Source organism: Anas acuta, chromosome 1 (genome assembly GCF_963932015.1).
Source record: "Anas acuta chromosome 1, bAnaAcu1.1, whole genome shotgun sequence".
Taxonomy (NCBI): Eukaryota; Metazoa; Chordata; class Aves; order Anseriformes; family Anatidae; genus Anas; species Anas acuta.
The window spans coordinates 8229664-8516018 of NC_088979.1; the positions used below are offsets into that span (position 1 = coordinate 8229664).

Consider the following 286355-nt stretch of genomic DNA (forward strand, 5'->3'; position numbering starts at 1 on the left):
GGATTAGTCCCTCCTAAATCTTTTTCAGAGTGTTGGCTGTGCTGATGTTGGCTGATGTGTTAACAACCCTTGACATACACTGCAGAAGGATCTTTGCAAAGCAAGTTAGAGGGAATCTGTCACAAAGCTCAATTACTATTAATTTACATTACTGAGATGTGTTGTGCATCTCCCACATGCCATCTTGAAAACAGCTGCCCAAAAACTTTAATAATGAAGTAGATCATAATGGGAAGTGACTGATAATCTCAACTCCAGTGATGAGAAAGGAAACAGATGGGTGGGCTGGAGGCAGGCAAGTGCATGGTGTTGGACAGAGCAGGAGACGTGGGGGGCTTGACAGCACGGCATCGGCTGCTTCAGACACAGAGTAAAGGTTTGAGCTGGCTCTTTTCTCACAGACACAGTCTGGATGAAGAAAGTCTCCAGCATAAGCCTGTTCGAACTATTAGTGATGAACACCATCATAAAAAGGACTGAATAAATCTCGTAGCATAACACATTTAAGGACTGGGAAGAAAATCCATTCTCTGTGCAACACCTGATTTATGATATGATCTGGGGGGCAATTGCAGGAAGTATTTGACACTTTTCCCTTTGCTAAAAAGTGGAACTAAAAAAAGGGACCAGGGGAATTAATTCTGACAAAGTGTGCACAGAAAGGAAAAACATTTGAGACTGTATTAAGAATATTTATTCACCGTTGTAGAAGACACACATGAAATTTAACCTGAAATACGGGGTACAACACTGGTTGCTTGCACTAAGGCAACACTAAATTTTCCTGGAGGATGTGCAGAGATTGTAAATGGAGACACCTGTGGAATATAAAAACAGAGTTTTATGACAGATTTTGTCTTATGAATCCACTTCTGCAAGCCGAACTGCACCTCCAGTTGCCGGCTCCTGGTACGCTGCCAGGACAGCCCGTGGGCCTAGGGGCACCCCCCGCGGAGGCCGGGTACAGCCGGGCATAATTTACACCTCCCTCGTCTGTTTTTTGTCAGGACTGTGTGGTTTCTGCATGCTGACAAGAGAATGGGACGGTCTCAGAGCGCTGGGACAAAATGGCTTCTGTGGGCCAGCCGTGACACCTAGCGGCCACATACTCCAGGGCCTGGGCAGCAAGGAGCTGCGGCCCTCGGATACCCCCAGGCCGGCCTTCAGCTCCTGGCAGGCATGGCAAAGGGAACAGGGTTTCTCTGGGAGCATCAGAAGATATTTCCAAAGTATCTCCATGTATTTATGGAAGGTTTTGCTCTGCTCAGCTTCCTGTGGGATCTCCTTCTGAGGAATTCCATTTCCCCGTCTTAGCCATGTGGTGAAAGCCACTCCTGTCTTTCTGTACACAAGACCCCATGCCCTTCATCACACCTATAAAGGGGCAAAAATTTGGTGTTCAGACTGTCTGAGCAAGCAGGCTTCCTTGGGGCATCTTGCCTGGCTCCTAGTTCCTGCGTTAGGGTGGCTCAAGTCCCCAAGGTCCATCTGCTGCTTTGCTGGGCAATGACTGCTGTGACAGCACTTCTGATGCGACTAAATCCAAGGTTTAGCAGATATGGTCAATAAATGCATCAGTGTTTGCTAGGTTTGCATCAGGCAAATAATTCATTTGCTTATCCTGGTGGATGGATTGTTTTCTAGAGGCTTATCTCTATTATATTCATTTTACCAGCAATAAGATGGGCTGCTGGTCTTCGTTAACATTCTAAAACACAATTTTGTTATATTCAAAACTCGTCTGGAGGGGGCAGTAGTAGAAATTCCTGCTGGCAACCTCATCCACGCATTCAAAAACCAGGAAAAAAATAAGAAGAGACTGAGATGCAGCAATGCTGAGAGATGTAACATCTAACTTGTTGTTCACAGGTGTCCAAACTGCGGTCTAAACCCCAGCTTTAGGTGCAGGTGCTGTGGAGAGCATGCCCATGCCCCAGTGATGGTGTCTGTGAGAGCAGTGTTTGGAGAAAGGACGTTCTTTCCAGAGCTAGCTGTGCTCCTTTCCAGTGTGTTAACTGTCTCACTGTGTTTCTATTTGAAATACAAAGATTGTATTTACTACATATTAAAAGATTTATTCAAGATTAAAGATTATTTGGGCACTTACAAAATGTTCTGATCAGCTTACCCAGTGGATGTAAGATAGAGATAAGTGTCCCCCCAGTTGCTGACACTGAACTTCATATGCAAAATGCATCCAGGTACTAATAATGCATACAAATATTGTGATCAGATATATAAACACATATATATGTATATGTGCAAATGTGTGCATAAATGGGGTACATCCCCAGAGATCAACACTGGTGTTCTACACTCCTCCATCCACATGATCTACCACCCACTTTCCACTTCCACGCAGCACAGTTCATGTCCAGAGCATTTCTAATTAATCAAAGAACCTGCTGTACTGAAGATGAGGAACAAATGCTGACATAACAGAGGACAAGGAGATCTGAATGAGACACCAGAAAATCTGGGGAGTCCAAAAAAGAGCAGGACTGCGATCTGTGCAGGATACAGTCAGTGTTCTGTGAGCCCTGGGTAAATCATTTACAGGCAATGGCAGTGTGATGAAGGAGCTGCAGGGGGAAAAGGACAAATTAGACCATAGGGAATGATTGACTACAGCTGAAGGTCACAAACCTTTGTAAATATGTGGCAGAATTTGAGTTAATGTGGTGAAACATTTACAAAGCCTGAGTAGGCATAGGAAGGAGGAGGGTGGCAAAATTGGGAGCAGTATAAAATTTGAGAGTCATGAGTTAGCTGGAGATGAGCAACCCCAGCAGATCCTCAGCGTCAAAGAGCAACACCTGAGTTTCCACCTTCAGAAGTGACTGATGGCTTTGGAAATGCCAGTTGTGGTGGTTTATGAAAGTCTTCATGTCCCAGACTGTTGCAGTCTTGAACAATCTGTGACGTGGGATCAACCCAAACTTCCACGCAGCCCTGTATGTCACCATCTGGGGGGAAGGAGCTGGAGAAGCTCCTCAGAAGGTGTGAGAGAGCAGCAAGGAGGCATAATTCACACTACTGCACCACTGAGACCAAAATGCAAATAAAGTAAGCTGGTTGTGAGAGTGGCAGCATGCTGAAATACACCACGTGCAGCTGACATGACAGACCCCTTTATAAAGCTGCTTTATTTGCCTGGAGCTAGACAAAGTCTGCATTTATGCCACTGCAATGGAACAGTAGGCAAACAGTTGTCAGCTATCATTGGTCCCAGTGTATTCTGGTTTTAGAGTCGGGCATGCATTGTGCTTTGTCTGACCAGGTGACCTTTGGTGGGCCTGGGCAGTGTGTTAGCAGCACCAGTCTCCAACAGTTTTAGTCATTAGACTTGCACTGGGAGGAAACCATTCCTTAGCACCATATCTGTTCTGGATCAAGAGATGCTAGAAATTCCTGTTCTTCAAATATAATTTTCTTTTAGCTGTGTATGGAGGAATAAAACCTTCCCTTGAAGATCTTTGTGATCACTTTTAAGACTTAAAAGTGCACTTTACATACTAGAACTTACATCAAAATATTCTTACTTCTAATTAGTGTATTGCATTTGTCACTTTAAAATGTCAAGAGAACAAGGTCCCAAAGGGTGTCTGGAGTGGAATGCCATCAAACAGAATGGAGAAAGCAAAGAGGTACACTTGGTGACATCTCAGAGTAGCTGTTTTCTACTTGCAGACTCCACTCACATGCCCTGAAACCATGAGCATGAGCTGAAACCAGGTAAAATTCCAGGCATTCATACTTTGCTTTGACAAATTCTTTCCTCCTTCCGAATGGCCAGACTTGTGGCTTGGGATAAGGCTGTCCTTTCACTCTTGAGGGACAACCTCTTCAGTGTTTTTTTTTTTTTTTTTGTTTGTTTGTTTGTTTGTTTGGTTTGTTTGTTTGTTTTTGTTTTTTTTAACAGAGAATAGTGCTAATACAGGGAGAAAAGATACAGGGAGAAAAGAAATCTCCTCTCCAATGTCTTCTGAGGATCCAGCTTTCTGCACAGTCCATCAAACTGAGCACTGACTGCATGTAATAAAAGTCTGAGCACCCCACAACTTGGAGAAATGCACCTCTCAGTTCCCTCCATAGAAAAGATGGGACAAGGTAGCTCCGGGTCTGCCTGTGTGACAACACTGCTTACACACAGCTAAACAAGCAGCTAAATTTGTTGGTTATTCTCCATTCCTGGGTCAGTGTAAGGACAAATGGATCAAGAATGATGCTAACTAGAACATGTGTTTTTCAGTTTGCAGACCCCTTCAAATTTGCAAGACCTGATGCAGGTTTCTGCTGACAACAGGTGATTTTCCTCAGCTTGCTCCATGGGCACAGTGGAAGGTACAGGTGGGACCATGCCAGCCTGTGGCCACCAAGAGAAAGCTGCTGCTCAGATACAAGCAGCTCCTCTTGATTTCACACCTACTGAACTTTGATTTGGTGAGCATGCTCCCTACCAAGAAGGTGGAAAGAACATTGACTTGGGAATAGGAAAGAATTTTGGTGTTCACCACCAGGAAATTTAATTTTCAAGTCATAACTGGGAGGTTTCTCCCCCTGTCAGACCTGAAGACCTGACTTCGGCAGGAGTCCCGCCTGGCGTGGTGGTGGTTTGGGTAGCCCTGATTCTGCTGCCTGATGGTGAATGTAGATTCAGAGTGTGTGTTTTCTCCAAACTGGCATTCCCAGGAGGGAAAACTCCACTCCCTTCCCTCTCACTGCCACTGCCTGGATCAATGAGCAGTGGGTTAGTGGTCAGTGTGGTCTCTGAGCACACATGCTGGGTTCTCACATTTCTGTTGGATGTTTTCTCCTTTCTGCTGAGTAAAAATAACGTGTTTCTAAGGGACTTTGAGTTTTGTGATGTGGGAAGAACCACCTGCTAAAACACCCCAGGGAAGTTTTCCTATTCATTTGTCAAAGGCAGGATTTTAATTTATCTTTGTAGAAAAAGGACTCCTGAAATCACTGAGCCAGCCCCTTGCTGAGGGGCTTAACATGTGGCAAAAGTTACTGGGGCTGTCAGGAAAGTGTGGTGCTTTATTAATGTGTGCTTGTGGCAGTCCACAGAGGTCTCTCTTGAGGACAGAGACATTTTTTTCCTCTCACTGGAAGGGCCTGACATTTGTGGCTTACAGAGGAATAAAGCTTTCCCTGGCTCTGAGAAGTTAGGTGGGAAGGCCCATCCCAGACTGGGTAGACTGTTATTTAATCATGTACGGTACAGAAGCTGGGCAACCCAGGCTGGAAAGCTTTTGGTGCCTTGGGACACCCTTCTCCATCCATGGGTAGGTGGTTCAGCAGGCAGAAACCCTGGGTGATATACCTATGCATGGGCTGTGCTTGGCATGACCACTTGGGACCATGGACAGAGGGCAACACTGCTGCAGCAGGAGTATCCTTGGCCCCCAGACACCTTCTTAGCATCGCATGGGACTGACCAGCCCACTCCCATCACACACCAAAGCTCCATGTCTGGTCTCTATTAAATCTAAAGTGGATAACACACCTGAGTCTGGGAAAAGCTCATCTGGCCCTCAAGGTCTGAAAGTGAGTTTTCAGGACCCACTGTTAGAAAAAACTTTCTGTTTAGAAACAAAATACATTTAGAGCCCAGCTTTGTACCTGAGATCAGTAGGATGTTGGTAGGATTTTAGGTCTCAGCCAGTCCATCATGGTGTTGATATGATGTCCCCACATGCTGTCAGATCTCAGGATTGCTCAGCTGAGCAGCCACATCTCCCAGTAGTACAGATGCAAGCAGATCCCTGCCTTGGCAGACTAACATTCATCTAGGTTTTACACTCAGAGGTTTTTCTGAAGCTGTTTTTGAAGAGATTATGGACATCCTACACATGGTTATGATTAGGAGAACTTTTTAATTTAAAAAATAAACAAATGTATGTGTGTGTATATGTAATCTGTATATGCTGCTTACCAGCTTACTGTGTCTGATCTCAGAAACAGAGGTTTCCATATCCAGCCATTTCTTACGGTAGATCAAGAAGGTCTGACCTATACCACCGGAATCACATCAGTTAGTTGCTATCGTAAACAATAATTGTAGGGGAAAATTCATAACATAGATAGAGATTACACTAAAAGAAACACATACAGAAAAGTACAGTTGACAAATTCTGGACACTTGGAATATTTAGAAAATTCTGCTTATTTGCAAAAATAAAATGTTATTTAATTGATTGATCCAGTGCATGCTTTCTTTTTTTTTTTTTTTCATTTCTTCTGAAAACCAAAAATCTGTTACTGAAGTTTTCTGGGTATTTGCTAATGACAAGCTAATGGTTGTTGGAATAAAGGAAGTGCATTTTGCTTCTTCCGTGCCTGTCCCATTGACTTTGCCTGGAAATGCCTACAAGGAACTTTTGTTTGCAAAACTAGTCACAGGGAGATAACGGTGTGAATTCTGTTCTGCAATGTTTGTACAAGCACTGGCAGCAGAACTAACACAAACATTCATGTGAATTTGTTTCTGCAAGGTTAATGTCACAAATGATTTACTGAAGCCTTCCTCCTGCTCACCAGCCTGACATCCACCCAGGGAGTAAACAATACCCTCATGAATTCAGAGTGCTCTGAGGCTGGTCACTGAGCAAACACTCCAGATCAGAGTCAATATTTGGGCAGTAATCAATCAGCTGGTATTTATTCCCACAAAGTTTAGGTAGAAATACCTTGAATCAAGAGTCAGAAATCAATGTTTTTGAAGATAAATCCATTTCTTCCTATTGATTCATTAAAGTTGTTCAATGAAATTGATGAGATAGTTGATCTAACTAAAGTTATGCTTACGTTATGTAGAATGATTAAAAAAAAAAAAAAAACTTTTTAAATGACAGAAATGAACATGCCTGTCCTCACATGTTATCATTTTAAGAAGAAATAGGATGTGGATTGTCTTGCCACACATTTTTGCTATCATCCTTTCTAATTGTTTTTCCATTAGTCCTGGTTCCTGAGAGTTTGGTACTTCTTAAAAAGGTCTTTTTAGTTTTCTCTTTTCTTCTTTCCTTCTTTCCTTCATTCTCCCTTATTTTTATGAGATGCCCACTGAACTGAACTCTTTCTATTCCAGCACAAACAATAACTGGATGACAGAGCCCTGCCACACTGCAGGTAGAGTTTCCAGAACCAGGCCAAGCTCTTGGGGAATTTAATTTATAAGGTGACATGACCTTAACCAATCTGTATGGCCAAGTCAGTGGTTACTGAATCCAGCCATGACAGATAGTAATTATTTTTTCTGTTTATTCACTAGACAAATGGTCATTGCCTCCATGGATATAACGTTACATTCTAGTCACAGCCAAAACCACTTTCCCTCACCCGCAGCATATGTTAGGCAGTTTTAAATATCAAGCAGGAACCTGGGACAGTGTCTTGAAGCTGAAAAATGCCTCCAAATCAACATGAAATTGAGTTGAAATGCTGGATTTGCCCAGTTTGAATGCAAAATTAGAGTGCTCCTGTTAATCTGAGGACATGACTAGAGCATATTAAAGCCATGAGTAAAACAGAGCTACAGGTATCAGATGTTAATAGGCATGAATTGTGAAATGGCTGCAGATATTGAAAAATTGTTTGCTTTTTGAATAAGGCAGATACCTCCCATTTCCCCATGGAGGAAATCACTTGCTTTCCGTAAATGAGTGGTGATGAGTCAATGCACAGAGAGGGGAATGAGATGAGAAAAGACAGGTTTTAGTTCTGCTCTGGATCTATTCACACAGAGATTTGTCTACTGACTAGCCCACGCTGTGGGCCTTTTTGGGCCTAAAACCTCTTGATCTTTCTTTTGCCACTGGGATGTTAGCTGGATTCTTCTGGGATTGTAGGGGAGGCTCTCACACCTGTGCTACTCCACCAACAGCATTTCAAAACCTTGTGCTTCTTCTTCAGTTGCTTTAGCACAGATGGGAGGTGTGGGTGTCCCCGCACACCCCAGCACCGAAGTCACCACCCCTATCCCAACAAACCTGGAAGATCTTGGATCCTGCTCTCTGCCAATCCACCTCAGCCAGGCCTTCCTGTGTGACACGAGACAGCAGCACAGTAGCAGGTTTGGGACAGGGACTACAGACCCCTGACCCCTGATGGAAGTGCAGGATGAGCAGCTCCCTCATCGGCCTGGAAAAGCCACGCATTGAGGAGGACTATGCCGGTGGCCACATCTGTCAGACCTGACTTTTCACAGCCAGAAAGGAAAAAATGCCCCATGTCCTGAGGGCAGAGGAGGGATGAAGCCATGTGCTGCATCCCGGAGATGGCAGACACACAGGCTCCAGCAGACACAAAGTCTGCTCCCAGGCATTATGTGAAAGACCTCAAGGTCTTGCAGCAGCAAGCCCCAGAACATCATATGCCACGCTGAGGGCTGTCTTTGTCAGTGCTTACAGGATGAATTACTGGCATATCAGGATGAAACCTGCCCCTTCCCCTGTTCCAGTTATAAAACTGTTCTCCAGGGAAGGCTCTTTACTTCTTTTGGCTTTGCTCAGGCCACAGCTGTAGAAACGTAATTGTTCCGTGAGCGGAATGGTATTTTATTTGCCATCCTTTCATACACTGGGGCCTCTGTAGCTGATTTTTAGCATTATGTATATATTCCCTCCTCCTCTGAGATTCGATCTTTCCATTTCCAGGCCTCTCCCACACCCCCTACCTTTGAAAAAGATGCTACGGTTTTACTGTGGTTCTCTAGCGCGTGACTCTGCAAACGCTTTCTGCTGGCTGCCTGAGGCCCGATACTTCTTCCCACCACTGCCAAATGGCAGCTGAAAGACTAAAGGCTACCTCAGGCTGGAGGCCTTCCTTGCCACTGTGCTTCCCTGGGCCCTTGCCTTTAGAACATAACAAGCATGAGGTCCAGGAGGACACTGCGTTAAGTTTTTTTTGAGTGAACTTTTCAGATATATGTAATGCTGGCTTCTGTTACCAGCAACTTCGCCTGCTGTAGCCAAGGGAAGGATGTCCCTTTGGCCCTCAGGTCGTTTTTTTTTCCCCCTCTGAGAGCTACATTAGCAACCTGCTGGGGGTTGCCCTGAGCCCAGAGCTGAGCAGGAAGAGTTTGATATCAAAAGGCCCTGGGCAGCGCAGCACAGAGCTGGGGATGGGACGAGGGGCAGCTGCCACTAGGTGTCACCCGCTGCTTGCTGCAAGCACAAGGCACCCGAGTGCATGTATAAAGAGATAAATAAATAAATAGATGTAATCCAGCCCTGAAGTTCCTGCCTTTCCGTGGAACTGCTGTTATAATCCCTTCTGAAGTGTTTGACTAAAAGCATCTCTGCGTGAATTGCTTCAGTTATGGAAGAAAATACTTCTGCTGTTACCATAGTCTCGCAGAATGGTTGGGGTTGGAAAGGACCTTAAAGATCATCCATTTCCACCCCCCTTGTCCTATCACTGCACCCCCTGACGAAGAGTCCCTCCCCAGCTTTCCTGTAGCCCCCTTTAGGTACTGGCAGGCCGCTGTAAGGTCTCCCCTGAGCCTTCTCTTCTCCAGGCTGAACAACCCCAACTCCCTCAGCCTGTCTTCACAAGAGAGGTGCTCCAGCCCTCTGATCATCCTTGTGGTTCTCCTCTGGACTCACTCTAATACTTCCATGTCCTTCTTGTGCTGGAGGCCCCAGAACTGAACACAGGGCTCCAGGTGGGGTCTCACAGAGCAGAGCAGAGGGGGCCAAGTGTACAGTTGGCTTTCTGGGCTGCAAGCACACATTGCTGGCTCATATTCTTTTTTTTTTTTTGTCCAGCACTACCCTCAAGTCCTACCCATTGGTCCAAAATGCTTAATGTCAAGTTGGTTCTCTATATAACACTTTTTAAAAGCTTAACACTTTAGAGGCAGATTCTCAGATTATTTGCATTTATTTTTTTTTCAGGAAGGATGTTTTTCCCTTCCTCAGAATAAGCTCAGGAAATGAGAGAAACAGTCAGGAAGCCAGCTAAGTGCTGATGAAAATAAAAAATGAAAGCTGTATTGACAAGTCATGGGAAATTGTCTTTAAATATTTTAAACCACTGATTAAAAAACGACAAAACTAAAGTTAAGTCTTCCTCTGAAGCATAGCTAATTAATCTGCTCTTTTGTTTTTTGCAAGCGTTTGCAGCAAGGGCCAAAATCAAAAGTTACAAATTACAGTAAGATTTGTGGTGCCACAATGTTTGTGTTTGGGATTTAACCTGTTTTCTCTGATGTTGTACTCAATGTCTGGCAGAGGGAAGGTCCCCACTCTCCAAAAATGACCTAGGAAAACAACAATTTATCCATGATCCCTTATCCCATGAGCCCTCAATTGCTGCCACTGCCCTCTGAGCCACCTCTGTGCTCTTCCAGCCCTGTGGTGCCTGCTCGGTGGGCTCTTGGCAGCACAGAAAATAAAACATCTGACTATCAACAGCACAAAGCTGTTAAAACAGCTGGAGTTTGCCAGGGTGCCAGAAATCCTCTCCCAGCCACAGGAGGCAATGAGGACGCAGGATCTGTGGCACATCAGCCGGATTGGCAAAGAGCCTCTTACCTGATTTTATCGGAGAGGTGCAATGGGAGTGTGGCACGAGGCAGAGCCAGCCTTGTCACTCTCCCAGCCAGCACTGGCTTTGCAAGCAGGAAAAGATGTCCTGCTTTTTATTCAACCTACATGTATATGGATTTGTTTGAGCCCTCTAAGGCTGAGACAGGGGATGCAAACCCCTGATGAGGAGCCCAACTAGCCCAAGCATGCCAAAACAACTCAGTTACCATGCATCAGAGCCACAGCTGCTGTACGGCTGTGCAGCAGGGCTCTCACCTATGGGCATACAGCTCAAAGCTAGACTCGATCACCCCAGCTGAAGCACCAAACTTCAGAAGTTACCAGCAGCCTCACTGAAGGGTTGCAGCTCCTCACAGGGAGAACAGGGAGGGCTCAGGGAGCAGCTCTGCAGGATGCTGCCTGCAGGAGACACGGCTACACAAGCCAGGCAGTTCATCCTGCCTCATTTATGTCAGTTTGGCCCTTTATGGGGCTGCTACACGAACCAGGTCACCAACATGATCCGAGTTAAAAATAACCTTCTGCATAAAACAAACAGAAAACTCTGGTGGTTATTTTTAACCCAGATCTTTTTTGCTGATGTGCTCTGCAGCTCAGCACTGCGAGTAGTTGTATGGCAAAATTAAGGAGGAGATGAAATAAGATGCAGTTACGGGAACTTGATGCTCTGAAAGGCCTTTCCCAGCCTTGATCATTCTGATTCTATGAATGAGTGGCTGAGGAAGGATGGGGTGTGGTGGAGACCTCCCTGCTGAAGCCAGCGTCTTGTGATGCATTTCACATTACCGCATTTTTATATTAACAGAGCTTCTGATTTCTGGCTGCAGAACTCCGGTCTCCTTCACTACGAACTCCTCAACATTTACTCTTTAAAGAGGGCTTTAACAAAACAAGAGAAAATCAAACATACAAAAAATGGAAACCCAAATAGCAAAACAACCACAAAATTTCCTGATAAAGGTTACTCCTTTGTGAGGTTTGCAGACAGCCAAATACACCCCTCTGCAGGCAAACCTAGGCTGATTCATCTTCATGGTGGTTCTTGGAGGTTGTCCCCAGGCTGAAGCAACTACAGCACTGCCACCTGACTGGTGACGCTCTGAGATGCCTGGTTTGGGGGGATGTGTGGGGCAAGAGGCCATCAGAGGGACCTGGAGCAGCCAACACCACCTTGAACATTATATCTGAGGTACTTTGCTGGTGCTTACAGCTGCAAGAGGAGGCATATTTCTCTCCCTTCCCCAGAAACACTTCTATGTTTGTTATGTTTAACTGTAGCTATATTAAAGACTCCTAATTATAAGTTTCAAGCCAGAGATCTCATTAATCACCACCTAAGAACATAACAGTGATGAGCTGCCAAAGGCATGAGGAAATCACTCTAATTATCAGTTTTAGATGCTGCTCTTCAAAACTTGATTAGCTATAGATACACAGGTGATAATTCCTACTGTCTTCTTTATAGCACATCCTCACTATTATCCACTGTAGTCTGATTTAGTTTCTTATTAGAATAGCATTATGCTAATTAAGTAATCCTGCATACAGAACATTTTGTGATGTAGATGATTAAGTGGGTTAAGATGGTGACTAATATTACAAGCTGCATAATTGGCGTCAAAGTGGTGAAGGGCGTACACAAAAAGAAGGAGCTCTCACCTAACTGGTGAACAGAAATGATAAAAAGGAATAAAAAATAAGCAGGGCATTAAAAAGCCTTTTAAAAAAATTAAAAAAAAAAAAAATGTATATAACGGGTTGAATCTGTTCTCTGAAGGGCTAAAAATACCCTTTTTGAGTTAGCACATTTTGAGCACTTGCCCTTTCCCAAACCACTAACAGATGTTGTACCCTCAACAGGCACGTGGCTGTGCTGCCCTTCCCACCACACACCCAACATCTGGATGCTCCGTGCTTCTCTGGATGCCCTTACTCCATACTACATGGAGTAAAGAGGAACCTTACACAAAGCCCTGCTTTCCCCAGGAGCACTGCTACAGCAGCAGTGGACAGTTGTGTTTTTGCTTCCATTTGGTTCTGGTGGCACACAGGGACAAGCACAAGCACACAAGAGCCTCCTGGCTCTTCCACAGGCTCATGGACCTACATGCTGCTTTTCAAAGAGTTTCTTTCCACCCCATGTGCAAGCACTGAAACACGTACGTACTTTCACTCTTGCCCAGTGATGTTTTGTTCTCAGCTGTTTCCAGTTGGCAGAGATGCTTTTGCAACCCACATGAGATCCAAACTGAGCTGTTTTAACCCATTTGGACCACGCGTCCTTCTTCTGTCAGGGGAAAAAAGAACATGCAACAGCAGCATAGCCAATCCAGGAAACAAACTCAACAAAAACATGAGGGCTGCCAGGAATACCTTAGTTATCCACAGAGGTTAAAATTTTATTTTGATATAAAAATTAAATAGCAAAGGTTTTTTGTTTGTTTTTGTTTTTTGTTTTTTTTTACAGTGATAAATTAGAAATTTACAGTACATACATCAGAGCAGATATATTTTCTGTACACCCCAAAATAATCAGTGTCTATTTCCTTAGAAGCTCAGAGAAAGGAGCTAACCTCTCTGTTCAACGCAGGAGCCAGGCTTGTACCTCTCTGAGAGATGCTTCAGAAACGTGCGGTGAAAAAGCCACACGCTGGGGTGGGAGAGACGGGCAGACGGAGCTGGAGGGAGCAGGGCCCGTGCCAGGAAGGTAACCGCCGAAAGGTTTCTCGTTGTATAACCACAGCAACTGCACTTCCGAGAGAGGATTAGTCACACATTTTTTGGCTTTAAATTCATAACAACGCTGAAATGAGAGAATGGACGAGTTGCAGATACCCACTCTCCATGACTGCTGGGTTTTGGGCTGTCTGCTGTGACTTCCCCTTCAGACATCCCCGGAGCAGAGAAAGGTGAATGCAGATGGATGGGTACATTCACAGAACGGTTTTGTCACTGCAAGAGCTGGCACAGTGCCCCTGAGAGCTTGGAGAAGATGCTCCTTCAGGAACAGCTACTGGTGTCTCTCCCCACCCCACCTCCTACCCATGGCATTTGAGTGCCTCACACTTCAGCAGGTCCTCAACTCCCACATGGCTACACAGTGCTGTCCTCAACAAACTCATTTCCAGTGTCTCGAATCACCAGGGACATCCGTCTGTCACAGTCCACAGCGCCGCAGTCAGAGATGCAAGGATCTGGTAACAGGAGTGCTACTTAACATTCACTTCTGTGTACACAACACAGTTAAAAAAGCTGTTTGTTGAATCAGTCAGGTCAAGCAGGAGTTGTATCAGCCAGGAAAGTATCCAAGGCGCTTCAGACTGAAGGACACTTGAGTGAACGTGACACCTTGGCACAGGCCAAGGCTAGGTTATAAGACAGGGCTCATACTGTGTCCTCACCCCTTGAAAGTCAAAATACAGCTGCTGGTTGTACATCCCTTGCTGGGTCAGCCGACAGATCACGTCACGGAGAGTCTGAAGATTTCGTATTGCAGAACTCCCCGTCCACAGAGGAATAGCCAGATCCAAACACAACACTAATGGTGAGAGACTTTATAGAGAGGATCAAAAGGCTCAGCTGGTATGCAGCACTGGCCAAGACAATGGTTGTGCATTGAGCAGAATGTGTCAAGTTGTCACTTGTTCTGCTAGAGAGGGAGCCCGACCACAAAGACTGCAATTAGGGTTTGTTTGGTTGATTGTTTGTTTTTTAAAATATGCTCTAGCACATGTTTCAACATTGACATTGAAACAATTCACACTTCTGGGACAGATTAGTGCTCACGGCCAGAGCTGGAATGAATTGTGGTTTGGGAAGCACATGGGGCACCTGTAGGAAAAGTGAGGACTGTACTAAAGCAGTGCATGTTCTCAGCTGCCCTCAAAAGTCATGGGAGTCAGGGTACTGGGGGGACTTTCAGCAGCTGAGCTGGTTCCACACAACCAAATGAAGCAAAAATTTAGGGTACACAGATAAAACTGAAGGTCTTTCAAAGGGACAGCACATCAAACCAGTGTTCTCTTCAGTGCTTGCGGGCTGTCACTGTTTGCATCACCTTTCTTAACAGCCAAACCAGCTCAGACACAAGGCTCAAGCTCCCCACAAGCACAAGCCATTGCCTCCACATTTAAAAGACTAAGACAACTTGAAAGCTGCTGTGAAACAACATTATTCATCAAGAAGTTGGATCTCTTCTCCTTGGATCCCTTTAGAAAGTTGACAATGTTTCTATCATTCCTGAGGAGTGAATGCCTGCTCGCATCCTGTATGCATCGATATGTTAAGGAAAAAAAAAAAGAGTATCTCCATAGCTGTCAGTGAGCAACTGGAGCCTCGTTCTAAGGCAGTCAGCTGTACTGCGATGTCATGGACTGAGAATGTTCTTTTAATTGTAACTGACACACATAATTATACAACTGAGCTGTGTGAACATGAGGTTGCCAAGGAACTCAACATTTCGCTTCTCCCAGACTGGCGTCTGCAGAGATACCATCGCACCGAATGAAATATATTAAGACTTAATTGCTTCATGCAATGGTCTCCAGAGAGCCAGATAAGTTTACTTGGAGAAAACTGACATTGTTCTGAAGAGACCCTCAACTCATTTTTCTCTTTCCTGTAGGAAGGAGCACTACAACGTAAGACTTTATTTAAAGCTATTAGACGCAGCAAAATAAAGTAGTCAGCTGGAAATCGCAGGAGCACCTGAAGGAACGGGAGCAGAGGCAGGCGGACGATGCTAAGTGATGCATAACAGCACGCACAGTTTCCAAGCTTCCACATATTCCTCTACTTCTGACAATGACCTTGAGTAAAGCTTTTTTAAAAACATTTGAAATATTGACAGAATCATGTAATACTTCAGGTTGGAAGGGACCTAGGGAGGTCCAAATTCCTGAACGAAACACTCAGTTCAGACCAGGTTACAGACAGTAAAAAGGAGTCAAAATTATTATTAGACCATCAGATGACTTAAGAGTCATCCTCACTAATACCTCACTAAATCCTTCTTAGTTTGGGTAATTCCCAGACTTGGAAAGTCTGCTTAATTATTTGTTGGAGGACCTGATCCTTGGCTGACTCGTGCAGCATACGGGAGCAACAGAATTCCCCAGAGTGTAGAGACACAACCCTCAGCGAGCACTTCCTTCCCGATGCTGCACTCGGAAAGAAGACAACTAATTGTGGTTCTGGGTGCTCCATCTCTGGTAACTGGCCCCTAAATCAGCACAGAACTTGGACCCAGACTGCCTTTCCTCCACCAGCTGTAAGACGATATAACACAAGACAATATCCCACAGCTGTGGGCTACAGTTCCACTGCTTCTAAACACATCAGAATATTGCATCCTACTTTATAAAAAAAAAGGAAGATAATGTGTTTGGATATTTCACAGCTTTTAAAGCCTCCCTGGGCTTTCCTATTTTGGGCAGCATGGTTTATGGCTATTGTATTTGCAGCATGATTTTTTTGTTTGCTTATTCTTTAAGGCTTTTTTCTCCTTCCTCAAGAGACAATTTTGCTACTGTCTCCCCACTCTGCTCCCAGCATTTACACTGCAATGCTTATACACAATCAGTCCTTCAGGCGAGAGCAGTCAGACCATCGGGGGGGTGTCATCCTTTTCTCATACCACAGTCTCGTTCCCTTTCCCAGGTTTCACCCAACCATCTGCTCTCTTCTCCCGTTTCACTTTCCCTGAGTTCACCAGTCTGTTCGAGCACTTCTGCCACGTGTGCAGAGTTTTGGCTGACCAGATCCACATACCTGAAGTGATACCCACCAGGAGGGACATGAAGATTTTGAGCATCTCCACGGCCATATTGGAATCATCTGCCGAATAGCGGAAAATGGCCCAGTTGGAGATTTCGTAGAAATAACAGGCAATGACACACGTTGCTGGGACGGTGTACAGCACTGAGAAGACACCGATTTTAACCATCAGTCTTTCCAGTTTGTCAGTTTTAGTTCCATCTTTCTGAAGATTAGACCTGATTTTAAATAAGGCCACTAACCCAGCTGCAATGAATAAAGTTCCAATAACCAGGTAGGTAAAAAGCGGAGCAACAACAAAGCCCGTCAGCGCATCCAGGTTCTGGTTCCCAACGTAGCACAGGCCAGTGAGCTCATCTGCATCTACCAGTCTCATAATCAAAATGACAATGGTCTTCACTGCAGGGATAGCCCAGGCTGCAATGTGGAAATACGAACTGTGCATTTCTATAGCCTCATGGCCCCACTTGAGTCCTGCGGCCAGAAACCACGTCAATGTCAGAATAACCCACCAGATGGAGCTAGCCATCCCGAAAAAGTACATCAGCAAGAAAATTATAGCACATCCTGTGTTCTTAAGACCTTCTTGGATAAGAACAGGTTCTGCTGCCTCTTCAAAATCACAGGATATCCTTTCCCGGCCCACAGTTAGCCTCACAATATAAGCAATGCTATAAATATTGTAGCACATGCTCAAAAATATGATTGGGCGCTCCGGGTAGGAAAATCTGGATGAATCAATCAGGAAGGTCAGGACTGTGAACGCAGTTGATATGAAGCAAAGACTAGCCCACACGGCCATCCAGATATCTGTGAATTCCTTCGCTGACCTGCTGTAGAGCCCAGCATCGTAGCCACACTTGAGGACGCAGTTCAGGCTCCTCTTGACCCAGATGTACTGATCAGAATTGGATCCCATGCTGTGGCACTCTTCTCCGGGCTGCAAGGATGTCTTGCTATGAAGGGGAACCTCTTCATCTCCCGGGCCCTCCATGCACATGTGATTGTGATCGTTCTGGGGTGGGAATTTGCTGCAGTTCAGGCTGTCCGGCCAGGCAAATCCAAATTCTTTTAAAACAGGTTCACATCTTCTTTTGACAGAGAGGCACATGCCACCACAGGGACCTATAGGGATGTTAATCTTCTCTGTGCACATCGGGACATAGACTGAACAAAGGAAGAACTGGAAGAGAGAAACAGAAATCACAAGCGTGTTAGGAGAAAATTCAACAGGTCAAAACATAACAAGTTTTCCTTTTTGCCTTTTTAGCAGTAATTTTTGGTCCCTTGCCTTAAAAAACAGGAAGCAGCATAAAACAAATAAACCAAGAACAATAAAAACTTAGGAGAAAAAACCCTAAAAATGCTGCCTTCTTTCAGTTCAAGTGTGGTCCGAAGCCAAAGCCTGAACGTTTCACTCCCCAGATTAGCCCCATGCAAATTTAGCCCATCACTTTCAATAAAGCGAGTGGGATTTAGCCAGATGTAAACCTCAAGGGTGCAATTTAGGAAAGAAGAAGAAAAAAAAAAGTATATTTTAAAGCGGTTTAAACAAATACATACTTTTGTTCAAGGCACTGCCTGGATATCACGGCTAGCAAACAAACAGAAGGAAAGGCATTTACTGAATCACTTGGGTTTGTGATCCTCCTGGAAGAACGCGCTTCTCTTTCACCATCGGGCCACCGACGGGTTCGCACCGGCCATAAAACGCTGCCGCTCGCTCAGCTTTGGAAACACGGCGATTTTGGGGGGCTGTAGCCACACCGGGGGGGCTTCAGGGATTTGGGGACCCGGGGTCCAAGCTGGCTGCTGCCGTGGGGGTGTCCCTGCGGGCTGGGCACGGCAGGACCCCTTTTTTTCCCCCCTTAGGAAGCCCACACAGCGCTGCCTTGTGCTGCAGCCCGCTCCCTCCAGGTTTTGCAGCGGGGGACATGGGGGAAATGTCAGCACAACGCCCGGCTCCCGGTTCTGGAGAAGGGGGTTTGGGGAGAGATTTGGGAGTTTTTTGAGGGGTTGGGACCCACCTGGAGCTGGCTGGAGCAGCCGTACTGGATGAGGGGGGTGAAGGTGGTGAGCTGCAGCTCGGCGTCCGCCTGCAGCTCGTGGCCCACCAGGTTGGGCATCTTGGTGACATTGTAGCCCAGGTTCTGGCACATGGCGATGCGGATGGCGTCGCAGCGCCGCTCCTCCTCGTCGCCGAAGCCCCGCGTCCCGCCGAGCTGCAGGGCCAGCAGCAGGGCCAGCAGCCGCCCGGCCGCCCCCCTGCCACCACCGCCACCACAGCACCGTGCCATGGCCGAGACCCACCCCCCCCCCCGGCCCCCCACCTGCCCCCGGCCCCGGCTCCGGCCCCGGCCGCGCCGTGCCGCCCGGGCCGGCTCCAACGGGGAGGGGCCGGGGGCGGCTCTGCTCTTAAACCGCCGCGCCGAGAAACTGCCCAGGGGAGGGGACGGCGCCTCCCCGAGCCCCGGCCTCCTCCCAGCCTCCCGGGGCGGGCACAGCCACAGCCCCGGCCCGGGGGGAGAGCCCCGCTGGGTGCCTTGTGGAGCCCCCCCCCGGAGCCACCCCGGAGCCCCTCGGCCCTGCGGAGCCTCAGGAGTTTTCCCCCTCCTTCATGCGCGGCGACCCCGCTGTGAGCAGCGAGCGGCCCTGCCATGCCTCCCCCCGGGCTTGGTAACCCGGGGATGGGTCCCCGATGTCCCCACACCGGTGGAGGGCAGCGGCAGGGCCTGAGAGGGGCACCCCGAGGTGCCCAGGCTCAGGCCTGGCTCCCCAGGGGCAGGCTGGGCTGAGCCATCAGCCTCCTCTCCCTCCTCTCCTTCCTCGCCCTTGCCAGAACACAGGGCAGGTCTCCAAGCTGCCACCTTTTCTCCCAACACCTCCTCCACTCATAAATCTGGTCACACCTGGGTGGTGGTGGACCTTCACGGGGAGAGAGAAACCTAGGGTGCCTCTCCAAGCACTTCGTGGTGTTGGTATATCTCTCCTAAACACAGATGTAGAGTTTGTGTGCCTCTCCTAAATATATAAGGATGTAGAGTTTGAGCACCTCTCCTAAACACACAAGGATGTAGGGTTTGTGTGTCTCTCCTAAGCATGTATGGATGTAGGGTTTGTGAACCTCTCCTAAACACATACGGATGTAGGATTTATATACCTCTCCTAAACACATATGGGTGTAGGGTTTGTCTACCTCTCCTAAGTACAGGTGTAGGGTTCATGAATTTTGAAGGGAAATTGAGCAGAGCTGTAGGGTGTCCCCGGGATTAAGAGCAGACACATGAGGCTCACACTTCAATTCACTCAGCGTTGTTTACACCTGTAATAAAATCTGGTTGGGCTGGTTGTGCCTTTAGCAAAAATATGTCATCTATTAATGAAATTGTTTGTAAAGCGCTTGGAAAATGTTTGTAAAGCCCCGGTTAAATGACCTCTGGCTGGCTGTGTGTGTGTGTGTACAGTGTGTGACATATGTGGGTGTCCCGAGCACGGCCATCGCCAAGAGCCGTGCATCCATATGCGTGTGGCCGTGCTGCAATGAGTGGTCACCTTCTAGCATGAGGTGTTTTAACCAAGGTTTCATGAGCACAGGTATTTACAAAGCTCTCATCACCGTGATAGTTTATAACCAGTTCTAATAAACAATGACTGCAGTCTTACAAAATCCTCGCGAGGCAGACAAGTCATATTATCTTAACTTTTTAAACACAGAGGCAGACAGTGCTGCAGTCCCAAGGTCGTGCAATGAGGCTACAATGTAGTCAGCAGCTCAGCCTGTTGAGGTCCATATTTACTCATAAGCATTGCCTTCTGTGACTAGCAGCGCTCCACTGCTAATCTCGGTCGGCGATAATGCTGTGAATGCACACAGTGTGCTGCAAATGTCCGCCAAGCTGTTCCCAGCCCCACCAAGTTTATGATCTGAATCAGACGGGGAATGGGTGCTGGACATTCTGTAGTTCATACAGGCAAACACTCAAAAAAAAAAAAAAAAAATCCCATGAGAGTCTCTGCCTCCTGCTTTTTTGTTTTGGTTTGGTATGTTCTGTTTTGGTCCAAATTATGTAGGAAAGATGACTGGAGGGAGGAGGATCATGGTGACCTTAAAACTATGAATCTTCATCTTACTATATTAAAAGCCTTTTCATTTGCAGTCTTCTGCAGCAATTAGGCACTGAAGCAGCGTTGGCTGCTACCAGCGTAGACCGCCTAATTCCCATTAAACAATTTGCCTGCTACCTATTCCTCTGCCAGTGGATCCAGTCCTTTGACTCAAAAGAGGGACAGGGGGACATTTTAAAGCTGCAGTGGGACACAAGTATTGTTTTAGAAAAAGAACCATCATATGCCCCCTCCAAAAAGAAATAACTACCACTATTGCTTTTTCTTTGGGAACACAAAATAAATATTAGAAAGTGCTACGCTGTTATATTTGCTTTGGAAAGTCTTTTAGATAATGGGAATTAGTTTTCAAAACAAGAGCACTAGCAAATCATACCAGCGGTCTGAGTTGGAAAAAATGGCAATTGCCCTGCTTTGAACCTTATGCACATATTAACAGTGATTAAATGTCACCATGATAAGCATGTACATAATAGTTTCTTTAAACAGATCAAAGTAAGAAACCTCCTGGATAGTGGGCTTATAGATTCTTAGATTGCTGGACAGTTGTGAGATTCTGGCCTGAATCCTGTACAGCACAAGCCCTGTTAGTTCCTTGATTATTGTTTGAATTACAGAATATCTTTTTTCTCAATAAATCTGATTTTGAGGTTGCCTTCATTAAAGCATCAGCAACTACCTTTCTACAAAGCTCTAAGCATCATTTATTGTGGCCACCAATAATTACATTAGGTTTCTAGTCTGAGTTATCTTCGGCTCTAACTTTTGTGATATCTTTACCAACCAGGTTGAGAAGTCATTACGAAGATTAGCCCTGTAGGTAATGTCAGCTTGTTATTAAGTCACCCTTTGGCCTTTTTGCAGTAAGCAAAATAGATTGAACTTGCCGAGTTTCTTACTGTAAGGCATCTTTTCCAAAGCCTTGACCATTCTTTTGATTTTAAAGGAGTGAGATTTGAGCCTGCTGTTTGGAAAGCACTTTCAGCCCAAACCATCCTGCCTACCTTTAAGTCTTGAAGGAATTATCTGACTTAATTAGTGAGTCTAAGCACCCTCGGTCCCTTTAGAGACAGCTAGGATAGGCAGACACTTGCAGAGGGCAACTCACGTTATAGGAATTACATGAATATACAATTTTACTTATAATCTATTATCTTGCCGCTATTACAATTTTCCTCTTAAGTTTGTATAAGTTTTTTGCACATTTATGAAAGTTGCAAACACATTTCTACCTTACAGAAATGATGCTCCCCATTATCTCTCGGACTCTTATAGCATCTTTTGGGAAATCTGAGAAGGTTTATAACTGGTTTATTCGGAACATTTTCAAAGCATCAGTGTTTTCCTGAACCAGTGTTAGAACATGGTTTGGCTTTCCAGTAGGAATGACACTGATGTCAAACATGCAGGTGAAATAACCCCTCCATTCCTGCACAAGACCATCCTGCTTATACATCCAAGGATGCTATCTACCCTTTTGACCACAGCCTTATGCTCAGAGCCACAACGGATGCCTTGTGGGCAGACCTGAGAAACCTCAGGCAGCCTGTTGATTTTTTTAATATGTGGATAGCATATTAGGATGTGATTTTCATAACCAAATTTGCGTCTACTTATGGTCAGATGAATTTCAATCTAAAAACACCTCTGTCTGTCAACAGACAGTGAAGAGAACATGGGGTGACTAGCCCAGAAGTGAAAGGTGACTGAGAGGTGTCTAATGCTGGATGAGAACAGGTCTCTGCCTTTCTGTCAGTCTCCTGGGTCCATGACAGAGGGAATTGACATTGCCATCCCACAGATTTCTTATAAAGTTCTTGGATACGAATTATCTAAACATGTACATTTTTAAAAATATGCAAATTTCAGAGCTGTTTTGGGACATCGTCTTTATGTTACCATTGAAATGGTAAGGTTACATTAATGACATTAATTAATGTCAGTTCTGTCTAACATGCCATATATGTTTTCCAAAATACAACAAAAATACCTGTTGGACATGTCTGTCACCTGCATTGTTTATTGACAATTCTGCAAATTCCATTTAGTAACCTACTGGTACCATTAGTAACTTTCTCTTTGTCTCAGTTTACATAAATTTCAGTTGTCTTTGACCACCTGTCCATTAATTGTCTCTTTTTGCTTATTTTATCACACTATTGTAATTCCTTTTGAATTTTTATTCATTCAAATCAATGTCTCCTCTTTGTCATTGATGCTTTTCTTAACTTCATATATTTTTTAATTTGTTAGAGATGTTTTCTTTAATTTTTCCATCTATAAAATCGGCTGATTTTCTTAATCAAGGGGCATTGCTTTCTTTGGTCAGTGATGGATTTTCAGTCATCCAGTAAAATATTTAAAATTGATTTATAGTTATTATTCACATGCTTAACACAAATTTTCTCACCTACTTCTGTACTTTGTGAGGCTGACCTTTTTAAAGCAGGAAGTATATGTATTCCATGATTTACATTTATTCTGCTGTATTTATTCACTGTAATCAGCATTTAAATTGTCCAGTAACAACACAAATGAAATGGTTTGTTTTGTCACAACACTTCAAGTGAACATGGTTCTATGTGACCTCTGGAAAAAAACACTGCAGTGAGCTGCATATGAATTTATGTGTCTTTACATGCATATGCAAATGCATACATATATCTATTTTTATATGATGGTATATTTATGTATAATATCAGTGGGAGTGCCAGAGAACGGGCGCAAGCCTAGCTGTGTGCAGAAAGTTGTGCACAGGATGTTGCTTGGTTCAGTGACAATGAATCAATCAACATCGATCTCAGTGGGGCAGAAGAATGTATCCCAGACCTTGAAATGAAGGATATAGGATGTACAGATTTATCTGCCACAGAGCACTGCAGCACCCTGATCCAGCTCCTGTCCGAGTTAGCAGTTGGGCTCACTGAGGGATGGTTTGGGTCCTAATCATATAGGGTGGAGTTTGCCCTCGATGAGAGATGGTTCATTTAGGTTTCTGCCTCTTGGTGTTTGCATGTGAGTCAGGGGGTTCATTTCTCTCTGCAGTCAAGGAAAATCCAGACAGTGCAATGCAGGACAGGTCTCCTACCACACTGCTAGTCTCTGTTTTCATGAAGAAAACATTCAGCCTGTAGCCTCCCTTAAGGTACTTCCATGCAGCTAAGCTCTGACACATACGTACCATATCTGGATTCACATGTGTAATTCCTTGCATGCCAGCGTGGGTCAGCAATTGCTCCATGACCCCTGAAAGTCAATAATATTAACTCGGCCTGCACACAGAATTCAGGCTTTGTTTTTGTAGCACTGTAAACAGGAAATTTCAGTGCTATTTGATATACACCATTTCAAATAATCATTTGTATTTAGCTATCATCAAAATGTGTGCCAGTGCAAGAGGATTTCTGAGGTTACTTGTGCAGTCAGAAATCTAAAATGCACACCTGTATCACACACAGCATGCAATGGAGCACCTGAGAGCAAAGGTGGCTGGAACTTTCATAGGTGAAAGATGCTTATATACGGGCCACTTTATCCTTGTACTAGTATTTTTCACACAGGTGCTTCTCTTTCTTGGCTTAAAAATACCTTTAACTCATTTTTTGTTGGTTTTAACAGTTTTCCCAATGCCAATTTCTTCCAATAATTAAGGGATTCATGCATGTCCTCAGCCAGATTAGCAGAACAGACAAGAAGTTACTTGGCAAAGACATTTTCAGGATCTGGTATGACAAAAAATATTTTGACAATGATTTTTTCAGAGTGTAGCTACATATATAAAACGCTGTGCTAAAACACAAAAACAAACAAAACCACCAGCCTCTTCCCTTGCATGATTTTACCAAACTTCCCAGGAAAGCAGTGCTGCAGAGATACAGTATGCCAAATTTCAAGAAAATCTGTTCATTCTGGGAAAATCAGTGGACTGTGGTTTGAACGTCAGACCCATGGTGGAGGCAGAATTCAGCCCGCACTTTGGAACCAGTGCTGCTGCCTCCCAAAATGTCTTTCAGTTTGAACCACTGCTCATATTTGCTTCCATAGTGCTCAGAGATTTGCATTTTGGCTTGAAATTTCCCATACTTGATCTTGGTCCAAGGAATTATTTTTTTATTTTTTTTTCTGGAAAATGATAAACAGTTTTCTTCTCAGAAAATTGTTCAGAGGCCTTTTTTTCATGCTCAGATAACTCCAAAACAGCTTGGTTTTATAACTTCAGATTTGGCATGTGCAGAGTGCAATCCTGAAGGAGGAATGCACTTTTTGCCTTGTTTGAAGAAATTTCATTTCGCAATAGCAAATTAGTCCGAAACTTTGGAAATAATAGCCTGATCATTCACAAGGCGTTATTTAACCATGGTGGAAAATGACAGACTGAGCTCTATTTCTCCGAGAGGTCACGAGTCTTGCTTTATAAATACAGCTTAGTTTCCTTTTTGCAGAGTCATCTGTCCTACTAAATCTTTCTGTGTCCTGTTTTGCCTTAACTCTGTTGCAGCATCAGAGGTTATTACGCTATATTTGCTCTCCATGAGCTACACTGTACTTGGCTCTCCGTGGCATTTTGTGTGTCCTGTAAGGTAAGCTGAGCTGGACAGGATTTCAGAAACAATCTTTCTGCCTCCCCTCGGTGCCTAGCATGCCATGCTGAGCTCCATTACTGCTCCCCACACACTCAGGGTACACCCAGTCCTGGTCCAGCAAGCCAGTTTTCACTCACATCTCACAAAATTTCCTTTTGGACATAGGTGCTACAGATACTTTGGAAGCATCATAGTGCACTTTCGCTTCAGATGAATTACTCAAGAAGTAACTAATAACCCTTTACATGTAAGGAGACTTTGGAAGTTAAGTTAGGCTGAGATATAAATCCCTCAAAATAGGAGCTCAGAAGGCAGATTTGCTGATACGCTTCAGCTGGTTTGCACTGCTCCAGTGATAGAACAACAAGCTGGTTGAATCAATCGGTTCTTGCAGGCTTAAGGTTGTTCTGTGTCACTGGAGCAGCACAGAGCTGTGAAGCATGCTGATGGATCTGGCCACAAATCTTAAAATGCGCTATTTTTCCCATTAAAAAACCCGTGTGAGCTGATATGCTGTGTTTAATTACATAACAGCAAGTATTGACTTGCAGGGGCATGGCTGAAAAAAAAAACCTTCTTTGTATTATGTTAGGCAGGCAGTGGGTCATCCTCCTGGGAAAGAAATTTAACATCTGCCAGGAGTCGAAGTTGGTTAGATTCATGCTGCTTTTGTGGAGTTTGTGAATACACAAAGGGCGACTGGATACAACATTGAAATCTGCCCCCTTGCTGATAGCGGCTGTTGGCACGACTCTCACAAAGAGCACTTTGCACACCAGCAAAGTGGCACTAAGTTGTACACACAGCTACAACTGGGTCCTGTTAAAATCACAGAGAAGTTTAAACAGGCAACAATATGCAGCTCTTCCAGCTCTAGCAGGACTGCCCAGTTTACAGTGGCACCGGTCTCTACTTTGTGGGCCATTTAAAATATAGCTGTTGAGTGCTAATTACTTCCAAATTCCAGTCTCCACAGCAATTCTTCTAATTATTGGATTTTGTAGAATCACAGAATGGTTTGGATTGGAAGGGATCTTAAAGCCCATCCAACTCCAGCCCCCTGCCATGGGCAGGGACACCTCCCACCAGCCCAGGCTGCCCAAAGCCCCATCCAGCCTGGCCTTGAGCACCTCCAGGGATGGGGCATTTACAGCTTGTCTGGGCAGCCTGTGCCAGGGCCTCACCACCCTCTGAGTGAAGAATTTCTTCCAAATATTTAATCTAAGTCTCAGGTCTTTTAATTTAAAGCCATCCCCCCTTGTCCTATCCCTACACCCCTTGACAAAGAGTCCCTTCCCCGCTTTCCTGTAGCCCCCTTTAGGTACTGGCAGGCCGCTGTGAGGTCTCCCTGGGGCCTTCTCTTCTCCAGGCTGAACAACCCCAACTCCCTCAGTCTGTCTTCACAGGAGAGGTGCTCCAGCCCTCTGATCATCCTCGTGGCCCTCCTCTGGACTTGTTCTAATACTTCCATGTCATCCATGTGCTGGGGGCCCCAGAGCTGAATGCAGGGCTCCAGGCGTGGTCTCAGGAGAGCAGAGCAGAGGGGACAATCCCCTCCCTTGCCCTGCTGGCCATGCTGCTTTTGATGCAGCCCAGGATACAGCTGGCTTTCTGGGCTGCAAGAGCACATTGCCAGCTCATGTTGAGCTTCTCATCCACCAATACCCCCAGGTCCTTCTCCTCAGGGCTGCTCTCAATCTATTCCCTGCCCAGCCTGTATTTGGGTTTGTGATTGCCCCAGCCCAGGTGCAGGACCTTGCACTTGGCCTTGATCTCTTTTTAAACAGCCACAGTATACACTCAGTTTAAGAGTTGGTATAGTTATTTTATTTAAGCATGTGATTTATTTTATTTTTTTTTTGCTGATATATTTATACAGATAGTCTTTAGCAGAAGCTATCTGCTTTATTCTGTTCCCTTTTCCAGTACAGTTTATCCCCTTTCCTCACACAAACAGAGCTGCTGTTCTATAAACCATTTGTAAATGACATTTGGTTTTCACTACCTATTCCTATATAGGTGAAGGCAAATACATAAGGTTCATTCCTGACCGTGAGAAGGACTGGTTTGGCAAGTCTTTGGCAAACAGACTTCTTAATTTCTATCTGAGTTGGCAAATTAATCATATGGATTGCTGTTACATGCACTTGAGGACCTTTAAAATTAGCCTGAGCACAAATAATGACCTTCAATCTTGTCCAGAAGCTTTGCTGCCTTTTTGTATTTACCTTGTATTCCTTTCCTGTGTACAAGTGACTACACAGGGTGCAAAGCAATTCAGAAATGGACCTACAGATCATATCTGTCCCTTCAAGCAGCTCTTCATCTGTCCGAAGCAGCAATTCCATGACCATTTTCTGACCTGAAACGTCATTCCTATGGACCCACCCTGCTCCATGTGCATTTCTGCTGTTCCTCTGATTCCTTGGCAGGGATGGTGCAGGTACTAACTGTCAAAAAACTAACTGAACAAAATAAAATAAATAGTCTTGTGATGACGAGGAGGGGTGGTGTGACCACAAAGGAAAACAGATCAGCTTAGATTGGCTTCAACTGTCAAGGAGCCGCACCCTTATTCTTTTCTACTAGTGCTGATCACTAAGGCATTTTAGCATGGTGCGGAGGTTTTGTTATCAATGGAACAAATACAGAATTTTATTTTTTATTATTACTGGATGAAGCATTTCAGGATGTAGTGATCTTTCATTCTTGGGCAGTGTAATTTATATTTGGATTCTGACAATTCATCTCGTTCCCAATAGACATATAGATGAAGTTAGAAAATAACTAGGGTTTATGTGAATTCCGTTTTTCTCAGGCATTTTTTATTCCTCAGAGAGACTTCCATGGGGCCAAATTACCATGAAAACTAGAATACCATGATATTTCAGTTCCGTATGGTAAAAGTTCATGTCATTCATTATTGTTGACACTGTAGAGATATCCTTGGGGAGCTATGAAAAATATAAAAAGAAAACTCCCCAAAAAACATGCATTAAAAAAATCTGGGGGAGCTGCCATTTAATTCAAATGCTCCCTGAGCAAACTGAAGCCGATTATCTCCCAAATAGAAAAAAAGGCTCTGTGCTCTGTGCTGCCCCACAGCCTGCCTCTTCTTCCTATGCATCTGATGTGGCTGTTGTGAAGCCAAGGCTGAGTTCATAGTTCATTTGTTATTAAGTTTTTCTGTAGGTTAGTTTGCCACTGAATCCCATGGACTCAAGGCAGAAAGAGAGAGCCCAGTTCAGATCTACCGAGGCTGCACTGGAAGTGCTCCACTCTCCCTCGACTCTCAGATGCTTAGGATGTGTGTCTCATTCCTTAGCTTCTCAAGTCTCTGGGTAAAGTTAAGAGGAATTAACATGGGCTGAAGAAAGTGGAGATCTGAGGGATTTTTTTATTTTTTTATTTTTTTAATGCAAGAATCCTTGGGCAACAATGCAGCACTGCAGGATAAAAAACTTAATTTCAGCCCATCTAGAGGGTCATTTTAATGTCTTGGACATAAGAATTGCACATAAAGTGTAATGCCATGCTGCTGCAGCCTCAGAATTATGAAGGATGAATTGGGTCCCAAGTCCGTGATTTCAGTGAGTAAACAGCCAGCATTTCAAACGATCATTTGTTAAGCAGACACATGGGACAAAAGAACTTTCAAAAGTCCTCCTAGAAAGTGGTATGGTAAGAGATGGCCTTGAGGCAGAACGTGTTTTTCTTCAGCTAGAACAAACTGAGATGCTGTGTGTTAAAGGAAGTTTGTTCTGAGACCATGAGCTTCTGCTGAGCTGTACTATAAACCTGTTTTTCTCTATTTTAATTTTTTATTTTTTAAATCATTAATAATTATAGCTCCTTTACACAATAGTAAAAACCATATACTCTTTCAAAGTGTGCTGTTTTGTTTACTTAAAATTTCTCATCATCTGAAAATGTGATTTTCTTTACTCTCTATTGCTAAGTGCAATTGTTCTCCCAGAACAGAGATGGATGCAGTTCAGTGGGAGTGGGGGTGCTGGGAGGAGGTATAATTTCTTGGATAATCATGATTACTCATGTAAAATCTGATGAAGTTCTGGTATGAGGGAACTTTGTTGAAATATATAATTTGGGTTAATGCTGCTTCATGATGCTGAGACATAAAGTGCTCCACCGTGGACATAGGTCATTTACCATGCTTTATTATTAGGTGCAGTAATATTATGGCAGCCAGGACTGTATCAGTTCTCTCCCTAGGTTTTTGACAGAAGTGAGATCTGTATAAAATTGCATCGCAACTCTTCTCCCAAAAATACCAAGAAAAAATCTCTTATATTTTATAAATAGGATGTAAAAGGAAGGTGCTTTCCTTGTGTGGGTGGGGAATGTAAAACAATACCATGTCTGACCAGTCACCTCATCTCTATGCACATGCATATGCACATGCATACTGAACTCTGGCCAACACAGTAAGTTTTCTGCTCCCTATCTTCAGAGCCTTCCAGTGCTAAAAAACACTATAAAAATATCAAGAGAAGCTTCCTTATAGTGGCATACATCAGACTGTAAAAGGAACTCACCTGGTGAGCAGTGAAAACCCTATCATTTATGTTATAAACAAGAGTAATTCTTAACATGATGTGCACAAAGCTGGACAAATATTTGATATTCAAATATTTAAATGATCTACAAACATGGCTTTGAGATGTTACTGCTACACAGAGGCATGGGTGGCTTTCTGGGCTTAGCCAACCCCAAAGAGCAAAACCAATCCCAAGAAAGAATTTACACTCAAGCTCTTGTCTTCTAGCTAGGTACTCAGGTACAAAAATGACACCAAGAGCTTTTATTTACAACTTGACAAAACACTGAAAAATATTGTCTGGAAGATAATATCGGGAGGGAAAGAAATAACCTGTTTAAAATAGCCTTTATGAAGGGGATTTTTTAAAAGAAGCACTGAGTTAGGTGTCCAGCCTGCACTGAAACCCAATGGGATTTGAGCAACTCTCACGGGTTTCTCTGAAAATCCTAATTTTCAAATGCTAGATTTTTATCTTGGCTATGCCAGAGTTACAATGAGGAAAGTCTCAGCAGGAGACCTCTGCAAATGAGATCAGAACTCAACCATAAAACGCTGACAAAGTCATCTGGAGCATAGAGCTGTGCTCGGTGACGAGTCTACCATTTCATTATTTTTGTGCTTATTGCATTTTTCCATGTGTCACTTTTGTTTTATCTGCACTTTGCATTTTGATTTGTATTTCATTATAATTTACTTTCATTTGATAGTTCTCAGTCTATTTACAGAGAACAAAAGAACGCACAAGGCAGAACAGTAGAATAATAGTGTTTATTTTCACAAGTTTGGAACGATCAAATAACTCACAAGTCACAAAGTGGAACCATGCCTGAGGTAGGTTAGGTCATCCTGAGTGTGTGGAAACAAGCAGAAATATCCCATTCTTCACTATTGTTTATTATATTTATGCCACTTGGGAGTTTTAACAATACCACATATATAAAACATTTGTTCTTGCTTTCTGCGCTGTTCAGAGTTTTCTCAAGGATCTTTGGTGCTTTTTTCATAGGAACACAGCGATGTTGCTATGCTTTAGTGACTTTCTCAACTGATTTAGCAGAACTGTAAGAAACGGCCCCTAGGAAAGAGCCAGGAGTGCTGAAAAGGAGGTTTTGTTCTCTGAATGCTTCTGTGTTTAAAGACAGTTCTTTTGAGAATTTTAACTGGCTTATTTCAACTTCTCCATTCTTTTTCATGTGCGTTCAAAGCTCAGCCCAGCAGAGAGAAACCAAAAGCAGAGTCTGCCGGTGTGATCAGCAGCTTTGCAGTCCCAACAAATCCACGACCGATTTTGATAATTTTCATACTGTTTTTGGTTTTGACAAGAGGTCCAAACACAGATGTCTAAAGCCACATCTACTGGTCTAAATCCAGTATTCGAAAAGCTAATAGTAATCATGGGAGCACTGCTTCCTTCATTTGCAGTTTGAAGAACTTTCAAGAAGCCTCACAGCAAAGGGTGACTGAAAATAAAGGCAAAGGGGGCAGCTTGCCTCAAAGAGTCTCCTCCAAGCCACTCACCTGGCTCACCATTTTGGATGTCCAGAGTCCTGCTGAAGGTCAATGCAGTTTATCAACCCAGCCTTGCAGGATAACCTAAAATCACAGCCAGTTTTCTTGGAAATACAAACCTGCAACATGCGGTGATTCAACAGCTGCTGCGTAGGCAGTTGATTTTTACTGCTGAGATGTCTGAGAGCTGGCAGCAGGAGCGATCAGAGTCCTAAGGCTATTTCAACATGAGCAGTTGAAAATTAAGTCACTGAAATTTACTGTTCATTATTCCTCTGGAAAACTCAGGATTAAATTGAAAGACTTTTCAAAAGTGCTGGGTTCCTAGAAACTATCACTACTTTTCAAAGGAGCTGTTGGCTGCTCAGTTGCTTTAGAATAACTACATTTCATCTGTGGTCTTAGCAGCCCAACTTTATGGACTGACAGTTTTATTACAGAAACTTTAAGTCTGCTAGGACTTCAAACAGAGAAAAAACAACTCCTTCTGAGTCTTTTCTTAAGTTCATGGAGCTGTTCATGACTTTGAAAAAATTCCTGTGTTTGAAACATAAATAATGTTGCAGTAATAACCTCAAATAAGATGGGAATGGGTGCAGAGGCAGAGCAAACAAAATGTTTTACTTAAGGATTTCATCATTCATTCCTGCCTCCTTTTTCTCTCCCACTTTGGGAAAGATGCTTTGCATCTACAGGGCTGAAGAGCACGGCCAGCGACTGGCTGCTGCTCCCGAGGGCAAATGGTGATGACTGGTTTGTAGCTGCCCTACTTAGGGCCAGACCTCTCCATAGCATATTTGTCTCAGAACTCATTCAAGAGGCCCCCAAAAGAGCTGGGCAGTAAATTAGCAATCAGGAAGCTCAGGCAATAGAGGTCCAGAGCTGTAGTTCACTGCTTGGACTTCAGGAGCGGAGATCCAACTAATGCTGCCTCTGAATGTGTGAGCCCAGCCTGGTCTCTTCCTTCCCACTCACGTTTATAGAAAGGTGAGCACCATCTGCATGTTTGAAGGATGCTGCCCCCACCTGGCACGCAGAAATGGAGGACATGGAAGCTCTGCAGGACAGGTCTTTCCTGACTGCTGAATTTGATAAACATCAAGAACGGAGGATGATGGAGAAAGGAGAAGAGTTAGAGAGACAGCACTGGGATTGCAGAGAGCATGGGCAGACATACATTTCGATAGCACGTGATTTTTCCACCATAAAAGATTTTTTTTTTTCCATCCAGGTGGGGTAAAAATGGCTTGTAGAGGTTTTGGCCAAATGAAGGCAGAGATCCAACCTTTATTATCCAGATAAGGGAATTTCAAGCAAACTGAGGCACTCGGAGGATGCGAGATGTGATCTTGCATTCCTTCCAGACCTACAGAAAGCACTTTCTTGGAAAGCAGGAAAGAAAGAGAGAAGCAGATGCTTTGGGTCTCAGCTCCCATTCCAGGATGCTCCTGGAACAGCCTCCACATGCACTGCCTCTCAGCAATCCCAGTGGCACAATTTAGCCTTTAACGACTCAATTTAGCCAATTCTGTCACCTGATTTAGAAAGAATAAATCACTGTCTCCAGGAACAGAGGGAGAAATACATGTACAGTCAAAGCACAATTCTGCCGAAGCTAGTAGCATGAATATAGCCCAGGATGTCACCTCTTGGGTCAGCCTGCAGGATCAGCGTGTTGAACGTTATGGTTTTGTTTTCTTGATGTAATCCTTGGTACCCCTGTAAGAAAGACTACAACATTTATGTCTGGAATCAGTCCAGATTTGTATCAACTGGAGGACATTATTGTCTCTATTAAAATGTTCACATGGTATTATCCCACAACCCATCCCATATTTATTTTGGAAATCGTTACATCTGGAAAATGGGAAGACTTCCAGTTGATACTTTTACCTTGAAGTATCAGCAAACACAAGGGTATTTTGAGATTATTCCCTGCTAAAAAAAAATGAGCAAGTAGCATTTATGACTGTAAGCCAAAAGAGAATCCCTTTTCAAATAATGCAAAATGGTTTAAGTTTACAGTTTTGGAGACAAGGGTGAAAAGTGCTTCTTGCAGGGTCCTTCAGTCCTGTCCTTTGGGGAAAGTAAAACCAGCTCAATGCTGTCCTAGACAGGCATCTCAAGCATTAGGGAAATTATTTGTGTTGTAAGCTTGGGGTTTATCTACGAAGCTAATTATAGAGCATACCTATCACTTGTCCCAGATCTTGAGAAGAAATGGAGATGGGTGAAGCTGACTGTCCCTAGACATGACTGATGGCGTGAGACTCCAGGCCTTCAGCTCTCTCCAGAAATTTGCTCCTTTTTGCAAATATCCTGGCAATATTCTGACAGCACCCCAGAGAGCACACGGCACAGCCACATCTCCCAACTCCTGTGCAGTTTCCTGAAAGAAGCAGATGAATGTATCTACACATTACCTCCGCTGACCTGAGCTGAAGGATGAATCTAATCCCCAGCTTTTGTAGCAGCACGATAATTTTCAGCGAGGATTTCATAGAACTTTATAATGGAGGCATGAGACAATCACACAGATGGCAAAAGAGCAGAAGGAGAAAAACAATGAGAGTGGAAGACTGGGAGGGAAAAGGAGAAGTGATTGAAAAAAAAAAAAAAAAAAAAAAAACCCCAACTAATTCTGCCAGAAAGAGCAGCTCTTAGTGGGTAAGAAGAGCTACTGGCAGAAGTGGGGTCAGGCACTGAGAACGACACAAGCAGCAGGGAAAAGCTGGATCACCTGTCCCGAGGGAGAAAACAAATACATGGCAAAAAAAGCCCACAAGCTGGAAAGCAGTTTGAGAGCAGAGAGGGCAAAGCGCTGCATTGCTTCCAAGTTAAAACGCTTCCAGATTGCTCTGATACTTAGAAATATTTAGAAGGAAGGATTCCCAGATCCCAATGCACTTGGAACACAACCCCGCCTGCAATGTTGCAATGTGGAGCTCCTTGTTTAGCTTATTTTTTCCTTGCTTTCTTCCTTGCTTCTTTCCTTCCTTCCTCCTTCCCCACTCTTTTTCTGATTTGTTTCCAATCAGTTCAATGCACTGCCTTGGATCCCCACCCAGCCTACCTCGTAACACCTTTGCCTTCCTACCATGAAGGAAGGTGAAATTCTTCACACATCCAGCTCCTGCCATGGGCTGAGCTGTGTAATTTCACTTGCAGACGCCAGATTAGGCAGACACTGAAGATAACAGCGAAGAATATTCTCAGACCACAAGACCCACTGACAGCTGGACAGGCAGGCACTGCTGGTCCACCCAAGCCCCCCAGTACTGATGCCACCTGTTCTGCTGCTAACCAGGTACCATTTAGCTAACTGGTTAGTATCAGCACAGGTAACCTGGAGGACTGCAGTGCTGTCCAACAGCTGAGGGCTCTTGCTGAAGTCTGGGAGGAGTGAATGGTGCCTGAGGGCAGCTTTCTGCCAGCCTGGCTGCAGACGGGTATGTGATCACCTGGAGGAAAAAGAGTCCAATGCCGTGGGATTCTGCCACCTTGCTCCTGTGTGTGGCACAAGGGACAGAAATTGGGTGGTTGTAGCTGTCCTAGGACATCTTTACCCGGATGCACTGGTACATCCAACACTGCTGCATTAGGGAGCAGCAGGGAGTAAGCTGAGCACTCGCCTCCTCGTCATTCACGCTGCTGGCGATCAGCTCACCCTCTGCTGCTCTTTTTGGGACTGGGAGAAGCGCTCTCCAGGACACCCGGACATTACAGGGCAAGTCCTGGACAGCCCGGGACACATCACTCAGCCTCGTGCCAAGGGACGGATCCCTGGCGTTCATTCTCGTAGCGCTACAGCCAGCCTGCTATTCCTGGTATGCAGCCAGGACAGCTCCTGAAAACCCTGGGTACTTAGGGAGGTAAAACTAAAGGTCCTCAGTGCTTTTTTAACCCCAGTGACTCTCCTTTTCCAAGACTACATGGTCCCAGTTCCAGCCGAGGGTAAGCTTTCTCCCAGGACAGAGCGACCTGGCACAGGCTGTCAGGCAATTCCCATGCTACTTTTACCCCAGGGCTCCTTCCCAGCATTGCAACCCCATGGAAAAGGGCCTGGAACAAGGTCAGTTCTGTGCCTTCTTCTGCATTAGCACAGAGCCAGAGCCGTCCTCAGCTGGCAGAAATCCCAAAGCCTCCTGCTCTGGGCTGGCAGCGACTCGGTCCCACCAGGGCACGAGGACGGGGCTGGGTCCTCCTCCATCAGGAGGTGTTTTCCCCAACCAAGTCCTCCAGCGCCAGGACCGGCTGCAGAACCATGTGTCAGCCGTGAAATCGTCGGCTTGGGCCATTATTGCTCCGGTGCGTGCCTCAATTCCCTGCCCACAAACACAAGGCAGCGAGAGAGCCTCGAGCCCAGAGTGGTACCGGGGCCAAAACATGCAAGCAAGAGAGCCAGCACCTGTAGCTTAGGCAATCGTTGCCTTTTCTGCCCACAAAAGGAATTTCCTTGCCATGGAGCTGTTCCCAGCCCACACCTGAGTGCAGAGGGTCCTTGGGATCCTTCATCCACCAAGGGCCTTGAAGTAACCTGCCCTGCCTGCACCCACACAAGCTGTCCCTTCATAGGGACGTACCCTAAAATCCCAGCCCCAAATAAACCAGGATTTCACGCTGGACTCTTGCACCAGTTTTGCAACTGCCCAGGCCACAGGGGCAGCTGCTCCCCCTGAGGGGGTGCTGAAAAGCTGCAGGACCCCCCTGGCAAGCCGAAGGTCCTGGCTGTCCGGGACACTGATGCACATGGGGCAGATGCTCCGGGGAGCAACTCCCCCTGGTTGCACCCCCCCCCCCCCCGGTTTGCAACCCTCCCCCCTCAATTTGCAACCCCCAGCACCTACAAAACACCCCCCAGAGGTTTGCAACACCCACCTCTCCCCCCGTTTTCAGCCTCCCCCCCCAAAGTTTGCAACCCCCCCCAAAAGGGTTTGCAACACCCCCCTCCTCCCCTTGTTCGCAACCTCTCCCAAGGGTTTGCAGCCCCCGCAGAAGATTGCAACAGCCTCCCTCCCCCCAGCTGCAGACCCCTACCCGAGTTTGCAACCCCCCCACCCCAAGGGTGTGCAACACCCCCCTTGCCCCCTGCTTTCAGCCTCCCCAAGGTTTGCAGCCCCCCCCATACCCCCATTTGCAGAACCCCCCAAGGCTTTGCAACCCCCCCATACCCCCAAGGCTTTGCAGCCCCCCCCCCCCAGTTTGCAATCCCCAGGCTTTACACTCCCTCCCTATAGATTTACACCCCCCCCATAGATTTGCAGCCCCCAGGCCTCACAGCCCCCTCAGGGTTTGCATCACCCCCCCCTTCTCCCTGTTTGCAGCCCCCAGGCTTTGCAACCCCCCCCCCTAAGATTTACCCCCCCACCCCCAGATTTGCAACTCCCCCCTCCATTTGCAGCCCCCCCCTCCTTTATACCCCATCATTTTACAACCCCCAATCCTTGCAGCCCCCCAAGGTTTGCAACACCCCCCCTCCCTCAATTTACAGCCCCCAGGCTTTACACCCACCCCATATATCCCCCCCATAGACTTACTCCCCCCCCTTCCCATTTGCAGCCCCCCAAGTTTTTACAACCCCCCCCCCCTTGATTTAGCAGCCCCCAGGCCTTGCAGCCCCCCCAGGGCTTACAACATCCCCCCTTCCCCTATCTGCACCCCCCATACATTTACACCCCCCCCCACCCCATACATTCACCCCCCTCCATCTCCCCCCCCCACCCCCCCACGTGCATCCCTCCCGCGCCCCGCCCCCCCCTCCCCCAGCGGCCTCCGATTGGCTGCGGGCCTCACGCGAGCCCGGCGGGGGGGCGGGGCTTAGAGACCGAGGGGGGGGGGGAGCGAGAGCCGCGGCTGCCCGCGAGTAACCCCGGCGGCGGCGGCGGGCAGCGGCCGTGACGCGCTCTCCCCCCTCCCGCCCCCCCCCCCCCAGCGTCCCCAAGATGGCGGCGCTGAGCAAATCCATCCCCCACGGGTGCTACGAGATCGGGCACACCTGGCAGCCCCGCTGCTCCCTCGCCGTCCTGCACGTCACGCAGGGGGCGCTGACCGAGTCCCTCCGCATCTACGGCACCCTCTACCTGGTGGGTGGTAGCCCCCCCCCCCCGGGGGTTTGGAGGGAGGAGGGGGGGGAGATGGGGTGTAGGGGGGTGTTGGGGTTGGGGTTGGGGTCTGGGTGGTCTGAGGGGGGTGAGGGAGGGGGAAATGGTAAAGGGAAGGGGAAGGGGGGGAGGGGAGGGGTAAAGGGGGGAGTGCAAGGGTTAAAGGGAAGGGGGGGTAAGGGGAAGGGGTAATGGAAGAGGTTTAAGGGGATGGGGTAATAAAAGAGAAAGGGGGGGTAAGGGGAGGGGGTAAGGGAAGAGAAGGGGGGGGAAAGGAAGGGGTAAGGGGGAGTTTGGGGAGGGTGTGGGGGTTAAAGGGGTGGGGGGAGCGTGTTTTGGGGGTGTGGGGTGTGTGAGGAGGAGCAGGGAGAGGGTCTTGGGGGGTGTCTGGGGGATGCTGGGGGAGGTGAGGTAGGGCAGGTGTAAGGGCAGTCTCAGGTGGGGTAAAAAGGTTAAAAAAAAGCTGTTTTGGAGCATTTGGGGGCACAGGGTATAAAAAAGGCTTTTTGGGGGTCTGGAGCTGCAGGGTGTAAAGTGGGGTGTAAAAAGGCTGTTTTGGGGGTCTGGAGCTGCAGGGTTTTGAAGTGGGGTATGAAAAGGCTGTTTTGAGGGTTTGGGGCTGCAGGGCATAAAGTGGGGTGTAAAAAAGGCTGTTTTGGGTTATCTGGGGGTGCAGCTTGCTTCCAGGTTGTAAATGGGGGGGGAGGGGTTCAGGGCTGGTGGTGGCAGCAAATGCTTTGGGGGTGAACCTGGTGAGGTAGGAGGGTGCTGGGTGTCTGCCTCGCTTCTCTGTGCTTAGGAGGCCAAGAGCAAAGCACGTGTGTTGTTCCGTCAGTGGCACCTTGGAAATAGAGTCTGGGTAATCAGTGCCTTAGGATCCAGCGAGGTTCCGCTGCGTAATGAAGAGCAAGGCTAAAAATACATGCTGAGGCTGGAGGAGTTAGGGAGGATCGTACAGGTGAGGTGTTTTAGGCTGTGCACGCAGTTAGATTCGGTTATATCACCTTGGTTGTGGCTGGCTTGCTTCCAGCGAGTTAGGGCGTAGGTAGGGGACTGGGATCTGTTTGCACCCATCTGTGTAAACGTATCCTGAAAACTGATCTCAGCTGGGATTGCTGCAGGTAAGCACTTCCTGCTGTCCCCACCTTTGTGTTTGTCCTGTAACGGTGCTCAGAGGGCTGAGCAGTGAGCCGGCTGCAAACGAAGTCTAAAATACAGAAAAACAGGTCAGTGAGTCTGTGCTTTCTGCTCTGTACCAGTGCTGGTGCAATAAAATGATCAAGATGTGAAATAGAAGGGAAAGAGTGGGATTGCAGCAGTCCTGGCGTAATGAATTTAAGCGTACTTTGAAAATTGTGGCAATATCGAATGCCATGCTAAGAGAAGTGACTGATTGGTAGCAGCGTGGCCCTGTGCAGTTGCCGTGTCTGGCAGAGAAGGTTTGCGCACCGAGCTGGCACAAACAGAAGTGGCAGCTGTTCATGTGAGGGCACAGTGGGCTGGCTCAGGACACGAGTGCAGAGAAGGACATTCCCTCTTCTCCACCTCCCTGCCGTGACCCAGTAATTTTTCCCTCTGATCTGTTTTCTGATGCAGTTTGCCATGCAGGAACGTGAACGCTTGTACCTGCAGAGAGTGGGCCTGATGTAAGGCACAAGGGTTGTAGTGGTGACCAGTCAGGTGTGGCTAAGGAGAAAGCAGCTTAAACAGCTTCGTGGTTAAATCAAAGTTGTTCAGCCTAGTAAGTAAGCCCTGCTCATAGCTACGTCACAGCTCCTGCAGTTGTGAGTTTGGAGGAAAACTCCCCCTTTTTCTTTAAAAAGTAAAACAAACCCCAAATCCCCATTTTTTTCCATTCTATTTGATTTGTGGACCCACAAATGCCTTGTCACAAATCTGAGGTTGGATGGGAACCTTTACAACCTGTGTCATGCAAGGTGCAAAACGACTGCATCAGTGTTTACACTGCCTTATTGACAGCATTTAATTTTCTGAAGTTTTTATTAATGATGTTTAACCTACCAGAGTAATCTAAACCTGAGCTGCTCTGAAATCTCGGTTACCTACAGAGGGAGGAAGCCCTCACCTTCCAGTGCTCCCAGACACGTAACTGTATTCCTTGCTTTGTGTGGTCTCGGACTTGATCATGGTCCTCCCTGAGCAGGTTTGTTCACTAACCCAGAAAAAAGTTTACTGCCCTGCTTTTAGCTGAATTTTCAGCTACGTTAATGAATCAAATTGACTCTTTATGAAGGCTTACTGAGCACCAGAGCCAGCAGAAGGTGAAGAGTGAAAGGGTGCAGTAGGGACTGCAGAGGGTGAAGGGAAGGCCTTGCACACTAAGTAGCTTGGCAGGGAAAGAGCTCTCCTAAGTTAGGAGCCATCACTAAGTAATTCTTTGGCAGACTTAGAGCTGTGTTTGAAATCCTTGTATTTGTAAGTGAAACAGTTGCACAGCACAGTCAGTCCTATATTCTTAGTCATGTAGTGGGATGGATTTAAGTTATTTTATTTCTGTAGTCATATTTGTGATGTTCAGAATGTCGCTAGCTCTACTTAGTCCCCATCTGAGAGCGCAACATCAAAAATTGCACTTTTTGTTTTCTGTTGAGCCTGTAAAATACCTTCTGCTTGTTTGTTCCTCCTGTTGCCACATGCTAATAACAAAGAAAGGTAGATGAAAGAGCTGGTGTGGAAATGAAGTAGGTTGAGTAGAGGAGAAGTTGCCAGAGGTCGTTCTTGGAGAGACGTGTGGGTGGTTAGGGACAGTTATAATCCGGAGCCTAAACTCGTAACATCTGCACCTTGTGTCTCTGGTGTTTTGCTGCTCTTCACCAAGTGGGACACTGGTGGAGCCGTGATGGAGTGGTGCTAGTGCTTGTTGTGTAACATGGTGCCTGTCAGTAAGTAGCTAGAAAGAGTTTTTGCTTTTAAATAGTGCTGCGTGTTAGTGTTTTTTTTTTTAATAACAGTACTTATGTATATTTTTAGTTGGAAAAATAAGATTTCAGATAATCATTTCACTGTCTTTATTTTGCTCCAGTACTGATTGATTGGTTTAGCAAATGTAGGTTTTATATCTAAATTGAAATGTCACTCCCCAAAAGTATACGTAGCTGTCAGATAACAATTTGTAGATGCAGAGGGACACTTTGTTATTTTTTCCAGATGCTCAGGTCTGCTTGAGAAGCTTCAGTAACATGGTGGGTGTTGGAGGGAAAGACAATAAAATAAATTTCCCTCCCTGGAAGGGTTGATATAAGGGGCAGAGGTGGCAACTGAGGTGGGAGAAAATGCTGAGAAATGCTCCATGTGATATATTTCCATCTCGTACTTAGCAGTAGAGAAGTTGTAGAGTAATTTTTGAAATGCTTGTATGGCATAATTCAATGTTAATAAATGCTTTCAGCGTTACAGTGAGGGTTTCATAATGTGTTCAAGCAATATGTAATTAATGACAGTGTCTTCTATGCTGTGTTGTTAATTGCATTATAATTAAAAGAAATAGGGATTGATTTGGATGAGGATTTTGTTTTTAGAGAGAATTCTGGAGGGAAAGCATACCAGGGCTTCTGTTGTGTGTTACGCTTCTTTACGTTCCAGGCTAGAAAACTATAATGCAATTTTCTTTTGAATTGACAGTTTATACTTCCAATTTTCAACACTTTACACTCTTTTCTGTTTCAGGGATGTTTCCGTGTGAGAAAAGTTATGCTAAAGTAGCTTCCCATGCAGTGCATCTCCCTTTGTGGCTCTTGTAACCTCTTGTCATGATGAAGTATTTCTGTGAATGAAGTTCTTGTAATTGCGGTGATGTTTTTGGGGACCATGTAGTTGTCTTAATTCTGTCCCTTTCATTTTCGGAGCATCTTAATGAGTACTCCTTCTCCTAGTGCCACGGATCTGGCCGCTCTCCAAAGAGATCAGAAGACAGCGTGTGTTTATGTTGTGTTCAGGGTGTGTAGGCTGTGTGTATAAACACCACTGTACCTCTACCCTATCTGTCCATCAGTAACACACCTGTGGGAACATCCGTGTCTCCACTATTCCTTAATACGTGAAGCTTATCTATTAGCTACATCAGTGCTTCGTTAAATGCCATCCTTTGGGGAAAAGGATCTTCCTAGTGTTTATGCACTGGGTAATGTGGGTTTTCTTGGGGTGGAGTTGTACGTCTGGCTGGTGGCTCTGCTCGGTTTGGAGCACCCTGGGTAACTTCTAAAATCTTTTAGATCCAGAGATACCTATGCTTGAGCAACCTGAAATGGCTTCCTGAAAAGTGACAGCGGTGTCCCGCTGCTCCTCAGATCCCTGGATTTTGGCTCGAGTGGAGCTCGAGTGTCTGGATATAAGGGTCACTTGAACACCTTGGTGTGGATTGATGTTTTAAGCTGTGGATTCCTTCGGAATAGCATTTAACTCCTTGCTTATGCTTTTTGTGTGTTGTGTCAGTACAAGAAAATACAGCAAATCCTGAGTTTTATAGGACTCTGACATCTTATTATGCACTCTCCTCCAAGTTGTTGTTTTTTTGAGCCACTAAACTTCTGAAGCGTCATGAAAATAACCTGAGAGCTTTTAGGGTTATAGACCACTTGAGTAAAGCTGCAGATGGAATGAGAGGGTTAGAAGGTGGTAGCTGAAGAATTTGGAGATTGTGATGGGTATGCGGCCTTGCTGACATTTTGGCCATGTTTCCTGATGCGGAGAGGCTGGCAGGAATGCTTCTTTCATAACTGAGGCTGCTTGCATTTCCCAAACCAAGCATCCCTGTGCGTGGGCCTTCTGCGAGGCCTGCTGTTATGTGTATTTACAGTTATGAAATCTACCAAATTGATTACTGCAGCCACTTACAGTCATGATCTTGTGTCTTAGCTGCTCGTGCCTTCTCACACACAAAGGAGGAAGGTGCCTTTTGTATGTTGGCTAAATAACTGGACATCCTGGGAGAGCAGAGTTCTGAGTCTTCCTCAGCCCATACAATGCAAACTCACATCTGTAAGTCTTTTGTGACCAGCAGGTCAAGGACAAGTGTGTGGTGCTTTTCTTCAGTCCTTAGCTTGGAACTGTGCTATACAGTAGAAGAGAACATAGATTTTAAGGACTGAAAGGGAGTAAGATGCACAGGTACTGCATATTGATATGGTACACACTAGAAAGGTTCTGAAACTTTGTCTTCAGTATTTACATGTATAGCATTTATTGAAGCTCCCAGGTGAAAACACTACAAGCGAAAAAGAAGTTTTTAATTTTACCTATCTCAAAAAAAAAAAAGACAAACAACCACCCATAAATATAATTACACTTATTTAAAACTGCCTGCCTTAATCTCTTTAAGAAAGTGTTGCTGAAAAAAGCTGTCATCAAAAGTTGGTGTACTTTATTCCTTCCGTGTGTCCAGACCAGACAATGCTAAAAAAAAAAAAAAAAAAATTAAAAATTGGAGGTGCAATCTTGTGTTTTCAGAGTTGAAGAATTTGGGCTTTTCATATAAATTCTGAGTTTAGGAGTAGAATATGACTTTATGGTTAGGTTGTATAAGATTGGGGGATGAAGGGCCTTGAAATGAGTGGCTGAAATGCCAGGTGTGAAGCCTTGGCTTCTGTTGCCCTTGATTTCCATTGACCTCACATGGGAAATCTGCCATTCATGACACGCGTTAGGGCAAAGTCCTCTGTTTCCTGAGGGTTTGAAGGTTTTTGGCACTTGTTTGATGGTGGTGTGTGTTTTCTAGTGGATGTAAATGCTTGGTCAGTGATAGGAAGGCTTTGTTGTGTATCTGAGGTAATCAGATATGATGGTGATGCTTCCTCTACTACAGTAAAAATTGTCTGATTGCTGCTTTGCTGTAAAGCTCATTCTTCTGACTTCTTGCCAAGTCATGTGTATTCTTCACCTCTTCGTTTCCCTGCTCTGATTATCTGTCCCTGCTTAATTTCAAGCAGGAACCTTCCCCCCCCCCGCCCCCCCCGCCTTTTCTGACCTGATCTCCCTGGTGTCCTGCTCAGCACCATCTTCCTCTGCCTTCTTCTGTCCCCTATCCCTGGGAATAACAAAGAGCTGGGGAACAGCTTCAGCCCTGGCCCCGCAGTGGTCCAGCCTCACTGTCAGTGCAGCTCTGGCTCCAAATACGTCTCTCCAAGACAGCTCGGCTGGCACAGGAGTGAGGAGCGCTAGACCCAGATCAGGACGGATGCCAGTGGGTCCATTTGGCTTGTCCTTTGGGCTGGGGGCTGGCTCAGCTGTTATTTAGCGGAACAGGTGTATCCTGAGTCTGCTGTTCCAGTGTATTTTTAATGGTCTTTGGGGCTTGCTGTATTTTATTGATTTCTTTCAATTCATTTCACGGAATCACAGAATTGAAGGGGTTGGAAGGGACCTTGAAAGATCATCGGGTCCAATGCCCCTGCCGAAGCAGGTTCCTTAGGGCAGGCTGCCCATACAAATTTCTTCCTATACATTTTTCATAATTATTTTGGTCTTGCTTTTCATACTTGTTTCACATTGATTTTGGTCTAATCTTTGATATTTTTCATGCTTACACCATGGTTGTTTCCTGCTGTACTTGTAATAGCCTTTGTAAAATCACAGAATGGTTTGGGCTGGAAGGGACCTTAAAGCCCATCCAGCTCCAGCCCCCTGCCATGGGCAGGGTCACCTCCCACCAGCCCAGGTTGCCCAAAGCCCCATCCAGCCTGGCCTTGAACACCTCCAGGGATGGGGCATCCACAGCTTCTCTTGGCAGACTGTGCCAGGGCCTCACTGCCCTCTGAATCAAGAATTTCCTCTTTATATCTAATCTTAAACCTACCCTTTTTTTAGTTTAAAGCCATCCCCCCTTGTCCTATCCCTACACCCCCTGACAAAGAGTCCCTCCCCAGCTTTCCTGTACCCCCCTTTTAGGTACTGGCAGGCCACTGTGAGGTCTCCCTGGGGCCTTATTTTCTCGAGGCTGAACAACCCCAACTCCCTCAGCCTGTCTTCACAGGCGACGTGCTCCAGCCCTCTAATCATCCTCGTGGCCCTCCTCTGGACTTGTTCTAATACGTCCATGTCCTCCTTGTTCTGGGGGCCCCAGAGATGAATACAACACTCTTACGTGTTTCTTAAATGCCAATTGATTTTTTTATCTTACCCTTTCAAATTTGTTCTCCTACTTACCATTCCAGTGCTGATACCTTCTTTTGTCTCTGTTTGACCCCTGTGTATCACTATTCTTTTTCTTAGGCTTATTTATTTTATCTAGCTTATTTATTCTGTAAACTCCCTAGGGCAGTGTTTTATACAATAGTATTAGATAAGTGTGTTATCAGCAAGCATACAAGAATAAATCGTTTTTCTTTCTGTGTAAACACAGGAGGGCTCTTTGTACTGGTAAGAGCATGGGCTAGGTAGTCTTGCACGTGGACGCTGGCAGGTCTCTTCACTGATTAGTCACCGGTCAACATTAGGCCATGACAAGAATGAACCTGTTTAGCTAATGAATGATTTTCAGAGCTGCTGGATGGAAGACAGCATCACAAGCCAAAGATCAAGGTGAGACCGAATCAAGTGGGAGTGGTGTCACGTCACTTTCCTGGCCATGTCTACGTCCCTGTGGGGTAAGGCCAGAGAGCAACTCCAAGGCTGGATGGTGCCTGTGGTGCTTCAGCCTTGCTTTCTCTGTGGTATCTCAGAGGGAGAGCTGCTTGGGTTTGTTTTGAGCCCAGTGTGGGAGTTAGCATGCACCAAACAGCCCCGTCTTACCTGGCTCTATAGACATAGTCACTGTGTGGCACCTTCCTGAGGCGTGTGAGAGGGCTGCTGGCCAGATGGTCTTCTAAAATAGCGCAGAATTCCTGGATATGTTAAAATGCAATTAATTTGTTGTTACTATTTGTGCTGTGAACCACTGCACGCTTGGAAGGCACGCTCCTTCTCTGGAGATATTCAAGGCCTGTCTGGATGCCTACCTGGGCAACCTGCTGTAGGGAACCTGCTTTGGCAGGGACCCGATGATCTCTTGAGGTCCCTTCCAACCCCTATAATTCTGTGAAGTAAGGTGGGGAGGCTGAGAAGGATGTTATCATTACCTGTGATTGTGCTTCTGTATGCCAGCTTGGGTCTCTGGGTGGGGGTATCAGGAACTGTGACACGTTTCTGTCAGGGAGGTTCATGGAGTCACTGTGGTTGCATTGTGCTGGGGTATCTGGTCATCTTAGGGTTGCGCAGTGTCCCATACCTCCAGGCTGGGCTATGAATGACCTACAGGTCAGCGTGTTCCTGCATTTAGCTGCTTCTGCAAGCCAGTTTAATGAGGACTAAAGTTGCCTTAAGTGTTACTAAAGAAAGAACCTGGTTGCAACACCTTCATTCCTGGCTGTGACTGTTCTCGTCTGTTGGGGTGGCTTTCAGGACAGACCAGTAATGTCCTCTCATAAGGAGAAAATAAAGAAAAACAGTCCTTTGGTGAGATGTTTATATTTAAAAGGGGCAGAGTTTGAGAATTTCAAAAGAATGTTAAATTCTTCAGTCCAGCTGAATTCATTACGCTGAAAGGTGCGAGGAGCAGCCTGGAGCCTGCATCTCTGCATCTTAGTGGTGAAAACCAGGGAAAGCCCAGCCTTGACTGACTGAACAGATCTCAGCAAAGGCAGTGCAATCACTGGGAGCCAGCAAATGTGCCTAAAGGGCTGCTTATAAAGCAAATGTAAGTCTGTTCTCTAAAGCTGGTACAGCTGAGTGCAGGAATTCAAGGTAAGAAGTAAATTACTGAAATTTGTACCGAGTTCAAGGAGAATGAAGGATCAGCCCTTACTTTTTTTTTTTTTTTTAAGTATAAGGGAAACAAGTGGTGAAGATAGGCCTCCTTGGAATGAGAATGATGCTAGGACTGAAGGTAATTCAGATGTCATTCGAAGAGTACATGAGTGTTCTTGTCTGTTTCTTTTTTTAGCTGGGTTGATGACATGGAAAGTTTAAAAAACAAAACAAACAAACAAACAAAAAAAACACAATCAAAAAAAAATAATGAGAAAACAACCCAATCCCCTAATGGTAATCCTCATATAACATCTCTCAAGGGACAGAAGACATGAGAGGAGTACAGCAGAGTTGGTACCAAGTTGTGTGTTTTATTAGCCTACTGCATAACCCATCAACTTCGGTATATTGGTCAGCCTGTTAGCATGTGCATTATGCCAAGGCAATGCCTCTTGTAGCATCTGTAGCTAAAGGATGTAAGTGAAAACTGAGGATACCAGAGGGGTATGTTCATGAGTTTTTTGTATTCTAGTAGAGGAGTGGCCCCTTTTTCCATATCCATTGTCACATAGCATATTGTACATAAAGGTACCAAAAACAAAAAAGTTGTTTCTTTCTACCCTCATTTCCCTTCACTTGAAAACAGTCATAGAGATACAGTAGTTTGTATCCCCTACTTTTTCCAATAGTGCTAAAATTAATTCATTTACAAAAAAAAAAATGCTACAAAAGCTTTTCATCTATGTGAAAGTTTTCTGTGTAGCAACATATTTCAAAATTGCAACGGCCAAAGTGGTGTAGTGAGAGTTAAATCAGAGCTTGTTTTAAACTTTAGGGAAACTGGGGTGATTGCTGTTGGAGAGTAACTGTGTTTGGTTTACAGAATGAGGAAAGAGGAATCTGCCAGTCTGGGCTAGGTGCATAAAACATAATTAGCTGTTCAGGGAATCCTTACAGTGCTCGTATATTAAAGGATTTTGGAGGACAGGTTGTAATTGTGTCTTGCTGTGATCTATTAATCCTGCTGTTTCCTTCATTTAGAGGTACTGTGGGTATGGGATTACCTTCAAAAGTCTTCTGGCGTTGCTTGGCATTGCTAAAGACCTACATTGAAACATACCTGTATTTTGTGTTTCAAGTTTTGACCAATTATGTGCAGAAATGAGGAAAGGAGTTTTTTTTTTTTCTTTTTTTTTTTTTCCAACAAACAGGCATTCTGTTTTCAGTATTTCCACAGGTAGGTATTGGGACACTGCAGAGTACTGGGATCAGTCTTGCAGGTTGAAAGAAAACATTTCCCACATGCCTGACTTAACTTACTCAAGAGGCTCTACCTGATGATATTCACAATATCAAACTAATTGGCTTGGCTGGGGCCAGAAATATTTTCTCCGGAGGTAAGGCTGGCAGGTCTGGCTCCCTCTGCCTTCTTTCCAGTGTGTGTGTAGGGCACAGAGGGCACAGGTGTCATGCAAGAAGAAGCAGGGCATATATCATCAAAGCATTTCTTAACGCTTTGCAGGTCTTAGCCAGCTTGTCTGGCTGTAAAAGCAACAGTTCAGTTGTCTGAGGACTGAAGTATTGTGATCGATCACAGATTCACATGTGCATACCCTTATACTTGTAGTATCCATTGATACACATAATAGGTGGTATAATAGTCTCTTCTGGATTTCAGTTGTCAGGTTAAACTTCTGCAGAGATGCGACAAATGGAGCAACATAATGATAATTATCTTAACCTATACACGCTTATGCTTCTAATTCTTTACTTTTGTTGCCATGAGGTTTTTTACTTCCTTCAAATTTCAGCTTACGGTTCTATACGAATTACTCAGCTGTCATTTAAATAACAAATGTCTGCCCTTGTATGCAGGACAGGCTTGAATTTTTGTCTTTAGGGTTTGCAAATCACTGGAAGAGTAACGGTAGATCTTTAAAACGGTATGTGTTGGTATTTTAATTCTTCTGATGTCTTAATATTTGAATATCTTTTTTTTTCTTTAGAATTCAGTCTGTTACTTTCAGTTTTCTTCCTGGAACCTTCCCTCTGGTTTATTCTACTTCTATCCCTGCTGTTCTGTGTTTTTAATCATGAAATATCAGGGCTTCTTTCTGCTTCATCCTTCTTCAGCAGCATGCCTGTATTTTTTGCAGCCTGTGTTGCTATGAATGGGGATCAAGAGCTATAACCTGTGGATGCAAATAGAAGGAAACTGCAAAGTTCTGAAATCTTTGGACATTCTTAGGCCATCTGCCTTGTGACAGTGCATGATTACTTTTAAACTCCCTTTTACTCTTAGCTGTTGAGCACTTGTGCATCTAGAAAATTATTTCTTATATCAGAGTGAAAAAGCTGGGATTTATTGGTTAACTCTTAGGAAGCTGAGAGTACAAAAGCATTAGGAAAGCTGGGTTCCTTCTATCTATAGAGCCTCCCCTGGTCTGGAGAGAAGAAAGGTGAGTGAAACTGCAGGCAGGGCTGCAGGGGCTGGTAGGGGCAGCCAGCTCAGCTGCTAAGATGGGTTGTGAGTAAGGAGTACTTGCACCTCAGCTAAACGCTTGCATAGGTCACATAAAGACTGCATCTGCAGATCGTGCTACTGCTTAAAATTTCTTTTTAGTGCCTAAAAATTAGTAGAGTACAAAAAATCCTTAAGTTATGGTGAGAGGATGTCAGTTTTAGTTTCTGAAATCTGGGTTTTCTTTTTTTCTTTATTGATTTTCAGAATTCTAGCAAATTAACTGACAAGAAGTGGTTATGTTCTGCTATGACACAAATGCTTAATGATTACTAGGACTGGAGTTTTTTTGGTGAATAAATGAATCGTTAGTGTTAGGTATTTCAAACCTGAATATTCTTTACCTGCAGAGGGCAAATCTGCTTAAAACATTAGCAACAAGCATACTGGTTTACGTGATAGAGTTTTACTCGTATATTAGATAAATATCATGGCACTGGTTTTATTAGGTCTTCTGTTTCCTTTTTTATTTTTTTGTAACTGGTTGATTTACTATATATGTGGAAATAAGAAGTACAAGCCGTGTTGTGCCTTTTATCTGGAATGCAAAGCAGCACGGTGATGTCTGTTCGCATGTGTGGAACTCTTCCACAGCCTTACCGATATGCATAATTTTTTTTAAAGGAAAAGTGATTCAGTACAGAGAGGGGTTATCTTCGTCAAATGTAAATTCCATTGAAGGGTGGACTTAATAACAGGTTTTCTCCTAGGCAGCTGAGTAGTTCTTCTAAATATCCTAAGGCCAGGTCATTGGATGCCTTGAAAATAAGACATTTTAAGAGTAACTCAGTGCTTAATGGAAAGCTTGAGTAGGAGGTTGCAGCAGATCTGATGTATTCCTGGTAGCTGGTGTTACTCAAAGGAGATGCTGGAACATCTCTTTTCTGACAGCATCATTCTTCCCTCTGATTTTGGTAAGGCTGCATTGCTTTGGAGAAGTGAGGAGAAAGTGAAACCTGGGTGGTAATCCACTGGAATTTGATGGAGTCTCCTCCTCCTAGCTGCAGGTGTGATTTTTGGGCTTGTTGGTGCCTTCTCATAGGCAGGAGAAACACAGTGGCCTCAGAAAGAAAGCAGAGGGAGAGCCAGCACCAACAGTGGGTTGTACTTCATGCAAGATTCTCCCATCGTCTTGTAGTGGTGTGAGGGGTGTGTTGGTTCTGTGCCCTGCATTACAGCAAGACCTCGGGGTTAGGAGGAGAGGTGAAGCAGCACAGGCTGCTCGAGGCGGAGGGGCAGCGGTGTGGTGTGTGGGTTTCACGCAGTGGCAGACACTCGTGGCATTATCTAGCACAGCATTGCTCCACCAACATCGCAGACATGCCGTGCTATCTTACTAAAGCTGGAAACCTACAGTATTTTGTAAGGGCTGAAGAATTTTATTTTGCAAAGTTCTTGTTACTCCATCTCCAAAAGACAACAGTGAAACTGAGAAACTGTGGAGAGGGGTGAGAACAGCAGTGGGGAGGTATGGAGCTGCTTTTGGCCTCCTGGATGCCTGGTAGCGGAGTATCTGGGACAGTGCGTTGATTTAGAGTTGCAGTCCTTCCTTCTTGTAGTGAATAATTCCCCAAATGAACTTTTACAGCTGTCAACACTCAGGTCCTGATACAGATGACCCTTAGGTGCCTAAATAAAGGAGTCAGAGGATTCATGTGCTCCCTTTATGTAGGGTCACAGAGTGGTTTGGGCTGGAAGGGACCTCAGAGATCACCTAGTTCCAACCCCCTGCCATGGGCAGGGATGCCACCCACTAGAGCAAGTTGCCCAGCGCCTCATCCAACCAGGGCTTGAACACCTCCAGGAATGGGGCATCCACGGCTTCTCTGGGCAACCTGTGTCAGTGCCTCACCACTCTCTGAGTGAAGAATTTCTTCATTATATCTAATCTAAATTGAACCTTGTTTAGTTCAAAGGCTCATTAGTTTAAAGTCCCTTGTCCTATTGCTGTGTGCCCTTGTAAAGAATCTCTCTCTGTCTTTCTTATAAGCCATCTTTAAGTACTGAAAGGCTGCAGTGAGGTCTCCCTGGATGGTGCTGGAGCACCGAGGCCATGGTTTCCATGAGATGTGCATTTCCATTTGTCTGACTTCACGGGGAGTCTCACGTAGCTCAGGTCACTGGACAGCCTTGTGCTACGTCTGTTAGTGCACTCTGTATGGAAATTAATGCCAGCGAGATGGCTGTGGGACGTTTTGTGCCCTCTCCTTTGCTGTTGGTATCTACTTCTGCCATCTGCTGCTACACCTTGAGCAGTGGGTTGATTGTTAAGGATTTGGCCTGTGTCACAGTGACCTCCCAGCTCACCTGAGTGATACCTCCAGGATTTGCTCCCTCTCAAGCTGCATAGCTTTTATATGTATAGCTCTTCCCGTTGTTATGTGCCGTGCTTCCTCAGACCAGTTTGTGTGTCATTATCTCTGGCTCTTTTCTTTTACTTGGGAGTAGAATAGTAAAGAGGAGGGAAAGCAGCAACTTAAAATAGTGTAAAGCTTACTGGGGGAGCTACAATAAACATTAACTTTGACATTGATTTATAAGATACCAATCTTTTCTTTTTATACTCCTGATGCTGTGAGGAAAGAAGACTTTACACTTCAGCTGCAAGAGCTATGTTCTTAAAAACAACAGTGTTCTTCTGTTCCAAGTGTTGGCGACCTTTGTACAGTAGGCTAGAAATAGCAGAGGAGGGAGCAACTAGTAGTAATCTGCTGTTTAGACTGCATTAAGACTTTGCTTCAACAGAAAGATTATCTGGATTGCATTATTGCCTAATCCATTATGGTTTAAGCAGTCGTGATGCTTGATTAAGTATTGTGCAAATCTGTTTTCAGAAGTCTGTTCATGCACATATTGCTCCATAATTCTTAGTTCAAGTTTCATTTTGGATACTAATTTTGGTGGCACTCTCTTGCAGTTCGTTCTAGCAGAATCCTCATCCCATTTCTTTACCTAAAACATCTTGCTCATCAGTGCAAGTGGACAGATTTTGAGAAGAATTCGCTCCTTGTTTTTAACTTGAGGAATTGAGCCTTTGAGAGGTGTTGCTGAGCCAACAGATTGCCTATCATCGTGTTCATTGGCAGCTCAGAGAGAAGTGCTCTTTGTCTACAGCTTCTGTAATTCTTAGATTGCCTGAGAATTCCTGCTAATTTTGAGAGGCCCTGAGAAACCAGTACAGATTAAGAAGATAATGCTACGTAAAAATAAAAATCTACTTCACAGTGCACCCAAATTATAATTTAAGGGAGGCATGGGAACGTGGAGGTTGGAGGTGCCCATGGAGGATGTGTGGTCCCAACCTTCTGCAGGGCCGGCTGGATGAGCTTGCTAGGGGAATCTTTCAGCTTCAGGGACCTCCAGTAACGGGGAGTGTACAGCTGGCAGCCTGTTCAGTTATTCAGCCATCCTCAAATGAAATTTTATTTCTTACACCTAATATGAGTTTTCTGTACTTCAGTTTGTCTGTCTCTTGTCCTAGTTCCACGCGCCTCTGAGAGAAGCCTTGCTCCTTGTTCTTGTAGTTGCACAATTTCGGTGGACAAGGAAGATTTTGAGGACCTGTTGTGTTTCAGTCACTAATGGTTCTTTATAAATCATGGAACAGAAATCAAAGCGACCAGGAAGACCTTTTATTTTTTAGATCCAACCTGTTTTCTACAATAGGCAGTTTTTAGAGATAACATACTGTTTCTATGAAATATGTCAGAATATGTTCTTCTGGCACATAGTGAAATCTTTTTGGGGGGGCTTGCAGTTGGTTAATTGGAGTAGAACACCTTTAGTAATGCCTAGTCACCTCACAGACACTGTGTAGGGCCTGTATTTGGATAACTTAGTGATATTCTGACCTTTGTTAGGAGATAATTGAATTGCCTGAAAGACAAAATTCTGTGAATTTATTGCTTCTTAAAGTTCTGATATCTGGCAGAAAACATTTCTGACTATTATGGCCAGTGGTAACAAGGTAATAAAATTCCTCCTATACTTTGCATTAAGGCTGGTGTGTTTCCTGGTATAAATATTGTAACATCTGGAACAAGTTCAGAGGAAGTGGTATTGTTCATAAAACCAGCAAATTTAATAGGCTTTGATTTACTACTCAAGTGGGCATATCTCATTTTCCTTTCTTGATTTTTTTTTTCTCTTTACGATGCAAGAAAGACTGAATTAAAGGTTGTCCCCCTTTTTTTCTTCCCTCCTCCCTTAGATTGCAGCTATTCTCAGGAAAAGAAAACTTGACTATTATTTGTACAAGCTGCTACCTGAGATCTTGCAATCAACCTCCTTTCTGACAGCAAATGGGACCTTGTATATTGCTTGCTTTTGCATTCTAAGGTTGGTATACTGTCCTAAAAATTTAATGTAATATGAAAGCCATTTTTATAAAGCTTCTTAATTTATATATATAAAAAAAAAACCTTGTCTTTTTTTTTTTTGTTTAATACACATTTGTGGTGGGTAGGAGTAAGCAATAGCTGTGCTTTCTGGTTTTACCATTTGAATATGCAGTTTTGTTTCTTTCCCCTCCATTTGTAAAGTCTTTTACATCAGTAAATGAGATAATGTATTCACTTGAGTCCCTTTTCTCCTTGTTACAAATACATAGTTGCAGGAAATTCAAATGTATCTCAGGGAGTACCTGAGAAGGCCTGATCTTTCTCTCCTAGAAAGATTTGATGTAAATGGACATTTCAAATAAACAGTGGATAACATGATTATCAGAGAAGTTATGCCTTCCAAATTAACTCATTTTCTTTGAAGGATAAATATGTATCTGATCATGAGCTGGTTGTGCATGATATATGAATTCCCAAATGGCAAGATTACCAAGACTGCTTGCTAGGACTCTTAAAGAAGGAAGGTTCCCTACCTTCCAGGAGTTAGGATGTCATTAACAAGCAATTCAAATGTGTGAAACAAAAGAAGGAATAAATAATCTGTTTGTGTAATAGGAAGAAGTTAACAATAATGTTCCTGTTATGTTCTTTGTCCTACCTAATCTGGAAAAAAGGATGAAAAATTGTGAGATTATTTGAGGCTATTTAGGATATGAAAGTCTAAAATTGACTGTCAGCTATTTCAGAAAGATCTGTTGATTAAAATGGCTTATGAAATTTGATAGAGGGGAAAATGCAAAGCAACCTAAAGCCGTCCTATCCTGGTCATGCAGTGATGAACTTTAAATTAGCTTCTCTGCTAATCAGGAAGATGTTTGAGAGTCATCAGGGGTAGGTTCATCACTACAACAAGTCACTTTAGTACTTAAAACTTGTCTCCTTGACCATATTCATGAAGAGAAACTGAGAATGAGCCAGCAAGCAGTATACACAATATCTTCAAAAGCTGTGTACAGTGTGCCTTTATTTATTTTTTAAGATCTAATTCTGAGCTCATAATGTTGATAAGTCCCTCACTTGGAGTGTACTGAATATAAACATTGTCTGGCAGCTTGAGCCATATAAGCTTCCTTCTCTAATCTGCTTTTGGGTGGGTGACAGGACAGAGATCTGCATGTGAGACTTCTCTGCTTTTTTTAACCACCTGGTGCGAAACTTCTTTCTGTTTGCATTTGTATGATTCATTGAATTAATTACTATATGATACAGGGGATTTTTGACTTCTTTCAGTAGCCCATGAGAGCAAAACTAATTGTATAATTTTCCAGCACAGAACACTATTTGGTATTGTATTTTTAATCCATCCAAGAAATGGCAGAACACCGCAGATGTATTGCTTAACTGCGTCCTAAATATTTCTGAGGTTTTGAGTATGCAAAGAGATTGTCTGAGACTTTAGAGATCTAGATCCTCTAGATCTGATTCTAGACAGGGCTAAGAGATTAAGTGTGATTTGTGCAGTCGAATGTGTGCTGCAATTTTTGTTTCCTTTTTGGTGGAAAAGCTTGTTAAACCCTTCTTTGGATAAGATCATCTCAGTCCAAGTCTCTTTTTTTCTATCAATGTCTACCCTGGCCAGAGCTTTGGGTTGATCCAGAATTTCCTGCAGACTTTATCCTGTGAGCGGGAGAGTTTCCAGAAAGCAGGAGGGGCAGTAACTCAGAAGCAAAGCTGTCCAGCATCTGGCTCCTGGAATTCTAGAGCAAAGCAACAGATTGAAGGGTTTGTAGCTGGACACATTTTGTATTAATCTGCACAACTCCTGGTTTGGGAAAGAGCTGCCTGTTTCCTGCTTTGTAACACCAAGGAGATGTGTTGGCAGGTGTGTAGGGTCTCCTGGATAAAGTGCCCACTTCATCTCTTTGTACGTTTATCGAAGTCTCAGTGAATTTGCAGTCACTGTGTAATGCTGCATTATGTAGAAATTACTTTTTTAGTCTTCCAGTAGCAATTAGTAGAAGACCTAAATGTGAAATATGACTTGCAATAATGTGTGTTTTTTGATGTTTTTGTAATATTTCCTTGCTTTCCACCAGGGAAAACCACCAAAATGGAAACAACTGCAATTACTTTCAAGGGTGTAATATTTTAGACAAGAAAAGTCAAAATAAATGGTTGCCAGAACGGTTTAATATTCTTTCTATTTTGTAAGTGCTGAAAATTTCCAAAGCATCTAAGCCCCATTTCAGCAATGGCTTAGGCTCCAGATAGATGTTCTCATTCTAGAAGGCGTTACCAAGCTAAGTTAGCTGACTTTTTTTTTTTCCCCCCGGAAGTAAATTGGTGAATGTTGGCAGAGCAGGGGAGCTGGTGGTCTGTTATGGATGTGTGACAGACCATCTGGGGGTTGTAATCCCTTCTGCTGATGGGCTCCAGAAGCCTGCATCTGTCTAGGCTTCAGGTGGAAGTGCTGGGCTCTTCTGTTGGTGAGTGTTATGTTGGTTAAAAGATGGGGTGATTTTTAGGTTTACAATTTTACTAAATTAATGCAAAAACTCATGAAGACTCGGTTCTGTTAGTCTAGCAACCAGAGTGATTCAGTTTGCCCACGTACAGCTTTACTTCGGCTTGCTTAAGTCAATTCAATCTTACATATCACCCAGCTTTTCAGCTTTGGATACAGTTGTACTGTGAGGAATTAGATGCATAACTAAAAAGAGAACCCATTTCTCATTCCAGTGTCTAACCGTGGACCATGTAAAAATAACCATGTAAATAATAATGAAAACTTGTTTTCATTTATTCCCGGATATTTCCCATAAGTTTAAATGTTTTACATGTTTTACTTACTGGTCAGACACTGTAATTTTCACTGACTTTTATTGTGCAAAATATCTACTGTTGTGTCCCAAACCTTATCAAACTGAACACGTACCATTCATAGAGGGAGTGTAAACCATGCAGAAAGAACAAATTCCCGTTTCTTTCCCACAGAAAAGACATTTGTTCTCTTACTTAACAGGTGTGTCTGATAGGATGTGTTCATACTGAAGCTGTTTAAAATGGCCTCTCTGAAACCTCATACAGTAATTGCTTTCCAAGAGAGTCCTAATAATGAACTTTAGCTCCTGTGGCATTTGGCATTGTCATCCTGAGAAATTATCCTTTTGCAGCCGTGGGAATGAACGGCGTGTGTAATTGCCATTACATCACTTGTTGCTGATACACTGGCTCTCTTTTTCACTTATGAACGTAAGCTGGCATTGCTCGCTGGTCATGTTATTTTTGCAGCAGAAGTGTGAAGTGAGGCTAATCGTGGCTTTTACAGCAAGAGAGAAAGTGCTCTAATCCACGTGGTTCTGGATCCACTAGTTCATGCTTTTGTGTTGTCAGCATGAAATTTCATCTAAGAATATTTTTTTCCTACGCTGTGTTTGGCATTTTGGTTGTATTTTATTCATTTTATTTTTAGAAGGGAAAGGTTCCACCGTAATGCTGTATTTTGCTTAAATGATGATGTTTATCAGCTGAGCAGCACCCGTTTAATTGAAGTGTATTTATTAATGCTACCAAATTTCATGACTGCCTGACTATTGTTTGCTTCTGTGGTCAGGCTGAGTTACTTTGGTGCAGGTGTTCTCAGCAGATCCGGTGGGGTTGAGGCTGTTGTCCCTCAAAGGCGTTTTGGTCTTTATACTCTCAGTGACCAAATACTTGCTTAGATGTCAGCATTTGTATAATTTTTTTTTCTCCCCAACTCTTCAAGTTGAAAGAATTTTGATACTTGACGTTGTGTGGACTCTCAGAGAAGCCCAGATCTAGTTGCAAAACGTGAGAGCTTTCCCACTGGCCTTAATGCAACTGGCATTTCACTGCTGGTTCTAGTTGCAGTGTGCAGATTAATACCCTGGCTAACTGTGAGTGAGTGATTTACTGTTTTTAGCAATAGTTTCTCTGTCTTCAGAGCATGATGCATGCTAGAATAATTTGATTTGATTCCTGGCTCACTGGATTACATTCCTACATTCCACAAGGCACATCTTCCTGAAGATATATTCAGACAAGTAGCAGAGAAAAGAGCAACTATTATTTATTAATTGATTTTTTTTTTTTTTTTTTTTTTCCTGTAAGGAGTGTCTGCAACTTTTCAGAAATATCTCTTGGGAGCACTGTTTTCTTTAACGTAATCCTTTTAAATGAAATGGAAATGTTAATAAAGTATTTCAGGTGTTAATATATATGTAACCTCCCTGAGAAGAGCTATCCAACTGTAGAAGTAAGATGATTAGTATTTATTTGTAAGTATTGATTAATATAAAGGCACAAAATCCATTTTAATGGAACATGCATAATTTTATGATAAAAGTAATATATAGTGTTGGATGTCAATATTTTGTGTGCTCTGCATGTAATACATGTACAAATTACATTTTCAGGAAACTACTCGGAAAATTCTACTTCTGGTCTCCTGGTTTTGGTGCTGCTTTACCAGCCTCTTATATGGCTATTCTCATTGAAAGGAAAAGCAGGTACAGCTTATCTTTATGGATCCTCTTTTATATAATATTTCTTGGTTTTGTCACTTGACAATTCAGTCATTTTGTTTCCAAGCGCTGGATGTGTACTTTGCTTGCAATAGTGTCTTTTGCAACCTTAGAGTTAAGTATAGGAAATTAAAGTGAAAAAATACGTTACCAGTTTTTTTTGTTTCATTTTCCTTGTTTGTTATGTAATTGGGTTGCTTAGGACTGCCTAATGAAGTTGGGTGGTTAGGATTGCCTAATTATTTTGTTTGTTTTGTTTTTAATCTTTTAAGACATTAAAAGACATAATCTTTTAAGACATTAAAAGATTAAACATTATAAATAAAGATTATTTATGTTTGCAAACTTGCTGCAAATGAAATTGTTAACGGAAGTTGCTGATGACACAAGCTAACAATGTGACACCAGTGAATGTAAAGGAATAAAAGGATGTCATGGGAAAAAAACTAACTTGAAGAGCTGATGTAATCCAAGCTGGATGAAATGTAAAGATGCAGAAAGCAAAGCTTTTTGCTTACAAAATGGTGCTGAAGCTTAGCTATCGACATCAAGCTCAGTACAAAAAGCATGAGGCAGTGGGTGGAAGCTCTGGGAGATCCATGGGTAGCTGAAAGCTGCTGTTTATGATGTGTCCATGAAAAATGGCAGAAGAAATCTGGGATTGTAAGGTTTTAATGGTTTTGAAATGCAGGTTACATTGATAGCTTGTATCAATAATGAAAACTGTAATGCTTAATTATTTTAATAATTAATGTTTAGATGTTTTAGTTATCTAGTTACTATACTTTATTTGAAGCATAGGTGGAGACAAAAGTGTAAAAGAAAGAATTATTCTTTAAAAGAGATGGGGCTTCATTCCTAGAGATGGTGCAAATGCAATTCTGATTATTATGAATGTGAGGAGCTTCTGTATGCAGTCATTTCAAAAAAGAACTGCAAATACATACACTTTGTGTTATCACCTGACTGTCAGGCCCTATTCCTAAACTTCAGTTGAGAAAGCAGAGCCCAACCTGAGTTTTAGGTAAGATTGCCAAAGCTTTCTCCTTTGAAAATAATTCATTTTCCATTGCTTTTAGAAATTGAGGGATGTTCTTGTATATATAAGAACTCCTGGAAAAGTGCGAACACTTGTGAACCACATTACTTAACGTAACAGTAGCAAAAAAAAAAAAAAATACAAAACACATTGAAGTAATAAATTATTCTGTTTTATTTAGGAAATTGTTATCCATTTATTTATTTACAAGTCCTTTCCAGCTGACTGGTTTTCATCTTACTGTGATTACTTCCAAAAAGGGCGGACACATTTTGGTAGAACTTCTTGTAGTTCTGTAGACTCCAGCATTATGTTGGCATCAGTGCTTCATTTTGCAGTGCAAGCAAATGCGTTTTCCTCTTTTGATCGGGGACACTTTAACTTTTCCTACAGACATGTTACAATGTGAAAACTTCATGTATCAGGCTTCTGTTATTTCTAGACAATAGATGGACTGCCAGACTCATTTCTTCTCATTTATAAGTTTCCTGTAGCTTTCAGAGTATTCCTCAGTCAAGAGCTGAAACTGCTTGTAAGTGCAAACCATACAGGGGTTTTATGTAATAATGGAACAACTCTGAGATCTTGTGCACAACTGAAACTTCTTAAGTGTAGCAAAAAGAATACATAAAGAAATATGTCAAATTTTGAAAGTCTTAGTGGCGATGCAATAAAACTTTGCCACATTAACAGGCACCTATTTAGCTTCTGGGATTTGGAAGTAATAAAATTTGAGGTACAGGTGTGTACAAATGACCAAAGTAGGCACCCCGTGTATGTAATGCATAATGCTGAAATGCTTGATTCTTGCTTGTCATGAAGAATGAAAGTATGTGTCCTAATGTAACTTGCCTAAAAAGTTCACTTTTTATATTGCATCAGGAAACACTGGTATAACACTATAAAGCATGAAGTTGAACTTCTCAGAGAGACATTTTACACTCCGCTGATTAAATCCTCATAAAGAGATAAAATTGCAAGTATTTGTACACAGGAAACTGTGCTCTTATTCCTCCAGTGCAGATAATATTTAGAAAATGTTTATTGCATCTTTATCATCAAGTTGGGAAAGAAGGATATTCACATGTAGTTCTCAAACAAATAAGATGATTGTGCTGTTAAGCAGGAGTATGATTTCCACAGCACTTAGTTGTGGAAATATGCCTGCTGCTGTGTTGGGAGCTTGAACATGTGCAGCCACTGTTATTAATGAAAAAATAGATAAATGAAATCAAGAGACAGTTGAAAGTTTAATTGTTTTTAAGATAAAACGATGTTTGGAATGTTATTGAATGCTAACCATGTAAACTGCATGAAATGCTGGTGCTGACAGATGCAGTGAAATACGACTTTCTGATCCCAGATCTATTCATTTGTTAGCTTTTGTTACAGGCGAGATCAAATTTTAATAGGCTTTTGTGGTCTCTTAGGAAACTGACTTCGGACATAGAGAGACAGCAGCGTTTTCAGTCATTTCCTGGGTAGCTTTCAATGGAGCGTATTGGGAAGTCAGGGAGGTGGGAAAAAGTCCTGATTTTAGTTCATAAACATCTCCAGCCCTTTAAACTGCAACTAGCAGCTGGCAGCACCATCAGACTTAATCACTTAATCTCTTCCCAAGTGGAGACCCTATTTTAAGTGTCTCACTGGCATGTGCTTGCACAGCATCCCTGTCAGTCCTCAACTTGGCAACAGCATGCTTGTAAATCACATTTTCCTGAGTGTTTCTGTACACGTGTGCCAGCCTTGTACATCTTAAAATTCCTATGGAAGAATGGGAAAAAGAGCCGGGCAGCTGGTCTTTCAGGGACCAGCATTGCAATCATCGAGAGGAGTGGGTTTTCTAAGGTGTTGGAGAAGTGGTTTGGTTATAGTTTGTCTGTGTAATGAGTAACTTAAATTTGCATGGCACTGGCAATGGAAAAGGGAGGTGGGATTGAGCAGAAATGTCAGATGTACTCAGAAAATTATCTACATTATATTATACTGCTATTTTTCTATACAAAAATATAAATTACATATTAGTATGTCCGTGTGGATTCTATTTTGTGATTATAAAGCACAGTTTTTCTGTGTATGAAAGGCAGTTTATTAGGATCTGTGGAAAGGCCAAGGAATAAAAACATTTGTAAACTTTTCTGGATGCTTGGGCACATATGAATGTTCTGTGGTTTTACCAGAGAAGAACACGTCACGGTATGATTACTTAATGTTTTGATAAGAATGATTTTTTTTGCATAATAATTGAATGTAGATGAATAAACATGGATATTTTAGTTCGTGATGTGTTGATTCACAGTCTGCCCCTTTAGCGCTCTGACCCTGCAGGAGTAACTTGGAATTTTTGCCTTTTTATGGTGCTCTGAAGCTGCGTGGGTTGCCTGTTAGGGTTAGGAGGAAGCATCCTCACTGGCCAATGCAGAATTTAGAAATTGAAGTCTGATGTATGTTAACTACGTAGCTGGTATTCATTTGATGTTCTGAGAAGTACTAAGAGTGCACAGGGTTAGGTATCATTAATACTAAAGTTATTAGTGTTAGTCCTGCCATGTTATTTCTTTTCTTTGTATTTATGGCTCCGATAGATATGTTAAAAATGAGAAACGAAACAAAACCTCGTAAGTGTTACTCATGGTCTTTCACATGGATAGAAATGGTTCTTAAATGTAAGGAAAGTATTCTCTTTTCCTGGACAAATGTAGAGTTCATCAGAATAAACAATTTTCTAACTCCCTTTGATTATTTGGCAGTGGCTTCAATGTTTTATTTACTTTCTAGGTATATGTTATCCTAGTAACAATGATTAATAGGGGTTATTAAAAAGAAATTGCATGTTGTATTAGTATTAACAGTATTATTAATATTAATAATGGTTGCTGTTGTTATTAGAATAACCTCCTAACAGGTGTACTTGCACAAGTATATTTAAAATAACATAGTTTTCTTTGTGGTTTTACTCTTGTATGATGTGCCTGCAGTTCTTTTGTCACAATTTATTTTTATAGTATTGGATGCTAAAGGGTCTGCTAGTGACTTCATTTTGGTCACATTAATTTCACAAAGCTTCCTTAGGAAATCCCTGCATTAGTTTTACCGTATGGAGTTGTTTCACCAGTGCACTCCCTGCAGGGGTTGTTTCAAGCTCTGGATAAGGTGCAATTCTACTTAACTTTGAAAATTATTTGCTAATGCCTTTTGGCTTGTTTGGAATTCTAAGTTACTCTCCTATAGCATCCAATAGATGAAAATGACTACGAAGAAGACTTGGGCCTGTAGCTGAGGAGGCAGCACATGGCTCGGGCTGAGCGGCACCGCGTTGCCCTGCGCTGGGAGTGCCGGGGCTGGTAGCAGGCGAGGCAGTAACTGAATATACTTGTTAAAATTGCTGTGAATGAAGCTGCTGAAATGTGATATGAGGTTTGGCTGCAGCCAGTGTATTGCTGGAATTGGGACTGGATGGGTTGTACCTTTCCTATTTCAAAGACAAAGAGGTTTGGTGGTTCAGTGAGCAGCGAGGATTTAAGACATCTGTGATTAATTATTCTCAAAGAAAGGCGTGATGCTCTCGCAAGTGTTTTGTAAACCTGTTAATGCTTCAAATCCATTTAGATTATATTTTCCTGATAGCTAAGCGGCAAATTTCAGTTTGTTGGACTCTTGTTTAAAAAAATAAAGTATTAATGAGTTTCAATAGCTATTTATATAGCTTTTACAAGGGACACAGCTACAATTTTAATGAAATTAATTGTCTCACTGCCTGGCTAACGTCCTTTTTTTTTTTTTTTTTTTTTTTCCATTTCTGCACTTGGTAAGCAATTAAAAAAGCCCCCTACAGCCCCCTGTAAGCTCTGGGGCAGCTCTGAAGGGACCCTTCTGGGATTGCCCCTGCACCCCCTTGGCCGAATGAATGTTTACCCACTGGCTGTTAACATTATAGCGGCGCCTGTCTCGTCGCTACAGTTGAGACTGTGTCACTGATGGTATTATAAAACCTGAGATTTAGGGCTTTTATAATTTGGTTGTAAAACCTTGCTCTGGGCTACTATTGGCAGCGTGTTTTAGTAGAAAACTTTGGATGTTTTTTCATAAAGTTCAGTGCACTAGACTCTGAGAAAATATTTAAAGCATCTGTGTTTAAAATGTGATGCCGTACAACAGTGCACACTTAAAGAGAGTGCCTATGTATATGTATATTAGGGTTTATGTATATTAGGGTTCTTGGAAACAAATGTATTACCATATATTGATTAGAAAAGTGTCAGAAACATTTCTAGAAGAACAAGGTGGAATTCTTAAACTTGTATCTTCACCTGATAGCACACTCGGTGTTTGGGGCAGTTCCCTTGCCATGAATGCCTTTAGTCTAAATACATTTTGAAGGAAGAATGTGACGGCATAGTAGTGGTACTAGGTATTGTATATGCTCTAAATAAATACAGCGCTTCTGTGGCTTTCATGGAATTCTCCATTCAAATCCAAGTTTGTTGGTATATTTTTGTACAGTGGTATAGTATATTTAGACTTGAGATGATGGTTTCCTTTCTCACAATGTTTTATGGTTACCCAGTTGGATGTATTTTAAGGAAGCCTGTAAATTACCAGTATGGGGGGAAAAGTGGGCGAAACAGGCAAACAAAATCTTTTAACACAGCAACTGTTTTTATAAGCATTAGTCTTACTTGCTACAGGTGAGAAATCAAGAGAGCAAGCTACGCTGTGGGATGGTGTTTCACATGTTTTGTGTGGTGAGAGAACCTCAGGTTTGGATCGCTTGCATGAGTATTCAGTGCTGTGGTCTGGGAAGCAGAGCTAGCAGGGAAACAAATTATTTGGGAGTTCCACTCCCATGGAAAGATTATTACTCTGAAATGTGGAACCAAGCTGTAGAAGTGAAGTTAGCGGGAATGCTTCTTGCTTCTAAACCAAAATATGTTTAAATCCATTGCACTTCAGCAACTGCTTTGGTGAAAGCCAGCAACTGAGAGAGCTGCATTTTTATAGGAACAGCATGTAAACATTTGAATGTGCTTTGCTGCGTGCTTTAAGGGCTGCTACTTCTACAGTTATCAGAGGGAAGGAAAACATGGATTTTTTTTTCCAAGGCTGTCTGGGAGTGCTGGAGTTGAGCTGGAAGATGCTGTGGTTGTGGGAATGTTGTCAATGGTGGGTGGCTCAGGATTGTAAGCTCCTGGGGGTGTTTTTTGAGGAAAGTAGCATTTCTTGCTGACTTTTGAAACTTTCAGTGAATCACGGAAGTACTAAGATTCGAAGGGATTCCTTCTTGAGATCCTGAATCTAGCCCCCAGCTTGGGCAGGGTCAGCTACAGCTGCTCAGCCAGGACTGTGTCCAGTTGGGGTTTGTGCATCTCCACAGACAAAGGCTTCAATGCAACTCAGGACGAGCTGTTAGAACAGAATAATTCAGTTGGAAGGGCCCTTCAGAGACCATCGAGTCCAACCACCTGACCCCTTCAGGACTAACCAGACGCTAAGGCACGTTCCTGCAGGCACTGTCCAAACGCTTCCTGAACACTGACAGGCACGGGGCAGCAACCACCATGCTAGGAAGCCTGTCCCAGCATCTGCCCACCCTCACAGCACAGGATTTTTCCCTCATGCCCAGGCTGACCCTACCATGGCCCGGCTCTGTGCCGTCTCCATGTGTCCAGCCATCGGTCCCAGGGAGCAGAGAGCAGCACCTCCCTCAGCGCTTCTCTCCTCAGGGGGCTGCAGGGTGCAGTGAGGCCCTCTCCAGACTGGGCACCCCAAGGCTCCTCGGCCTCTCCTCACACAGCACATGCCTTCCTGTCCTTTTACCAGCTTTGTTGCTCTCCTCTGGAGGCTTTCAAGGATCTTAACATCCTTTCTGTATTGTGGAGCCCAGAGCTGCACGCTGTATATTAGGTGAGGCAGCACCAATGCTGAATACAGCAGGAGAATCACCAGTTTTGGCAGGGAACACCACTAGTGCCTGGCCACCAGCCAGATACAGCTCCATTTACCGTGATTCTGAGCTCTACAATTGAGATGTTGCAGTATGTGATCACCCTCGCATTTTAAAAACAAAACAATAACACCAAAAAAGATGCTTTTGTCTTTTCAAATCAAATTTCCCAATTTCATGTGTTTTATTATATACCCATGGCCTCTTGCCGTGTCACTGAGCACCACTGAGAAGTTTGGCTCCCTCAGCTTCATTCCCTTTCATCAGGTACTTGGGCACATTGTGAAGATCCCTCTTCATTTGGAGGAGTCCCAGCTCTCTCAGCTTTTCTTTGCAGGACAGATGCTCCAGGCCCTTCATCATTTTGCTGGCCTTGTTGGACTCTCTCCAGTATGTCCATGTCCCTTGTCCTGGGGAGCCCAGACCTGCAGCCAGGGCTCCAGTCGCTGAGCACCAAGGAGGGATCACATCCCTTAGCCTGCTGGCAACGCTCTTTGGAGTTTCTGAAATGCGTCACAGAGTGCAGCTGTCATTGAAGTTAGAGTTGAATTGTGAAGCAGCCCCATATCAAAGAAAAGGATGTTCTCTGGTGACAAAAAAATGCTACGTTACTGGCATGATATAAAATATGTACTTCATTTGGAAAAAAATAAATCTGCATTTAATGAACTGTGGGGGACCATTTTGTTCTTTAGTAGGAAAGATGGAGTGGTCTTTTTGTCAGAGGTCAGCTGTATGTGCAGAGCTTTATGTCTCGGAGGGAAATGGGCTGTCTGGGCTCCACTGTAGCAGCCTCAGACCTGCATCTGCGACCAAAGTGCTCTGGTTTCATATCAGTAGTTTTCTTTCCTCACTCTATTCTTTACCTTTTTTCATTAAATTGCAGACTCTTAAGAAAGGTGTTTGCCTTCCTGTGAACAGCTGATTATGACAAAACACAATGTAAAATCGCCCTATAGTCATTTACCAATGTTGTGTTGATGAGTGCAATGGAATACCCTTCTCTTGATGCTGTTTCACAACTCATCTTCTATCATATAGCTAATGATGTGACAAAACACTGCTTTGACCAATACATTAATCTAAACACTTACTCTGAAAGCCTTTCCGGCTTTTTTGGAGGTCAGTAAATGTTACGTGCAACTTACTCAGCCTTGAAAATGTTAATAGATCACTTTAATGGTTTTCGTAATGTTCTCAATTCCAGCTGTTAGTAGTCAAAACGCTTGGAATGGCTGTAAATTACTTGGTATTTATTTAAAATACTTGGAGTTGTACGAAATCGGCTTTTACACAAGTTGTATGTTTCTCAAACATAAATTTAAGTGGCTAATCCTGATAACAGGAAGACGTGATAATGCCAAGTCATGCAGGTTAGATATGGCTATGATGAATATATTTTGATTGTTTCCTGTTCTGTTAATTTTCAGAAATAAGCTTGGAATTGCAAATTTTCATAATTTAAGAAGTTAACAGCAGTTTTCCAGTCTCAGCATTTTGCTTCTCAGATTTACTCACTTCTAGTTTATCAGTTCTTTGTTTCAAGCTTCATTCTTCTGGAAGTGACTTGAGTGTTATATGGGATGACATGAGCATTGCTGCTTTGGCTTCAGGAGGTTCAAAATCACAATGTGCTTTTGGTGCCTAGCTGTGTAAAGTTTTCCTTAGCGTTATTGTTTTGTACTTTTGCTTGTTTGTTTTAATTACTCTGTGGTTAATACATTACAAGAAAGAGTTCTGAAACAGAACTTGAAACAAATCTGTGAATTGCCTGAAACAAAACAGCTGAACCAAGAATACCACCGGGGTGTCATAAAGCTTTTGAAGAGCAAGATGCAAGTTAGATGTACTAAAATCCAGTTGGCATTGATGGGGCAAAAAAAGTGCTCGATTATCTCCAGGAAGTGATTGATTCCATCTCTTTTGGAATATGAGGAATTGCCCACTTTCCAGGGACACACATGAAGTCTGTATAATTGGATGGCAGATGTTCAGAATTCTGCAGACAGGAGAGAAAGAAATTTCTGTCCTGGGTAAGCAATTGACCAGCGACTAGAATATTTATTGTGCTTTTTTTGAGAGGAATCTGCATGCTTCAGGCTACACAATTTAGAAATCAGCTAGTAAATGCTGTTGAGTCTTGTGTAAGTTCTTGAGATAAGGTCATCAGTTCTCTAGGGACAATATGGAAAACTATGCTTCTCTGTACTTTTTTGGTTTACAGTGTCTTAAGATCTTGGAACATTCTGTAAATTTCTGAAGTGGCTGGAAGCTGTGGCTAACAGTCTGTTGAAGAGTTGTGAGATGGGAAAAGAGATGCTTTCTTGGGAACTGCTCATAAGCATTTCTTCAATCAGCCTAACCTGCATCCCCTGACCTTCAGTCCTGGTGATTCTGTTTATGCATATAAATGTAGGTATGAGCCTTATAATTCTGCATACCTTTTAAAAGGGAGTGGTTACAGTCAACCCTTAAACTTAGCTGAAATGTGTTTCCACTGCATACTTGTCATCTCTTCCCAATCAGCTGAGAGAATCACCATTGTGGGTCTGCTACACAGTGTAGATTGCTGTTGTAAGCTGTATTTCATCCACTTAAAATGGCAGAAGCTTGGCAAGGTGAATCCCACAGCTGTGACCAGAGCTAGAAGGATGCTTGGGGATCAGTGATTCCAGTCCTATGCACTTATATTTGTTCAGTCCAGGCTATAAGCTATTTGTGCTTCTGAGAAGCGTAACCATGTCTGCAGAGGTGGTCAGCAACCAAATGTCCAGAATTTCCAGCGTGTGGCATTCAAATGTTGGAAAAGTTTGGTCCAGCTTTCTAAGTGCTCCTTGAAGTCTTGCACAAAGTGGAAAAGCAGGATAGCCACAGCTTTGTAGTCAAAAATGCATTTTCTAGGATAACACAGGTGGAGAAGGTAAGAATGCTGGAAGAACCCATGTTTATTCATTTTTCTGCGATTCTGGAGATGCCGGAGGATGTGTTGCCAAAAATCTGGGTGGGTCCATACAGACTGGATTTAACTGATCTCTTTCTCTTAGTGTTACAGTCAGGGCTGAGCCGGATCATCCAGGACTGTTTGGTTGTGTTTGCTCAATGGTCTCCAGTTCCCTGGGTTTCAGGAGGACTTCCTGGCTTAGGCACAACACCAGATGTGAGGTTTCTTCATCGATGATGTAAAGACATCACAGGCAGCAGCCATCCAGCTCTGGACTATGTCTATCAGGTTCACATGGGGCTAGCCTGGATGGACAAAGGGCAGTGCTAAGGTCAGGCTACCAATTATGATGGATCCCAGGTGACTCTGTGCAGCCAGCCCTTCTGCGCTATTCTGTGAGTAATTGAGACTTTCTTATAAGAAAAGTGTTTTTTATTGTTATTGTAAGGACCACTTCTGGCAAGTCTGTGTTTGTTTTCACTTTGTAGGCTGAAAACTAAGGAAAAGTGATTTAGTCATCTGAGTATGAATAGAATTTTGTATTTTGTTTTTTCAAAACATATAACAACAACAAAATACATTACTGAGAAGAAAATAAAATCCCCACCTCCAAATGTTAAAGCAGTTTTGAAACGCCTATTAAAAATGGTAAAATGTAGACTATTGCTGATCATTGGACTGTTTTGTAAGTCTGAATTAGATTCAAGCAGCACAAGCATGGGATTAGTTACTCAGTTCTGTCTGTTCTGCACTAGCATACAGGAGATGCTCATTAGGGCTTCCTTGACTTAAACACTTAATGCATTCTTCTGTGTCTGAATGCTTGTGCGTATGTGCAGCTCCCAGAGGGGAGTAACAGATAGTCTGCTAGTGCAGAATAAGCTGCAGGTGCTGCCTGGGAGAGCTGGCTGTAGTGCTAGCTGCTGTGGCAGTGCAGAGCCTGACGTTTACCTGGAGAGGTAACATCCACGCTCCCTGTGCCTCTGGTACGGTGGCTGAAAGTCTTGGATGGAATCTCTGTGATAGGTTCCTCAGGTCTGCTGGCAGGCTGTTGTTTTTAGATAGACCAGTTGAGAGGAGCTTAAATCCGTATGAACTGTAGCTATAAATCCTCTGTAAATGAAGTGACTTTCTGCAGCTTTATTGCTCCCAAGGAATTAATGTTATCTGTAGCACCTGCAGCAGGAAAAGCATGGAGGTAGCAACCTAGAATGGTGTAAATTTTCTATATATAGCCATGCAAGGTATTTCTGCAGTGAAGATTACAGAAGTGTACTGTGGTGAATGATCTTTTATCCCCTTCTTGCCCTTTCTTCTTCACACCCCAGAATAGAAAATGACTCTTTATTTCCTTCAGTGGGCCCTGTGCCTTGCATTTTGTTTCTTGTAGTCAGATGACTGCAACTCCAGATTGAAACTTTGATAAAGTAAGCAATACGCTGTTAAAATCGCCTCTTAAAGATCATCTGTCTGACAAGCAGAAACAACAGAGCCCACAAAATTAAAGGCGAACATAAAACATGTCTCATGAATTAGGGCCAGTACCTATCATCCTGATCCAGACTGTTCCCACTGTGGTAAAAGACTGAACCAGTTCACGATGTCTGGTAGTACAACATCCTTCTGTCTGCTTCAGGGAACTTGTATTTGCACTATCTTGCTGAATCTCTGCTGCCAAATCAGTGCTGCATCAATTGTAAGTTTTTTGTTTTTTTTTTTTTTTTTTCCTTTTTGAGCTCTTCTTCAGTGTCTGTTATTCTTTTGAGCAAGCTGACTGAGGAACTAGCAAAATGTTCTCAGCTCAGCTGTAGGTGTTTTGGATCTTTGAGCTTAAAGACGGAAAATAATTGGTTAAAACTGGGCTTGGCAACAACTTCTTTCTGTCTTTGGTAGGTGCAATATTGCGTTAATATCTCTTCATATTATCTGATGCAGTTTAATACTGATATCCTGATGGACAGGGACATCTCAGTCAATGAGGATGTGTTAAATGACTCAGGTTTCAAAAAGGTAGGAAAGCCATATTAGAGAAGGTTTGCGCTGGTTCCTGTCATCACCTTCCTGGGGACCCCTTGTGCTTCAGGCCCTTACAGATGTAGGCAAGCTCCTAGCAGCATTAGTACGTGTTCTGCATGGCCAACTCATAGTTCCTAACTGGATGTGAAGCCTGTTTCTAATACAACTTAATATGCTGTCATCTGGGGAGAAAATAAATGGCTTTGTATGTTGGCAAGTCAAGTCTAACCCCCTGTTTCTGTTGGAATGGTCTGCTCCTTTGTTTCTGAAGGTAAAGGCATTTTGAAGTTAATTGCACCACAGGGGAAAAGTTGCAGCTATCTTCTGTTTGGGTTGGATTGGCTTGTCATGTTTGCTTTTTTTGCATATTGCTTCAGGTATTTTGGGAACGGTGTTATCTGATCACAAATACAATCGATCATTAAAGCAGTATGAGTCTTACAAGAAAATTAGCTCTAAATGTACAAAGAAAATAGTAACTACTAGTTTTACAGACTCGAAAAAGAGACTGTTCAAGTCTTTTGAAACAGATGAGAAACTGATGACTTAAATATCTTACCTAAATCTTATTGTGGAATGGATCTAAAGGGAGGAAGAAAACCTCCTGCCTTGTTGGGAAGCCTCTGAGCTGCTGCTTGCTGAGCTGCTGTGGCTGGGTTTGGGAAATGCAGACAGGAGATGGTGAGAGGCTCTTAGCTTAAGGAGGGGTGGGGGAAAGGTGGAAGAGAACAGTTTGCATACTGGGGGGGTTTCCACTGGTGGTGTGGCAGCCCCAAGCTGTCTGGTAGAGACCCTCCTAAATTCTTCACCCTGAAATACACCAAGTATACATGCAAGACAGTGGATGTTGCACATCTCTGCAACGTTTTCCATACTTTCTCCTAATTTTTATTAACAGTCCTGTCTGTTCTGTCTGCTCTTTGCCATGATACAGTAGTGATTGCTAGTGAAATCCAATAATCCCTCTGCTGCTAGGTTCCCCAAAGTGTTTTTTGCTCAGAAAGTGTGTTTTTTGCTCAGAACGTATGTGTTTTGCTTTATGACCTGCATGCCTGCCTTGCGGCCAAGCAGCACATGCTGCATTCTGACTGAGAAGGTGCCCAGAAACAAACCAAGTGTTTTCTTTTTGATCAACTGAGCTGATTAAAAACAATTCTCTGTTACAATCCACAGTCCAAAGAGATTGTTATTTGGGGCCTTTTTTAATGCTCGGTAGGCCTTCTATACCAAGAAAGTTAATGCCTTAAAAAATTGCTGGAAGTCCTTCGTTTCTTCTCCTGAGATTTGATTAATTTGTTATTCTTCTGTTATCTCCTAGTCAATCTTTTATGAAACTGGTAAGTATTTTGGAATCTGGTTTTTATCTCTTCATGAAATCTTGTGAGGTTAAACTGCACTCAAATTGAGTTCCCCCCTGTAGGTTGGCCATTGCTTTGGCTCTGTAGACAGCATAGAGAAGCTGGAAGAGGAGGAGGAAAGGAATAATGAAAGAAAACCTATATAAAAGAGTATAGAACAGTTCAAAAAGTAAACTGTAGATGTTATCTTGGGTTGTACTAGCTGAAAACTCGGTAAGAGTTATTGGTACTAATTTAGCTGGAATGTATCACTGTAGATATATTTTCTTTTTGGCTTCTGTCCCTTTCTAGTTTTCTCATACCCTTTCTTTGGCATATGTTCAAATCATAGAACATGTTGAGTTTACTTTCTTTCCTTTTAAGAACAACAAATTCTGAGTATTGGCAAGAAAAATAATAGCCATTTTACTTAGCATACAACATGCTCAAAGCGGGTATTACCGATTTGCAGTTCTGAGCAACTATAAGCTCCTCGACTATAAAGTGTCTGTTTCCTACTTGAAACAATCCATAATTCAGAAAGAGAAAATCTCTTTAAGAGAATAGTGGGGCTCCGGGGCCTTAAACTGTATCTTTTGATGTGAAGTTATGTGCCTGAACATTATCTTCGTGTGAAAAACTTGCTACCGGTATTTACTAAGCTCAAAAAGTAATCATTTTCTTTTCTGAAAACTTATTGCTTAGGTCTGTTTTCATAATTTTCTGCATTATTTTGAAAGCTTATCTGTTCCTGCTGATTTTAAGTGAACTTTTGCACCAGGATTTCACTGCTGGCCTCCAGCTGTCAGTAGGAAATTGGTGGGTGTGAGAGATTAACGATACCCTAAACATAATCTGTAGTTCTTGTGTTATTACAGGGATGCAATCACAACTCTAGATCTATCATTGGTTAGCTTTTGGTGTCAAGCTGCTGTAGAGCAGAAAGAAAAACCTCTTCGTTTTGACCTTTTTCTTTTTGGGGGAAGCCTGTGATTTGCGTGTTTGATTTAATTCTGCAGGTTATAAAGTGGTGTGCTTTACAGTGTGGGGGGGAGGAAAAGAGGGGGGGACTCTTCCTGTTTTTGCAGACCACAAATCCTGTCTGGGGAGCCATTACAAACTATTATGTTAGCTTCTTAGTTTATGCTCAGAAATTAAAGCCAGAGTTAACTCTTTCTTTTCTTTTTGCCTTTTATTTTTTTATTGTGAGAAGGTACAAGGTAATATTTTCAAATTTTAATGTAACAAATCCGTATGGCACAAGCTGTGTCCATTTTACATTCCACCTGGTATTTACCTTTGAATCCACTTATTCCTTTGAAAGTAGTCGTGTATGTGATTTTAGTGCATACAGAAAATGATTGTCAGCCAAAGCAAGGTGATAAAAGTCAGAATATACAGCAGAATATAAAACAGTGGTATTCGTAAAATTCAAAGTTGAATTTGGAGGGAACTTGTTAGAAGTACATTTTTTTTCATAAAGATGAAATTTGCTACTTTAAAGCCATCTGTAGTTCATACCTTGTTGAATAAGTCACAAGAAGAGAAGTTTGACTTGGTTCGTTCTTGCAGCTATTGACTCGGATCAGATCTGTCAGTTTGACAATGCCATTGATTTTTGGACAAGCAAAGCATAAGATTGGAATATTAGAAACATGACCTTTTGAACCAGGGATTGAGTTAAAAACCTTTATAGAAAAGCTAAAACAACTCTTATCTTAGCAATGCATTGGTTATTTGTTTCCCCCAACTTCTAAAATTTACTGTCTACAGGGACAAATGTAACCCATCAGTGAGGCTGCTTAAGCAAGGAACATGTGCTCTCAATTGCATGCATGAAGATGTTTAACATGCTGCTTTATCCATCTGCAGGCTCCTTGCAGCCATCTCTGCTTGCTCACTGGTGCTGTGTGCTGGGGTGACGAGAGCCACTGCAGGTTTTGGGGCTGGGATGTACTTGTCCTGTTGGCTCACAGTTACAGCTAACATCTACAGCTATTCTAACTGAAAGAGGTGCCTGTTGAGTCAATTTATCTGGATTTTGTACGTAATGGCATTCATCATGCTGTGGTTATTTTGAGGTATTTGTGACCTGGTCACTTACTTCCACAGAAAAAAAAGTGACTATTTAAAAAAAAAAAAAAAGTATTTAGTTTAAATCTGTTTGATTAGTTGCAGTAAACGTTTAGATTTAAAGGTGTCTACTTGGAAGGGTTTGTAGTTTTGTTTAAACAAGGCAATACAGAAAAAAATTATTTAAACTTCATGTTGCCAAAAAAAAGTTACTCATGAGAAAACCGCTTGACTGGCATGCTAGGTATTAGATATATAAAGATGTAGAGAGGAAGGCAAAGAGTAAATACTCAGGAAGAATGAATACTGAGAAGTAGTTTAAAAAATCACAAGTGTCTACCTCTTAGCTGTGGCTCTTCAGAGAAAAAGGTGATGTTGGCTCATTTGGAGATCTTATCTTCTTGAGCCTGGTTGCACTGCTGAAAGGCTGGGCTCCACACTGATGTTCTTTGAAGCATCTTAGGATCCTTTAGTGTGAAGTGAACAAATACAATTCATTTATAGTAAACAATTCATTTATAGTAAAATTGACATAAGCATAGGGGTGTTTTAAGGATTCACTGCACCTTCAGGTGAAGTTATTCTTTTGTGATTCTGTGATTCAGCTTAGCAACAACTTTTTTTTTTTTTTTTTTAAGGAAAACCATCAATATATTGAAGGAAAACCATAAACAAGAAGGGAGAACTGGCAGTAGTAAATTTTGTAGGAAAAAAATGTCCTGGTTGTTCTTGAAATTGGAATTTTGTATGCCTTGCTATTATATTAAGCCAAAGCTCATATTACTTGTGAAAGTAAAGTTATTTGTTGAATTTTACAATGTGTCAAGCCAAGCAGAAAAGTATTCCTTAGCAAGCTGTCACACAAACAATATGTTGGCATGCAGATTTGGACAGTTGTCATTGCTCCTCTGGGGTGAATAGGTTCTTTACCTCATGTGCAAGGCGAGTTGGACTTTGGCCTGAATCAAATATGTTTTCCAGAACTTAAACTTATATGAAAGTGTAAATACCTTGCTCACAGGAAGATGAACTCAAAGTCTGAGATTTGGCACTTTGATTTCTTTAAGATACTGTTGGTTAAACAAAGAATAAGCAATCTTTAATCTGCTTTCTTTATTTCCTGTACTTTCTTTTCAAGACCTTGAAGATGACTTGAAGTTTCTGAAAAACTTGAACAGCTTCATAAAAGAAACAGGAGTATGTTTGAAGTCTTAAGGAACGTGATGCAAAAAATGAAGGAGCTCAGTTTTTTGTTTAAGAAGTTGTATGTAGCTGGCTTGGTTGGACTCTCAGTAGTGTTATAACGGAGGTAAAGATGTAACTGGTTTCAGTGACTGGAGAGAGTTTCATCTAGAACTAGGAAGCAAATTGTAAAGTAGCATTTAAATAACTTATCAGTAGTTGCAAGAGCTTCATTTAAAAAACTTAAAATTTCAGTGATTTCTATTTTTTTGAAGTAAGTGACTAATGAAAACTTGTTTTATGTCAGTCAGAGTCAGATTATTTATTGCAGTAATCTCTTCTGATTTTTAGAATCTGTGGAAAAAATGTTGTATTATTTGAACTACTTTCCACTTTTTTCTCTAGAATGGTGGAATTACTGAGCTGGAGAGGGCCGTGAGAGGCCATCTTGCCCAGCTTCCTGCTTGGAGTAGGCGCAGCACTGACTTGGGACCAGGTTGCTTTGGAATTTGTGCAGTCAGGACTAGCAGACCTCTGAGGACAGAAGTCCTGCAACACCTCTGGGTCCACGTTCCAATATTTGACAGTCTTGAGGCAGGGTCTGTTCTCCCACGTGCCTGGTGACAGGATGAGGGATAATGGGCTAAAGTTGTGCCAGGGGAGGTTTAGGTTGAATATTAGGAAGAACCTCTTAACTGAAAGGGTTGTTAGGCATTGGAACAGGCTGCCCAGGTGGTTCAGTCAACATCCATGGAGGTCTTTAAAGGATGTTTAGATGTAGAGTTTAGTGATATGGCTTAGTGGAGGTCTTGTTAGTGTTAGGACAGAGGTTGCACTAGGTGATCTTGGAGGTCTCTTCCAACCTAGATGACTTATTCTGTGAAAATACTGTTTCTTCATTGCAAGTCAGAATCCCCCATTTTTCTGTAGCATGCTTCAAAGAGGCTGGTTCTTGCCCTGGTAACCTTGTGGTGCTGGAGGGCTGCTGTTAGGTCCCCCTGTGACCTCATCTCCGGGATGAACCAACCCACGTTTCCACATCAGCTTCTTGCAGGGTGAGTGCTGCATCCCCAGCCGTGCTGGTGCCTTCCTCTCGACTCACACCAGGCAGTGAACTCTGTCTTGGTTGGGGGACCAAAGCAGGCCCAGTGGTCTGTGTGATGTCTAACAACTGCCAAGTAAAGGGGATTAATCACTTCCCTTGACCTCCTACCTACACTTCTGTTAAGGCAGCCCAGTGTGCTGCTAGGCTTCCTTGCTAGTTTTGACCTATAGCTTTTCATTATTTTTTTAAAAAGTTATTTTTGACTCTTTCCTCTGGGCAGTACAGTCACAAAAATATGTTGTTTGAGCTTTATAGACCATAGTTGAAGAGCTGTTGGAGTTAGAAGTTGGTCTGAATGCTACTGAGTTGTCCAAAAAGCAAGTTGTGTCAAGTAAAACCTTTATTTGAGGAAGCTACTAATGAACAGAAGAATTATCTTCTGGAAGAATGTGGCCTGTTATTTAAACATTAAGAATGGAAACAATGAGATTGGAATTATTCAGCCCCAGATGACACAAGCTGTATTGAATAATTGCACTTGGAGGCATTGCTGGCTTATTTCTCTAGCAAATGTACAAGAAAACTCATGTGAATGTGGGAATGGGGAAAAAAATAGGTGAAACAAAATGAAAAGTATTCTAGACACTACTGCTCTTTGACACCTTAAAGGGTGATTCAAAAATGTGTTTGCTTTCATCCAATCACTCTTTTCCGGTAAAAGATACCAGTCTTGCTAAGACTTAGAAAAAAAAAAAAAAAAAAAAAAAAAAAAAAAAAAAAATTCTTAGATTCTTTAGTTTAAAAAAGCAGCCTGGCAGAATTGAGTGGGACACGCTGCCCCATTTTGTGTCCCACTAATACAGCTCTCTTGGATGGTGACTTTGCGTCCTTCTTCTAGTTCAGCATTAGTCAACCTTTCATTAATTATGTCCTGGTTTGTGTGTGTGTGTTTCTTTATTTCCTTTCCCCAAATTAAAAATTCTGTATGTCATTGCTAGCCAGTTGAGGGCTAGCTCTACTCTGCACCAGTGCAGTGCAGCTTCACCTTGAGGATTTTGTGCTGGCTTGGGCAACACAGTGTAAAAAGGACATGAAACTATTAGAGGGCTACGGAGGAGGGCTACGAAGTTGGTGATGAGTCTAGCGGGGAAGATGTATGAGGAGCAGTAAAGGTCCCTTGGCTTGTTCAGTCCATAGCAGAGCAGGCTGAGGGGAGGCCTCATGGCGGCCTGCAGCTCCCTCACGAGGGGAGCGAAGGGGCAGGCGCTGAGCTCTGCTCTCTGGGGACAGTGACAGGACCCGAAGGAACGGCATGGAGAGGATCAGGCTGGGGGTTAGGGAAAGGTGCTGCACCCAGAGGGTGGTCAGGCACTAGGACAGACTCCCCAGGGCAGTGGTTGTGGCACTGAGCCTGCTGGAGTTCAAGAAGTGTTTGGACAGCGCTCTCAGCCATAGGGTCTGATTTTTGGGTGGTCTTTTTGGAGCCAGGAGATTGACTCAACAATCTTTGTGTTTCCCTTCCAGCTCGGGATATTCTGTGATTTGGAACTCTGTAGGGTATGAGAGATAATATCAGCTGAAAGGTGGAATTGAAACAGTGATACGCTAAAATGAAGGTTTTGGTGAGATTAACCTCTAAATGGAAACTGACAGAGATGAAGAAAGCAAAGAGGAGTAAAGGGAAATAAAAATGTGTGTGCGTCCACTCGGGCTTCCTCTTGCCTGACCATCACTGGTGTAACTACCTGCTGGTCTAGGTCTTCCACAGATTACTATTCAACACTGGTTCATGGACTGGGGGAGTTAAATCTTAGCCATTTTGTAGTGTCTTTAAGCCTGCAAAGCAGGTGATTACACATGGCAGACTAATTATTTCTGTTATTTAATTATTTCCTGCTCTTGTAATTTCCCTATTTCTCAATTATATGAGTCTCTTATTTACCAGCTGCAGCTTTAATACAGTCCTTGGGTTGTATCAGCGACCCTTTTGTTTGGACCAGCTCCATCTTTCTGTCCTGTTTTCCATCAGCTGTCATTGTTACAAAATAGTGCCACATTTTCTGTGCTTCCACCCACTTTTTACCAGTTGAGTTCACAGTTGGGTTAGGTTTGCTGGACCACATTTGCACAGGGCTGGGAAGAGTTGTTTTCTGTAAAAAACACGGAGATATTTATTGCTAAAGCAGTCACAGAATGAATTTTTGGGGAAAAAGACTGGTTTTGCTTGGAGTTAGCCGAGGCCTTGTTCAGCAGCAAATGCAGACAGGCTTGCTTCAGGCACTTTCAGATGATGTCATCTAGCAGCTTTCTGTATTTTCAACTCCAGAAGTTATTTCCTTGTGTGCTTTCATTGTCTGCATGTTTTTCCTCCCAGTGACCACCTCCTTCTTGTATTGGTCTCACTGCAGCTGCACTGTAGCTTCTTATTTCTTTCCTTCCTCTTCTCTAGCCCCTTTTCCTTTCTTTGTCTTTGCAATTGGCAGGTTGCATTTAACACTTGGCCAAGAGGGACCACAATAAAAAGCTACGAATTTGACAAGATCAAGCTCCTGGATTTTTAGTACTTGGAAAGAAAAAAAAAATATCGGAGGGAGGCCAAAGCACCTCGCCTGCATGTCATCCCTGCCTGTGTGATACAGATACTGCCAGAGAGAGTCCAGGAAGTAAATTATGTGCACTTGCAATACACACCGTATAGTATTGTCAAAACACACATTATACTCTTAAAGCTGTGAGAGCTTAAAAAGCTTAACGGTTCATTGGTTGCTTGTAGACCAATTCTGAGAGTTCAATTTGTCTATTGTACAAGGTGAATTTTCCTTCCTTCCTGGTTAGAAGCAGCATGCAGGATTGTGGTACTTTATTGTGAGTTATAGAAGTCTCTTTGCTTTAATGCTTCAAGACACAATTCCTTATATGTCTATTTGTTGTTTTGTTTTGTTTTTTTTTTTTTGTGTGTGTGTGTGCTCCATCCTTACCAAATCTTTAGATTTGGGCTTCTTTTTTAAATCCCTGGGGTTTCCATGCTATGTTCTTGTTGTGTTTTTTTTTTTTTTTTTTTTGTACCTGCATATGGTATTAGGTGGGGAAGGTATTCAGAGGGGATTTTTTTTTTAAACAATCTGCTTTTGCTAGTTAAAGTTTTGAACTTAAACAAAACTTGAATTTTGCTTGTGAATAGAGAGCAACCTGTGGGACTCAGGATGATGTAACATTGCTTTGTCAAATTCAAAGTGATGTGGAAGCACTAGAGTTTTTAAATGGGATTTTTCCCCATGCCTCACATACGGGTTGTGAGAAACCTAGATCTAGATGCTTTGCTTGGCAAAGTTATAAACACCTGGACATGAGGGTTAGAAAATACTGAACAAGCATTTTTCTTCCCGTTTTTATTATTTTTTTTCTGCTTGCTGCCTTGGAACCATGCAACTGGAATTTATTTCCTACTGCCTGTGATTTTGTGTCCTTGTACAACTGCACTGATTTCAAGTTGTTTTGTTAACATCCAGTCCTCTTAAGCATTCTGTGCTTAAAAACCTAAAATATCATGACAAACATACAAACTTGGGTGGGTTGGACCTTCTGTCGTTTATGTTGTAACAGCATTTAAAAAAATCCCAAATGTTGTGAAGACAAATGAGTTCAGCTTATAAACTCATTTCCATATTAACAGTTAAACTTGATGGTGTTACATTTGAGGCTTTCATTTTTTGTGTTGTTCAAGGTGCCCTGCCCCTTCATGATGGCTTTATGACTCGTGCAGTAGGAATCATTATATATAACTTTGTACATATAATTTCTCACTGTTTTGATACTGTGCTATGAAGGTACTATTTTTGGTTTCATATGTACTTTTCTATAGGGTAGTAATGATCCATCCTAAATTCTGTTCTTTAATGCAGTATTCTGATGCTTAAACTGTTTTTTCTACAATTTTCAAAAAGTTATTAATTTCTTCACTAATTTTATAACTTCTGTTTCTAGGAGAGGTCTCCTCACAATTTACATGGCCAATCAAGTAAGTAGTGCTTTATTTCAAGAGTAACAATGTGTAATATCATTGGAAATGCATTTTGTTTAAAACTGATTAATGCTGAGATTCATTGCCTTTTTAACCCTCTGAAGACTTTTCAGTTTTTAATTGAAGAATTTTGTGCTATTAGGTAATTAAAGTTATCTTAATAGCAAATTGTGATCTTACGTGTTTCAGGAGTAGCTGTAAAGCATACGCTGAACTAGTTTGTTGTAGTGTGTTCAAATTTATTGTACCATAAGCCCAAGAAAATGGATGATTTTATGTCCCTTCCTTAGTAGAATGACGTGGTACTTCTAATGATCATTATTTTTCAGACAAATAATCCAACAATGCATACGTCAGTTTTATTATTAATCATTCTTCAAACTGATATATTATGCAAGCAAATATTTTTACCAGATGGTTGTATCAACTTAATTTTGTCATGTTCTTTGTAATCGTAGTCAAAAAACAGTAGTAAATTTATGTAAATACTTCGTACACAAACTTTTTCTAGATACGTACTTCTGTAACATAGTTATATTTCTTTAGGAATGATTGTATTTGCCATAAGAATTATCTAAAGCTTTAATTATCTAAAGCTTTTTTTATAGTGAGTTGTATAAAGAGTCATAGAAGCAAGAAGGGGGGAAAAAAAACAAACAAACCACTACCGCCTAACCAGACAACCTAAGAGGTGTTTTAGAACACTATAACAATTCACTGGGGCCTTGAGAGAATCGTATGAACTTAAGGCTCTTTAAAGATTCTTAAGTAGAAGTGTTGAGACAAAGACAATTTATTGCAGTACAGATTGGAGTGATAACACCAATACTTTCTTTTCCATTCTGGTAAAACCATTGTTGATAACTGTGACGATACTTGGAATGCTTTTGGAAAGAGATGATATTTCACATGTGCTAGCAAGTAAATATCCTATCTATAGAAATATTTCAAAATATAGCAAAACCTGTTAGAGTTCTATCTCAAATTCCGGTGTTTAAACTTTTTCTTAGGCAGGAATTGTTTCTTACTTTATTGTGTTCATACAGTGCCTATCATTATAGACTCACTCATGAGTAGAGTTTACAGAATTCAGGAGAGATTAATTTTCACCATTAATTGTATTAATTTCAACTACTGTTTTAACTTTTATCTGCTTGACTTGGATGGCTCATACCCTGTCTGTTAGGTTTCCTTTTCTTTGTGATTTTTTTCTAATTTGAGAGAATGATGAATCCTCATCTTGAAATTGAATTAGTTATATGTTCAGACCCTCAATAACACGTAGCAACAGCACTGGCTTCCTACAGGGATAATTTCGGTTATCCTATGGATAACGTAGTTATCCTTAGGATCACTAAGGTTTGAAGTTTTTCTTGAATTAAGAAGAGCAGGTGTGTAGAAATCTCCCATTCAGGAAGCATAGGTTATTATAAAAGTAGTGGTAATTAGTTGAACATCTCATTGTTAATTTGGATTGGGCTTTTCAAGGGAGGGAGGGGAAATAGGTGTGCTTAAATAGCAAAACCTCTGAGTATCCCAGTACTGAGAAAGTTCATTATGTCCATGGCTCTTAAGTTGTGATGCTGCACAGCTCACTTGATGTTATATAGGAAAAGTTAACTGTTGTAGTCAGATTTGTAGTCAGATTTTATGGAAGCCGTTCAATGCCGTGAACGTTCTCTTCAACATAATGGTTTATTTTAGTAACTAGTCTTTGAACTTGGGACAGCCAACGGTTTGGTTCATAAACTGCCCTTGATTATGACATACTTACCTTGTTAGCAGGCTGTGTAGTCACTGCAAATACTTTCCTACTTGCGTTGCTTGCCTGTGGTTGAGAACTTTCTATGCCTTAAGTTTTGCTCATGACTTTAATGTGTCCTTAAAGTATTTGTTATCTTCAGATTGCAGCGTGTTCTGAGAGCTGACGTACTTTAGTTGTTAATGCTGGTGTCTAGATTTCAGACCTGGAATGCAATGTGGCTTAAGCTAGTTGTTAGGTCATGAAAATGGAGAATTTTGCGTCTCTTGCATTTTATAAAAACTGGTTTCAGAACCTATTCACATATTCTTTGAAAGAAATGTATTATGTTGTTTTGTTTCATGTTTTGCAAAAGTATATTTTATAGTCTGAGCAATAACTCCATATTTCTTTCGAGTTCTTCATGGATGCGTTTGTCTAGTTAGGGGGGGTAGTTGTAATTAGGGCTATTGGTTATAAGCAATTATCTTGACTATTGTTGCAGTGAATTTTTATTGCCATAGTAGGGCCTTTAATAAGGTAACCTTTAAAACAGGAAAATAGTTTTTACATTGGCCATGTTGGCAATGCTTGACAGTTTGCATTCAGAGACAAATTTACATGGTGAAATGGGTGTGATAGGCGTTCACTCAAGTGGCTGCCATTGAGGAGCAAAACACAGGAGAGTGTGAAAGGCAGAAGGTCTAAGGACCTTTGTTTTGAAAAGGCAACGTCTTTATCAATTTTTCTTAATTATTAGAAGCATATGAATAAGCATCCTGACTAACTTTAAGTAATGCAGGGATTATAGACTCATATGGCCTGGAACTCCTCAGTTGTATTTTGTGACTGCTTACATGATGAAATGGCAGATTAAAAATCAGTTGTTTATGTTGTATATGCTCTATGGAAAAATTGAATGAAAGTGCTCTCTTCAGGTAGCTTTCTGCTAAATTGAATTTATTAGAACAATACACTTGAAAGGTTGTGTGGTGTTTTTTTTTTTTTGTTGACTGAAGTAGAAGAAGTAAATATAGGAATATATGATCTGCAGTCAAAAATCAAAAACTTCCAGAAAGCTCAGAAGTTGATTTTAAATGTATTTTTTTTTATTCCTGAGCCCTAACATGGTTGAAAATGTAGGTTTGGAAGTTTTTAACTAGCTACAGTCTGAGAACTGATGTTTCTGTAATACCCCAGCAGAGAGCTGCGGTAGTCAGTGCTGGGGACCACACAGAAGAACGAAGCCCTTCAAGTTCTATTTTGGATTGCACATGTTAAAGTCAAGACGTTTCTAGGATTGTAAGTGATGCATTGGTATTGAACGTATAAGATAATCCTTCATGGATAATTCAAGATCAAAAGGAACCCTAAGATTCCAGCAAAAGGTGGAAACTGAAATGTAATCTCTTCAGTTATTTTTATCTGGAAAAGATGATATTAACAAATGAGTGCCCATGAATAATACCTATAGCTCTTAGGTTTCAAAACAGTTATGGCATACTTCATTGTGAACAGCTTGACATTTGAGTTGTTGCTTTGAAGTTGAAGAAACCATGTCTTTGAATTAGTTTTTTTTGTTTTTTTTTTGTTGATGTTGAAACTAAACTGACTAAAAGATGGTCTGACTAAAAAAAATAAAGAACCTGCAAGATAGAAAAAAGACTAATCTCAATTAGGACTCTTTTTTGTTATAAGTTTTTGAGAAATAAAAAACTTTGAAAATTGATACATTGTCATTTAAATACTATCCCAAGACACTTATCCTGTGTATGCTCAACTATATGGTGTTTGCTCTTTTCAGAAAAAAATGGAGGTTTATTTACATCTTGTTTGAAACTCAAGCTCTGCCTTGTTATATCAGACTTTATTCATTTTATACTATAATTTCTAATGGGTTTGAGTAGAATCACAGAATAACTTAGGTTGGAAAAACCATTAAGATCATCAAGTCCAACCAGCAGTGTATCACTACTAAGTGCACCAAGTGCACTGACACCCTCTTCTCTGGAACCTTCTTTTAGGTAGTTGGAGAGGGCGATGAGGTCCACCCTCAGCATCCTTTTCTCCAGACTAAACAGGCCCAGTTCCCTCAGCCATTCCTCATAACACTTGTTTTCCAGTCCCTTCACCAGTTTCATTGATCAAGTCCACATCCTTCTTGTGGTGAGGGGCCCAAAACTGAACACAGGTCTTGAGGTGTGACCTCACCAGTGCTGTGTACAAGGGGACAATCACCTCCCTGGTTCTTCTGGCCACACAAGTTCGGATGCAGGCCAGGATGCTGTTGGCCTTCTTGCCCACCTGGACACACTGCTGGCTCGTGTTCAGCCAGCTGTCAACCAGCACCCCCAGGCCCTTTTTCTGCCAGGCAGCTTTCCAGCCAATGTTCCCCAAGCCCATACTTCTGCACGGGGTTGTGGTGACCCAGGTGCAGCACCTGGCACTTACCCTTTCTGATTGTCATGTATGGTGTTATACACACAAAATTGGAAATGTTAACATTAACAAGTTCTTCAGGGTCACAGGTTAAACAATGTAAAGCTCAGGCGTGAGATCAGACAGCTGGATGCAAAAGGCAGAGTGGGAATGTTGGGGGCTGGCTTTTGACTGTGATGGAAGGAATTGATGTAGGAATCATTCCCAACCACAGAGAGGCCATTAGGGAGTGGAAAAAATACAAATTTGAAAAATAAGTTGAGAAAGAGCAAGAAAAGGAGGCAGAGACGTACAGTCCAAAAATGAGAAATTAGACCTAGCAAGAGACATGAAGGATTGGAGCTGAGCTGATGTAATGCGAGTTGGACTGTGGGAGTGTTGTAGGTATAACAAGTGGAAGATAGATGGGAGAACATAGAGACTGCTCTAGTTAAAGCAGAAAGCAGATGATGAAGAAAATTATAGGTTTGGAGGGAAAGGAAGTAATGAATTTTGCTGCAATGAATATGAAGAAAAATTTAGCAAGAGCCCAGAGAAAGAGAGACAAAGAGGGTGCTGTTGCTGTCCTGAATATGGGAGTTGGAGAAAATGTCAGCAATAGCGTCTGAATGAATTCTACACAGAAAAATGGCAAGTCCATACTGCATTTACTGCTGTGCTGATAGTAGGTTGTCAGTGCATCTATCATTGATGAAGTATTGAGCATAGGAGCTCATATACCAAGAAAGAGATACTGTTTTTAAGGCAAGAACCACATGGTCGTCAGGAGTAAGAAAGGGGAGCGTTTTCGTTTCAAACAAAATTTCGGAGGAAGAATGCATCTTCCTGGATGTAAAGTAAAACAGTGATCACCTGTTACAGATAATATGAATTAAGAGAAATATTGAGAGAATGGCCAGGAGTGTAAGAAGACTACAATAAAGGGAAGTCCTTCAAAACTGTGTACACTTATGATACTTTTTGGAAAATCTGAGGGCTGCTGTGGGTGTTCCTCAGCCTGCTGTTGAGGCTGAGAGCCTGCTTACTGTGGTACTCTTACATTTGGGCATACCATCTCCTTCCTTTCCCTGTGTCTGCTGTTACAGAAATACTTTTTCAGTAGTATTTCAAGTCCAGTTAAAGCTAAAAAAAAAAAAAAATAATAAAAAAAAATACTGTTTACATTAAATACTGAATAAAACAAGTTGATCAAAAGTATTTGAGTGGGTATTGCTCTGTTTCAGTGTATGATAGAGCACAGGTAGTACAACTGAGAATCGTTTCTTTTGCTTTTGAAGAAGTCAAAGCTCTATCAGAGTTGAGTTGTTTTTCAGTTATGTAAAATAGTCTAAATCCAGCTCCGTTTTGGCTGTACCTTTGTTTACTCCAAGAAATGTAAAGAACAAGTATTGTGCTCCTATGGCTTGAGCTACTTGGTCCAGAAGCAAGCAAAAATGCTGAAGCACAGATCCGCAAAGAAATCCCCTTGGAACTAATGGAGAAATGAGTTTCCAGCGCTCTTTAGTCACAGCTTAACTCCAGGTATTTGTATGATTTCTTACAGGATGGAAGTCATAGCAATTCAAAATACCGCTAAATCTTCATGCTTTGCAGTATTTAAAAAATCAAAACCAGTAGTCTAGTTTAAGATGCATGGTATACTTCGGCAGCAAACAAAGCTTAACAGCAGTATAGTGTAATATAAAAAGTGGTTAGAATGTTTGAGGCCAAGGGCCCTCCAATATCACTTTCCATGTACACTAAATTTGTTGTTACTGTTTTGTGCCTTGTGGGGAAGGAACACAAGAAGGGGCAGAGACTTGCTATGGCAAGAGAAGCAGCAACAACAACAGAAATCTACTTTTAGGCTGTGCTGTTGCTGATTCCGTTTGCCTAAAGGCAAAATGGAAATATTGTAAATGAAGATAATTGCATACAAAAAGTACTGTGCCACTGAACATTCCGGAGTGATTTTACTAACCAGCTTATCAGGTGCTTTCTGTACAAACTTGCAAATGAGTTGTTATGAATGTTTCAGTACCTTGTGCCTGTTACAATTAAATGTATGATACTGTGAAAATACAGATCAAAGTTTTTTTCCTTGAGTAATGTGCGGTATGACTATAAAATCACATTTATGTTGTGTAACTTGCAAGTCTTTTGAGAAATTGTTACCTAATGCTGTTATATACTATAAAACATTATATACCAAATTAGCAATATCCTTAAAAATAAGGTCTTGTCACTTTTTTCAACGACAATTCTGAGGAATAATAGGTATTTGAAATATCCCATTTGTTTTGGCAGGCCATTATATTTGGTTACACAGTTTATTTACTGTAACACAAAAAAATGTTTTCTATTTAAACTTACTAAATTGACATTTTATAAACAAGGCACCAACTCCTTTTCCATTGGGAACAACAGTTTTAATCAAAAGATGAAGACAATGCAGGCTGAAGAAGGCCAGATGGATTTACATTTACCCAATAAATATTTTAGAGTTTTTAGAAGCTCTGGTTTCTAGGAAAATGGATTTTCCCACTCCCTTCTCTTTTTAGGTTATTAAAGTTTTGTTGTGTGCTTTCATGGTATTTCTTTTTTATTAACATTATACAAAGACTGCTGGGATGGGGAAGCTCACCTCTCTATTTAGTTTATCAACTGAGGTATGAATACACAGATTTTTATTTTTTTTAACTTTTCTAACATCTAAGAAGTAACCTCTATAACTGAAAATGCATCAAATAAATGCTTGAGACACTTGTCTCCTTGGAGTGTAGCTGTCTTTCTGCTACCATCTTTCTTGGTTTGTCATGGTTAACTGCGGCCCTCTTTTGAGGCAACAGCGGCTTTGGTTACAGCAGCTGGCAGGGACCACATATATTTATTCTCTAATGTGGCCCAGACTAGATAGCCTTTTCATTCCTTCCATTATTAGCTTTTGAGTTGATACTGTGGCAATTTAAGTAGAACCATTGCTTAGTTCCTCCTTATGTGCAAAAAGAAAGAAAAAAGTACTATAACTTTTTTGTTAGAGTAGCAAAATTATTATTTTCTCAATATTATAATGTATTGGTAGAAAAGCATGAATACTTCAATATTCTGCTTTTGACTTCCTAATTAACTTAGAGGAAAAAACGCAGTATGAAAGCTTGCAAGGAAGCTCTCTGCTTTTCCTCATTGGAAACCACGCCGAGGTAGAGCTCCGGATCCTAGTGTCAGGCCTGGCTGGAGGAAGACAAACCCCTGATGTTGTGGTAGTGCTCTCAACTGAGGTACGTGTCTGTCACTGCTGCCTGCGTAAGGGAGGAGCAGAAAGGTCAGTATTTAGTGTTGTCTGAAAAGAAGTTTCAAGGACTCATGGCATAATTTCTGCTGTTGCATGGACAAACTGCCTCAGATAATGATGTGCTGCTGGCTGTAGTTGATAAAGGCTTAACTTCTAACAGGCGTGCCAAAACTCGTTTTAGTACTAACAAGAAACCAGTCTTCTCTAGTGTCAAGTTAGACATCGATATCAACTCAGCAGTGTTTTTTCTAAAGCTACAGTTTTAATATGTGTGCTCTAACACATCTTAATTTTGAAGCTCACTTGACAGGCCTGATTCCCCGCTTCTAACAATAGCATTTTGGACATTGGGAGGATTTGTTTACTTCCATTTGTATCAGGTCACGCGACGTTCTTTGATAAGACCTGCCTTTTGTTGAGGAATGGTATTTTTCTGCTGTTCCATCATCTGCATTTAATAGGAAAGCTTCTTTCCTAACTTCTGTTTCTTTAATGCCTGGAGCTTACTGGAAAAAGGGTGTAGAAGAAGAGCTTGCATCTTTTTAATTTTATAGAGGACATAATCAGATGGAGCTCATCTGACATTTATTCTGTGGCCTTCATATCACATACTCTGTTTTAATTGTGTTTCTGCTGTTGTGTCATTCTCTCAGCATCCCCAGGGTACAGTTCAAGAAAAGATGCTGTTAATACCATGTGCCAATTGTAGACTGGAGTGAGAAAGTAAAGAAAATGTTAAATGTAGTAGCAGGAAAAGGATGAAATGTTTTTTATTAAGATGTTAATATCATCACATAAAAAAGGAACATAATCTTGCAAGTAGTTTGGAGGAATATGAAGTTACTCAAAAGAAATGGTTACTCTTTAATGCCTGACAGTAATGTTCAAATCTATTCCACAGGCACCTAAGCAGAAGAAAATTTTTACCCTTTCATGGAATCCTTGAGTTTATTTTGGTGACTGTGCAGGGAAGTGTATTGTATGATCAACATTTCCAAGCTCCTTGCTTAGAAATTAAATGCAGATGTTTTCAAATAATCAAAGACTTAGGCATGTTTTATTCTAGTAGATAAATGCTCAAAACACTTTCCAAAATTTTTATTTTGGAATTCAGAATTAGATGCCATAAATGGGTAAGCTATATACTTTACACATATCATGTTCTGTGGGATAGGCAGTTTGGCAACCAAAACAGGCAAATTGAAATAAATTGCTACTTTTAAATATAAACTTTACATAAAACTCATATGAGAAGAGAAATATGCTGCAGTCTTACTCTCCTTCAAATAGAGCATAATGTGGACTAATTTGATTAACAGAATACTTCACGTAATCAAATTATGGATAACTGATGGCTCTCTAGGATGGCTTTAAAAGGTTGAAACTTAAGGTCATTGTCACTAACCCCACGTGAAGTCTTTAGGAGGCAGGCTTTAAAATTAGGAGTCATGTGAACTTAAACACTGCTGATGTCTTCACTTTTAAGTAATACAGTAATAAAGTTAGATCCTGGCAGCTGGCGCTCTTGTGGATTGACATGGCTAATTGGCTCTGGCATCTTAGCCTCAGGAAACCTCATCCATCACTTCAGAGCAGGACGTTTGGCAAGAGTCAGAGAAAACATTTAATACTTTGTCTCTTGCTTTCTATGCAAAGCTGCTTTGCATTTTTGAGCTTTCCAGTGTATCTTGTTAAACGCTCAATGCAATACTTATTTTTACGCTCCTTTAACGAGATCTTTTACAGTGAGCAGCTACTTGTTTGACTTTCTAGAATTACCCAAAATGTCAGTATTACAAATCTGTTTTGAAACTTCTCTCTCAGATAAAACTTCTGTCTTTTTTACCTTATGCAAAATTCTGTATCAGAAATACTGTTAATGTTACATGACTTTTTGCTAGTCAGTAACTGGGATTAAAGGAATGTTTAACTTCAGGTTATGAAGAGCTCCCAGACACCCATCCCTAGCATGAATAGCATTTCTGATTTTTAGAATTACTGTAGGTGAGAATTTGGTAGATTAAAAAAGATGGGTCAGGAGATTTTTCAAGGCTTCCTAGCAGGTGTAGTCCAAGTAGTGTTTGAGGAGAGCTGAGGGTTTTCCTGATGAGAGGAAAGGGTTTAAGAAGTCTCCTGGGGGAGGCTTGTGGGAGCAGGAGTCTCTTACTCTCCCTACGCCCCAACAGTCTCAGCAGTCCTCTCCCCTTCTGCCAGCTCTTTACATTGTCAGGCAACCACATTTCCTCTTCGAGGTCTGAAGAAATAGCCTTCAGCCCCTCCTGGGCTCATCCTAGCTGCCCTCTGGCTGCTGAGCTGAGGCACAAGGCAGGAGGGGAAGGCATTCGTGAGCTTGCAGGCCTTTTGGGGAACCATTTATATGACCTTTTCTTAGGTACTATATTTATGAGAAACACATTTAGTCAGCCTTCTCTTGTTGGGGTGCAGAGGAAATGTGGAAGGACATTTGCCCCTACTCAGCGACAAGCTGGCTCCGAGCATTCAGGGCCAGCAGCAGAACCGCTCGCTGCATGGTAGGCCTCGTCTGTGAAGCCCTGCTTTACCTCTTTCTCTATGTCCCTCTCTATAGCCTTGTAACAAAACTGGGAAGTTCTAATGTATAAAACTTTGGAACTTTTATTTTTTTGAGGTTTTGGCAGTTCCACTTAAAATCTCCAGTTGTTGTGCGGGTGATGATAGTTGTTGTCACGCTGCTTCTGGAACTGATCAAGTGTTAAGACAGCTTGGGAGTCTTGGCATTCGGATTTCATTTTATAAAAGGAGAAAACTTTAATTCTGTGTTCAAAATATGCAGAATGAAAGCATTTCTAACAGGAATGCAGTTTACATAAGTGTAAGCTCATCCTGCTAGTTTATGATTTAATTAAAAAACCAACATTTTTTTTACACGCTGTTAATCTTAGCATGGAACTCTCTGATGGAATGGGCGTGTGTTGTTCCTGATTAATCACATTATATTTAATTACAGCTTTCTGTGCTCCAAATGTTTTGTTCAGAATTAAATCCTTCATGCTCTTAATTACTGATATCCATTCCTATTATATGACTGCCAATTCCAGTGTGATATCGTTCCTGACGTCAGTTATAGGATAATGATAATTAACCAGAGCAACAGTTTCAGCACAGAAATCGTTTTGCTCCTTTTGAATCCTTAAACTTTCAAAATAGAAGTCAACCACATGCTTGCAGTACTTAAATACTTGTTCCACAGAAAGTTTTGGAGAAAAATAAAAGATGTTTAGTCTAAAAGTTGTAAACTCCCCACAGAAGCAATAATCAGTGAGTTGTTTTGGAAAACAGTACAGCCAGCTTCACCGTCTTCATGGTATTTGTACTACAAAACAAAAAATACACCTTTGCACGTACAATCTGAAATACTAATTGTTTTCATATTTTCACTTCTATTTTGAAGGAGTATTTTCTATGTTAAAAAGTGTGTGGCATGGTTATGTACAACAGTGATTCCCAAAGTCTTATTAATTCTGTAAATAAGTAAATATTTTAACCTATATTTACAATCAGCTGTAATGGATGTGCTGGTATATAGCCATAAGCTTGTGTAAACTGGCAAATGTTAGCACGTGGTGGTTTAAGTTCTTTATGTTCTGCTGTTACAGGATATGTAGATTTTTAAACAGTGCCGAGACTAAGTTTTTTAATTGTGTAAACAGTCATTGGTTTGGCATTCAGGGGGAGGTGGTTCATTTGAAATCTTGTCTCCGTGATATGCTCCTTATGCCTTTAATAAGGTTAGAAAAGTGGAGGAGGACAACTTCTAGCACAGCTTGTAAATGTCAGTCTGGATAGGAGGCAGTTCAGCTTGAAAACAATATTGGTGTTGGAAAAGTGAAAGGAAAAAAAAATCCCGTCTGGGAACTGTTCTCCCATGAGGAAAAACTGTTTTAAAAAATGTAAAATTATGATCATTTTTGGTAATGCAGAAGGAAGTAGTTCTGAAATACCAAACTACATCTAGTAAATGTGGGGAAAACCAAAGACAGAACAAAATTTATTTCGGCTAGATCTAAAACCACCCAGTTTCCTGAAGGCAGTATTTCACCTTGGCTTCAGCCCTGTTCACACGTGAAACTTTCCAATTAACGCCTTCTCTTTAAGACTACTCTTTCTTTGGAAGTAAAGATGACTTAAATAGAATTTTTACAGGAAAATAGAGATGATTGTGGGAGTAGGACCCATTTTTGAATCTTCTCCCCTTTTCCAGGCTACAGGATAGGTCAGCAGCCGAGACTATTAGTCTCAATGGAATTTCAAGGACGCATCAGTAACCATATCTTACTGCAATATTCTGTTAAACAGGGTTATTTCAGAGGAGTTGTACCATTTGATGTTGGTCTTGTATGGTCACTGCCATGCCCTGTGGCAAATGTAAATTTCAACAGGGCATTTTGTAGCTAATCTTTCATGTTCATGTAATTTGAGTGCTGTGGTTCCCTGAGAGTTTCTTTACAGTTCAGTAACCTCTCTCCGCTGCTCAGAAGAAATGGACTGCTTCAGTAGCTGCTGATCTTCTCAAGTCCGGTAATTAGTCTTGAAGAAGGCAAGAGACTTTTGTGGACTTTGTTAAAATTAGTCTGGATTCCACACCCAATATTTCTAAGGAGAAGAGTGATCTGAAGTGAGAATTGGGAGAGGGGTAGAAGGCTGTATATTTAACAACATTTTTCTTGGCTTTAGTACCTATTTTGCATTGATAGAATTTGTTTTGTCAAATTGTTTTTGTTTTGTTTGAATTGTCTTATATCCAATTTTTATGAATTTTATTAAGGATATTCATTATAACCCTAGTTAGAAATAATGTGAGCATCAGTTTCAGTGATCCTGTGTCAGACTGACTTTCTGTAACTTTTACATAATTTCAAACAAATGTATGGTATTTGTTTGATCCCCTTTACCCTTCCATGAGTAAACCCTAGCAAATTTGTGTATTTGAATACTTTTAAAATTGTAAATCTTTCAATTTTCAAAATACGTGCTTTCATTCGTATAAAGTAATTCGTGCTGGTAACCTTGGGTTACTGGTGACTTTAGTTTCTTTCATTCAAGTTCACATGTACAAATCCCAAGGCAACATTCAGTTTGCAACGTTTCATGTATGTAATTTGATGTGTGGTTTTGCAGATCAGTGTGTTGATTGAAAGGTCTTTAAATTACCAGTCAAGTTGCAAAGATTTCCAAAGAGCACCTGTAGAGTTGTTTGGGAAATATGCACTCCGTATATGTATGGGCTCACCTCCTGTTTGTAAACAAGTTATAAACAATTCTGTGCTTAGAATATTTGGAAATTTAAAATATTTTAGATGTTTGTATAGGAAAAAACATCTATTTTTTAAAACAACTGTATATCTTTCCTTGCTTCCTGGCATACACTGCTTGTCTCTGTGTCTGTCTGCCTCTGTCTTTAGGGATGTTTTTATTAGCCAGCAGGAGCTTTACAAATTATGATTATTCTCCCATATAAAAACATGTGGCTATCTTTAGTGACAGGCTTCTATTAACATACTAAAATTATCTGCCATCCAGAAAATGACTTATTGGGTAAATCGTTTCCTTTACATTTAAACCCTGATGTTCACCACATCTCTTATTCTTAGCCTAATTAAGGCTGCTGGGAACTGAATGAAGTCCTCAAGCATGGTAAGCCGTACAAAGTAGCCCCTGGAGTCCCAAGCTGTGACTGCAGCGTACAATGTAAACCATTTTGAATTGAAATGGATGCACTGAACTTGAATATGGGCATTGTTTGATAGCGCTTGCAAATCACAGCGAGACAGCGGCCTTAGGCAAAACAAGAGGTAAAGGAAATTCAATGCTGTAAATAACCTTGCTGGAGACCTTCACCAGGCTCATAAATAACAAAGCTCTCAGGCATCTCCCTGTCATGTGTCCTGTCCCCCACCCGAAAATCCATATAAGATTTTTGTTAATTTGCATGATTGCCTGCTTATATTTCAGTTATGAATCTGAATATACCCAAGGTTGAAGGTATTTCTATTTTAATAAACTTTGGGGTAAGGCCTCTCACTGCTTTCTGAGATTTGGGATTTTACTAATGTGTAAAAATCTGTAACTTTTCTTTGAGTTCTGGCCTGTTTGTAATGTAGGCTGTGTATTGTGCATGCAGAGACTCAAAGAATAGGATTAAAAGATTATTTTTGGAACTTCACTGAGTGGAGTTACTGCAATTTGCGGTTTGAGCAAGAACTTACGACAGTCACCCTGGTCGGTGTTATCAAGTATCCCCTCTTACATGGAAGAAGGACTGGGAGGAAGCTTCAAATACAGGTCTGGTATGGAAAACATTCAATCTCTACAGTGCAAGTTATCCAGAACTGCTGCTAACTGAAAACAGAAGTGTTAGGAGCAATACTAAGAAAATACAGCTACAGGAATTTCACCACTGCGTTAAGAAAGGCCAGCATGACAGTCTGCCTGTGAGCATCATGACTGCTTCAGTTCAAGAAGCGTTTGGACAATGCTGTCAGGAATATGGTTTGTTTTTGGGTGGTCCTGTGTGGAGCCAGGAGTTGGATTTGATGATTCCCCCTGATTTGTGGGTCCCTTCCAGCTTGGGATATTCTGTGATTCTGTGATTCTTTTCCAGAAGAAGATGATTAGTTACTTGAGATTTAATGAAATCCTCTGGTCAAAGAAACTGTTAGGCATGAAAAAGAAGAAAATGAGTCAGATAGCATTTTGCAATATCCTAATAAGGAAACACTTTTTCATTATTTTTTTTCAGTTAACAGATCATCTTGTATACAAAATCATCAACAATCTGTACGTGTGAGTCACATGCTATGGGTATATCTAAATTCAGTCCTAGGATCATGCATGCTTTGGGGCTGTTTTCACTGTCTTCAACCTACCAATTCTACTTTATTGGCTTCAACAAGCTGCAATGATTATTTGCAAGCATAATAATTCTGTTTTGATCTGTGGTTACTATTGTTTAATACTATGCTTACTATGTATTTTTCAGTGTAATTCAAAACATTGCTTTCAATTTGGACTTATGAATTCTCTGCTTTTCAAAATAATTAAACTGCTGCTTCACTGATATTTACCCGTTATTAGGAAAATAGACGGCTGTGATCTGTAGAGGAATTAGAATAGCTTTCCTCTTGCCTCCAAAATCTTCCTAAAATGGGAAATCACCCTGAATACAGATTCATTTTATTAATTGAAATGATCTTGCAAAGTGTACTTATGTTAAAGTTCAGTGGGTTAACGCCATGATGAGCAAGGAAAATATTTGCTTGCTTTTTAAAGAATAAAAGTGGAAACTAATGGAGCAAGAGTTACACAGATACCTTGAACAGGTAATTTGTATAAAAATATTTAATAGGTCTGACAACAGTGCTAATGCTGACTTTTGAAAACAACAACAAAAACAAACAAAAAAAACACTGTAAAGGAGCTATTGATTTTGTTTTAATAATCATTTAATGTCTACCAGCTTGATAAATCTGATTTGCTGAGGTATTATGTGATGGCTGAGGAAGAAAACTGAAGGTGAATGTAAGGAAAAAGCTTGTTCACAAACAGAACACCAAGATTGATTGAAGAGCTGAGAAAAATATTCCTATTTTGCAGGTAAAAATAGAAACATAGAGAAGATGAAAACAAAAGTATGTCTTTATGCTGAACTTAGAAGCACAGAATCTGTATTGTTTTTCTTTGTATTGCTATTTTCATGGAGCCATGCTCACTAGCTCCATTTCTAGTTCTTTGAATTCAGCTACAAAATTTCAGGCTGGCACTGCAAAAATGAAGATCACAATTCTTGCAAAATACTCAGCAATGGGGAAGAGCGCTGACTGTCAGTGTCATGAATGTTCTGGAAAAAAGGAAACTGAGAAGACAAGTGTTTTACTATTTATAATCCCTGTAGGACTGTGAAAATGAAAACTGGCTGTGGAGCCTTACAAAAGATGTGCAGCAATGCATGGGCAGAAAAATCCTTTGCGTACATAGTGTTGGACTGAATTGCTACTCAGAGGGATGTGATGTTGAAATTATGATGAAAACGTCAGTTCAGCACTTAATAGCTATTAATCTCCCTCTTTCCCCCAATTTAATATTAAGGATTATTTGGAAATGAATGGAGGATAAAACAAAAATCATTATCGTGCCACTATGTAAGTCATGGGTGTGCTGACAGGTTTACTACTGTCTGCAGTTCTGGTCCTCTTTAAAGCGTAATAGAAGTAGGGAAAGTACCCCATGGAAAAATAAAGATGCAAAGGTGTTGAAGAACACGTGTACGTGGGGGAGCTAAGCTATGCAAATTTAGCCTGGGGGAAAGAACTAAGAAGGGATGGGAGACGAGTATGTGAAGTCACACGTGCGTGGAGAGGGTGGGTAGTGCTAGCCTATTTGTTCCTAACACAGGAAGCGAGGGTTGCCAAATAAAATTGCTAGGTATTCAAACTGATGTGCACACGGTGCAGAACTAAACTGAGGAACTCATTGACACAAGAGGTTGCGCGTGCCAACGGCTTTCTTGGGTGCAACAAGAAAATAAATCACTAAGTTTCCATTAGGGGCACAAAATGCGCAGATCCCAGGTCTTGTTCTCCTGGCTCTGTCCTATAGGTTGCTGAGACTTATAGCAGGGAGGGTATTTTTCAGGTGTTCGTCGCTGCTCATTGTTAGAAGGTAGATACTGAGCTAGGTGGGCACTGGTCCTGCTTGGGCATGACCACTTTTGTGCACTTGGGTGTATTGCAGGTAGCGCTGCTGCCGCTTTTGTAGCAGGAGTTTGAGGAATCCCTGCGCCTTCAGGACAGGGGAACCACGGCCCTTGGGCCACTTCAGCTCCAGCAGCACTAAAGCATCTTGCGGAATGTGTAACTTGAGAAATTATTCTGCTCGTTAGCTAATTATCCCATTAGATTTAAAACAGTCTGAGAGGAGCCTGCTGAAGCATTCTGCTCTGCTTCCCGTTGCATCTTAGGGTGTAGCCTGTTATTTCTGTATTTGCTCTTCACAATCCTAGCCATCCAGACAGTACTTAATGGAAATAAGCAGGTTATTCTCTGTGCTTAATCATTTTTCCCCTGTGCAGAACAACCAGGCATCTTGTGCCAAGCAGTAAGAGGATAGAGGCAGGGGAACAGCATGGAGTTTAGGGCATGCTTGGTGGTTCCTCTGGGCAAACAGTGCATTTGTCGTGAGCAAGGCTTACGTAGAGACAACGTGTGCCTGGGAGAGGTGTAGCTTACCTCCGTCAAGCCCTTTTGTAGGGTATCTTGATGTGAACCTGGGCATTTGCGTACAGGTAATGGAAAGTTCTCTCTTCAACCAAGGTTATTTCTCTCTGACACAATTTGAGATTTTTGTTCTGGTGCATGCAGATGGTAGAACTTTTTACACGTGTGGCTAATAAGACCTTCCTAACACTAATACTCTACTGCAAAGAACAAAGCAGATCATTTCCCTTTCCCTCCTCACTAATTTAACCAGTTATTTGCTATAGAAATTACTTGCCACTTAGCCCTGTTAATTACCATGAAAAATGTAGTCAGAAATATTAAAAATTGAGAAATACAAAGAAGTGTTGGAAGGTTTTAAACAACCATAAATGCAATTAGCTGTTCTGACTATTCCTGTTTAATCCATTATGTAGTTAAAAACAAACCTTCAGGAGATGTATTTCGTCTTTCAGGCCGGCGGGATGGGAAGGAAGATGGCTTTGTGCTGAAGGAGGGAGGAAACAGATTCTTTTTAAAGTGCTTTTGGGTCGCAGCATATTTCTCAGCATACTTTTAAATAGAAAGATGAACATACTGTATACGGTGTCTTTGTAAATATCTGAAAGTGTACAGCAGTATTTAATCATAACGGGTGTGCCCCAAGTATTTATAGCAGTTAACAAAATCACTTGGGCAATTATAACTGTTACATCAAAGGGTTAAACAGTGCTTTTGCTGTAGACTTTTAATTAGCATCCCATTAATTATGTTAACATTTCACTGAAGTTACTGATACGTCCTTCTATTGCTCGCATGATTCTTTTGGTAGCAGTATTAAAAACTTTGCTAATTTAAACACAGAATAGTGAAAACGTTAGGCTTTATAAACTTTACTGTATAAGAAGTTAGAAGTAACGGAGTTCTTTTGATTTTGATGGGTTTGAGCATCTTTTCCATATGGCTTCAATTCGCGTTTTAATCAGAATGTGGAAGTCATTACTCTGACATCTGAAACTGAGGTAGCAATAAAAAAAATTATCACAAACAAGACAGCAGACACAAATTATTTTGTGTTTATTACTGGGTGGCCCTTTTGAAACTTTCCCAAAGTTAATTGGTTCCAGATATTTGAGGATCGAAACTGTATTATGACAAATTTATTTCTGGTCATATTTAACTTGGGTCTCCTCAGCAAGGCTGGTTTAAACAAACAAAAAAGTTGTCAACCCACTCATGTCTGTCTCCAGTTTTTGTTGTAGTAGCTTTAATCCTAGTGATTTGGTTTAATAAAGACCACTGAGAAAACAAACACTAGTAGTTACTGCCCTGCTTTTGTAAATTATTTATCATATCTCTAAGATTTTACTGTGGCATAAGTGCTGCTGTGTTAGCTTAAATTGTTCACAAAGATGTCATGTCAGATTAAATGCCCGTGTAGGGTTTATATATGCCTGTGAGCGATGCTTCCTGCTGTATTTGATTAGAAAGTATTTGGGCAAGTCTGCGTACGTGCAGACCTTGCCGTGCTGTCATGGGGAGCGACTGACCAGAGCAAGTGAAGCCACGCAGTCTGTACAAGTGATAGCTGTCTTGCTGTGACACACAGCGTGGTCTGTCTGAAATGTGCTGGGATGGAGGTCCTGGGTGGTGGTTAGTGCTGGAGTTATTTGTGCTGCTTCATGGTTGGGTGTGTGGGGAGCTCAGGGTCCTCACGTGAGAGCCAGGTGAGTCCAGCGCGGGGTGTGCAGCACCTCAAGGCCTTCTTGTCATGAGTTAGTGTGATGTGTTGCTGTGGAAAGTATAGCGTAGAGTCATCAATGTTGGAAAAGACCTTCAAGGTCACCAAGTCCAACCATCTGCCTGACCTCCCGAGTCCCATCCCTAAGCTGTGTCCCTCAGTGCCACGTCCACGCGTCTCCTAAATACCTCCAGCAACCGGGACTCCACCGCTTCTCTGGGCAGCCTGATGCTTCAACACCCTCTTGTGAGGAAATTCTTCCTGTTATCCACAGTAAACTTCCCCTGGCACAACTTGAGGCTGTTTCATCGCATCCTGTCACGTATCATCTGAGAAAATAGGAGGTTAATTATGGCTACATGGCATTTTAAATGCATATCGCATGTGCGTTATTGTATATATTCTTTCTATGTGCATGCCTTTGTGTAATCTACTTCTATTGCTTGTTTATGGAGTATTCTTATACCATTATTGCATATCAAACTCTTAAATAGCTGCATTTTTCCCTTTCAGAACTAAATATAGGCCCCCAAAAGGCATTGTAAACCAAATCAGACTTACTTTTAATATGGTCCTTACCTACCTGGCCATATGTGCCCCAAACCTTTTTTGTTTGTGTAAGAAACAACCCCTTTTTCAAAGTAGCTGAACTTTATAATGGGTATCATTTTTTTTCCTTCTTAAAGACTCTTAGCATCTGGAGTTAAATAGCTAATAGTTAACTAGCTAAAGCTGTCTCTAACAAGTAACTGAAATAAGTAAACGAAAGTCTTTCAACAGCAATGTCAAAAGTGGATATGGCTGTGAGTTAATTAACTTAATTAACCTTCTCTTAATGAGGAGGTCTCATTTGTAGCTGGGCAGGCCATGACTTTGAAAAATGGTCTTTTTTCTGTCAAAGATTGTGCGTTATCCAGGTGTGGCGTGGGGGTAATAGGACAGACAGACACAAATTACACATTTATGCGTAAACTTTTAAAACACAACTGGTGAGTGCAGAGAAAGCCTTTGTCCATCTGTACATTTACCAGAGTTATCAGTAAGTTAAAAATGCTAAAGGAAACGTTAGATTTGTATAGTGATGGTTTTAATTAATACAAGTCTATGCTCTGTAAGTGTCGTGTTTGTAAAAATTATGAAAGAGCACTAAACTGCATTAGGGTAATTTATGGGCCAAATAAATGTCAGTTGCTATGGGAAGCTGGTGTAGGAAACAGAGTAACGAGGGAAAAAAAAGGTGAAGAGCTAGAGTAAATTGTAAACATGTAAGAACAGCGATACAATTGTTTCTTTATATCCACCCAAGCAAGTATAAGTTCATTTACAACATATTTATTAACAGTCTCAGGCCAATAAAACAACACTTACAGAGCAGTTTTGAAAACTTTCCAGCTCTCTGTTTTGTGTAGTGACAAGTCAGACCAGTGCTTTTTTTTTTTTTTTTTTCTTTTCCCCCCTTCTTTAATAAGGAAAATAAAATCTGTATTCCTGGCTCCTTTATAAGGTTGTTAACTTCACCGTTTGGCATTTCAGAGCAGCGTTTGCATTGTGCTCAATTAGTGCAGATGAAGCACTAGAAGTACCAGGTTCAGAAACGTACCTAATTACTATAAAACACTAAGAGATCCATTCATTCGGACTTTCTGGCTCCGGGGGTGCCAGCCACAGAGACTCCAGCAACTTCTGAAGCCTAATCCTGCTTCGTGTCTCCACGTTTCTGTGGCACTTGCATTTTGGAAACTGTAATGTGGTCTGGCTGTTTACAATCGTGTGTTGCTGTGCCTCCCATCTGTAGCATATTGTGGAAGTGAAAGCTTGGTGTATAGGAATTAAACTGAGAACAACCCTCATTGGTAGGGTTCAGAATAATTAAAAATAAAGTATAAAATGGCACCCCTTTTACTGGGGAGGGGGATGGTTGAAGGGTCTTTTTCAGATAGTAGGTCTCTGTCAAAAAGGATTGATTTTGGAGTTGGATTGGCTTGCGGTGGCCATTGGCTTGCGGTGGCTATTCCAGGTTAGTTGATGATTAGTTCGGTGACAGACCTCTTCCAGCAGCCAGTAGTAGAGGCTTCTGGTTGATAACTTACTTTTGTACACAGCTGCTTGGCCTCTAAACCAAGAGTTTGCACAGATGAGCATCTGCCGCTTCCCGTGATAAGAGCAGCGTATGAAACAAGAAAAGCACACCTCAGTACTCCAGCTGAAGCAGTTTTATCCAGAGGCTTTTGTAAAATGTTATTTCGCCCTCCCTTTTCTGCTCTGTGAAGGAGCTGGCTGCTATCAGAATGTTTTCCCGTACGGATACTTGTGTTAGCGTTGAGCCTCTTAACACAGCTGTTTCTGGAGAGCATCTCACTGTTGACAACTCGTGCTAACAACTCCGTGGTTGCTGCGATTTATGCAGCTCCTTTAAATGCCAGTGCTCTCAGTTTAAGCAGCATCAGCACCAGGGTGTTTTTTTTTTTTTTTTCCCCCGTCCCTTATGTCAGAAAAAAGGTGAGACTTTTAGCATCCAATGGATGAGATGGGAAAGCTTGTAGTGAAAACCTGGCACGTGGTGGTTTAACCTGGTCTTAGCTACTCTTAGTGTTTACAAAACAGATGCATAATTTCTTCAGCTGTGCTCTGAAAGCTTTGTGTGAGTCTGGATGAAGGCATCATAATGGTCTGATTTACGAGCACTTGTGATGTTTCTGCACTTACCAGGATCCATTTGGTCATTTGATGGGCAACAAAGCATATTTTGGGCTCAGTTGATTGTCTGCCATGGTCTCTAAATTGTTTTTAGTATTGCTACATTCCTTATACAATTCCTTCTTCTGTAAGTGTGATTTATGTTCTTTTTCCCAAGGGGTATGAGCTATTATTTGGCTGTGCTAATGTACAGGATGTTCAAATGAGCATGCTTATCCATGCAGTCCAGTGCAGTTTATATAACAGACCGACTGCATGTATTTGTTACCTTTAGATCTTGCCAGGAATAACTGTACGTTTTGTTCCTAGTCGAAACTCCTTTTTCTTGTTATTTTGTACTTGCTGGAAGCCTTGTCAATCTCAAAGTCTGTGTAGGTTTTTCAGCTTTCTTACATGTTTAGCGTAGAGAGATTGCGTAAGTGTAGGGTGAATAAAGTGTTCAGATATAAGGCGTTCTGTAGTTTGCCTGCCCCTCAGGTGGGGAGCAAGAACTTAGCTTCAGTGTAAACTTAAGCTAAACTCCTCATTGCTTTCTCTAATTTTCCCAGTACCATGATACAACTCTACAACATTTGGAGTAACCTAGAACCATGCCAGACTTTCTGGATTTAGTAAATCTACCAGGAGATTTACCAGCAGCGGTTCCTGTGTTACCCTAAGAAATGCATGAACTCAGCTCCAGACTTCAAATCTCGTGCTTTGTTGTTGCTCCATGTGAACGTCATATGTTGTACATTGGGACGTGCAAATTTCCTGCTTTCATAAATAATACATTTTACAACAAGAGCAGACTTATGACAGAATGTACACACCTACATTTAATGCACCATCAGGCATCTGTTAATTCTTGTAATAATTCCATTAGTACTGATCACGTGCTGCTAAAATGAAATGTGAATGCAAAGAGTGTGTCTTCAACTGACTGGGGTATTTTGGTGTGTTTTTTTCTTTGATTATTTTTTTTGTCTGGATGTTACAGAAAATTGAATATATGTTCATGGAAGGATAAGAAGGAAATTTAAGACTGAGTGTTGCCCTAGCGACCACATTTGTAGTTAAATTTAGGTCCTTGTTTAAAAGTTGGCCATAGTGGAGACCTGTGCTTAAAAACTTTTTCTATATATTAAGTGATTTTTTTTTTAAGCTTTGTTGTATTTTTTTTTCTAGATTTCTAAAATTAGATTCAGGGATAGTTAGTGTTCTTACAAGTGTAATGATTCTGTTAATAACATGATGCTTCAGCCTTAAGATTACATATCTTTTATAATAAAATACAGTGTAACAATGCTAACACTGATTAATACAGTTCTCTCTGTCCTTGTGAGAGAAATTAATCTGTGAGTGCAAAATATTTCAGTTATAAGGTTCACTTATGCGTGTGGAAAAGTTATTTTTAAAAGCAGGACCAAGAGAGATTGTTTTCACTCCAAAGTGATCATCACATTTTTTTCCAATTATTTCAAAGTTGTAAATAAAAATTCTGCTTACAGAATATCCATAGGGTGTCAGTCCTGTAGAGATCCATTGATGCACTTGCCTCTCTTTAGAAGAACATAAAAATGGTCTTTAACTGTATGCTCGCATCGTGTCCTTTCTTCAGGAACCTTGTCTGTTCTTCCCAATAAACAATTGAAGATGTCTTCTCAATTGACAACTGCCCAACATGGTGTGTGTTTTTTTAACTATAGGATTGTGTGTGTTTAAACCTTCCTTAAAAAAGAGATTACCATCTCCCATGGCCTTTTCTCTGCTCAGCTGCAGTCTGCAAATAAGTCACAGTAAAAAATTTATCCTAATCGGTCAATTGTAAAGTGGTAAATGCAGTAATCGTAGTTGTCTGGAACTGTTTGTTCTGATAGTGTTCAAAAATAATGTGACAACTTGGTGTGATTCAGTGTTTGCTGCACAGCTGACACCATGGTCACTTGCAGGGTTCCCCAAGGCTCTATTCTGGGGCCAGTTCCCGTCAATATTTCTATAAATGATCTGGATGCAGGACTTGGATGCATGCTAAGTAAGTTTGTGAGTGATACTAAATTGGGAGGAGCTGGTGACTCCCTTGAGGGCAGAGGCCTTGCAAGAGATCTTGACAAATCAGAGGGCTGGGCAACCACCAATTGCAGGAAGTTTAATAAGAGCAAATGCTGGATTCTGCACCAGGACAACCCTGGTTGTACATAGAGATTGAGGGAAAAGAGGCTGGAAAACAGTCCTGCAGAGAGGGATCTGGGGGTTGTGGTTGCCAGCAAGTTCATCATAAGCTAGTGGTGTGCCCTGGCAGCAAAAAGAGACAACCCTGGAGTGCATCAGGCATGGCATTGCTAGGTGGGCGAGGGAGGGATTGTCCTCTGCTGGTGTGGCCTCACCTTGAGTACTGTATGCAGGTTTGGGAACCACAGTATAAAAAGGGCATGAAACTATTAGAGCGTGTCCAAAGGAGGGCTACAAAGATGGGGAAGGTGTATGAGGAGCACCTGAGGTCTATAGCTCTATAATTTAATATCCTTTGTTACTTTAGGAGGTGATAAATATTAGTCTATTTAAGGAGGAATTAACACGGTAGTACAACAAGGGTTTCTGGACCTCTTGATTTCCTACCCTGGGTAGAGAAGACCACAATGTGTTTGTTTACAGGAAAATCCTTGGTATTTTAGTTGTCATGTCTGGTATCTGACAGGAGGAAGAAAAGTTAGAATCCTGGTCTTTTGCGTAGACTTTCCTGTTTTACCAGTAATCTTTTGTGTTTCTTCTTGCTTTGCTTACAGTTTGCCCTCTGAATTTTACAGGAAGTGAAGTAGGGTTTTTACAGATCTGGCATTGATCACCACAGCACCATCTGCACCAGCCATCCACATTGTATCCAAGGCTAACCTTCGGTGTGAGAACTGATGCGTGATAATAAGAATCAAGTCCTACAGCTTTTCTGTTACTGTAAGCTAAATTTTCTCCCTTAAATGAAAGCATGTCCAAATATTGTTATGGTTAGAAAGCTAGTGGGCAATTACGAGCTCATTTTACACTGGGTATGAGTTTTTTGTAAGGTTCAAGGCAGTGATTTGGGCCGTTGCAGTGCTGTTGAGCAGGCTTGACCAAAGACTTTTTGGGACCTTCCTCACATTTCAGGAAATGGAGATTGTAGCCAACTTTATCCTTGTAGGGTCTGAGTCTGGCCAATGCCTTGATTTTAAGGACGTTTTACTGATTCAGCTTGCTGGAGGCAGTTTCACCCACTATGAAGTTTGGTTTATAAGCTCCGTCCCAGTGCTCAGCAGAGGGGAGTCCTCCTCCAGGTAGCTTTGGTGGATGGACAGTATTCCAGGAGTAGGAGAGAGAAGTATCCAGCTCTGGCATGATGGAGACAGAAAGGAAAGATTTCTAACAGTTGGTCAGATTGGTTAACGCAATCGGTCAGATCGGTCTTCTGATCACAGACTTTGCCTTTCTTGAAAAAGAGAACAGTCTGCAAGTGTGGTGTGCTTTGGGCCCCACACCACTTGGAAGAGAAGCCTTAAAACAAAGAGTTACCAGTTACTGGTCTTCCAGTAGAAGATGCTTTGGAAGATGCTTCCAGTTGAAGATGCTTTGGAAGAAGCAATCTTGCCTGTTCACTTTCTCTGAAACAACTTCAGTTGCAAGCTCATAGCAGGCTTTTTTTGAGCATTGTGCAGCCTATAAATGAAGTTTTGTACTTGTGCTTCTGTTGGTCAAATACTCAGTTTTTCTCAAGAACAGGAAGAGGTTGACCAGCACTGCTGCCAGCACTCAAAGTATTGCTCTAAGCCCTGAAATTTGTATCCCTCTTTAAAAGAAAAAAAAAGTTTTAAAATGATGCAGAATATGGCATTATGCAAGTAAAGTATTAGTTGCTGTTTTCTGTATAGTATGTACTGAAACTGACTTCTGAAATTCCTTGTTGATTATTTGAATTGGTTTTAATCAGTTGCAATCAGCATTTTGTTTTTATTTAATTACTGTGGACAACAGCATGTGAATAATAAAATCACACCAATTAATTTTGTGATGGGTCATCTCTGCAATATACTTGTCCTTTATTGAAACCCATTTAGCTGCTGCCCAACACCAGTTAAACTCTTATAGACAGAGGGGACACGCATTTTTATGAGCTGCCCCCAAAATAAAATAGTATTAACCTATGTGTCCTGTTTCTAATTAGCTTGGAAAGATTATATGACATACACATGTTTAAACAATAAGATTGGTAAATGAGTTGAATGTCTCATCCAAAGTAGATGCAGTCTATAATACTTATTGTTTACTGCATGGTGATGATAAATCACTAGTTTGAAAATGTTTTTTTGGTTTAAGTTTGTATTAGTTTAACTCATAAATTCTTGGGTAAATTACAATACATAGAAGGAAAACAATTGAGACAAATACTTTTTTTTTTTTTTTTTTTCCTGTTTGCAAAAACTAAGAGATGCTACTTAAAATTGCTACCACTTGGGAAATGTAAAAGATGAGGTAATCCCCTAAAGAAAAAAATGGACCACGGTTGTGAAACACATAAAACATAAATCTTGTAAAGCTTGTAGCAAATGCACTGAATTGAACCCACTCAGAATTCAAGCTAACAAGAAATTCTGGTCAATGAAGGCAGATAACAGAACTGTAAATGAGTGTATTTAAATGAATCTGGAATTCCAGAATACGCACTTGGAAAAAATGAAGTAATGAGCACTATATATTTAGACAACTTTAATTTAGCGGTTACTAAAAAAGTCACTAAAAAGTAGTGAAACTTAAAAATGTCAATGTTACAAGATCCACAGCTGCTGTAGCATCCTGTGTCATCCAGTGCTTAAATTTCAGCTATTTTTTTCAGGAATTAGAGCAAAGACTGGGGATCAGGAGCCTGGATTTCCTCAGTTGTCCCAGCAACTCAATGAGCATCTGCCGGTGGATCACGAAAGTCAGCTTTTACTTGTACCATGGAAGAATTTGACTTCATTCATTTATGGCCGATTGGGAACTAATTCCACAGGAACATCCCAGTGCTCATTTCCATGTCGTACAGCCATCCTTCTCATGCATCTGCTTTATTTCATGGTGATGTTCTCCAGTGCTTTGCTAAACAAAGTGGGGCTGCTAAACATGTTAAAAAATTGCAGCAAGGAGCAAAAGTGGACTGGCAGGCAGTCGTATGGGAGTCTCCTTCTCTGGAGATATTCAAGGCCCGTCTGGACACCTACATGGGCAACCTGCTCTAGGGAACCTGCTTTGGCAGGGGGGTCAGACCCGATGATCTCCTGAGGTCCCTTCCAACCCCTACAATTCCATGATTCTGTATTTAAGTATATGGCGTTGGAGGCAAATGCAGCTGGGTGATGAAGGCAGTGTGTCCCCGTTCTTTGGGCATGTCTGTCGTTCCTGTGCCTTGCTGTCCCCACTGCCTCTGGCCAGGAGACAGTAATGCCCCCCATGCATCCATTCCCAACAGGGGGAGACAGGACATTGTCCCCCCTGTCCGCTTGGCTGGGTGCATGTGCTGCTCCCCACCGTTTTGGAGCTGGAGATTTGAAAAGCACACTGCCCCTGTGCCAAGGGAGGGAAGCACTGCTGCCTGCATACTGGGGTGCAGGCACATTCCCAGCCTGGCCGGGGTGGTCTTTCAGCTCTTATCTTTTATTCCATCTGACAGCGTTACTAGTCAAAGCCATTTCTGACAGTTGTCAGGTGCTTTCTGCAGGCTGGCGTGCGGTTATTTTCCATCTGTCTGAGCTGTGACTGCAGAGGAGGAAGATTTAGCTGGCTTCAGTGCTTTGTGTCTCAGATCCAGAAACCTCAGCTCCGTGCCAGTGCTGGGACTCCTTTCTCTGGCATTTCTGTCAAGGCAGAGGAGCTCAAATACCCTACTTCTCTAGTTTCCCAGACTGGCTGCTGGCCTATTTTATGGGTAATTCCAGCATTATACTGCTGTGTGTGTGTGTGTATATATATATATATGTGTGGTTACCTGATATTTAATTATTTATAATTGCAGCTTTTGAGAGAGTTGAGAAGTTCACTCCTTTGTGTGGAGAACACAAGAAGAGGTAAAAGTCAGTTACAGGCTGGGACCAGGAATCCCAATTAAATACCAAGCATTGCTGCTTTCGTTGGGAGGAGGGTGGGAGGAAGGAAAGGGAGAAGAATGGGTAGAGAAGTCAGGAGAAGAAAAAATTATCTTGGAAAAAGTTGCAAATACCACAACTGCAGACTACTGGGTTCCGATTAAGATAAATAAATAATAATGCTTTTATTTCATACTCTTGGCAGCGAGTAACGCTTGATTATTTTTGCACTTGGTTCACTTGTTCAGTGTGTGTTCTGCAGCTGGAAGCTTTACAGCTCTTCTCAGAGAGGCTGAGATCTGTGAGCTGGTCAGCAGCAAGGGCTGTTCTCGCAGTGAAAGCCAACTGCAAAGTGGATTTTGTAGTTTGCTCTGCTTTCAGGCTTGCCATCGGCCTTTTCGGTCTGATAATAAAGAAAAAATTGCATTTTTGGTTGCAAAATGCAAACTGGTTTTAACAGTGAGTGTGGAAGAAAGAAATGAGTTTTAGTGCAAGAACTCTACAGTGGTGTCTCTTGGACGCTGCTGAAATACAAGTGCTGTGCTCTCAGCTGATTGCTAACTGGCTGCAGTGTCACCATGACATATATTACTTTTTGGATGCCATGAAGATGAGGGCAGTTTAATTAGGATGGGTATTTAGGGTAGCTTAGCACCTGAAGAGTCTTAAAGTATGGATTTAATTCAATGAGCAAATGGAATTTGGCAATGTAATGGAAATGGTATTGAACTGATCAGGACTTTGTGTGTTAATTTTGCATCTCTGTTTAGACCACAATTCTGCAAATATTCTAAGCTACCTATGCAGTTAATCTTGTTAGTTTTAATACTGGATTATATATGCAGTGTTATTGATGAGTTTTACGAAACCTCAATCGTCTGGTAAGGGAAATAATGTTCTTCTATTACTTGAGGAGGGAGAACCGTTTCTAGTTAGTACTTCAGTTGTATAAGATACATGGCTAGGTGCGTACTGTATTTCCTTTCTGTCCTCTAATCTTTGAGGTGGGCTTCCTCCCTCCCCTATAAATTACAGCAGACTTGCCCCTTCTCTTGTGCGTCCCTCAAATTGGTAATTGCTGGGGCTTGTGCACATCACAGATAAGTGTCTTTGTGTCCCTTTGTGCATCTTCCTTTTCCTTTGGGGCAGGCAGTAAAACACAGCATTAAATACTAGAATTGTATTTTCCATCTTCTAAAGTTGCACAAAGTCATACAAGAAAGCAAAGGAAAGCACGATGTGAAAGGATGCTGGTGCAGCACCTCCTGTGGGACCCCACATTGTAAAAGCTGACAAGTTAGAGAAATTTCAGAAAACAAGTGCAAAGCTATCAAAATCTCTGTAAAATATCCTTTATCACAGAGCTCAAGTTGTGCAGTTTGTTTCATAGGGTTCATATTTTAGTTGCCTGCATAGGAGGTAAAGGTAAGAAGTGATTTGGTCTGCTGATGACTAAGTGGAAAAAACTTTATTGCCGTGCTTTTCATCGAATGTCATAGCCATAAATAAGCTAATCAGTTAAGTTAAATACAAATCATCTGGAATAAGGTTTAGATCTAGAAGGTTGCCCTACATTTGAATTTTTGGGGAAAGAAATGAGAGAAAAAAAATATTTCAGAAGCTTCTTGTGCATTGTCCTATTCATTATTGCTGCTGCATCTTACCAAATCCCTCCTCTTTTTTGTAACACTTGTGCTTGTTTTCAAAAGCTGTGTGATGCTCAGCTAAAAAGGGCTGTAACAATAGTTCATTTGCAATATGTAATCGAGTTGAAAAATGTTATTGATGATTTTGGATAGACTGTTGTGAACCTTTTTTTAATGTCATTTGCTTTTTGAGAACAAACACAAATTTTAAAGGCCAGATCTGTGAGCCAGCTATTTGAAGCCAAGATCAGCAAACTTAATAGGAGTGAAATAAAGTCTTTTGTGTTATTCTATCCATTTTTGTATTTTTGTTCTTAAAACAAATTGCACCATTACCATTCTAATTAAATCTGTAAATTGCTGTGAATGACTTCCAAAGATCTGTGCAGTTCAGAACATATCTTTAAACGTAATTCATTTTTTTATTTTATTTTTCTGAATGCAAGTGTAGAAGTAGATGCCAAAATTTGCCAGGTAATTAATAGCATGTGAAGCATGTAGTTCTAAAATTAATGTGCTTTAGCAGTCCCCTGCACTGCTGGTATTTGCAATTTTAAGTTTGGTAAAAACAGTAACTATTTTGATGAAGTATTATGAGACCATTTTATTTTTGTGAATACCTAGAAAATTCAAAACATCTGGAATCAAAAATACTGCTTTTCTTGTTGTTTCTCCTACAATTTCCATCAATAATGCACAATTATTTTCCACTTCAGTTCTGATTCACACAAGCAGTTTCTCTTTTTTTTTTTAAACCCAACTGCAAGGAGTTTGAAGAGAAACAACTGCTTTGTTTGAAGGGGAGCACATCTTTGTCAATTGATGACATTAGAAGTTACGAGACATTACGGAGTGGCAGGATACGTCAGGCTGCCATCTCACCTCACATACAATCTGACACAGTATGCATTCCTTAAAGTACAGTTTTAGGATTCGGCAACTATCAGCTTGGCAACACATTCATTTCACACTGAGATCACTAAAACCATCTGTTGATGATTTTCTTTCTTATGGACCTCTGACTCATGCCTCTGAATAGAAGTATCGAAAGTCACTGCCTAAGCCTGTAATGATTCTTATTTAGGGCTTATTTCCAGTGAATTGAATGAAAATAAATATAAACTTTTTACAGCTTCATAAAAATCTGATTACTAATGGAATACTTAATGCTAACAGAGATAGAGACAATTAAAAGTGATTTAAATTCCCAGTTGACTGTTTCTGTGGGAATAGTATTCATATTTCTTAAACGGACAGTTTTGTTTCTTTAATTAGTTATCTGACATGAAGATAAATCCTATCTCCAGTTGGTTGTATTTCATGGTTGGAGTTACAAATCCTAACATAAAACAGAAGATTATTTTAATATTTTCAGCATAAAAAATTGACACCACAAATGCTGTATTTTTAAATTAAGAGGGAATAAGTGCAATTATATGTAGAAACTTGGTAGGTAGTGGAAAAGTGTGTCATAAATATATGCAAGAATGCTGACATTACAACCAAGTAATTAAACTTACTCTAAATGGCATATAACTGAGGGTGTCCCTGATCAAGGATACTGTGAATTATGAACCAGAAGAGCCATGAGAAGAGTTCAGTGGGGGCAGAAGGGCAGTTCTGACCTGATGCCGAAAAGTGTGCTAATTTTTTCCAGTAGAAATCTATTTCTGAAGTCATCCAAGAAATTATTTGGTAGCCTTCGTTGAGAGTTTAATTTCTGACAGAGCAGTACTCTGCATGCTTTTTTCATATATATGTAATTATATGTAAGTGTTGAGTGTATTGAAATGGAAGGTCCATTTCTTTAAAGTTTGTGCTCTGTGGACATGAGCTTCGTCAAAATCAAAACAAATTGTACCTGAATTTTATGCTGCGTGAACATTGGCTCTTGTCATACCAATAACTTTGGTAGATTCGAAATTAAAAACTAAGAGTGTGCAAGACAAGATGTGTTCAGTGAGCTGAGTTTTTAGCCAGAATTGATGTAATGACCTGTAAGGATCCTTACACTATTAGCAAGATGTTATCACGTAAGGAATTTCAGAAAGGATGCAAGGTGAGTATGGGAGCATGTTGTTGTTTTTTTTTTGTTTTTTTTCCTCATGATGTTGTAGGACCCTTCCTTCATGTAGCTGTTTTCCCTTTATTCTTTATGGAGCATTAAGCGTGACTGAATTTACTGTTTAAAAAATAAATAAATAAATAAGGGGGCAAATGTAAGGTTTAAGTTTAGGTAATGGAATAACGTTCCTGTTTTTAGCACCTCACCTAGCTGATATTTCTCTAAATTATCCAGTTCTTTTGACTTCCACTTCCCAGTAAATGTCTTGGGTTTAGGAGCTTCCTTGCCCCAGTCCCTCTTTACTCCTCTAATCCCTTGTCCAAATCTCCTTTTCCCTTCTCCATCCCTGTGTTTATTCCTCCGTGTTCAACCTCTACAGGTTGAGTGGCAGCAGGGCGTTTTGCGTTTCGGGATTTAAACGTGGCTTGTCTTGTCGCAGATGGAAACCAGAGGAGGAAGGCCAGCCTGCTGCTCAGCTGACGTGAAGCATTTCCACTCCTGATGGAGAATTTGGGGAATTAGGCTGTGCTTCTCTGGAAAATCTCTGCAGATCAGCTGTAAATGGCAGTTTTTCTGGGACTTGCCAGTGAAAAGTCAGTTGTGCAATACTGGAACATGTTGATCAGGGAGGCAGCAGGGCCTCCATCCCTCGAGTTGGTCAACGTGTGGTTGATCAAGCCCTGGGCAATGTGCTCCTGGCCAACCGATGGCCCCAGCGGTCTCTGTTTTCTGTGGTTTGCCGAGGAGAAAGCTGGAAATGGAAGACGTTGCGGGAGTTTGTCCAAAATGGAAGTGTTACACATAAGTTCCCATTTTAAGACTGGCAGCCTTTTCCTAGCCTGATCAATGTAATCATCCGTTTGTGTGATGTTAGAGTTTTGAGAAGCCTGGGTCTGATCATTATCCTTTTGAACGATGTGACTTCTCTAAGCTTGGATTTTTGTGTTTTTTCTTTTTTTTTTTTTTCTTTCCTTGTTTCTGAATGGTTTTGACATCTGGCATGAGCTATGGGAGTACAAGGGTATTAAGAGAGATCTTATACTAGGAGATGTGAAAAGAAAGTCACACACCCCAGTGGTTTTCAAAAGAAACAAAAGGAGCTTAGCTGTATTGACAGAATGCTCAATTCGGTTGAAACATCCTTAAAAACATTGGTGGGAAGAGTTGATAAAAGAAACCAATTTGGGGAAACACAAAAGGTTGTTTGAGGTTCACTTCACCTCTCAGAGGATAAAGGTTTGGGAAGAAGAGCTTCACTCGGGCACTGCCCCGCACGGGGGTAAAAAGGTAAAACCTACCTAATCTGCACCTGGAAAGACCGAGGAATTAATCTCAGTAGATGTCTTTGGTACCACATTTGTTGAGATACAGCTGTCTTGTAGGACTGCAGCGTGCACCCCCAAATCTTGAAGTCACATAAGCATTGAGCTGCTTAATTTTTTAAATTGCTATTTTGAAAGACAGTCAGATACTACTGCTGCTAAAACTTTAAAAGCATTTTTTTCAAACAGCCTGATAATTACTTTTTAACATAGATCCCTAAATGTTAGAGTAATTTTTTTTTATTAGAAACAGATATTAAAAACATGTTTCATTACAGCTGAAATTGAAACCTGCTTCTCTGCTTGCTATGGAAACAGCTCTTTGAAACAAATCTATTCTTGTGTATACTGATGTGCCAATCCACGTTTTTATGTAACCAGTGAATTCTTTCGCTCCTTTTCCCAACCAGCTTGTAAATATAACAACATGGCAATTTGGCATACTTGTGCTTTAAAACCAAAGTTGAGAAATCAACAGAAATACTGGTCATTTATAGAAACCATTCTTTGCATGTTGCAGTTGTGTTGATGGGTTGAGTTTTTGTATCAGAACAAAATGTGATACAGAACCTATCATTTTGTATTACTGCTTGAATTACGTGTCAGTAGTCGATGGTTATGCCAGAAGTATGTGTTCGGTGTCCCACCAAATTAAACAAAGGATGGGACAACTAGCACAGGAACATGTGCAACCTAACTAAAGCCTGACCTAATTACAGATTTCCCCAATGTTGTGTTCCCTGTCTTTTGCACATGAACAACGTTGTGTTTTATGATGCCACAATTCCTGGTGTGAAGAGGAGCACAGGTACTTCAAAGGAAGAGAGTTTCATCGTGCTCTTGGTTGTTTGTTAATTTAAGGCTATAATATTAATCAGCCACTTAAAAAAATAAATTGCTTTCATGTTTTGTACCATGCAGCTTTTTTCCCCTTAGCGACCTGCTTTCGTGTGACAACCTCTGGAAGACCATTATTTGGGGCTGAACATCTCTGATGTCCATGAAGAATCTTGTGTAACCACTGCAGTGACTGGGGAGGGAACATGCGGTTCCTTTATTGAGGGTTTTGGTCTCATCATCACCTCTCACTTTGTAATAAGCCTTTGCCAACCTATGAAGACTTTTCTAAATAACTTACCAAAGTGATTCAGTTGTAAAATGAATGCTGAATGTAGCTGACATTTAAAAAAATGTTAAATTTGAAACAAATGTTCATGAGCTGGGTTGACTTTTAAAAAATATCTAATTTGTGTGTGTTTATTGATGCAGGCCACAGAAACGTTGTTCCGAATGGCAGTAGCAAGAGGAGCTATTACACCTTTAAGACACGGAGAAGTAAGGCTAAATACATCTTTTCTTTTTTTCTTCTTCCTTTTTTTTTTTTTTTTTTTTTTTTTGCACATGTGGTATAAAGTTTTGTTAATGTAATGCTTTAAAAATTCCTGGGGGAATTATATTGCCTTCAGGTAAGTGAAGAGGGCTGGATTATATATAACTTGCATAACTATGTTAAAGGCTTTTTAAACAAGAGAAGAGAATTTAAATCCTGTCCTGTGGGAGATTAAATATTCTTCCCAAAACACTCTATTTTTCTATCTGCCTGGTTCATAAATTAGCATTATAATACAAGAGTCTCAAGTGTGTCCTTTTACCCAAGTAATTGTTCATTGGGTTTTCTGTATTAAAAAAAAAAAAAAAAATAGAATCCAGAGAAATTCACGAGGTTGAGCTTTGTTACAGGGTAGCTCTAGAGAGTTTGCTTCATCCTTTGTCTTTCTCCCAAGAAATACATAGCTTCAGGTAGTATGTGAATTACTGTATGTATAGTAATTATTATATGTAATTATATATACAACATAATATACATTATACCTAATGTGTGTTAATGCATTAAGTATTTGAAATAAGGGATATTTGAATATTATGTTGCTTATACATAGTTCTGCTGATGGTGAACATTTTTCTTTCTCTGTTGTGTTGTTGTCAGGTTAACATTTTTCTGAACATTGCTAATATCTCCAATACTAGGGGATGAAATTTATTCTTAGCTTGAAAATTAAATATATATATATATATATACTCCAGTCAGTCATGACACTCTGGAAGTGAGAACTGATCTGGGCATTGCCACAGCTGGACGTCACAGTACAGTGATTTTAATGTAGAAACTTTTCTTTTTTTTTCATGGCAACCTGATTTTCATCAAATTCTTACGTAACTTTGTGAAAAGTTTGTGCATTCAGTCTGGAATCTAGGCCAAGACTTACCTTGAGATCCCAGCTGTGTTGTAAAATGTTCCTTACACTGATGAAACTGCCTTAATTTTTCTTTTGAGCAAAGTGATATCTTTGCATCAGAGTCTGAAGATGTACCCGAGATTTCCTGCTCTGATGTTTACAGATTTAACTTTTCTGAATTTGGATCCTTTATAATTTTTATGTTCTGCTTTTGGTTCTGTCCTACAGAAGAGTGTAATACAACTTCCAGCAGTGCTAGTTGCGGAATATATGCAATGGTTCTGCATTCTCTCGGTTTAGTTTTTCAGTGAAGGGTACTTTATTTTCTGTGTTTTAATGAATGTGTTGCTCAGAAAGTTCGTGTAATCTCTGTCCTTGTAGTTACTTGGTGAACAATGTGAATTATGGGGGGAAAAAAATGAAATGATTCTTTTAAGATTGTTACTAATAATATCACACATTTAAAACACTGGGACATCATGTGTAGATGTAGAACTTAGTAGCATGGCCTAGTGGTGGACATTAGTACTAGGTTAAAGGTTGGACGAGATCATCTTAAAAGTCTTTTCCAACCTGAATGATTCTATGATTCACAGGCATAACAATCTCTGTTGTGAACAATGTTGGTCATTTCTGTATCTGCTACATCATATGCTGTAGAAATGATGTGGTAGAAAATGTTTCAGTTGTTTCTTCAGATATTTCCTCTGATCTTTATCAATTAAACTGCCTCAAGGGCTAGAGAGAAGATAAGTGGTGAGAGGTTGTAGCTGTGATTAGGAAGGGAGGAACTGGGTGAAAGTGCATCCGTTTGGCGATGGGGAACTGATATGCCGGCATGCCATGTCCCGTGACACCATAGCCCGGGTTGGGCTTCAGTGCAAGTCATGTAATGTTAGAATGAGAGAAATAAAAAGGCCTTTTTTCTCTCTTATATTTTTATCAGGCTACACGCAGGGGAAAAAATATCTTGACCTAAGGAAGATCTCTTCCTTAAATTCCATTGTAGAATTAGAATTCATTTAGTTTGAAAATGAGGAATAACAATCAAAAGAAATTAATCTTTCCAGAAGAAACATATAATTATGAAGAGTCACATTAATTTTTTTAGCTCTTCCAAGGAATTGCTAAACGTTTGCACAGTGCATAAGTAGAAGGGGAGCCAGAAAAAAAAAAAAGTTGAATGTGAACTAAAGTTCACCGCATTCTGTTTGAGAAGTGTGAACTTGGCAGCAGAAATGAAAGCCAAGCAACTTGTTTATTGGCAGGTCCAAACTCCGGGGGCAGCAGTCCAAATGTGCAAAAGTGCTGTTGGGCTTTCACAGCAATATTTAGAGTGTAGTCCCGTTTCACATTTAGGAGGGAGTAGAACTGTTCAATACTGGAAGGAGGAAATAACGTAGATACTTAGTTGTTTTAAATTCATTTAAAAATTGCAGTATTCTGTCTACACTGCTAAACAGATTAATGGGTAGATATTTCTTCTGTGCAGACACAACAGTTATCCATTTTAATCCAGTTGTCATCAACAGGTGGATTTATAATATCCATTGCTTAGGGCAAATGCCTTTTCTCCTTCTTCTGGCCGTTCCCTGTTCCCTGGGACTCATCTTCTCAAGTCTGTATGCTTATAGAATTTTTAAATCTTGTTTTAATTATCCTTGAAGGAATTGAAAAATGAGGTGATTCTAGATATTTGACTTTTGGATGTGCTTTGTAAAATTACCATTGAGAGTTTAGAGAATCAGGCTGCCAAAAGTAGTTCTCAAATTTGGGTCCATAACGTTAGTAGTTATTGAACTGGAGGTTTTGGACCATGAAGGTTCCTGAAGAACCTTCTCAACAATTGCCTTGCTCCTGGTTTGACTAAGTGCAGTAGCATCCATGGGAGGGAATCAAACCCCGGAGTAGAATTCCTCTTCAGGAATCAATATGTTGTTTTTCTTGTTAATTAGTTAGTTCTGTCAGTTGCTTTGTCCTGGGGGTGGAGTGTGGGACAGAGCCTCGCAGAGTTTACTCATTTCTGTTAGCACTTCACACTCGTTCCAAGACGATCCAAAAGTTGCACGAGCAGATGTGATCCCACCAAATCTGCAGCTGTGCTTGTGTACAGGAGGCTCAGGATGTGTTTTATTAACTCCACAAGCTTTCGAGTCAGGGTGTAGCTGCAAGCTGTGCGCTCGGGGTACCTGACACCACCCAGGGAACTTGGCCAGCTGTTTGTGGTGCTCGTGCAGCAGGCGGGGATCTTCTGCCATCTGCTCCTCACTCCTCTCAGCCGCTTCCACAGTTCCAGCTGCTGTCTTCCTGGGTGCCGGCTGATGTGGCAGCAGTGGCAGGGATGTGAGGAAACAAGAGGAACCGCAGCCTGTCTGCTGAAGAGGATGAGAAAGGAAATAGGAGGAGCCTGGTGCTTCAGGTTCGACAGTTCATGCTTTCTTACCAGTTTTGCTTGCCAGTACTGCATCTGCTGGAGCTTCTGCTGTTGAATGCTCATCCTGTCCCCGGGGGGAGACCACCAGAAGATGGTTTAAGGGTTAGTAGTGGCTGTGAGAAGTCATTGAATGCATGACAGGTAGATGGAATATGTTTGACAGGCAATGCTGAAATCTGATGACCATACACAGAAACCTTTTCCCTAATTTTAACCAAAAGTGATCAACGTTATTCACGCTGAGCAACAAAGAAGTGATAATCAGAAGCAGTGTGTCACAAATAAGACTTGCGAGGAGGTGCTGAACAGGACTGGATGTGGGCCTTGGCAACCTGCTTGGTTGAGCTGGATGCCTGCATGTAAGCAGGACTTTGGACCAGATGACCACCAGCAACCCTTCCAGCCTCATCCCTCTCTGGTTCTGTGAAGGAGGAATCCAATTATGACAAACAGTTTGCAGGACCGGTGTTAACAATCCCTGTGGAAGAGGCAAACAGAAATGCATGCAGCCCATCCAGAGAAGGAGCAGGAGGATAAACAGAGGGGGTGGAATGCTTAATGGAAAAATACGAAGAAATAGGTAGGCTCATGTGGACAGCAGAGGTGATGGCAGAGGCAGGATTCCCAGAGAGCCAGAAGCGATAACAGCCACGTTTGAACTCTGTGGATGTTAACTCATTTCTTACAACATCTTTATGAGTCTGTAAACTGTCTGGCTCTTCTGGGTGGAAGAATTCAGGTATGCATCTTTAGAGTTCTTCAAGTCAATCAGCAAAAAAGAACTGCAGAAGAGAAAGGCTGTGCCCCAGGGGTTATGCTCTTCCATCTGAAACATTAAGACGTAAGGGGGACCTTCAGTATGATGGAACTTGCTGAATCTTCATGTAGGGTTCTTGTTCTGGGATATACAGGAGAAATTAATCTTGCACAAGAGACAGACTTGTATAGGAGAATCAGAGAAAAAAAAAAAAAGCTTAGGTTATATGATAGGTCCATTTTATAATTACTGCAACAGCTGAGATGTTTTGAGAAGTTTCAAAGAAAGAAATGGAATCCTCAGTCTTTAGCAGTACTAAAGAATGCCGTTAATTTAGGATATTTGGTGGTTTATTCCTTCTTTTTTTCTGCTCCAGTTATACAAAAGCCTTTGTCCATGAAATGCCAATGGAAACAAAGTATGAAAAGGGATTTCTAGACTGTGTCTGTAAGTTTCAATGGGGTTCAGTTCACAATAACGTTTAGATTTAGCTGCAGTGCCTGAGGAGAGATATATCCAAGTTGACATTGATTTGCCGGTACTTTGTTGTAGGAAGGCATGTCTTTGCTTTCCTTTAAAACTGGGTTTAATACATGTCAGGATTATGTTTTCATTCTGAGAGTTTTCTGTAAGGGAAATAATATGAAGTGTAGAGTTTTATGAACCTATAAAAGGTGATTTTGATGGATTTTGTATTTATACTAAATACCTGTGATACACATATGATTAAATTTTACCTAGAACTTAAGGGGATTTGTAAGGATCTTTAACATGCAATTTCTTTTATGTTTTTAGAAGTAAATACATAAAGGTGGCAACAACAATATGAAATACTTCATTCTGCAACAGTTTTCCTATTAGTTCTACAGACCTTATCCTCTGCTATACAGTTTGCACTTGGGACAGACATAAAATGACACCGTCCAAGAGCCACAGCTCTACCTGCATCACTTGGGTTCAAGCTTTGAAAAAAGCATTGGGACAACTTTTAAGATAACATCAGTTTGTTTTGGTCTGAACAGGAAGGACCTTAGTCACAGCAATGCAGTTATTTCCAAATGAGCCATCCTTATATTTTTGTGATTTGTTTTATTTTGTCTTGTTTTGACAATCCAATACTCCAACAAAGTATTTTTTCTTTATAACTCAAAACCAGACTATTTTGTTATATGAGAGGATGCTTATATGTTTTAGCGTAATTCTATTAAAGTCAATAATAAATGTAAAAACATTATAAAAAGCTAAAGAAGATGTGAAAGCATTTATTTTTTCTTATAATGGATTGCACTATAAGTAACTGGTAAATCACAAAATTCAGTAGTCACTGAAGTAATGTTTCTAAAACAGTTTTGTATTTATATATGTGTATACATGTTACACATATGTAGGTACAGGTTCTTTTTTATTGTGAAATTTTATCTTTTTTTTTTTTTTTTTTGATAGAATTTCTACCTTGGAAAATAGGGGAAAATGTTAAAATGGGATTACTAGCTCAAAGTTCCTTGCCCTCTTTCAGCCCCATACACCACATCAGAGCAGAATGTATTACAGTAGTCCTGGAAACTTCAGCTGTGTAATTAAGTCAGTTAGGCAATAATCCTTATTATTAGTAGCAATAACTAATTTTTTTTTTTTTTTTTTTTCATGTGAAGGGACTTCCTGATTTTGTTTGTCACTAGAGCAATTTGAGAGATTTTAGGACACATCAATTACTTTATTTAGGTCTGTTTTGTAAAGGTGACAGGGTGTAGATTGGTCATTTAAATGATGATCTTTTTTCTATATGAAAGGTTTTATTCTAGAAATTACAGAATTCTAGATATGATTTTTATATTTGGGGTTTTGTCACAGTGATGTGCCTGCTTCATTTAGAGTGTAGTCCCTGATGAAGCTAGCTTCATTTGTAATACATGAAACACAGGAAGACTTCATAAACGGCAGGATTGTGGCTTGTGAAAGGTATTGTGAATCACTTGAGATTAATTTTCATTCAAATAAAATTGCTTTGGGCACTCTGTTTCCCGTGATTTTAGCTCGAGGGCATACCAGGCCTAATCACTTACAGGCACGTTACAAACCAAACGGCAACGTGATCCTAGACATCTGATCCCTTACCCTCTTGCCTTCCTATCACAAAGATGTCATTATTGCTGGGGTTTTAAAGCTCTGCTCTCACAGACTACCCTCACATCTCTGATTTCCATTCTTTTGTCTTGAACACTTTGTTACTGACATGTTAATATGTGAGGAAATATGTTTGTTCAGATTTACATAAATCTTACAGCATGGGAGCCACTCTAGTTGTATCCCCGATGATGTTCTACTTTTTAAGCTTTATGTTGGACACTTTTTAAAAGTGCTGTTGGTCAGAATGAGTCTTGTTTGTTCTCATTGCAAATTAAAATTCTTCCTAGCAAACTGTGTTTGACATATACAAAAGAAGTCTGGTTTGGTACAACGAAACTTAAATTCTTGTGAGGCCGTGTCATAACATTCATGGACTTTTCCTGCCTTCAAAGTAGCATTGTCAGTCTCTTGGATCTTAATTTGTGTTTTCTTTCCCTCCTGGTTGAGGGTTGCCAGTATACAGAAAAATGTGTATTTTTTTAATTCATTATGTTGCAAAACAATGTCAATTTAATTTAACCAAACCATATTTTCTGAATACGTGGTGTAAGATCTAAAGTTCCTGTATATTTCAGTATTCAATTATCTTGTCTTTGCACTCTTATTTTGGAAAGGTATTACTTTGCAAAATTATAAAGAAGAAGTTACTTGCAGAGTCCCTTTTCCTTTAAAGGGAGGTCACTTCTTTCTCTGTTCCCAAGACAGAAAAGAAATATTTCTAGCTTTAAATTTTTATTTTTTTAAAGTATTTGCATAGACTTTTTATTATTATTATTATTATTTTTTATGTTATGAGTGCCAGAACTATTTAAAAATAGTATTGGTATCTGGAAAATTCTTCTGGTGGGTCAGGATTACCAACCAGATCAAAAGTAGTTCAATTGCTTGTCAATAATATCTGGAAGTAATTTAAAAGTAAATAATTCTGCTTAAATACAGTGAAAACTGAAGCTGGAGGGAAAGAGAATGCCATAGGTCCCGGGAGAGGAAAATTGCCAGATTCCCTTCACATTGTTCCAGTGTTCACAGTTTGAGTGTTGTTTTTGCCACATGTTCAGTTATGTAAAGGTGGTCTGTGTCCACGTCACTACGTCTTTGGTACTAGATTGTCCTGGGCTATCCTTTCTATGTGGTTTATAGGTTGATAGACATTTTTAATAATGAAGAAGAAAGTTAATTTGTCTCCAAACCTTAGCCTAATGTAAAGAACTCTGCTGCTCTTTTAATAGGTGATTTGCCTAAATATATTCTATTTCTTGCTAAAAATCGTCATGAGCCTTGACTAATACTGATGTATTCCAGATAATTTTAAAGTGGGATTCATAGGGTAGGGAACATCAAAACTGAAAACATTTTAGGTATCTTGTACAATGTAAATTTAAGGTAGAAATACCTGAAAACGGGATAATGGCTACATGTTCCAGAATATGAAGAGTTAACACTTAAGAACAATAACACTCAAGTTTGGAAACAGAGAACTTTTGATTTCACTTCTGTTTTGAAAGTTATGTAAGTAAGCTATCTAAGTGATTTATTTTTTATTTTTTATTTTTTTTCCTTTTTTTTCCTTTTTTTAGATGTATGGGCAATGTAGCCTGTCTGCTTTTCATAAACTGGAACAATGGGGTTTAGTACTTTAAATGTTTGACATATCATGCTATGCATTCTTTTTATTGTAAAGTAGATCTTTTAATGCAGACTGATAGAATATATTTATATTATTATAATCATAACTTCCCCTTTGTGAAGTAAAACATGAGTCTAAAATGTACATCGGATTATACTCTCAAATATTTGCCAGATATCATCAAGAAGGTTTTGACAAGCAGCATGGGAAGGAGAGAGTTAGCTATTTTAAAGATTTTGTTCTTTCTTAAAACTTTCTTTTACCTTCCCTTTATATTCCACATTTCTTTTTTATTTTTCTCATAACACATAACAATAAAAAATAAATGCACATCAACTACTTCATTGCTTATAATATATGTAGATTCACTTTGAAGAAGGGATACTTTAATTTTAGTGGAAATGTTATTTGCATTCAGTCATTCCCAGCTAATGATAACTAGTATTCCTCTAGGAGAAAAATGCAAATGCAAGAATCACACTTAAATGATTGTTGGTGTTTCCTGCCTGCTCTTTAGAAATATCACCAAATTCAATTGTTTGAGTAATGTCTTCCCATTTCGATGGCAGATGGAGGAGTGGCTCATGACCATTCTTCAAAACCCCATCGAGGAGACAAATCAGTTTGACAAGAAACAAAACCCAGGACAGATTGGAATGACTGAGGAGTCAAGAATAATTTTTGACTTTGCATCATAGGGTTTTTCCTCTGGAAAAAAAGAAATCACTGTATTGCTTCGTGCCCAGTTACATTTTTAATGCTCTCATTCTTTCTGCTACCTTAATTCAAGTTATTTTATGCTCATTCATATGTTAGGCTTCTAAAAATATTGTTGATCACACATGAATAAAGTAGCTGTCTTTCAGTTGTTAATTCCTCTGTGTATAAATAGGTTGCATAAATCTAAATGTTATTTGAAATGCTTTTCTTTGGCTTTCTGAAATCAGGGTGAATGTGCTGCAGTTAGTGAGCTGCTTCCTGTTTGATGCCCAGAATTTGGGGAAAAGCATACAAATCAGAGTTTGTATTTCCTTATTAATGAGAAATTTTAGATAGTAGCTGGTGAATGCTGAAAAGTGAAACCAATGACAAGTAAGATTGGGAGGGATATGAACAAAAATAAGTAGCAACAATTAATACTTCTGTTTTGACAATGTCTCCTGTAAGATCCTTGCAGAGAGGCTGATGAAGAAAGGGCTGGGTGGGCAGACGATGAGGTGGATGGAAAACTGGGTTAATGGCCAGGCTCTGAGGGTGGTGGTCAGTGACACGAGGTCTGGCCAGAGGCCTGTAGTGAGTGGACGAGTACCCCCGAGGTCAGTACTGGTGGACAGCGAGTTGGACCTGAGGCAGTGATGTGCCCTTGCTGCAAAAGAGGCTGATGGTGTGCTGGGCTGCATTAGGGAGTATGATCCTGCCTCTGGTGGTGTATCCAGCTCTGGGCTGCTCACTGCAAGAGAGACGTGGAGATCCTGGAGTTAGGCCAGCAAAGGGCCGTAAAAGTGATGAACGGCCTGGAACACCTCTGCTGTGAGGAGAGGCTGAGGGAGCTGTTGCTGTTCAGCCTGGAGAAGAGGAGGCTCAGGAGGATCTCATCCATGTCTGTAAACACCTGAAGGGAGGGTGCAAGGAAGCCGGAGCCGGGCTCTTTTCAGTGGTGCCCAGTGCCAGGACAAGAAGTGATGGGCACAAACTGGAGCACAGGAGGTTCTAGCTAAACATCAGGCAGCACTTCTGTGATGTGTGGATGATGGAGCACTGGCTGGCACAGGTTGCCCAGAGGGGCTGTGGAGTCTCCTTGGAGATCTTCAAAAGCCACCTGGATGTGGTGCTGGGCAGCCTGCTCTGGGTGTCCCTGCTTGAGCAGGGGTGGGACCAGATGGACCCAGAGGTGCCTTCCATCCTCACTCATTCTGTTTTGTGTATAAAGTGCCAAGTTTTGAAATCTTGCTGTGCATTTCTCAGTATGTGTAAAAATAGAATAATGCATCACTTAAATATGTACACAGTAAATAGTGTACAAAATTTAAAATTTAAACATTCCTTTTGTAAACTTATTTTAAACCTTGAAAAAAAATCAAAGTGCACTACCTAGAAACTCCAGTTTACACGCTCAGGGTTTTAGTATGACCCCCCAGAAAACTGAAGGTATGTGAAAGCACTCTTTGTTTTCACAAATTTATAGGGAGGTTGTCTATCCCAATTGGGAAGTGATACCCCAAACAAGGTGCAGTATTTCTAGTGTAATACTAATTGGTTACAGGAGGGAGAAGACCCTGAAGCATCTCTGTCATATGATGGATTGGGATCCTCGTTCGATGAGAACTTTTTTGGACACCACAATTCTGGTACTGCACCCCCAGTGATCTGAAGTCAGTTCATACTTCAAATTTTTGTTGTCCTTCCTCCTTTTAAATAAAGAACTGTCATGAATTGGTTTTGGGAGGCCAGCCCTATGCCTGGAGAACAGTCCAGCTTCAGACAGTCAAATACCGCTACAAATGTAAAGGAAACTCTTTGTTATGGAAAAGGTCAAATGCCACTGCTCAGTGCCCAAGTGTGAGCACAGAGGGCACTTCAAGAACCAGTAATAGTGGCTCTTAATTGAACTTCTCTGTTTAAAGTTCTCTGCTAACTCAATTTTAATATTTTTACAGGGTTAAATTGCTGTCTTCTCAGAATTAAATTCTTTTTCTCAACTAGCATCTTAGCATGAGATAAGCTGGCTGTGGGTCTGGTCTGCCGGCAGGAGGAATGTCAGCACGAGCAGGCTGTTGGAGCAGTTCTCCCACTCTGCACCATGAAACCAATCTGTTCCTGTCGGTTACAATTTTATGGAAACTAATTCTTTCTTGATGGAATCAGGTGAAAAATATGTGGTTCTGATTAACAAACAGTATGCACGGTTTCGTAAGGTCACAGGGAGCATTCCCCTGGACATGTGCATGCATTCAGGTGTGTGTGTCTATGATTGTGGATATATATCAAGATAGGCATCTTTGTGTATTAAAAATGATGGGCAGTTTATTGTTTTCTTTATGTATATACTTGTTTTTAACTATTTGTAGAACAGTTGATAAACTCATGCGACATGATGTAATTAGATTGTAACTTAGACGTTTATTATAACATTTAATCAGTTCACTTGTTTCTATGTCTCACAAACTCAACTTTTTAAACTCTGTAACCTGCAAAAGAATATTTAGTGTAGCCGTGCAACATAAACCCAAAAAATGAGCATTTTTTAAGCAGCAGTACTGTTTTCTGTAGGAAATAAGTATTATACAAATGACTGCCTGAAGAAAATAATGATCTTTCATTTTTAAGTACCCCGCAGAGCTGAAGAAAATAAACCACTATCTGCAGTCTGCCTAATAGACTGCTCACCACATCACCACATGCAATTAAGCATAAGTGATTTTTCTGCTCAGGACAAGCTCAAGACTGATTTAGCAATGAAACTTAATTACTTCTAGCCCTTAGAGAAAATGGCTCAACAAGGTTGAGGTTGTTGGCAGGGCAATGTGGGAAAGCAATTGCTGAAACTCCCGTCACCGTTTCTGATTTTCTGTTAGCAGTACTTAGCGGCATTAACCTTCAATTGAACAAATATTCCCACAAAATTGTGCATTATGCCATTTGTTTCTTTGCTACAGGTAAGGGGAAAGATAATGAAAGGTAACTGAAACACAAGTGATCTGAGCACGTCAAAGTGCTTCAGTGTATGGATGAAGTTCTTCTGTGCTAATAAAAAAACCTTACAGATTAGTTCTCAGATGCCTGTATGTGTAAGGTCACCATCCTAGACATAGAAATTTCAGGCTAAAAGCTAAAACTAAAAGTGTATTTGGGTTTCTTCACAACTTAGTATGCCATAGGTAAATTAGTTTCTTTAATTTGTGCTAAGGCGACAGGAAAAATGATGAAGGAACTGAATAAAAAAATAATCATATTAACGAATGACTTTATTGCTTCATCTGAGTTTTTAGGAATGTGTTATTTAAAGGAAACAGGAACTTCAATTCTGTGGCTCCAAGGAATACATCTGGAATAACAATTCTGAAGGACATATGGCATCAATTGGCTTATATTTTCCTATATGGAGGTTCTGATTGCAGTAAAGGGAAGGACTGTTCATTAATTACACAGAATTAAAAATACAAATACTGTGTTGTTGTTGATTTATATGCCCTGCTGAAGTACAGTGAGTTCTGAAAGAAAATGTGGGAGTTGAGCAAAGAAAATTGCCTTTTCTGCTTGTCAGCTGGGACAATAACTCGCTTTGCTTTTGCAGTTTATTTTTCCTCTGAAAGGTTTTGACTCCCATACTCTTTATCTCTTCCTGTAGATAAATCTCTCATACACCTCTATGAGCATTTTCATTTACAAAGAGAACTGATATTGCAGTTGTAATTCATTCCACATAGTCACCTTCTCAGTAGTGTTCAAAGTCTTATTCCTGCTAACAGCTATGGACGTATTTATCAATGGAAATACTCATGGTAACAAAATTAACGTGTGCTTGAATATTTGCAAGAGTGTGCAGCACTAGGCACTAATTCCCCAAGGCACATTTAGCACATGCTCTACTGCTTTACTCAGTAGGGAGTCGGTTTAAGTATGTGTATATGTCCCCTTAATTTCAACAGTATTTAACAAAATAGCTGACTTAAACCTTTCACTAGATAGGAAATAATAATTCAAGCATGTTCTTCAATGCTGTTGATTTTTTTAATTATTATTTTATAAATGTATTTGAATTCAGGGCTTTTAAAGACTTGGAATCAACACTGTCATAGGCTTATATTTATCATCCCTAGAAGTCAAGTTGGTGTATCTGGGTATTTCTCATTATAAGAGATTAGGGCTTTTTGGGTAGTAAATAGATATTTTAAAAATCATGCTGAATTTTCTCTAATGTGTAAATACAGCTTTCAGTAACCTATAGATTGGCTCGCAGCATTGTTAGTCCCTTCCTAAGCCATATTTCCCTTGCATACACTCGTTGAGCTGCTTAGGCTTAAAATTTCTAAGCCAAATGAGGCTGGTGCCCCTCAATAAGTTTGCTTTGCTATGCAGTCTTGATTCACCTCCTCTCATGAATGAGGCTGAGGTCTGGCAGAAACCGCCATGTGACTGAGTAATTCAAGACACATGTGCTCAGAACTGAATTACAGTTGCACCAGGAACATGTGTCAAGAACCACATGAACTTAATAGGGGATAATTCCTGCCCCAAACAGTTAACTACCTAAATAAATTTGGGAAAAGGCTGGAGAAAATGTACTATTAATATCTCCACGTGTGACTTGAGTAGGTGTGTGTTTAACTTAGTCATACAAAAGTGAAAAGTATGCTTCTGTTCTTATCGCTTCAGCTATGAGGCCAAAATATCACTGATTGTTTTGCAGGTCACGCAATAGATTTATTTGATACCTGTCTTAAACTCATTAAGGGATCTTGATGACCCAAGTGCTCTCATGCAGTTTTAGGTTGCAGCAGACATAGGTCCCAGTGGCACGCTCATCTCTGTTTTCTTCATCCCTCCAGTGATAAGGTGATGCTTGGGCTGTTCTGTAACTATCACCTTTCAAATTTTGTGACTAATAATATTGCTGGGATCATATCACTACCTATTTCTTGAATTTCATTGAAGTTTGGAAGCCAAGCTTCACTCCTTAGGAGAAAAGACTGGTGCGATCTGCTGCTTAATTGGGATAGCACCAGTAGCACTGCTCTCCCCTTTCATCTATTACCTAAATGTTTTTAACATAAGTGGAGATGAATTATTTTGTTTACAAACTTCCTCTCTGTTTTTATAATTTTATAAGACAGGTACTTTGACTTCCATGCGTCTCCTGGATTTTACTCCATTAACTTGTTTGTAAAAAGAGCTCACCAGTCATTTTTAATTTACTTCTCTGAATTTTCTTCGCTCCAGCTGAGCTGTGTCATTTTACAGCTTGTGCAGAATGGAACTGAACAGAGGCAGATGTGGAAATATTTCTTTTTCAATAACGATATTTTGTACACAATGTGCTCCTCCTGTGGAATTCATTACAGCTCGTTGGACTTTGTGTAAATTCAGGAGAAAACCCTTAGATGAATACAAATTCCGTGTCTCATCTGCGTGCCCTTGAACTCAGTTTTATTTTAGAAGGACTGAGTGTGAGAGAAACATGCACGGGTACGATTTTCCAGAAGATTTTCCAGAAGGTTTGGGACATCATGAGAAAATTGTTTTGAATTCCAGAAATTTGGAAGTACACACATGTTTACTAAAATATTTCTTTACAGAAAAAACTCTCTGAGGTTACTGAAACTCAGAACATTCCTCCTGCAACTTTTGCACAATCAAGTCTGATCATGCAACTGCTTTTTAGAATTAAAGTGTTCTTTGTTTATTTTTTTATTTCAATGGTAGTGATGATGTGTAAAGGAAAGGCTGATTGATTCCTGTTTCCATGTTCTTGAGATCTACTCAAAGTCTTGAAATTCATCCTCATTTCATCTCAAATAGAAATGACCATTTAAAGCAGTAGCTTGTAAATAATATGGCCTGGTACAGGCAGTGGTTATCAAGAAATAATTTAACGTGAGACATTAAATGTCTCTTTTGCAAGCACATCTTTCCAACAGTTAACTGTACTCATGAAACTGTCCTAAATGAGTATTTTCTCATTTCAGTATGCTAGTAGCTTCGAATTATATCAATGCATTATGTTACATGCAATATAAATTCTTTCAGTTCAAGTATATGCAATTTCTAGAAACAGCATTTAGTGACGAGGTTCACAAAATATTTTGATTATTTTGTGATAGTAGTGTGGGAAATGCTGTTACTTGTAACGGAGCTGTGTATGCAAAAGACAGAAATGTACCATTATGGTAAGTTGTTGTCGTGAGCTTGGTGGGGACTGTATTAATTTCAGTATGGTTTCAACACTTAACTACAGCATACTGCAAACTGTCACGCATTAGTGCTTTGCTAACAATGTGTAAATTGTTTATATGGCCACTGAGCAGTAAATGCAGCAACAATTCATTTATCTTAAAATACAAAATAGATTTATTTTTTATTTCCCCTAATAACTAGTAAATGTTTAGGGCTAGGCTCTGCCAATATACATTAAAATATCAATGTGGGATTTCCCTACAGCTCATTCTGGGTTGCTGTTTCACAGTGCCCATGGCAACATCTGAGGGACATTGTGACTTATGAGGGATGTGGTGACATTTGAGGGACGTGGTGACATACGGGTGGCTGAGAAAAGGACCCTCCCCCAGTTGCTTCCCAAGGCATTTTTGTACAAACAAGATTATAATTTGCGGTTATGTTACAGATGCTGGTAAAGCACTCTTGGAATGAAAAGCAACAGCTGTTTGATGTTTAAATACTGTGCTCGTGTCTGAAGCAGAAGGAACAGTTTGTGCCTTGAAAGTTAGGGAGAATTTTAGAGAAGCTGGGCAGAAGGGTTCAGTGTCGAGCAAGTCTCACATGAGTTCTCCTCATGCTGCCAGCTACGTTCACAAGGACTTGCAGCCATCCAGCACAGGGTGCCAACGCTGGTGCTCTCCTCTTGCTGTCCTCTCCAGGGAGTGGGCACAGCAGGGTTTGCAGTGGGGACGTAGCCATCCTACTAGGGATGGGACCCAATACACAGCACCTGGTGTATTTTTAACAAGTCTTAATACCTTCTTACCCAGTGTGCTCACACCATACCTCTACTTGTCACTACAGAGATGCCGTGTTACTGCCCTTCCTTTTGTCACAGTCCATGGAAGGGCCATAGTACAAGACATTTCTAAGTTTTGCCTTGTGGTACTTGTGTTGTTTCAAGTGTCTGCAAAAATCTTTGCATGTACCCTTCATTTTGAAGACCTGTTATGCCAGGTAGGTGGCCAGGCAGAGACTTGCGGCCTTGTAATCCCAGCCCTGCCATGCAGACATTGTGTATTGACTCAAGGACCAGGGTGTCCTTGCTTCTTGCCCCTTCCCACTTTTATTTTCTCCAGTATTTCAACAGGTTTTTTTTAAGGTCCTACCAAGACAAAGTTTTTTTTTTTTTTTTTTGTAATAAGTAAAAACAACCCATCAGAGTTGTGCTTTTAGAGCATTACCTCCAAGAGTAGAACAATGCATAGAAGTTAAAGGTGCTCAAACCTTGCTGCAGTGGCACCAGAAAGACTGGACCAGCACACTGAAGGCCACTCTTCTTAATCTAACTGTTAAACTGATCAGGAAAAGGCTATGGGAAAGCACCTCTATAAGTTACAACACGATTTTTTTAGTGCTGGTTGCTATTAGGATGTCTCCTGTCCCACAGTGCCGAACATTAAAAGTTCAGGAGTTTTTGAAGAGCTGAAATGAGACAAAGCTGCTTTTATTGCTGGAAAGTTCAAATTTGTCTATATTAATTCTCTCTAGGTATGTTAAGGAATTTTATTTGAGATAGCTTAAAAAAAATGTGTTTCCTTAACATTCCTATCTGGCATTATATTAAACATTTGAAAACATGTATTAAACATTTGGAGATACACTAATGAAACAGAGTTGCATGAATTTCTCTTTGACCTATTCCTCTGTTGTAGTCTTACAGTTTATAGTACCAAAATACTGTAGTAAATCACCTCATAATTAAATTCTTTGTTGATATCTCAGAGGATTGAAATTCCTTTGGGTATTCCCACAACCACCTTTGAAGATAAGAGCTGATATGTAATTTTTTTGCACTATTCTAAAGTAGTTTCAGCTCAGGTGACCTAGGAAACAGATAAAAAAGCAGTGTCATCTTCAAGGCACAGAAAATATCTAAGGATTTTATTTTACATATCCGTTCATCCGTTTTGTTTCTGTAGAATTGGCAAGTTATTTACACTTGCCAATTGAAGCCTTTCAGAATCTCCAAGGTTTTGTATCCAGCTATGTAGGGCTGTTTTTTTATTGATTGCCACCTTTCTAGTGAAAACGTTTTTTAATGGAAAAGAAAAATCTATGCTAGATTCAATGTTTATTGTAGGCAAGACTTGAGAAGGCTGTTAATTTTGATCTCAAGACTGCCCAATAGAAGGCATATTTTCAAAACAAACCAGAAGATAAGAAGATTAAATTCTAAAGTATTTCTGAATAAACTAGTTTTTAGTTGCTCAATCCTGGCTATTTTGTGTCTTCGATTTATTTATGCTTTAAACCAGAGTGCAGTCAAGATGGATTCCTTTAGGCTTCTTGTATTAAATCTGCAAGCATTAGGCCCTTACTCTGCTTTATTACAGTTTTTGTTGTGAGCTTGTTCTTTCAAGAAACAAAATAGTAACAGTGGTCTGTGTATTTTTTTCCCCAGAGCAATGTTTTCAAATGTTCTTCTCCCTGGTAGCGTGCTGCAGTGCTGGTCAGTGTTTAAAGAAGCGTTTATTTCATTGCGGGTAGTGAAGTAGGTGTTCAAGTCAGATGAAGCACTGCCAGAAGTTCGGGAAGTGATCTGAGAACTGCTTTGATGTTAGAGTATTTGTACATGGATACCCAGTGAAGGACCTCGACAAGCCTCACTTTTATTTTTGCCATTTACACTAAATCTCTTCGACACAAAGGAAGCAACAAAAAGCCCCTAACACATGTTATTTTTTCACAAAAGCAAGGCAGCTTGTAATTAAGGTTGAAAAGGCCTTTTAATGATGTACTAATTTATTCCTGTTCCTTGTCCTGACAGGCTTAATTACTCCTAAATATCAGTGAGTAGACTGATGACTAGCCCAGAGTTGACCAGCTCCATTGATGATGGAACAGCAGTAAAACTGTTCCTGTCGTTGTGTTTCATTCTTTGCAAGTCACACTAGTGAGTTATTCTTCCTCAGGTAACCTGTGTTTTACTGAATTGTAAATAAGTCATCCAGACATTTTCGTTGGATCTAACGGGTCTCTTTTCAATTCCTCTGTGATCATACTGGCTGCAATTTAGAGGGTTTAAGTCAGTTTTACTAGGTGTAGTGTTTTCCCTTAAAGTTGTACTCTAACTTTCTTTCTAATGTATTTTTTTTTTCTTTTTCTTTTTAATTAAACCAAAGTAGCCTCCCCTTCATAATTTTTCTTTCCTGAATTCCTTGCATTTTTTTCTTAACTTAAAGCAACTCACCACGTTGAACTTGTCCATATTGTCTCCATCAATGTCTTCATCAGCATTTCCTTTTAACTTTTTGCTAAAGGAAATGCATCTTTCATGTCACGCTCAGGCTAGGGAGTTGCCAGTTTATACAAAGAGCAAACCCTACCAAAACCAAACTCTGTTCTAATTTCCAGAGGAACTGGACTCCTTTTCTGCCTCCCTGCCAACCTGCTGCTGTGCTTTCCACTTCACAAGGGCTGTGCTGTTGTCAGCCTTTTTCTGTGTGATCATCCCGTCTGATGAACAGCTTATGTTTGTGCACTGGTCTGCTCGGTTTTCTTTCCGAAGGAATATGGAAAGAAACTGATCACTGATTTCACTTTTTTCAGGGGCTGAATAATCCATGGCACCTGACTGTAACTGTACAGTTGCATTTGATGTATAGCAAGCAATAGGAGTAAATGTGGGGAAAAACCTTATATATTGGGAGATCAAAATGGATTACCATGTTAATCAGTGTAGATGGTGTATGTATTGAGTATTTATGAACTGGTCTCTTGTGGGACAGCCCTTGCCCAGGCTGTGTTGTCCCTGTAACAGAAGCAAGGTGATTGCAGTGAGCTGGGAGAGGAGTGGGTGAGTGCAGCAAACACAGCGCCTCTGCAGAGACCTATTCTGAACTCGCCAGGTGCCGTGCCCTCAAACTTGAAAGCTTTGTCATTACTACAGTTCAAGGGGAAAATTACAGTGATTGGTCTGAAGGTATCACAGCTTGCTCGAGGAGGTGGCCTTCTGATGTTAGAAAAAAACACAACATAATAGAGCGTGTGCTTGCACTTGAAGTACTGCAGGAGAAGACATCTGAAAGGCACAAACTTATGACCTGAAACAGTAACATGTTATTTTCCCCTTGGTTTGTATTTAAAATACCTTTGTAGCAGTAAAGATTAGAAGTTTTTCTTTTAAGTTCATCTTTTAAGAGGCTGGATGGAGTCACCAGTGAAGCTGCATGCTCCCCGCCACTGGAAAGCAGCACTGGAAGTTTGTGGCCGGTGCTTTTACTTCACTTCATTCCTCCTCTCTGCATGAGTTCCTTTATGTATCCATCGACAGTATCTTCTTTATTTGTCTGCTCACCAGAGAGAATATACCTGTCCTATGTGCTCCTCTTCTAACAGCGTGTTGGGTTGCTCTGCCTATTTCTTTTGTTCTCAGAGGGAGCTGTAACCACTGCCACAGCAGTAATCTGAAGTGTTCAAAACAGTAATGCCTCCAATGCAAGTGATCTGCTGCAACTTTGTGACAGGATCATTTTGAATGGATGAATAAAATGTCTGAAGGTGTTATTTGCAAGACGTTTATTAAAAGGAGACTTCTGTTCATTTTTGTTCACCAAAACTATATTTATTTTTAAAATTTCAGCCAAATATCTGTAACGTGACTGATCTATTAGAGGGTTGTCCACATTAAAATTTTGTGCATCACAGCATTGTATTTCTACGAGGCTTTTCTGTAATTTGATAGCTGAAAATATCAGTCCGTGTTATACACTGGTGTATACTTGCTTGAATACCTGTAATCTGATCTGGCCATCCAAATTTCAGTTTTGGTGGGACATGTGCTGCCTGCTCTGCTCTGCTTTTGTCTCAGTTGTTTTCCCTTTTGTAACGATTCCCTGTGGTCTGCGAACATTAAGGTCCATGTGAGGTCAACCATACCTTGCACATCGTGACAATGGTGCAAATAATGACAAATATGAGGGGGTCACACGGTGTTTCCTGTTTCCTGTATTTAATCCAGAGGCCAGTGATTTGTGAGCAGCCTGCAAGGATGCTGCACGTAGTTTAGCCTGTCTTTAGGCTCAGTTTTGCATCTCAGAATATTCTCCAGCTCCTGACCTCCTTTTGGTTTCCATTTTTCAAACCCTTCCTGCAAAGAGAGCCCACCTGGGGATGTTCTTCCTCGGATTTTGTCTTTTTTTGTGTTTTACACATGTTTTAGTTCAGTATTTTAATGGGTGTAGTTAGCCTGCCCAAGCTGTTTCTGTTTAGCCACTACCTGAACTTGGATAGCGTGAAAAGGAAATTGGCTTGGCTAAGGAATAATTCTGGTCATTAATGATGCTGAGAACCCCTGTAGGGAAGGGGCTGCAGAAAGAAGGATTGACAGTAGTTGAGAATACCTTTGGGAAAGTAGGAAGCTGTGAGCTTACCTGTACCTATACACCTTACCTTGTAGATAAGCACAGAGGATTTGCTGTCTCCACCAGATGATGCTAAGTCATATAATAGTGTTTGTGTCAGTGACAGAAGGTAGTGAGGCAATCGAGGTATGCTGAAAAGAAAATGATCTTACAAATATGGAACAGGCTTATTAAGAAGATGAGGAAGAAGAGAGAGCTTTGTGATTCCCATTGTTTTCATTTTCTTTTGAAAGAGCTTTTGTATTTCTTGTTGTGATAGCCCTGTGCCTGTGCAAACTGTGGTGGGCTAATGTGGAAATAAAATAAAGGTAATTCTCTTGTTACTTTTTGGGATATCAGAGAAATGACTAAAATCCCTGAAATCTCTGGAAATTGTCACATGACATTACTCAGAAACAGATTTCAGGAGTATTTATGAAAATGTGCTTTAAAATATGGAATAACCAAATTTTATATTTTTTTTATTAACATGCGTTATCAGGTAAAAGTTTTTGCTTCAGGATATTTTTCTTGTGTGCCCTATTGGGAAGAAAAAACCCTGCATCTTCTGTTTGTAATCAATATTTGATTTTATTCACTTTGGCATTTTGCAGAGTAGGGTGTGCAGTTAAGCTGTTTTACAGGAAAGTTTTGAGACTGGGGAGGAAACAGACCAGAAATAGAATTATGTAAAAACTGCTGACTTTAAAGAAAAAAAAAAAAAAAGTGTGTCTGGTGATAAAAGGATTTAAACTAAAAGCAGTTTATTTTTAATTGCTTTGCTGCAATTTCCAGGAAAGAAATTTTACTTTTTTAAATTTTTTTTTTAAATCATTTAAATTTGTCTGGGTTTGAATTAGTTAATCCATTATTAGTGAGCTGGGATGTTTTGTTCAGCTCTTGTTTTCGTCATTAATAATGGTAAAATGCTAAACCTGGGCTTTACAGGAATTATTTTTTTACTTCAGAAGGGCATGGGAAAGCCAGTTTACTTCTAACAAAGCTTACTGCTGGGAAGAGAAGAGCCTACCTTTGTTGCATTGCAGTTAGGTCTTCTCATCGCTTGCTTATGCTGTTGGGTATAAGGTCAATTATGGATTTTGGCTGAGTAGGGGATGCCATGCAGATTGTTCGTATTCCTTTTTTTGCAGACTAAGGACAAGCTGAGAGATGGATACAAGGATATGAAGGATATTTGGTTGGTTTCATGTATGTTACAACCATCAGTAGTCTTTCAAGCATTTTGTATCTGAGTATCCTCAGATACTCAATCCTCAGTATTTTCTTAGGATAATCCCATTTGGATTTACATTTTGCTTCGTTAATGACAGTTCATCTGTGGACACTCCTCACTTTAGGAAATTCAGAATTTCTCAATGCTGATTTGAAAAACTTGAATCATTTTAATGGAGCAAATATTTAACAATCAGCTCTGTGTGTCTTTCGCCTTTTGCTGTGCTTCTTTCCAAGTTCCTGTGACCTGAAAGGTTTGTACGTCCTGTTAGACAAACAAACTGTTTGGTTTTCTGCACCATTCATGGGCTGTAGGTGCAGAAGGTGCAGAATCAAATTTCGTTTTTGGAAGGAGCGGTGTGTGGAGCCCTGCAATCTTGGCAAGATAAAGCTCAGTGTCTGGGTGCTGCCGAGCAGGATGTAACAAGGCAGTTCAAAAGGCCAGCAGATGTATTCTGGAGGGCATGAAGAAATTGGCTGAGCTCTCTGGGGTTGTGTTTTGAGGTATTTTTGTTAAATCAAAGCATTTTACACAGGTCAGTGTATTGACTGATTTCAGGATGTGCTTTTCTTCAGTGTTTCTTGTTATTATGAGAGACCTTTTTAGAGTTACTGCTCTTGGCTAGAGCTTGTTCATCCTTTGCTCTCAACCAAACAGAACAGATCTTTCGAATTCTCACATACTTGTGTTGTGATTTACCCAGCGAGCTCAGATGAGGTGGACACTGCAGACATTTGGGACTATTTCAGTGCCAAGAGTTATCCAAATGTAACGTTAGGAAAAGAATGTCTCGCAGCACCGAATCTGAAGAAGTATCGGTGTGTTAATTGAGTTGTAGTCCACACAAAAGACAAGGTAAGGATCAGATGTCCTATAAGAAAATCTGCTAGGCATCCACAGTGCTATCTACGTGTATGTGCATCATCCACTTCTTATGGTTCTAGCTTCTTGGAACCTTTGCTTTACTGATTGGGACATTGGTGTGGAAATATAATACATGTCATTCTTAGTGCTTCCATAAGCCAGGACCTACTGTACCATGATACTTGATACTTTAAAAATTCAGTTATAACACATTGTAGATTTTACAGTGAAGAATAGAAAAAGTATCTGTTTCCTGAAATTTGCCTTTCTTTGAAAGGCAGCTGTAGCTCACTAAAAAATGAATTATTTGTGCAGCACACTCATCTGCTTCATGAAAAATACTTTTGCATAAAACATAAAAGCTCATTAGGAACAAAAAGGGGTTACACCAGTTACCACTTTCTGACAAAAACATTGATTAATGTTAGATTTCACATGTATGGCTACTTTCTGTTGAGTTCTCATGGACTTAAATGTTAAAATTCAGATTTGTACACAGAAATAATAAAAAAAAGGATATTTGCTTTTGGAAGAGTTTGGGAAATTTCTGTGGGGTAGTGCTAGAAGAAACTGAAATTTTTTGGGTATGTTCCTGAAATGTGGTTAGAGGCTTGAAACAAATGTGTGCTAACCTTGGAGACACTGCAATAATGTCAAGAGCTCATTAAATTTAGCTGCGTGATTGATTGTATGGGCAGTTACAAATGCAGCTAATCTGCCCATAATCATTTTTTCATGTTCCCAGTAGATAATTTTCTGGGGACAGCACCATATTCTTAGAAGTGCGTGCTGTCGACAGTTATGTCAATGGATTACAGAGCTATGTTAGCAAATCAGCTTTTAATTAATTTCCACAATAACAGTTAATTCTCTTAAAACAAATAATTTACAGAATTTAATTGTTTTAGATCTTGGTAGCCAGCTTATAGCTTTGTGCTTTCAAAGACTTGCTGTGAACTGTGTTTAACAAGGTAGCAGGGTTTTTTTGAGCTGTTGTGCATACAACTGTAAGTGATAATAATTGTATCGAGTATCATTTGTTTTTAACAAAAATCCCCAAATCAAGTAACATCAAGCATCCCACGTACTTGTACTTAAAGTTCTTGAGAAACAGACCAGCCAGAGCTGATAGACCAGGAAAATCTCTGACACTTTCCAGCCTTTGCCTGCAGGTCCTCTGACTTGGGACTCGACCCATTGGTGCTGGTACTGGCAAGATGTCACCTGAGGGGTGGGATGTGCCCCGAGGAAGGATGAGAGCTGAGGCAGGTGAAGGTGTGGATCACAGGGGGCACTAGCATCATCTGAGGGAAATTGTGAGGATTTTAGTAGTCCTGCTACATAACAGTTCCATATTCTGTCCTGTATGAACTGAGATGTTCCTGTGGTACTAGTGCAATGGAGTATTGCTCCTAGGCATAAGCATCTGTCAAGCTTATAATGATATTAGCCATGTTTCACTTTACTTTTGTTGGTTTAATACTTTTTTTTTTTCCATGCAGGCTTTTTCTTGAACCTGTGTGGACATATAAAACGTTAAGAGCCCTCGTTACCCTGAGGAGTTAGTTGTATCTTTCGATGACAACTCGTGTCAGCTGTAGGTCATGGAGGCATCTATCTTGGGAAATGTGAGAGGCATCTTTTTAGCTCCTGGTGCTATTTCCCCCTCCTCACGTTCTCAAGAGGCTGTTACATGCAAAGAAGTGCGTGTAGTTCATGATGTTATTGGAAACGCTGCCAAAGCTGTAGATAGCTGCCAAAATGCTGTTGTGACATCATATGCAAGTTGCCAGGATTTGCGTCTAAAAATAAATGATTATAAATAATTTTAAATAGTTTAACTTCAATTACTAGACACCAAAATACCACTGTATGTATACGTGTATGTGTATATATACACTAAAAACATTTGTAGTAGGTGTCTGCTTGTGCTGCATGGCTTTTAAAAAAAGAAGCATGCAGTTTTGGGGAGGATGGGTTTGCTCAGCTCCATCCTGTTCCTGCCCCTTGGTTTCCCCAGTAGAACCGAGGGCAGCTGCGGGCTCGAGGCACATGGACCAGGAAATCGTTGAGGCTGAAAAATAGCTGTTTGCGCAGGGTTATTTTTCAGGCAGATCAGTTCCCTGAATTTGTTCATCACACAGCTGCACAAACAGCAGTGGAAACGGGAACAGGGACATGGACAGGAATAAGTACCCAGATGGGGGGCACTGGACAGGTCAGCACTATGGCCAGAAGAAGGTCTGCTTCTGCAAGGACTGCTCCTTCCTCCGTTATCCGCAGTCATCTCCTACCTCTGACCTCTAAGTGGCTCAGGTGATCACCTGGATTCCCTTCAGAAAAAAGAAGATGCCAAGCAGATTTCTATCTTCTATTCTACTATTTTTGTAGGCATCTTGACCTTTCTAGGTGCATCGTCTCTCTGTGTTTCCTGCAAATGTGCAGAGTCAGGGTTTGGAAATAATCCGTGTTCCTTTCACTGTTTGTCTTTTTTTTTTTCCCTTAAAAAATCTCTCTCTATATATGAGGGGGGATTTGTGTGTGTGTATGCGTATGCATTTAACTGTATCTTTGGGGAGGTGAATAATAAAAGCAAGGCAGACTTTATTTACAATCCTTCTGGTAGTATGTGGAAGGCAGGCAGTAGTGAGAGATGAAAGAATCGTGAAAATCTGGGTTGGAAGGAACTTCAAGAGGTGATCTAATCCATTTGTCAGCCACAAAGCAAGATCATATAAATCCAAGTTGTTCCTGAATGGGTTATTTAACTTTCAAATGTCTGATGGTTCGTGAACTCACTTGTGTCACCTGCCATCATACTGTGGAGGATTTTTTAACAGTGAAATAGAAAACAGAAGCTATAATTAGAAAGTGTTCATTTAAGGTATCAGGAGAGAAGCTGAATTTAATTAAGAAGAGGTCCAATTTTCTTCGATGATTTTTCGTGCAAGCAGATCTGGTCTAGTTTTTTAATTTAGGCAAATTTGTACTTGGCATTAGCTTTCAAAATGTTTTTGGAATTTGTAACCATATTAGGAAAAAGGTCACAAACAACAACAAACAGAAATTAAACCTAGTCATTTACATTTTTTCTTGTCTAGTTTAAGTGGTAGACATTAATAATATAAACACAACTTTTCCACCGTGTTTAAATGTACATAATTATTTATGCAGTTTAAGAGAATCAGTACTTGTGTTAGGCTATTGTTAGGTGCTGCTGTGCAGTCTCAGATATTAATCTGCTATACCTTGTTGATTGAAAAAATATTTTTCTATGTGATTGGAAGGAGTGTGACATTCATTGCTTCATGCATACATTTAATTTTTTATGTGCTCCTAGAGCATATCTGAATCCCAAGAAATGTAGAGACCAGAGCAGCTTGGATGGAGTTGCTTGTTGTAAAAGAGGTAAAAGTAGTCTGTCCTTGTATGTAGGTGTTCGATGTGTGTGCATCTGATGACTTCTTTTCCATCTTTAAATGCTACTTTTATGGGCAATTCAAATTTTATACTGAACCCAGATGTTAAATATCTCTGTTATGAATGGTTACGGCTCATTGCTGAGTTACAGGCATACATCTCTAAGAAGTTTCAAAAAGTTGTAAATAGATTTTCTTTCCCTTGAGCACATGACATTTTTCACAGCAAAGTTGTCTTTCTGAGATACTTTTACCCTGACATAGTGCATGTATTTTACCCTCATATAATGCAAATATGCAGGGTATGAATTAAAGTTTAGGAAGTTATAACAGTTTATAACTTTTAAAGTGCCTTTGTACAACAGCCTGCAAAAAAAAAAATATTTTTTTTTTTTTTAGAAACTCTAGGTTCCATCCAGTCTGCTTTTGTTTTTCTCCTTTGGTGGTATTTTAGAGATGAGAAACTGTCAGTGTCATTTATATGATGATACCACCCCTGTCTTCAGCATTGATTTGAGTTAATCCCCCTTCACATATGCCTATCATCAAGTTATCCACTTAATAAAACCTTCAGGTGTCCTTGTAACTGACTTGCAGTAAGGCTGAGCATGCTAAAGTTTCTTGAAAATTTTAAAGGTGTCAGTCTAGCTTACTCTAACTATTAAATACACTGATAAAAGTAATTATTAGGCAGCTGTTAATAGTGTGAAAACCCTATTGTATATTTCTGTCAATTATGAAAATACTTTTTTCTACTCCTTTCAATCTATTCCCATACTGGTTTTTAGTGCTTTTCAGAATTTCATCTTATTCTGGTATTGCTTGTAATTTTTACCAGTACAATAATAAACATAAATATATAATAAATATAATTTTTACCATTATTACTGGATACAGGGACTTCCATGATGGTACATTGCACAGAATCTTATGGTAGGAATATTACTTTAATACATGTGCTTTGCAGCAACAAAAATATTTCAACACCTGTAAACTTTTAAAGACAAATATCAATTACAGTTCTTTCTTGGATACTAGGGTAATATCAAACCTTGTAATTCAGTGATTATGAGCTCTGGAATAAAAAGAGGCAGGCAAAAATCCTCATGGTAGAGATGAAATCTTCGATGATATCTGTAACATGAGCTACGGACTTACGCTCAGAAGTCTAATAGGAGACATCTGCACAGACTATGAAGAAAATTTATTGTTTTTTTAGTATTTACTACATTTGTAATATTCTTGTAGGATAAGTAACCAGATTTAAATTTCAGCTTACATATGGGTTTAGTATTTAGAGATGTTAGTGGCTGTAGCTCTTGTTTGCAGCATTATATTTAAAGGACGTTTCCAGTTCTATGTTTCAAATGCATTCTGATTTGACTAATTCACAGCCACCTACTTCACTTTTATTCTTCAAAGTTGTACAGAGAGAACATGCAAATTGTGCTGGTTGAAGTGTCTGCACTATTAGGAGACTGCGTGGTGTCTTGGGCTGTGATTTGATCTCGGTGTGGTTCACGCTGGTTTAGGCAGGCACAGACCCCAGCTGCATGTTCCTGCTTGTGTTCAGTCCTTGGGAGGAGAAAATAGTTGCCTTCAGATGCATCAGGTCTCGGATTCATTTTCCTGTGCATCTCTATGTCAGCAGAAGGCACAAGGTGGTGACCAGCAAGTAAAGGTGCCACTGACCAGGAGTGGTGCCTCTGTAAGCTGACATTGCTTGAAAGAAATTCATGAAGCTTCCACCTGAATTTGCATAGCAACATGTGTAGCCACCATGAAGAGCTTATTAATTTATATTACTATTACAGGGACCCAATCTTAGAATTTAAATGTAGATTTAAAGTGTAGATGTTAAATTTGGTTAAGTACGGTTCAGTGATATAATATGAAACGCTGGTATGCATCGTCTGTGAATATCTTGACATTGTTTCTTTTTGGACTCTGTGTTATACATAAATACATATTTTTATATATGTATGTAGATATCTGAAATTGAAGTTTATAGTAATTTAATAGGTTGTTTATAGTTCTGAAGTGAATGAATATGTAAAACAAGAAAAAGCCCTATGTAGCCTACTTGAATTTCAGGGGGCCCAAATTCACTTGTATGGGACCATTTCAGGCATTTCAGAAGTACTTGCTCCAATATGATGAATTCAAAGGGAAGTGGAAAAGTTTACTCCTTGTAGTTTATATATTTTAAGTTTATTCTTGGCATAATTTAGGATAAAGTTGGAGTTATGTGTAGAACAAATGCTAAAGTATATTTTTCTTACCATTGAAATTTTCTTGAGTGTGTGCGAGGGGAGGTTTGATGTTGTATTCAGAAGCACTGCATGTTATCTAGAGTGTTATTTGACGTAAAGTAATTTATTTTGTCTGTTTTTTCCTCAAGTCAAAGCTGCACGTATAAAATACAGATGTTAACTGTAACAATTTTCAACAATTTTACTGAAGAATAGCAGACCAAAGGGAGGAGATGACTTCCACATGAAGTCTGCAAGCTCTTCCTGCGTCATGGGCGCTCATTTTGGCCTCTCTCCACTCCCCAGATGCCAGTTTCAGTGAATCTTGCAAGAATGTAATTCTTTTTGAGAAGTGGAGTTTGGTTGAATTGGGTTAAAACCAAGTTATGAATTCTAATATTATAGTTGAGTGCTGATAGGAAGATAAATTTGAAAGCATAGAAATGCTTTATTTTATGCAATTGCTGGAGTGAATGGTTATAGATGTCTATGTTTCTGTGCTTCAGGCAGACTGGTGAGCAAACTAATATGGTCAGAAAGAGGAAACAAATTTTGGATTCTGGAATTAAGAAATGAGGATCACTTCAGTGAATGCAAGAAAGCTGTCAGGAACAGATTTTGTGTGAAACATAATTTCAGCTTTGAGTTCTTGAGAGAATATTATTATTCCACAACGAAAATGTACATAGGTGGAAGTAAGGTTAGGAGCATCTGTATGTGTCTTGAGGACAATGGAAATGACACCGAAGAAATGCTGCTGTTGTTCAGAACTGAACATTTTAAGTACAGGAAGTTTAGAGTTGGACTCAATTTTCTTTGTGGGTCCTTTTCAACTTGGGACCTTCTATGATGCTGTAGCTGAAATCGCATCAGTAAGAAAACTGTGAGTGCTAAACAAAAGGAAAAATGACCTTAAAGCAACATGACTAAATAACTCTTGCAAAAGATGATAATACCAGAAATAAAAATTAGCATTAGTGCTTACAAGTTAGATTTGAGAATAGAACGAAGATTAGATAAGCTCAATGATTAGATATCATTCCACTTTAAATTACATTCACTTCTATTTAGTCTGTGGTTGTAAATACCCTGAAAAGTTATGTTAAGCTTAAAGTGTTATAAGCTGGGAAATGTTGTAAGCTATTAAACCCTATAGAAATACCAAAATACCCTAAACCAAAACAACCCAATACAAAATCAGCCTTGGTTATGGAGACATGAAAATGTTTCTACATTATTTTTGTCCAGGTTCTTTGTGCAGAAACAGAATGGTGTGGACTACACAGTCTATAAGGGTTAATCACTGGGATATTTTACTGTTTGGAAGCTTCCAGAAATATTTGCATCTGTAAAAAACAGTAAGGAAATCAACCACTTGCGGGGTCTGGTTATTGTTTTGGAATACAATCAACTTCTGAAATCTGTTTGCATTCCAAATTTTACTCCCAACATTTACTTGACTGAATTGCAATTTCATTTCTTTGGCACTATTGTAAGCTACTTATTATTGTGATAATGAGCATAATGTATATCTGTGTATCTTAAATTATGTGGCATTCTTTGTTCCAAGCAGTTCAACATTTTTCTCTCTCATTTGTATTAATTTATCCTTGATTTAGAAAAATCACTGAGCAAATGGATACGTCTTTTTAATGGGGAAAATACTTTTTAAAATGTAGTTCAGTACAGGGTGATTCTTTATAGGATCATCACAGGCAAGTTGAGGTGGAGAGGCACCACTGGAGGCCATGTGGCCCAGCCTCCCTCAAAGCAAGGCCCACTGCGGCCTGCTGCTCAGGGCCTTGTCTGTCTGAGCTGAACATCTCCGAGGGTTGAGGCTTCACAGCCACCCCGGGCAGCCTCTTGTGATGCCTGACAACTGAGGGCTTCTGCTGGGGTGTGACGTGGAGTTGTGGGGGCACCAAGATACAACCTGGGGCAGGGGAAGGGCTGGGAGCGGTGCAGCCCTACAGCTCCGTGCCAGCCCTGCCACGACTGGGTTGGCCACAGAGCGGCATGCGTGGTTGGTTTCAAAGGGTTGATTGCTTTCAGAAAAGAAGTTTCAGAAGATACAGTTACTTTTTTTTGTACTTCAGCCTCTCACGTGCTGTGAGCTCTTGAACAGCAGTGGGCTCTCAACAACAGCTTTGCAAAAGACAATTCCGTTGTTCCATTACGACATGCTGCAGCTTTGTTTGCTGTGGTTAAGGTAACACGAAAAACAAGGAGAGACTTGACAAGTGCTTTTTGAAAAAGCAAGTGAAGGGTTGCTGAAGTGCTTAACTACACGTGTATATGTGGAATTTGTGAACTAGAAAATCAGAGGGTTTAATTTTCTCTTTCATTCCCCGATGCTGTTCTGACACTGGCAGGTGCTCCCTGTCTCAGCTCAGTGACGTTCAATGTTTGCCAACTCTAAGTATTCAGTCGTGATTGAGCATCGGTACTTTATCATGAATCTACATAATCTCTTGTTTAATAACACTGATTAGTCTTTCTTTTGATTTTATCTGTTTAGAGATTGCTTGAGGCTTGCTGGCAGAAAATTTCAGGAGTCTCTAGCAAGCTGAAGGGGTGTGGGTGTAGCTGAGTTGGCAAAACACCTGATACAGATCTGACAAATTGTTTTGTGTGTTTTTATAAAGCCTGTCAATTTTGAAGCAGTAGTAATATTATATTGCTTCACAGGTTACTTAATTTAAAATAGAAAAGTAACCATTATGTGCATGACCAAGATTACGTCAAGAGTTTTCATTAGTACTTTTGATAGCTCATTAAATTTTCCCCAACTACAGTGGATTTCAAGTACAAAAGGACACTATGTGTTTGCAGAGTTGTTACAAATGTTACAATTTAACATAATTTACCATGGAAAGGAGGTAAAACATTGCAGAACTTGAAATGTCCACCAAAAAGTGGATCCATTTTAGGATTGAAGGCGCAGATCAGTGTGCGTATGTCTTCTGGGACCAGTAGGAGTTTGAGCTTGGTGAAAGACAACCACCATTTTCCATAAGTTGTCATGCTTTTGTACAAAAATGAATCATGTTTTCAACATAAAATGTATTTATATTCTTTCTTTTAAAACTTTACTAATGAAGTTTCTAAACGAGAAGTGTGACTTCTTTAATAAGCATCACTGAGAGCCAAATAGCCCATTTTTGCTATTCACTGCAGTTCTTAGGAATTCAGAGGTGCTATTAATAGAGAAATAAGGGATATTACAAAGATTGTTGTTACAAAGGTAGTAAAGCTAGAAAGTAGATCTCAATATTTGAATTAGAGTGTAAAAGAGAGGTAGTATATGACTTCAGAGAAAACAGGCAGAGCCAAACTTTGTCAGCCCATGGCTGTACCCAGCAGGTACTGAGAGCAATATTTGGTTATGGCACATGTGTTTTGTTAAATCTGTGTCAGATCATGTGCTCAGATTATCAATTGTGCCTGAACAGTTCATTCCTGCAGGAGTGCAGAGTGCATGGCATTCCCTGATGGCTCCTCACCTCTCCACGTTGGATTGAAATGTAAGGGGGTTGGGGCTAAGTACAAAGGTCAGTCGCTGAAAACTCCCTGCCCCTTTTTAATGGAGCTGGCTTGTTCCCAAAGTTGTTGTCCATGAAACAGCTCTGCTGAGAAAGGCACGAGGGATTCCGAGACAGAGAAAGTGAAAGGGTTGCAATAGTGTGGAGCTGTTGCAGGATTTGGAGACTATTTTCCCTTTAGCCTTCCCTCTTCCCTTTATTTTCCCTGTAGCCTTAAGGAGCTGTTTGACAGACCTGAGGTATGTATTTTGTTCAACACACTTAAGTTTAAATAAGGAACAGTGGATTTGAGAAACCTTTGCTGTGGTGTGTCCAGATGCATGTTTTAGTATTTATAATGCATTTGTTTGAAGACACACATCAGCAATACTGTTCCCATGAATATGAACACCTCAGGAGGCTGTTAAAATCACGCAGTCAGATACTGGTTAGCACTGACCAGTGAATCTCACCACATTGTGTATTGAGTGTGTAACTCATGATACACAAAACAGTGTCATTGCGTTCGGTTAATCTTACCAACAGGAGAAGTTGCCATCTTGTTTGTCTGTCTGGCTCACTTCAGGTTCTAGCCATCATGTGTTTGATTTCTGCACATTATAAACAGTCTTTATCCATCCAGGCTGTTGGAGCAGCACTCTAGCCACCTTTGTGTCTTCTCTTGAATAACCCAGAAGTGTTGAGATTCGGGCATCTTCAGTTCCATTGCAGGCCATCTGTTCAGGGCACTGAGTAGCTCTTTGTAGCTGCCTTTTCTGCTTTTTAGCTTAGTTACACCAGCGTGGCTCTCAGGAGAATCTGCTGTGCTAGCCAAAAAAGATTAGAAGCTTAAGAGGTAAGAAAAATAAATGTGGGATGCAACAAAAACCTGACAACTGTGCTTTGTACTCCCATGGGACAGCATATAGAGAACTGCGGTGGAGATAGGGAGAACAGGTGGACACTGGTTCAGTACTCAGGAAAATCACTTGCCAAATCCATTGCTGATATAGTCTAGTAACAAGCATCTGTTAAAGTCTTCCTCTACCACGTCAGGGTGTAAATATGGTTTATAGCAGTAAATTATGGAGATACAGTTGATATTATTAGCAGGTCATGGATTTAGGGCCCAAGTCCTGCTCTTCAGTTCTGTATACATGTAAAGATGCAGCTGTCATCCATAAGAACTGCATTGTCAGCTAATGGTGACTCATTCCACCAGATAATTATTTACTATGATAACTTCTTGCTTGGGGCATGAAATAATAATAGAAAATATCGGTTCACATTAGTAAGACTGGTCATCAGATCAGATTTCAAGTGGCTGAAGGTAATGAAACTTGACAGCTATTTTCACATAAATTATTTTTGTACAACTTATGGTATCTTTGTGTAATTAACTAGAAAGTTTCTGTGATTTCCATCCATCTCCTGTAACTACCATAACATTATAGAAAATTTTATGCTTTTAAATATTTTATTATTGGAAAAAAACAGCATATCAACTTTATAGAGACAGACTATGAGACTACTGTTACATGATTGTAATGTGGAGGTAGAAAAGAGAGAATTCCATGTATACTTTTTTCCTTGATCTTGGAGTATAGGGACATTACATTAATCTGCATACCTATTTCCATTGTTTTATTTTTATTTTTTTAGAAGGAAGCTTTTATATGGGAGAATCTTAGTCATAAGAGCCATAGAAAGCATTTTTTATCGGAGCAATAACATGTTTTGAAATAAAGTTGAGGAACTACAGGCAGCAGTTAACAATTTTCTGTGATTTATACCAATTTTACTTACAATGCTGTTATGTAGCTCTGTGGTTTTATGCTTAAAGCTAGGTTTGTTTTTGCTTTCTGTTTGGTTGGTTTTCTTCATTAGACCAAATAATTTATATTGAAAAAAAAAAAAAAGAATGGCTTTTGGGTACAAAAAAATACTCCTCGTGTCTGAAATAGAGGTAAATCTGGAGAATGGATTGTGTTGTCATAAGTCTGAAGGAGTATCTTCCTTCAGCCCTGGTAAGGTTGTTTAGTATGATAGAAGATGCTACAACTACTACAACTACCCTGCCACTACTCAACTAGATGCATAAAGGTCAAAAGAGTGCTTATAACTGCTATTGGCAGAGAAAGAAGACTCTTCTTCTGTGGATAAATGGCAGGCTGGTTTATTTTAAGGATTAAACTGAAATGTGAAATGGTTCGCTCTTCTGGATCATGTATTTTAAGAGTAAAAATCCATGACCACTATATGTGTGTAGATCACAAAGTGCTTGTAAAACAGAAAATCTTAATTAAAAAGTAGTAATTTAAGAAACTAATCATGTATTCATATTAATCATTATTTTTATGGCCATACTTGTAGAAATCCTAACTAGTGACCAATTAAAAAAAAAACACAAAAACTAAATTCACCTTTCTTTGTAACTTTAGGAAAAAATTGGCTGAAGTAACAATTATTAGAGAAACTTCTTTTAATTGAATCAAGTGTCATCAGAGTTTTTATTGTAATTTTCTGTGATTTTTACAATAAAATTTTCCTCAGACACTAGCTGATTGTTCATTTTTTCTGCAGCATACAGCCTTCAGTCACTTTTTTTTATCCCTGAGTGTAGCTATCGCTCTCACAGGAATTTTTAAGTGCCTGATCCAGAAGGTGATGGTTTTCACATTTCACAAATATCCTTGAAGTCAGGCGTTGATGTGCCAGCGGCTGAAACAGCCTCATGTCCTCTGTGAGTTGGATTTAACACTGCCCAGTGTTGAACTGTAGCTCTGACACTCTAAATATTTCAGCCAGCTAATATCACTGACTTGTCCCTTTGCCCAGGTCACATGCATCTTCAGTGCTTTTTAATCAGAAGGTTTGTGGTTCTTTATCACAGACTTCTCTCCAATTCTTCTTTTGACTGGATGGGACATCAGCAGCCTCCAGTTAGAGACATGGCTAGCCCGGGAAAGCTGACTATCAACACCACGTCATCTATAAGCAGAAGGGTGTCATCTACAGGAGGAAAGCTTCAGAAGTCACATATTCCAGCCCAAATAACATCCACCTGGTACCTCTGGGTCTCTCTGTACCCTAGCAATCAGAGCAGTCCCACTGCTTTCAGCTCATTTTCCAGGTAATCAGTAGCCCCTTGCTTGGCCCTAATTCAGGCAATGTCTCAAGCTGGGTTTTGTGCTCAGAACTAGGAACCACAACGTGTTGCTTCAGGATATTGTTTATACGAAGGCTAAACTTTCTCGGAAGAAAAACACAACTGGCATTGTCAGCCCACAAAGATGTGAAAATAAGTTTTGTATCATACCTTTTCCTCTTCTCTATTACAGTTTAGTATAGTACAGTAAGGTACAATACAGTCAACTAAATTACAGTGCTCTCCTTACACACCAACTCGGCTAACCTGCCATGAAGCGTAGGGAATTTTCCTTGTAACCTCTATGCATCTCTTTAAAAATGTTAAAATATTTAGGGTGGATCACACTCATTAGAAACATTTATGTTGTCTGCTCGTTGTAGCTGTTCCTGCAGCTGGAAAGTTTCAAGGTCCGTGTGTTGCCAAGCTCAATTTGTTGACCTTGTACTGTAAATCAAAAACTGATGGACTCTGCAAGAAAATCCCAAAGTAGACTTCCTGCTTGCTAGCTACTATTTTAAGGCTTAAATTCACTCAGTATTGAGAATTACAATTGTGTAGGCTTTAGTGTTTTTTCTTTCTCTTTTTCAGTGTAGTCGTTTTTAAATTTAAAAAAGGCATTGCATGGTATAGATACTGAGGATGCTGCTTAGATATTAGATACAGCAGGGAAAAGTTTGGTTGGAAAAAAAGACATTTTGAAAACAGCTTAATTCTGGAAGACAGTAACCGTTTGCTTTCAATATGCTGGTACTACAGTAAGATGAGGGCTGGGCTTTCTGTGTTCAGCTGTGCATGTCACCTTGAACTGGCTGCTTTAACTGCACGTTTTACTGCCCTTGAGTTGTATAAAAGCTGGGCAGAAGCAGTGCTTGAGCAATGGTGTCAAACGTACCCAGAGCATAGCTAAGAGACTTTTGCCTCTACTGATTGTAAACTTCTGTGATAAAGTAGCTCACAGGCTACTTAGAATCATAGAATCCCAGAATGGTTTGTGTTGGAAGGGACCTTAAAGCCCACCTGGTTCCAACCCCCTGCCATGGGCAGGGACACCTCCCACCAGCCCAGGTTGCCCAAAGCCCCATCCAGCCTGGCCTTGAACACCTCCAGGGATGGGGCATCCACAGCTTCTCTGGACAGCCTGTGCCAGTGCCTCACCCACCCTTACAGTGAAGAATTTCTTCCTAATGTCTAGTCTAAATCCATCCTCTTTTAGTTTAAGACCCCCCTTGTCCTATGCTTATCTACCTGATTAAAGAGTCCTTCTCCATCATTTTTATAGGACCCCTTTAAGTATTGAAAGGCCGCAATGAGGTGTCCCCAGAGCCTTCTCTTCAGGCTGAACATCCCCAACTCTGTTGACCTTTCTTCACAGGAGAGGTGCTCAAGACCTCTGATCATCTTTGTGGCCCTCCTCTGGACTAGCTCTAACAGCCCCACACCTTTCTTGTGCTGGGGGCCCCAAACCTGGATGCAGGACTCCAGATGGGACTACGGGTTGCAGTGCATCGCTGCCCTGTGGAGAAAACTCTCTGTACCATCCATCGTCCTTGCTATAGGCCTGTCTCACCTCTCCTCCTTCTGCGCAGGTGGATAACGAGACGTTTGTCAGAATGTGGTTACAACTTTGTGCATATTTGAAAACAGTTATGATTGTCAGCAGCTGCCTCTCTTTAGCTTAAGCAAACACAGTTCTTGATTTTCCCCAACAGTCGTGTATTTCATGCCTGTTATTTTCATTGTCCCTTCTGCACTGTCTTGCTTTGCCTGTGCTTAAAATCCTTTAACAGCAGTTCTCAACATCATATTGCAGGGTGTTTCTAGCACCAGGTTATTAGTGTAATATGCTGCTATATCTCACCTCCTCTGTTCCTGAAAGAGTCCATAACTCTATTTTACAGTGCTTTCTGCAGCATCACATTGCTGGCACATAGTGATTTGTGATCTGTGGAATTTATTATGCCGTTGTACTGCCCATGCAGTTATTTCTTCTCTTTTTTGTATGTGCTTTCTCCTGCCAAGTACTTTGTATTTATTTTTGTTGAGTTTCATCTTGTTGACTTTGAGCAATTCGGCCACTTTGCATGAAGACCGAGCCTCTAAAGGATTTTGTCAATTGGTAACCTGGTATCTGTTCCATCATTAGAATCGTTACTGAAAAGAAAAGGGAAGCAAAATCTCCTTCATGACCTCAGTTAAATGTAGCTGAATAATGACCTGCTAACTTAAAGTTTTCTCCTGCAGTGTAGTTGAGCAGCTCTATGCCAGTTTTCTTAATTAACATGTGCAACTGCCACAAAGGTGCATTCACATTCAGATAAATTACACCTCCTCCTTTCCTTAAGCATCTGTCAAATAAGAAAATCACAATAGTTTTAATTTACTTGTTGGCTGTGTTGGTTGTTTTTTATCATTCTATCTAGGTGTTTATAAACTGGATGTTTCAAATAATTGATGCTATGTTGTTACGGCTTGGCTGACCACCTAACAGTGTTTGCAGATGATAAAAACTGGGAGGAGTGCTTGTCCTGTCCCACCAAGTAGTTGTGCTGCCATCCAGAGGGACCTGGACAGGCTGGAGAGGTGGCTGGCCTCACGGAGTTCAACATGGAAAGGTGCAACAACCCCAGCCACCAGCACAGGCTGGGGGTTGAGCATCTGCAGAACAGGACCTGGGGATCCTGGTAGGTGCTGAGCTGAACATGAGCCAGCAGTGGGCTCTTGTGGCAGACGAGGACACCGGCTTCTTGGGCTGTGCTAGAAGCAGCATTGCCAGTGGGTCGAGGGAGGTGATCCTTCCCCACTGCACAGCCCTGGGGAGACACATCTGGAGCTCTGTGTCCACATTACAACAGAGAGCTGGGACATACCCTTCATGGTCACAAAAGTGATGAAGGACTTGGAGCATCTCCTAAATGAGGGGCTGGGAGAACTGGGGTTGTTTAGCTGGGAGAGGAGAGAGCTCAGAGGGAATCTTAACGATGTGTATAAATACTTGTTAGGGTGTAATCGAGCTGTAATCAGAGAATGCTAAGAAGGAAGAAAAAAAAAAAAAGGAAAACAAAAGAGGCTATTTAATAAAGTAAGTGCTTTTAGTATGCAAAAGTGTACTGTTTTCTTTTTTTCTAGGAAACTGGTCCTTTGCCATTTTCACATATTTCTCAATATCATTGCCCAGGGCCATCAAAGCCACCAGGACATCTTGTCCCTTCTCTCTCCCAGAAATGGCACCAGAGAATTGGTGTTTGCTGTTTGAATGGTTAAGTGTGGTTTGAACATCAGAGGGCTAGGGCAGATCTTTCTAAGCAGAACTCAGGTTTAGCTGTAAGTCTGTTTTTGCTGGTCATTTGAACTGAAATAGATCGTTGTCCTCACTTCACCCAAATGCTTTTATATAAAGTGATTTCAGATGTTCACATTTTTGATGCAGAGTAATGAAATATGATAGTACTAGTGAAGGAAAAGGAATAAAAAACAATGTTACAATGTCTTGTCTGCCATAATTTTAAGTCATATACCAGAGGGCGTTGAAACAGGAAATAGTCTTGTAAGATTCTTTTTTTCTGAAACTCATTGTAAACTTTCCCTATTCAAATTTTTATCAGACTTTCTGATGTCTATCAACATGTAGCAACCTAATCTACTGTTCTACATGTGTTTATAACCTTCAAATGTGTACTTCTGCCAACATTTCCCATTCTTTTCACTTACACTTTCCATATTCAATCTTGTTAAAAAACCTCTTGAATCCTTGAAAATAAGTGCATTTTATCTGTAAGCTATTTTTCCTCATAAATGCTGGTATGAATGTGGGACACTGTATTTGGTACAAAACAGTATTTTCTCACTCTCAAGCTATATCTGGCAAAGGTATAGCATGGATTAAGGCAGGTCATGAATTTAAAGCATTATATGATGGTTACCGACTATGCTGTATGTGCAAGCAATTCTGCAGTCAAGACACAACAGCTTATTGCTGTCTCCAGACTTCAACCTTTTTACCTGCTCTTGGCACTCAGGTCTTCCTCCTTTCCTTTGCCATGCCTGCTCTGGTGCTTTTCAACTCTTGCAGTGATCTTATCCCACTAAACTGGGGGGGAGGGAGATAAAAAAAAAAAAAAAAAAAAAAAGACTTTTTTTGTGTGTATGTGTGTTTGTTTTGTTTTTGTATTTTTTTTCTCTCCTTGGATTAGCTTTCTTCAGCATTTTTGAGTCACTGGGTGGGTGGTGAGGGAGAAGTAAGCATTGAGCAGGTAGCTGAGGGGATGAAGGTAGAGGACTTTCCCTTCTCAGTGGTGGAGAGCTGCTAATTTGCTTGCTGACTCATGTACAATCACATCGATCTAGAGCAAGATTGCATTATTGCAAACATGTTTAACGCTACAGTGAACTAACAGAAAGGGTACTCGTGTGGGAACAAGACTGTCTGCTCTTAGCCTTGCTCAAGAGCAGTTAAGCAGGAGCAGCTGTCTGTGCAGGCATCTTAAATTTTCTGCTATTTAAACTGAAACCGTCAAGACAATGTTTGAATAAATCGCAAAAGCAAAAGCAGAGAGAATATGTTTGTTTTCATTCCATTGTTTTATTATTATTTTGTTATCTATTAGTATATTCCAGACTATTTTAAATGGCATCCTTTGCTCTGTCTGTGATTCCACTTCCCTGGTTTGGATTTTGTGTATTTTATTTTCATTATTTTTTTTTTAAATTTCCATAGGACCAACCAAAGTCCACTAGAAACAAGAGAATCCTTTTTGGTGGATTCAGACAAGCTGTTATGTTCATGCTGTTGAAGCATATATAAATAAAGCATAACTTTTTTAGGAACATTTGTAAAGTGTTCACTATTCAGAACATACAGTAGTAATGTGGTGGTTAATGCAATAACTCTCTTTCTCCTTCTTGTAGGTGCTGTTGTTCTGCATCACAGCTGCTCTGTTCATGTTCTTTTTCAGGTATGTTGCTCGTATGTCTGTAAAAAATATTTTGAAAAGTGTTTCAAAAGCTTACTTGATTTTTGGTATTTATATGAAAACTTATGTGTATTCTGGACTCGAGGCTTCTAAATCGAATAGAGTTCTTCCATGGCATTAAAAACCCAGAGCTGTGAACATAATTGGTCTAAAAAGGCAAATACTAAGTTAAACACTTCAAATCTTCAGGAGATTATACTGATTATTTAAGGAGCCTCCTCTCATCTCATAATTAAGACCCTGGAGAGCTAAGACTGCCTAGGATGAAAGCTGCTGAAATACTGCTTTTCATTCTCACGTGCATGGAAGATGACATTTTTTCTTCTGGTGAAAATGCAGGAGAATAGGCAACTGAGGTTTTATAGTCTTAAATAATACCAAATGTTTGACGTGCATGTGAGTGCAACTTTCACATTCTTTTTTCACAAGTTGTCCTCTCTATCCCTTTATTCATTATCATCAGATAAACACCAATTTTACAACTTTTTTTCTCTCAGTTTGCAAGATACGTGTTATTTATCTTTTCAGTGTTTCCTTTCTAAATGCCTGACTCCCCCAAATTACTGTACTCTATCTGTAGTTGGACAGCTGCTTGTTAGAGCAACCTTTGACTACAACCCTTTGCCTTGGAATTTTCTGTGGCATGAAGCCATCGCTGATTCTTCAAGCCATAAGATCCCCTGATGATTGCAAAACTCGAGAAATTGCAGCTTGTTCTTTTGTAATTCCATTACTTATGAATTATTTTCAGCTATTGGCCAAAACCACTCTGTGGATAAGGGAAAGCTGTTAATTCCAAAGTTTCTAAAAAGCATTCCTTCTTTCACCTGCCACCCATTAAGACCCGCGTATCTGCAGTCATCTTGTTGTTGTATAACAGCCTCTGAAAAGTTTCCTGGGAATGCTGAAGTTGGACACGCGTCTGCGTAAATGCTGATTAAACAAACCCAAAACTCCGAAAAGCTGGTCAAAGGTATAAATGTTGTATGATTCAGAAGGAAACCGGTTGTCTCCTGTTTATGTCTTGATAATGAACCAGTGTTTTGCAGACAACCCGGAAGTTAAACGAGAACTGACCAGAGCCCAGAAATATTTGGTGAATTCCTTCCTGACCTGACAATGCTATGCTGACAGTTGTTGAATGGATTCCAAACCACTTTCTCTTCTAAAATTAGTCCCTCCGTGCCAGGGGTGACGGATATCCTGTTGAGCAATCATCAGGAACATTTAATTCCTTTGTCTATGTTTTTGTAACAGAGGAATTAAAGTATGAGGCTGGGTAGGTATAGGTCCATTAATTACCTCTCAAAAGAAAATACCAAAATATTTTTTGTAAACACCAACAAAAAGATAGATAAATCAAAGTAAAATTATCAAAAAAATGATTTGCACAGACCAATTTATTTATTTATTTATCCTGAGTTTAATCAGTATAGTGAATAGAAAATTCTTGCAGGATGTGGTACTTTCATAAGGAAAACAGACCTCAGTTGTCTGTGTAGACAGGCTCATAGATGATATGTAGATAAAGCTATTGGTGGGACTTGAGTTACTTTGCAGAAGAGACTTGGAATTCAGATAGTTACAAAGTGGAGATACGATCTGAAAAAATATGAAGCTGTTCACTAAAGATAAGGTCAAAGTAATATACTTGCACACGGTGGCTGTGGAGAATCAAATGATAAGGGAGCAGTTCCCTGAAAAAGAATCCAATGGTAATTGTTTGCAAACTGCCAGTGAGAGTAAGTCAGCAATGTCCCATTCCTACAGTAAAGGGAGGCACTGTTACAGGATATGTAAACAGGATTAGTGCTCGTCAAGTATATAAAGTTGTCTTTTTGTTCTACTTAAGATTTAAGAAGTTCTCAGTGCTTTTCATGTTTTTGATTATTACATTCCAAGAAGAATATGGAACTGTCAGAGAAACTTCAAGACCATGATCTGGAGTTTAGAAAACAAAATGTATTAAGAAGGATGGATTATGGTTGTTTAATTAAAAGAAAAAAGAAAAAAAAAAGGCTGGAATAACTGTCTTGAAGTATTTATAAGACTGCTGAAAAGAGTAAGAGAGTAACAGTTGGCTCTCCTGGCTGCGATAGAAAGGACAAGAGACAGCAGAACAAAACATTTATTCTTACAATAATAAATCATAACAGAGATTAATTCACTTAGATAGTGAGGAAAATCCTAAGCAAGAAGCAGTGAAAAGATTAGACGTTGAGGCTGCTGATGGTTTGTCCTTTCAGATCTGTAGAAGCAGATTTTGGAAAACATGGGTAATATTGCTTAGGGAAAGGAAGGGATTATTTGGTGTCCTAAGTCTCTTGCACTTATTGATTCACACCAATGGCTGTCTTATTGAGAAGTATTTAATGTAATAAGCTGTGAAAAGACAGTGGCCAGTAAGTTCTTTGGAGGAGAATAACCTTGGTTGCTTTGTTGAATGCAACTTGAAAGATACACCTGGAAAAAAATTAAAATCACATCTCTGTGCTTTAGATACCACTGCATCTTGTAGAATGTATGGATGGGGACAGGTGAAAAAAAAAAGGCAGAGAAAGGTGTAAGAGGTGCAGGTGGTCAGGCGCATCTCTGAAAATTAACAGAGTGAGAAATGCAACTCTTCTATCACACACCAGATTAAACAGTTCTTCCACAATATGTAGTCATGGAAATACAGTAGGAGAAAAACTACTCTTCAATGAGAAGCCAGAGAACAGAGAGGTCACTTGAGCAACTCTCGGAATTGTTGCCCAGTTTGTCTGGATTGGGACCGTGAGTTTTTCATTGTCTTGCCCATGTGTGAATTCAGCATTGATTGCTTCAGGTAAGATTTATTTGGACAGCCCTTGGAGCAATCCTCTCTAGATCTACTCAGCCTTCTGGGGAAGATAATCTTTCTGTCTCTCTTGTCATATAAAATAGAAAAGAACTGGAAGAGTCATTGCAGTGCATTTCATGTGTTTAGTGAGTCCAAATTATTTCAGCCTTTTCCTAATCATAAACAGATCTTACACAAATAGTGGTAGAATTATAGTGCTTTCAGAAAAGTCTCAGAAAAACTTTATTCAAGATCAGATCTGCTTACCTTGTAGAATATTTTGCCATTGACTGTAAACTCTTTACTGCAAACAAGCATTTATTGACCTGAAAAACAAGCAAAGTCCTTCTTTGCTATGTCTCCAAACAACTCTGTTCCCAGGGTGGCTTTTTGTCCTCCTCACCTCACCAAAAAGTCCAAAGAGGTGCAAAGAGCAGTGGCAATCTTGACCACCAGGGTAATATACCATCCCCTCCATCATTAAAAATAAAATCCTAATACACTTTCTAAATGGTGTAACGTGAAGCTTAAAACTTTCTAAAAAGAGACTAAATATTAATATATCTCTGTGCTGTCAAAATATGACTGATACTTGGCACTCAGATGACAATAATGAAAACAAAAGCAAAATAGTCTCTATTTTCTGAGTTCATAAGAATTGCCTCATCTAAGATCATTAGGATCACTTTTACTCTGAACGTAAAAGTGATGACTCACAGTCAGTTGTCCCTGTTGCCTTGCCTGTACTGCCACTAGCATTCTTGCAGCTCTGTGGTTTACTGGTTGACTGCAATGAGCCAGGTTTTTTTGCCCTGTGCAGTTTTCAGCTGGATGGTTTCCCTCCCACAGCTCCTTCCGTGATGCACTGCGAGCCAGTTGTTGGGGGTGGTTGGGATGTGCGTGGAAAAAGCAGATGTGCTCTTTTCAGCATTAGCATGAATTTTTGTCATTATAAAGTGTCGGGATCTCATCGTGGCCTAAGGTGGTCTCTACTCAACCTATAACATGAAAGGTTACTTGAGTTGGAAGGTTCAAAGCTGTCATCTGCATGCAGAAATTAAGATGTATGTTATACATCACAATTGTCGGGATATCATTTGGGTTGGACTATTACGTTGCACTTGCTTTCTGTTGATTCTGGAAGGAAGTGCTCCACCTGATAGTTAACCACTAAAAGGGAGCAAAAGATGGTGCATAATTGTAGCGTGGTTGTACCTCTCCCTTGGAAATATTGCTATAACAGATGTATGAATTGTGCTCCAGGGAAGTATAGGCAGGTTCTTCTCAATTTATTTGAGTGTTTCCTTCTTTAGGAGGAAGAACACCAAGAAAATTAAGGTCCTAAATCTCAGACTCAGGTCGCAGGACAGAAATAGTACAACTAAAACCAGGAAAAATTACTCTAGGCATGAGTAAAGTGAAAAAGAAGCAAGAATGAAAGGTAAATTCAGAAGAACAATATAGGAAGAAAGAAGGAAGGGAGGGAGTGGCTGAAGAAGAAGAAGAAAAAACAAAAAGATGATGTCAGCAGGCAGGACAAAAAATAGAAGAAAAAGAACTAGGAAAATAGCAGCTGAAATGCAGATGATAGGTTTACAAGCAAATGCTATAGACAGAAAAGGCATATTTTAGTCTCTTATTTTTTTCATCCTTTCAATCCTATTTTACAATAGTTTTCTGCTAACTTATACCTCAATTTTTTTCCATTTTGTCTCAAAATGATTCTGCTCAGCTCCACTGAAAGTGCTGAAATTATGCATCACTCATTCTTGGGTAATTGTAGTATATGGTAATTCGTATGGTGCAGTCTCTCAAACATGCATTTATGAAGAATTTATATTAACCCAGTTGAAGTCTGATTCTTTCCCCCCTACCACATTTTTTCTTAAAAACTTACAGAATTGTGTGTAGGGAGAACAGCATTCCCATGTCTTTTGGAATTAATTTTCAGATGACATTGAGCTCTATTGGGACTTAATATTTATCACTCCCTGAAAAATGTTTCTGATGTTAGATGCTGTCACGTTGGATTTTATTTTTTAGTGGAACTTTTCTAAAGCATCGGAACAGAAGCACACTTTTATTTTAAATGTCTCTATTTAAAAAATGCAAGGTAATAGGGGAAAGATTTTGATTAAACCATGAATGCATGTCATGTTATTTCAGTTTGACTAATTCAAGCTAATGGCTGTCTAGATTAGTGTTATAGAATAATTGAACAAATAATTATAATTTTATTATAATTATTATAATTTATTATTGTTATTAATATTGTTTAATTATTTGAACAAATAATTAAGCAGTGAAGAGACAGGAGGAGTGCTATAATGTGTAAAATAAACACTATGCAATAATGCTATTTCAGTAGCAATTTTGTTCTGAATCTTAAGGTATGTTTTTGTGGGAAGGGGGATGCAGTGTCCGTGCTCTTGTACATATTTGCAGAAATCCACGTTAACACAGAACTTGCAAACTATGCAGTAAGTGAACATCAACATATAAATGCAATCCATAAAAATATAGAAAATCCAGCAGTTCGGGTGAATGTCTGTTGTCAGACTACAGCACTGGTTGCTATAGTAGTTAATCCCTCGACTATATGCTACCAGTTTATAATAGACACATGTTAATTCATCTGCTATGAAAACTCGAAAGGAAAGCTCCCTGTACAAGCTTTGGCTAGCTATTATGGGAAATAAGATGTTTCTGATGATTGATTGATCATAAGTTGAGTATGAAGTCTGCCTTCCAGGGATAAATTTTGGAGTGTTATTTTTCCGAAGCATGAATTTCAGACCATCAGAAATAATTGCTGAGCTTGCACAAAGCTCAGAAAAAGAAAAGCACGGTGTTTTTCATAACTCGGGGTTTGCAAAGCTCACAGCAGAAAGCTCTTGATCTCTTAATGTAATTTATGTAATTTATTGATGGAAAGCAGATAATGAAAAATACAATGGAAAGTACATCTAAGAAATGCCATATACTGTCATTAAGACGGAATATTGAAACTTGTATAAATTCACTGAAAACCTTAAGAAAGGTCCTTTTGTTTGCAGAGGCCTTTATTCTATCTCATTAATGAAATCCTAGCCTCCCAAATTACAGCTATTTACTCTTCTTTCCCAGTGAAACACATATCCTGTAATTTATTCAGTATTTTTGACATGATGTTTCAAAGTGACTTTATTTACTTTTTAAAAATGTGTGGTACTGGTGCCATGTCAGACTCTCTCATTTAATTACCTAAGCTCCCTTTTGTACAGAAGCAACTACTTGAAAAACATTTTTGCCTTTTAATCCTGCTGTTTTTTACTGTGGAATAAATAAACTCAATAGTTGTAGTTGGAGTTATATGGATTTAGTATCCAATACTATTCCCCTTTCTTACAAAGCTTGTCTTTTATATTTGCTGTAGAATTACAGGAGTACATAAAAACTCCTCTGCTATTAAATTTTTAGGTAGTAAATTAGAAGAAAAAAATAGAAGAGAGTTTTTCCTCATGTTTGTTTAAATGTTTTTAATGTCCTTAAATGAACATCTCAAAGTTCGTGGTTCAAAGAGTTGTTTTGGTAACTTTCATGGGACTTGATTTCTGTGGTATTTTGGGTGACCTGGCGAGTAGTTGAAAACATTCAGTCTTTTAAGAAATGCTATAAATATCTGTTATTTAGTGTCAGCAAAAGTAAAGCATGGTAGCCCAGCAGGGCTTTGTGGATGAGGAGATAACCTTGTAGGTTAACCCCGAGACTTCTCTGGCAGAGCACTGGTGTAGAGTTGCATGCGCTTACTTCAAATGCAGATATCTGTAGAAAGGTGAGACTGTCTGTCTTCTGCTTGGATAGCGATAGAATAAATTGTGAGAAAGCATTTTAATTTTATTTGCATGGAGTACATTCTCTCTTTTGCCAGATTTCCACTGAATCAGTTTTCCACAGAATTGAGGTTTTCTTCTTCTTTTTTTCTAGCAGTAAAGAAAACCTTACAACAGTTAGATCTCTACCATGTCTGGTGCCTGCTGTAAGCAGAGTTTCAAGACTTATCTTCAATCTTCAATTTTAGGCACCTGAGGTGTTTAAGTTAGGATATGCTAAGAAAGAGATGGGCAAATCAAGGGGGCAATTCCCACCTTGTGTCAGCTTAATTTGTTTTGCTGAGCTGCCTCTCTCTAATTAGTAATAGACGTGATTCTGTACCCAACTTACTTGCGTAAATCTAAGTGGAATAAGTCTAGACTGATGTTTTTTTCTTAAATTTACCTGGAAACTATATTAAAATAGTTCTGAGAGGGGGCATGTGTGTACAATTCACTAAAGGCTGAGAGATCTTGGAAGGTGGTTTTCTAACTTATTCTGCATATGTGGCTGGGATGATGATTATCCTTCTATTTCACAAATCCATTTTTAGTTTTAATGTGAAGAAAATTTCCTTACGCTCTGTTAATAAGACAAAAAAAAAAAACAAAAGGGTTTTATATGTACATAAAAGTATTGATTCTTTTAAAGTCTTTCGATGAAAATGACAGCAAAAAAAACACATAATAGTTCAAAATATTTTCCTGCAATTTAAAAATTATGTGAAGTGTTTGAAAACCTCCTTCTGGATTCTAAAGAAGCATGACACGCATGTCATGATTTGGGAAGGCTGTTTAAATTTGCTGATCTTAATTTTTGTCTTTCAAGAGATAATGCTTTAATAACTTCTTATGTGAAATGAGAAAAATACATGACAATGTTGACTTGCTACTGAATTTCACGTGCATTTTTGGTAATATCCACGTGATGTCTGTTCCATTTTTCTCAAAATTTGTAATAGCATTTAAAGCATTCCTTTAAAAGTTTTTTAGTGCCATATAAATTTTGGTGAGAAAATATGTCATAGCAATATAAGGTTGAGGGTTAAAATATAACATTTAATATACATTTACCTTCTTAGTATATATATTTATCTTTTTAAAATGTTACTCTAACGTAGATACTTGAGTCTTAAGATACCATGAGTTATCAGACGTCCCTGAAGCATCCTAAGAGAAAACTTCTGACATTTTGTTCACGATAGTTAATTGCTTGATGCCTGCTGTATTCACAGTTTCTTCAGAGGAAATGCTGTGCTGTTTTTATTTCTTGGTACTCATGATTTTATTGTCAGTCACTGTATGGCTGTCATTCCAAGCCAAATCATGGTGCGTACAATATTGTTTTAAGAAGTCCATCTCTGGTAAGACGTTGCAGACTGCACGTCTGTGTGTATTGTAGAGAACAAAAACAAACCTAAGAATGCACTGTATATAAGAGTCTGTCTATATTGTATTCAAAGGGATAAATACCAATATCTGTAACCTGATGTAGTTGCATGCAGTAAATAGCCCAGGTCTCAAACTCTCCTTTTCATCAGTAATTGCTAGGAGGAGAGTGGCCTCTTGTATGTGGAGGAAAAAGGGCACAACTGGGAGTGATGCTTACCTGGTGCCGAGCCATGCCACTGACCCCATGCTAGCACTGAGTGCCAAAATTGGCTGTTTCCCATTTGTGTGCTCTCATTACAGAGATGCTGCTTTGCCAGAGAAGAAAAAAGAAGCATGAGGAGAGGAGACAGGACAGTGTCCATGGTGAAGGAGCGAGAGACCCAACAGAACAGGGCTTCCCAGCCATTGACTAGCTGCAGCTCAGGGCATGGGCACTTGCATTGCCATGCAGCTCCGTGCCTTCTGTTTTAATAAAGCCCTTCAGCGAGCGTACTGATTTAAAACCATATGGGACCATCCAAGGTCCAATTTGCAAGTTTCCAGGTCATTTTATACTTTTTTTCCCCCCTTGATCAGAAACAACATATGCTCTCACAGCACTTCGTGTTGTTGACCTTGTATTTATTTACCTTGCCTCTTCTCTAAAAAAGATGGATACTGCCTTGAATCTTTTGAAACTCTGTTGTTTGTTAAAAGAGGTTTTACAGTTCCAGTTCATACTGTTTTTCACTTTGTCTTTCAAATTAAAAAGGAGTGAATAAGGTAGGCAGGTATTTTATTGCTGTGTTAAACTCTCATCTTCAGACCAGCTCTTGTAGCCTGAATGCATAAGCGAAATTAGATGAGATCTAGACAAAGAACTCTGGGAGCTGAAGTCTCAGTCTGGTTTTTGATTTTTTTTTTTAATCAACCAATTAATTAATTAAATATTATTTTTGAAGCACAATAGGCTTCCTCAGTTGTCGTGAGTGTGGAAAATACTATTCTGTCTAATACCCATCTCTCTGAGCTTATTTTGTGGTTGTGGCTTTTCCTACTGAGATAACGCTGATCCATCTCATCTGTTCCTTGGTAATGCCCATTTTGATAACTGGGAAGATGCACTTAAAGTGAGTGAATTCCCTTTCTTTGGAGTTTCATGCTTTAAACAGAGGCAAAACCAATTTTGCACTAAATTCAGGTGCTTTATTGTTTACCATGGATTAAGTACTGCAAAAGATGGGAAGAGAGATGTTCTGATAGAAGTACTGTGTTTTCCACTGCCACTTTGCACAGAACACATGCCAATTTGCATGATGTGAAACAACTGAAATAGTGAGTTTAGTACTGTGCATCTACTATTAAAAATGTACCTAAACTTTTTTTTAGAGAAATAGTTTCTTTAGGAGTTAAAATGAAACACCTGGTATTACCAATAGTTTGTTGAATTTGCTAAATCAATACTTACTCTTTCATATAAAATGCTAACTTTTGAATGGAATGTGAGTGGTTATGTTTAATTTTCAATGTTTGGCCACTCTTAGACATATGGTAGATAGACTCCTGGAATTTGCTGAAACCTGTTCTTACCAGCAGTAAATCTTGTCCTCGTTTTAACAGATTGCTGTCCGTGTGGTTGGATCTGGTTGCCCAGGCTCCTCAGGAGAGGAAGCGCGCTGCCTGCAGACAAGCAGTGCAAGAATTAGAGCCGTACAATAGGGAGTATTTTTCCACCATTATCACTTTTCAGTGCAGATACTTTTTCAGAGACAGAGCAGCGACTCAACGAACCGGGAAGGTGTTTGCTTGCAAGGTGATCTGGTGGTAAAGGGAGAAGCTTTTGAGGTCTAGAATTTCAGGCGTCTCTGTCCAGAGCCATCCCCAAAGGAAGGAAAAGTGTGTCCCCTCCCCTGTTTTAGGTTTTGTCTGTCAATCACAAAGGGCTTTTGTCCTGCCGCTGTATTGATGTGTCTAGACTTGGGCTGTTTAGCATGTTCCTGTCATCCTTAAATCCAAAATAAAAGAGGGGGAATGGTTCTCAGGCTTGGAGAATCAGCTGCTCATAGCTGCTGGGGACCTTGGTGCCCCAGCTGCCCTGCCATGCCTTTGGCAGCAACCTGATGGCTGGCAACGTGTTGTGTTCCCCATGTGGCCCCAAATTCCTTGGCAGCATGCAGAGCAAGGTTGATACTGCAGGGCAGACGGCGAGAAAGCAATTGAGCTTCACAGATCTGATTCCTCTCTTTGATCCTGCTGTGGAAGTGTCCAGGTCTCCGAGGGGAGGCGCGGTACAGACTCAGCTTCCACCCGCTTTAATCCATTCACATGAGTGGAATTTTATTTTTACATGATTTCAAAACTGGTAGATATATTTTACCTATGCCTCATTGCCAAACCTTATGGAAAGTTAGTTTTCCACCCTCCTTATTTAAAACTATTCTTCTGTAAGATTTTTTGCATGCATGTTTTCTACATAATAGACATTTGGCAGCTAATTAACTTACCCTTTCACATATATTTAAGGCACTTTACATTTCACAGACGGAGGACTAAGGCAGAAGATTTAAGGAATATGCAGAAGGTCAGACACAAAATTCGTGGTAGCGATGCTGTTGAGCCATGGAGTCCAGTTCTTAAATCACAAGGCTGTCGTTGCTGCATTTCTGCTACAGTACCTAATTTAACGTTAAAAAGTGGGGCACAGGACAGAAACTGCTGTCAGAGAATTAACGTGGGAAGTAGTGTATAAGCAGCTGTGTAACAAGGTAGAGTTTTAAGCCAAATAAACAGTAACTCAGTAGATTTATTCTTAATTTCCTTTTTCAGCAGAATCTAATACTTTTGTTATATTTTGGCTTTTCTGAGAGAGTGAGAACATGAAGTTCAATTTCCTAATATTCTCTTCTTTTTTTTCAAATCAAGCTGAAAAGAGAAAGGGAGAAGGGAGAGGAGAGAGCTGAACAACAAACAGACTGCAACAAGAGTGGTTTTCTTTTCACTTTTTGTAGTTACCTTATGCAGTGTTTTTCTGGGGAATTGTGCATGCCAGTTAGGATTCTAGAGATGTACGTCTGTGATATGGTGAAAGTGAAGTTGATTTAATGCTTTTCTACTCTGATTTCTCTTGTTTCCTTTGCTTTCCCAGCCCTTTGGCTTAATTTCTTTTTCCCAACTGTTTCCTGCCTGTTCTTCCTGTTTCTGTCGCTGCTCTATTAAAAATAGTTATCTCGTTGTGCTGAGCTGAGGGATATATTCATGTAGTTGTTCATTTAATTTCGAAAAACAAAACTCTTCTGAAATTAAAGAAGGAAAAGATTCATTTGAGCAGCAGTTATGCAACTGCCAAGAATTTATTTACAAAATGCATCTAGGAAAACATAATCACACTGAGAAATAAATCATAACCTGTAGTGGATGGATTGGATTTCAGAAATCCCAGCTTGTCATTTGGATGTTGCCTGTGTTTATCTGACTGCTGCAATGCTTTGCAGACAGACTGAGCTGAGGTTCTTTAACTTCCTCTCTGCAGCTCTTGTTCAAAAAATAAAAGCTGCAGTTCTTGCAGACGCCAGCATGGTCATGAAGTGCAAGTCTCAAACTGGTAACTCTTACGCATCACATGTTTCTGATTTGATAGCAGTCAGGGCAGAAAATCTCCATTTCATGAAAAGCAGAAGGCAATTACATAACATTAAAATCTACATGTTTGGCTATGTATTTGTAAAATAAAAAGCCTTTCTGTTTATGTAAGGTTGTACACAATCAGATATTTTATGTGTAATCAGTGTGACTTCAATGTATTTGTATTCTATTTTTTCCTAGAATACAGTCTTAAATATGGTTTTAACATATGACATTTACATTTCATTTTAGAAACATGCATATTTTTAACTATAGCTATTGGAAATACTTGGAATTCTGTTCCTGTGAGCTAATTGCTGACTAGAATAGGAAAATAAGAGCTACTTTGTGGTTGCATGTTTGTGGTCTTTCTTTTGGCTTTTGGCCCTAAGATAAAATGTCAGGGGAAACACAGTAACGGATAATGGTATCAAACAATGTATCCTGGACATAATTTTAAGCCTGTCAAATGTCTGATACTTTATAAACATTGAATTACATCATTCTTCTTCGTTCTACCTTCTGCTTATACGTTATTTTGTTATAAGAGTGTAAATTATGTCATAGATGATTTTCACAGACATGCTTCAGTTCATAAAGTCTCCATTTCACAGAAAAAGAAACTGCTGCATAAACCCAGCTTCTGCTGGGAAACTGAGACTTTATGGGCCATTTCAAGGATTCTGAAGAATGAGACATTCTTTATTCTTTTTCACATGCTTGATATATGGACTAGAAAACATACTGAGAAAAGCTTTCTAGTAGTATATTTTTAGCCAAAAGAGTTCTTGCACCAAGCTAACCAGACCTGATTAATGTAATAGCAAACTCAGAACCTGCCTACGCCCTTAATGAAATTATATAATTAAATTAATACCAAGCTGTGGGTCTAAGCATCAGGTGAAACCATGGTTCAAAAATTCAATGGCAAATTTTCAATGGATTTTTCAGAAACTTGAATTTCATTTGTGGTACAACTGAGAGCATTGTAAAAATAGTACATGAGAAAAACCTCAAAAAATATTACATTTAAACAATCATATAGCCAGTGTTTTGCTATAAAGAGTAAGAAATAATGCATTTTTAGGTTAAAATTTGTGGTTTTTAATAAGAAGAATGCATTAGGAAATGTAAATAGTAATTCTCTGCTATGTCAGGGTACTGTGGTATTTTTTTCTGTATAAATTTATGTGAAAACACATTTAAATTTTTAAGTGAAATATTAAAGAAGTGTCTGGCCCAGGATCATGCAAGAAATGGTTACTCAAATACACTCTGTGAAGACACTTAAAAGAAACAAGGACTCAAATAACCACATGCATAGGTATTTGTCAAGAATAAATTGTGTCAAGCCAATCTGCCTTCCTTCTGTGAGGATAACAGGCTTTGCTGAATCAGAAGCGATAGAGGCTATCGTAAATCTTAGCTTCAGTAAGTCTTTAGACAGACACTCATAAGCAAGCCCTTAAAGTATGGTGTAGAAAAAACCCACAAGGTGGTTTTGAAGCTGGCTGAAAAAACAGAATACTGTGTTTAGTGTCAGAGTGGAAGCGTCACCTGGGGATACTTGGTTTCATTCATGGATTAAATGCCAACTCCAAGTCATTATCCTGGTCATTCATAAAGTTACCAAACAGTTAGACCTGACCACTTGTATCTTCCGAGATGTCTGGTTTTATCCTCAGATGTAATAAAAAAGAATTTGACAAATTGGAGAGATATTTGCAAAGTTTAGGACGCAATTCAGTAACGACAAATGAAATGTTCTGTGCTTAGGAAGAAAGAATTTGGTGTACCAGTAGAAAATTTGGAGCCTCTTCACAGGCTGCTATTCTTAACAGGGCCTAAGAGTTGTATTACAACCTGAACATGAGTAAAAATACCATGATGTGGAAAAAAGCAGTGGTGATTGGATATATAAATAAGAGTACAGCATGCAAGGCTGTACCATTCTCAGCAGCAGCTGGAATTAAAAAAAAAAACAAACAGGCTATATGTGGACAAATTGTGTAGAGACCAGAGCAGAAGGAAAATGATGTAGTATTTATAGGCCATATTCTTTGTGGAACTTGAAATTATTGGAAATGTTTTGTTTACTCTAGGAAAGGCCTAGACTGATAATCGTCTTCTGATGCATGCCATGCTTCTCTAACAAGGATATGTCACCTAGGTCCTGGAGAATTGTAAATGGTATTTAGCTGTTGAATTTATGAGGAAGGGCTGTTGGCAAAATAAATAATGTGTCTCTAAAGCGTCAAAGATTAGCTACATGAGGGAGGAGGCATGTTGAGTAGTACCTAGAACACCTTTGTGATTTAATGTGATAAACACGTGTGTTAGTGGTCATATATCGCCTGGGTCTCTGTTACATGTCTGTATGTATTTATTAAAGGAGCCCAAGGTCTCCTGTATAAAGAAAAGAAAGGTAGCAACCCTGACGCATCTCTAACAGCGGCTGTAAAAGGCTGTTTGAAATGTTGTCAGTCTCGAGCCCCCATCACTTACACAGTGGAGATACCAAGTAGCTTGAGGTTTTGCCAGATTTTCATTTCCTGTCTTAGAGTTTTTCTCTGCCTGTTGGTTAAGAGCTCAATAAATAGATAGCTGCTTCTAGTACTTGAGGAAAAAATAAATAAATCAAATGTTTGAAACTGGAATGAGGAAATAAATGGACATGCTGGTTTCTGGAATTCTGTTTCAAGTTTATTCTTAGTGCTAGTTTCTTGCTGACGTGCCTCTTTCCACAGGTGCAAAGAGTAAGCCTGATGTTGAAAGCTAAACATTCAAATCTTTCAAAACGTCTGGAGCATTATTTGTGCCTGAAGTACCATTGTGATAGGAGGGTGAAAGTCTTGCCTTTAGTGTATGTGCTGTCAGTTGGTGTCAAGGCAGCATCACTTGGAGTTCCATCAGCAGAAAACCCACGTCTAATGAGGAATACTGTTGGAAAGACTGAAGGCCAACATCCTACTCTAAATCCATTGACTTCTCTAGGCTGTTACCAAAATCGTTTAATGTGTTTTACTAAATTTGTTGGTTTCAGTCTGAAATTGGCTCCCAAGGTACATCAACAAATAGTAAGGGAAGGGGGGCATATTTGTCAGGCTTCGGTCAACCCTTCTGTGCGCAGTGCAATATTCATTTGTGTCCATGCATCAATATTATCTTGCCAGGTTGTTATCTTAGGTTCTTCTTGTTTTCCCCAACCCTACAAGGTTCTCCAGCAACATCCAGACTCAGTACATCATCCCAAACTCAGCTTCTGTGTATTGTGCTGTATCAAAAAGCAAACCTGTTATTCCCAGAAGTTTTAACCTCTCGTCTGACCAAGTTGTACTGATTTTCCCATTAGATACGTGCTGGAGGTTTCTTATTCACAGATGCGATGGTCTCCTACACTTGTGTGTTTTCTGTCATTTAATTTCACTCGCAAAAGCAGGAACTTTGGGAGAAAAACAACACTTCTTTAGCATTTCAGAAGATGTTTTACTTAAAGCATGTTTTACTTAAAGATGTTCTACTTAAGCACTAAAGTGATTTGAGCCGTATATAGTGAAAGACACTTTTTCCCTTGTACAAGTTCTTCTTGTCATACATCAAACTGATGCTAAACATCAGCATGGTGTTCAGACATACCTATTCTGTATGACCACTGTGCAGAGAGAACGGTCTGCAATGAGCAGGAGCTGTCTCCCTGATAATACTTATCTTTTCCACTTAACTGGAAGAGATTATCTGGCACACGTGGCATTTGTCTCAGGAAGGGAACGCCTTCTCTGTTCTGCATGGCATACTTCTCCAGGGCTTAGGGTGTTCTTGTCTCATGCCAGATCTAATCCAGTGCAGATATCTTGCTTTGCGTCTTATCACAGCAGGTAGGAGATGGATGGAGCTTATCTGCATTTTTACATTGACAAAGGTTTTCCGTTAATCTCTTGTTCTCTAAGAGCTGTCAAGTACTGTTATTTTAAAATGTGCTCTCAAATGGCCTTTCTAAATAGCGATTGCCATATGTTTTATTTCACACAGCAGGATTTCAGCATAAAGAAAAGAAAAATTAATAGATGGCAGCATTTGTACTTTAAGAGGACATTGCCACTTAAGATTCATCTTTTTTTTTTTTTAAAGATTTAATTTTAAATTTCTTTGTTTTTAATACCAGGTGTTGTAGTTCTACAAGCTTCTTGAATTCCTAAGACCATCTTATTTTTGATATTGGTGATGGTAATTGTTTAAAAAGAGAGCGAGGGAGGAAAAACGAGTACTGCTTTTATTTTCTTTTCAGTTAAAGTGGTCTTTGCTGTCATTTCTTGGTGTAACATAATCATTATTTTTAGATGTATTTTTTCTAAGAACTACTTTAAGTGGAATACTACCTGAATTATTTCACTGGCTGTATTAAAAGCAAAACTTGGGAATTAAGTTTTTAATCCAACATATTAAATGTTTTCTGATACTTATGGCTAACAAACACAGAAATTACTTATCTCTTGCTATCAGGTAAGAGCTGGTGGTTGATAGTGAACATGGCAGTGTGCCCTTGCTTGAGGAAGATTCGGTAACACAAAATATTCATTGTTTCATTTACAGAATTATATAGTGAGTATTTAAGTAATGTGCTATATATAGATACACACAGAAAAAAGGTGCATTTGTGAAATGTTTTCTATAACCAGATAATCATCTGCTCTTTTCCACTAGTGGCCAAAATTGCTCTAACGAGGCTAAGGTGGTACAGTAAACATGAAATTCAGCTATAGGGATCAATTCTGTAATTTCATTTGAGAAAAAAAAACAAAGTCTTATAATTGGGTTTGTCCAAAAGGAGTGGCTCCTTCTTGTGGGAATAACTTGAAATCCAAGCCTGCTAACCCAGAGGAGCACCTGGTAGGTAATGGAGTGATTCCGCCAACACACTTCACAATTTCAGTCCTCTGTAGCTGCCTCCAGAGCTAGCAGCTTGTTTCCAGAACCTTATCTTTCAGCAGAACAAACTCAGTTTACTTTGACCTCTGGGTTGGGGCAGCGCTGGGAGAGCGAAGGCAGGGCTGCAGCTTTTCCTTCTCGTGGTGTGATCGGTGGCAGCTCCAAGTGCGCGATGATGCCAGCCTGAGGTCAGGAACCCCTGAAGTGCCAGTGGGAGCTGAGCTCCTGTTGCTCTGAGGGCTTTGCAAGGACAGCTTCAGCAACCTATCTGTCAGACTCATTTAGGAGATGCTATCTGATTTCCATCTGTACCTGAGTTCTCTTTGTTTTTGTGTCTGACCTGATTGAGAGTGGTTCAGAAAAAATGTCCAAGAGCTGGCCATCTCTCTGCCTACATCTATTGTATTCAGCACTTTACATCAAGGTTTTCTAATTATTTTTCCCCAGATTAACTTCATTTTAAACACACAAACACAAATATACAGTACCAATGTAACTGCACAGTTTAAATAAAATTCAGCATTTAGGGACTGAAAATTATCTGCCTGAGCGCTTTCCTAACTAAATGCGTGTTCACATTTTGTATAGATTCTTCCGAGGTTATGAACATGCATAGAAATTATTGTACTGGAACAGATCAATGATTCATCCAGTCCTGCTGAGAAATGCTGGTGAAGCGTGCCAAAACATAAATCAAGGACTTGATCGGGATTTCAAGTCTGTCACGCAATGCTTAACCCAGCTGGAGACCTGGCAGCTGAGTACAAGTCATGGGTGACGAAGCTCCCCCCACCTCCATCTTCCTCCCCACGGGAGGTCTCGTTCCTTCGTTGGCTTAAAAAGTGTCGGCACTGGAAGATCCTTTCAGAAAAATCCTTCATGGAGCAATGGTGTTCTGGGCTGTGCTTGGCACAAAGATGCTGCTGCTTGTAGGAATTGGCCCCATGCTTGCAAAATTGGATTGTGTAGCCAGGTCTGCACCTCAGATCTCTGTCCATCCCACCCTCATCAAGTGGTGGCCTGGCCTCCATAGTCCTTGTTCCCAGTCCTGCAAAGACCTGAATGGAAGACTAGAAGGCTGGTGTAAGTTGAAAGCTGTGTGCGTTGCATCCAGTTGGAGACACATCATCTATAAACAGTAATTCTAAAAAAAAAATCATTTTTTTGTCCATGTGTATTTGAGTTCTACTAATTAACAAGCATTGCCCCTCTCCTTGGAGGAAGATGCTTAAGTAATGTTTAAATAGTGACCTCAAATGTGCTGAGTTCTGTGCTTTTGGGGTGCAGTGTGTCCTGTGGAGGTACAGGGCAAATCCAAGTGTATAGCCAAGTCTGCCTGTCACGATTGCAGGGAGGCCTCATCATATTTAAATAAGACTATGTATGGTTGGTCAAAGGTTTAGGATGAGTTGTGTGGTTGATTTTCCTCTTGAAAACCTTTGTAAGGGATCTTCAATTTGACCTAACACCTAATTAAAAGTGATGGGGAGCAGGTTGCTGAGGTCCAGGGATGTGAGATTTGGGACTCCTTTATCAGAGGAGGGGAGGGAAGGATTTCCTTTTCCCTCTTGGAAGCAATTAGGAACAAACATTAATAATATACTTAAAAACCTGACTGTTGTAGGTTGAGGAAATGGAGAGAAAACCAAGTGGAAGTAGTCCTGCTGTGGACCTGGTGGGCTACTCTGGCTGTTGTGGAGCTGAGAAATTCTTCAATATTGAAGGCACAAGTGCTCTAGTGAATGATGATGATTGAGTTAAGGTCATGGTGTCCACCTGGGGAAGGAGTCATCTGGTAGATTCAACTGGAGTCCCGCTTATGACAGCACACGTTGTGCTTGCTGCTCTGGGCTCTGGCAGTGACAGATTTTGCTGGCTATCTAATGGCCCCGTAGCTGGATGGATGTTGTTAGAGATCTGTCACATTAGCAAGTGACATTCTGGTTAATTTGAATTGAACTTGATTGAGTTTCAAAGCTGTTTGAAAACTTCCTAGTGAACTAACCCATTAATGAACAACTGGTGGTGAAAAGGTCAATGCAAGTAATACATATGTTGATGTCAGACTTGCAAAAGAAATTGCATTTTAGATTAATTCTTCCCCAGCCCTCTGCCATTTATATATATCTTTTCATACCAGGTGCCTATGACAGTGCTTCTGTAATATTTGGCCAATGCAGCACAGTGTTTCAGTCAATTAATATGGATGTTTACTACAAGGTTAAAGGTGACATACATGTACTATGGAATTTGTCCGAGTATATTAAATACTACATTTAGCACATTTAGTATTCAGATATTTTATTCAGATCACTCAGTAAAACGGGAAAATAAAATACTCTGTCAATACTTAATAGTGCTCAGCAGTTGGTCCCTGTGTAGAAATCAGATGTAACTGGGAACTAGGTAACATAAAACAAAAATTGAAATTAATTCATTTATGAGATACATAATCAGAGGTGTTGTGTGACCTCCCCAGGTTAGATCCAGTTGTCTCTTCATTTTATGTTACAGTTAAGAATTCATGAGACAGAGACACTGTGAAGATCCTGGAAGCACCGTGCAGATGTTCATTTTATTGAAAATTAGATTTTGTCACAGAAAATGTTTTACAACAGATAGTAGCTCGATACTTTGATTTCTTCATCGGTTTATGGCAGTTGTAAGTTCTATAGTTGTTTTCTGTCAGATTTCTCCTGCCTTCAGCAGAGTTCTGGCTAAAAAATGAGATCTGTGCCTCTCACCCAGCTAATTTTACAGGTAGAGTACTGACTTTTTTCATCTTTAGGACATGATTAAAATCAAATTTTCAATGCATTTGTACAGTTGTAAAAACCAGCACCTTCCAACTTTTTTATCCATCTCCCAGCTGCAGTCATAGTTTTCATAAAGTTTTCATTGTTTTCACTTTTGCATTGAAGAGACACGTTGTTACAGGTGCTACACCTAGGAAAATATGTGGAGAAACAATATTGTCAGATACTATCCTGTGATTTTAGTGCAAAAGTGGATATAATTTATTCGTTGAAGAAAAGAAATCAGAAAAAAAAAAAATTATTTTGAAGGTGAGCCAATTCTTATATTCCTGGACACTGCGCAGACCACCCAAATCTGAAGTTATGCTTTACCTCTCTTAAATCTAAATAGATTCAACACAGCCTCAGAGTGTTTGCCTGGGTCCAACTGAATACCTTGTGCTTGGAAATGACAATCCGCCTTTTCATCTCCCTTTCTTTTTCCATCTTCCTTAGCAAAAGGCTTCTCAGCATGTGATCCTGATGAGTTTCTGGAATAATGTCACTGCAAAAGGTTTGTGTCTCAGAAATGTAGCGATCCTTGTGCAGAATCAGATTTATACTCATGCCGTGATTACACTTGGAGTACAGCACTCAAGAGGAACAAGGGGCATGATCCTGCAATATGGTCTTGTTCCGACCATGGTGCTCAGGGCAGAGTTATTGCTCTCTACAGCTGCCTGAAAGGAAGGTGTGGGGAGCTGGGGGTCGGCCTCTTATCACAGGTAACCAGTTATAGGACCAGCGGGAATGGCCTCAAGTTGTGGCAGGGGAGGGTCAGGTTGGAAATGAGGAGACATTTCTGCTCAGAAAGAGCAGTCAGGCGTTGGAACGTATTGCTCAGGGAGGTGGTGGAGTCACCGTCCCTGGGGGTGTTCAAGGAAAGGTTGAACATGTTGCTCAGGGACATGGTTTAGCGGGTGATGTTGGTGTTAGGGTGATGTTTGGACCAGATGATCGTGGAGATCTTTTCCAACCCTAATGATCCTAGGATTCTATGTCTCTGTGTTGCCACAGTGTGGGCACGCCACCTAACAAATTTTGCCAGTGAGGACAGCTACCTCTGTAATAGAGGAAATGACAAACAAATGCATGTATTTGTATAACAAGGCTGGCTCTGATCCGTGTAGGAATCTGGCAAAGTTCTGTAAAACCCCATACCTTTCTGGCATGTCCGATGGGATGAGTGAATCGAACACGATGTGTTCTCCATTTAAAAAGCAGCTTTTCACAAAGCAACTATAGAAAAACAGGGTAGGTTTCTCTCATACTTAAACCTCATTTGAAGAGGAGGAAAATGAGAATGTTCCAAACCTAAATACTTTACTGTTTCACCTACATTTCTGTTTTATTCTGCAAGGGGAAAACGTTCTTTAAAGTGTTTGCTTTCATATTACGACTATATAGTTGATGGTGTGGTAATAACGTGCTTTCTCAGCTAATCTGACCTGGAGCAAAAGCATTTCTCAACAATACAAACAAGGAACAGCACCAAACAGCAAATTTTCCTTCCTGTAATAGTTTCTAAAATTTCATTGGGACCCATCTGGTAGAAATAAGTAGATTTTTTTTTGCCAGTAAAGTGAATCATTCTGTCTAGAAATATAGACATGAATGTATGCATAAAATACTCAAGCACAAGCCAGTGTAATGCTATAATTTTTAAAATACCAGTGGGAATTGAGAAGGATGAGGAGTATAAAGTAATTTACAATGTAAATATTTTATGTAAGATCTACGGTTAGTGTTTTGCAGGGATGTATTACAGAGTGTTTTGTTTTGTTGTCATAAAGCAGTTACAGCTCAAGTCATCCTACACATGCAGCAGGGCCCTGATGTAGGAAATGGTGGAAACCAGACTGCTGCAGTTTGCTATCACTCACTACAGACATTCTGCAGTATTTCATTCAATGTTTCACAAAAGGGGAGACGCACTGTTACAAAAGTCATTGTAGTTGTGCTGAATCTGTTTTTATTAAAAAAAAAAATAAATAAAATTGTCCATTTGATGCATTTTCAAGTGATAAATAGGCAGTGTGATTTTCAGTTTCATTGTGGATTTAAAATTAAGCTGCCATGTTCCTACAGGGTGATGTAGTCTTGAGGAAGAAAAAGGGAAAAAAAAAAAAAAAGAGGGTCTCCATTTCAAAATCTAATGTATTGAATTTAATACGCAACTTCTGAAAATCATATTGTGCGCATATGTTAATAGGAACTTTCCACAAAAACAGATGACAAGATGTGAAAAAGATAAGATGCAGAGAGTTTGTTTTTCTTAAGTGTATCTTTTTTCATGTTAACCTTTTAACAGACATCATTTCTGTCAGGGGAGATAACTGCACAACTTCAGGTATGTTTGTCAAGTGAAATCCTAACCTCACAGCCTTCCTTAGCCCCATTTCCTAACAAAGAGAGATGTTTGCAACAGAGATAACTTATGCTCCTGCCAGGCTCCTTCCTAATAACCTTTGAACCCCATGGACAGTTTTTAGTCTTACTTGTGAAAGCCTAAAGTTCCCAAAGACACAGAAAGTTCTGCTTTTTACATGAAACTATGCAGCTGCTTGGACAAGACAGGAGGCTTGCAGGGTGAGCCTGGTAATGTGCAGACACCAGGCAGCACACCAGGGTCTTGCACCCAGGGTTTGCTCAGCAAGCTGCTGGGAAATCAAGCTTGAGGGACAACTTGTTGGTTTAAACGTTAATGAAAAAAGCAAAACTTCTTTCACCTTAACTGTTTTTCAGCTTTGCTACTCTCCCCTTGTTAACCTAGAAAAGATGAATGTAGATGGTCAAAATGCCTTAATAAATGGCATCTAAAAGTCATAAAGATGTAACTGTTTATGTGCGTGCTTTTCAATATAACTTAAATAAATAAATGGAGAAGAAAATTTCCTTTATAGAAAAAACAACTTGAAGGGTGAGGAGATGCTAACTATGATACGTTATGATGTGCTAGCAAGTTAGGTAAATAGCAATAAAATGCTATTTGCATTAAATAATTGCAATAAAATGCTATTTGAGAATCAAAATCAAACTCAAAATCTAAGTTGTACAGGACATAAAAACATACAGCTTACTCAGGATGCCAAATTAATTCAAGTATTGTTGCACCCTTTCATTAAAAAAATCAACTTTGTTAAAAAACAAACAGAAAATACTATTTTTAGTTTCACTGGTGATAGGTTAAAAAAAAGTCTTTCTTGGATCAAAATTAAGTCCAACACTGACAGCATGTCTGAGGTCATCTTTCCCTCCTAATCCCTGCCTCGAGTCAGGGGGCTGTAAAAGAAGCAGTTTGCAGAAGCAGCATCCAGTCTTCCCTGTACTGACCCGGGGGAGAGATAAGAGAGCAGTCCTGTTTGCTGCATTCTCTAATGTTGATGTGATCTTCTCTAAAAGAATATAGCTCTGGTTTATTTAAATAGAAGAAAAAAATCAGAGGGTGTGATTAGTGGTGGGGGGTATTGTTTATTGAACTCAGAAATAGGTTGTTTAATCATTGAATAAATAACAATGTTTTGCATGGAAATATCCAGTATCAAAAATGTGGAGATACTTTGTAGTATAATTATGATGTATCAAAACACAGTTGGTGAATATTGCTGGTTCTTCATTTAATTTCAATCATAATTTCAGTATCACTTTTAAAGTTAATCTATCATTAGTAGCCAAGCCAATTCCATATCAATGGGACAATGGAAAAATTTTGTGTACAAGCCTCAGAACAAGGCTGGGCAACATCAGTAAAACAGTCTGAGTCGTCTAGGATTATAAATCTGAGAGAAGACAAAGGATGTCTTTTCTCCATCGTCTGTCTCTACGGCTTCATGAGACAAAACGCCAGCAGCTCTTGAGTGCACTTGCTTTTACTCCTTGCAGTTTCTCAACACTTGGAAGGCTGTAATGCCAAACCAGGAGGTTTAACACAGAGGTTTGGGGTTAGTCATTGACTTTGACACTAAGACTACAAAGCCCTCTTGCATCTTCACGTGCCTTCCATGTGGGGAAAGGAGTGGTGCCACTCATCTGCAAGATGAAGGAAGGTCTTGATGTGTTCTAGCTAAAAGAGAATGAACAATCCCATCAAGGATGAGCTAAAACGTGTATGAACAAATCAAAATACAGACAAGGGCTTTGGGGATCTTCTGTTATTTAAGCACACAAATATTCTGAACCTTGAAGCCATGTGCTGCTTTATTGGGTTCGTACGTAGAGAGTTCATGAGTCTTCTAGAGATCAGCGTTACTCCCTGGTGTTTGGAAGATGCTTACCTCTGGAATATGTGCATTGAGAACAGGAATGCACAACGTTTTGAAGGATTGCCCTCCAGAGCAGGTCTTCTAAATACTGTGATTGTATCCACATCATAAACATGAGGAAAAAAAAGCTTATGAGAACATTTCCTGAAACAGTGCAGAAAGCACTGAGGCTGTTCTCTGCAAATTACTCGTAGTAAACTTACTTCTGCTCCCTATATGCTAAATGTTCTTGTGCACATTTTCTTCTGGCCCATGTGGATGGAGCATGCATCTGAAAATGAAGAAAGTGCTAATGAGAATACTCGAGTAGGCTTTGGCATGAATAAGGCAGCTGTTGGTTATTTTATCCTTTCCAACTGTCAGTTTAGATACTTCTGCTTGGGCTGCAAGATATGGCCCTTGACGAGGACACGTCTCTAAGGGGGTTAGATCTCACCATTAGTGACAGGATTTATATGCACTAGAAATACACTAGCAGACCCTAATGAAGTCCAGAACTCTGATATTCTGGACTAGAAATGGAACTTTTTACCCCAAAACTCACTTGGCAGCATTCCACCATTCCATTTGTAATCACATTGTGAGATGCATTCATTGCTGATTGCTATATTATGTTGTTTTGCAAGATACAAATGCTCATACTTTTATTTTAAATATGTACTTATAAAATAAATGGTTATACTTGAAATTCTTAACAAGTAAGTAAATACAAAAAAGAAAATATCTCAAATCCCCAGACTCCACCCTTTCTTCATCACAGATAAATCAACAATGTAAAATTGTTTTTTCCTCTAGAACAAAAGCTTCACAGCTGTATTTAAAAGTCTGGTGATGAAAAGTGATTCATAAGGTGAAGTAATCATTTTTGTACAGTGCATTTGGCAGATTTCAGTCAAATTACACCATAAAAGAAATATTATATTTGATAGCAAACTGTTTATGCAGTGAAACTTGAGAATGAAAGCTGACTGCCCAAAGACTTATGACTGTGCTGCTCCCTGATGCTACTCTCTTCTTTTCTTCATACCCAGTTGTGGTCAGTATGTGTTGTTCCTGTCTTTGTTGTAGGTTTAGGCTTTAGCTAAATTTTTAACGTCCTTTCATTGTGAAATCATTCCCATTTCTTTTAATTTAAGCGTTAGTGCAGGCTATTATATCTAAGTTATCTACTACTTGAAATTCTTACCATCTAAATATAAAAGGAATTAAACTCAAAACATTTTGGGCTACCTTCAAGGTTTTCAAATTATGCCCATTTTGTCTATTGTATTTTTGTTTGAAAAGGACATGCACGTTTCACCAAATTGTTGTGTGTATAATGCTATATGACTTAAAACTGTAACAAATAATTACAAGGATTTAATAGAATGGGGCAAACCTCTTTATCCCCCTTTGCATGAGTGACTTGGGAGCAAAAGGTTGTGACCTGCAGGGTCAAGAATACTGAGTGGAGTGTTTGAGTGCAGTGGATTTATCAGACAATCCTATTCAGTCTCAGCTTTCCCATTGAAGCTGTCCTGATGCTCTGCAATTAGTATACACCAGTTACCAGAGTTGTAATGTTCTTCCTGGGTTTTGTTTGTTTTGTTGCTTGTATAGAGTACTGATTAGGGCTTTTGAGTGTGGAATTCACTCACAAGTGATTTATTTTGTATCTCTAGGATGGGTTCCAGCTGTTCAGGATTTTTTTTTTTTTCCTGGGAAATCTTGGTTTCAGATAGCAGGCAGGGTAGCAAACTTGAGAAGTTATAATCAGCTCTTGATAAACTTTTCTTTGCAGAATGAGACTTTCATTTTCTACCTATTGTTAATGTTATTTCTTGCTTTATCTTCCTTCAAAATCAGTTCAAATCTTTTACTGTTTTAAGCATTAAATGAAATGTTGATAGATTTATAAGAACCTATGGAGTAAAGTTAGAACCGAGGATGTTACCAAGTCCGTGTATTCTAGGAAACCCGTGGGATGATTTACAAAAGAATGTGCCCTAGCTTAAGCTTCTCATTCAGAAATTAAACCCCTATTGATACATAGAAACAGACTCCTATTCATATGTTCCATATGATTTGTAGCATCCTAATCCTTGCCATGAATCCCTTCCTTATTCTCAGTATTTTAGACTGAAACACATCATTTCAAAACATGGCTTCTTCACATTTTTTTTGGAAAACGTCAGCTCTTCATTGATTAAAGTTCTAATTGTCTCCTTTCACAAGTACCATGGGTTTCCTAAGGCCTGTTGAAGAGCAATTTATTTTTAGTTATATAAAAACTTTCTTCTGTGAGTATATATTTAAAAGTTATCATGAATCTGCACATTCATACATCTACCTAATTTCATAAACCTTTAATTTCTTCCACTATTACCAGTACTTATATTTCTTACCTTCAACAATTAGCATCTTGTTTGTGAAATGTATAATGCTACTGTTCTTATTCAATGTAATATGCCAGTAGCCAGTGGAAAATAATGAATAAAATTGAACTTTAGTAAGTAATTGGTAGGCTTAACGATCTCGCAAGCTGGTATGCGTTGCCTGGTTTGCAAACTCAGTAATAACTTGCTCCCCCTTTAGCATAATTTTGTTGACTTGTGGTTGTTGCACTAATGTACAGCTATTGCTGTAGTTACTCGCTGAATTACAAGTGAAATTTTGAAACCATAATAAGTCTTTCCGCAGTTGGCTTCTGCATGAATTGCACTTTGTAACATTATTATAAACACTTGGAGTGGTGTAGGTCCAAGAATCACCATCTGCTATATGAAGTTTGTAAAATTGTTTACTTAACATTGACGAATGTATTCAAATTGTAAAAAGAGGCCAAGAACATGTCACTAGAACTTGGATTTGTCTCCAGCTAATTACTGCAAATTAAAAATTAAGCAGCCTTGTCTAATCTGCTTTCATGGCTTTGCAGCATCCAGAGCAGTTTGTGAGTCAGCATCAGGTGCAGTTTGAAAAAAGATGTATCTGGCCTGGGGACAGAAAGATGGAGAAATGTAATTCTCTGAAGAAAATAGTCCAAATGTCCTGGATATACATGTAAACTGAACTTTTTCACTGGAAAGCTGTCAGAGCTAAAGGAATCATTCATGGTGCAAATCATTTGTCCACTGATTATCTACTGCTAAAATGTGTAGTATTGGCAGGTCCAGTGTACTAAAATTTATTTTTACATATTACACTCTTTAGTTTGCTGCATCATGTTCCCTTTAATGGAATTAAAGGGATGTGGCACTGGAAATTCATGATATTTGTTTGTTTGTTTATTTTCACTAATGCCATATAAAAAGAGCTCATCTCAGATGCAAACCTGGGAGATAAATGTCTCCTGAAGGTCTCCACACAAGAAAATTTGCAGCGAAAGGAGGAAACAGGTGGCCTGCTTAACCTGGATGGATGCAAGCACAGCTTACATCTTCATTCTCACAGCTGGCATATTTTCTTACGAAACTTTGACTTTGGAAAAAGTGCCTGGCACAAGCAAGTAGAGCTGTTTATTCCTATCGGCCATGCGCTTTATCAAGCACACACACAGCAGCAGAAATGACCAATGAACTTCCTATGTATGCTCCTCTGTCACTCCTCCAGGCGTGTGTTGTGGCCATACGGATTTATTGAGGATTTATTCACCCGGTTGTGTCTTTTCTATTGGCCCATAAGTGATGGGCATGGGGTAACACTGAGTAATGCTTGAAGTTACAATCCCAAACTGACCTTTACTTTTGGATAACAAACATAAAGCAATACCTGCTGTTTCCAGACTAGCTGGGATTGTAGTTGTATGAGGGTTTGTTTGCCACACCATTTTACTTGACTTCACATTTTCAGGGACAACAAAACAGGTCTGTCATTGCACTCTTAGTGCTATCTAAATCTAAAATGAGGAAAACAAATTTCCTTCTAGGAGTACAAAGCATTGCATTTGTGACTTCAATATTAGAAGTGAAAGAAATTTTAAAACAAATGTGAAGTTAAGACCTACCTACTGTCAAATCTTTTTTTCTTGCTGTCATTTAGCATTTCTTTGAGGCTTTTCTCAGCTGAAGCTGCTAAAATGTGACCTCAGTAGAAGAGTGCCTTCAGAGTGGGAGTTCCTTCTGGATCCTCTTGTACTGTGGTGATATTTCTCTGTTATTGGGATGTTAGTGAATACACACAAGCCTTCAGGACAGTTCTGGAGGATCTCTACTTTTCCTTCTCCCCCTTAAAAATCAGCTTAGGTTCTGTAGTTGTTTAAATATTTGAGAACATGAAAGTTAGGCATTATTTAAACTTTTCTGTCTCTTGAAATGGAATAGCAGGACTTAAAGAAATCCTGAGAAACCATTTAATTTCACCTATACCCCAAGGAAGCACCACTTACACCATTCCTGTCAAATGCCTATTTCTAACAGTAGAGAGGCCATAACAATCTATTCCAATTGTTTTTCACCCTCCAGTGTTGTTAGAACATGTGCTGAAGAACTGCTGAAGATTGTTCCTCCTTGCTTTCCATTGCTATTTGTGTCATTGGTGGTTTCTACTTATAATACATTGCACAGGCAGTCAATGGACAGCATCCTGTTTTTTCTGAGCATCTCTTTTCTGCTTGTTATTATCTACAAATGTAAAAGGCCTCCTTTTGCTCTGTCATCTGTCTCCCCGCTGAAATTATTGACTTGCAGACATCCAGGAGAGGTGCTTGTGGAGTAGCACTTGGTACATCTTTCCAGTTTGTCAGGAAGCTGCTGATAACCGCTCTCTCACTGCTCGTCTGACCAGTTTTGTATTCACTACGAATGCTTTCCATTAGATTGTGCTTCCCTGATTGTTTTTAAGAGAAATTGTCACATGTTTCAGGGTCCAAAACAGGATTCAAATCAGTAGTGTATGACACATACTGCATTTCTTCTCCAGTCACAAAGTGTTACACAATGCTAAGCACGTCTTATTTATGTTTCTGGATAATTGTGTGTTGATTGTTACACATCCTCATGACTGTCTTCCAGGTGCTCACAATGCCTGTTTACGTACATTGGTTTCTCACAGTAGGCACCTTCCTCCTTAGGAAGGCAGTTGAATTGTAGTTTTGTCTAATTCCTCCTTTTCTGGCTGTATGATACTTATTGTTTAACTTTGTCTTTACTAAAAATATCTCATCTAAAACATCCTGAAGTTATGTTACCTTTTCCCCTCCTAAGGGCAGAACTCTGGTTCCTACTCGTTCTGTGATTGTCCTCTAGCAATGAGATGATTTGCCGCTGGGAAGATGAAGATGATGCTACGTATTTATTAGTCAGCAAAAGCAGATGTGAACACTTCACAAGTATGCTATTAGTTATGCTCATTACCTATGCTTATCTTGAATTTAAGATCTTTTTCCCAAAATAGCAAAAGCTTGCAGGGTTAGCCCCTATCTCCAATAAAAGACCAACTTTCTGGGATTTTCCAGTGACGTGTCCATTTTGTGTGAGGTAGGTCTTTGATGGAGACACAAGAGTTAATTTCAGTTGACTTGCTGTGTGTCTGTGGCCCAGCAGAGGCAGGTTGTGCTAACCCAGTTTTCAGGACTGGTTTCATCCCTGCTCTTTGCAGTAGGACCCACTCACCCATGTGCAGTGTGATGGTGACATGGACGGGAGGGCTTCAGCTAGGCCACAGCTCACTTGGCAGAAAGATCCATGGGAAGCTGCTCTGATGATGTGGATGTACCCTCCAAGAGCTGTCTGCAGGACTGCCTCAAGGGGATGAAGTAAGGATGTGTTCAGTAGCAAGAAACCCCAGTGCCGTAGTTTGGTAGGAAACTCAACCGCCTTCCTTGGTAGCGATAAAAAGAAGATCCCCATCTTTGCCAGTAATAACTTCTCCCAGAAACTGGCCTCAAACTTGATACATTGCAAGAAAGCAACAAGAAAAGGCACAAGGAAAAGAATTCGTATTTGTCATATTAATTCGTGTTTGTCGTATTAATTGCTTGGGAATTTAGACATACTTTTTTCTTTGGAGTTACTGGACTGGTGGTAGCTGCAAAGATGCAGCTTGATGATGGCTGTGCTTAATGTGTTTTAGAAGCTATTCAAGAGTAGAGGTTTTCTGACTAAAAAAGAGTTAACATTAAGGATTTTCTGACATTATTTCTCAGCAACGGTGGTGATATGTTAGCATATGCAAGTGATTTGCATTCAGTCTTTGACTTATAGACCTAAAATGAGCTTTGGCTCTACCTTAGAGGTTCTGGCATGCCTTCCCTGGAGAAAATACTAGCCAGAACTTCTGGATGGCTTGTTTCTGCTTTGTTAACGTCGCTTATTTGCTTTGCCAAGTAATTTTACATTTGTAACGTTTAAGTTCTGGCTTCCTAGCGTGGTGTCAACTTTTTTATCTCAGCTAGTTAAAGGTAATAGATGTTTAAAATAGTTGAGAAATGGTGAGAGGAGATAATGTTTCTATAAAATCTCACAAACTGAACTGGGGTTAATAATACTCATTTCCATCTAGTTTGTGGGCTATTTTAAATGTTTATCATTCCCTATAAATCTTTTAAAAGGCAATTGAAGGTTAGAAATACCATACCATGCTTTCTCTACTTATATCATCTTATTCCCGCTGAAGTGGACATTAATTCTGGTTCCCAAAGTTGCATCAGGATAGTATATCGTACTTCTCAATCACTTCTGGAAGGATGAGTGTTCTTTTTAATATTGTGTATTTTTAGTTGATATTGATATTTGTGAGAGTTACTGAAACCCAGGTTCACACACAGCCCAAAATCTGCCTGAGCCGCTTTTCCTGTTGTGTTTGGGGGGATGAATTGCTGAGGAATATGCTGTGTTTAAAACTTTCCAAGCTTTTATAAGAAATTGGATGGAGGTAAAACAAGGTATAGTTCAAACTTTAGAGCCCCGTTCCCATTATCAAATATCATTGACAACTTTTTCATTGTGCTGAAATCTCATCAGTGGATGTTAAATACTCGATTAATCATAGGCTTTAGGAAAAGGCACTTCAGTCATATGTAGATGGATATTTTGATGAAGCATTCTAGAAATGGAAAAGCATGTAATCACATGCGTATTTAACATATCCATATTTAACATATCAATGAAGAACCACAACATATAGTTTGTATATGCAAATGGGGTTAAAAAAGTAGCAGAAGTTTTCTAATGTTATTTTTCGGTGGTGCAGTCTCACTGGATTGTCTTTTTGGCGTGGCTGCATTTGCTCAGCTGCCTGGTTTAATTTCAGTGGTCCACTGGAGAAGTAGACTAAATGCTCATAACACACCATGACATATCTTACTTGCACAGCGTGGAAATTGAGGCTGATATTTCTTTCATTGATCTAAATGCCGTATTTTTTTTCTGGCTGCAGTGTGTGAGTACATAGGAGTTAGCCAGCGCCCAGAGTTCTCTGTGCAGATAAAATGCAATGGAAATTCTGTGCAGTCTCAAAGTTTGAAAACCAACACCCCTGAAATCAAACAAACAAGCAAAAAAGCATGACAGTGCCTCCCTCGGAAGCTGTCTGACTAACTAAGCATCATGAGATATCAATACATACATGTTAGACTTATGGTTTCTGATTTCCTGAGTTGTATTCTGTCCACATGTTCACATTTTGCACCGTGGAGGCACTAGAAATAACCCTGAGAGAAAATGAGATAAAGAGAGGTGCTAACTTCATGAAACTCAGCCAGCCCAAGAAGTGGCACTCCGTGAGAAAGCCCAAACACTCTGGCAGTCTCCGTGTAGTGAGATTGTCAGCACTTGGCTACGGGCTCTGCACAGTAGTTGTAAGCATTGCTTATGTGTTTGCAGAGCAAAAGAATTGTAGGAGGATTTATTGAACTCGTAAACAAGGATAGCAGCAGCAGCAAACTCCCAGCAATAATTTTGGAAAGGTTATATTCATAAATACCATCTCATTTCACTAAGTTAAATTACTTAATCACAGAAAGTGTTTTGTGGCACCTAATTAAAATGAATATTACTTTCTTCACAATTTTGGGGGGATTCTGTGTTTTCCCTGGCGATTGCCCACGTTTGTGGCATGGAGTTCATGGTTTTTGCTCTTGTAAAAAAAAGAAAAATCAAAATCAGAAGCATTAGTTTTTTTTTTTTGTCGTTTTTCAGAGGCCACATTTAAGTGATTATAAGAGTAGGAAAGGACCAGAAGTCTGTTGCAAAGGTGGTGACACCCCACCCCAGAGCTGTGTCCCGTAGGCTTGGCCTTTGCGTTACATCATTCCAACTTTTACGAGCAGTTTCTCAAACTCTTTTTTTTTTTTTTTTTCTGGTGATGCAACTTTCTATTTCAAATACGGCACCTGGATGTGCAGCACTAAAAATACAATCTATTGGAACAGCAGTGCAGTAATTTAAAATAAAACTATGTTAGAATAAAGCCTGTCCCCTTGCTTTTCTACAGTATAAGCCAAGGGAACTACTAAGGAGTGAAGTTGTGTAGCAGCACTGAAATGTGGTTCTCAAAATAGTGTTTTCTGAGACTATGCACAAATACTTTATTCACTTTGTGGTTCTTCAAGCAGTTTTGAGAATTTAATATGTTTTCAAGACTTCCTGTGATACTTAGGAACCTCAGAGGCGTATCTGCAGAGCACGGCATCGTGCCAGAGTTGTGTGTGTAAACTCTGGGTAAACCAACGTGTTGCAGTCATTGCAAAGAAATATTATATTGCCAGAAATACAGATTTAAGTTTCAAGAAACTTCACAATGTGGTCATTTAGCTTGACTTTAGCAAGAAATGGATGCTGTCCTAATGCTTCTGGCACAGTACCTACTTATCACAACCTTGGTGATTTCTGCAGCATTTAACATTATAGACAATAAGAATATTTTTGAGTAACAGTCAAAATCTCACTCCAAGTCAATGTATTACAAATAACAATTCACTGATCTAAAAGGACGAGTCAATGTATTACAAATAACAATTCACTGATCTAAAAGTAATGCATAATTTTCAGTGTGTAACCTAAATCTGCAAAGGCCATGACGTATTCAAAACAATTGCTAACTTCTTTAAAATCTTTTTATAGCTTTTCATTTCATTAAAAGCTTATTCTGATTCAATATGCCGATTTTATTAAACGTCAGAGATACCGCTAATATAATATAAAAAATATAAATGGATAGTCTCCTCATAATCACATTTTGAAACAAAGCAAACAGCCAAACATTGCCCTTATAATCCAGTTACGGGATCATTTGGGGAAAGCAAATGGTGCATCTATTTCTCTTGAATGCTGGAGTTTGTCAATTAATCTCTGGAGGAGAGGTTTGGCTAACTGAAATTTTGAATCACCTGTAAATAGCATGAAGCATGTTTACAGAAACCATCTCCAAGAAGCTTAGCTGCTTTTTTTTTTTTTTTTTTTTTTTTTTTTTCCCAGTTGCAGAGAGCTAGTGGAAGCCAGACAAAAATTTGGCAGTAGATAAATTTAGCAGAGGTCTCAGCGTAACATAGAATTGCTGCAGATGCCACCATGATTTAAACCGAGCCAAACCCAGTATGAATTTAAAATCATTTGCTTCTTAATGTCATAACAGCATGTCCTGTTGGCGACAGCCTGAGTGTCCTTATTGTTCTAGCAACAATAAAACAGCATCAGTGCAACCTTAGCCCCTGAGGCGGACGTGGTTTGGTGCATGTGTCAAGGTACAGTGCGCTGAATCCTTATGCCTCTAGAGGCAGTGGACTTCCCATCTTCATGCCTGCGAGTATTTTTCGCTGTTTCCTATTTTTGTTCTGTGCCCGATTTGGAGAGTGTTTGGGGTTTGTTGCAGCAGAAGGTTACCATTTGCTTGGTTAACAAAAAAAAAATAATAATAATCCCAAAGGTTAAAATTGGGTGGTGGAAAAATGACATCACTTTTGAAAATTCAGCAAACCCAATTGAACTAAGCAGATTAGTCCTTACTTTTATCATTTAGTCAGCTCTTTTAGTTAGTTTTAGTTTTCAGCTGTGTGAGGCAGGGGCATTGAAGAAGGATTTTGGGAAGGGGAAGTGGCAGTCTGAGTCACCCAGCTGCTGGAGAAATTGGTGTGCTTCACCTGCCTGCTGCTGAGCCCGCAGCACTGCGCTGCCGTTACCCAGAGAAACAGAAGGGCTGCATCCAGCTACAGTAATAAAAAATCTTTTTTCTCTAATCTGAGGAAACTGTGTTTACCTAAAAATGCACATTTCGGGAGCATTAATCTCTCTGAAGAAATGAGAACATGGTAAGTAGCAGGGTAATTAACATCCCCAGAAATCTGATTTCATGTTTGGCAGTAAGACACACAACATGATTAGCAATCAGATGTGAAGTGTTGATTGATAACAGCTTTGGTTTACAATTCAGAATCCAGTATTGTCATATATAACTGTGGTATACAAAGCTTTCTTTTCAATTGCAGTGTCACATTCTTGCCAGAAATACAGATTTTTTTCTTAAAAAAATGTAATTCCCTGGATTCACATGAAAGCTTAAGGGGACCACAGTTCACTGTTAACTATACTGTTTGCCATCTCCATTCACTCTTTCTTTCCAAGTATTGTAAATGATGCATTCAGTACAGCTCTAGAAAATAAATGTGTTCTGCTCCGCTGTCTTACTCCTCCTTGAATGCTGTCCCTGCTTTCTCGTTCTTTCTTCATTTGGATTTTTCAGGTATTGTTTCATATTCACTGCATGTAATAGTTACAAAACCATAGTCTTTTCAAAAGATCATTCGATACTGCGGGCATGGCTAAAGAAAATGTCATGGATACATTCTTTTACATTTTATTTAAATGCACAAAGTTAAACTATCAATTTGATTTGGAAACGTAAGCAATGAGATTTCTCTTTGTATTTGAATCCCATCTACATTACACATTTAATGGTGTGAAATATAATTTTTATAGGAGTTTCAACCACAAGTCTTCTGACTTCTGTTATTTTTGATCCAGTTTTTAGCATGTCTTCTGAAAGCTCCGTGGTGTCCGTGGGGTACGTGACTAGGTTTTTGTTATAATTGCCCCTTGCACTTTTTTCATCTTCCTGGATTGAATAGGCAAGACCTATGAGTAATGAAAAAAAGAAAACAAACATTTAATCCAGAAAAGGGGAAATTGGGAGAGAAAATACAGTTGTAAATCATTTCTTCCCTTAAATTTGCCTCTGTGGATTTCCTCCGCACAAATCACAAGTTGTGCCTCATGATGCCGTTCAGTTGCAGAGGAGATGGCCGCGAGTGCGGTTGCAATGTTCTCTGTGCCTGTAGCTGTTATGCTTCACAACGCCACCCTCGGGAAAAGGAGAGGAAGAAATGGTTTTCCATCAGTTCCCACTTTTTGTTTTTTTTTTTTTTTTCTTGCTGAAGCAACCTCAGCATTGCTTGTGAAGGTGGCTTGCTGACCCCGGCGTGCCTCAGCAGAGGTGCTGCATTCAGGATGCTCTGGCAGTCAAGGAGCCTCCAAGGCAATAGTAAGAGAAGCTAATCACAGTCTTGGCAAAAGAGAGGATATGGAGATGTTGCATGAAGGGAACGAGGGCTTAGGTTTGATATTACGGGGAAATGTTCATGTTCATGGTAGCTGGTGAATGGAACAGACTGTTTTTGCTCTCAGCATGTCCAGGTGCCTTGACATGATGATTATTTGATGTCTCTAAGAGAGGTTGCAGTCTGTCCAGATGGACAAAAAAGTACTTACATGTTCACGCAGTGGACCATAACTTAGTTTGAAATATATTGTTCTTTTGGTGATAAGGTATCTTTGTGAGATAGGCAAGTTTTGTCTTTAATAAGGTATAGAGGCGATAAATTGAAATGGCCATAATTACAAAGAGCAAGGAAATCTCATTGAATCATCCATGTTAAAGCAACCTAACCATCTGCATTTTGGGTTCCATTGCTTGGAACTTAATGATCTTTAAGATCCCTTCCAACTCAAACTGTTCTATGATTTTGATCTCCAGTGCCCTGTGTAGTTGTAGATCTGGAAAGGAACCTCTTTTGTGTTTAGATGCTGCTCATCTGCAAGTAATGGTTTGGATCCAGTGGAATCGCACCTAAGAGCCTCACTGCTTCCAAATAGGGTGCTGCAATTTCTGCAGCAAAATTTTCTTTGATGTGCTTTATTTCTGACAAGAAAATAAATAATCAGAGTATTCATTTTTTAAGCTGATATGAAAGTCATGCATAGCTCCCGATCTCAGAAGAGTCATGTGGAACCAAATCTACAAAGATTTGTAGGAGCCAGCTTCCCATAGATTTACCTAAATGAGGACCAAAATGCCTTTGTGCAGCCTCATTATAAACAATTAACAGCTCTGTGGAATTGGGTGTTGTTCTTAGCACAATCATAATGTTCTTCTCTGGTCCCTGAGGAGGACGTGGATATTGTTTAGCTACTTGGAAAAGTCACTACAACTCAGTAATTACAAGTCAAAATAGATTTAGTGACATGTTCAATCATAATTTCTGGAAATCTTTTTTTCCACTTGAAAATGTGTGTTCTTCCATTAGGAAAAATACTAGTAGTACATATTTCAGAAAGACATTTGGTTTCAGTTTCCCCTTTCTATCAAACTTGACTGCATTAGCTCTTCTGTTATCCTGAGCATTAAAATATTTCATTTCAAAGTAACTTTTTTTTTTTTTTCTTTCTGCAGTTACTTCTGTGAGGAAGATCTTACTGGTTAGGAATTATTCTTGGATCCCAGAGCCTTTTGGAAAACTTATTTCCAAAAGGTAGTTTTATTTTACAGTCCCCACATAAAAAGTTAGTCTCAGAAAAATGTAGAACTGGGCTTGACTAACTCTTCTGTTTCTGTGGTTCAGAATGATTATGCGTGTCCCTGAATCTTGACTTGCTTTCTAATCCAGTTCTTCAGTGGAGCTTAATCTGTACTTCAGTCTGGTAGTCACAACCCACCTGATTAGCAAGGTGGAAAGTATCAGATCGTGAGGAGGTATGGAGAATGTACTGACTCTTTGTTCATTTTAAGAAAAAGAAGCTTCTGAGAATAATGTTTAGAAGACAAAGGGAAGGGGAAGAAAATACAAAGTAGGAGTTTGACTGGGAGGAGGAGACATACTGTCTGATTTTTGGGTGGTCCTGTGTGGAGCCAGGAGTTGGACTGAATGATCCTTGTGGGTCCTTTCCAGCTCAGGATATTCTATGGTTCTGAGAGAGAAAAGCAAAAGAGATGGAAGAGGAAAAAGAGAAATGCCTGCAGAAGACAGCTCAGAAAAATGACAGCTGTTGCTGTTGACTGTTAGCCAGGATGAGAAGTGTAGACAGAAACACAAAAGCAGGAAGGTGTAGTAACCTCTCTAAGTAGCTTAGAACAGAAAATAGATTATCCTGTACGCTCACAAAGGAGCGTAGATAGCCTTCGATTCCTAATGGCAAGCAATTTAATACAAGTGGCTGTAACTGGTGTGCTCAGACAGAGTCACATTTCATCAGATGATCCTCCCTTCCCTGTACAGCAAGGCACCTTAACTCGGAAACGCGGTCCCCCCCAGCCAGCCCTAACAGGCAGGATGTGCTGCAGTAATGTGCAAACACATGTCCTGTGCTTGCAGTGCTTCCTTCCCACATGGCCATAATGAGAGCTCTGTAGAGGAGTTTCTAATTTACTCTTACCCCGAAGGATAACATAAGCAATATGGGAATGTTGTTAAACATGGCATGCGTTGTTGCTGTGAGCTACTTTCTCCTTATGAGTTCTGTGGGTGAAAAGTGACTTGTTTCCTCAGAAGGCTTCTTGCACAGAGTACATCAATTGGTCACGGAGAAAATCATTAGAAGGCTTATGACAAGGCGCCCTAATAAAAAAACAAAACAACAACAAAAAGCATATTTGCTGGCACTCAGCCTTGCAGTTCAGTGTGGGAACTTCTTCCCACATGATGGAGGGAGAGCAGTGTAAGCCCATGTACAGCACCTCTTTACATACACAAACATAAATAATTATAGTTAGTTCATGTCTTTTTGGAAGTGTAGTTAGTATCATGCCTTGGCTCTATTCCACTCTTGCTGTTTTCTTTATGAAAAAAAGTAAATGTGTGTGTGGCCCTAAGTTAAATGTATGTTATAAATACGCGTGATTAAAATTGACCCTATTGCTCATGTGCCAAAATTACCCCAGCAGGGGAATGTGGAGAACCAAATTTATTGCTGTGGCTCCTTGATTCTTCTGCTGCTCCAGCTCTAGCCTCAGCTCTTGCCAAAGCCTGGCTGAGAGCAGCGAGCATTTCTGCTCCATTATCAGGTACGCGGTGCCGGATGGGGACAGCTGGCAGAGTTATGGGCTCTGCTGGCTTTGGACCAGGGGCAAATTCCCCTTCGATGGGAAAAATCTCTGCCAGGCAGTTGTAACCAGATTATGCGCCCTTTAAACGCTTGCTTGCTGGGCAAAAACTGGTGCCGCCTTCCTACAGCCTGAGATGCTGTCCCATGACCTTCAGGGCGGTGAGAACAGCAGCAGAGATGAGCTGCACTGAGTGTACAGCTCACCCAAAATATCAGTTCTTCCAGGTTGAATAATACCATAAAAAGAAGCTTAAACATAATATGCTATTGAGATTTTTCCTGGCTCAGGGGAATCTGAAACACTAGGCACATGCAATATTTTTTACTGTGCTCATTTGCAGCTTGAATGGCTCATTGGGAGTCAGCAGCAGAGCAGGGACTCTTTCACCCCTTGAGCAATGAAGCATTAAGTAAAAGTTATTTTTACCAATTAGTAGTGGCCTGTATGAAGCAAATCATTAGTCTTCAGTTATTAGCAGCCAGGTGTTCATGAAAAGTACCATGTACAGCTAGCATCGTACATTACTGTTGTTTGCAGTTGGAGTCTAGGCCGGTTGCTGAATTTGTGACATCTCCAGGCTGTCTCTGTGTTTTTCATTTTCTCCCCCCAGCCAAAAAGAAGCATGTTTGGAGTTGGTGTAGAGGTTTCTTTTTTTTGCTGCTGGTGTGGTGTGCCTCGTGAGCAAATAAGGGAACTGCAAACTCTAAATCAGTATTCTGAAGTCCTTAATATACAGAATTCATACTATAAAGATAAATATCATTACTGGTTACAATTTCATTTATAGGAGCAAAATTGTCGTGTCAGAGAAGTGAAAATTGCAGTGCAAATTGCCCTTAATCAAACAAATTGTTTCTCTAGGGCAAGATTTTCACATACCCACTAGTCTGCATCATGAAGGAAATTTTAGGCAGACAGCAGCATGAATTAAATTCTATTTAAGAACTTAAATAGCTCTTTTATACCATGTTAAAAGTAAAAAATGAGAAAGTTAAAGGGAGAAAATGGAATTGTATCTTCAGTGTTACCTCCACATTGAACTGCATGTTTAGCCTTGATGTGTTTTGCAGGGGGATTCAGACCTATAGCTCCATGACTATATAGAATAACTAATAAAAGAAGAACAGTAATAACAACTAATCAGCTTCTGATAACATGAAATACTTATTGTGCAGAACTGACTTGAAGCATGTAACTACAATGGCTGCTAGAAATCCTTCTTCATGTTTCTTGGAGTCGTGACGAGGGGCTTGGAGCGTGGCTTTCTCTTTCAGTACTTCAGATGTCTTGTGATTTTCAGCAGTGGCGAAGAAATTTCGGTGGATGCCCTCCTAGGAAACAGTTTAATAAGTCCGGCGGAGGCAGGATGGTGGCGGGCCAGGCCGCGGCCTGTCAGCAGCAGCTGGTGAGGGACATCTGGTGGCGCGATCCGGCAGTAATAGCCGCATGCTCACGGCTGGAAATGCAGTTGCACTGTAGTAATTAAGGCAAAAATGTCATTACGTTTTTAATGTGATTACTTTTCCGTGTCGATATTACTCTAGAAACACTGAAGCATGTTTACATTTCAGTTTGTGTATGGTTTTAGCTTACTGGGAAAGCAGAAACTAAAGCCCTGTTCTTGAGCTGGCAGCTTGAACACATAATGTGTCCAACACCCTTACCTCAAAAGACACTTAACTTACAGCCAATTGTAGGTTTTAAAACAAACTCGTGATATTGGAGAGCAGTTCTGTGGGTAGCGTGGGTATATGTAAACCCTGTGTCTTTGGGCTCATAGTTCTGCCAGGGCTTTGCTGTGAGCCCTGGGTAAAGCTCCTTCCCTTTGTTTCACTCTGTCAGTCGCCCGTCAGTCCATCTCTCAGTCCATCGTTTTGTCAGAGTGCTACAGTGATTTTCAGCTTCTGAATCCCATAGGTAAAGGATCGTAAAAAGTAAAATGTTTATGTGTCTTTGCTTTCAAAGTTCTGTGTTAATTAAAGATAACAGCAAACGATGTCTGAGGTTACCATGGTCCCCTATAGAGCATATATACACGATCAATATTTTAGGTGCAATCATTTTGAAGGAGAAACTCTTTAGGATGAGTTTTCCAGTGGTCTGTGTAATTGTAACAGTACTTATGTAGCACTGTGCACATGGTGACAAAACCAAGTCCTTTGAAACATGTTCAGGGCCTTGCCCATGGGTCGAGTGCTGTGAGATTTTGCCAGCACCCTACAAGGCCAGCACAAAGCCAGACCTTACTGATGTGTGAACATCTGTCACCACAGAACGTGTCTCAAAGCTTTCTGTGACTTCTGCCTTCTCCTGTCCAGACTTTCAAGTGAATAGGAAAGGCAAGCAAGGGACTCTTCCTTCTTGTTAGCATGTGCAGTAACAGTTGGAATGATCATCTGTCTGCATAACCAGGGAAATGGAGCCCAATTCAAGGCCAGTATCATCACTAATGCTGAGCTGGAAGCAAGCCACTATCTCATTATGTTCCTCCTGCTGTTCTTATATATCCAGCCATCAGCAGCATGCGCTGGCCACGTGCACTGCCTTCTGGGAACTGATGCTGTTCGGGGGGACAGGCATAGACTTTCCAGGGACGTCTTGGTCTTTGCAGGCAGAAGGAGAAGGGTTGTGTTTGTCCACTCTTGCTTATGAAGATCTTGCAACTTCCTTACGGTTTTCTCTTAGAGTTAAATGAAGTGGTGATGTTAATAAGCTGCTAGTTAAATATTATGTCAGGAATGCATTTTTACAATGATGTATTCACCATGCAATTTCATAAAAAGAAAAAGGGGAAAAAGTACAAGTACCAGCTCTTTGCTTTCCTATCAGCTTGGCTCTGGTGCTCTGAGAAGTCTTCCAAGAAGGATCTGTAGCAGCTGCAAGCTTCAACCGCATTCATAGTTTGTTGTGCAGAAAACAGTCAAACATACAAAACTTTCACAGCCAGTTACAGACTCTTTACCGTGGTTATTCATATAAGAAACCTTATTGTGTGCAAAATACAGTTATCTCAATATCAAAATCAAGTAGGGTGAGTTTTCTATTGAGGACCAGTCCTTCTTTGTCTCCTTGCAATAGCATTTATGTTTTGTTAAACTCATTTATTATTTTTTTCTTGTAAAGTAGCAGTTCTTTGTCACGTTAAATACTTTTATTTCACCAGTGATTTCTGTCACCAACCTTTAAAAATTTCTCCACTCTTGGTTTTGATAAAAGAGAGAAGCACTGGCATTTATATATGTTTTACCCTTTGTTTCTAAGATGTTCCAAGGCTGTGGTGACATCTGTGATGTTGGGGATAGCCACAGAGTTGTTACAGACTTGCTGTTTTCCATTAACAAGGCACTGGTGTTCATCTGCAGCCTTTCAGTGTCATACTTCATCTATAAAACTCTACAAGCAATCCGTTATAAAAAATATTGTTGTTTTTATATTTCAGGTGCAAAGATGGCTTGAAAGGATTTACATACTCTGCACTGAAGTAAGTAAGGAAAGTAGTTCTGGGAGTATGTAGCTTAAAGTGCGTATTTCAAGGAATTGTGCATGGTGGAAACTGCCTTGTATGAAATGAGTTTTCCTAAGAAAAAAAACACACTGCTCTAAAAATTTCCCAACTGGGGATATGCAGCATATTTTAAAGAAAGCATAATATGCTGGCAAGAGAGGAATGTTTTCATATTTTGGGTTATTATAGAAAGGAAATACAGGCATATACTTACATGTTTTTGAAGGAGCACTATCTTTTCTCTTTTTAAAACTGTGATTCATGATTCCTACTATTCTCCTGGAAGCAACGGGCTGCTATGCTTTTTCCTGGAGTTTATTTTTTGTATTTACAAAATGTCGAATGAATACAACAGTAGTTCTGTGACCAGCACCCAAATGAAGCATGGACTTTCAGCATACTCCTTTGAGATATCCTGTGCCACTAAACCTTCTGTCAGTCCTAGTAATACTGGCTCTCCTATAATTTACTTTGCAATGGGACTTTCTGGTGGTACTCGCCCATTTGTGGAGTTATACAAAATTCTCCTGTCTTTGTGCCTTATGTCAGAAGTGTGAAGAGATGTTTTTTTATCTCTCCCTTACATACTCTGCTACCTGTCTCCCACTAAGATAGCCCAGTGCATGCACAGTATCAGCTTACAAAAATGAGCTGTGGTAGGTGGTGGAAAGTACAGAGCTTGCAGCGATAGTTAAATAATTAGTTGTGTGATCCAGAAATCTGGACATGGAATACTCCTATGACAACCTGTAAAAACAGTGCTCTCTGAAATTTGCTGAGAAATTCTGTCACAAACCAAATGACAAAGTTTTTATACTTTTGCCACTCTCAGCAAGACTACCTCACGACAGTGTAACTTCAAATACAGTGCAGAGTGTTAGGAAACAGTATGTCTTATCATCATGACCTCCTTTGCCCTTGATACACAGTAATTCTACATGTAGGATGAACCCGTATATTGACAGTATCAACTTCTGGGCGAAGAAAGAAGGCTGACGATGATGCCAAGCAAAACAAAGCTGATGCTCTTGGTGAGAGCAAAAACATTTTGAAGATTAAAAAAAAAACCAACACAGATATTTTATAAAAATACCATAGTAATTATCAATCTTCATGCAACCCCATTTTGCTGAAGACAATTGAGATATTTCATGGGTATTTTTATTTGGTGTTTTTCTTCTGTATGGAAATGTACTTCCCCAGTAATGTTCATGTTACTAGTTTTAAAAAGAATCCTGGCAGCAATGTTGGCCATTATGTGAATTTTATCTAAAGTTTATGTCAGTGGATTGGTCTTTTCCAGGAGATACAAGTTTTGGCACCTGTTTAGGATGCATCTTCTTTTCCATACCTGTGGGTAACTTCAGGCTTGTTGTAAATACTTTTAGAGTTCTGTATTAGAAGCTTCAGAGCCTTTATATATTTTTGAGTTATTTATATAACTGTTGTTTTGTTCTCTTTTGTTTCTTTCTTTCAGGTTCATTGTAGGGAAAGAAGAAATCCCAACTCATTCATTTTCACCTGAAGCAGCATTTTCAAAAACAGATAGAAAGATAAAGCATTGTGAAAAAATATCACAACGAATGAACTTATTGGCTCTAACAAAAAAGCTCATGGACAAAGTGTGAGTCAAAAGACAACAAAAGAAAAACAAAATGAGTCATTTTTACTTGGCTCTTTTTAATGCTTTGTTACACTGTATTTGACAATATTATAATGCTTTTGCTTTGCATTTAAGTGTTTTGCAATTCATTTTTACTGGATAAGTATCAGTATCAAATTATGAACTCTAACAAAAATGAAATTTAAGACCTGTATGTTGTATCAGGGATTCAAAATGACTTGCAGTGTGCAGTTTTCTGACAAGGGATTTTAAGTTCAGCCCATTCTAAATGGCAAAGTGGTATTTGTTTTTGCTTCAGGACTGGCTCATGTCAAGGTTCCAGTAGTGCTGGTAGTGGTATTAGGAAGGGAAAGCCACAAAGCAGCACTCTTTTTTTAGGTCACCTTAAGTTACCATAACATCATCTTTTTTGGGACCTACATCCCTGTATTGCATAAAGTAGAACTGCCTTAGAGTAGGACTCATAACACTGGGCCTTCCCCCTATGTCAGGAAGTACCCAGGCAAAAGTGAATCTAAAACTGTTTTACCCAAGGTCAGACCTAGACATCTGAAGTTAGATAAGATAGGTTCGTTCCTGTCTACAGAATGCAATTTACTGTGCTTTACAATGAGCTTAAAGAAGTGACATCAGACAGCTTTTCATGTTGGCATGTTCAAATGTTCTATGCTGCTGTGCTTGATTTGTCTGCTTTGGACACGTTGGGTACCACGAGGAGGCACTTGCTATAAGGACAATGGCATTACAAATAGAGTGGGGATCTGGTCGTATAACACCTGTGACTTCACTTCCACTGACTTCTTCAGGAGCCAGATCTTATTTATGGCCAGATCTTTTCCTACTGATGCACAGGAAAGAAGTCTGCAAAGTGCAGTTTGTAGTGGCTTACCTTACTTGCTCACATAATGAACCAACATTAGGGGGTGACTTCCTATGATTTGTTGTGTCTTTGAATTGAAAAATATGAGGGAGATCAGCAGTGGCTTTTCAGGCAAGACTGTATTAGATTAAAAAAAAAAAAATGACAAAGAGAAAAAGCTATGAGCTGTGTGCAGATTCTTTCAGCTGAGTTGTTTATAACTATTTTGTCTTAAATACTCCATATTCGGTTTGCTAGTTCATAGCTCTTCCACTAGGATTAACTACTAGAATTGAGGGACTATGTGTGGAGAAGAACATTTTTTCTTTAAGGTTTTGAAACTCTCTACTCAGATGTTCAGAAAACTACCAATTCTGAGTCCTAATGCTCTCACAGCTTTCCCTTCCATATGGTTCTTTTCAAAATAATTGAGTCTAAATGCCTGTAACCTGATCACATTCTCATTACAGTTTTTGCTACATAAACTGACCTCACAGATGATTTATAGCCATCAGACTTTATAGTACATGATTCAAAACTTCCAAGATATTTGGCACAGTATATAAATTGTGTAATTTATTTCGTATTAAAACTTGCATACTTGGCTATGGCGAAATATAATGTTCAGACCTGGTATGACATTACTTCTTTATAATTCTACATAATGCAGGGCTAACAACTGCACAATCCATGAATCTCACCATCCCAAGACAGTCTCTTTGGTACGCTGAAGGTCAAATTTGCAGTCTGAAATAAGAGCCACACAAAAATCTGTGCAGGAGGAGAATTAACCCAGTAGTGAAATGCTTATAATTGAAAGAAGTCTCACAGGGTATCTCTGTGTACTTGTATGGTCTATATTGCCTTCCAATAGACCTTAAAATGCTATGAAAAATGTGAGAACACAGATACTCAGTCAAATACGCTTCCAGAACCATGGAGTGCAGACAGACCAGGAAGGGTAATCCCACTAGCGTTCTGTCCCATAGCTTCTTGTTGAGAAGCAGAAAATTTGTTGCTTAATTTTGTATTTATAGGTATGGCATGGCAAGAAAAGAGATTGGATCAAAATAAGTGTGCAGACACTTCTGCTACACAACGAGGGTATTGTTTCTTTTTATTGTCCTTTTATGGCATCGTAAAAGCTCACAGTGCCCTTCAGTAGGTAATGGGAAAAATTGTGGTGGGAAAATAACACTTTATGTATTTTTAGGCAAGTAAAATTTATGAAGTCTCCTGTTGATTACACTGAAAACAGCTACAAGTTAATATGTGTTTCATTGTGCTTTTTGCAGGTGCAAACATGGCCCAAGGCATAGATGCTGTAAACACTATGAAGATAATTGCATTTCATATTGTATTAAAGTAAGTGCAGAAGACGTTAGATTGACAAACTCTGGCAAACACAGGGCAAAAGTCTCTGGTCAGAAAAAAATGTATACTTCGGAAATGAGAAAGGAGCCTGTTGCTCATTCTTTCTCCATTGGAAATACAACAACCCTGAAAACAGATTTTCTCAAATTAGGATGGGATAGGGGTTAAAGTTTTCTCATCTTTAGCTGAAGTGAATGAATAAAGTAAAACGTGTAGAGGAAAATGGACTGGTAAGCAAGGAACTTGTTTAACTATGTGATGCACTTTGCGGCTGAGCCCACTTGTGACTCCACCCGAAATAAAGCACCTGGAATGTGCTGCTTCGGCAGGCAGAGCAGCAGCAGCGTGCATACAGCTGTGCGTGTCTGGCACACTGGGGCTGGCTTTGGGCTCACTCTCCCATTCCTTTATTTTAAGGGGTCAGGGTAATGAGAGATTGTTCCCAGTTGCTGTGCACGGGAAGAGCTGGCCGTGCCCAGTGGCATAATTTGCCCTCCTTTACAATGGGATCAGCGCATACTTTTTCAGAGGAGTGCTGTGTAGGGGAGTCTGTTTTGGCTGGTGTTAGATTGGCACAGGTGGTACCACCTGCTATGCCTTTTTTCAGAGCTGTTAAGACTACAGAAGATCTTGATCTCTTCATAATTTACTAATTTTTATTTTTGGAGCAGCAGAAATTGATTTGAGCATTTTCTGATGCTTTACTTTAAAAGACATTTTTTTAGAATGTTTATATGCAGTTTATGTTATCTTACAAGACGTATGGTTATGTTTAGCATCAGAAGAGAACTAACGCAATATTTAAGTATGTGTATGTAGTGTATCATTCTGTATGGTTCACACTGCAGTACATTAGCATACCACTGTGTAACATATATATAAGTTGCACTGAACTTGATGGGATCTGAGATAGTGCTTAAGTGTTCTGCTGAATTAGGATTAGAAAAGATAGTAGAGCCTTCACAAACAGTTCGGTGTAGTTTTGTTACCTTTCTGTTGTAGGTGTTACGTATTTAACAAAAACTCGATTAAAATAATAATTTTGTTTTGGCCTTGGAACTAGGAGGAAGAATCACTTACCACCTTATTTACCCTTACTTTGTTCAAAATTTGCCTGTCCTGAAAAGTTGCATTTTATCTCTTCTAATGGCACACAAGGTAACAGAAAATTTAGCATGGCTTCAATATAGAAAGGTCTTGTTCAGGGACAACTGAGGACAGCAATCAAAAGACAGTTATGGGGTATATGTGACTGGAGTGGATTATTTCTGTACAATTCTTTGCTTAATAATTTATTCTATAAAACAGTATTTTATATTGCATTTCTTATTGGTGGCACCTACATACAACCATCAAGATAAGTCAGCATGATACGCACAAATGTAAAAATAGTGCCCAGCTTCCTAGGATCTTTGTTTTCTGGTTGGGTGGTAATAGATCTACAGAGTGCTACAGGTTTGGCAGTTGGGTAGGTTTGTGAAATTTTGTTGCATGAAATGAGGCTTTTCTTCTCAACCTCTCACCACTATCTCAGTCCATTTGCTATCTCATTCATGGATTGTGCCTTTTCTTTAGGGTGTTGTTTTTTTCAGGCTCAGCACCATGTGGGTATACACCTATCAGTACCCTCATAACCCTGTATTATTTTAGAAGCACTGCTAGAATAAACATGGGGATTTCTCTTAGCGTACTTGTAACAGAATTGATACCTCTTCACTGTGGAAAACTGTCTTAATCTTAATCTAAACAATCTCTAAGAAGATTGTTTTTGCTTGTGACTTCGTAAATAAGAAGAGAGGTGATTCTGCTATTATGGAATACAGTGAGCTTGAAGTGCCTTTGAAATGGAAGGGTGACAAAGAAATAGGAGTTAATAGTGTTGAATCACTCCAGTGGAGGGACCAAATCTCATTTCAGGTTGAGAGTTCCTCAAATTACAGCAGACTGGGCCCACACTACTACCCTTATTGTTTTTTGGGAGTGGGGAAAGGGAGACATGTTAATGATGAGAAGAACAGGAAAAATTTTAAAGGGGATATTCAGAACTCTCTTGTCCACTTCAGTTGTTTATTCAGCATCATTTTGTTCACATTTTGTATACCCAGGGGGATGACGGAGAAGCTATTATTATATATATATATATATATATATATATATATATATATATATATATGTATGTATATAAAATAAATAAATAATACACAGATATATCTATATCTATATCTATATATATATAAAACCCAGCGTTCAGCTCCCAATGGAGCAGAAATAAATCTTGACCTGACTAAAAATGAAGAAAAAGAATAGTTTCAAAGGCTATTATCTCTGTAGAGAAATCAATTATGCATTTGAACTATACTTCATACTTGTACCAGTCTTGTATAATATTATAGTATAAATCATTCTTGACTGCAATAATATGACCAGGGAAATACCAATGAAGTGACAGTCAGATCTTTGAATTTCCTGCATTTCTGTGACTGGTTTTTATTAAAATGTGAGGGAAAAGTGTTATTTTTATGTATTTGGGTTTTAAAGGTCCAAGATTCTGAAAGCATTTTCAGTTCTCTCAAGGGCTCTACTTGCAGTCAGCCAGTAATAACTGTCAGGAGGCACAGTTTAATCATGGTGTTGTAATTCTATGTCTGTAAGGGGGGTTTCTAATCTGATATTGATCAGATGAGCTGCTTATTGCCAGAATTTTCCCTCTGTACTATATATTCCCTTACCCTTGAGCGTCTTGTTTTCCCATTATCATATCTGTGCTTAATTACTATTGCATGCTCTTTCTCTCCTGCTTCATACTTCAGTGCACATTAGTAGTGGACACAACACGATAGCTTTTATGTAGTGTTTAATAATGACATTAACACCTGATTTCATCCACTTCCCTTCTGATTCTGAATACATAACATGTAAAATATCTTGGTTTTGTAAATGCTTGAAGAGAGCATGACAGGCTAACGAAGGCAGTTGAACTGTATTTTTCTTTTGTGGTTCCTGTTGATTACAATGAAGAAAACCTAGCCAGGGGCAGTTTCTTTTCTTCTGTCAGTGCTGCAGATGATAACAGGTGGCTCTCACAAAGTACCCGATGACAAATATGACCAAAACGAATATGAGATTATTTTCTAATGATTGTAGCTGGATATTCTGTCTCTTGATTGAACAAGGACTACTGTATACCCAGAATAAAGATTTTTATTGCTGTACATGTGCATAGTTATTTTAGATAACTTAACTAATTCCTAGTACATTGCAACAGGTTGACTCGTTTTTGGTATGTTCCTGGACTCCATTTATGTGCACATGTGTATATCTCGAAGTGACTTATAGCCAATATCTTGACTGTATTATTAACTTTCTAAGAAATATATTTCTCAAAAGAATTATTCCATGAGTTTAGCAGATATGTAGTTTTACTGTGCTGCTACATCTGGCTGATGTGAGTCCCAATTTTAAATTTCAGTGGAGAAATAGCTTGTAGCAGGGTTTACTTATCTCACTTAAGTTTATTATGGTTTCCTACATACACTTTACTATTTATTATTTGAGGTCTTTTTGGAAGATAAAAGTAACAATATCATGCACTGATTATATGATCTAAAATGTAATACTTTTTGTGACTTTGAAAAGCACCTATAAATATGTGATATGCATTCACCTGGTCGATTTAATGAGCTAAATGGAAAGACTTTGTGCACTACTTACTGCTGCTTGCTGTGCATCAAAACTAAGCCTTAATCCTGCAGTTCAGCACTTCTAAGTTTGCAACTCATAAAAATAAAATGGCGGTTATATATTTGATTCTTTGCCAGCTGGAACTGAAGTGTGTCCTAATGTGGTGTTCCTCATCCCATCTGAATGGTCTTTTCTACAGCCAGGAAAAAAATCAAGTGTACCTTATTGTTGTTTGTTCTCATTGGGCTTTGGTCATAACTGGTATTTTTAGGACTTTCTTTTTATATAATGGTACCTGGTACTGTGATCATCTCTTTTATTTATTTATTTTTTTTTCTCAAGATGAGGGCTGTGTACTTCATGCTAGATTACGTGTTCATTTCAGGTGCGGATTTATGTTCATCTTAACTTTGACATTTTAACTACACAAAATACACAGTGCACTTAGAACTCTGCCTACCATACATACCTTTCAGTCAGCATTTTCATTACACGATCACAAAACACTGGGTCAGTAGCTGTTCAGTAAGTACAATTTACATACCTTTAAAAGTAGTAGAAGAAGAAATGGAAAATTTTCATGCATAGCTGTTGGATCATAGGTGTTTCACTCAGAGGGTGGTGAGGTACTGGGACCCAGAGAAGCTGTGGATGCCCCATCCTTGGAAGTGTTCAGGGCCAGGCTGGATGGGGCTTTGAGCAACCTGGTCTGGTGGGAAGTGCCCCTTCAGGGGGGTGGAACCAGGGGGTCTTTAAGGTCTCTTCCAAGCCAAACCATTCTATTATTGTATGACATGATCACCAGATGACACAAAATAGTTTCTTCCACTTGATTCCTATAAACACTCAATGAGTGTTGTCAGGGAGAGTAATTGTTTCAAGAAGTTTATTACTGGATGTTTAACCAGAATAGTTTTATGAGCTTTAAGATGCATTAGAAAGTTCTACAGGAGGGAAAAATGTTTGGAGTTTCTGAGTTGGAAAGGTTGCTCAATTGAGGCCTCTGACAGTTACCACTGTCTCTACAATTATCTGAGTGTCCCTGAGTACGCTCTGAAAAATGGGCTGGAGAAATCACGAGTGTTGGGTCCTGCCTTATTTGCCAACAATGAGTGCACAGTATTTGGATAGTTTTCAGATGAGGTATCATCCATCCAAACAATGGATAGATTTTATTCAGAATTCTCTGAGAAGTTCAGCCACAGGGTAAGAATGATGATAGGAAGCTTTGGAGGAAATTACAAGAAACTGGGGAAGAGGATTTGGAAAGAAACAGCCAGTGTAGTTTTGTGATGAGATATAAAATAGCAGATCCATATCTAAGGGGGAAGAGGAAGAAACAATCATTTGAACCCACATTATCCTTTTTCAATATTTCTGGACAAAATCTCCCCTTTGGGTCTGTACTTTATCTTGCTGTACACTTCCTGAAGCCTCCAGTTTGGTTGAGGGAAAAGTACATGAGCATGTGCCAAGCCATCAGGGTCAATTTCTAATTCTCCCACTTTCTGAAATTTATTTTGTGTGGACTTTTTACTGCTTTAGTGCTTTATCCAGACATTTGAGTGTAAAAGTGCTTTTTTTTTTTTTTTGTCCTACCACATTACTTTCCTCTGTACCCATTTGTGGTTAAAAGCTGGTCAGTAACCTGGAAGACATCAGGATTCTTTCAGAGGACAGAATTTTGGAGCAAAAGACAAATAGAGTTTGTCCTTTGAGGCCTATGAGATATTCATACAAACTAAAGGAGAGTCAATTGTTTACGATTTTATTGCTTTTGCTGTTTTACTGGGGAATCTGGACAGGAAAAAAAAGTTTGAAGATGGAAATGCATTTTCTATAATATATGGAGAAGGGGTTTTAAACTGCTCAATGTCAATAAGTACTTCTGTAGACATTTTTTATTTTCCTTCTTCTGTATTTGTGGTTTCTTCCTGTTTTCTTTAGGGCTTCATTAGGATGTTTAGCATTGGTTACCTGATCCAGTGTTGCCTTCGGATCCCATCCACCTTCCGGCATCTGTTTACAGAGCCATCCCGGCTACTTTCACTCTTCTACAACAAGGAAAATTTCCAGCTTGGAGCTTTTCTGGGATCTTTTGTCAGTATATACAAAGTAAGTTTATAACATACAGAGTGTTGAATGCCACTTTTTTTATGTTGTTTTTCAGAACATCAGGATGAGGTAAAAAGTCTAGCCACTTCATATTACTGACACAGGTTTCTACAGAATGGCATTGACAAATTCTGTAGCATTGTGATAATCAAACCATAAACAGCAAACAGATCTTCCATTCCTTCTATTTTTTCTGTCATTTCTGAATAAGCCAGATAGATTTTGAAGCATGACATCAATATCAGGAGATAGGCATACTTCAGAGAAAGTGAATTCATATTTCAAAGGGACTTTCTTTTACACAGAAACATTTTCATGAAGACACAAGTGATGACTGCAGTAACAGCATTGTTGCCAAAGAGAAGCCATTTGCACATTTTTTGGCTCAAATGTCTCTGGAATCCTTACTTGCCTAAATAGCAGGAGCTTGCAGAACATACATCATGTGCAACTGAGACATAGCACTTACCGCTTGGAAATCGACCCTTCTGCATCATTATAAGATGACAGATTGTGAACTGATACACATTCATTCAACATTGTTGAAGTTAATTGAATTATGTGTATTAATGCCAAACAGAATGTAACCAAACACATGCTATAAGGGAGAGTATGTTACATACTGCAGTGCTGAAGCGGCTTTTGCACTTTTATGTTCCTAATCACACATGTAATTTTTCAACTGCCACTTCACTTCTCTCCAAAGCTAAGAGAATTTTGTATTATTTAGGGTGAACATTACTTAGTGTTTTTTTTAAACCCTTATATATAAGTAAAACAGAATCTCACTTAAAGTGTAGTTGGATTGAAACACAAGAATTTTTAAGTTTACCGAGTTTAAAGTTTTTGATGTCAAAGTGCAAATGGCCTATTCAGAGTTTACTTGAAAATTCATTTGTTGCTTGAATTTTAGGAAAAGTGCCTCTAGAGAATGAAAGTATTTAAAATGCAAAAACTGAAATGATTTTGATTTATTTTATAACCTCTAACTGCAACTGAAGTATAAGTAAGTTCTATGGATGTTAATTTTATGAGGGTCAAATACTCTGACCTTTATTTGTAATTTATTAAGTAGGTGCTTTCTGTTGTTTACATTCCATAAATTTGGGATGCATTATGTTTTTCTTCCAGTTTGAGTTAAGCATGTAGGGCAGTAGAGATCCTAATCAGTCCAAAAGATTGAATCACAGCCAAAACATTTCTTGACGTATTTTGAACCCAAAGGAATTATATTCTGCCTTACTTAAAAAAAAAAAAAAAAAAAAAAAAAAGTCAAACTTGTCCCCAAGGGGTGTCTGAAATGCCTTTGTAGAATTGCAGTAGCTGTACTATTAATATTTTGTGTCCGCCTTACTGTTAATTATTGTCAGCAAATAGCAAATAAGGTTTTATAAAAAGTCAGTTGGCTATGGTAGTTCGGTTTCCTTTTTTAAAATAAGATTAAAAAAGTAAATTTACTACTCAATTTTGAGTAGTAAAGTTGAGTGTTGTAATTCAGTTTTGGGACACAGACATATTCTTCTTCTGTATTTTTTTAATTTCAATGCATTGTTCAAGACTTTGAAATCATAGAATCATTAAGGTTGGAAAAGACCTCTAAGATCATCTAGTCCAACTGTCCACCTACCACCAATACTGCCCACTAACCCATGTCCCTAAGTACCACACCTACCCTTTCTTTAAACACCTACAGGGACAGTGACTCCACCACCTCTGTGGTCAACCATTTCCAGTGTTTGACTACTCTTTCTGAGAAGAAATGTCTCCTAATTTCGAACCTCAACCTCTTCTGGTGCAACTTGAGGCCATTCTCTTTAGTCCTATCACTAGTTATGTGTGAGAAGAGGCCGACCCCCAGCTACCCACAACTTCCTTTCAGGTAGCTGTAGAGAGCCTTAAGGTCTGAGCCTCCTGAGCCTCCTCTTCTCCAGATTGAACAACCCCAGTTCCCTCAGCTGCTCCTCACAGGATTTGTGTTCCAGGCTCTTCACCAGTTTCGTAGCCCTTCTCTGGACATGCTCCAGAGCCTCGATGTCCTTCTTGTAGTGAGGAGCCCAAAACTGAACACAGTACTCATGGTGTGGCCTCACCAGAGAAGAATACAGGGGGATGATCACTTCTGTGGTCCTGCTGGCTACACTATTCCTGATACAACCTGAAATGCTGCAGTGAGTTCACGAGGGCCACCGAGTTTATTTGAGGACTGTGTCATTTGATGTGCAAGGAGAAACTGGGAGAACAGGGTTTTAAGCTGGAGAAGGAAAGGCTGATGGAAGATTTTACTGTTATTTATGCCTCCTGAAGGATGCAGAGAAAACAAACTGTTCTTGGAGTTATGCAGTAGCAGGATGAAAGGGGATGGATTCAAGTTCAAATACAGGAAATTCTGTTGAAATATAAGGAAATATTTTTTCCTGTGAGGGTTGCCTGACATTGAAACAGGTTGCCTGGTAAAGCTATGTGGTCTTTGTCCTTGGAGATGCTCAGAACTTAATTGGATGAATTCCTGATCAACCTGCTCTAATGGGACCTGGAGGTTGGACCAGAGGATCTCCAGAAATCTCTTCCAATATAAATTATTCTTTTGTTCCATGAAAAGCACACATTAGATGGATTAAAAGGCTGACACATATATCAAAATAGATGTCGGCAGGCCGTCATACAGAATTATATAATATTGTTTCAGTGCCATCAGCACTTGATCTGGCCCTGCTAAGCAAGTCTCCAACAATTTGGAAACAAACAGAAATTTACCAGGGATAAAATTTGGCAGCAAAATATGGATTTCCAAAACAGTTGGAAAAAACAATGCAGAGGATGTGACAGACTTCTCATGGGAGAGTCAAGACAACTAGAGCAAATGAAGATGTTCTCAAATTTAGTTTTTCTGAACACATGCGAATTAGATTGTTATTTTAAACTGTTTTGCTCTCTGATTCTGAAAAGAACAGTAACAGTAAACAACTGAAAATAAAATTCTTCAGGTAGTGTGGATTATGGGTATTGTCACACTATATCCTTAATTCATGCTGTGTGCTGTATTACTAGTTTACAGCAGGATATCTCCAGTCTGTGAATGCTGAAAGAGAAATAACTTGGGCTAATCCTGCTGTCTGTTTGCCTACAGGGTACTAGTTGCTTCCTGCGCTGGGTACGAAACCTAGATGATGAGCTTCATGCACTTGTAGCTGGTGAGTCCATGATAAGAAGCCTGTATTGCCTGTGTTGGGATTCTGCAAGTATTTCTGTAATGCACATAGCTGGATGTCTGTCCTCCTGTTCCCTTTCCAGAATTATGTGATAAAAATAGTGCTGTATGCGTTAAGGCTGTGTTGGTGGTGTTTCAAGTAGTGAAACACACAGTAGTGTTACAAGTGTTTTCAAATAAAGACTTTCATTAAAATTGTAAGGTAAATTCAATCAAACGGTCTGTTTTTCATGTTCAGCTTTAAGGACAATAAATTATTGTATTCACAAATGTAAAGTTAACCTTTATTTTCTAAGACTTTTGATAAGAGGTTCGAATACTGGCACTTCCATATGTGAAAGAAAACACATTTGACAGGATGAGCTCAACTGAATCTGAAGAAGGATTATTTTCCAATGAAATATAGGTAGTGTTGCAGGCCCTTCTCTCCTATTTGTGCACCTATTGCATTGTTGAAACGTCAGAGGTCTCTCTTGTTTGTGGGATGAGAGAGGAAATTTGAGGCTGTGCTCCTGATCAGAGCCACAAACTTGTTTCATAGTTTCAAAATTCCTTTATTTTTTTTTTTTTGTAATGGCATGAACCATACTTTGATAGGCAATACAAGAACATCACTGAACTTTGTTGTAGCCGAAAAAGTTATCATCTTGTGCAACATCTGTTCATCTGTTGAGCTGATGTATGGCAACAGCAGCAATAAATCACAATCTTAATAATGCTTGTGTTTTCTAATTGTTACAGGGTGTCTAGCAGGAATTTCTATGATGTTCTACAAAAGTACTACTATCTCTATGTATCTGGCGTCCAAATTAGTAGAGGTAGGATGTTAACCTTGTAACAGAACTCTTTACTGTATATATTTTTTCAAGGCAGAAAATGAGCTTTATAAGCTTTGTTAGAACATTGCAGTGTAATACAGGGTTGTATAGCGGTTCTGTGTTTTAGTAGGGACATGCCGAGAGGCAGTGCCATTCTGTGGTCTCATTTCTTTCTTATTTTCCTTTCTGTGTTTCATTTTAAAAGGTCTTTATACACTGGTCTTCGTGTATATTCTCCATGATTTTTGGTAATCTTTTCTGATAGCTCTTTGCTTTGTAGCTTTTGCAGATTTTTCAATCTAAAAGTTTCAAGAATGCGGATTTTGTCTATTCTGCCAGAAATGTAAATCAAAACTAGCCCTTAATTGCAGATTTATTGCCAAAAGCTACAGCTTAACTTCCTGCCTTTGTTCCCTAATTTTGGCATTCAGCAATCTAAGATAACTCAAAATAGCTTAAGTTTTAGTCTATAGCTGAAGTTGTTTGTCAGTATGCTTAATCTGATTGAATTCCCGGCTTTGCAAAGAACTTTGTTCTAATTACCATTTTTCCGGTTTGAATTATTTCTATGAACTTGTTAAAATTGAGAGCCTGTAGGGGCAAAAAAAAATTAAGAATGTTTGTAGAGTTTTCTGTGTTGATTATACTTTGCTAACCAGCTTTTGATTTCTTACTGTGATTTTTCCATAAAATCAAGACTTAGTCCTGGTTATTTCCCCAGCAGCAACACTGGAATAAGTCGACAGTGTTCTCCTGTTATGCGTCATCCCTGAATCACAAAGCTTTCTCCTGCAGACCTCAAGGGCTTCACTCCCTAGTAATATTTATCCATCCCCTTTGTGGGTGCAGAATTCATTTTAACAAGAATAAAAAGAAGGAATGTATTTTTCTTTTAAGTATAAAATTAAACATAAAACGGAAGTTATACGCTGCTTATTTCTGTTCCTTGTCATCCTAGATTCAAGCTCTGAAGGTAGTTCACATAATGGTTGCATAAAAGCAACTCTGAGTTGTCCATATTGACTTGTGGAATATCAGATGGAAAAAAAACACGAATAGTATCTTGTATTGCTGATGGTTTTCTCTTGAGTTTGAGACATTGAGGCTGCAGTGAAATAAGAAAAGTGCTGTGTGTTCTTTCTTTCTTTCCTTTTTTTTTTTTTAAACTACTTTTATTGTCTTACGCAAGCCAAGGGTAACTGACCAAAGAGGCGTGTGCTGCTTTGGAAGGTCAAGCTGTGCTCAGGAAAATAAACTTTACATGTTTTCTCAGAAATAAAAGTACGTGATTTCAAGCTGTTTAAGAACAGTGAATATTCACTTTGTTGGAATAGTTATTGTATTATTCTTCTGCTTTTTTAAAATGAAGAATTTAGCATAGCAAACTTTCCCTTTTTTATCTTTAAGATCTATACTACCCTTTTAACACTCCAGATGTTGCTAAGTCCTGTTCTGTGCATTTATAGCCATTTATTCTATTGATCTTGGATAACTTCTATAAGCAAGCTCAATCAATAACACATTTATGGACATATACAAAATTATATGAGCATAGATTAGTAATGTTGGCCTGTTACTTTGAAAATGTATAATAAATGTAAAAAGCTACGTTAAATTTATTTTGTTTTATTCAGAGTATTTTGTTTATCTTTATAGACGATATACTTCAAAGGCATTGAAGCAGGGAAGGTTCCCTATTTTCCACATGCAGACAGCATCATCTATGCCATTTCCACATCAATATGCTTTCAGGCAGTAAGTATGTTGTCTTTGAATAGCATATGAACTTCTCTGAGTTTAACTGAAATGTTGAATAGAATGAAGATACAGTGAAATAGGAAAAATATCATGTAGTAATTTCAGCAAGATGTTGTGAATCAGGACTCCTATAACCTGTTTTTGAGTGTCACTGTGGGAAGATCATTTCTGTGACTCAAATTTCTCATATGTTTGTAACTCAATACATTATATAAAGCTTTGAATTCTTTGGAAAGGATCTCAAAACACATTGACCCAGGAGATGAATATAAATGTAGGGACTTTCACAAGCATATGAAAGGACCATTTCTCAAGGAGGCAAACAATTTATTGTAATATTACAGCGTTAAAAAAAATAAATGGAAGTTTTCCCTCTCAACCAACTTGAAATAAAGTTAGCTGTGTGAAAGAATGTGCAAAAACTAGCAAGGAAATCTTAAGTCCTACATTTAAAACAAGCTATTTTATCATTTCTAAGTCAATCATGTACTCTTATCTTCAGCCCCTTTATTGACTGCATTAACTATAAAATGTCCTTTTCAGTGGTACCCAATTACTCTCTACACTATTCCACTACATCTGCCCCTTTCTAGAAAATGAAATCTATTTTTGTGCCCATCAGTAAAGAGAAAACATAAAGCAGCTTTCTGCTGTCTTGCGCCCAACAGAAGAGATCCACTACTCCTACTCCTCATTGCTTCAATTTATTTGTGGTTATTTCTCATTCTAATATCAAAGTAAACTAATATTTTTTAGTACTGGGGATGTGCCAGACAGTCTGTGACACTGAGATCTCAAAATACTACTGGCAAAGATCATCATATGGAGCTAAAAGAAATAAAGTTATTATGAAGAAAGAGGAAAGTTTTTTTTTTTTCATTGCTTAATGACTAGCTGAAAAAGGAATCCAAGACTTGAAATAAATTACTAGGTTTAGTGGGGAGGAAGGAGGGAGAAATTCGCAAAGAGATCTATACTGAGGTGTTTTTTCCTCACTATATTCATGAGTGAGATGGAAAAGTAGTCAAACAGAAAGATTATTTCAGATATGGAAAGGGATATGTAAAGGTGACTACACAAAATATGATAAGAATTATTTATGCTTTCTCTACACAACAATAAGATCTAAATTAATTGCCACCACTTTTGAAAGATAGTATTCTGGGAATACCAGTATCTGCTGGTGGTGCTCATATGCAGCACTGATTTCAGCTGTGAGCAGTGTATCTGCTGCTAGTATTGGACATTGTTGGATGATCACAGTTGCTTTTAGTTTAGTTTTTTATGAATCATAAGAGGAATTTATATCTATGTGTATAATATATAACATACATATATATGTTTCTGTAACCATCCAATGATCACTGCTTTTGGCAATATAATGTACCAGATGAGGCTCTCCCCTGAACCTTTCACAGCTGGCTCTTACAGATTATTTTTCTTGCAGGCTGTCATGGAAGTTCAGAACCTGAGACCTTCATACTGGAAATTTCTTTTACGACTAACAAAGGGCAGGTATGTAATCTGGGTATGTTATGGCTTGCCTAAACATACCATTGATCACATTCAACTTTCTGTGTCATTTGTTGTCAACAGCATAGCTGTAGCAGTACATATGGGCTAATTTCCTGTGTATTTACTTTGCTTTTCAAGTGGCTTCCAGTCCACTTGAAGTTCTTAACTGCTGATTTAGTCTAATGACAGGAGCAAAGACTTAAATGTGGTTAAGACTGTTCAGCAGATGAGAGTTTAACTACAAGGCTTTTTTATCTGTTTTCACTTGGAAAGGTGGAATGCTTTCAGATTTCAGTGAAATATGAAGAATCCAGTAAACAAACACAGAAATTGAAGGAATCACTTAATACATTCAGTGATTTACAACATGGTATTTCTATATGTTTAAAAGTATTAGTAGAAATATCTGAATATTTCTTAAGAGTGCTTTGAAGATTCAACTTTTTTTATAGAACACCTATTTCAGTTAGGAAAGGATTTTTTTCAAGGAAAACCTAATGAAAAATTTTCAGTGGTAAGCAAGAATTTACACTCTAATATATTAAAGTGCTTACCTTTTAAAATAGATTCTGCTTTAATTGATTTATAAAAATACAGTTTAGTGAAGTGTGCATTATTATATGGATATGCTATATGGCAGAACCAAGGCATCCAAATCACAGTGAAGATCAGTTTATGAATGGGATTATAAAAGGTAACATCTGGATAATCCTGAGAGTTCCTTTCAGTCCTTTCAATGCAACCTACTGTGATTTGAGGCACAGCATAGAGAAGAGATCGTCTCTGTCCAGACTGTAAAAATAGAAGAGAAATCAGAGGCCAGTCCCTGGAGCGTGTTAAACCTACACACACCATGGCACAGCACACTATTAGCTGGACATTAGGTGACTTAATACATTGCTAGACGTGGTGGGAAGCTTTCCTTGGGATGCCTAGAGGCAACCTCTGAGGCTGTACAAACATGATACGGTGGATGATGTCAGTGCAGATGTCCAACTTTGGCTGCATTTTTCTCTCTTATATTAATTCTAAGATTGCTTTAGTTGAAAGAGAAGAGGGAAGAGAAATGCAGTTCTGCTCCTTTATTTCCTCTGAAGCAAATATCTGTAACAGTAATTTTGACACTCTCCATAGAAGCAGATTATTTTGACATTTAGAAGGTCTTTCACTCAACAATTTTGAAGAGTAAAGAGATGGAAATAGGTTGTAACACCCATTAAATTGTTACCCAGACTTACACAGGCATGGCCAAGTTATGTTCCACTCGAGTGGAAAAGACAGTAGACAGTTGTTTGGGCTTTTTTTGTGGAGTTAAAGGTTTTTCTTTTTACATAAGTCATGCTATATAAAGCGTATCAAGTCAAAACACTAGTGATCAGATTGTCAAATGTATTTTTTCATGTCTTTTTTGCCCAAGGTGAAAAACTTGCAATCTGTAAACAGTGTAGGCTGAAGCCTGCATTTCAAAGATTTGGATAGTCTTTCATGGAAATGAAATAATTTTAACAGCAATTTATTATTTTTTTTTGTTTAAGTGAATAATCTGTTCACTCTCTCATTTTTTAGGTTTGCTTTGATGAACAGGAAAGTTTTAGATGTATTTGGTACTGAAGCATCTAAGAACTTCAAGGATTTCACGCCTAAGCTTGACCCGAGATACACTGTTGTACCACCAGAGCTACCTCTGGAGCTGTCTTGAAGATGACAGTATACCTTGTCATTGAATGTGATCAGCGTTTTGTCCTGAAAAGTTAATTAACTTAACAGTCATATATATGGAGGAGGGTGTGGGCTCCACTTCAGTATTATTTCAATGAGAAATGCTTTTTACCAATCAACAATACTGGAGCTTTGTAGGAAAGTGTGGCTTAGTGATTAAGCCCCTTCCACATACAGCACATATTTCTGGGTTACTGTAGTTGGTTGACAGTATGGTAGATTCCTGAATGAATTAAACAAATGAGTAATATATTTAGAGAAGTAAAACATACATAAAACATAAATATGCATAATTATTTCAAAAATTCTATAGTCCAGACCAGTAGAATATTTCTTGGTAAAACTAAAAGAAATTTTGAGTTTAGAAAGGAAGACATAAGGCGTAGGTTAGGTCCAGAATTGTTCCTGATCTTAAAACTGTTGTAGTCTGGTAAAAATGCCTCCTTGTCTTTCTAAATTGCATTGCTGATTTATCTGAAAAGAGCCACTGCCCACTCATTATTTAAAAAGACAATATTTTTACAGAGCTATGGTTGCAAAGTAAGGCATTCCTTAGTTAAAAAAAAAAAAAAAAAAAAAGCATATTAGTGCAGAAATCACATTCCAGGGCTGTAAATCCCAGTGACGATATGGATAACAGACAAGGAAAATAAAAAGGCAATACCAGTGACTTGTGCACCATAAGGAGCAGCAGGGTGTGGTGGTTTGTATCTGCCAAGTGGAAAATGACAAAACAGGCAGGGGAAGGAATAAAATGTTTCAGCGTCCGAGATGGTGCTGGAAACAGCAGACGGTTACAAAAATAAAAAAGCCAAGAACAAAACAAAACAAAAAAATCCTCCAAAATATCCTGAAATTAAATGTTTATTTTTAAAGGGCTTGACATTGTCCATTTAGATGGCATTGGCTTGTTTGTCAAACTGCATACCAGCTAGCATTTCCAGTGGCCTTTAAAAGGGAACTGACCCCTGAGGTTAGATTGTTTTGACGATCATATTAATAGTATTTTTACCTTGTACTTGGAGAATGGTTTTCTGTTGGCCCATCAGACAGCCATGACTGTGACAGTTACTTTAAACTTAATATAGTACTCAATGCAAATAAATACCTATTCAAATTCCATCTCATTTTTACCCTGCATATATTTCTACAGATAATAGTTTGTGTTCTAAAGCAAGACCTTGACATGCTAATTGCCTTTTTGCTTTTGGGGGCTTTTTTTTTTTTTAAACTAGAGCCCATTCAGGTGATGCTGAATGGTGTTTGCTACCTTAGAACTTAATGGAAAGATGAACTATGTTCACATTCAACTGAAAAGACACGTGGTAAGCTAGGGAATAAAAATTACAGTAGGTTGCATGTATTTTAAAAAGAAAAATGAAGAAATAATCGGTGTTTCTGTTGGAAGTCTTTGTCAGATAATATGAATTGGATTAATTAATAGAATCTTTGTCTTGTAACACTGTAATCCTACCCCAGCCTTACGCATATTTTAATTGCCATTAGTTTAAATTCCTATTACTGACTAAACAGTAATTTTTATTGGATTTACAAAGATGTCATGAAAATTGTACCAGTCTGTGCACAAAATCTGCTTCTTCATCAGCTACTGCAACAGTGATGCTTTATCATTGTTTCTAAAGGTGCTTCAACCTTTAAAACAGCAGTTGTCCAGTTAGTGCAAATACAATTCTACAGGCTAGTTTGTATGCAATATTTTATTGCTTGAAATATTATATTAAAATTCCTCAAAAGGAAATAAAAGTTAATTCAACAAGAAGTTTAAGAGGATTGTAATAAATTTGTAGTGTTTTTCCACTGGAATATGGTCTAAAATATTTGACCATGTAAAGTCTGAAAAGTTATATATTTTAGGTAATACGTTAGAACTCACACAATATATTATAAATACTTTCTAGTGTAACTATATACTGTTCTCAGACTTCAAAATATTTTATAAATGGAATAATTTTCTTCACTGGAATGACAATTGTGATTGTTTCTCTATTTGAGTTTAAAAAAAAATGCAAGTACTACATCTCAGCAGCTAAACAAGTTTTGTCTAAGTTTTCTTGCTTCCAGAATTCACAGTCCTTGTTTTATTTTCATGTAATATAAAAAATAAAAAAACTTAAATTATTTTTATTCAAATCAAGTATATGTAAGAAAAAATAAAATAAAGTCCTAATGTTTTTCCCAATAATAAACAGTTGCTGCTTGAAAAAAGTGACTTTTTGTTAATATTGTTGTTAATTAGCTATCTGGAATCATGACTGAAATAATACTCTGGTTAAGGAATGGTAGGAATGTGACCAACCATTAAAGTTGTGCTTATTTTTTACAAAATATAAAGTCCTGATGCAGTGGAAGTGAAGAGGTAAAGCAAAAGCAGTTCAGCTGACAACTGCAGCTCTGTACTTTCACGGGTAATTGTACAATATTAGCTGACACCATTCAATCTGTCTCTTTTAAACAGAGAAAGCCACAGAACTGGTTATTGAGCACGCCTCCAGTTCTGGCTTTACCATGTGGCCGGATGGTTGGGCCTCATGTGACTCAAACAGCGATGTTCCCTACCACCTGACATGGCACAGCTTTATTCTTTTGTTGATCATATGATGGGTGTGCCTGATCACATCCAGCGCCTTGCAAAAGAAGTTGATTTTGCAGAGAGGAGTACTGGGGGAGACTTGCTCAAGAGATGATGGGAAGCAAGGGTCAAACGGAGACGCCACAGTTCCTTCAGATGGAGGTTTATTGGTGGGAGGCTGTGCAGGATGGTGGTGCTGACCTCCCTGCAGGCATCTCAAAAGCAGCAGCATCTTCCATGGCTCATGGGATTCAGAAGCCAATATGCCTGTGTTGGGCTATCTTTTTACCTTTTCCTAAGGAAAGAGCTGCATGTTGTTTGCCTGCAGGGCTCTTCTGAGGATTTAATGGCCATTGCCATCCCTACTGCTCTTAGCAGGCAGGGAGACCTACTACAGCCAGGCTTTCGCTGCTTTCCTTGGTTGGCAAATAGACTCTGGCAGCAAGTAAAATACATGTGCAAAATCCCAAAGAGAAGGTTGCGGTCATTTGTGCATGTTCTATGATTCCTCTAGTATTTAATATTGCGTTATGTATATTTTGCAGAAATCCCCTTCATTGTAGTTCCTAACTTGATGGATGGATACTCATTCTTTGTCTGCTGTCTTTCAGCAGGTTTTCAGGCCACATGTGATTGCTCCCATTGAAGACCATTGCTTTTTTCCAGTCCTGCTAGAGGTGACTGGAAGATGTTGACATCTGAGATCCACTAAAGAGGAGGTTTTTTACAGAATTATTTTCATTCTAGCACAGGGCTGAAATTAGTGCAGATTTGCTGGATTCATGCACAGTAGATACTTCTACCAGTAGAAGTTTTGACTTTTAAAGCCAGTAATAAAAACAAAGGTACCTAAAATGACTCATTTTTATACATAATGCCATCTCAGTTCATAATAAGATATCAGTGATTTCATTGATCAGTGATTCATTGCTGGAGGTAAAGGCTTGAGCTTCCTTGTATTCTCACACCTGGGTCTTCAGGACAATCTCAGAAGCATGGTCTTCTGCAGAAAGCATCTCTCCTGGCAAGGTGCTCTTAGAAAATACCAGTTTCTGTTGCACGGTCGAGAAGCTCCATGTTCCTGTATATAATTCCTGAACAACAGTTAACCATGATGCGTTCCTTATTGTGGACAACCTGCTCTCCTTGTAGGTTCCTGCAATCTCTCATCTCGCAGACCTGGGATGCTTTCATTCCTCATGGTCTCAGCCATCGTAGATTGGACAATTCACCAAACTGTCTGTAAAACTCAATTTTTGGAAAATTGTTAAGTTGGTCCCCTTCTCCTGTGAGAGCTTCCCTTCTGTTTACCAAGGCCACTGTACTTCTGTGTTTTGAGGTAGCAGGAAGGGTTTCATTCCAAATGCTTGGTGACATTCATTCCAAATGCTTGGTGACATCCCCAACAGATCTGTTGCTTGAGCTCATCTAAGCTTGGTGAACAAAAAATTCAGGACAGCCTGTGTAGAAGTATTTCAATTTCTAACTGTGCCTGTAGCAATTATTTCTGGCCAGGTGGTCCTGGGATGCGTATAGACAAACAAGGCACAAAAAGAGAGCAAGAAAATCAGTGATGCGTACACTGAGCCTTTACTTTGTTTATTTTTTTCCACGACTATGGAGCAGAAGTAGGGCACCAGGGCTCTACACGAGCACAAGGCTTGTGAATTCTTGTTGTGGCACAGAAAAAAAGATAGGACCAGGGAGAGGGCAGAATGTAGCAAAATCTAGTTGGAGAAAGTGGAATCGTTTTGGTGGACCTAACCAATGGTTTGGAAGTTTCCATTTCCAGACCCATGTTCCTAAGCAGTGAGCATCATGAAGGAGGCTTGTGTTTCCCAGCTTTTCGCCCATTACTGTCCCCCAGGAGGAATCCACCAGAGGTGACTGCAGGTGGGGATCTTGCCTTTACAAGCTGCTTCCTTTTACAAAACAAATTTCCTCCCACTCATCTGGGGATACAGCAGAAGAATTTGACTCTTACCTTTGGGCTACACATATCATGAGTTTTCTTCTCAGAAGTGACTGAATATTTTATTTCAATTTCCTGTAGATACATTTATATTAAGATGTGCATGTTTTCTCCCCCATAAGGAAAATAAAATTTCTATTGTTGACAAACTGGCAAAACCTTTGCCTTTAGCCACACTGAAATGGGATTGTGTCGCTCAGGGCATAGCACTCACCATTTATAGCTCGTAGATTTTATCCTTCCATCTCCTTCAGATGCAAGACTCATTTTACCAACAGGCTCCCTTGAACACAGCAAGGAACAAACGTGAATTAGCATCCACTTTGATCTGGAGGATTTTTTTTTTTTTCCTGGCACAGGCCAGGGAGTTTTCCGCTTGCTCATTAAAAGAGAGGGAGGTCACAAGAATTTTAAATATTAATGCCAAGGCTTTGCCCGTGGTGGAAGGAGCCGGTTTGAAGTCCTGGCGGGCAATTAATCTTCCCAAGCCAGTGAGTGGAATCTGATCGATGTTTTCCCCTCAGCTGCCACAGCAGAGACATGGATATACGGCTGTAGCCGTCGGATCAGGCGCTAACGGGGCTGTTCCCAGGACTGCCCAAAGGTCACAACACACCTGATCATATGAGGTCAAGGACAAAAGCAGGGGTTGCTTCTGTGTTCTGAATGCACTGTTTTCCTCTTATTTTAAGAAGTCAAGACCTGCCTCCCCACTTCTGGCAATAAAAGCTTTTGTTGTAAGGAAAAAAGGGCAGGTTGGGCTGGGATGAGCAAAGCTGGTGTGTGAGAGTCCCATGTTAAAACACTGCTGCTTGCACTTTTTGACGCAAATAAAGTCCTGACCGATACAGAAGTTGTGTTTTGCTCATTGTTTATCACCCTTTAAAAAAATCCGGCATTTCCAGCCCTGGCAGCCTGTGATTATATTCCCAAACGGATTCCATGTCTGTAACTATCTTGCACTGAGATGCTGTTATGTCTCCTTGGACACAAAAACATAATATCCTGTAAACAATTTGCAACCCGGGCAGACAGCAGTCCCCTGGTTCTCCCCGAGCATCCCCCGGCTGGTGGCTGCAGCCCGGCGGAGGTTGGGCCCCTTGCACAACATCCAGCTCTCTGCTGGAGCTTCTCTGCCAATAGTACTTTTCCTTTGCTGGAACATCTTGTATTACGCATATAATTCATATCAGAGTCTTGACTACTACCGCTGTGGTGTTTTTCTACTGACATTCATTTTTAAGAGGGAACAAAGCAGAGGACATCATTTGTCACCATATACATTCATGGGCTACGCGCCTCAGTCCTGCATTCAGGTCCCTCCCTGCTTCCCCATTCTTTCCCTGTCTCAGAAAAAGGAAAGCAGAGCAGAAGGGGAGGTTGGAGGCATGGAGCTGTGTCTGTGCAAGAGGCCAGGCAGCCTTGGGCTCTTCAGACCCACAAAAGCCAGCAGGGGCAGGTATAGAACTGGCCTGCAACACTGCACAGGGTGCAGGAAGGCGGCCCCGGGCACAAGCCACACCAGCCCCTCATGTAAGCCCCAGCAGCACTGAATAAAACTTCAGGCTGGCAGATTTCAAAGAAAGCACTCAGCTAGAGGAGCTTTGGGTGTGGTGTAACAGGGATCAGCCACTTGGGGAGCCCCTCCTGGCACGGCCTGGGCAGAGGCTGCACACAGTAGGACAGGAGGGCTGCCATCGGCCAACCACAGCTCCTCAGGCCCCAGAGCTGCCAGCCCTTCTTCTGGGAATGGCATGGACAGTCCTCAGTAAAAGTCCCTGTTTCTCAGCAGCTTCTTGGCCCCCAGGTGACCACGTTTCCCTGCTCCAAGGAGGTGCTGATGCCCACAGTGCTTCTGGTGTGTTTACTCACTACAGAAACTAGGTGTATTTTCACCACCCACATCCCCACCATCGTCCCCAGAAAGGTTGTCCCTTCCTTGCCTCCTTACCTATCCCTCCACGTGTTTCTGGTTCCCAGCCCTGACAAGCTCTCTGTGTCAGCCCCATCACACTGGGCAGATGATTTCCCCAAGGGTGAGGGACACTACTGCCATCCTTGCTGGGGTCTCCAATGGGGTTGCAGTGGTCTTCTGAATGGAGCTGATTGAGACTTATTTGCCACAGACCCAAATTTGTTATGGACTTTTCCCCATTATCCTGCACTTAGCATCAGCCAAGGCAGTCTGTTGTCAGCATGGTGTGGAGTGAGACTTGGCTTTGTTGCATTTGGAAGGAGCCTACCAAGCTCTGTCATAACTGCTGTTGGGTCTGCCACTACAAATGTTCTCCTGCAGTGGCTTATAAAATTTTGGCTTGATTACATCTTTGAAGACACGTGGGCTTGATTTCTCAGGCAACATAGCTGGGTGATACAAAGATCCAGGTGAGTTTCTACAACAATTCAGCAGTACTCTCTGTGGGGTCATTGCCAGTAAGGAGGTGTGCAGGACATCAACCCCCTTTAGGTGGGTTGGTCTGTCCTGCAGCCCAACCTTCAGTGAAGTGTAATCCCAAAGGCAAAGCCCGGCTGCTCATGTAGAGGATACTGGGGAAGTGACAAAGCTGATGTGTGATAACTGTTGATAATTCTTCTTCATGATTACAGGCTTACAAGGAACAAAAGTCATTAAATTCCATGCAATTTTTTTTTTTTTGAATGAGACCAGCAGCAAACCACCTCATCTCCCCCCTACAGTCTGCTGAAATTAGGGCAGGAAACCAGAAGCCCACAAGAACAAACTCAGGATCATTCATCTCAAGGCCACTCACCACCACGGGACTTCCTCTGACATTTTGGAGGCCGTTTCACAAGGAGATCCTGGAGTGAACCAGGGGCTGGGATGATTAGATCAGTCCTAGCAAACTTGATGGAGCCAGAATCCACCCTGCACGTCAGAGACATGCCCGACGGCCTCCTGCAGCGTGCAGTTTGCCCCATGTAGAACAAAGCTGCACTGATGGAAAACCTCCCCCTTTGATAGTGCTGCTCACATGGTAGTCGGCCTGGAAACTTGGCTCCATGCAGTCTCGGCTGATCAGCTGCTTTGTGAGCACAGCCTCGGGATTCACGTTTGCAGCTCCAAGAAGCAGAGAGAGCCCAAAAAACAGAGCTCGCAGTGCTGCTGCTGGGAGCCCTGTGCTCAAGTCATGCTCACCCCAGCAGAATTTCTGCTCACCTGCCTGTCCCCCGTTATCCTCACGTTTCTTGTTCAACCCCAGCAGTAACCTACGGTCTCTGAAGATTATCTGTGCTTCAGGTCATGTAAAATCCAACCAGTATCTAACAGGGCAAGTTCAACCTTTTTGCTCTGCTGGGAACAGTGGCAGTGGGGCTGCATTTTACAGCCAAGGGTGTGTTTGACTGTCGTGCTGGCTTTGATCTGTATGTAGACAGGGATGCTGGATAGGAATTATTGCTTGCTCCAGCAATCATAATACTACTCAGCATGGGATTAATTTTTGATTCAATGAATTACTTTGAAATTATTTTGTTTTAATATGTTGGAGTGGGAGGAGAATATTCTCAAAGAGATGAGAATAAATCCAAATTAAACAGCATACATAGCAATGCAAAGTTAACTTTTCTGGGATTGTATGTGAGCTGGGGCCAGACTTTCAGCCCCTATTTCAGCTCAGCTCCTCAGACCAAGTGTTGCTTTGAGCTCTTGATCCTCAGGAGTTTCTGTGCTATAAGGAAAAAGTGATCTGCTTGCTGTGTTGGGAAATATTGCCCAGGACTTGGCAGTTGAAGCATGCCATCACGCAGAAAAAAGATCTCCTTCCACTCCTGTCTTCTCTCTCCTGTTGCGGGTGAGAGCATGGACTGGATGCCCAGAGAATTTAGGAGTCTGTTTTACCACTTGTGGTGCTTCAGCCCTAAATCATGCTCAATATCTACCCCCATTGCTGTTTAACTTGCCTTTGGTGTGCCATTTTCAGGTGAGAACATCTCTGAGGACCTTGGGCATTGCTGCTGTGCCCACACAGATTTTCTCAGCCATGCTGGTGCTAAGCAGCTGCCCCATGCTAACTTCCAGATATTACCCGGGGCCTGCTGGCCATACACTGGTCCCAACAGAGGCCACAGAGCTTGCCAAGGAATTAGTGCCAAGAGCCTGCGTGTTCCTGGCCCAGGGAAGTCCCCTGGTGCCCTTCAATTTGTGGCTGTGGATGCAGCAGCAGTGCACGAGGAGGAGCAGGCCTTTGTGTGCCCCAGCACGTCCTGGGGCCACTCCTGCACTCACTGCAGAGCCAAATCCTCCTGGGTGAGGGGCTCAAACAAGAGGCAAGGCAGCCTCCACCGGCTGATCTCCAAAGATCTTGTGGCTTACAGGCTTAATTCCTGACGGGACTTGTCACGGCAACGCTTTGTCCCTTTGTTTTCACAGGAAGTTTCTGATTCCCAGTCATTGCTAACTGCTGTGGCAAGGGAGGAAAGTGAGTCATAGCATTTCCTACCGGCCTGGGGAGATATGCAGAGAAATGACCTGCTAGGGGCTCTGCCCAGACAGCCGAGCGCCGGGCAGCGAGGAAGAAATCAGGCCAAGAGCTCTCAGGTTCATTAGCACTGCTACAAATTAATTGCCCGCACCAGGAATGGACATAAACACGTTTCCCCCGTGGGCGATCACTCTAGGAGGGATCAGCGCTGCCTTGTCAGTGGCTGGGATTAGACAGGGCCAGACACATTTTATAGCTTCCACCTCCGCAATTTACCACATGGACAAGGCAGGGGAGGAAAGCGGATGTGTGCAGAGGGAAGATGGATGTGCCTATTTCCTCTCGCTCACCCCTCCGCCTGCTCTCTGGGAATCATGGCCATTTTCCAGGTACTGTTCGGCCTACCGAGAGGGGACATTGCAACAGCCCACCACGTGGGCTGGGGCTGGTGGCATTTTAGCTTCCTAAGTTGTCCTCTCTGTTCCCTTAGACAGCCTTTTGCTGCTTCTTCTTTAACCAAAATTAACTTTTTGCTTTCAAGCTTAAGAAATGAAGGAGGAAAACAAGTCACTGCTGCATGAGGGAGAACAGCCCTCCTGTCCCGCCAGCATCTCTTCATATACATAAGATTTCCAAAAAGCTGATGATGGGTTGGGAGGGCCTACACTCATCCTGCACGGAGGATGATGGTACCTTTTGTGCTAACAAAAATGGGAGGAAGCACAAATTGCTCAGTCTGGATAGAGACGGGCCAGAGAGGAGGGAAGGGCTGTCTCCAAGGGCCAGTTGCTCACAGGCATTTCCCATTTCTAATTTCTCTTGTGAACTGGCTGGTTCCTCCTTGTGCAGGGGCATGTGAAACAGGGGAAATGCTGCTGTGCAGGTTTAATTTTAGTGGGTGCTGCAGGCTCTGCAGAGGTCATTCAGGAAAAGTGGAAAACCAGCATTAGGGTGGACAGTGAGCAGGGGCTGGAGCAGCTCTGAAGATGTGAGCACACGAATATGGTCCTGTCTTCAGACCATCCCTGTGTATGAGAGAGTGCCCCTTCCTGGCTGAAATCCCACCTCTCATCCAGAGGTTTTATAAAATCTAGCCCTTCAGACCTGCGACATGGGGCTTGGCTCCAGCTCCCTTCTCCTTTTAAAAGTTTGTTCCAGGTAAAAGGACTGAAGAAATAATCTTTCATATTACAGATCTAGCTGCTCATGTACCTCAGAGCCAGCCCTGCTTTCTGCTGGGAGTTCACCCATGGAAGGCGACAGCTTTTCACCATATGCAGGGTTCAGATGCCAAGGCAAGAAATACCTCTGCATCAATAAACATGATTCCAGAGCTCCTTATCCAGGAATCCTTCACATCCCTAACTGCCCTGATGCCACGAGATGATAGCCCTATATAAATACACAAACAGGCATGTATGCACATACAGATGACTACAGTGTAGGGAAGAAAAAACTGAGACTTGGCTTAGTTTTGCTTCATGTTATTTAACACAATGTTCCTGTGAGAAGAGACATTTGGGTTTCTCTTTTAATCAAAAGAGAATTACAAAGGAGGTACATTTTTAATAGAGACGGAGGGTGTATTTATTTCTCTCCCACCTGTGCTTTATAAAAGTTTGTACTGAGTATTGATACCGTTATTTTTGTGATGGGGTTACAAATTTTTATTCAAAATGAAACAGAGCAAATAAAACCAAACTGCTAACGGCATATTATGTCTGCCAAGTAACCTGTGGCTGAGACTCACTTTTTGCACTGATGCATGAAATGCCCTGTCTGTACTGATGCCCTGTCTAATCCCTGTCCCTCCTCAGTAATCTATTTTAGGCAAGGATTTTTTTTCTGCATGAAGTCCTGCCCCACTGAAGTCTTTGAATTCCCCGAGGCCAAAATTCTACCTTCTGATTTTGGGTTGTCTCTACTGAGCAAGGGAGTGTGAGATGGATTTGCTCTGGATGCTGCCTCTCTTGGTGCAGCCACAGACTTCCCTCCAGCAAGACCCCAGCCACTGTGTGAGTGTGATCCAACCCCTTCCTGTCTCACTGGAAATCTTCATGGTCACTTTGTGATGACCGTAAAAAACTCATGATTTTCAAGTGTTGATAATAAACCCTGAAAAAGAAGGGATCTATTTTTCTGTCTGTTAATTCATTTTTCTAATGACTGGTGTGGATGCAGGCTGTTGATGAGCCCCGCTGGAAGACAGGATGGGGGTCTCATCAGCAGCTCTTCCCCATGGTCCCAGGTACCAGGGTGTGGGTGGGTTTGACCTTGTGGTGAGTGCCATATTTTGGCTTCCTGAGCACTCTGGAGGGAGGTCAGGCCCCACCACCTGGGGCTGTAGGTACTGGGCTGCCCATAGTGAGGATGCACTGAGGTGAAGAGCAAAGCATCATCAGAACCATAGAATCATTAAGGTAGGAAAAGACCTCTAAGATCATCTAGTCCAACTGTCCACCTACCACCAATACTGCCCACTAACCCATGTCCCTAAGTACCACACCTACCCTTTCTTTAAACACCTACAGGGACAGTGACTCCACCACCTCTGTGGTCAACCATTTCCAGTGTTTGACTACTCTTTCTGAGAAGAAATGTCTCCTAATTTCGAACCTCAACCTCCCCGGCACAACTTGAGGCCATTCCCTCTTGTCCTAAAATCATTTTGGCAGGAGGGAGAGGAGCTGTCTCCTACATGTACAGGATGAAGCCCAGATGCAGTTCACACAAAACCAAAAGTGCCCAAGAAATATTTCTGAGCTCTGCTCTGCTGCACTTCATTTGTGAGGTTTTTGGTACGACAAGACTTTCCCTTGCCTGATCACAACGGAATGCTGTGTCACATCAATATCCCCATGGGGACTACTCCAGCAAAGGGTGGAAGTGGGGGCTTGGGCCCACCATCAAGGGCACAGTGACAGCTAGCCCCAGCATTTGCTGAGTGTACTTAGCCCCAAAATTTCCCACCCAGAGCTGTTGCCTGCCACTCTCCTGTACAAGAGGACTCACAAAATCCATGAGACAGAGACTGCACCTTCAGGTCATAAAGCACCAGTCATGATTTAGATAATGAACCAGAATGTGGGAGACTCTTTTGCAATTTTTCCTGGAGCATCAAATATTACACGTGTCCCGGGGAATTATCTGCACCCTCAAAGTCATAACTAAAGGTAAAGTGGGAGAAGGCACTGGAAAGTGTCTGTGGCAATCAGTGCTGTCTCTGTTTCATTCATAATTATGTGGCTGTTGATCAAAAGCCTTTCACAGAGCTAGACTTGCATCAGGGTAGAAACAACAAGCAAAATGCAAGAATGCCATTCACAAACCTTTGGAAAGCTGCCTTTATGGATTCCTACAAAATCCAAGGGTAACCTTTTACACAACTGATGGAGCAATTCACGGTGATGCCTCACCCCTTAGAGACCAGACCTGAGGGAGGTCTCAAGTTAAGCAGCTGACCACTGAAATACTCCAAACCACAATTAGAAATATTGGGCTGATCTTCATAACATTGTAGAGGAGGGAGGAACAGAAGAAAACAGTGGAAATATCTAACAGAAATGAAAGAGACATAGAGTAATCCTGTTCTGTTTGTGTTTGGAGGGCAAGACCAGACAAGCCAAAAGTGAACAGGCTTGCTGGTGAGGGAGCGAGGAGAAACAGGAGGGCCAGATTGTATTTATATAGGTGCCAATCAGTTTGGACAAATGTTCAGCAGTCTTGATTCTGAGACAAACCAAACCCTGCAGAGGAACTATTTTTTTATTTTTTATTTATTTTTTTTTTAATCATTGAAGAGCCAGTTTAAAAGCCAATATGGTCTGGAAATAATCAGAAAGATATTATTTCCTGGTTCCCGTGGGAATGTGAGCAGGGATACCCTGTGCCAGTTGCTGTCAGCAGCAGCTATTCTGAGAAGATCCTGAGCATCAGGTTAGAGCAACCCAGGCCGGGAGCATGGAGGCTCAAAGAGCAGCTGAGCCCAGTTGTCCAAATTAGCCTGTTATGGATTTCATTGCTCTCTCTTCCTTAGGTTGCAGGTGAAAAAGGAGCCACCTAAGTTACACCCCGCTGCATTTGTGAAATGCCATTTGTAAAATCCTGCCAAAAAAACAGAACAGCTCCGATTTGTATAACTTGAGTTGCCTGTGTTGCTCTTCATTTGGGTTGGCTTTGTTCTGAAGTGTTCAACACACTGCCCTGTGGAAAGGTTTATGGAAGAAATATTCTTCCTCTGCAACAGGTGGGAGGATAGTAGAGGAGAGCATCTCAGTGGGAAAGCCCAGCTTGGCTGCAGGCCCACGGGAGGCTGCCTTGTTTCCCATTCCTGTTTGGAAAGGCTCCAGCTGTCCTTTCATTTTTTTTTTTAAAGCCATATTTTTGTACTTTTATTTTTTATTTATTTATTTTTTTCTCCAGGAGGTGCTAAATTTTAATTAGAAAATTGGAAATTGAAAAAGGTTAGACCAGTTGTTGTTGTTGTTATTATTATTATTATTATTATTATTATTATTATTATTATTAAAAATATGAGGTTAAATGAGATATTTACTATAGGTACCCGAGCAAGCAGCAACACCAGGCATGTTTAACCTCAGCAAACAGAATGGGTCTGGGCTCCCTCTCCCTCTCCTCCTGGGCTCCTGCTGCATTCTGGAGCTTGGAGAGCTGCACCACAGCTGGTGGTGGGACCAGGGGAGAGGTTTTTGGGGAAAGGAGGAGGCAGGGAGGTCGGAGTCAAAAAGGCAGCAAAAGTCAACTTTACTGTGGGAATTAGAAAAAAAAAAAAAAACACCATCTGGCAGATGCCCTGTTTTCCTGATGTTGGGCTTCCTCCTTCAATGCTCCTTCCAGGCTTTGTCCTGATGTCTCCAAGGGAGAGTCCTTTTGTGGCACACCATCTCCTGTCACATTTGGCTCTGGAAACCCTCAGGATGGCCACAGGTCACCCATGGTGTAGCAAGCTGGAGATGCAGGCCTGCCAGTGCCCCACATAGCTTCAAAGCATTCTTGCTTCACACTGTGCAAAAATGCAGCCTGCCCCATACTGCTGGGCACTGCCAAAAAGTGGGCTTCTACAGGGCAGTGGTGGTGATGAGCATTTTCAAGTGGGCTGTTGGACACCTGGACATTAAGGAAATTTAGTTGCATATGGGTAGGAAAGGCATAAAGCTGCTGTTCGATGGTCTTCCTTGGTATGTCTGTGCTTCTAGAAGAGGAGTCCCAGGGACTGGACACAGCTCTTCTTATTACCAGCATGGACATGATCCTCAGTCTATAGCTCCTGAGTATCCTGGCTTTAAAAAAGAGAAGACAAATTCCCAAGCAGACATCCTCAAATAAGCAAAAAGTGGGCCCTGTTTTCTTTTGAGGGTGGGTGAGCAACCCGGTGGGTTTTCCCCATAGTCCAGCCTGTCTGTGAATTTCTACAGCAAGAGCCATCATTAGTCATGATGAGGCAGCTCTTGTTCCAGGGGACATGGGGATTTTGAGGGGATTTTGAACACATGACAGGTAAGCAGCTTTAAGGAACAATTGTCACATGCAGAGTGCTACTTCTGGAAGCTTTCCTTCCTCCGTGGCCATGTTCCTTTAAGTTCCTTGGTTCAGTGATTCAAAACTCCCATTTCCCTCTTTATTCTGACTTGCACATGGAATTTCATTTCCATTTCTGCTTCCAACCTCTTCTATGACTTTGGTCAAAACTGTTCAATGTCATTCTTGTGTTTCCTCTTTCAGTTAGTGCCCATCACATCCTGTCCGGACCCATGCATTCAAAAGGATACTTCATTTTAATTTTAAATGTGGCTTTGGGATCAGATAATTAGAGTTTTTATATTAAATATGACCTTTTATTATGCAGTTGTACAAAAGAATGAGTCTCTGGTGTCAAGAAGTTGCAGAAGAATGTAAGTTATGATGGACCATGGGAGGTCATCTGGTCCATCTCCCTGCCCAGAGCAGGTCATTTGATGGCCACGAGTTTTTGTCAGTATTAATAAATGACCCTTGTCATTCCTGGTTAGCTTTTTCATTGCTTGATTCTCCTTTACTTTATGCAGCTGATACCCACATGTAGAAATGAATACTTCTGATCTCTGAGAAAGGGAGAAGAACCCTACGCCAAGTAATGGTGAAGTAAAAGACAAACACAAATAATTCATCCATTTTTCAGTGTTTGGCCTGAAAGAGATGAGTTCCCTGGTTTCTGCTCATTGCCATCCCACTGATGACTTGTGCATTCAAAAATGCATCATCCAGGGTGTCAAAAGACCAGGACGTGTCCAAAGTGGAAATTTCTTCCAGTGTTGGTAGAGGATTACCAGACACAGGTCAAAGGTTAGTATTGTATAATTGCACCCACAGGGGAAATGGCAGTACTCTACCAGCCAGGCAGAAGCACCAGAGGATGTTAAATTGCCCAACTGCCTCCCCACCCACCACAGTCCCAATCCCATAACAGCTAAATTTACAGCTAAGACAACCAGCAGTGAAACAGACTAAGAGAACTGATGTCTCATTTGTCATCACAGGGCACCAGTGCCTCTGGACTCAGCTCCCAGCAGATACCAACTGGACGAGCTCTGTTTGTGGGTTTTGGTGGGGTCGTGCTAGTTCATGCCAGCTGAGGACTTGTTGCACTGAACTGGCCGTGTCTGAGCACAGGAGACAGGCTGGTGCTGGTTATCTTTGCAAGGAGAAGGCTTAGAAATCTGGGCCTGTTTGCCCTCTCATTTTCAGTAAATCAGGACTACTGAAATCGTACAAATTCTCACCTCATTTGCATGCAATTCACCTCATTAGACATTAACTATTAGTATTTCACTAAGGCTCTACTTGGTGTAAGAGCACAACTAAGCCTTGTGGAGCCACACAACTGTACTATAGAGTCTGGGGAAGAGAAAAGCCCGTTTTCAAAATGAAAAAGCAAACCCAACAAAGCAAACAAACAAAACCCCAACAATGTATTTAAATCAGTAAATCTGAGTTTCTCTAAGGCACTACCTTGTACTTGACACTACTCTTTGAAGCATATATATTTTTAAACCACAGACGTTTATGCTAAGCCTATGACATTTTAAGTAGGTATATAGCATATAGTGTACCTATGAAGATAGATAATTTTTGTAGTAAATAAGAAAGCATTTATAAGCTTGTGCCCACAACTATACATACATTTTTAGAACATAATTCTTGTATTTTGGAACCTTACATTAGCATGAGGAGACTGGAAAACTTTGTTCAGCTTCACTGAATTACAATGTTTTATATCAGCCACCCGTTCAGTTTAGCAAACTTTTTAAACTTCTGCTTAAATCCTGTTTGCTCCAAATGTTGATTTTTGTTCACTTTCCTTCATGTCAAGCACAAGCTTAGCAGCTTTAGCTTTTCCAAATCAGTGCCCAGGACAGCAAGTGACAGGACAGCAAGTGACAGCTCCAGCTCTCAATGAAACTGGAGCCCAAGACTATCTCTGTGATCTTGTTACTCCTAAAATTGTTTTGTCCAGCTCCAGGTGGGCATTTCTTTAGCAGACCCCTGATGAGTTGTTTATAGCCTTGGAGCCTCCAGTGCCAGTATCTGTCCCTTCGCCAATTACCCCCAGCTTGTTGTCCCCATTTTTAAGGCTGTCTACGAGGCTAGTTCTCCTGAAAGCTGCATCATTATCCTGAGTAAATATTTCATTCAGAACAGAATAAGTACCATCTATATAAAAATTATGGGTTTACTATGTTATCAGAGCAAAGAAAAATAAAATAAATCAAGCAATAGCCACCACGGTTGCTACAAAAATCTGCTGTTACAGCTGAACGAGCTAAAGGAAAACTCGAGGCAGGCCAAGACACGTTTGAACAAAGCCTGGCAAGTCCTGAGGGCTTGCAGAGAGAAGATGAAGCCTGTGGCCTTTTACTAGCAATGGCAGTGCTGAATTTAGTGGGATAAAGGGTGACAGCAGAATGAAAGCAGTAAATAGGCTTGGTGCCCAGACTGACTCTTGAGAAACAGCACTAATAATCTCTTGTTATCCTGATAATTCCTCTGTCAGGAGACCCTGTTTTAGGACATGAAGCACTATATCAAATATTTGCTTAAAAAGAGACAGAATAGCTACTGCATTATACTTATGTGAGAAGTCCATTATCTACTGAAAGGTGTCCAATTTGTCAAATGCTTTATGCCTTAGATAAGCCACAATTTTAGCTCTTGACTTTGATTATCCTTTTCCTTCCAAGTTTGTTCCAAGTGCTATGGCCTAAACAGCGGGCTGGTTGGCAGCAGGATCCTTCATCCCCTCTTTCAAAATAAAGTTTGTGTGTGTTTTTTGTTTGTTTGTTTGTTTTTGTTTTGACAACGCTTTTCTTTCATATGGAGAAAGTGGGATTCAGCTCACCAAGCTGGAATTCCGCAGTGTGGAAACCTATCCCTAATAGAGGCGCTGTGGGCTCCCTGTACAGGCAGTGGGGAGAAAGAGGAGCTTCAGGGCAGTGATTCATCTGCCCTTAGATATCTGTTTTAGGATCTGTTTTAGGAGGAGATGATAGATTCCCTAGAAGTGCCTGGTTTTATCCAATGGCTGCAAAAGGTGTTGTAGGTGCATGATTGTGTGTCTGTGAGCTGTGAAACATAAGAAAATGGCTTATAAAATAGATGTAATCTTAATACAAATTAGGTGCCTTTTAGACATTCACAAGCACATTCGTACATTCACTGTAACAAACAACATGGGGAAAATGGGGATAGTGAATAAACCCTGGCTCTATATTGTTTTTGCTGGTTTTCAGTAACTGAAAAATATTTTGGTGAGAATACGTGAGAAGACGGTGAGAATACGTGAGAAGACATGTTTTGGAAAGTATTGGGTGATCTTTGGATTCAGCAAGGTTGATCAATATGACACTAGGTGGCATTGTATAAATACATATAAAGCGTTGTGCTTTTATCTTTCTGTTTCAAAGAAATGATCAGGTATGAAAATCTTACTGAAATGAGTGGGCTTTGTTCACTGATTTTTTTTGTCTCTGTTCATTGTAGCGTGGGATTTAGCATCACTGAAATATGTGGAGTAGTCCAGAGATACATTTCATGGTTTCATCTGCTGATGGGAATCTGCATCTCACAGTCCTTTATTCACACACGATATCTACTACCAAACAACAGTATATTCTAGAATATAACAGAGAACATATTCAGCCCTCACAGCTTCTTATCTTATCTAAAGGTCTGACTGGTTCACTCCCAAGGTGGCCGATGAGTTTCTGTGAATCACCACGATTCATTGAACATCCCTTTTCTGAAATATATTTCAGCTACTTGTTTTTAAGAACACTTCTCAGAAAGGTTGTGCCTCTCAGGGATAACATCAGGACTGTGCGATGGCTCCTTTTCTTGTAAATGGTACTGAAATATAAACAAATTCAAACATGAGGATGTTGATGGGTCATACACATCACAGGGGGAAATTAATCTGCTTATTGTCACCAGTGGGGGACTGTGGGGTGTCTGGAGTGTGAAATTTTTCAGTAGGACCATTCCCACACTGGCAAACCAGGGGGGCGATGAGAGATGTGGTGTTTTAAAGGTACAGAATGAAACATTTTTTTTGAAACATGAACATTTCACAGCCTGTGCTGAACACTGAGGTGGAAAAGAGCTTAATAAAGGGGACAGTGTAGAAATGCAAATCCGCTTCATTGCTCAGCCTCTTTAGGCAAATGCAGGTCTTGGGGAACATGTTTCTATGGGTGCCCAGCTATCAGACTGACCGCTATGGAGATATGGGCTCTGATTACACAGCACAAAACTGACTGGAGCCAGTAGAATGGGGTTTTCACCAGCCTGGTGAAGAGGGCTTTAAGGTAGGAAAGCTTTCATACCTTTCCTGGAAATCAGCATTACTGGGCACCTCTCTGAAGTACTTACACACTGATGTGCAGCATGGATAACAAACAGGAGGAATTAGAGGTCTGAATGCAGTTGCAGGGCTAGTATCTCATTGGGATCACAGTGACATGGTGAGACAGCTCACATATTTGGAGTGCTGCAAAGGCTGAATACAGGCTCTTTAGGAAAGACAGGGTAGAAAGGTGATGAGGATTCATCCTCTATTTTTTTTCAAGACTATGGGAAATGCATGGGGCTCTGCCTTGGGCTGGATGATGAGCCATAATCTGAGAGTTTATAGGTCATAATTAGAGGCTGTTGTTGTGGATGTCTGCTACAGACAACCTGATCAGGAAAAAGCAGCCAAGGCTTTCCTCAGACAAATTTAGCTGAATTGCACAGCTAAAAAGTCTATCAACTAGTGGGGTACTCCAGGAACTGATACTGAGGCCAGAACGATTTACCTTTAATGTCATGGATGGTGTGACAGGCTGCACCTTCAGGAAGTTTGCTGACAGGGAGGAGTCCTTTACACATCAGACACACAAGAGTTGCAGTTGTGCCACAACTGAGAGGGACCTTGGCAATGTAGAAATGGAAGGGAAGAATCCTCATGAGTTTGGAAAAGAGATTTGCCCAGGCCCAAGTAAAAACTTAAGGCTAACTACAGTGCATCTTTGCAGAGCAGGACCTGGGAGTTCTGGTGGACAACAAGATGAACCTGAACCAGAACTGTGTCCTTGCTGCGAAGGAGGACAGCAGCTTCCTGGGCTGCATTACCAGAAGGTCAATGGAGCTGGTCCTTCCCCTGTACTTAGCAGTGGTCAGGCTGCAGCTGGAGTTCTGTGCATCCAGTTCTGGACTGGGCAATACAAGAGAGACATGGACATAGATGAGAGAGTCTGGCAAAAAGCCATGAAAGTGGTAAGGGGCTTGGAGCATCTGTTAGACAAGGAGAAGCTGAGAGAGCTGGGGTGGTTCAGCCTGGAGAAGAGAAGGCTCAGGGGGATCTTACCAACAGCAGTGTGGTCAGCAGGACGAGGGAGGGGATTGTCCCCCTCTGCTCTGCTCTTGTGGGACCCCACCTGAAGCCCTGTGTTCAGCTCTAGGGCCCCCAGCACAAGAAGGACATTGAAATATTAGAACAAGTCCAGAGGAGAGCCACAAGGATGATCAAGGGGCTGGAGAACCTCTCCTGTGAAGACAGGCTGAGGGAGTTGGGGTTGTTCAGCCTGCAGAAGAGAAGGCTCTGGGGAGACCTTACAGCGGTCTGCCAGTACCTAAAGGGGACTATGGGAAAGCTGGGGAGGGACTCTGTCAGGGATTGCAGGGAAAGGGCAAGGGGCAATGGCTTTAATCTACAAGAAGGGAGAAATTCTTCACTCAGAAGAGTGGGCTGGTACAGGTTGCCCAGAGAAGCTGTGGATGTCCCATCCCTGGAGGTGTTCAAGGCCTGGTTGGATGGGGCTTTGAGCAACCTGGTCTTGTGGGAGGTGTCCCTACCCATTGTATGGGCATTTTAATTAGATGATCTTTAAGGTCCCTTCCAGCCCAAACCGTTCTTCAATTCTCTGATTCTATGATCTTATTGGGGGTGTAAAGAAGATGGAACCAGGCTCTTCTCAGTGGTGCCCTGTGACAGGACAAGAGGCAATGGGCGCTAACTGAAGCAAGAAAATTCCATTTCAACATAAGGAAATGCTTTTCCACTGTGAGGGTGTTTAGGCACTATCGCAGGTTGCCTGAGAGGTTGTGAAGTCTCCAGCTGCAGAGGTATTCAACATCTGCTGCACATGGCCCTTAGCAACCTAGCTGGCTTCGAGCAGGGCCTTGGCCTAGGTGATCTTCAGAGATCCCTTCCCACGTCAAGTGTTCGAAGACTCTGTGAGTAGCAGCTTCTCTTCTGGTCTGACAGAGCTAAGCCAGTAGCTCAAACCCCCAATTTCATGAACATCTGTAACTATTTTAAGTCGGGCAGAGCGATCTGTGCCCTGCTGGACTGCCCCAAAGTGGTGTTCTGTTGCTGAGGGAAAAAAGTGGCAGACATGTGCAGTCTCATTTTTGGGAAAAGGCTGGTTATGTCCAGAGCTACGTTTATTTCTGTAGGCTAGCATATAAATACTTGGTCCTGCTGGAGTGTGTAAAAGGAGGAATTGGCTTTAGGTCTTTAATATGCGTTTGGTACTTGGACTGAAACTTCTCGTGCTGGGATGATTTCACACAAGAAATATTTTAAGGTTTGATGGCTAACTAAACAGTATATTTGATAATTGAACTGCCATGCCATGTTAGTAGTACTGCTATTAAACACAGGAAATTTATTTGTCTTCAGACACTTGAAGCAGCAGGCAGTCTGGGACTCATCCTAACTTCCTGTAGATCCATGCAACCCGAACAAACAAGCATGGGGATTGCAGCCAGGAACCTGTGTGTGTGTTAGGAGTAGCCCATCCTTGCTCACCCTAAGGAACCTACAGAGGCAGATCAAGCTACCATGATGGCATTGCTCAGAATGTGGGAGGTTTATGGAGGGTGCTGGGGGAAGAAAACACACACACACACCAAAAAAAAAAAAAAAAGTATTTTTTTTCTCTTTGTTGATTCTATTACCTTTTAAATACACATTTCAAAACTTCCAAAACCATCTTGATTTAAAAAAAGAAATTATATTCTGTGTCAGTGTCGTAATTCATACTCTTTAAAGCAATTCAATGGTTGTAGAAAAATAGCTTTGGTAGGTGGTGGTTTACAGTGTGGTTTTCATAAGATGAAAATAAACCAACCAAAATATTAAAAAATAAAAATAAAAATTCTGGTCAAGCTGAACCCTGTAAAACAGTCTACTTTTTCTTTATTTTATTTTAAAAGCTGGAATTCTCTAGAGGAGCACTGAATGCTGTAAGGATTAACAGACCTTAGTAATCAAACTGGAAAAGATTCCTGTGCTTGCATGCCCTCCCCAAAAGTACTTTTTAGCCAATAGAGCCTGTTTTACTGCATTAATGGATTATTGTTCCTATTTCACAGGAGACAGTAGGGATATGAAAATGTGTTGAGATCATGGGGCAATAGAACTCAGTATATTAGCACAAAGACTGATTATTTCTATCTTTAATAGCTGGGGAGAATGGTGCAACATCTGTTCTTTGCGACTATGGAAAGTATTTGGTCAACCTGCCAGTTAGTGATTATTGCATTGTACCGACAAGAATGAGCATCACATGATTTCAGACATATGGAAGGTGGCTGTTGGGGTGAATTGCAATCTGAGTTGCAGAGCTGAGCCAAAAATTCACAGTAAATCATTTATATGACAAATTTGGATTCCCTTCTGCCTGTGGGATATTCTGTCTCCCGTAACTGCAATATCCAATTCCTTCCTTGCAAAAGGAAGCCCCTAGAGTGCTTTGGGCAGAAATACGTGGTCTTGGGCTTTTCTCTGGCCATGCCTTTGTGATTCACATGTAGGGATCACCTGCACATTGGGCAAAATAATCATCATGGATGTCCATGAATTGATTCTCTATTTCCCCAGTTTATTTTGAGAAAGAGCTGTTAAATAGTCACCATCTTGGTGCACATTTATTTTCAGAAATAATAGCACAGTTAGTTTGCCAATAATTGTGCAGTGGTTGCTGTTTCTCCTACAGTTCCATGTCACATTGTTACATGGTCACAGAAATTGTGTACCTGACACTTGGTGCACCTGAGGGGCACAGGAGAAGAGAAGGTGCAAGACAAAAACCTCCTAACCCACAGATGCTCCTTGAGAAATGGACCTTTACCTAAACTTGCAGAGTTCCCAGCCTTCCCCCTTTCTTCCCATCTCCAGGCTTCCATTGCCTCTCTGCTCCCCAGGATGTGTTTCACCCCCTGAGCTGTGCCAAATACTGAAACAGTGACTGCTGCCAAGTGGTGGAATCTCTAGCAAGGAAAGTAGAATGCAACTACTGCATTTTTAAAACATTTCAAATTGATTTTGGTACATATAAGACAAAATTACAGCTTTGTTTTGAGCATTGATGATGGAATTTTTCACACAATTTCTAAAGAGGGAACCTGGGTAGCCCTCATGATCCCAAACCTCTCAGTGCCTTGCTTTCTTCTAGCTTTAAAAGGCAGGCAATACTTCCCACACAAACCTCTTTCTGAAGAGATTATGTGTTAAAGAAATGCCTTAAATCTTACTTAGGCTTGGTAATGATTGGCTAGGAAATCACACAGTGTCAGTGCTGTCCCTGCAGCTCATGACTATACCTACATCCAGCTCAGCTGGTCACTGCACGCATTTGCAGCTTGCCTTCATGCACAGAGTGTTCAAATCAGATTTCTATGAATGTCAGTTAAGAAAACAGGAGAACAGGAGTGTGTGAACTTTCAGTGAGGATGAGGAGAGATGAGGAACGGAAGTTGCCCATGGCAGAGCACTAGTTCCACAGTAGTGTTATATCTGGGTATCACTAAGCACTAAAAACCCACAGATGAATCTTTAATCTTTAGTGCAGCAAGTTTCTACTCCATCAGATAAATCCAAATTTGCTAACGATTTGGGATATAGTTTCATTTCATCATTTTCAGTTTTGGACCAAATCAGCAATTACCAGCAGGACCACCATTTCTGGGTGTGTGCTTAAATTAAGAGTAGTAATGCTTTAGTCACTGAAGGTTCCGTTCTTCAAATCAAATAGCATGCAGTGCAAGATAGCTATAACAGCATGTTTTTCACTTCCACCTTGTAAAAAAAGACTTTGCAGGATCCTCTGTGGGTTGTATGATCTGTAACTGTGGAAATGTGTGCTGTGCTGAGGTCCCCGCTGCTGAAAAACAGCAGTGCTTCTGGGTGGTGCATTGCAGCAGGAAAAGGGAGGTTTGGGTTCTCCTTGGGTTCTGCTAGAGTGTTTGTCTTGATTTCTGTGTGGGAATTTTCCTCCTAGCAGGCTAGCAGAGAGACAGTTCCCTCTCCCATGGGACTGGCATGGTACTTCTCAAACAGCCATTTCAGATGTTGTACATACTCTGCTGTTAGCTAGTTCTGCTTCTGGATTTATTTTTCATGTGCTGCAGTGAAATGAAATACAAGAGTGCCTGAATGCTGTTCAGCTGTAGCTCAAGGACTGCTCTGTCTTGTATAACAGCAGTAGCTTTGACAGCACTGTCACGCTGTTCCCACTTTGGCATGGCTCTTCCCAGCTGGAGCCTTTTATTGGTAATTTCAATCAGTGAAGGAAATTTGTGACTGGAGAGGAGAGCCCCTTCTGCACCTCCCACTCTCCATGCTACATGTACAACCCATGGCTAAACAGTATTCAACATTATGTATTCAACATCGTATATTCAACCCTCCTCTTCATCTCAATGTCCCAGGCAGATATCTTATCACTGGTATGTGAACTCATGTAAACAAAATCTTTGGGCCTTCCTTTTGGTGGCAGAAATGGAAACAGAAGAGCATTGGCGTTCTGGGCTGTCAAATACAGGGATGGTGAAACACTCCCAGTCCCTGGTTAGACAAAATTAGGCCCAAAGCTTAAGAACAAGATGCTCATATTGCCTTCCTTTGGTGATGCTGCAAGGTCAGTCTTGCTGCAAGGAAGCTCTCTGAGGAGTTTCTCCTGATTTTGTGTGCAGTACCATGCTCTGAACTGATTGTAACTGACCTGGCGTGAAAGAGCCTAGCACCCCAGTGACTGCTTTTCCTCACCTCCTCCTAGGACCTGCTGGTGTAACTTTTCCTAGCCTCAGTCTGCCAAAAAATCCTCTTCAAAGAATAAAACAAGCAAAACTGTCTAAAAAGTTGTAGCTAAACCTGAACAGAAGCATGGTTTTGCTGGTAGCTCTGGAGAGGTAGAGACTGGCATCAGCCATAGTGGGAGGAAGAAGTGGGGGCAAGCGGTTGGGGCACCTGGGGGCTGTTATCTCTTAAACTATGTCAGCTGAAGGCAGCACAGTGCGTCTGGCCATACCATTATGTGGTGTGAGTGAGAGGACACAGACTGTGAGGACCTCAGGGAGCAGGAGCTTAATTCTGCTCCGTAGGTCCAGAATTTGCTTGAAGGGCGGGTGCCCACTGCAGCTGACCTGCCTATCCTGTCTCTATTAGCATTCTGGTGCTTGATTGATTCAGCACTGTTTTATGCTTTATGCAATTAATTTAATTTTTCTTGGCATTTGAATGACCTTTTTTTTTCCCAGCCCTTCAGTTAATGTTCGTCTTCCCACAGACACATTAGTAGCGTGCTCTAATAACAGATAAGTGGTGTGGTAAATACCCTTGGGTCTCGTTACCATTCCAGAACTTACCGTTTAAGAAATATGGCCCCAAATGTGCTGGCAAATGAAAATAATTAGTCATAGCCCATTACAAACAACTGTTCTGTGCTGTGCCCTTTGTGTGCACTTAACAACACACGTGTGGGTAGTGCTAACTACAGGTGGGTGTCCTTTTTCAACCAGGCAGGGTCTGACTGGAGCTAGTGGTCTCTCACCAGGCCCTCCCCTAATACCTGGTTCTCTTGGTGCATTTGGTGTACAGACATCTCTCATCCTGGGGAAACAGTCTGATCCTTTTAACTCACTCAATACCGTGCCATGACATGTTGTAAAAACAGGGGAGGAGCCATGAGGTGTGCTGGAAGGTGCCTCTCTTCACTCTTCCCATATTACCTGTGAAATCTGAGCAGTGCTGTGGGCAAACCAAGTTTGCCTCTTGGTTGTCTTGGCAAGGTGTTGGTTATTTGCATGGAAACTAAACTAAAATATTGCTCTAATTAATTTTATGATTAATTAAATCAAATTATTTTCATGGTCTGCTCTGCTGTCTGAAGTTGGGATCATCCTTTTCTTCCTTTAGGCTCAGGGACTTGGACTCATGGTGACCATGGCTTCTTCCTTTCACCCTAGTTTTTGTGTGCACCTAAACCATTGCCTCACACTGATTTTCCATTTTCTTTTTGGTCCCTTCCCTTTCCTGGTTACTGCATGGAGGACTCACCCATGGCCTTTGCCTGCTGCTCCAACAGGTGTACCTGCCCTCTGGGTAACTCACCTCATGTACAACCTTGTCTGCACATACATTGTTGGGTTGATGATCCTTCATCATACCATGAGAGTCCTTGCAGAGCTTCACTGATGGGGAGCTATTCCTGTCAGAAGCCAGCTTTTTCGTGGTGATTGTGAGAGCTGACTTCTGCAGGACACAATACTGATAGAATGTGACCCAGACAAGAAAGAAAAGTTCCTCTTTCTGGTGATATCACAGACCCGTTGCACTGACCTTTGAGGTTATCCAAATTTTGTGTAGGAGCTTAGGGCTCAGAAACTTTTGGTAAACACATACAGGAACAGTATGTTCACTTTCCTATCAGTTTTATGTGGAGCATGTACACTCAAATATCATTTCCACAGCTATTGCTACCCTGGAAGATTATAGTAGTTCTCTCAGCCAGTTCTCTCAGTCATTATTAATTCCTCAAGCATTTAATCAACCCTGTTCAAAGAGGCCTGTGAATGCTCCACCACTCTTCATCTGTTGAATTTGCAGAGTGGCAACATGGATTATTAAATAGCTGTGGTTATATGGAGAACAAATAAAATCATGGATCTGCAAGCCGTTTTATTACAGTAAGCAGAAGGGACTGCCTTTCCCACCCAAACCTTTCTGCTCATGAGTGACCATGACACTCTGGGCTCATTTGGCAAATCTACCCTCAGCTGCTTTGCATGGGCATCCCCTTTGGTCTTTGCACATGAAACCTAATTTACAGTTATTTCACAGTAAAGAAGGAAAAGTACTGGACATACGGCTGGGTTGTACCAGATCTAAGAAGGTCTTCTGTCACTCAGGTTAATAAATGCTGTAAATTCTTAGTAAAGGCTGTTTCTGATGCAAATCTCAGATGGCCTGGGATCAAGGGATCTAAAAGCCTGATATCCCACATGAAACGAACAGGAAGATCCCTATGGGGGCAATCTGTGTGAGATCTGGAGGCCTCCATCTGGCTTTTTGCTGGTTCCTTCTGACTAGGAGACAAATTTTCCACCCGCTTGTCGCTCAAGGGGAGCAAAGTGTGAGCATAAGTCTAAGGTGTCACTGAAAACCTCACCTCAGACCTGAGCATTTTGTAGTGGATGGTTGCATTATTCAACTTGAACGCAATGTAGTTGCTTGGTTTCTAGGTTAGCTTGCTGAATGTCTTGCTATTTTGTTATTCTTGCTATTTTTGGCTAAAAAGATCTGTCCTACTGTTCTCTCATTTTCTCTAGTCATAATTCCACTTTTAAGGAGCATAACAAATACTTTGAAAGACATGTAATTGTTTATAATATCTTATCAGAGGATATAGTGCAATATTTTTTAAGACTTAAGGGATAAACACACTTGCATATAGGATTAATTTGACAGTAGAAAGAGTGATTTAGTATTTTCCAAATAACAATGCCAAGATTGGCTTAAATTTGTTATTTATGAATACTGAGAAAGCTGTTCTGTATATTTGGAAAGATTTACTATTCTGGAAAGATTTGTGGACTTTTGCATGGATAGTTCATCCAAAAAGTCACCCCAGAAAACTTCATAGCTCAGTATTCTTTAGCTTCTGGTATTTCAGTTACCACTCACCAAGTAGAGATAATACTTTATGATTTTTGTAGTTACGGACACATAAAAATAATGAATAATCACATTGTCCGTTTGGAAAGAGTCCTGTTTTTTACTGTACAACTGCTCAAACAAGATATTGGCAAAAATCTTTTAAACAAGGAGTTCATATTTATGAAAGAAATTAGGATGAATTTGTGGAAAAATACTGAGGGGCCACTTTTGTAATGGATATTACTCTACAACTAATTTGGCTAGTTCTATTTATAAAACAGATACAGCTGTGCAAAAGCTTTGTGAGGAAACCCATAAAAAACACAGCCTTCATTCACTTTTAGTCCTGAACTGGGGATATGTTCTTCTTCTTATTGCCAAACCTGTGGATAATTTACTTTTTTTTTTTTTTTTTTTTTTTTTTTTTTTTCTGTGTGTGGAAACCATGTAAAGTTGACTGGTGGCTTCATCCTGTTGTAACATAAAACCAGGAGAGTTTTGTGGTTTTGGCTGGGACTTTCTTTTATAATTTGATTTTGATGCAAGTGAAAACAACCTTTTTGGCTGGGAGATGGGGCCTGAACTCCCTTCTCTTGGAGTAAAATATACTCTCACAATGGCAAAGCTGGTGTAGGTTGGCCATCCGTGGCTGAGCCTTGGCCTCCTCCTGAGGATCCACATGCAGCCTGCCCTTACCCTTAGCAGATACAAAACCCTCTGTGCAGGTCTATTAACTTAATCATTTTTAAATACATTCTTGGTAAGTATTTAAAATGTATTCATTTCCATTCCCTTGAGCTGTACTGATTTTGTAATTATATTAATGCTCTTCTCAGTGTTTGCAGAATGGAAACCAAATGGTTTGTCACCTTTTTTTTCCAGTCGGATTTGCTTTCAGATGGCTGTGCTTTTGGGTTAAAACCACTGAAGAAGGATGTTTCTTTCCAGTGTTTCTCAGGGAGATTTAATTGCAGGAATGCACTGTTAACTTATGCTAATATTACCTTTGGCAGAAACACTGTTCCCTTTCAATAAATACAGTCCAAAAGGGCAGAACAAGTTGGATGAACTGACCAAACTCTATTTTTCGGTTTCTGTCAGGCTGCTGTGTGTGGAGGACGATTTCACTGATAAGAAGTCCCCAAGTGATCTGTCATGGTGTCTGGTAAGATATTTTTTAAAAGGAGTTTATTATTATGGAGAGCAATCTGTTACTGTAACTCACTCTCCCATGGCTCCAGGCGGTTGATGGTTACTTGACAATTTCACCTCAGAAAGTCAAAATCCTAGTGACATGCCATTTTCACCTATATAGCCCAAAGCAGAAAATCTTTTTACTTCCCCTGGTTGTTTAGCAGATTGCCATGGATGGGGCTATGTGGAAACCTGTGTGAGGCTGAAACACTCCAGCCCATATGCACGGGTTCAGATTCCTCAGTGCCAAAAGAAGTTGTTCCAGCATCACAGTGGTGTAAGTGACTAAGTGGCTGTCACAGTTAAAAAAATTCCCCTTCTCAGTCCTTGCAACACAGGCAGAGTGAGTGCATGGACAAGTGGAGGAGCCTTTTGATATTCTGTGCCCACACAAAAACATTTGATGCAAACAGATACGGGCTTCTGGCTGTTAATGTTCATCCCTATCTGCTTGCAATCAGAGCAGAGCCGAGTAAGACCTTAATTCTTTGGGAACTTGGCAGACTTTGTAAACAAGATGAAAAAGGATGTTTGAAGGGAGATGGGATTTCACTGCTGCTGGTCTGAACAGAATGGATGGCTGCAGAACACTTTTTCTGTCTCCTAAAGATAATTAGAATAAAACAGCTGGATTTTAACAGTAGTGGTCAGAGTGTCTGTTAAGCTAACTCTTAAAACTGCTGGTTGCTTGTTCTGACATTTGTGAAAATTTCAGGAATTTAAGCCTAAAATTTGCTTGTGCAAAACTGACTGTACCTCATAAAATTTTGCATCCAATGCAGTAAGTGTGATTGACAAGACACGTCTGTGTTAGAAGCTGGGAGCTCAGAGGCACAAAGAGCAGAGTTCTCCAAAATCCTATAGATATCTTCTTGTGTTTCAGTCCAACTGTTTTCACTTACTGACTTATAGCTCACCCAGAAAGAACTTCAGCATTACAAAAATAATTTATATGGGTTTTCTCTGGAGAAATTAGTAGCTGTTCTGATAAAGCAAGGTCTATGCACTCTTAATTCAATTTAAACTGAGAATATTAAGAACATTTTCATACTGGCTGCCCCTCAGTATACATTTAATCAGTTGGAATCGTGATTACAGACAGTTCTAAAACCTGGCTTGTGACCCGTACTTAGCACGTTTCATTAAAAGTGATTTGGACATCACTCAGATAAAACTAGATGCACATCAAGCTAAAAATAGGGAAGAAATAGAAAATTAAAACAAGAAAAAGACAAACACACAAACAAATGAAACCACTGTGTGCTGTTGTGCTGTGTTTTAAGCTGATGTCCTTTTTTTTTTTTTTTTTCCTTACTAAATGATTCCAGACAGAGCAGTGAATGACCAATAAATTCTTAAATTAGCTCTGTCTGAGTGGGGTTGCATTGTTTGGGAACTCTTGCCGTGTCCACACGAGGCGTAGGGTATTTATCCTCAAAGTCATCAGAATTTGTCTGTTTCTCTGTCAGACTTGCTGTGCGTCACGCCAGGGGCAGCCAGAGGACACACACAAACCAGAGCAGTAGAATCTCTGAGGGCTTGAATTATGCCAAGTGTTGAGTGTGCTTTTCCCAAGCAGATCGCAAAGGACGGTTCCTGTATCAGACTCTATGAATATTGTTGTTATCAACGGTGCATTATTCACCAGGCATCTGACTCTTGTCTCATGGAGTGCTTGGCTGCCTCTCAACATTGTTACAGACATTGTTACAGATCCCGATGGTGTCCTCACAGACCTTCTTAATCCTGATGGATTTTACAGCTTGCCAAAAATGATCCTCCATTGTCAAAACTCTGTTCTTCTTCATCCACTGCATCTCAGAGTTCAAAATATCTGTGGATGATACACAGGGTTGTAAAAGCAATGGGTCCCTGTCTCTTTCTCCAGCCTGGTCCACCATGCCATGCTGGTCTCCTTCTGCAAAGCTCCGTCTAGATTATGAACTTTCCGAGAAAAGAACCATCTGAGACATTGTGACTATCACTGAGGCTATTACAGGCTGTGCCATGCTTCTTAGTGCTTCTTCACATGTTACAGGGAGAACTGAAATGCACTTCATTAGCAGACAGTCATTTTGGTAACTGCAACTGTTTTATGTATTACCAGGCAGCCTTGAAAGCAGGATTTTGCTCGGAAAACTCATCATACCCACCATGAGTGCCTCTCAGCTTAAGGGCTAAAAAACAAAAGTAAGTTCAAAGGAAACTTTCTTACCATGGCACTTATTCCTTCCTCTCAGCATGTAGCTGCTTTTGCAGCCTTCTGCTGAGAGCACTAACATAGCCCAAATGAATTATGTCCTTTGCTCCATTACTTAGTTCCTCCACCTCCATGCAAAACATTATGTCAAAAGGACTCCTCCTAAGGCTTTGTGTTGTCCCTTGTGTAAATCTCTGGGATACAATTTCTCTGATCCGATGCTTGTCAGCCTTCCTTAGTTTGCAATGTCCAGCTGTGTGCTATGGGACAGCACTTCATGCTTTCAGTGTTTACCTTACCCCCTCTCCACCCACCTCCACAGGAAATCTCACCACAGCATTTGTGACAGGAGTGTTGGTCTTCTGTTTCTGCAAGGAGGAAAGACAGAAAAAAAAAATATATTTTAAAGTTAGGTCTTTGGGAACATAAAAATTTTCCATCATGCACAAATTTCTACTGAAGGAAAATAATTGCCTTCTTTCCTGGCTGTTTGTTCCTTGGTCAAATTTTACTTTTGTTTTTATTCAGTCTAATGTTTTTTTTTGGTGGTGGTGTGAGGTTTTTTGTTTTTTGTTGTTTTTTTTGTTTGTTTGTTTGTTTTTTTGGGGGGGGGGGTTGTTCTTAATTGCCAAATATATTTTATTTTACTGTCTATTGCTGATAGCATAGCTTGAGAAGAAAGAAAAGAAAGTTTTCTTTCTACATGTTTTATGTGCTTTTTTTCTTTTTTTCTTTTTTCTTTTTTTTTTTTTTCCACTGAGATAGGTTTGATATTGTTACAACTTTTAGGGAGCTGCAGTTTTAAAGCACATACATTTGACTGCAAGAAAATGAGTTAATGCAGCCTTATGGCTTACTGCTGAGGAACCGAATTACTTAACTTCCCTGAAATAAAGTAACTCATTTTATTTTACAATTGCAACATGCTAGGAAGATATAAATGACTGCCTAACAGTGATCATCTGATCATCTCCAAGTTCTTAAGCAGTAAAGTTGCAACAATTCATACTCTGGCATCTGTCTCCTCACACCCTAAACCAGCTTTCCCAATGCACTTTCTTGATTTTTTTTAATAGCGTATGGATGGATCTTACATAGCAAAACATTTGTGGCTCACTGGTAGCTCTGCAGAAATGCAGCTAAAAAGTAGCTGCACAATAGTAATTTTAAAATTGAATATGCATAGAATTTTGTGTCTGGATCCAAGTCAGTTCTGGGAAAGATTTCCCCTTATTTTTTAGACCCATTTATCCTATCAGGGGTGCACACAACCTTTAAGGACTGGATAATTGATTTTCCAGGGAATATTGCTCAGCAGTGGGCTGATGTGGCTAAAGGGGAAGTGCAGCGATTCAGACAAATGGGATTCCTTCCAAAGCAGGTCAGTATACTTTCCTCTTTAATAATCAGACTTTAATAGTTTGCATTTCTGCACGTCTGGGATGAGGTATGCCAGAGTTACACATTTTCCAGCATTTCAAGAACTAATGCATCTTCAAACATGCTTTTTTTTTTTTTTTTTTTTTTGTAATGCTAGATGATGTGATTCGTAAGGATGTCTTCTGAATAACTTAACTTAACTTATTATTAACTAGATTATTCTCTGACTATAACCACAATGTTCAGAGACAACCTGGCTCAACAGAGAAAGCACACTCTGTAGCATGGTTGAACTATTACAGAGCCAGCTGGGCAGAAATTGTAATGTCTACATGCTGGCTTCTGGGTTAAGAATTAAAAGCATTGCTGAGATAATTGGTAGTGAGGTTGCCATTTCAGAACTACAGCAGGAGGAACTTAGTAAAGTCTTGGTCTTTATTTATTAACTAAATGAGCTATCCAGGGATCAGCTTTGTTACTGTATGTAACATGCTCCTAACAGATGCCAGATACTGAAATTCCCCATGCACAGTGATTTGTAAGCTATAGGAAAATGTTGCAAAGCTTCACTGTACCGATGATGGTGGTAGGGAAAAATGCTTTTTAAAATACCCTCTCCTGAGGACTTACAGCCTCATTTTAGAGGTCTTAAATGTAACAAAATGTAACATCTAAATTTTGGACAGCTTGGACATAATCAAATTAATTTCTTGCCCACTGATGTCAGAGGTTAATGTTGTCATTGTTATGTGATGTTTATCTCAGCTTTGCACAAACTTAAAGCACTGGAGTTTTTGGTGCTTCATTCTCCCAGAATCAGGTGACTGAGTGACATCTGTTCTCTGTTATTTTTAGTGTATTTTAAAGTTTTGAAATTTAGAACAGTAATTAAAATAAAATAAAAACTGAGAACCACAAAAGTTTTTTTATTGAAATCCAAGATGATGTAGTCATGGTCTCTGGATTGCTGGGGCATGGTTTGTATGTTGTTTTAGCCAAAGGAGCAAGTGTTTTGCAGCATCACATAACTGAGCAAAGCAGGGATGAGGGCAGTGAGCAGAGCAGAGCTGCCTCTGGTGCCAAGTACTCCTCTGCTGTCTTGTGTTGGGCAATGCTTTGCCTCAGCTTCCCAGCCTGTACAATGGATGCAGTCATCTTGTTAGCTCTTACAAATGACAGGATGAAGAGGAGCCACAAATATTATTCTGAGTTTGAGAACAACATATTTATATTATACTTTTTTTTTTTTTTTTTTCAGGAAGGTGTAAATGCAGGTCAGGAAAACAAAAGCTGCCTACTCCTAAAATGTAGATTTGTATCTCCTATACCCATTATAAGCCAAATAAATCCCCTTTTAAGTTTTAGTGACCCTAAAACTCTAGGCCGAACTAAAAAGAAGCTTGGCAGTTTGTGGTAGGAAACATACCATAACACTGTTTAACTCTTCTGCTAAAATGTCTCTAATTCAGTTCTTTTCCTGAATAATTCCAACTGTAATGAAATGTAAAGGAAAATCTCAAATGTGTTGAAGAGGATAAGTTTTACTCTAGCACTGTATGAGGGTGTCTCAGGTTACTCATGAAACCTCTAGGGATATCTCTGAAAGACATGACTTTGAAGTTTCAAAGGTGTGAAAGACAAAGAGGAATTGTCTTGAAACCTGAAGAAGTTCAGATAACTTTTGGTATGATACCAAAATACAGGAACACAGGTTTTGACTTTGACAGACATCATGGGTTTGACATCTGATTAATGGGCAGTGTGACTAAGCCATATATTACAGACAGGTGTAATCTGAGTGGGAAGTATTTCTCTTCCCAGGCTTTGAGTACATTCACCTGATCTGGCAAAAACTGCAAGCATGCCCACAGCCTCCAGCCCAGTCAAACCCCAGAGGCTCTGTGCAAGCTCGGCACAAAAACTTTGGGCCAAATCCACCCTAGAGCAAGCTGTAGCATCACATCCACTTTTAGCTCTATGCAGAAACACAGTGTACTGCTGTAAGCCAAAAAGATTTGTCTGATTCTACTGGGACAGAAAGGATTTGCATGATCTGTGAGCCTTTCTTCTTGGCTGTCCTTATTCAATCCTCCTTCCTTACTAGGTAATATTGGCGAAGAAATAAATGCTCTTATGTGCAAAGTAATTTTAGAGATCTAGTTCTGAGTTGTAGGTATGTCCTCAGGATTGGCAGTTGTTTGGATAAGTTAGAAAGTTACCTGGATATTCAGACTGAAATATTGATTCCTGCATTCAACAAGACCAATACAACATGACAGTGGTTCTTCATGTACTAGGAACTAAACAACAGGATAAAATTAAATATTTCTGTCTTTTCTCAGATGGACTGTTAAATATTCAGCATTTGCTGTGGTAAGTATTTTCAGGGACAGTCAGAAAGTGTGTGCCTTACTCATATGGTGCAAAAAACTACTCTGCTTCTCAGTGCCTGGTTATCCTCTTTGTCTGGACCATCACACCTGAGTGTTTCCAGTCCAAGTACAGCAAGCCAGAAGATATTTGCTTCAGATGTGTCCTCCTTCAGCCAGCCCTCCCTTAGCAAAGCATAACACTGAAGTAGCTGCAATTTGACCCTTCACTTTGGTAATCCTTGTCTACTGTTGTTTTCTTCATCTCCTTCAATGATCATCATCAGGTTTCCTCCAGCCTGTCTTGCACTTTGATCTGTCCACCTCCTATCTCCATCCCATTCGTATGCTGTAAATTTAAATACATAAAGTGCATGACAGAACATGCAATTAGGAGCTTCAGTGTTATGATCTGGTCCTTCTGTGGAGTTCAGGTAGTCAGGGCCAAAATTGGTTCAAGAGTAGAAAACTCCCCTTGTGAAAGGAAGGGGAGAGAAACTCTTGTATCGTAAACCCAGCAGATTTAGCTCCTGCACCAATCATATGTCTCTGACAAGCTGTGAAAATAAAACTTGGCACCATAGATGTGAGATCTGTTTGAAATCTTTCTTTCACTCGTGATGTTCACTTACAGGTCCTGTCTAACTGATGTCAGTGTTGGCCATTGCATTTTAGGGGAGTAGTTAGCAAAACACCTTTTCCCTTTTCTAGCCCTCACCTTATACACAAGAAATTAGATTGTATTAGACCATCTTATTAAGAAAAAAATCCTGCTATTGCAATCAGTTTTTGAACTTAAATGACAGGTGAATTTGTGTACAATGTTGCTATTTTTTCATTAGAAACCTTGTTGTAAATATAAATCCATATGAAATGCTTAGAAAATATGTTGCAAAATTGTTAATCTGTATCTCCTGACATTAAAGTCTCTAATACTAGTTAAGTTATTTTTGAGGGAATTTCTGTAGGTTTCTGACTCAAATTTCTGTTTTCTGAGGCCCTGTTTGCCAGAGGGAACCATTATTCTTGACATGGGGACTGGTAAAACTACATTGGAAATTAAAAGTGTACTTGCAATCATGTAATTATTTAATGGAGTACTAATATTATTACTTTATTTTATTACAGTTATTCTAATCTAGTGGCACTGAATACAAATAGCTTCAAATTCATTATGTTTGTATTATGGAGCTCTTCCTTGGGGTTACCACCTCTGTGAAGTGCTCTATCTTTCCTTGCTGTGTGTGCTTATAAAAGTTGTCATCTGTTCTCATCCGCAGAGGGACAAACCCTGTCATCTGCTTTTTACTTTGTGGGTATAGTCTGAAGAGTTACCAGGATATACAAAAAATGGATTGACCTAAAAAGTGAGAGGTTTCCTGACTTTTCCAGTACTGTGAGCTACAGAACAAAATCCCTCTGATGTCTTGAGACACATAGTGAGCATCTCCAAGTGCTGTACACAAATGAGAAGGTACATCCTGAAAAGGTTACAGACAGGGCATTATGTACCTTCTCAGAGGATGCCATGGTTGATGGGGCTAGTGCTAGGCTTGGCTTGCCTTGGGTGGCATTAGGCCCTGGAGCTCCTTCTGTCTCATGGTATTACAGGACTTGGCAACCCTCTGTCTTTGGTCATGTGCTGGCTCTGATGCTACATCTGAACTGCCCATTTGAAGAAGAATCTGTAGAACCTGTGGACACTGGAAGACACCTGAGGCTTTTGGGCCTGGGTGGTCAGGTGAAGGGGAGAAGGCAAACAGAACAAAAGATATACTATGGGCACTCAGGTGCTTCAACACAGCTCTGCAGCTACAGGTAACCATCCTTTCAAGGCAATGCCCACAAACCATGTTCAAGCCTAAAACACAAAATAGTATGAAATGGAAGCATTTCATGAACTTTCATCTCTAGTTCCATATTCTAATTCTTATAGTATTCTTATAGAATTCCAGTTCTATACCAAAAGGAACTCAGCATTTTTGTTGACACAAAGCTTTACTTCACATGAACTATTTTATGTTGGAAAGTTTTGCTGTTGGTTGAAAGCTGATTAAAATACAATTAAAAAAAAAAAAGAGTCACATTTTACAGTTATTTATGAGACTCTTGTCTCACACTTCGGTGTGAGGTCTGTGGTTTCTAGTCTAGACCATCCAAGTGTGAAAGCTCTGTTTATTTATTTGTCTCCTAGGTGATTATGGCTAGCTTGGATGAATGCATAAATCAAACAGCAGTTGGTCATATTTCTTTTTTAAAAATCAGAACAAACAAGCAAACAAACAAAAAAAAAACCACTATAGAAATATGCATATGACTATACTGGACTAAAAAAAAAAAAGTTCTAATACTGGGCTTTTGGATTTTAATGCTATTGTACTATAATGCCTTAGGGTATGGTAGTCTGGATGGATAAACATGGCTCATTCTTCACTGGACCAGTTTTCTGGAAGCAGAGGTAGCAGCAATGAAAGATTACCATGTGTGGGGCTGCAGCAGAAAGAGTGGAGCCACCAGGTCCAGGAAATTGATCTTCCCTTGTACCTAGCACTTTTAAGATATATCTGAAGGACTTTCGGACCCCCAAGATGATAGAGCTGGAGCACTTGCCATTTAAGGAGAGGCTTCAGGACTGGGACTCTGAAAAGAGAAGGGGACAGAGACCTTACTGCTTCTAGTGGGAGGTGATAGAGAAGACAGTGTTGGAGTCCTCCTAAGAGTGCATATTGCAAAAACAGCAAACAGAAAGGACATGAAAGAGCAGGGGAAATTCCAACTGAACACAAGAGAAAAAATGTTCAGTTTAAGGGTGGTTAAGCTTTGCAACAGAGGGCCATTGACCATGTGGGGATGCTCTTGGACATTTTCAAAAGTGGACTGGAGTAACATGACTCTAATTTGATGATGAACTTGCTTTGAGTTGGGGGGGACAGGCTGGATCTTTGCAGATGCTTTCCAAATGACATTATGTTACTGTTCCAAATTCTGATTACACTGCTGATCTTGGACTTTTATGGAAAGAATTAAAAAATAAATAGAACTGGGATCATTTTTGTGCTTATGCAAAATAAAATGCTGTCTGTTGGCCACTTCCCACACTCTTTAATTTGTCTTTACTAAAGTAAATTATTTTGTTCGTGGAACATGAAGCTCCTACAGTGAGTCACAATGTTTACTTTGGACATGGAGTACTGGATATACATTAACTGACAGCAGATGATCTTTTCCCTGGAGAATCACAGATTTGTGCTTAAATGTAATAGGGTACAAGGCTAGTTGAAACAAAAAGATTGAAAATACTGCCTTTGTGCATTTCAATTTCAATTTTAATATTGTCTTTTTCAAATCAGCATATATCATCAACAATAAAAGAGGAATAGTCCCATATTAACATGTAGAAAATTAATAAGTTGTTCCATGAGCAGAATGGATGACACTTCTGATTAGATCCTGTGGTTTTGAAAAGATGTGAATGTAAATGAACCATTTTCCTGTGCTCAGAGTACTCAGAGAATTTTTATCCTATGCAGACTTCCACTCTCTTTACAAAGGTTTGAATTCTTGCTGCTACATTTCCTTTAATAATGGCAATGATGGGAGCTTTATCTCATCTGGATGTGGTGAAACCTGTAGGACTATTATGTGCTTGAACCTCTGTCAGATTTGGTAGAAATTAGAGGGTTCAAAAGGTATTAGAAAGCATTACAGAGAGGAAGATATACATACATATATGAAGTCTGATAATTTAGGATTAATTTCCATAGAAAATCTGATTAAAACTAAAAGTATTAAGAATCTGAACTAACTTTAGTTACATAATTGCTTATGTGAATATATTTAAACACATTCAGCCTGGTTAGCAAAAAGGTGCCAAGTATAGGATGAAGATTTTAGTAACAAATAGACTTAATGCCCAGCTTGACAAACATAATAGTTGCTAAGAAAATTCAAAAAATCAAAACATCCAGAAAATAAGTAAAATTACCGATTTAAAGCCAGACTTCCAATTTAGTATCTCATCTTCATTTTGTCTAATTTTTGCCAAATGGGAGCAAAGTTAAGACAACGGAAAAACAGACTGATTGTCAATGGATTTATATTTATTTATTTATTTATTTATTTATTTTCCCGATGATATTACTAACTGAACTCTAGAAACCTCTTCAAAAATAAATATGAAGATTACTTCCACCTGGACTTGGGACACATCTTTCCCTGATTTGAATCAAGAAAGAGTCATTATCTCTCTGCCTGCATTTTTGATATCTGGCAAACAAAATGACATGGAAGTTTCATCGGATAAAACTGTAAAGTCATCTTACAGCTTTGTAACCTGAGTGTGCAATTCATCTCACTTAACATAACCAAGGTACAAATTAGCATTTGATGTAAAATTAGTCCTTTTAGGCTGTTTTCAGTCAATGAAAGGAAATGCCTCCAGAACCTGGTTCATTTAATCGAGGGTCGATGTCTAAGATAAATGGCAAGAAGCTACCTCTGAACAAGTCCATCTTTCTTCGGTGACAACAGAGACAGACCGAATGGCAACCTATGACTAGAAATCTGAGACAGTTAAGGTGAGGCGAGGTGAATCCTACCCATACAAACCAAAACCTCTGTTTCGTTTCATATTTTTTTTACCCTTCCCTCTTCTGAACAACAGAAATCTGCTGTTTATCTTTTGAATTCATAGCTAGTGCAGAGGTAATGTCATTTTGTCTCTGACAATAGAGATATACACACCCAGTGCTTCTATGTGTAACCTTCACAATGCCCTCAGACTTGACTAATAGAATATTTTATTTGTTTTAATTAAATAATTTTTTATCAGTCAATAAAGAAAATATATGTCTGTCCTCTCCTATACAAAGAAAATCCTTGGTTTTTCATTGTCTGGTTATGTGTTTAACTACAGTAATTACCACATGACATGATGATACTGTTGTTTTTTTTTTTTTTTATGCTCTATTTTCTTCTTGTCAGAATAACGATAAACAGAAATAACCCTCGCCATAATTTATTGTCCTCCCAAGAGGAGGAAAAGGGGTTATCCTGTAAAACCATTATAAATTTATGGAGAAAACAAAACATAACAAAACAAAAAAAGCAAAACAAAACCAAACCAAACCTCCCATGGAAAGTATGCATTTATTATTCATTTATATTATTATTACCCCTAGTGGGTTCTGCGGGGCTCCATGTTAGAGCCAGTTCTCTTTAGTGTTTTCATAAATGACTCGGATGCAGAACTTGAAGGTACATTACTAAGTTTGTGGATGACACTAAATTGAGTGGAACTATTAGCTCCCTCAAGGGTGAAGAGAGGTCTTGCAGAGACATCCTGACAAATTAGAGGTCTGGACAATCACCAACTGTATAAAGTTTAACCAGAGAAAGTGTTGGATTCTGCGCCAGGGAAGGGGCAGCCCTGGATGTGCATACAGAGTGGGGGACAAGAGGCTGGAGAGCAGCCCTGCAGAAAGCAATCTGGGGGTTCTGGCTGATGACAAGTTGAATCTGAGCCAGCAGCGTGTCCTGGCAGCCAAAAGGGCCAACTGTTCCCTGGGGTGCATCAGGCACGGCATTGCTAGCTGGGCAAGGGAGGGATTGTCCTGCCTGAGGCTGTGTTGTGGCGACCTCACCTCGAGTACTGGGTGCAGTTTTCGGTTCCACAGTATAAAAGGGACATAAATCTACTCGAGTATCCAAAGGAGGGCTATGAAGATGGTGAAGGGTCTAAAGAGGAAGATGTATGAGGAGCATCTGAGGTCTCTTGGTTTGTTCAGCCCAGAGCAGGGCAGGCTGAGGGGAGGCCTCATGGCGGCCTGCAGCTCCCTCACGAGGGGAGCAGAGGGGCAGAAGCTGAGCTCTGCTCTCTGGGGACAGCGACAGGACCCGAGGGAACGGCATGGAGCTGGGACAGAGGAGGATCAGTCTGGGTGTTAGGAAAAGGTTCTTCCCTGAGGGGGTGGTCAGGCACTAGGACAGGCTCCCCAGGGCAGTGGTCACAGCACTAAGCCTGCTGGAGCTCCAGAAGTGTTTGGACAGTGCTCTCAGACATAGGGTCTGATTTTTGGGTAGTGCTGTGTGGAGCCTGGGGTTGGACTTGATGATCCTTTTAGGTCCTTTCCAGCTCAGGTTACTCAGTATACAGTACACAATGCCATGAAATAACACTTGTGCTTTGTTAGAAGCTTCACTGATGGAGGTGTTTCTTTTTATAAGATGACTGTCTCATAGCTGATACAATCAAAAAGTCAAATGCTGTTATGAAATGTGATTAAAAATGTTTTAAAATGATTGTAGTGGCACAAAGACAATTACAGCTTGGAATCACCTTCAGAGATTTTACTCCAGCATAGGAGAGAGAAATTCCCCATGAGGAAGATGCACGCTATTCTCTAGTTGATGTCCACTAGACTAGAGTCTGCTAGGAGGAAAAAAAAACAAAACAAAACAAAACAACAAAACAAAAACTTGCCTTTTGGGGTGGATCTATCTGTCAACATAAATAATGTGGTTTTGCTTAGCTTCACATAAGCACTGCTTATTGGCCAGATGGTATTGGGCTGTATTGGGTTTATGTGGCAAGGTTTTGGTAGCAGGGGTGGTAGTGGTGCCAGTTGCAGGGGTGGCCTCTGTCAGCAGAGCCCAGCAGCTGTCCCTTGTCAGCTCAGAGCCAGCTCCAGATGGCTCCAAAAGGGACCTGCTGCTGGCCAGAGCTGAGCCATGAGTGATGCATTTTGGGCCTCTGGGGGAGCAGAGTTAAGAAAGGGGAAAAAAAATCCTGCTGTGCTGCAGAAGCTGGGAGAGAGGGGTGAGAGCTGAGAGAGAAGCAGCCCTGAAGCCCCCAAGGTGAGTGCAGCAAGAGGGCAGGAGGTGCTCCAGGCACAAGGCAGCACAAGTTCCCCTGCTCCCCTTGGAGAGGCCCCTGATGGAGCAGGCTGTCCCCCTGCAGCCCATGGGTCCCACATGGAGCAGATCTCCACACTGCAGCCCGTGGAGGAGCCCCCGGTGGAGCAGGTGGATGTGGCCTGGAGGAGGCTGCGGCCCATGGAGAGCCCCTGCAGGAGCCAGGCCTGGGCCAGAGCTTCAGCCCGTGGAGAGGAGCCCACGCAGGAGCAGGGAGTCTGGGTGGAGCTGCTGCCCGTGGAGGACCTGTGCAGGAGCAATTTGCTCCTGGGGGATGGACCCCGTGCTATGGAGCCGTGTGGAAGCAGTTCTTGAAGAGCTGCAGCCTGTGGGCAGCCCCCGCAGGCTCAGTTTGGGAAGGATGGCATCCCGTGGGAGGGACCCCACGTGGAGCAGGGGCAGAGAGGGACCGTGAAGGAGCGGTGGAGACGCAGCTTCAGGGACTGACTGCAGCCCCCATTCCCCATTCCCCATTCCCCATTCCCCTGTGCCACTCAGGAGGAGGAGGTGGAAGAAGATGGATGGAGGGAAGGTGTTCTTAGTTTGCTTTTATTTCTCTCTGCTCTAGATTTTTAGTAATAGGCAATAAATTATATTAATCTCCCAACAGTGAGTCTGTTTTACCTGTGATGGTAATTGGTGAGTGTCCTTATCTCAGCCCTTTGTCCCTATCCTTATCTCAGCCCTTCAGCCCTTTTCCATTGTATTTTCTTCCCCTCTTCCTCAAGGAGGGAGAGTGGGAGAGTGGTTGTGGTAGAGTTTAGCTGCCTTTTGGTGTGAAACCACTACAGTAATGAAGCTATTATCTGAAATCTTGAGATCAACTGAGACCACAGTGGAACCAATGAATGCCAATGAGACTGAAGGCTACACTAAACAGTGTTGACTCCTTATGTAAACAGTGGTTTTGGGACTGAATAAATCAGACCACCTTAGCGACAGACTGCATATCCTTTTCCAGCACAATAAGAATACAAAATAGACACTGTTTGTTTTTTAAGTAGTGCTTCTTGGACTTTCATTCAAATACTGACATAGAAAAGAGGGAATAAGAGGGTTCCTACCATGCTGTTTTGTCTCTGAGATAGGAGGATGCTCATGACAAGAGAAATGTGAGGAACCATCTTCCTTGCAGCCTATGACACGGAAAGAAACAATCATTACCACCCAGAGGATGTGGTTGTTTCCTGAGCCCAAAGTGAAGGTGATGATTTTACTCCCATATACACAGTATTGGGCCTTCTACTAATGAGGCCACTATTGAATTCCTTCAATTCATCTAGTTGCATTCAACTGTGAACCAGGGAGTTGGAGCATGTTCTGCAGAACATACTTGTGCTAATCCTGACTATCGTTTCTACACAGAGCAATGAAAACACAGAGGGAGGTCTCCATGTTGATAGGATACAAGCATCTGCCAGCCATTAGCTGTTTCAGAAGGCGAATGAAAGAAGCCAATGCTTTTCCCTAGAAATAATGGCCTGGCTCTGTAACCACTCCTCATAGCCAAGTGTAGTAGCCAAGAGTCCCTATTTGCTCAGCTGGTCCCAAAACAGCAGGAGTCATTCTCTTCCTTTCATACTTTTCCCAGCTCTACTAGTTTAGTCTCTTGGAAAGTTAGTGCAGAGAAGCTGCCTCTGGTTTCCCTGTCTTTGCATCTATATCTGTACAAGGCTATTCGTGGGCTGGGAAAGTGACAATCTAGAAAAATGAAAACTGGACTGAACACAACTTAAAAATCTCTTGACTTCTTTCCTTTAGTAGATATGGGTTTGTGTTACAGAAGTTATTAACTTCTGTTCCCTTTCCAGTGTAACTGTAATTTTTAGAGTTAAATTTTGTAGACTGAAAAATAATAGCACATACCTTTTCCAGTCATGCTACAAGAAACTTCTTAGCTAAAATGAAATCACCTCTGGGGCTAAACCATCTAACTTACTTTTGGTAAAGTAATATATTTGAATCCTTAGGGCCTTACTTTCTGCAGAATTATTACGTATCTTTATGGGAGTAAGAAGAGACAGCTTGAACTAGGATATAGGAGCCTTACAAGCAGACTGCAGAGGGCATATTCAGGACACTGAGATGATGGTATGACTGTTTTTACAAACTGCTGAACATCTAGCATGAATCCCAGTAATGTGCCATTTCCAGGCTTATTTTAAACAGCCACTTTGTAAACTTTTGCTCCAGATCAGTTGACTATTATCAGTTTGTGAACACTGGGAGGAATAACACAGTCCTTTTAAAGCAGAAAGCAAATAAAAGCTTCAAAACCCTGGAAAACAGCAGAAATGTCTAATTAAAGAGAAACTTTGAGGCTGGGAGAATGGCTGTTTTCTTCAGCAAAAGAATAGTTTTTCCAATATAGGGAACACTCCGCAGGGACCAAATGCATTTTTGATTCAGCTTGCATCATCTTGCAACTGTTCTATACCCACATATTTTGTATTGGAAGGGTAGTCCTACTCACAAAAACACTGTAGGGCTGACAGCGACGTCTGCTTCATTGAATTAAAAAAAGGAAAAAAAACAGACTCTGTACAGAAGGACTCTGTTGTCCTGTCAGTGTGTTGGTGCAGTGTGTTCACTTATCTTTTCTTGTCTTTGCCCTTAGCCTTTCTTTGAAAATGCTCAGCTTTATGAAGTGAAATGGAAGAAAGCACAACAGTTAATTTGCCACTACACAGCAGCATAACTCCAGTACATCAGTGAACAAGGAAGGAAGCCAATTCTTATTGCAAGGTGGTTCCAGAAGGCAAAGATTTGCACAAGGCTTTATAACACAATATAACGGTATTTAGTTAAACAGAGTCATTCTTGCAGGTTGCAGTATAAGCAAACAGATCAAACCCATAAACCAAAGATGCCCAATATTAAAAAAAGAATTAGCTTAAGTTTTAAGACATCATTAGGATTTAGGTTGAACATTAACTAACAAAATGTATCTCATTTTACAACCTGCTGCTAACTGATGCTCAGTGTCCCTGGTACCACGTTATGATGCTATTATCACAGATAAAAATCAGTTTAGTATAAGATTTTATATTGAAGTGGAAAGGCAAGAAATGTAGTTATATATATCTATTACTGAGATTTTATAATGGCAGCCACAATAGAAAGTTGCACAGAAGGGAATCTTCCTCTCACAATATATATAGATATTTAAAATAAATTTAATCAGTTTTAAAGATCCCCACTGGGTTTAACTTTGAGAAACCCCTACATGAGAAATCTCCCCAAAGAACACACATTTCTTTAAATCTCCTTGGAATGTATTTGTTAAAGCTAGATTCTCATTTTACTAGATATGAGAGCAGGACAAAAGCTATTGCTAAGCAATTTATTAAAATGCTCTTCATATTTCAGATGAGAAGTGACACTAAGTTTCGTGCATTAAACATTTTCCTTCACATCTGTTGTGAGAGCTCATCTTTCCCATTATGCCCACAAGGGTCTCTTATTCTTACATATGTTGAATAGAGTTTGACCTTCCCTCAGAGCACCGCACAGCCAGTGAGGCTGTTTGAAGAACAAGGTACTAGTCTGTGTGAATGGCAATGAAAGAATTGCTTGGAGAATATTAAAAAAAAAAAAAAAGAAACTAGGAAAAAATGTGTTGCTTATGTAATACACCCATATTACTAGGTCTCTTCACAAATTAAATGCATTTTGGTGCTTAGCTACAGTAACTGCAATCAGAGTTAGACACTTATTCTCTGTTATTCTAAATATAACTTAAGCTAGTTGTTGTTGGAGAGGGAACTAGAGATGGCTTTGATGCTATACAGAGCATGAATAAATAAATGTATTGCAAAATAGGAAAATCAATTCAAGTCTAAGTTTATATCATATAATATACCTATATGATGGCTTATGTATTGAGGTGTTTTCAGCTGTTCCAGAATGTACACTGCTGTACAGTCTTAAAAAAATGGCTGCTCTGCTTTTCTATTCAGCATTGTGAGTGTTTTCTGGCATTGTGCAAGCCCTGCTCATTTTCAGGACTGAACTTTCTCTCTGACACACTTTATTTCTTTGAAGGCATGTTCATTTTGAAATTTTCAAGGTTATTTAGCAAAATTTCTGCTGGATCTGTGATGATTTGATGAACTTATTTAATCAGGCTTGCATGGCATTGTGAAATCATGCAAGCACACATCACTTCAAACACTTTCAGATTAGTTCAAAACCAGCAAGAAGAATCACTTTAACAAAACCTCTGCTTCATTTTACTACTTGTTCATTATTGTTTCAGTAATGAGAAAGAAATGTTTCATCTTTGTATTTCCATATAATATGCTAATAAATCTCAGTGGATGGGCATCCTTTTTTATTACACGGTGGTTAGGTTTGCCTTCAAGATGTTCACACTGCATTGGCTTTTCAGTCACACCATTTCTCTGAAGGAGAGTTTCCTTCATTCTGACTCTTATAGAATCAAAGTGACTTTTTTCTGTTACTAAACCCATTTTTTCAGGAACTGACTCAAATGGCCTGGTTTTCAGAAGTGGTGAGCTCTCTCTAACTCCAGAGTATGGGAGCTACAGGAGGTTAACAGAAAATAAAAACTCAAACCACATCTGCTACAGAGTCTGAAGATGGATTCTGAAACCTCACTTTAAACAGAAAACTTTGTAATTTCAAACTAACAATACTGGGCAGATTTATTTATTTATTTATTTATTTATTTTATTTTTAATGCATTTTTGATTTTTCTAGAAGTAGAGTCTTACCCTTTGGAATGGAGAATGAAATCTCTGCGAATTAAATGTGTTGCATAAGCACAACTAATTAGACTACATATTGCCACTTCATTCTCCATTTTTTCACCCAATAGCAGTGAGACCAGCTGTTACAGAACCCTCCAGAAATGTATTATTGAACTTCCTGAGCCTACAAAACAGAGACCACATGTGAACTACCTGCTGAGACTGCCTCTAGCCTGTGCTAATTCTCAGACTCCCCCAGTGAGCATTTTGGAGATTGCTAAAGCCATCTGACATGGCCAAAACTACACCAGGGTAATTTAATACTGCAAATTAACAGTATAGACAGTTTCCACTGATGAGGAATCTTCCTTGGAGCTGTTTAACTTACAAGTATAGATGTAGCTGTAATGTCCACACATGTCATCAGTGACATATTTTATTGATGCAAGCTGTACCATAATTGCACATAAGCCTCTGAAAACATTGTCCACCTGTGTGGTGAGACACAGGGTGCCTCATGGGTGAGGAACTGAGATACCAAGGAAAGAAAGCACAGCTTCTTCATCCTACTACTATAAGTATTGACAGAAGAAGCAATTTTCCTATATTTCTATTGCCCTAATATAAAATATAGCTATAGAAGAAGCCAGTATACATATCAGGAGTATCTCTACATGCAGTGATAGAGGTGTTAGTGGAGGGAGACTGCAGTCCACCAAGGCCATGGCTGTGCTGCGACATGAATTTCTTCAATGATGGCAAGGGACATAAGACATGGGCGCTCTGCTTAGCCACCACAGCTACATCACTGCTGCTGAGAGACTGCACCTAGGCTGAAAGAACTGATTAAAAATTACAGGCTAAGTTACACTTGGAACCAACTGCAGGTTTTCTCTGTCTTAGGCAAGAGATAACATCAATCATATGGTGGAGTTTGCACAAAGAATGCTGAGATCAACTAATAATACAAAGAAGAGAAAGTGAAAGCTCTCCCCCTTGGCTGTCCATGAAGAGGTACTACAGAGTCTGCAGCACAAGTGTCCTCTTCTGGGTGTCCTCTCCAAGTCATGCTAATGATAATGATAGTTTTCAACATGTTTTCATGGTTTTCTATAGTAGACCTTTTATTATACCTGCTCAAACTCCCTACTTCTGCTTACAATTCTAATTCCTCTCTCCTCAGGCATACTCTCATCAGGCACAAGTTTTGCACACTGAGTTTGGATGTATGTTATTGAATGATACTAACTGGAGATTTAAATAAGTGTTATGCAATTTATTGACTAACTTTGGTTTTCATCTGGTTTAAACTAAAAGCTACAAAAGGAGGGATAGGAAAAGGCTGCGGAAGAGTGGCAGGAGAGGAAGGAGTGCTTTTCACCCTGGTGGCAATTGTGTCCCATTAGAAATCAGACATAAGAATAATATCAGGCTTTGCAGGTGTGAGGCCATGAGAATAACAGTCTGAGAACAAAGGAAAAACAGTGCAGCAGCAGCTTTGGTGAAAAGTAACAGATCTGCAAGTAGAAGGCAGACTGCAGAACTGCAGGAAAGAATCTTAGGCATTACCCAGGAGATAATGTCTGACCTTTACTCTCCACTCCAGCTACCTTGCTACCTCCTCCAACATCTCTGCAAGACACAGGCAAGAGCTATGAAACTTTCTCTTGAAGCTTAACAGAGTGGCTCAGATGATTCTAATCATTTAAGGTGCAATGGTTTCATAACAGCAAGGGGTAAATGTCCTCTATGTTATTAAGAAATTTTCTTAGATCACTTTAATAGATTTTAAGCATGTTTTCTTTTTAATTTATTAGATTTTATGTATCTCATGCTCACACAAAATCATTGAGTCCAATTTTGTGAAAGTTTGCAACAGCTGACATGCTCAGGCCAGTTTTCTATGTTTAAAAGTCTGTTCCTGATAAATCTGTGATTTCCTCCACATTTACTTTTTCTACACCATCTAAGAATATAGCCCTCTGGCTACAAGTGCTAGAAAACTGCAGTTCCAAGCCATAAAAATCATTACAATATTAACTTGGCATGTGTTTTGTACAGTAACAATTTTCCAGGACAGTAAACTTTTCCAGGATAGTAAACTCACAATGTCTCCCTGGTTACACTTATATATTCCAGTCTGCTGCCAGATGCAGATTTTCCAAAGTCTGGTGAAGTTCCACATGATTAAACAGAATTGTTTTTGGTATGTATCATTTATCTTGTTAAAATCCACTTTGAGATATTTATTATTATAGGTCAAAGATGTCAAGTTCGATGGAAAGAAAGCTGAAAATATAGCTTTAAGGTTGCCTCTTTTTTGCATTTTGATGTGTACTGTGATCCCTTTATGAGGCTCAGTATAAGCCTAGCATCAAGAGACAGGGAGCACAGAGTCCCAGAATGTCAGGCCTAACAGTAGATGAGTTTGTTTGGATGCATCCAGCCTGAGGCATGAGCTTTTGGTGTTCATGAGGAGCTTCTCCTCATGCCCTTCATGCATGAAGGGCAGTGTGGTAGAGTTGGGAAGGGCATTTGCCTGCAAACATAGCAAATCATGGTGGAAGGCTGACACCTTTGCAGAGTGAGATTAGTTGTTTGCATTCTGTATGAGATGTTACTCCTTGAAAATAGAGGCAGTGGGGAAGGTCTGGGACTGGTTCAGCAGATTTGTGAGTGACAAGTAGTGAAAGAAGCTGTCAGTGCTTGTGGTAGGCCTATGCTAGAGTGAGGAATGATTAATGTTGGATACATGAAATGCTGAGAAGTTGGTAGCAATTGAAAGATGTCTGTAATTCATCTGAATCAAGCTGGAGCTGGTCATAACTATGCTAGTTAGTCCCTGATAACAAGAATGTACTTGTCAGGCACCTGATCTTGTTGCTAAATGGTGCACACATTGAAATGGGAGAGGAGAAAAATAGCTGTATACATACATACGTAAATGATTTAAGTTTGTGATCCTGTAGCAAATATACAACATGGTGTATTAGAACGCACAGCATGCAGAAAGAAAGGTGGGGGTGGCTAATTTGGCTGGGGGACTTGTGCCCCACTGCTTGTTACCAGTGTTGTGTTGCTTTGCTGATTGCCAGCCTGTCTTTAGTGACATTTTTGGTGCCAAACTGAGTCCTAAGGAAAAAGGAGCAGTGATCATTTCTGGAGAAGACAAACTCTGAAGAAAAGCCAGGTCACACCATATCCTCCCGTATTCATTCTGACAGTAATTGAATATGGAAAATAAAACTTGAGGAGCACAGAGTAAAATTTATCATTTTAATGCCTAGGAATCTGTGTTATTGCAAGATCATCTCATTGTCTTTACTTCTTTCTCATTAAAATGTGAATGAACTTCGACAAGTTGCATGTACGGATTCTCATGGTCTTCAGTTTGTAATGCTGATCCCAGAGTTGGGTAGGTGCAGAAATTGCTCCACTGCTGTATAAAGGATGGATAAAAAGAAATTATATCTACAGAGAACATTATCCCGGTGTAGTCAAGGATATGTAGAAAGTATGAAGATGAATTTCTTAGAGAAATTGAGTCAACAGTGGATTCCCTCAGAATTCAGTTTTCAGTTCTTCAGCATTTCCATATTTCATACTGAACACAAAACAATACTGTCTTCAGGGCCAGTTAGGAGGCAGAGGTTGTTTTCTTCTTAAGCAGCTCCTCTGTATTGCAGTTTTGACATTTTCTTCAGTTCCTTGTTGAACAAGGGTACATTAATGATTCATTCTCTTATCCTTGCCTAGGATTACAGAAGGAACACCTTGTTATCATTTTCCCACCTCTAGTCCACCTGAGACATCCTCAAGCTCCAAATATGATATGACCAATCTTGATTAGATTCCTACAGACATTTGTACTGAGGCAGTGGCATGCTGTTTCTCATTCTGCATTCAGGTCCTGCATCTCACTTTTGAGAATATTTATTATTAATGTCATTGCTGCTTGTCATTTCTTCTGTTATTAAGACAGTGAAGCCAGGTAGTATTTAACTTTAAAAAGACTATTTCAGGTAGTAGCCCCAATTCAAAAGTTTTATTTACAATAGAAAAATAACTTTACAGCAGAATAGACCAACCAATCCCACCCACTGATAATTTTTTATTTTTTTATTTTTTTCTGATACCCAGACTAGCAGAGACTCTTGCAGAAAGCATTAACTTTCAAAATCTATCTGTAAATGTTTGAGAAACAGATTTCATTCTTTTATATTTCATGATATATAACTTTGCAAATTGCATTAAGCATGCTGTATGAACAAGTTGGGAATGCAACACTTTGAAAAGTAGTTGCTTAGGGATCAAAATTTGGTAATAGGCAACTCCAAGTCTAGTAAATTAAGATACTTTGAGATCCAAAAACTGAATTTCAATGTTGACTATGGAGAAATTGCATTAAAAATGAATAGCAAGTCTATACTAATCATTAGAACAGTTAGGCGTGGATAAGCTTCTTTTCACTGCTCATTTTTTTTTTTTTTTTTTTTTTTTTACTTTGTTTGCTAGTTTGTATCCAGAGATTTGTGTGCTTTTTCCAAAAATAAACTGTGTTATCCTTTGAGCAGGAATTGCCTCTAGGAAGTCTTAGAAGAGGCCTCAAAGAGAGGAAAACATGCAACTAGAAACTGGCAGAACTCAACCAAAGCCATTCAGCTTGTGCTCATTTATGCCACTGAGGGATCTGATCTGCCACTCCTCAGACTCAGTGTTACTCTGAACTCACTGTTACACTGCACTCACAATTACATAAAAGGTTGCTATGTATCACCTAATTTGTGGTAATGGCTTACAAGTGGGTACTTTTCTTGGGAAAATGTTGGGTGTCTCAGTTTAGTCCAATTTCATACAGGTTAGATTAAATTGTAATTGCCTTTTCTCCATGCACCAAGAACATAGAGAGCACCTATGGGTAGTGGCTGTAGTTCAGCTTCTTATATTAGTCTTACTTTTTAACTGCTGTAGCTCTTTGGAGAGCTGAGCCTTTAAATCAAGAATGTGGGGCTGTGAGATGAGTTTTACTCTGGATCACATTCTCAAATTTGACAAAGCTGTAGCTAGCAGAGGTAGCAGAGGACTAACTCCCTACATACTGCACCCCTGGGCTTGGAAACGAGACCATGCTGCTTCTCCATGCTGCTCCTGCCATGCTGCTTCTCCATCATGTGGGGATTATCTCTTAACAGACAATTCTGGTTCTGAACACTGCATATAAAGTAGCACCTAAGTTTACTGTGAAAAATATCATCATAAGCAGTGAAAAACCACTCCTGTTCCAATGTTCTATTTTTTAATTTGTTCTGGCTCCTATACTCTAAGGGAATGGAAAGATATTTTTCCTGTCTCTTAGAAGCAGCTGTCTGAAGAGAGAGGTTGATGTTTTCTGTTCAGTATTTTAGTCGGAGGGCCAAGCATGTCTTCACAAGGACAAGTCACTGGTGCCCTTGGGGCAGCCCTGATGGGTATAATGCATTTTCTCATAACCGGAGGCTAAGTAAGCATTTTCATATATATTATCTGTTAGTATAATTAATAGATGGCTCTATTTATATATCAGAGCTGAATGATGATGATAAAAAAATACCTTAGTGTTCAACACATTGACATATTAAATAAGACTGGGATACCTTGAGCCCCAAATGGCTGTAATAAATATTCCCAACTTTTCCCTGGTTCCCCTTCTAGCTGTCACACTCTCCTTTGTTCTGATTAATGGAATCAACCTTCTAAAGTTAAAGATAAGAAATAATTTAAAATGGCATCGTAGGATACCTGTAGTGAATGCATATTCTCTTCAATAGAGAAAGACAGTGACATAAGATTTCAGAGCAGCTTTCAGCAGGTGATTTAAGAGTGTAAACAGAAAACTTTGTGAAAGACATTCTCTCCCATCTCATCTCTGCTCCCACTCTCTGATGGGTATGCACTTGCACTGTGTTCACAAAATTTACGTGTATTCTTCTACACTCGTTCTGCACAGATGACACAGCTTTCAGAGACACCAGGCTGGCAAAACCCAGCCCTCAGGGATGTCTTATATTGTCCTATTTCCCATATTTTCTCTTTTTCTCTAGCATCTTTGGTAACATTGCCAGTATTCTGCAGAAGTTTATTCATTCACTTTAGCATAAGAAGAAAGTGAATTTCCTTGGGGTCATGGAAGAGTTGTTAGCGGAAAACTGAATTTCATTAGCAAATATTTGGACGTAACTCTCTAAGATTCTTGATGCCAGCCTGCAGTAGCTGCTCTTTTCATCTTGGACAAGAAGGGCTAGCTTCCATAAGCCTGACTATATAAAACAGTAGACTCACTAGAGGCATGAAACTGTATTGTCTGCCCAGTATACATCATGCTTTAATGTCATTCTCCCCATCGCAGGGTTTATAGGAAAACCCCTCTGTATTGTCATTCCACCTGCAGCCTCAATTACTCATGAAATGTGCTACCACTAGTTTAATGCATAATCTAGGCCATATTCATTGTCCTAAATACCATGTAAGTCTCTGTATCCAGTAAATAGAGAAAATCTGGCTGCTCAGGAGGCTTTTGAAGAGTTATTCAATGGACCAAAAAACCCTTGAGTATGAACCAAGTTGTAATGTGCTATTAGTTGTTATTAGTTTAATAATTTATATTAGTTGTGCAGAAAGTGGACTATGTGAACATCCCCAGGCAGTTCTAACAGACAGTGTGAAAGCATTTAGGCAGTGACCATTAACTTCCAGGTGCTATTTGTTGGGGATGAGATTCTGTGTCTCCAAAACAGAAGATTTCTACAGTGCTTGTAAGGATTTTCCCATTTGTTCAGGAATATTTGGGATTTTAAGATAATTTTCACCTCTCCTGCTATTAGATGTTACAGTGGAGAAATGAGTAGAGTTTAAATTCCAGTTTTAATCCCTAAGTAGACATCAAGGTTTGGAGGAACCTAATTTTCAGAATACAGAGATGACATATGTGACAGTCTCAGGTACAAACACCTACTTTGCAGTCACAGCTGGGTGAGAATAGACTTACCCGTGGTGCTTAGAGACATGTTGAATATGAGAAAACATGTTATAATAGAGGAAAGACTGATTTGAAAAGAAGTGTTGTTTATTGGCAAATTATGCAAAGGAAGATGACTGAGGGTGGTGTTGCATTCATGAGCTGGCTAAAGCGTTGATAATGTTGGCCCAGAGGGACATACTGCTGAGCTCTCAGGGAGCATTGGCACCTGCTGTTTCTCACACTGCCTGTTCTTTAAAGTCAATCAAAAGTTATTGGTAGAAAGAGATGAATCATTGAGAAGGAGGCTAACACTATCATTAGTGAGAAAAGTTGTCAGTAGAGTTGTGCCTGGGCTCTCATTCTTAATATTTAAATGTTTGAAAGTTCGTTTGTATGTGACTTTGTCATGTTTTGAGAAAACCAGATCCTTAATGGTAAGGGGAACAGAGGACTTTCTGTAGCTGTTTTCTGTAGCTACTTTTCAGTAGCCATTAGGCAGGCAACAGATACATGGGTAATGTCAAACAATAGCTAGCACCAGGTTAGACTCAGGGATGACGGTGTGTACTGGGTCTGGCTGGAATGTTGACTTTCCCTGCAGCAGCCCATACAGAGCTGTACTCTGCATTGTAGCTGGAAGAGCAGTGTTATCACACCAGTGTTGTGTCTGCTGCTGAGCAGCAGTGGCACAGCATCGGGCCTCTCTCTAACCCTCCTAGGGGGTTGGCAAAAAGTGAGAAGAGAAACATCACCAGGGCAACTGACCTAAACCAACCAAGGGGATATTCCGTACCATGTGATGTCACACTCAGCAATAAAAGGTGGAAACAGGAAGAAGAGGGGAGGGGTGGGCTCTCGTGAAAACGTCGGTCCTCCTCCCGAACACTGGCTACGTGCGTTGAGACCCTGCTTCAAGGACATGGTCAATCATCGCTCATTTGTGGGAAGCAGAGAGTAATTTCATTCCTCTGCACTTCCACATAGCCATCATTTGTTTTGTTTGTTTTCCTCTTTCTTTCTTTGTTTCTTTTTTTTTTTTTTAATTTTCCCTTTCCCCCTCTCTTTTTCCCCTTCCCTTTTTATTTCCCTTTAGTTAAATTGTTTAGTTCATAATAATCTTTCTTTAATTATTATTATTATTTCCCTTTAATTAAATTATCCTTATCTCAACCTGTGAGTTGTTCTTTGTTTTACTTCTCCCCCTCCTCATCTAAGGAGGAGGAGTGAGAGAGTGGTTGTGGTGTTTAGCTGCCCAGCACGGTAAAACCACCACACGGTGACAGCCAGATATTGTAATAAGGACAAGCCAAACTGGTAGCTAGAAAAATCAACTCTTCCTCTAAGCTGGTGGTGGTGTGTGTTTGTGTGTGTGTGTGAAGACTGGTGGTCAAGGTTTGGGCAGTCAGGACACCACAGAAGACAGGGGGAGACAATGTGGCCAGGCCAAAATTCAGATTGTCTGTTGCAGGTTAAATCCTGAACTTTGAATGGTCAAGCTGGAGTGAGGGCATGGGACTTTGGCATCATGTGTCAGAGTAAATGGGGCTGGGTGGATAGAAGACAACTACAAGGGTGAGACAGATGCCAACGGCCATGCTGAGCTTCTGCTCAGCTATCCCTGTTGCTGAAAGCAACTGGCTCGCACAGCTTTCTTCGCTAGGCAGAGCTTGAGTGAGGCCTTGATCACTGCTGCAAAGCTTGGTTTCCCAGGGCCTCACAGTGATACTGCTAAGAAGCAACAAGAGAAACACTCTCTTAAGTTGGATAGATCATTCATACAAATTCACATGAGAACTAATGCCTGAAACCCAGATCCCCTTATTCGTGTTTTCAAGTTCGAAGATAAGCCAGGGCACTCAGCTGCCTTTTTGGAGAGCAAAGCAGTCTGCAACTCTTCAAAATGAGATCCTTGTAACAACCTTCATTATGAATGTATTGCCTTTTATTCCATCAATTGAAGTGATCCCTGTGGATCTTGGAATTAAACAACTTGTGACCTTCATGGTGGTGTGAGACTATCCATTAAAACTTTGTGGAACAAGAGAGGTACAACTACGCTGAATGATTTGGTATTTGTAAGGAATTGGTCCTAAATCCTTGTGGAAAGCAGAATGAATAATCTGTTAGTTTCAGCCAGTTTTTCTCTTTTGGGGATAGACTAGAGCAGATTATGAATTCTTGGAGCACATTCAGCAAATGGTTCTTTGAACATTGATCCCACTGCTGAATATGAAGATTAAGGCTGTGTGAGGATGTTACCAGAAAACAAATCTTGGGGAAATATTCCTTTTTTAATCAGTTTCAAACAGTAGAAAGAGAATATTTTAAAATATTAATGATCCACAAGTGAAATGCAGTAACTGACCATGTGCAAGCCTTGTCCAAAGGCTTTAAAAGGACAGAATGATGGGAAATGAGGAGTTTGTGGGGCTCATGGGGTAGAGTCTACCCTCAGTAAATTTGTGTATATGTGCTCTTGTTTCCAGTTTCTTCAGAGCCTTTCTGTCCTCTGTTCATCCAACTGTACCTCATAGATATACCTCCATCAGCTATGGACTATTTCTTTAAAAATAGTATGAAGCAATTAATTTAGTTGGCCTTTCAATACACTGGGAACTTGTGGGTGGCTAGTTAACGAGGCTGATGATTTGTGCTGTAAGGAGATAAAGAGTTTTTTTTTTTTTTTAAGACTTAGGTGACCTAAATGTCCAATTCCTTTCATCTAGGGCAGCACACAACAATCTGATAAGATGGAGGTAATATTGTTCACAATCATATCTACCATTTTTGCACATTGTTTGATTAACCTAAGAAACTTCACTAATTTTAAAAACGTTCTGTGAAAAATTAAAGCTGATATTTGCAATGCCTATCAGCTAAAGTACCTTGAAACAAGAATTCATTAGAGGAAATAATACATAGCCTACTCCTGCAAACCTTGTTCAAAAGGCATTCCCACTGATTTCATCTGTATGTTCAATATAATCCTGCCTTCACTAGAAATTTCAGTCTTGAAAAAGATGATCTGGAAATTGAATGCAGCAGCTTTGCCATATAAAGACAAACTGGTCGATATACATTATGCTTGTTTTCCTGAGGAAACATCATAGATATATATACATATATCTATGAAATTGAAATAGAGAGTTGAAATCCACCTTGAAATAAAATTGCAGGAAGTTTCGTGGGTCACAATAAATATTAAATTACAGCTTAATGTTTTCTTATGATATTATAGGTGAGTTGATACTAATTTACAGGCCATATCCTGTGAGTTGCTAAATGTTCTCAGTACTAGTTAAAGGTAGTGGTAGTAAATGTAAAGGTTGGTCATTACTTAAAGGGTTGGAGCCCCTGCTTGTTTTTATTTTCAAGTCACATTTTTTTTCATCCTTGAACCATGACCACGAATTGCCTTTGAAGAGACATACCTGAATTATCTCCTGTGTTATCTCTTCCTTTTCCACGGCAATCTTATTTAGCCATAGCTTTTTTCTTGAAGCCATATCCTTCAAGTATAAGCTAAAGGACAAACTGTCTGGAGAACCGTATAAATAATATAACCTATGTTTAAATGTCAACCCTAAACAAACATCTCAAAAGAAATACCATTTAACTTGCTTTTAAATTATGAGGAATAATAGAATTTTGCTGGAAACCAGCCCATTATGACAATTGTTTATACTTCATATTATCGTCAAGCAAACAGAGCTCCATAAGTGATGCTGAACTTTCTGTTCTCCAAGTTGGTTACAGTTGGATATTTGAAACAGCTGCTGCTTCTCATGAAAATCCATGGCCTTGGTGAGTCCTAAAAGCTTGCCCCTCCACCACTCATAATCCTAAATGAGTTCTTTAATTTAAAACTTCATAATCACAATTACAATCTATATTTATATGTATATATATATATGATTCTCTTAATTTCTCTTATTTATTGAAACTCTTGTTTCACCCTGCATTCTGCATTATAACATCCACTGGTTGATTTATGGATGTTTCTCTCCAGAGTGAAAGCCCAATTTGCCTTTTTTTATAGACAAAATATTTATACCCTAGTGTTAGATTTGAAAACCCTCTCATCCATAATGATCTAATACATATTTTTGGCTTGTGGAAAATAAGGATGCTTGCAGTAAACTCTGTTCTGACAGGGGGATCCCCTAGAGAGTCAATAAGCTTTCACTGGCTACATTTCCTTCTTATTTAATGTAAGGCAAAATAATAGGCAATAAAACCAAGGAATGGGAACTTCTATTCCCCATCAGAAGGCATATTTTGATGAAACCCAAAGGCAAGGAATAGAGCTCTGTTTTAACGTGGAATAATCTCAGTCAAACATTTTCCTACCTATTCTATTTTAACATTATATCTCCTTCTCTGGAGATATTCAAGAACTGTCTGGACACCTACCTGGGTAACCTACTCTAGGGAACCTGCTTTGGCAGGGGGGTTGGATCCAATGACCTCTTGAAGTCCCTTCCAACTCCTACAATTTTGTGATTCTGCGATTATAAACTTATTTTTTGTTCTCCTGGAAACCTTTCATGGTTAACCCGTGAGTCCATTCCCACAGGCCTTTTTTCCTTGTTCTCCCTTCTGTGCCCATCAGGACATCCTTACTCAGCCAGAGCCCTTGCTTCATTTTCTGACCTGGCCTTTTGATGTCCATATGACACAAAGAATTGGGTTCTTTCTCTCAGGAGCTAACCACTGGTAGGAAACAGGTGCAGATGGGGCTTCCTGGTTATTTGATGCAGAAAATCACAAATATCATCTCCTGCCAGCTGAATAGCCCCAGAGCTGAAAAAGGACTGGTTGGAGAAGAGTGGTGAGCATCTGTTTTGCTCTTGGATACAACACAGCTGTGTTTTTCATTTCTAGTGGTTCCCTCCAGGATGTGGAAGGGGAGCTACAGCAGCAACCTGTACACTTTCCCATCCTCTGGGTGGCTGATGACCAGGATATGGGTTATTTTCCTTCTGAGTAACTCCACTCACGACGGTAGCAGAGCATCAGAGTTATTCTGCTGGCAGGTTGTGCTTGTTAACTCGCGCCAAGGTGTTGATATGCTTAGAGCAGATTTCTAGGACAAAAGTAGCCACAGGCTGGAACCAAGGACAGTCTGCAGAGAACAAAAGCTCTCTGCATGGGGCAGAAATACAAGTCTTAGTGAAGTTACCTTGCACTCTCCTTTTAGCAGAGAGAAGGAAGCTGAGCTTTTTATCTTCACATTTTAGAGCTAGCAATTAGGCTTCTGTTGCCTAACAATGGTCATTTCAAATGCTCTACTGAAGTTCCTGGTGACTGAGAGCATCCTTGGAGACATGAAACTAACAGAGCCAGATCCCTGTGCCATACCAATCCACATAGCTTAGCTGGCTTCACCAGAAGTACATTGGCCAAGTATACTAAGCCACTGGGAGAAGCAAATTAGTTAACAAGAACTCTTTGCAAATTGCCTTTTGCATCTCAAAGTGGTTATAAAATTTGAGGACTGGATTAGAGAGTATGAAAGTGATTTTGCTCTACTAACTGCTTTAGGGAATAAAAGAATTAAAATGGGTAATGAAGTATTCATCGAATTTCCTATTTGCTCCCTTGGCTAGTTGTTTGTTCCTTTGAGAGCCTGTATGAATACTAGACATTACTGGCATTTTTCTTTATATATATATGTATGTATTTTGTGGGAGGATCAAGTGCCTGGAATGGATGGCAGCAATCTCTCAAACTTGGTCTGTTGGGGAATGTGTGGTGCAGGACTGCACCTGTATCTGGGACATAGGAGGATATAAAAGGCCAAGTTATGTAACACTCAGAGTCATCCATTTGTTTTCTGTCATATCTAAAATCATTTTTTTTTTTTAAGTTTTTAACATGCATTCTTACCTCTGTGACTCACTTGCTCTACTTAAATTAAGAAAATTGGGAAGAAGAAATATCTGTCTTTTCTTCAAAATTATGCAGCTACACTAGTCACTGCAGAAACACTTCAATGGTCTTAAGGTCCTAGTGGAATTTTGTCATTAAGGTGGAAATAAAAGAAGTTAAAAGTAAGCCATCCCTGTTTTAAAGACTTCTGTGACTGAGCAGAAATACGTGTACATATATTGTTTTGGGTAGTTGAAAGTCAACCGTTTTTGCTCATAAAATAATCCTCACCACCTTTATTAGCTAACCTGTGAAGAACTCAGTATGCAGAGAAGTTCTTTCAGGGTTTGTACTTGCCTGGAGCTTCCAGAGACTTTTTTTTTCTGCCTTCCACTCCTGTCACTTATGGATCCATTTTAAGAGCTGAACCCACTCCTTTGCTCCAGAGTACTGCCAGTGGGGGTCACAGATGGCTTTGGGTATGGCTGCATTGGACAATTAATTAGTTAAGCAAATTAGTGATGGGCTTTCACAGACATCTGAAGCCTTTTCTAGAGTTGAGAACTGAGAGATGAGAATTTGCATTTGGAAATAGGAGCACTCAATTTCCTCCTTTTCCTGGAGAGACTTCAATGTTCATCTCTGAACTCAACACTTTATAACTGCACTAATCAAGCACTGTATTGGGAACATCTGGTAGGTCGCTGTCCCTTCGGTCTCTCTAAAGGCTTTCTCTGAGGACATTGGGATAATGTGGCTTGTTGAACAGACAAGTACAGATCATTTGTTGTGATTGTATACATGGCTCTAGAAGTCGTCTGTCTGATTTATAGCAGACACAAAGCTGCTGTCTGAATTATTTTCTTTATCCATGGAAGGGCGTTCAAAACTCAACTGGAAAATGCGATAAAATTTGTCAATTAAAAGAAAAAATATTTCTGTTGATGGATGTAATAGATGATAATCTACCTCTGGTATCTAGCTTTATCATGGGCAACAAAATCTAGTTACATCTCTTATCTGTTGAAAAACCTAGAAAATTATATATGTTTACAGGAATCAGCATTTCTCGTGCTGTATCTTTACACTCTCAGTAATCTTATGAATCACATTACTGAACTTCAGGCATCTAAATGTAATATTTGAGTTAGAAAGCTTATCTCCCTAGCCACTTCATGTAGTCAACAGGGAGAAAAAAAGATCCTCCAACAGGCAATTCAAGCGGGTAAGCCATGTTCTTTATCCAAACTCTCCTCTGGAGGATTTTTTTTTTTTTTCTGCTATGTTGTGGAGTCCTGGGGCTGCCTGTCACTGATAGCTTTGCAGGCAGCCTGAAAAGAGGCTGAAAACAAGCTTTTTGCTAGGGTAGCATGAAATGGTTGCTTTCAGGATGTACTGGGAGTGCAGTGCAGTCCTCCTTTTCTAAGGAAATTGGTCAGGTCAGGAGCTCAGAATTTCATTACGCCAGAACCATTTTGGACTGTGGGACAAACATGTTCTCTGCTGAAATCCCAGCACAAACCATACCAACAGCTGGTTTCTGAGTCAGGTGCAGAGGCTTATTCATAGTGATAGTACAGATGAAATAGTGCAGAAACACCTGCTTTGCCATTCAGGAAAGGTAAAACATAGTCATGTGTCTATAAAAGCTGCTCATTGCTCTCAACAGTGTATATTTTCCTTTGAGTGCTGGGGCCAGGGGCAACCCTTCATAGGGAAGGGAGCTTGCTCCATCCCTTAGGGAGTCGCTGAGCTTGAATAGGCTTTAGAGGCCATGGAGTGGGCCTGCAAAGAGGTTCACAGGATGGAGCTCAAGAAGATGCTGCGATATCATAATCAAAAATGGAAAGTAACCAACCAAGACACAGAAGCGACTGGAGGAATTTTCCTGGTACCAAAAGGAACTATGCAGATTTTGCTGCCAGAGAGTTACTCAGTTAGCTGCAATCGAGTAAAAGAGGAGGCCACCCACCTGTGAGGGCACAGTCAGTGGGAAAGGAGAGGTAATGCACATTTTGACTTCTTTTCTGCAGGTGCTTTGATTTCTTTTAAATTTGAAAATCTATTTTTCTCATTTTTATTTTTTTCTTCTCTGATATAAAACATTTGAGCATTTTGGAGGTGCATGCTATATGGAAAAGGTCTGGGTTACTGAAAACTCCATCTGACATGGCTATTGATTGCCAAATGTGCAAACCAACTGAGGGAGGGAGTGAATATCACAGGTCTGTTCAGCCAGACACCATGCTGCTTTATAAAAGACTAATCTACCAAGTCAAAAAAAAAAAAAAAAAGAGTTTTTAATATTTTCACAATATTTCCACTTCTCCAAAATTTGTTCATGTTGCTGACATAGGAATGAATTTAATTTACAGGTTTTCATTTACATTTGAAGTCTAACTACAGTCTATTTGGACACATGGTCAGTACCTGAAAATGAAAACTAGAGCTAAGAGGAGGATAAGTGTTATCTCCCATCTGTATTTCATGCCAAATCTGTCTTTTTCTCCACCTTTTCTAAAGCAGCACCTACAGATTGCCTTTTGGCTTTTGAAATTCCTTAAATGAACCTTAGATAAAAAGTAAGATTCTCGTAGATAGGAACTGAAAGAACTACGACAAGAAATAAAAACATACAAATGCACTATAGATGTTCTCATGCTCATAGGTATAGCAGAAGAGAGCCCATCATTTTCAAGTGTTTATGACTAATTTAGAAACAGATTTTAAACCCACTTTAATGTGGGATAAAGTACTGGCAGGCAACGGTACAGGTGTTTTACATGTAGTTGTTAGCACAGCTCCTGGCATGCTTTGGACACATGAGAAAGAGAAGAATAGTTTTGGAATGGAGTAGAGTTTCCCAATGTGGACTAAGCTGAGACACTTGCCATCACACTTAGAGAAAGATGAACCTTTGAGTGCTAAAACATTCTTCTTTCCAATCAGCTTAGGTAGTCATATGCCTTATTTAATGTTCTTGAGCAATACGTGTAACAGAAAGTTAAGAATATATATCATTAACATTATTCCCTTTTCAGTGCCATAATGCACCAGTTTTAATCATTTCACTCATGTCTTCCTTTTATTGCTTTCTCTGTCTTCTCTTTCTCTTCTCTCTCTCTCTGTCTCTCTCTCTCTCTTTTATTCAGGTGTGATTTTTCTTCCCCCTGAGCAGATATTCTATGTGCAGAGACTGTTTGCCTTGTAGACGAACAGAAATTACAATATAGTGGGTCATAAAACTACCAAATTCCTATAGTGAAAACAATGATTTATTTTGTATCTTCACAGTGTTAGGACCTTGGAACACTTTTATCATTGTTTTCCAAATAGGAAAAAAGCTACCTGCTGCTCTGCTTTGTCTAGTGGACTGTTCTTAAGAGAAGGAACTGTAGATGGAAGGATAAGTGTATTTGTACTTGGTTATTCTTTCCTTTGAACATGTACGGGCTTATTTGCATTGATAATTAAGAATTTTAGTCTCTGGGAAATATCTGAAAATTGTCATTATTTAGGCTATTTGAAATGATATGAATTTATTTCTTATAAATCTGTGTTAGGAGAGTGCTGCCAGTACATCCATCTACAAAGGACCATAAGAGTAGGAATAAAAACAACAAAAATAACAAAGCTTAAAATGAATACTAAACAGCATGTGCTCCTTTTATCATGATCAAATACGTTATGATTCTGTACTTATTTATATGGGTACACCTGGGTTATCAAGTCAGTGCAAATACGATGCACCAAATCTTGCTGGAATTAAGTATAAAATCAGACCTAGATCAATTGGAAATGTATGGAGACTGGACTCAGGAAAACTGGGTGATGAACAGGGTTAGAATAAGAGACCTGAGATAAGAAAGTGAAATGATTACAGATCCAAAATTATAACTTATGATCTGAAACAGGAAAAAGGAAAAAAAAAAGAAAGAAAAAACCCACCACCAACAAAAATATCTGTGTACATTAATTAGTCATAGAATAACTATGAGGTATGAGTTGGGAATAAACTATGAAAAAGGCAAATATGGCTTTGTGACATATAAACCAAGAGATTTCAGGATTTCAGGTAACAATTGTGCAAAGTGCTGAGCAGATCAGATGCAGAATATTGTTTACAATAGTTACCACCAAGAAAAAATAACATTAAAGTCAAACAACTTGCAGAGAGAGTTGCTGTAGGTATCACAAAAATGGAGGAGCTGTTTATATGTCCTCACAAAACAGAGTTCGACTTGCTCACTTGAGCAGAGCCAAAATTAAGAGAGGATATAGTTCTCTCAGCAAACGCTTCAGGAATGAAAGCATCTCCTAGTGAGTTCAAATATTTTAGTTAAGGGTTATTTTTGGCAAAAGAACAAAAGAGTATGATTATTTTTTTCTATTAATTTGGTTTAGTTAGTACAAGGTTTGAGGTTTTACAACAATTTTGTGGTAGAGGGAATGAGACTTTGGTTAATTTATAAAAGATGTATGACTATATTTGAAAGATTATATGGTGTATCTGCCTGTGCCATGAAAGGACAGGGACAGATGATCCAGAAAATCCACTTCTATATTACTCAGAACATTAACAAAAATGCGTTACACACACTGCTTATGACAGATTAGACTCAGGAGCTCATCTCTGCTGAAGACAGTAGAGTAAGTTAATGGGGCAATTTACTTTCACTCCCAGACCTGTCTTCCTGGGAAAGTGCACTATCAACCAGCTACTAAAGATGAGGTGGACTTGTTTTCCCCTTCTAAATCCAATTGCAGTTGTCTCTATACACACTTTTAAGGTGTGTGTCTACTTGATGGACTTGTGTTTCTCTCTGATGTTTCCTCTTGAGTGTGAGGACATCCCAGTGCTGGTTGGGGGCTGTAGGAACCTCTCAAACATGCCCCTGGGCAAGATGTCTAAATTGACTGTGCAACATCTTGATATACACATCTGACTTCTGACTTCAAAGCTTGACTTCTAGGTATTGCACTGTAAAATAGTACATTACCTGTGGGGTTTTATTTCACATTTATCTTATTACAGCAGTCCACCCACTGTACCATTTGGGGATTAAAATGCTGCTCTGTGTGAATAAAAAAAAAAAACCTGGATATTTTCTTCACTAGCAGGAAATCTTGTTCTAGCCTTTTAAGTACAGTTCACGTTGGCAGAAATAGAGAATTGTATGTGTGGTTATGTAAAAATGTAGTTAGAAACTTGGTGAATACCTAAGAGTGGACTCCACATTTGATAGACAAGTTACTCAGATAGGATAAGCATCAATAAGGAACAATTATCCCCATAGCTGCAAGAAGATTTGATACCAGTTTAACATAAACATCTCTAATTCCAGCTGTTATATGGCTTTTTTTTTTTTTTTTTTTTTTTTTTTTTTTTCAGGTTAACTTCCAGGATTTTTCTTGTAATCATTTCTCCCTCTAAATAGTGGGTTCTCTGACAGAGACTGATTGTTCTGAAAGAGTTATGTTCACTGATTTTTAAGGAAGGACTTCCCCACTCAGCTGTAGCTTAAACAACAAAATAATAGCTAGGATATGTATTCTCATCAGAAGACAGGAGATAAACTGATGACTTTTTCAAACAGAGGTGTAGCTGTGATAGTCACAGTATTTTACAGCAGTGTTTTGGGAATGGTTTACCTATGTATTAATATCTAATTTTCCCTATCTGTGTACTCCACCCTCTCTGCTGAATTTGCTGCTGGGTTGGTAACCACATGGAGAAGCATGGGTTGGGCAGAGAGTATGATTATAATTTTTTAAAGTATTTCTTGTATCTGTTTTCTGCCCTGCTATGGTAGTTAAGCGATAACAGCACCTGTGTCAGCCCACTTAACAAGCACTAGGAAAAAGACAGAACTCTGCATTAGAGTTGACTCTAAGTTCAGCAAAGCCATAGTAAGATGCAACACAAAATGGGGCACTTTTCTTATTTCTCTGTGTTTTAATTTTTCTTTCAGTAGGCTTCTACCTTTAAGCTAACTGCAGTATTAATCTAGCAGACATTTTCAGGTGAAATTTTCAAGATGACATCGGTGATATTTAGTAGGTGGAACACCAACATCAGAACATGATTTGCTGTAACCTTTTTTATGGTGACCTGAGGCAGTCTGACATTCACATAAAAGCTAGACACTATGGCTTTGAGAAAGGCTGCCCTGAAGTTTTTGGGAAAAAAAACAAAAAACAAAAAACAAAAAACAAACACAACACAACAAAAACAATATACAAGTATTTCAAGAACTGCTTTTGAACAGATCCTCAGTCCAGAAAGATTCCCAGGAACACATTATGATGCTGTGAGGATGGTGACCTAGCAAAATCTTGGACTTGCATACTCACAATGTTGGCAGGTTCACTAAAGCAGTGTGTTAGCTGTGGCATGGCAGTCCTGATAGGTATGGCATAACTCTGCATTTGGTTTTGAAACCAGTGACAGGTTTTTGCTGCCAATAATTGCTCATCAAGTGTCAATGGAATAGGGGCACCCAGGAAAAAAATCCTCATGTGAATCACTATGGATGTCTGAAGGTATCTAGAGATTTTTGAAGAAAAAAGTGTGGTCACTGTAATCAGGGCCTGAAAGCTTCTTTACACAGCACAAACCCACCTGAATTTCACCGTGTGAGATTCGGGAATCATTCTGGACTGTTAGGGTTTTCTTAGAAAAATCAATCAATCAAACAAAACTAACAGCATCTCTTCAGTATCACAAGAAGTGTGAGACAGCAGTGGCAGAGAAAAAGAGCTGACCACCTGCTATTTGTTTTCCTGCATGAGGGCATGAGCCTTATGAACATCCGGTGGTGGAAGAAAGGATGTACAGACAATTCCACTTCTGGATAGGAGCAAAGTTAACAAGTGCAGCAGTCTGTTCCAGTGATTACCAAATATATCATGAGCAGCACAAAGCTTGGAGATAGGATATGTCACACTGACCAGAGAAAGGCCAGAGGTTTGTCAGCAGTTGTGCTGAGGGAGGAGGATAAAAGAAAGAGGAATGAAATGACTGTTCTCAGGGGAAGGAAAGACAATCAGAAGTTCCATATTGTGGTTAAATTGAACTATTAAATATCCCCCAGTTTTACTGGCTTCTCCACTGCATCTTCAAAGCCTCTAATTTCTCCTAAACCATTCATCTTTGGTACCTTTTCTCCACTTTGTCTTCTTTCAGTGCTTTGTAAAACGTGAACTCTAGACAGCAGGAATTATTGTTTTTGTTGCCTATCTGCACTGTTCCAGGCAAAAACTTAGATGTGAGTGGAGGCTCCAAGCATTATTTTAAGACATTCTATAAATAATAATGTCTGCTAAAATGGTTAATTTTAAAGGGTGCTCTTTTAATTTTAAACCACTGTTAGAACTTATGCAATGGATGTAAGATAGTTCTTGAAAAGGAAAGCAGTCCTGCTCAGGGAGTTATGGTCCTGTGGTCCTGTCTGTAATTTAAACCTAATTTATTTATTTCCGCAAAATCAGGACACTGAAAATTTATGAGTTTGTCTCATTGTTGGATAAGTTAAATATTTGATTAACTTCTCTTTCAGGTGTTGAGAGAAAAAACATCTCCTACCTGTTGACCTTAAAGAAGTATTAACCTTGAAGCTGACTTTTACATTGATCTTGCCCGGTCTCACTTTGACCTCAGTCTGGGTGTGTAGGAGTGGCTTTGACACAGCTAAGCAGAGCCTGTACTCTCAATTTCCCTGGCTTCATTACTGCTTTGTGGCTTGAGAGGGTGGCTGAAGAGAGGAGAGAGCAGAAATGGATACTAGGTCAGAGGATGTTGCAGGTACAGGCAATGAGGTTAAAAAAAGGATCTAAAATCCAAAACTATTCTGAAAGATTACTCTTTGGTGGTTGACACTGAGACATGGATGGGAGGAAGTTGGAAGCTTGGAGGAAAACTGTAAAAGGATGGAGGAGGTTCAGAGCTTAATTCGAAAGTCAGAGTCTTACATAAAGGACAAAGGTGCAGTTTGCTCACTAATGGTGGCAGAAAGTTTTGAGGACACTTTTCTGGGTCACTTTGGAAGTTAAAAATAAGTGAAATGTCTGATTTTAATTACACTGGTGGGTTAGGTGTCCCATCAGTAAACATACTTACTTTAATTGCCTCACATTTTCTTTATCTGGTCAAGATGTTCTTCACAAAGAGTTGTGAAATAATGAGATAGATAAGGAAAGACTCTGTGTCTAAAAGAAGCTTCCTTTTGAGAGGACAAAAATGTAGCAAGGAGTAATAAGATAGATCTGTTACATTTTTTCCTCTAAAATTATCTTTCTGTTAGGATTTTCTTATACATGCAAAGATTAGTCAATTAAAAGGTAAAAGATAGTAACAATTGTCACTGCTTAGTTAAATATCATGCCTACTATGTCATGCGGTGGTAAGAGAATAGAGAGAGGTCTAATTAAACAGTAGAGAACTGTTTCCATGTTCTTAATGACCAAAGAGGAATAATCATCTGAAGTAGTAATAAATAGCACTTAATATTTGGCTTGGCATTAACTTACCAGAAGCCAATAATCCTTCAGAAATTCTTTTATAAAAATATTCTTTTATAGAAATATCATCAATACTTATCTCCATACAAGAGAATATGTATGAGGTAACAGAGAAATGTAGGCAAATTATAATATAGAAATACCAAGTGTAAGAAGCTGGGGCTGGGTTGGATTTGGGAAGTGGCTGCTGCTGTTTGAAGATGCTCATGTTCTGCAGAAGCAGCTTCCAGACTGGTCGTCCAGGACATGGCAATCTCGATTTGGGTAGTGAAGCTGTTTAACTCTCTTTGGCCGTCTAACTCCCCCCAAAAATGTGTATTTTGCTTATTCCTTGAAGTTGCCCATTTATATTGAAGGATGTGAAAGAATCCAAAAAAAAGAGTGAGTGCTTTGTACCGTCCCCAAGACCTGGTCTATTCTACTAAGTTAAATATTCTCATGTTCAGAAAATTCATCTTCATTTTTACCTGAAATAGTTTACCTACCATTTTAGCTACTGAAACATTATTTTTCTGTTATATTGAAGCATCAACTACTTGTTCTCATATGTACTTGAGAAAAAGAAACTATAGGATAGGAAATGATTCATGGATCATCAAATTCAAATCCTCATGGAGCACTTTAAATGTGCCTCAGCTTCCTGTAAATCTTAGAGCCTATGAACAGAGGAATACAGCAAGACAGATCAAGAATATCTTTGCAGTGGCAAAAGATTTATACCAAACTAATAGATGGAGCTTTGGAAATGGGCTAGATCCTGTGCTGTAAAAGTAATCCTAGAAAAACAATCTGTCAGACTCATTCAAAGAAAAAATGGCAGGTCTGATAGAAAGCTTAACCCTGGGTTGACTTTCTAACGAGACGCAATAGTTTGTCCCTAGCTGTGACCCATCTCACTCATGCTCCTTCTATTGCTTCAGAACAATGCAAAATGTCTTTTTCATCGCTGATAATAAGCTGTGCTTTGAGACAAAAATAAATCCATCATGTAAATGTGGTAAAAACAAGTGCAATCAGCAGACAATAAAAAGTCTTGTTCAATTGGCTTTAGAAACTCCAGTAACTTAAAAAAACAATCTTTCACAGACTGTGACTAAGGAAGCCATCTCTCCATTCTTTATTATTAAACTAACCAGAGTAAACTCCTGAATTGCCTGTCTTAAAATCTGTCTTCAGTCCTCTTATTCTTTAAGACCTTTTCTGTGTTTCAAAATCTGACTTGTATCTAGAAGTGGACACCATATTCCTATAGTGATCAGAGCTGTTTCAAAATTTGTAATAGCATATACCCTAAATCAACAACCAAAGATCTCATCAGACCTTTGGTAACAGTGTCATCTGGGAGATAACATTTAGTCTAATGCCTCCATGCTCTCATTTTTATTTCAAGATGTTCTTCAAGTTTGAGCTACAGCCAACATCTGTGGACAACAATCTTTGTTCCTATGTATCCTTTTACACGTATTTCTTCCTTGTTTCCCAGCTTTCCAAATGATTGACATTCTTCAGTTTTACAGTTTCTCTTTGTGATTTATCACTTGCCCGTTTTTTTTTTTTTTTTTTTTTTTTTTGCCTCAGTTGCAAGCTTTGGATTTATTTATTTATTTATTTATTTTATTTATTTCGGGGGGGAGGGGGAGGAGCAGGGGGCAAAACCCAATCTTTGCAGGACCTCATAAAAATATCTTTAATAAAACCTGAAGGTCATTCTTTGAATGCAGATACTGCTTTAAAATTAATGCTAATTTAAACATAGTGCTTTTGTTCAAAACTCTTTCTCTGTTATAAGCTTTTCCAGGGAAACTAGGGGTTTTCCAGTTTTATTATTATGCATGTTTTGGAAGTGCTCTGGACACAGTTGATTTCCCCATATTCCTATGTAGTCCATTAAGTTCTTTTGTAAATGCTTCAGCACATGCCTAACTTCACTCATGGGATGTAGCCACAAAGCATTAAAATTCATATAAACAAAATTCTGCACAAGACTTTAGCAAGCGGTTTTCTATAGCACATGTAACAATGGTGTGGGGAGTATTTAAAATACAGAAATGCAGGAATGCAATGCAATTATGCAGCACAAAGCTGGTCCTTCTTCCTCTTCTTCCTCTTCTTTTTTAATTGATTCATTGATTTATCTGATTTCTATGTTTATGTACCAGCAAATAAAGCAGTCCAGGGACTGTTGCTAGCATGGCACAGCTTTTACCTTGCATCTCCTAAAAGAGGGTGGCTGAAATATCTACTGTAAGTGCTGCCTGGTCATGGTACTCAGCATGAACCACATCTGGACTTTCCTTGTAGGTTGTGCTGAGACCAAAAGCATGCTGCGGGCTCTGCTGATTCAGCATGATCAGAGCTACATGTTCTGCTTAGTGTTTTAATACAGATATTGCTTGTGATTCTCTACCCTTACCAGAGGAACCCCCTCCCATCTCCTCACAGTAATCAGCAACTAGCTTTTAAATTTTTAGCTTGCTAATTAGAAATGACAGGAATTTGTTCCTAAGGAAACATTCTTGTATCTATGACAAGGCATCACTTCCAGGGGGTAAAAAAGTGATTACAAACATATACTTGTTTCTTAGCAACCATTGAAAGCACTCTTTTCTAATTAGTACTGTACAATTCCTTGAAAGTCTTGTTAGTTCACAGTACTGAAAGATCAATTAATCTCAGTTAAAAATTGATGGTATGAATAATTTTTGTCAAATTCTAGCTGTGCCTCTGATTAATGTTAAGACAAGCAAACAACCCCTTTTGTTTTGTTTCATCATTTAATTTTATAAAGGGGTTTAAAATGCTCAAACACAGAATATATGTAAACAATAAAGAATTAATTTTCTCTCTTTCAATGGTAGCTCGTTTCCTTTACACTCTGAAGTTTTAGCAGCTCTCCCTTGAAGGGTTACTAAAGGTTACTAAAGGATTACTGAAGGTTACTAAACCAATCTTCTTTATATAGAGAGAATGTCTTAGGCACAACCAAAGCTATGAAAATAGGTTTTTAAGTCATTGGAAGCTACATATGTGAACACTAGTTTCAATATGGAACCCCAGAACATGGTTTTATAACCACAAAGGATCTTTGTGATTTCATATAAACTAAGAGCTATGCATATAGATATGACTGTAGGACTGAGGTCTCATTAGCATCAAGACAGATTTATCTACCTACCTACCTACGTACTCACCTACCTACCCACCTACCTACCTACCTAAGATACCTTCTCTAAGGTAACAGCAGATGATGCTGGGAGATAGTGCCTAGTTGTGTTGCCTTGTTAGTATGTAGGAGTCCAATCTGGGAGGAATCATAGAACAGCTTGGGTTGGAAGAAACCTTAAAGGTCACCTACTTCCAACCCCCTGCCCTGGGCAGAGATGCTATCCACTAGATCAGGTTGCATCCACAACCTCTCTGGGCAACGTGTTCCAGTGCCTCACCACCCTTTGAGTGAAGAATTTCCTCCAAGTACACAGACCTTGGGTAGATGTTGTCTGTACCAACTGTTGACTGTAGTGTATGGGTTTTTTTGGACATCATCTTGGATTTGTTGAAGGGTTGTTTAGACATTAGAATAATATTAATATTGTATTAGACAGCACTCCAGTGGAGAAAAAAAACACCATTTCCTCCAACAAAGAGAGTGTTGTCCTGAGCTCCCCCATCTCAGGACTGCAGCATAGGTGTTACGATGAAGTTACAGATAGGCTAAACACACAACAGAGACTAAGGCATATTCAGTGTTTGCAACATGATCAAAAGCTTTTCCACTTCCTACATGGAGAGAAAGCACTTGCTTCCTGCTGCTTTCAGTCAGAGGCAGATCCTAAATTGTCTAAAAGAGTTGATTTCCCTCCAGAAAATTACTGTTGTCTCAGTTACAAGACATGGCAGACAAGTTAAGCAGGAAGGGGGCAGCCAATAACAGCACCTGGTACCACTCCTGCCTAAATTAACCAGATAAAAGCAGGTTTCTCCCTCCTGAAGAGTGAGGATAGGGACATGAAGCTCCTACACCAGCATGCACTCCAACCTGCAGTAGCTGCTGTTTTGGGGATGGCTCTTGCAGGTCATTTCATAGAATTACAGAAAAGTTGAGGTGTGAAGGAACTTCTGCAGATCATCCAGTACAACAACTCTGCTCAAACTGACTTCACTCAGAGCTGTGTCCAGCTGGGTTTTGAGTATCTCCAAGGACAGAGTCTCCATAACCTCTCTGGACAACCTGTGCCAGTGCTTGATCATTCTCACAAGAAAAAAAAGATTTTACGCTTCAGTGGAACTATCAGTGTTTCAGTTTGTGTCCATTGCCTCTTGTCCTGTAACAGGACACTACTGAGAAGAGCCTGGCTCTGTTTTCTTTACAGAAGCTATTTATACAGATTGTTAAGATCTCCAGTGCCTTTTCTTCTCCAGGCTGAACAGTTCCAGCTCTCTCAGCCTCTCTTTGTATAACAATGGTCCAAGCCCTTAACTATTTCCATAGCCCTTTGCAGGACCCACTCCAGCATGTCCATGTCTCTCACAATACTCCAGACGTGTCTCACCAGATTAGCAGAGAGGAGGGATCACAACCTTCTACCTGCTGGCAACACTTCTAATGCAGCCCAGGAGGCTGGTGTCCTTCTTTACCAGTGGGCACATTGCTGAGTCACGTTCAATATAGTATTCACCAGGACTCCCAGCTCCTTTTCTATAGAGCTGCTTTCCAGCTGGGAGACCCCCATCCCCTCCTGGTACCTGAGGCTGTTCCTCCCCAGGTGTATGACCCTACACTTCTCCTTGTTGGGCTGCATGAGGTTCCTGATGGCCTCTATCTCCATCCTGTCAAGGGCAACAGTTTTTAACCCACTTCACTGTCCATTTATCTCATCTCATAGTGGAAGGCTTGCCAAATACAACAGGTGACATTTGGATTTCCTTCCTTAATCTGCAAACTCAGGCAGCATATCTAAGTTAGTCTCAGGTCACCTGTCCTTGCTTCCACCTTGTATATGCTTCCTGAGTTTATTAGGAGCTTCTTTTCATGCATGTGGGCTTCCTAAAAAAAAAAAATTCAGGAAAATAAACTCAGATAATGGCTGAAGTCCTTGCTATGTGTATATAAGGCTGCCTAAGATACAGTGAGACCCAGCTGCAGTACACTGACAGCTGAAAAGAGGTAAATATGCATGTTGCCAACATGTTACTTTACTCTCAGCTGCATAGAGCTATTCTGTCCTTAAAAACAAATGTAAATGCAAGATTTTCCATAACTAGGAGACTGATCAGTAGTGAAATAAATCATAGCATCATAGAATCATTCAGGGTTGGAAAAGGCCTCTAAGGTCATCTCATCCAACCTTTAATCTAGCACTGACAAGTCCACCCCCAAATGATGTTACTGAGATCTACATGTTTCTTGAAGACCTCCAGGGACGGTGACTCAACCACTTCCCTGGGCAGCCTGTTCCAATGATGCACAACCCTTTCAGTAAATAAACTTTTCCTAATATCCAACCTAAACCTCTCCTAATGCAACTTGAGGCCATTTCCCCTCATCTTATCACTTGGTGCTTGGGAGAAGAGACTGATGCAGCAACCCCCTTTAAGGTAACTGTAAAGTACGATGAGGTCTCTGCTGAGCCTCATTTTTCTCCAGGCTAAACAACCCCACCTTCGTCAGCCACTCCTCATATGACTTGTGTTCCAGACCCTTCACCAGCTTCATTGCCCTTCTCCAGGCATGCTCCAGCACCTCAATGTCACTCCGGTAGTGAGGGGCCCAAAACTGAACACAGTACTTGAGGTACAGCCTCACCACAGCCAGGTACAGAGGGACAATCAGTTTCCTAGTGCTGCTGACCATGCTGTTTCTGATTTTGGGCTGGATACCCAAACAGTTATTAATCCAACAAAGTGGAGATGCATAGATAAAGAAAAAATGGCCATTTCCTATAAAATGAGGGGACTTACTGGTATATTTGTAGAAGAAAAAGCTGTCTGTGTTTGAATTTATGTGCAAGAGATTCCCCAAACAAGGAGAAATTGAAGTGCGGGAAGAATAATTTAATACTGAGGACAGCATATGTAGGAACAAAATTTAATAAACCACTATGTTGTTCTAAGTAACAAATGCTCTTCAGGCTGTGTCCTTGATGAACCAAACTGGGCTGATGTGAAGGGACAGGCAATACTAGGAAAATACATACGCTGGCTGCCCAAAATTCTTTTGTAGTTTCAATTAGAAATATCTATTACAGATTTATTTATTTATTTTTTTTTATTTATTTATTTTTGTGTAGGACTCTGTTTTGTATAAAGGTGGAAATGTTGGGTCCATAGTTATTAAAATCAATTATTGGGGTGAAAAATGTAAATTACTTTTGGTCATGGGAAAATGAAAATGGGGTTATCAGTGGCTGACTGGCTTAAAGAGCAAGGTGATAGACTATTCCACTTTCACAATGCAGATAATCTGATATTCATGTCTGGTAAAGACAAGTAAGAAAAATCTAACAGAAATATTGAAATTATTGGTAACTTCCTGTGTGACATTTTAGTTAAAT

At 40.3% G+C, this 286355-nt stretch overlaps 2 protein-coding genes and 1 long non-coding RNA gene across 6 annotated transcripts; 2 read left to right on the top strand and 1 right to left on the bottom strand.

Moving 5' to 3' along the window:
• Positions 1–12933: 12933 nt before the first annotated feature.
• On the bottom strand, positions 12934–18707 carry FZD4 (frizzled class receptor 4). Its single transcript, XM_068667574.1, has 2 exons — positions 18362–18707; positions 12934–17517 (listed from the first exon to the last, which is right to left on the bottom strand). Exons 1-2 carry the CDS (start codon positions 18629–18631, stop codon positions 16189–16191), a joined length of 1599 nt encoding a protein of 532 aa, XP_068523675.1. The 5' UTR covers positions 18632–18707; the 3' UTR covers positions 12934–16188.
• Positions 18708–36942: 18235 nt separating this feature from the next.
• On the top strand, positions 36943–214396 carry TMEM135 (transmembrane protein 135). Its single transcript, XM_068667673.1, has 15 exons — positions 36943–37195; positions 52687–52814; positions 57253–57345; positions 78922–78955; positions 112451–112516; positions 151991–152037; positions 193434–193475; positions 194977–195123; positions 197278–197347; positions 202985–203152; positions 206280–206343; positions 207102–207178; positions 208835–208933; positions 210384–210451; positions 212018–214396. Exons 1-15 carry the CDS (start codon positions 37055–37057, stop codon positions 212148–212150), a joined length of 1377 nt encoding a protein of 458 aa, XP_068523774.1. The 5' UTR covers positions 36943–37054; the 3' UTR covers positions 212151–214396.
• A 26296-nt stretch (positions 214397–240692) lies between these two features.
• Positions 240693–251612, top strand: LOC137848557 (uncharacterized). 4 transcript variants are annotated; one of them, XR_011091456.1, is made up of 5 exons: positions 240693–240814; positions 242951–243033; positions 244345–244424; positions 246766–246796; positions 246870–251612. It is a non-coding gene; the product is annotated as an uncharacterized lncRNA (long non-coding RNA). The 4 variants fall into 4 exon arrangements; XR_011091443.1 differs by lacking the exon at positions 246766–246796 and having other exon boundaries at positions 246870–248610; positions 249186–251612; XR_011091452.1 differs by lacking the exon at positions 246766–246796 and having other exon boundaries at positions 246870–247027; positions 248404–251612.
• Positions 251613–286355: the final 34743 nt, after the last annotated feature.

Coding starts and splice junctions, on each gene's coding strand:
- TMEM135 (XM_068667673.1), top strand. CDS start 37,055: ATGGCGGCGCTGAGCAAATCCATCCCCCACGGGTGCTACGAGATCGGG. Junction 152,038..193,433: donor CTGTTCATGTTCTTTTTCAG/GTATGTTGCTCG, acceptor TTTATATTTCAG/GTGCAAAGATGGCTTGAAAG. Junction 203,153..206,279: donor CTTTTGTCAGTATATACAAA/GTAAGTTTATAA, acceptor GTTTGCCTACAG/GGTACTAGTTGCTTCCTGCG.
- FZD4 (XM_068667574.1), bottom strand. CDS start 18,631: ATGGCACGGTGCTGTGGTGGCGGTGGTGGCAGGGGGGCGGCCGGGCGG. Junction 17,518..18,361: donor GCTGCTCCAGCCAGCTCCAG/GTGGGTCCCAAC, acceptor TCTCTCTTCCAG/TTCTTCCTTTGTTCAGTCTA.